Source organism: Stenella coeruleoalba (genome assembly GCF_951394435.1).
Source record: "Stenella coeruleoalba genome assembly, chromosome: 4".
Lineage (NCBI taxonomy): Eukaryota > Metazoa > Chordata > Mammalia > Artiodactyla > Delphinidae > Stenella > Stenella coeruleoalba.
Genome location: NC_137149.1, coordinates 61705865 through 61994222, shown reverse-complemented (window position 1 = coordinate 61994222; position 288358 = coordinate 61705865). Strand labels below are relative to the sequence as shown.

General features: G+C 40.4%; 1 protein-coding gene across 1 annotated transcript; it reads right to left on the bottom strand.

Moving 5' to 3' along the window:
• Nucleotides 1-63209: 63209 nt before the first annotated feature.
• Nucleotides 63210-266252, bottom strand: NWD2 (NACHT and WD repeat domain containing 2). Its single transcript, XM_079920327.1, has 7 exons — nt 265681-266252; nt 188119-188207; nt 152336-152452; nt 80275-80478; nt 77633-77777; nt 71260-71849; nt 63210-67347 (listed from the first exon to the last, which is right to left on the bottom strand). The coding sequence occupies exons 1-7, from the start codon at nt 265829-265831 to the stop codon at nt 63415-63417; spliced, it is 5229 nt and encodes a 1742-aa protein (XP_079776453.1). The 5' UTR covers nt 265832-266252; the 3' UTR covers nt 63210-63414.
• Between the last annotated feature and the right edge of the window lie 22106 nt (nt 266253-288358).

Below are 288358 nucleotides of genomic sequence, written 5' to 3'. Positions count from 1 at the left end.
TGCGAAGTAATGATCAAAGAGGAATGCCATTTAAACCAAGGGAAAACAAAACCGTGATTGATATCTAGAATCTCGACGGAAAAAAAGAACGACCCTAGTTACTTCACTAAAGCACGGTCATCTGCAGTATAGTGTAAAATTCACTCATCTATTGATGGATTTTAAAGTTTAGTCCTTGGTACAAAGTCTCAGTACTTTTTTTAAGTATAAAAACTTTTTTTTTCTTTTGTAGCTGCTCTGCTCATAAATATCTCCAATCTTTTCCAAATGCTTAAAGAACTTTTCTCATTAAAAAAAGATGTTTGTATGTGTACATATTTATATGTAAAATACATGTATATAAAATAGATGTGATTATACACAAACATGCACAAATCATACAAAGCTTGGGAAAAGGGAAGAAAAAAGCCAGCTGTAATCATAGCAATCTGACCTGTGTTAGATGCTCAGTATTTTCCCCAGGATTTGTTTTAGTTTATGTCCATCTGCATACCTGTTTTTTTAAACATCTTTATTGGAGTATAATTGCTTTACAATGGTGTGTTAGTTTCTGCTTTATAACAAAGTGAATCAGTTATACATATACATATGTTCCCATATCTCTTCCCTCTTGCGTCTCCCTCCCTCCCACCCTCCCTATCCCACCCCTCTAGGTGGTCACAAAGCACCAAGCTGATCTCCCTGTGCTATGCAGCTGCTTCCCACTAGCTATCTATTTTACATTTGGTAGTAGACATAAGTCCATGCCACTCTCTCACTTTGTCCCAGCTTACCCTTCCCCCTCCCCGTGTCCTCAAGTCCATTCTCTAGTAGGTCTGTGTCTTTATTCCCGTCTTGCCCCTAGGTTCTTCATGACCTTTTTTTTTTTAGATTCCATATATGTGTGTTAGTATACGGTATATGTTTTTCTCTTTCTGACTTACTTCACTCTGTATGACAGACTCTAGGTCCATCCACCTCACTACAAATAACTCGATTTCGTTTCTTTTTATGGCTGAGTAATATTCCATTGTATATATGTGCCACATCTTCTTTATCCATTCACCTGTTGATGGACACTTAGGTTGCTTCCATGTCCTGGCTACTGTAAATAGAGCTGCAATGAACATTTTGGTACATGACTCTTTTTGAATTATTGTTTTCTCTGGGTATATGCCCAGTAGTGGGATTGCTGGGTCGTATGGTAATTCTATTTTTAGATTTTTAATGAACTTCCATACTGTTCTCCCTAGTGGCTGTATCAATTTACATTCCCACCAACAGTGCAAGAGGGTTCCCTTTTCTCCACACCCTCTCCAGCATTTATTGTTTCTAGATTTTTTGATGATGGCCATTCTGACTGGTGTGAGGTGATATCTCACTGTAGTTTTGATTTGCATTTCTCTAATGATTAATGATGTTGAGCATTCTTTCATGTGTTTGTTGGCAATCTGTATGCCTTCTTTGGAGAAATGTCTATTTAGGTCTTCTGCCCATTTTTGGATTGGGTTGTTTGTTTTTTTGATATTGATCTACATAAGCTGCTTGTAAATTTTGGATATTAATCCTTTGTCAGTTGCTTCACTTGCAAATATTTTCTCCCATTCTGAGGGTTGTCTTTTGGTCTTGTTTATGGTTTCCTTTGCTGTGCAAAAGCTTTTAAGTTTCATGAGGTCCCATTTTTTTATTTTTGTTTTTATTTCCATTTCTCTAGGAGGTGGGTCAAAAAGGATCTTGCTGTGATTTATGTCATAGAGTGTTTTGCCTATGTTTTCCTCTAAGAGTTTTACAGTGTCTGGCCTTTCATTTAGGTTTTTAATCCATTTTGAGTTTATTTTTGTGTATGGTGTTAGGGAGTGTTCTAATTTCATTCTTTTACATGTAGCTGTCCAGTTTTCTCAGCACCACTTATTGAAGAGGCTGTCTTTTCTCCACTGTATATTCTTGCCTCCTTTATCGAAGATAAGGTGACCATATGTGCATGGGTTTATCTCTGGGCTTTCTATCCTGTTCCATTGATCTATATTTCTGTTTTTGTGCCAGTACCATACTGTCTTGATTACTGTAGCTTTGTAGTATAGTCTGAAGTTAGGGAGCCTGATTCCTCCAGTTCTGTTTTTCTTTCTCAAGATTGCTTTGGCTATTTGGGGTCTTTTGTGTTTCCATATAAATTGTGAAATTTTTGTTCTAGTTCTGTGAAAAATGTCAGTGGTAGTTTGATAGGGGTTGCATTGAATCTGTAGATTGCTTTGGGTAGTATAGTCATTTTCACAGTGTTGACTCTTCCAATCCAAGAACTGCATACCTGTTTTACACAATATATAAACAACTTCACGTCCTGCTATTTTCCCCTTTAACATTATGTTTCAAGCCTTTCCCATGACAATCCATAATGTTCATAATGATTGTTTTATTTTTAAAATTTTTTTTAAAGATTTTTTTGATGTGGACCATTTTAAAAGTCTTTATTGAATTTGTTACAGTATCACTTCTGTTTTATGTGTTTTTGGTTTTTTGGCCACAAGGCATGTGGGATCTTAACTCCCTGACCAGGGATTGAACCTGCACCCCCTACATTGGAAGGCGAAGTCTCAACCACTGGGTCGCCAGGGAAGTCCCCACAATGATATTTTTATATGGCTGCAAATTATTCCAATTATTATATAATTAATAATGGAAGATATATTATGCCAGCTAATTAACCATTTTTCTCTATCGCTTAACATTTTTGGAACTTTCCTTTTTCAGTAAAGTTACCCTCCTTGCAGTTTCCAAGTTCAATGTCTATGGTGCTGACTATAAACTTTACATAACTGTAAGGTGTGACATGATTTTGATTTTCTTGCCTTTCCATTTCCTAATTTTCTTCTGATACAAAGTAAAGATGATCTATAGGACCTAGTCATTAGAGACAGCCAGGAGGCTGTTTCTCCATCATAAACCAGGAAATGCTGGATCTGCAAGGCATCACCGCTCTTCAAATTCAGAGCTCTATATGGGTAAAAGACCAAGGAAAACCTGCCCAGCAATTACCTATACAGGCAGAAATCCTCTCTTCCGAAACACTTAAAGACCCTGAACAATAGATGCCAGGGAATCAGACGCAAATTTTTAACTTCTATTAAGTTAATCTTTTTTTCTCTTTGTGGCACAAGCTCTTCCCAGGCAGAGGCTTAAGGTGCGTCCCTCTTAACAGCAGGGACCCCAGGAGAAACGGCTGACAGTCATCCTGTAAACATGTAGGTGCTCCAATGCCCTTTGGATATTACCTTTTCTACTTATAAAGTCCTATTCTCAGTTTTCTCACATAAGTGGCCTAAGAAGTGTGTCTCAGAGCTGCATACTGTCTCTCACACCTTCATTCACCAAGGGCAGGTGAGGGGATGAAATGGAGGCAGAGCCTGTGGGCCAAGTCACCGCAACTGTGGGGCTGTCAGTTCACTTGTGAACGGGAGCTCAGGGAAGCTGTGGGCATAGGACTCTTCACTGGGCCCAGGAAGGCAGTGTAGTTACACTCAACAGATGTTCAAAACCCAAACTTGGGCTCTGGATCTGATGTGTGAGTGAGTGAGAGAGTGTGTGTGGGGGGGGTGGTGGTGCTGGTTGTGGTAGTGGTAGTGATGGCATCTGACACTTGAATATCCAGTATGTGTTTGGTACTTGACACTCATGATTTCATTTTCTTCCCAGCAACTCTGTGACATAAGCATTACTAGCTCCATCTTATGAATACGGAGACTGGTTTATTAAGCTTAACTAATTCATATAAGGTTACACAACTAGTAAATGGTGGAGCCAGGATTCAAAGTTCAAGCTTTTTTATTCACACCATAAAGTCTTCAATATGACAGGATTCATGTCATCAAGCCTATCGTCATGGGGGCAGGTAGGAACTGTGGGAATATGGGACACAGGAGGTCAACTAACCTGGGCTTCCCATTCATGAAGGGCCTCAATGTAGACTCTTGACGAGTATCTCCAAATATACGCCCAGAGCTACACGGGGAGGATTGAAAGAAAACAATGTTCATCACACAGCTTTGAACTTCAGCCCCACGTTTCCATAGTAAATCACGAGCAGTTCCCTATGAACTAATACTTTACCTTGAGAATAGGAAAATTTTATCACCTTTATGCATGTGTGCAATATTGCAGATCTGTACAGATAAGCATTTAAAATATCCTTCAATGTTCATAATCCTGCTTTGTCATTATTTTACTTCTTAAATATATCAGTAGCCTTGGAAACAACAACAACAAAGTAATCCAGGCCTCTTTCAACCTCTGAGTGACCTTGATCTGACATTATGGTTGTTCTAAAAAAAACAGGTTGTATATTAACTGTAAGCGTAATGCAGAAAAGAAAAGTTAGGGATAGGTTTCTGTGCAATTACTTCAAGAGAAATTTTCAGGGGCAGGGAGTCAACTCTCATGTACCTGTTGTAGAGACTCCACTATTTGTGATTCCTTAAATATATGCATCTTCAGAACCTAAGAGCCGTTATCCCATGGATTACATACATGGTATTGGCACAGGTAAGCAATCAATCACTAGCAGATTTTATTAGGATGCTACTGGTCCTCCAGCTCCTGGGCCTCTCTTTGCTTGTGTAGGCAGGCAAGGGCCCTGCTGCCAAGAGGCCATCACTCTCTGCCCCAAGCTGGCCAGCCACGCCACAACTGACTGAGACTACATGTATTAAAGGAGGGACTTGAACATATCAATTAAGCTGTCCCTCGCTAAATTTCTCCCATTCTACAGTGAGACTTGTGAAGTGTTTTGACACCCTGGCTAAGCTATTAGTCTTAGTAGAGAGAGACAGTGAGAACACATAAATGGCTATTAAACTGCTGTGAATAAAGATTAAAGTTAGAGGGCTTCCCTGGTGGCACAGTGGTTGAGAGTCCGCCTGCTAATGCAGGAGACACGGGTTCGTGCCCCGGTCCAGGAGGATCCCACATGCCGCGGAGCGGCTGGGCCCGTGAGCCATGGCCGCTGGGCCTGTGCATCCGGAGCCTGTGCTCCGCGACGGGAGAGGCCACAGCAGTAAACCCACGTACCGCAAAAAAAAAAAAAAAAAATTAAAGTTAGAGTCACAGCATTTTGGGGTGGGAAGGCCCTAGGAAATATTACTCTAGCCCACATGTGTTACAGATTGGGAACTGCAGCCCTGAGAGGCTGTGACTGCCAGTATTACTTTTTTAAATTTATTTTAAAAATATATTTATTTATTTATTTATTTGGCTGTGTCAGGTCTTAGTTGTGGCACGTGGGATCTTCGTTGCGGCATGAGGGGTCTTTCGTTGTGGTGCACGGGCTCTCTAGTTGTGGCTTGCAGGCTCCAGAGCACATGGGCTCAGTAGTTGTGGCACGTGGGCTCTCTTGTTGTGGCACGCGGGCTTCAGAGCACATGGGCTCAGTAGTTGAGGTGTGCAGGCTTAGTTGTCCTGCGGCACGTGGGATCTTAGTTTGTTCCCCCTGTAGATCCCTAATCAGGGATCGAACCAGCATCCCTTGAATTGGAAAGCGGATTCTTAACCACTGGACCACCAGGGAAGTCCGCTGCCAGTATTATTTTTGCTACACCATGCTGCTGTCCTTGTAGAGATCTGGAGCAGGGGTCAGGCCACCTGTTTTTGCTAAGTAAAGTTTTGCTGGAGTACGGCTATGCCCATTCATTTATGAGTTGTCTATGGCTGCTTTCGAGCTACACAGCAGTGTTGAGTAGTCGCTACAGATGTCGTATGACCCACAAAGCCTAACATATTGACTCTCTGGCCCTCTACAGAAAAAGTGCTGACTCTGGCTCTACAGGATGAACAAAGCAGATGAGGAGGAACCAAGCCATGCCAGAGCCATGTGAGTGAACTTGGCAGTGGGTCTTTGGAGGCCTGCCAATGGGCACCTGAGTGAGCTTGGGAGCAGGTTCTCTAGCTCATATGCAGCCAGGAGATGAACACGGCCCTGGCCAACAGCTTGACTATAACCCCACGAGAGACCTTGAACCAGCGGTGCCCTGTTAAACTGTGCCTGGGTTCCTGTGAGATAACAAATGTTTGCTGTTTTAAGCTGCTAATGCAGGGGGTGGGGAGGGGGTACTTTGTTACACAGCAATAGACAACTAATACAATTGTGTCTCATTAGCTGGGCTCACCTTTGCAAGGCGAGTGAAATTCTACCTCCTGGGTCAGAGTACTATTACGATCTGCTCTGTGGAGCCTTTTGGACCCCTGGTCCCCATCTCCAAATGGAACCATCTATGCCAACCAACTGCTTACTCAGAGTCTATCCCTTGGCCTTGTGGTCTGTTATGTAGATGTCTGTCTCTCTGGCTGGTGCTGTGTCTCATTCAATTTTGTTACCACAGAATCTGATTTAGTACCTATTATTCATAATGGAATTATAATATTTACTGAGTGCTTACTACACGCATCAAGCACTTTATGTGCATATCTCATTTAACCCTCACAACCACCTTAGGAGGTAGATACTATTTTTCAGCCCATTTATTAGGGGAGAAAGCAAAGGTTAAAGAGGTTAAGCAATCTGCCTTTTATCCTCTGGTGAGCTAGTGGGAGCACCAAGGTTAATCAATCTGCCTTTTATCCTCTGGTGAGCTAGTGGGAGCACCAATATTTGAGCTCTGACTGACCCTAAAGCTGCCACATTCTGTTGACTGGGACCCAAAGTTCCAGGATATGTGGCTCCAGGCTTGGCACCGCCACATTTTTTTTTTTTTTTTTTTTTTTTGCGGTACGCGGACTTCTCACTGTTGTGGCCTCTCCCGTTGCGGAGCACAGGCTCCGGACGCGCAGGCTCAGTGGCCATGGCTCACGGGCCCAGCCGCTCAGCGGCATGTGGGATCTTCCCAGACCGGGGCATGAACCCGCGTCCCCTGCATCCGCAGGCGGACTCTCAACCACTGCGCCACCAGGGAAGCCCAGCACTGCCACATTTAACTGTGGACCCAGAAAAGTCACTCACGCAGAGGCCACCAGTGTCCTCCTTCATAAAGTGGCTATGATGATGATGATGTCCCTTTCCTATCAGAGTTACTGTGAGCAAAAGCACATGTGCTGAAATACTGATCTTTAGTTCACAGCAAATGTGGAATCAAAATGAAGTGATTTTCTGATCTTTGACCGGGCACCCATGGCAGACCTAAAAGAAGATCAGGAAAACAGGCTGAGCTGGACAGAAGTGGGAGGGCCCTTCAGGGAAGACCCAGAGGGAGGGGAAAAGGGACACTGGAATCTGCTTCCGACACCCCTTCCCACCTCCTGTTCCTCCCTCTCCTGCTCTTGGCATCACTGTGGCCCCCGTGCCCCATCTGCAAAAATTCCCCAAACAGTGGTGGGTTGGATAATGAGGAGAAATCCTCAGTTCTTTCACGCTTTGGGAGTTTTTACTGGGACTGCCCTGAGCTCTCTCCTCCCTGGAAGTAAATCACCAGCAGTAGTTCCCTATGAACTAGTGGTCCTGGTTCTGAGCTCCCACAGTACCTGCCATACCTCGCATACAAGGGACTCTGAATGTTTCACAGTTGCCTCCTTAGTGTGTAGCAGCGTGCTTGACATACATTCGACTGATTTTAGATGAATAACGGATAGAATTTTCACCCACTTCTAAGCCTGTTCTGTGCTAGAATGTAAATCCCGTAAGGAAACCGCCTGGTGCTCAATCCAGCACCAGGCATGTAGTGGGAGCTCAATAAGTATTTGTTAACCAGCTGGCCCTAAACGTTTGGCCTCATATTACTAGATCCAGGGCAGTAGGGTTTGATTAAAGGGAGCTGAATTCAAGGAACGGCTTCGAGGTTCAGAAGACACCCCAACTGTGACCACACTAGAATGGATTCCCAGGAGCTTCCTGGACATGGGTTCTTGTGACTTAAGTTCCTAGACTTCATGAAGCTATAACATCAATGTGTGCACTCAATCTCCAGGAAAAGCATTATCTATCTATTCTGCTCAGGCTGCAGCCAAATGACCTTGTATTTACATTGTATGTTTCCTGGAGCAGTGATCTTCAAAAGCTTAAAAAAAAAAAAAAAGAGAGAGAGAGAGGTACTTCTGTATGGACTACCTATTTCATCTTGCTTCCTTAAATGCCACTGATACACACACACACAAATACCAAAAACCAACGTTGCTTCTCTTCCAACTAACAACAAAATCCCAAGAGATCAAAAACTTCCTCAAGGTTTCCTCTCAGTATCAGTTCTGATAAGTTAGGTAAAATGGACGTCCCGTGAAAATAAAGAACCTGACATATTCTTAACATCAAAACCAGAAAAAAATGCTGCCTAATAATCACCCAGAAAACGTGCACTGTAAGTATTTCCCACCGTTACTTGGCAATCCACCTACTTTTCTAAGGGAACCAAGAACTCTGCAGACATCATCTGTCTCCATCAAGATGCCTGTACAAACCTGAGTCAGATATATCTTGCCCAGTTATTATTTTTATCTCTGCCACTTAAGCATTCCTAATCGTATGTAAGCAATTTTCCAGAAAATATTGGAAGTGTCCCTAGCTATTGTTTTCTTCCTTCCTTGTTTTCCATTAATAAATATTAGATGTCCGTGAGATTAAGGTAGGAAGGATGGCAGTTTTCAAAATTTTGCATATTAAAGTTTGCTCAGAGAAAATGAAAACATTTGGCCAAAGGAAATTTGCTTATGTGTAAGCTAAAATCAACAGCGAGCCCCACTTCCCACAGTGTGGAGTGCAACATGGAAAACCCAGTTTGTGGAAACAGTCCAAAACCAATTAAAGTAGATTTAAGTAACTGAGCATATAAAAATATGCATAACAATCCACAGATTTCTAGAGTATTTCTAGAGAGTGGTACAGGGTAGAAGGAAAACAAAACCAGACATTGATAAGCTCTTAACCTACTTGTAATTCACTCAACTAAGTAAATATGAGACGGGCTTAAATTCCCAAATTTTCAATCCTTAATGTTTTCTTAGCCTGATATAGTAACACATAAAGTGTATTAACTTACTGTCTTTGGGGGAAAAAATACTGCTGCTTAAACCAGAGATAGCTGGAAAAGGATCCTACAATCTTCATTAGCAATAAAAGGTACATACATGCGTGGAAACAAAATCCATGAGGAGACATTTATCTGTAACCTGCTTTGGGGTAGTCTGAAGATTTCTTGACAGTATTCCCTCTCGCCAGTGGACTAGTGCAGAAAATTTAACACCAGAAGAAGTTGGCATGCTTTTTAGCTTCTCTTTTTTAACAATGGGATAAAAAAACGGTATTCCTATTTCAACTATGTTCAAAATTGTGCCAGTGCTTTGGGGGAATGCAAGAACTTTGCTCTGTGGTTCTAGCAGGTGCAAAATTTGTAGACCAATTATACCCCACAGACAGTGGTGCACTGGCAATGTTTAACAACTGGTTCTACAGAAAAAAAAAGTTTATTATAAATAAAGCATGTGTAGCACACAGTTTATAAGTAATAATAAAAACCCCAGGGCTTCCCTGGTGGCGCAGTGGATGAGAGACCGCCTGCCGATGCAGGGGACAGGGGTTCGTGCCCCGGTCCGGGAAGATCCCACATGCCGCGGAGTGGCTAGGCCCGTGAGCCATGGCTGCTGAGCCTGCATGTCCGGAGCCTGTGTTCCGCAATGGGAGAGGCCACAACAGTGAGAGGCCCACATACCGCAAAAAAGCAAAAAAACCCCAATAGTTTCTTTTTATAACGAATTCCATAGGGACAACTTATTTTCACAGAATGCTTTAACTGAGTTTTGCCAGACTCTTTTGCAGTAAGCATAGATCTGATTTGAATGTTAGTGGATATTTTCATTTGAGTTAATAAGTTAGACAAAAGTGAAAAAAGGAATACATTTCTTGGAATTTCACTTGGTTGTTAATGACTAGTTCTTTGCTGAATCAGACAACAGCTTTTAAATACTGGAAGAAAACTTCCTCCAGGAATTTTTTGGGTTATCCTCATGTAAAAGCTACAGACTCAGCAGACTTTTACATTTAACTTGCATTAACATTTTCTTCATCATAGTCATAAGTGTTGTCAAGCAACCACCTATTAAATCAAGCCCGGCTTTATAGCATTCGCCACTTTCCATGGTGTAAATGCTTCCGTCATGGCTGATTTCAAGCTAGCAATGTTAGGTCCCTGAACACAAAGCTGGAGAGATGTACGGTTTTACACCATTACAGAGTGTTTCTACCACACAGATATAATAGATGTAAATACCCTCAAGAACACAGAAAACAGTAAAATAATTAGGAAGTGATGAGTTTTGAGTATTTATTAACTTTGTTTTTACTTTAATTATACTTTAATAGAATTCAACTTTTCGTATCACCTCACAACATTTCTGAAATTCCAAAGTTCCTCAGCCAGTCCTGGTGGCTCCAGCAGAAGGTTTCAGGGTTCTGGCCTGAAGGGCAAACGCATTTCTCAGACAATTTTCCCTCAGGCACACACCACTAACCTCCGATTAGCAGTGACCCCAGGCCCAACTTCCCCTGCTGAGAGTTAATCAATCTCCAGGGGTGGGATGTTGGGCATTAGGTTCTCAGTAGAGTATTAACACTTAGGGAGGGAGGAAATGACTTCAGCACAGTCACATGACTCAGAGACATTACTCAGTTTCCTCACCTGTAGAATGGGGATGATGCTGTTTCTAGTGCGATTATAAGGATTAGAGGTAAGGCATACAAAGGTCCTAAATTAATGCCTTGAATATAACTGTTTATTCTTAAGATAGTGGCGGGATCACTGTAAAAGACTGCTTTCCTGGACACACATGGATCCGTCAGGAAGCTGCTTCCTCTCTAATAGAGAAGCACTTTTCAAATGTGAGTGAAAGACGAGCGAGCCAGGTCACAGTCAGATTTCTTGAGTATATGAAAGATTATTACCTGGCTCCCCAAATCACTATTTCATCTCTGCTCAGGAAATACAAAGAAAAACACACACACACTCACAAAAGTGAAGGGAAACTTGTAATTGGAGAGTTTTAGCACAGACCCAAAGGGTAACTTGTAACAGTAAATATTTTCTGTTGATGTTATTTTATGTTATTTTTATGTTATTTTCCTATCCCAGAGGAAACACACAAATGCTTGTAGAACTGAAATGAATCATCTCTTTCTCTCTATTCTCCCGTTTTAGTTTCTTTGGGCTGAACAAATTTCGGAATTGTAAATGTGGTGCCTGTAATTACTCCAACTTAAATCCGGATGCCTTGAATCATCAGAGAGGCTCAAGTCCTCTGGCCTTTCCCTTCCTTTCCTTCCTTTCCTAGTACCCAGGGTCCTTCCTCACCCTCTTCTGGAACCCACTGTGCTCATTCACTCTTCTTGGGCTCTCCACGGGGGATTACTGCTTTGGCCTCTCTCAACATCACCTCCGTCATTTGCCTTAGATACACTCCAGAAGAGGGTATCTATTTAACCTTCGTTTCATTAAAAATACTCCTCTCTTCACTAAGCAGTAAAAGATAAGAAGTCATCACAGAATGGTTTTAGGCGTGGTAGCCAGCTTCCCAGCTGGGACCCCGTGATCCTCGCCTCCTGGCATCACATCCTATTGCAGTCCTCTTCCCACACTGAATCAAGGCTGCGTGTTCAATAAAACATGGCAGAAATGATGATGTGTGACTGCCAGTGTTAGGTTAGAGAAGGCATGATTGCTTCTGTAACGGTCTCTCAAGTGGTTCAGTCTGAAGGAAGCCAGCTGCCCTGCTGTAAGGACACTGACGCAGTGGAGAGGCCCCGTGGGGAGGAACCCACCTGACCCACCTTGGAGGTACATCCTCCAGTGCCAGTCAAGCCTGTGACTGAAGCCACAGCCAGACACCTGACTGTACCCTTAGGAAAGACCCCAAGCCAGAAAGGCACACCTCTCAAATTCATGGCCCTCTCTTTTGCCCTCACCGCAGGATGCTTTTCCAGGCTTCTGCTGAGGTGGAGGGGATGCTGCCGCCCAGACGCTTGCAGTAGCAAAAGGAGGTAGGGTACCAGCTGCTTGTTAAACCAAGTTCAGCCGCTGCTGCCATTCTGGCCTCAGCCTCCTCTCAGCCTGAGGCGCTGCTGCTGCTACTCCTGGAGCCCTGGCAGGACTCTGCCCTGAACACTGGTGGGGCTCATCTGTCCCGCTTCCAGCTTCTGGGTCAGCTTTTTCAGGTCCACTGAGTTCGTGGCCACTCATCCACCTGTCTTCTAGCAGCAGTAGGTGCCTCGGGTCTCTGAAACAGGGGATGTCCAGGCAATATTCAGGGTGGGGACCACATAAAGATAGGAGGATGGAGTAAATAGGCACGAAGCATCCCAGGATTCCTCCAGTCTACTTCTCACCCTCAATCTCCTAAGCAAACACTGGCAGCCAGGCCCTTACCCTCTGGGCAAGAGTTTGCAGGTATTTTCTTAGGGGATCTGGCTAACACATGACGAAAGCCCTAAAGACGCTGACAGTAGAAGTTCCCTAACAGCTGGCTCAGCCAGCTCATTACAACGAAAGTCATCATCAGGAAGTGCAACCTTCCCCCCACCCTCACATTCTTGTTCGGAACTTCAGTTTTTCGTTCCTTACTCTTATATCTGAGAACACTAATGATTATCAAATAGCTGAAGAAAACCAAAAAAACAATGAGGAGAGATCAGGAACTGCGGAGTAAAAAGAAAATTTCAAAAATTATTATTAAAAAACTCATAGAGATAAGAGAAATACGTTGTCTCATGAAGCAAGAAAATGATACTGTTAAAAAAAAGAGCATTCAGAGAACAAAAAAAGGCCTCTTAGGAATTAAAAACATGACAGCATGGGCTTCCCTGGTGGCGCAGTGGTTGAGAGTCCGCCTGCCAATGCAGGGGACACGGGTTCGTGCCCCGGTCTGGGAAGATCCCACATGCCGCAGAGCGGCTGGGCCCGTGAGCCATGGCCGCTGAGCCTGTGCATCCGGAGCCTGTGCTCCGCAACGGGAAAGGCCACAACAGTGAGAGGCCTGTGTACCACAAAAAAAAAAAAAAAAAACAAAACATGACAGCATAAATAAAAACTTCAATTGAAGGAATCTAAGTTAAAATTAAGAAATTGGAGTGAAAAGACAAAGAAATACGTAACAGGAGAGGAAGAATAAGAAAAGCAGATAAATAATCCAGGAATGCCAGGAGATCTAGAAAGTAAAACAAAACACCCACAGAAGAAGAAACATCAACAAAATAATTCGAGAAAATTCCCCAAAACTGGAGGGTAGATTTTCTAGATTTAAAACGCTCACTGAGTGTTCAGTGCAGTGGATTAAAAAAAAAAACAAACAACTGGCACTGAGGAATATCATTGTGAAATTTCTCAATATATTCAACCAACTTTCAGAGAAGAAAATACAGTTTTATATATGTATAAAGGACTGGGAATTGGAATGGTGGTTGGTATTAGAATACTTTTCAACAGCCATACTGTGGATAAGGAAACAATGGAGCAATATCTTCAAAATTCTGAAGAAAAAATATTTGCTTGAAAATAATTTCCAACATAGAACTCTCTAGGCAATCATGCTATCAGTCAAGTGAGGTATTGATAGAATACAGACATTTTAGACAGGCAAGTTCTTACATAACTTTAAACCTCCATATGCTTTTTCTTAAGGAGCTACTGTAGGATGTGGTCCATGAAAATGAAGGAATAAAACAAGCAAGAAAAAAAAAAAAGATGTGAGGTCTAGGAAATAGCTCTGACACAGGAGAAAAGTAAAGGGACTCTGGATGGTAATGCAGAAGACCTCAGATAACCAGGCAGAGGGGGCAACCAGTCCAGATGAGCAGGTCAGCGGTTTCTGAGAGAGACTTCTTCAGATGCGTGAAACTGACATAATTGACATAACACCTGATATGAAACTGATAGAATCACGAAGCACCTTCAGAGAATATCTAGACAACTGGCAAATATTTCAGTACTGGATGAATGTTAAGTACATAAAACACACACAAACACACACACACAAACAGACAAAAATAAATAAACAAGTAAAAAGAAAATTATTAACTCCAGGGATAAGTTGTGCTGATAGGAAAAACATAGTTTAGTATAGGCCCCATTTCTGAATAGCACATATAGTCATAATAATGTAAATTTTGAATACTTTTCTAATCAAAACTGAGATGTAACTATACTGTGAGGATGCCAATTGCACATGGTATAGACCAGGAGAATAAAGAGCTAAGTCCTCATGTTCAAAGGTGAAAGCTATTGTGCGGTGCCTCAAACTGAAAAAGCAGGAGGTGGCAACACTTACTTGCCATTAGGCATATGGAGGCAGAAAAGTGGTCTTTCTGGGGAGGGAAATAAGGAGCAGGGGTCTGGGACCTTTTCTTTCTCGTATAGCAGGTTTTAAAAATTGTACCCTGCTATACATAACTTCGATGAAAATTTTAAAAAATAATTTAAAATGTAATAGTATAGGGGCTTCCCTGGTGGCGCAGTGGTTGAGAGTCCGCCTGCTGATGCAGGAGACACGGGTTCGTGCCCTGGTCCGGGAAGATCCCACATGCCGTGGAGCGGCTGGGCCCGTGAGCCATGGCCGCTGAGCCTGTGCGTCCGGAGCCTGTGCTCCGCAACGGGAGAGGCCACAGCAGTGAGAGGCCCGCGTACCGCAAAAAAAAAAAAAAAAAGTAACAGTATGTAGAGAGCTAACATGTGACTGCTTTTTCAAAATAACATCTATGCGATTTTGGTAAATATTTTGGTAAATATTTTGAGTGTTTAGTTTCCTTTTTAATAAATCGAGAGGCTTGGACTACATAACTGCTATGGTCCCTTGACCTCTACACGTGTATGTTTTTTGTATCTCTTTGCACGTGTCTGGACTTGTGAACATAAACATACAGAGATCTGATAATCAATAGTGGAACCCCCTTGATTATTTGATCATTAAAAATTCATATGTATTGTCCACATATCTGCAAAGATACAATCCGATACTACCAAATGAAGGAGAACAAGGCGGCTCAACCATCTACCGATTTGTAGAAAAACACCTGAGGCTGCGTTTCTGTCTTCCTCTGTCCATGTGAGAGGAGACACAGGAAGAGACTAAAGTTCCCTGCTGGTTAGACCCTGGCCTGTGACGCACGCACTGTGACGAGGACCTGAAAGTTAATATTTATCCATCTCAGGGAGTTAAACTTGGCTTGAGAACTTGGGGGGTGGGGAGAAAAAAGGAAAGCGCTACATACTCTGGTGGAGATTCGTGCTCAAGTCAATGTTAATCTTGGTAGCATAGCCAAGTCACTCGCATCCTCTCTAGCATGTGCCAAGGAAGAACATGGCGAGTCCTTCAACAAAACCAACACTAAAGTGGGGAGGGCCGGGTATGGAACTTTGAATTAAAGAGAAATACGAGGATTGTGAAGGTGATTTCTTCCTAGCTTGGTGACTGGTAAATCACTTAATCTCTCTATGCCCTGAATTCTTCGTCCATATATTCCATGTAGCTGTTAGAATTATATGTGTTAACATCCGTAGAACACTGAAAACAGTGCCTTGATATATCTTCTCTAAAAATAGATGCAAAGAATGTAACTGATTTATAGGGGTCTTGGGTTCATGGTTGGCGTGCACTTGCATGGGCGCTCTCTCTCTCTCTCTTTAACCTGGTCTTTATTTACGTAACCTGGTCTTCAGGATGATGGAAGCTCTAAGAGGATAGACTTTCCCATGACAGATTTGGTCAAGTCAATCTCGAAAAGTCAAGGAACGTATTGCTCACTGACCATAGGAAGCTTGTTTGGCAAAATCTCAGGTTACATTCATTTGCACTAACATTTAGTATCTGACGCTGAAGCTTTCCTTTGGTTGCCAGATGTGTTTGGCGCTCTGGAGGGGATGGACAAACTCTGTACTAGTGCCAAATCAAGGAGTCCAAGGACTGGTTTAAGGACACGCCCTCATCCTTTTTTGTTATCCCAGGTCCTCAACAATATCTGGCATACAGAGAAGGAGCTCGTTTGTTGAATTTAAAATGAAAAAAAAAAATACATTGATATGCTTCTCAAAGTCAAAAGTTATGTAACATACCTTATAGTCACCCACAATTCTCTCATCTAAGAATGCAATCTTATTTTTCGCATTCATTTTTCTGTTTATACTAAAACTTTTATAGGTTAAACCACTATATTAAACAGAATGTTAGTGTATCATATTATAGTATGTGTAATTTACATTTAAAGAAATTAATAAAGAAGACTGTCATCCTATGGAAGTAGTACTGTTTAGTTGTGAGCTATTTTTACCTAAAAAAACCCCAAAGAATATGAATTCCTTATCAGATTTATGGTTTGCAAAATATTTTCTCCCATTTCATAGGTTGCCTTTCTCTCTGTCATTTCTTTTGCTATGCAGCTTTTATTTATTATTTAAAAAATTTTTAAATATTAATTAATTTTATTTTTGGCTGTGTTGGGTCTTAGTTGCGGCACGCAGGATCTTCATTGCAGCACGTGGGATCTCTCGTTGTGGCACGTGGGTTTCTCTCTAGTTGTGGCGTGCAGGCTCAGTAGCTGTGGCTTAGTTGACCTGCAGCATGTGGGATCTTAGTTCCCTGACCAGGGATCGAATCCATGTCCCCTGCATTGGAAGGTGGATTCTTAACTACTGGACCACCAGGGAAGTCCCCCATGCAGGTTTTTAGCTTGAGGTAGTCCCATTTGTCTATTTTTGCTTTTGTTTCTTGTGCTTTTGGTGTAAGATCCCAGAAATCATCGTCAAGATCAATGTCATGAAGGTTTTCTGTTATGTTTTCTTTTCGGAGTTTTATAGTTTCAGGTCTTAGGTTTACATCTTTAGTCATTTATGAGTTGATTTTTGTGTATGGTTTAAGATAAGGGTCCAATTTCGTTCTTTTCCATGTGGATATCCAGTTTTCCCAACTGTCTTTTCCTCATTGCGTACTCTTGGCACCCTTGTCAAAGATCAGTTGAACTCATGCTGTAGACTATAGGTCTGTATGCCCTAATGAATGGGATTAGTGCCTTTATAAAAGAGACCACAGAAAGCTCTCTTGCCCCTTATGCCACATGAGGTTATGGCAAGAAGACAGCTCTCTATGAACCAGGAAGTGAGATCTCACCAGATACTCAATCCCAACACCTTGATCTTGTATTTCCCAGCCTCCAGAACTGTGAGAAATAAATTACTGTTGTTTATAAGCCACCCATTCTATGGTATTCTGTTATAGCAGCCTGGATGGACTAAGACACCATATATTTATAAACTTATTTCTGGACTTTTTATTCTGTTCCATTAGTCTATATGTTTGTTTTTATGCCAGTACCTTACTGTTTTAGTTACTGTAACTCTGTAATACATTTTGAAATCAAAATGTATCACAAAAGTGTGATACCTCAAGCTTTTTCTGTCTCAAGTTTGTTTTGGCTATTCTGGGTCTTCTGTGGTTCTGAATGAATTTTAGGATTGTTTTTTCTTTTTCTGTGAAAAAATGCCATTGAGATTTTGACAGACATTGCACTGAATCTGTAGATCATATTGGGTAGTATGGACACTTTAATAATATTAAGTCTTCCAATCCATGAACATGAGCTGTCTTTCTCTTTATTTCTGTCTTCTTTATTTCTTTCAACAACGTTTTGTAGTTTTCAGTGTACAGGTCTTTCACCTTCTTGGTTAAACTTATTCCTATAAAAATAAAGTATTTTATTTTTTTGCTGCCACTTTAACTCAGATTGTTTTCTTAATTTCCTTTTTGGATAGTTTGTCGTTAGCACATAGAAATGCAACTGATTTTTTAAAGTTGATTCTATATCCTGTGACTTCACTGAATTCCCTAATAATTATAATTTGTGTGTGTGTATGTGTAATCTTTAGGCTTTTCTACATGTAAGATCCTGTGGATTTTTATAATCATTTCATAAATGGTGGTAGGACAACAGGTTATTAGGGAAAAGTTAGATCCTGAATTAAATGAGAACAAAAATATTTGGAGGGAAATACAAGTGAATATTTATCTAATTTAAGAATAAGGAAGGGCTCTTCAGTTACTAAAGGTCTGGAAGAAACACAAGTAAAAGATTAATAGATTACATAAAAAGTAAATACTTTTCACCTTAAGAGGTGAAAAACTGCAAAGATCAAACGGAACAACATTTATGACACAGATGATAAAGGGTTACTATCTTTAACTTTAAAAGTGTGCATAATTCAACAGGATATTTATTAAAGACATCAATAAAAAAATAACAAAGGATGTGGCCAACCAATTAAGAAATGAATAAATACTAAAGCCAATGAACATGAAAAATTATTCAACTACAGAAATAAATAAATGCAAATAACTGTATAACACTTTTGTCAAGTAAGTTGAACTTTTTGTTTAATGATAACAACCAGTGTTAAAAAGTCTTCAAAATATCAGTAATTTTTGCTCCAAAAATTCTAGTCCTTGGAGCCTAAACAAAGAATGTAATCAGAGAATCAGAGAGGTATGAGTAAAGATCTTTTTTATTTATTTATTTATTTTTGGCTGTGTTGGGTCTTCATTGCTGTGCATGGGCTCTCTCTAGTTGCGGTGAGTGGGGGCCACTTCTCGTTGCAGTGTGTGGGCTTCTCACTGCGGTGGCTTCTCCTGTTGTGGAGCACGGGCTCTAGGCATGTGGGCTTCAGTAGTTGTGGCGCACAGGCCTAGCTGCTCCACGGCATGTGGGATCCTCCCGGACCGGGGCTCGAACCCGTATCCCCTGCATCGACAGGCAGACTCTCAACCACTGCGCCACCAGGGAAGCCCTTGTTGTCGTTTTTGTTTTTAGTGTTATTGAGCCTGCTACTCAAGCCTTTCCAGGGATACTGTAAGCATTCGATTCCCTGTATTAAATTTCCTTTTGCTTGACATAGCTAACGTAACTTCTGTTTCCTGCAAGTGAACTCTGATTGAGAGGGACATCTACTCTTGTATTAAGAGGGAAGGAAGGATGGATATACATGTAGATAAATTTTTGTGTGTGTACGTATGTGATGGCAATCTCCTCAAATGCAGGAGTTTTTTAAGCTGAGGTATGCAGAGCCTCAAGGAGCTCCTAAATAGGGCTCACGGCATCTGTGAACTTAAGTGAGTAAAAGTCGTATCTCCTTCTTACCTAACCTCTAACTTAAATTTAGTATTTTCTTCAATTCTGAATGTAGGCATCAAACCACAGCATCATTGGCAGTTCCTGTGACTTCGCCTCTAATAGAAAGTAGATATTTTCATATTACATTAGAGCTATTGTAGATCTCAAAACATTGTTTATGCTCATAACTATGGTATTTATTAGACTCCTGTTAGATCTTGTTCTGTAATACATATATAAAGAAACACACACTGACGTTCTTCCAAACATGACATAACGGGCACATGAAAAGATGCTCAAGATCACTAATTATTAGAGAAATACAAGTCAAAACAGCTATGAGATATCACCTTACACCTGTCAGAATGGCTATCATCAAAAAATCTACAAATTACAAGTGTTGGAGAAGATGTGGAGAAAAGGGAACCCTCATACACTGTTGGTGGGAACGTCACTTGGTACGGCCACTATGGAGAACAGTATAGAGGTTCTTCAAAAAACTAAAAACAGAACTACCATATGCTCCAGCAATTCCACTCCTGGGTATATATCCAATAAAACCCCAAAAACAAAAAGAAAATACTAATTCGAAAAGATACATGGCACCCCAATGTTCATAGCAGCATTATTTACAATAGTCAAGACATGGAAGCAACCCAAGTGTCCATCAACAGATGAACAGAAAAAGAAGATGTGTACACACACACACACACACACACACACACACACACACACACACACACACACAATGGAATATTAGTCAGACATAAAAAGAATGAAATTCTGTCATTTGTCCCAATCTGGATGGACCTAGCAAATATTACACCTAGTAGAATAAGTCAGAGTTCGCAAATCTTATATGATACCACTTATATGTGGAATCTAAAAAATAACATAAATGACTATATATGCAAAACAGAAACAGACTCACAGATGTAGAAAATAAACTAGTGGTTACCAAAGGGGAGCGGGAAGTGGGGAGGGGCAAAATAGGGGTATGGGATTAAGAGATACAAATTACTGTGTATAAAATAGATAAGCAACAAGGATATATTGTATAGCACAGGGAATTATAGCCATTATCTTGTAATAACTTTTAATGGAGTATAATCTGTAAAAATACTAAATTATTATGCTGTACACCTGAAACAAATATTGTAAATCAACTCCACTTCAATTTAAAAAATGGAATATAAAAAAGAAGCACATTACATCACAATTTTTAAAAATTGATAACTCTATTTCCTTTGTAGTCCTATGTATTTTATTTTATGCATTTAAAAATATCATCCTGAAAAGGGGTCCATAGGCTTCAACAGACTGGTAAAGCAGTCCATAGCATAAAACATGTTAAGAAGCCTGTTCTAATGTCTTCTATTTTGCCTGTAAAGTGGGGTTTCTAAACTTTGGCACTAGCGATATTTTAGGATGGATAATTCTTTCTTTCAGGGGACTGTTTTTGCACTGTAGGATGTTCCGGAGCCTTGACTATGCTAGTAGCACCCTTCCTGACCACACGACAATCAAAGAAATTGTTACCTGCGGGGCAAAAGTGACCCTGGTTTTGAATCACTAAAGTAGTGCTAAGCGTGAGGAAGGTGACTAGGTCTGAGATCTGACTGGAGAGGGCTCAAAATGGATGCAACAGAGGACGGCAGAGAGAAATGACTAAAGAAAACATGCAATTGAGTGATGTTGAGGGACCCTGAAATCATCTACAGTCATCCCTCAGTATCCCTGGGGGATACAGGATCCTCATGGATACTACTGATAAAATCCGAGGACATTCAAGTCCCTTATATAAAATGGCAGAGTATGTGTATATAACCTACAAATACCCTCCCACATACTTTAAATTATCTCTAGATTATTTATAATAGCTAATACAACATAAATGTTATGTAAATAATTGTAAATACAAGGTAAATGCTATGTAAATAGTTGCTGGTGTGTGGCAAATTCAAGTTTTGCTTTTTGGAACTTTCTGGAACTTTTTCCAAATATTTTTGATCTGCAGCTGGTTGAATCCACAGATGCACAACCTGCAAATATAGAGGGCTGAATGTGTAGAGTAGCCCACGGATAAGAGGTTTTTCAAGTTGTTGTCGTTGGTTTTTTTTTAGTTAGTTTATTTATTTTTGGCTGTGCTGGGTCTTCGTTGCTGCGCGTGGGCTTTCTCTAGTTGCAGCAAGTGGGGGCTACTCTTTGTTGCGGTGCACAGGCTTCTCATTGCAGTGGCTTCTCTCGTTGCGGGCATGGGCTTTAGGCTCGCGGGATTCAGTAGTTGTGGTGCGCGGGCTCAGTAGTTGTGGTGCACAGGCTTTGTTGCTCTGCAGCACGTGGGATCTTCCTGGACCAGGGCTCGAACCCGGGTCCCCTGCATTGGCAGGCAGATTCTTAACCACTGCGCCACCAGGGAAGCCCCTCAAGTTGTTTTCTTCTACTCACCATACATGATGAATATTCAAATGATGGACAGTCTACCATCAACAGCATTTGTGATATAGGTGCTGACTTACAAATGGGATGGGCTGGAGTTACCTACAACGTCCGAAGTACTGTTTCTTCCCCTGATCCAAATGCTAACATGTCTTAACATGCTGGTTGAAAAAAACACTTTATTCAAGCAGGAGGAAAATGAGAACATTTAGAACTTAAAATAACTGTTATTGCCCCTCGTTCTGCTATTGTCCAGAATAGCAGCGACAGGAAGCAGGGTGGGTATGTTCTGGACTTGAATGGATTTGGAGGTTGCTGCTCCCAGAAAATCTGAGCACAGGTGGCATGGCTGTGAAGGATATGAAGCAACCCTATGATGCAGCAATTTGCCTCCTGGGGTATTTACCCAGGAGCAATGAAAATATATATCCACATAAAAACTTGTCCAAGAGTGTTGATAGCAGCTTTATTCAGAGTAGTCCCAAACTGGAAATAACACGAATGTCCATCAACAGTATAATGCCCTGCGGTGTGGTCATACAGTGAAATACTACTGAGCAAGAAAAAAGAATGAACTGCTGACATGTGCAACAACACATACGGAACTCAAGAACATGCTGAGGAAAAGCAGCCTTACACAAAAGAGAACATACATTCTTACAGACTGTATGAGTCATTTATGTAAGTTTTAAATAGGCTAAATTAAGCCATGGTGATTAAAAAAATCAGAATAGTGACTGACTCCATTGGAGTGGAAACAAGAATTGATTGGGAAGGGGCATGGAAATTTTCCTGGGTGATGACGCTCTCTATATTGCTTGATGAGGAGTTGCGTGATACAGTTGTATGCAGTTGCCAAAACTCACCAAATTGTACCCTTGGATTTATGCATTTCACTGAATGTAAATTACACCAGAGGAAGTGGAGAAGGAAGGGCAGGGGGAAAGGTGAAGGAGAAGAGGAAGAGAACGGCAAATAAAAACTGAACTCACAGTCAACCAAACACATGCTGAAATGTTTGAACTGAAATGACGTCTGTAACATACTCTGAGATGTAGTCAAAAAAAAAAAAAAAAAAAGAGGGATTGGTGGATAGCCAGGTGGTTAGATACGTGATAGAGAAAAGATACCTACATTAATTATAGATTCTAGATGGTGAGATGTGCAATTCTTTAAGCTTTTCCGTAGCTTGAAAATTTTCATACTAAAGAACATGAGTGTATGGCAATGTATCTCTTTTTGCCTTTTTGAAGTATTTCATTAACCTTTGGGCCAAAAAAGCTACTTGAGAACCATCAAAGCATTTCATATGGTCCTTGCTCTATTTTAATAAATGGAACCTAAAGTGTCACACTTATTCTCCGTTCCGTGAATAACAGCAATCACTCACACTATGGGCCACCACCACCTCTGGATCGCTGGAGCTGTCCAGGCACCACCGGGCTAATTACCTTACACACGTCAGCCTCCCATAGAGAACTCAATGGTTTTCTTGACTGTCTAACAGAAAGTTCTAGAACACATCTTCAGAACTTCCAGGCAGCCGGGAACTAGAACAGATGTCCAAGAGGAAGACTATGTCTGTGATGGTGGGTATTTTGAGCAGAATGTATTATTCAAATATGTTATGAAGGTGTGGGACTGTGTGTGTGTGTGTGTACTGAGCCGGAAGTGAGAGAAGGAAAATATATTTTAGAAAGAAGGTACACATTATAAGTCATAAAAAGGAATAGTAACTTTATTCCAAATTCTGTAGAGAGAGAAAATTTTTTCCTTTTCTTTTTTTTCTTAAGCTCATATCCACTGCCATATGATACTGTCACCTGACAAAGGGGTGTGACAAAGGCTGCCCGGATCTGTCACCTCCAGCTCTTTTCTAGCTTCCCTTTCTCAATAAACCTTTGACAAAGGTCAGTTGTTTGAAAGGCTGGGTTTTTCCTTGTTTGGTCAAAGCGTTTCTTGCTCAGCAGAATGATTAACTGTCTCTGAGTGTCAATAAATAAGTGGTTTCAGTGAAGCTTTTTGGAATCTATTTCCCTGAAGGCTGCTTGGTGGCGTGCCTGGGATTGCTTTGGTTTTGTGTGAAGCTAGCAGGTAAACAATGTAATTACCAGGCTGCCTAGTCCCTGCGGCTCCTGACACCTGCAGAGCCACGCATTGAAGAATAGGGCAGGGATAAAGTATCTTCACCTAAACCCAGGAGTCAGGCTTTGAACTTCAACTCAAACTGACAAAATGCCAAGGTGCTAAAGTGGCAGAAGGTGGATTTGAACTAAAGGGATCTCAGGAGCCCTGGTGCAGCTGTGCAGGCACTAGGAAGGTAGTGAATTAGGTAAATATCTACTAGGAGAAAAGAAGACAATAAGCCAGACTTGAACAAAGACATCAGTTTCTGCTTAACTTTACCCTGGATGGAGGCCATAATTCAAACCTGATTCATGAAACAGCGTCTAACAGTTCTGGCTCTGTACAGGGGGAATGTATCAGAACTGGATTAGCTACAGTAACCCCACACCGAACAAGTTCAGGGAAATCTGTTTGGTTCATTTTATTTGCGTGGACACCTCTCTGCTGTCATTAGGGAGAGATGGGTGGTGTTCTGTAAAGCCAGACCAAACCACCTCTTCCTGAGAAGCAGCTGACTGATGTGCAAACCAAGCGTCTTCTGCCTGTCCCATTGGAATAATATAGTAGACGTGTTTCATACAATGACACATTTAGTGGTACCCAGGTTCCAAAAAATAGCAGACAGACTTTGAAACTTAATAGGATTCAGGAGGAAAAAAAAAATCTTGGCTCCTTCCTTAACATAAATTATATATAATAAGCAAATCAGTAGGCAGTGTTCATTGGTTTGTGACTCATTTGGGACTTAATTCCGATAAAGATGATGTGGTGACATTTAAAGGCTTGGCCGAAATTAGAAACAGGAAACCTGAAGGTGACTTTGGTGGAAAATATAGAATATAAAATAGTGTGCAAAATAATAAGACATTCACTCGTTAGGTGGGTTTTATGCATTGCTGACTCAATCCATCCATACTGTTTTGGCCATCTGACTACTCTGCCAGTCTGATGGTGTGGGATGAGTGACAGCCTTACTTTCACAGGCACAGAGCGGATTTTGTTTTTTAAGACAGAATGATCTATCAACATAGTCTTCTCGGCCATTCTCCCAGGACAAGAAACAGAAGAAAGTTGAATGACTTGCTTTCTGAGCACAGAATGAAGTAAGGATCTGAACTTTAGTCCCAACGCATCTCACACACTGCTCCCCACACGCTACACAATTAAGAGACCTGGCTACGTGGATGCCGGGCTACAGACTGGCTGGTACAGTGGGATGGAGCAGACCAATGTTCACCTGGCTTAAGTGCTCTGCTGTTTCAAGGCGAAATGCTGGTCTCATGGGGTTAGAAGAAAAATCCAGAAGCATTCCTCTCCTCCACTAACATCTCCATCTTTGATAACTTGGGCATGGGGTTGATCAGAGGGAAACTGTTTGTTGCATTTTTCTTATCCTTTATTGGTACTTTATAGGATTACTAATAAGAAATCTGAGTAAGTAACAAAAATCTTGCCCCAGCACGTATTGGGACTTCTCTATGGAGAGTGCCGATGACAGATGACCCTTCATGACACAGGACCACCAGACCTTGAATGTGGTGTAGGCCATGGGTGCTCAGTGGTGGCACCAGCGCTAGCAGAAAAGTTTATGCTTCTGGGGTTGTTAAGGGCTGAAGTGTATCCCTAACCCATAGCGCCTCAGAATGGGACTGTATTTAGAGAGAGGACCGTTAAAGAGGTAATCAAGGTAAAATGAGGTCATTAGGGTGAGGCCTAACCCAATCCGACTAGTGTCTTTACTAGAAGGGGAGATTAGGACACACAGACAACACAGACTGTGGGAGGACCATGTTGAAGAGGCAGCAAGGAGAGAGGCCTCAGGAGAAACCAAACCTGCTGACACCTTGACCTTGGACTTCCAGCCTCCAGAACTGTGAGAAGTTAAATGTCTGTTCCTTAAGCCACCCAGTCTGTGCTATTTTGTTATGGCAGCCCTAGTGGTCGAATACAGGGATTTACAAAGAAAACGTGAAGAATATTTGGAATTGTTCAAAGTACAAGAGCCTATCTAGGCTAACTCAGAGTTGTCCAGAGTGTGTTCCTAGGAAGTTAGTAACTGTTACTGGGAAAAAGAAAGGGGGATTCTGGGCTCAAGTGAATTTGGGAAATGCTGGATTAGACAGTCAGCCAGGTTTCTTTGCTGCAGAACTTCTCAGAGCCTTTAATGTGCTGAGGTGCATATTATGAGTTTGATTCACATGATCTGTGTGCCATCCTTGACACCTCTCTTTGCTTCACTTTTCATTTCCAATCCATGGCCAATTCCTGACGACTTTATCTTTTAAATATTTCTTGAACGAGTTCACTTCTATCTGAACCTTCATGAAACCTGGGTTGTACCAACATTGCCTGACAATTTCATTTTTTAAATATTTCTTGAATTAGTTCACTTTTCTCTACTGAACTGCGATTAAAACCTGGACCCAATGACCTACGTCTCTGGCTTAGTCCACTGCGAGACCTTTCTGACACGTCTGTCCACACCCACTGGGTGCTCTCCAGGCAGTTGTCCACAACGCAGCCACAGGAGCCTTTCCCAAGAACAGGCTGGATTATGCCAGCTCCCTGACTGTAAAGACATTTCAGTAGCTTCCCACTGTTCTTAAAATGAGAAGACAAAATTCCTACCCACTTCTACAAGCTTATATTGAACCATCATCCTCCCTGGCCTCCATCCACCCTCACAGGTTTTCTTTTAGTCCCACACTGTTCTGCCTCTACCCACGACAGGACCTTTGCTCATGCCGTCTCTTCTTCCTGGTTAATACCCCCGATCTTCCACAGGGAAGCTTTCTTTTACTTCCATTCTTGGGGCAAAACCCTGTACCACTGATTCACATTGCACTTGTCACTACTGAAAACTTACCTGTATGTGATTATTTGGTTAATACCTGAATCTTCCTCTTCTACATTGAAAACTCTGAGTTTGTAGAACACCTTTTTGTGAAACACCCAGTTAATTTATTGATGAAGGTCTGGGGAGGACACCTCTGAAACACACCGTGAAGAATTTTTATGAAGAAAGATAATGAGCAGGGTTCAAGGAGAAAGGTTTTGGGTCCTTAGAAACAGGCAGCTGTTCGTTGCAGCTTAGCTAAACAACCCACGTGAAAAGTTGAATGTGGAAAAAAATATGATATTGGGTCTAAGTTCTGGAGGTATATGTGGGTGTTTAACTTAAAAAAAAAACACCAACTTTTGATTTTGAAAATTTTCAAACCTACAGAAATCTTGGAAGACTAGTACAACAAATCACCACATACTTTTTTTTTTTTTTTTTTGTGGTTCGCGGGCCTCTCACTGTTGTGGCCTCTCCCGTTGCGGAGCACAGGCTCCGGACGCGCAGGCTCAGCGGCCATGGCTCACGGGCCCAGCCGCTCCGCGGCATGTGGGATCTTCCCGGACCGGGGCACGAACCCATGTCCCCTGCATCGGCAGGCAGAGTCTCAACCACTGCACCACCAGGGAAGCCCCGCCACATACTTTTAAGCCACCTGTTTAATGATGTGATTTTGCTCCAGAAGAGCTGCTCTTTTCTGCTTTACTGCAGTCAGTGTAATTCTGACAGTGCCTTCAGAAAGACAGGACTACGTAATTTGATCACAAATGCTCATATTTCAGGAAGGCCAGACATGCCTGCTGGCAAATGATTAATCACGAAATGATCTTAAATAAGGTACTGCAGGAGATAAAATGACATTTATGGGACATACTTTTTAAAAATTTACAGCCACTTGAGAAAACAAAACACTTTCAAATGAAAGAACAACCAGCAATAAAAATAACAGATAAGTGTCGACTGAGGGGGAGGCAGATAGCACTGAGAGCGTGAAGAGGATGAGATTGTTTCTAGTTACGTTTCTTCACAGAAATGGATTCCCTATGGGAAGCAGCACATCTTGTCATCAATTAATTTCCTTGTACTAAAATACCAACTTGGAAAACTCACTTTATAAGGCAAATTGTAAATAAGTATGTCTTTCGTGAGCACACACACAGTGTGAAAGGTCTGATTCCTTATTTAAGCAATATTTACCATTGTTTTAGTTCTTTACTAGAAGGACAATCCAAAGCTCAGGGAAGTGTCTGTTCCTTTAAGGGTCAACCAAGTTGGTGGACTTTAGCCAAACAATTAACCCCCCCCCCCCCCCCCCCCCCCCCCCCCCCCGACAAAGAATAGGCTACTATATTCACCTGAGTATTTAGTTAGTCTCTCGCTAAGACCTGCTGCCTTGGGGAGGGGGTGACTCCCAGTGAACGGGCCCCTAGGCCTAGAGATCCAGGGATTTCCCTCTTAACCCATTATTTCCAGAGATCGCATGTAGGTCTAGAGAAATCAGAACCAGGCAAATGATGAATAAGATCACAACCTGGTACAAACGTGTTGGGGAGGGGAAGACCACCAATAGCGGGGCAAAGTGAGCGGGGGTGTGTTTTTAAATTAATACAAGCTGTTAACTGCATTTGGGCACCATCTAACCTATACGAGACTAGAAACTTGCCTTTAGAAAGATGAGCTCTTCAGGTCCAGGTGATAATTTTTGAGAAGGTTCTGTCAAAATGGAGTTCACGTATGGCCTCGGTGTGAGAACTTGGTTCCCTAACACCTGAATTCTAGACCAGATTTTCCAACCTGGAAAGGAATCAGGAAGGGGTACTCTCAGAGTCACAGCATTACCTGTGTTCTTTAATTTATGCTTTGAACTCCTACTTATCTGAGTTTTCCCCCAATGTGTTTATGTTAACTTTACAATCAGGAAGAAACCAATAAAACTATTAAAGATCAGAGCTGGAGCTTCTCATTTGTACACATGGGAAAACGGCTGCTGTGGTTAAGGAAGAGGCTCAAAAAGCTTCCGGCAGGTCAAAGGCCATGGATATGGGGACACACCTCCGAGGGCGTAATTAACAAACGTCTACTGATCTCTTGTCTAAAAACTTTCAGCTTCAAAGGTTAAGTAATTAGAAGTCCGTTACTTTACTATTTTTTAACAGTTTTGAGATATAATTCACATACCTTACTATTCACCCACGTAAAGTATACAATTCAATGTTTTTTTAGTATATTCATGGAATTATACACAATTTTAACACATCTTTATCACCCCCAAAAAAGAAATCCTGCACCTTTTAGGAAAGAACCCCTGATCCCCCAACCTACTCAGCACTAGGCAATCACCAATATACTTTCTGTGTATTTGTCTATTCCGGGCCTTTCATATAAATGGAATCATGAAATATGTGGACTTTTGTGTCTGGCTTCGTTCACTTAGCATGGTATTTTCAAGGTTTATCCGTGTTGTAGTATATAGCAGTACTTCATTCCTTTCTATGGCCATGCAATAGCCAATACCGTATGGATGTATCACATTTTATTTGTCTACTCAACAGTCAGTGGACACTTTCTGGCTATCATGAATCATGCTGCTATGAACATTCATACACACATTTTTGTGTGGACATGTGTTTTCAGTTTTCTTGGGTATATACCTGGAAGTGTATTGCTGGGTAATATAGTAGTTCTGTGTTTAAGAAAACCTTTTAAGAAACTGCCAGACTGTTTTCCAAAGTGGATTCACCATTTTACATTCCCACTGGTAGTGTATGAGGGTTCCACTTTCTCTACATGCTTGCCAATACTTGATATTGCTCATCTTTTTTTTTTTTTTTTTTTGCGATACGCGGGCCTCTCACTGTTGTGGCCTCTCCCATTGCGGAGCACAGGCTCCGGATGTGCAGGCTCAGTGACCATGGCCCACGGGCCCAGCCGCTCCGCGGCATGTGGGATCTTCCCGGACCGGGGCACGAACCCGTGTCCCCTGCATTGGCAGGCGGACCCTCAACCACTGCGCCACCAGGGAAGCCCTTGCCCATCTTTTTGATTACAGCCATTCTCGTGGGTACCTATCATGAAGTGGTACACTTCATTGTTTTTAATGTGTTTTCAAGAATTGTTTTCTGTCTGATTACAGAAGTCATGCAAGTTAACATAGAAAATTTCTTGACATGTATTCACTGATTTGTTTCCTAGCTTGTAGGCCAACAACAATCCCATCTATGTATCAGCGCAATTATTATCCCTAGTTTACAAAGAAAGGGAGGCTCACAGAGCTTAAGAAGCTCTAGAGTGGGATTTGAAACCAGGTGTGTCTGAAAGTTTATGCTTTTCACCATGGCTTTATCCTGTTTCAGTGGCTACTATGTGCATATATAAACCCGCGGGGATCAAATGGGATATGGAGGTAACTCAACTTTATGAATTTAAAGCATCTAGTGATGATGAGTAAGATGCTGAAGGGACATGGCTTTTGCATTATAGCAACAGGTGACACATTATCTGTTGAGATATTAAGGAACAGAGAAGTGACTTCTGTGACCAGAGAGCAATTTAAAGGAAGACCTGAAACCAAGCAGTCCCAAGTCACTTTGGGTAAATTACTGTCTTTATCACTCCCCCACCCCCGCCCCAGATAAAGGACAACATTCATCGTCCTAGGGTTATGGTGATAAATAGCACTGAAACATGTGCTAAGTGTATTCGCCTTTCGGTCTGTGCACTTAAGAGACCGAGGCCAGGTGCTCTTGAGTCACTGCATTCTCTGAATGAGGCCAGAGAGGTGATTCAGTTTTGCGATTCTTTTTCACCTTACATAAGGTAGTTCCTTTTTTCTTTTCTAACTCCTTGTAATTGAGGAAAAATGATTTTGCAGATTGGCCACAATCACAAGCAGTTCCGGAAATTAAAATTCCTCAGGCTCTAGTTAAACATTATCGGTAAAAAGTTCCTGCTCACTACAACCCCTTTCTAGAACTGTATTCCATGGCACGTCATATATAATGATTATATCTTTAGCTAGGCTCCTTCCAATTTTCAAGTTTATATATGTGACTCAATTAAATAGAAGAGCTCAGGGAATCGACTTTCTAAATAACTACTTCATAAACATTGTTAAAGGTGGTATATTTTTACACATAATTTCCTATAATGAAGCTAGACAGAAGTTCCTCTAACTCCAAGAATCTTAACCAAAAAAAGCACACTAGTTTTGGATGGGACAGAGTTAATTAGGGAATGAGAAATAGAGACTAGAATGCTCATTAGTTTCAAAATGTTTATTTTGAGCAAAGGATCCTTATTATCTCAATCTTTAAGGTGCACTAGGCAGCCTGTATTAAAATGGCTTATTCTCCAGGGGGTGAGGGGTGAGGTCATGGGTGGGGTGGATTTGGATGAGATAGCAGCGCCAGTTTTTTTGGTTTTTTTTTTTGCGGTACGCGGGCCTCTCACTGTTGTGGCCTCTCGCGTTGCGGAGCACAGGCTGCGGACACGCAGGCTCAGCGGCCATGGCCCACGGGCCCAGCCGCTCCGCGGCATGTGGGATCTTCCCGGACCGGGGCACGAACCCGTGTCCCCTGCATCCGCAGGCGGACTCTCAACCACTGCGCCACCAGGGAAGCCCTAGCAGCGCCAGTTTTAACACTCTTATTAATCTTGAACTAGGGTTGAAGTGTGCAGTGGCAAAAAAGAGCACTGTTTCTATGAACTGTGTAAAGGAGAGGGAAGGAGGAAACGTTGAGAAGGATGATATCTCAATTTTATTTCTTAAAAGGCACTCTTGTGGCTGCATTTCCTCCTAAACCCAGTGTTTTGTGTCCAACTGGACTGCAACACATCCTTCTTGGTCTGGCAGTACACGGAAGGACCAAGAAGGAGTTTACCTAAAGCAGCAAAAGGTCAGGCAGTAAAGCTGGCAGAACTGCTTCTGCTGATGTATCTTTCATAAGTGACGGGATTGATCTTTGAAATCATTATGCTTGGGTATTTTGATCTGTCTAAAAAGGTAAAGTGAGTTCTTTCATAAGGAAGTGAAAAAAAAATGGACTAAATGATTATAAAACTAATTTCTGAGTTGCTAAGTATCACTTGATCGTCATCAGTAATGCCACTGCATAAAAATCAGTTTGAGGAAATCTAGCCTAATGTGAAAGCAGCGACTCTTGAGCTTGAGATGGCTGCCACCGAGGAGGCAGTCTGCTGGCTAAGAGGGTGTGTCCCAGAGTCACAGGAAGCTTGACTGAGTCCCAGCTCTGTCACTTACTAGCTCTGTCATCTTGAACAGCTTGCCTAACCTCTCTGAGCCCACCCCTTTAAGTTAGATGAGGTATATAAACCACTTGGAGTGCCCGGCACATAGTAGGTGCTCAATAAATGTTAGCTATTCCTGCTCTCCTGAGGCCTTCCCCATCCACTTGTCCTAAAACATGTATTCATGCCACTCCATATTTTATTTAGCCTTCGTATTCACAGATGGACGTTTTGAGCACCGACTGTTGTCGGGTAGTGGGCACCGAGGAGTCAAAGGTGCCTGAGCCACGGTCCAGTTCTTGATCTTGAGGGGAAGGGAAACCAGATGATGTGTCATCAGCCAAAACAGTAACACAGGAGGGAGGGCAAATCAGTGTGGGTGGGGGTGGGCGTGGGGCGGTGATGAACTCAGGCTAGTAAGATGGGTTAAGTTTAAAGGGGCCTGGGGATGTGCCAGTAGATTTGCCCTGCAGGCAGCTGTCTTCAGTGGATCTGTAGCTGTATGGGGAGAGCAGGGCTGGAGAGATGCATGTGGTGTCATGTGCGTATGGGTACTCTTCGGGGCGCACACACTCTGACACTGCCAGAGGCTGGTCTGGCTCCATGGGGTGGGGAGGGAGCCCAGGGAACACTAATGCTTGGGAATGGGAGATGGCAACAGGGCTTTCTGGGTGTCCCCTTAAGGTCCCAAAAGACATTATGTGAGGCTACTTAGATTTTTTAAAAATTAATGTGTAAGTCATTAAAATAACAAATCCGAAAATTTAATTTTCTCTTGAGTTGGGATCAACTATAAATCTTATATTCTATTTAAAATTCTATATACTTTGTCAACCCTTTTAAGAGTGATGTAATATACTGGATTTTCTTCTTTAAGTTATTTCAGTTTTCTGACCAGTAAACAAACCCTCCCCTAGTACTTAAGTCATTTTATAAAAATAATAAACTCACAGATAACGTAAATCTTTGGTTCTCTTAAAAGTTTCAGTTGAGTATAAAACAGCAAAATTATCTTAAAAGTTTCAACTTACAGATCCAAGGTCGAAATCAATCACTCAATGACATATTTTAAATTGGAATCACAAGGCTATTCATGTTAATTAACATTATCTTAAACATTGTGAATACTATATGTATTTAAAATGTTAAAGGAGACCTTCGAGATGGCAGAGGAGTAAGACGTGGAGATCACCTTCCCCCTTACAGACACATCAGAAATACACCTACATGTGGAACAGCTCCTTACAGAACACCTACTGAACGCTGGCAGAAGACCTCAGACTTCCCAAAAGGCAAGAAACTGCCCACGTACCTGGGTAGGGCAAAAGAAAAAAGGAAAAACAGAGACAAAAGAATAGGGACGGGACCTGCACCAGTGGGAGGGAGCCGTGAAGGAGGAAATGTTTCCACACATTAGGAAGCCCCTTCACTGGAGGAGACGTGGGGGTGGCGGGGGGAAGCTTCGGAGTCACGGAGGACAGCGCAGCAATAGGGGTGCAGAGGGCAAAGTGGAGAGATTCCCGCACAGAGAATCAGTGCCAACCAGCAGTCACCAGCCTGAGACGTTTGTCTGCTCACCTGCTGGGACGGGTGGGGGCTGGGAGCTGAGGCTCGGGCTTCGGAGATCAGATCCCAGGGAGAGGTTAGTGTGCCACAGCTAGCTGGGAGGGAGTCTGGGAAAACTCTGGAACTGCCTAACAGGCAAGAGACCATTGTTTCAGGTGCGCGAGGAGAGGGGATTCAGAGCACCGCCTAAACGAGCTCCAGAGACCTGCGCGAGCCACCTGAGACGGGCATGACACGCTAAGGCTACTGCTGCAGCCACCCAGAAGCCTATGTGCAAGCACAGGTCACTATCCACACCACTCTTCCGGGGAGCCTGTGCAGCCCGCACTGCCAGGGTCCCGTTATCCAGGGACAAGTTCCCCTGGAGAACACATGGCTCGCCTCAGGCTGGTGTAACGTCACTCTGGCCTCTGCCGCCGCAGGCTCGCCTCGCATTCTGTACCCCTCCCTCCCCCCGGCATGAGTGAGCCAGAGCCCCCTAATCAGCTGCTATTTAACCCCATCCTGTCTGGGTGGCAACAGGCACCCTCAGGAACCCCAGGAGCTGTGCGAACCAAGAAGAGAATGGGAAATCTCTCCCAGCAGCCTCAGGAGCAGCGGATTAAATCTCCACAATCAACTTGATGTACCCTGCATCTGTGGAACATCTGAATAGACAATGAATCATCCCAAAATTGAGGCGGTGGACTTTGGGAGCAACTGTAGACTTGGGGTTTGCTTTCAGCATCTAATTTGTTTCTGGTTTTATGTTTATCTTAGTTTAGTATTTAGAGCTTATTATCACTGGCAGATTTGTTTATTGATTTGGTTGCTCTCTTCCTTTTTTTAATATATAGATATATATTTTTTTCCTTTTTCTCTTTTTGTGAGTGTGTATGTGTATGCTTCTTTGTGTGATTTTGTCTGTACAGCTTTGCATTTGCCATTTGTCCTAGGGTTCTGTCTGTCCATTTTGCTGTTGTTGTTTTGTTTTGTTTTTAGTACAGTTTTTAGCACTTGTTATCACTGGTGGTTTGTTTTTTGGTTTGGTTGTTCTCTTCTTTCTTTTTCTTACTTACAAAATTTTTTAAATTTTTAATAATTAAGAAAAATTTTTTTATTTTAATAACTTTATTTCCTTCCTTCCCTCCCATCTTTTTTTCTCCCTTTTTTTCTGAGCCATTTGGCTGACAGGGTCTTGGGGCTCTGGCTGGGTGTCAGGTCTGTGCCTCTGAGGTGGGAGAGCCGAGTTCAGCACACTGGTCCACCAGAGACCTCCTGGCTCCACGTAATATCAAATGGCAAAAGCTCTCCCAGAGATCTCCATCTCAACGCTAAGACCCAACTCCACTCAACGACCCGCAAGCTACAGTGCTGGACACCCTATGCCAAACCACTAGTAAAACAGGAACACAACCTCACCCATTAGCAGAGAGGCTGCCTAAAATCAAAATAAGTTCACGGACACCCCAAAACACACCACTGGACGTGGTCCTGCCCACCAGAAACACAAAATCCAGCCTCATCCACCAGAACACAGGCACCAGTCCCCTCCACCAGGAAGCCTACACTACCCACTGAACCAACCTTAGCCACTGGGGGCAGACACCAAAAACAACGGGAACTATGAACCTGCAGACTGCAAAAAGGATATCACAAACACAGTTAAGTTAAGCAAAATGAGAAGACAGAGAAACACACAGCAGATGAAGGACCAAGGTAAAAACCCACCAGACCAAACAAATGAAGAGGAAATAGGCAGTTTGTTTGAAAAAGAATTCAGAGTAATGATACTAAAGATGATCCTAAATCTTGTAAATAGAATGGAGAAAATCAAGAAACATTTCACAAGGACTTAGAAGAACTAAAGAGCAAACAAACAATGATGAACATCACAATAATGAAATAAAAAATTCTCTAGAAGGAATCAATAGCAGAATAATTGAGGAAGAAGAACGGATAAGTGACCTGGAAGATACAACAGTGGAAATAACTACCACAGAGCAAAGAAAAAAGAATGAAAAGAATTGAGGAGAGTCTCAGAGACCTCTGGGACAACATTAAACGTGCCAACATTCGAATTATAGGGGTCCGAGAAGAAGAAGAGAAAAAGAAAGGGACTGAGAAAATATTTGAAGAGATTATAGTCATAAACTTCCCTAATATGGGAAAGGAAATAGTCAATCAAGTCCAGGAAGCACAGAGAGTCCCACACAGGAAAAATCCAAGGAGAAACACACCAAGACACATATTAATCAAACTATCAAAAATTAAATACAAAGAAAAAATATTAAAAGCAGCAAGGGAAAAGCAACAAATAACATACAAGGGAATCCCCATAAGGATAACAGCTGATCTTTCAGCAGAAACTCTGCAAGCCAGAAGGGAGTGGCAGGACATATTTAAAGTGATGAAAGGGAAAAACCTACAACCAAGATTACTCTACCCAGCAAGGATCTCATTGAGATTCGACGGAGAAATTAAAACCTTTACAGACAAGCAAAAGCTAAGAGAATTCAGCACCACCAAATCAGCTTTACAACAAATGCTAAAGGACCTTCTCTAGGCAAGAAACCCAAGAGAAGGAAAAGACCTACAATAACAAACCTAAAACAATTAAGAAAATGGGAATAGGAACATACATATAGATAATTACCTTAAATGTAAATGGCTTAAATGCTCTAACCAAAAGACATAGGCTGGCTGAATGGATACAAAAACAAGACCCATCTATATCTGTCTACAAGAGACCCACTTCACACTTAGGGACACATACAGACTGAAAGTGAGGGGATGGAAAAAGATATTCCATGCAAATAGAAATCAAAAGAAAGCTGGAGTAGCAATTCTCATATCAGACAAAATAGACTTTAAAATAACGACTATTACAAAAGACAAAGAAGGGCACTACATAATGATCAAGGGATCAATCCAAAAAGAAGATATAACAATTGTAAATATTTATGCACCCAACATAGGAGCACCTCAATACATAGGTGAACGCTAACAGCCATAAAAGGGAAATCGACAGTAACATTACCATAGTAGGGGACTTTAACACCCCAGTTTCACCAATGGACAGATCACGCAAAATGAAAATAAATAAGGAAACACAAGTTTAAATGATACATTAAACAAGATGGATATTTATAGGACATTCCATCCCAAAACAACAGAATACATTTTCTTCTCAAATGCTCATGGAACATTCTCCAGGATAGATCATACCTTGGGTCACAAATCAAGCCCTGGTAAATTTAAGAAAACTAAAATCATATCAAGTATCTTTTCTGACCACAACGCTATGAGACTAGGTATCAATTACAGGAAAAAATCTGTAAAAAATACAAACAAAATGGAGGCTAAAGAACACATTACTAAATAACCAAGAGATCTCTGAAGAAATCAAAGAGGAAATAAAAAAATATCTAGAAACAAATGACAATGAAAACACAATGACCCAAAACCTGTAGGGTGCAGCAAAAGCAGTTCTAAGAGGGAAGTTTACAGCAATACAATCCTACCTCAGGAAACAAGAAAAATCTCAAATAAACAACCTAACCTTACACCTAAAGCAATTAGAAAAAGAAGAACAAAAAAACCCAAAGTTAGCAGAAGAAAAGAAATCATAAAAATGGAATCAGAAATAAATGAAAAAGAAATCAAGGACACAAGAGCAAAGATCAATGAAACGAAAAGCTGTTTCTTTGAGAAGATAAACAAAATTGATAAACCAGTAGCCAGACTCATCAAGAAAAAAAGGGAAAAGACTCAAATCAATAGAATTAGAAATGAAAACGGAGAAGTAACAACTGTCACTGCAGAAATACAGAGGATCATGAGAGATTAGTCAAGCAACTATACGCCAGTAAAATGGACAACCTGCAAGAAATGGACAAATACTTAGAAAAGCACAACCTTTCGAGACAGAACCAGGAAGAAAAAGAAAATATAAATAGACCAATCACAAGCACTGAAATTGAAACTGTGATTAAAAATCTTCCAACAAACAAAAGCCCAGGACCAGATGGCTTCACAGACAAATTCTATCAAACATTTAGAGAAGAGCTAACACCTATCCTTCTCAAACTCTTCCAAAATATAGCAGAGGGAAGAACACTCCCAAACTCATTATAGGAGGCCACTGTCACCCTGATACCACAACCAGACAAAGATGTCACCAAGAAAGAAAGCTACAGGCCAGTGTCACTGATGAACATAGATGCAAAAATCCTCAACAAAATACTACCAAACAGAATCCAACAACACATTAAAAGGATCATACACCATGATCAAGTGGGGTTTATCCCAGGAATGCAAGGATTCTTCAATATATGCAAATCAATCAACGTGATACACCATACTAACAAACTGAAGGAGAAAAACCATATGATCATCTCAACAGATGCAGAAAACGCTTTTGACAAAATTCAACACCAATTTATGATAAAAACCCTCCAGAAAGGAGGCATAGAGGGAACTTACCTCACCATAATAAAGGCCATATATGAGAAACCCACAGCCAACATCGTTCTCAATGGTGAAAAACTGAAACCATTTCCACTAAGATCAGGAAAAAGACAAGGTTGCCCACTCTCACCACTATTATTCAACATAGTTTTGGAAGTTTTAGCCCCAACAATCAGAGAAGAAAAAGAAATAAAAGGAAGCCAAATCAGAAAAGAAGAAGTAATACTGTCACTGTTTGCAGATGACATGATACTATATATAGAGAATCCTAAAGATGCTACCAGTAAACTGCTAGAGCTAATCAATGACTTTGGTAAAGTAGCAGGATACAAAATCAATGAACAGAAATCTCTTGCATTCCTATACACTAACAACAAAAAAATCTGAAAGAGAAATTAAGGAAACACTCCCATTTACCACTGCAACAAAATGAATAAAACAACTAGGAATAAAGCTACCTAAGGAGACAAAAACCTGTAGGTAGAAAACTATAAGACACTAATGAAAGAAATCAAAGATGATACAAACAGATGGAGAGATATACCATGTTCTTGGACTGGAAGAATCAACATTATGCAAATGACTATACTACCCAAAGCAATCTACAGATTCAATGCAATCCCTATCAAACTACCACTGGCATTTTTCACAGAACTAGAACAAAAAATTTCACAATTTGTATGGAAACACAAAATACCCCGAATAGTCAAAGCAATCCTGAAAAAGCAAAACGGAGCTGGTGGAATCAGGTTCCCTGACTTCAGACTAGACTGCAAAGCTACAGTAATCAAGACAGTATGGTACTGGCACAAAAACAGAAATATAGATCAATGGAACAGGATAGAAAGCCCAGGGATAAACCCACACACATATGGTCACCCTATTTTTGATAAAGGAGGCAAGAGTATACAATGGAGAAAAGACAGCCTCTTCAATAAGTGGTGCTGGGAAAACTGGACAGCTACATATGAAAGAATGAAATTAGAACACTCCCTAACACCATCCACAAAAATAAACTCAAAATGCATTAAAGACCTAAATGTAAGGCCAGACACTATAAAACTCTTAGAGGAAAACATAGGCAGAACACTCTATGACATAAGTCACAGCAAGATCCTTTTGACCCACCTCCTAGAGAAATGGAAATAAAAATAAACGAATGGGACCTCATGAAACTTGAAAGCTTTAGCACAGCAAAGGGAACCATAAACAAGACGAAAAGACAGCCCTCAGAATGGGAGAAAATATTTGCAAATGAAGCAACTGACAAAGGATTAATCTCCAAAATTTACAAGCAGCTCATACAGCTCAATATCAAAAAAACAAACAACCCAATCCAAAAATGGGCAGAAGACCTAAATAGACATTTCTTCAAAGAAGATATACAGATTGCCAACAAACACATGAAAGGATGCTCAACATCACTAATCATTAGAGAAATGCAAATCAAAACTACAATGAGGTATCACCTCACACCAGTCAGAATGGCCATCAACAAAAAATCTACAAACAATAAATGCTGGAGAGGTGTGGAGAAAAGGGAACCCTCTTCCACTGTTGGTGGAAATGTAAATTGATACAGCCACTGTGGAGAACAGTATGGACATTCCTTAAAACACTAAAAATAGAACTACCATACGACCCAGCAATCCCACTACTGGGCATATACCCAGAGAAAACAATAATTCAAAAAGAGTCATGTACCACAATGTTCATTGCAGCTCTATTTACAATCGCCAGGACATGGAAGCAACCTAAGTGTCCATCGACAGACGAATGGATAAAGAAGATGTGGCACATATATACAATGGAATATTACTAAGCCATAAAAAGAAACTAAACTGAGTTATTTGTAGTGAGGTGGATGGATCTGGAGTCTGTCATACAGAGTGAAATAAGTCTGAAAGAGAAAAACAAATACCGTATGCTAACACATATATATGGAATCTAAAAAAAAGAAAAAAGCGTTCTGAAGAACCTAGGGGCAGGACAGGAATGAAGACGCAGACGTAGAGAATGGACTTCAGGACACAGGGAGGGGGGAAGGGTAAGCTGGGACGAAGTGAGAGTGGCATGGACTTATATACACTACCAAATGTAAAACAGATAGCTAGTGGGAAACAGTCGCATAGCACAGGGAGGTCAGCTCCGTTTTGTGACCACCTAGAGGGGTGGGATAGGGAGGGAGGGGGGGAGAGAGGGAGACGCAAGAGGGAGGAGATATGGGGATATGTGTATATTTACAGCTGATTCACTTTGTTATAAAGCAGAAACTAACACACCATTGTAAAGCAATTGTACTCCAATAAAGATGTTAAAAAAGTAATAAAATAAAATATTAAAGACAGACTTTCCCACAATCTTATCTAAAAATATAAATACTTTAGGTTTTATTTAGTCCATCACATTTGTACTTGATTCTACACCTTCCCAGGGTTAAAACATTGTTTTGTAAGGAAATAATTTGTTTTAATATGGAACCCAAACCAGACAATGGGTACCATCTTCTCACTTCTCTCCCCAAGATTCCAATTACTAGTCACCTAATTCTCAAGACCTCTTTGATTCTTCCATCTCCCACACAGGCTGCCTTGCCAACCCACCCAAATCAGCGAATCTAGTCACTGTTTAATCCTATTCTGAATTCTCTGTACACCCGTCCCTGATGACAGTCATCGCTCACAGGTGTACAGAGGACCTGCAGATGGATTCTGCATCAACACCCCCGTTCAGACTTGGTAACAGGTGGCAGATGAATAGGGAAAGGTCACAGAAATAGATGAAGAACGAGAGGGGGAGAAATGTAATAGTATAACAGAAGTCGAAGAAAAGAGAGAATTCCCATAAGGAAGGCATCATCAATAACAGTAGTTAAGGGGATGAAATAGGACCATTAGATTTGATGGTCATACATTTAAATTTAAGATGCAAATTCCATCAGAGAAATTGTCATGTCATGATGTGCATAGACGACAAAGAGAGACATATGAAGAGTGAGCTAGAAGTGAGAAATGGGAATTGCAGTTAAAGGCAGCAACAACCCAGAATTCTTTAAGACCTTTTAACTTAACTTAGTATTTTAATAAGGGAAACACAGAGAGAGAGCCAGAGAGTGAGAGGGAGGGAGAGGCAGAGGGATGGAGGGATAGCTAAAAAGTGGAAGAATAAGGCTCAAAGGAACAGACATTTGTTCTGTATTTTAATTATAAAAGAAAAGATTTGAGTGTGTTTACTGAGGAGAGAGTTGACTCCTTTTTGTGGGGGAGGGTTGGAGCGCTAAGAGTTTGAAGATTTGGGATGGAGACAGGATTAACTGGTGAGGCAGTGTGCCAGGGTACTGGTCTAAAAGGAAAGGAGTCCCCATTAAAATGCTGACCTTGAACAGGAAAAGGAACACCTTATCCTCTGAGAATGGAGGGAATGAGGAAAGGATTGATACAGAGGGAGATAGGTGTGGGTGTAGGCAGGGCAGGAAGTAGAGGTAGTCCAGCTGAACTGCCTGAATCTGGTCCACCCGGCCAGCCTGAGCCAGCCTGGCAAGGACTCAGCACACAGTTCCCGGGAACAGAAGGAATCTGGGCTGGGATGATGACAGCTCCAGAAATGGCCCAAACAGAGCCATCAGAGGCCTTCCCAATAAGGTAGCGATTCACATGGATCACAGGTTACAGAAGGAATCTAGAGGTTTCTATTGAACTCTGACTTCTCAGGTAAAGCAGATGAGACCAGAGATTAAGACATGCTCAAGAGCAGTTACTTGGTGGCTCTCAGACTACAAACTGGGTTTCCTGGCTTATGCCTCCCTCCGCCTTTAGAAAAATATACACAGCCAGTTTTCTCCACCTCTTTCCCTGGCTAACTTTCCCTCATTCTTCTGCTTTGCACACATCACTTTCTCTGAAAGCCTTCCCTGGACTCTCCCCCTTCCCCTAAAGCAGATCCCATAAAAGCTGTTCTACGTCCCTTTTACTTTTTCTTTGTTGCACCTAGTGGAACAAGTTGAAATTCTAGTTTTATTTACATGCTTATTTAATGTTCCTCTTTCCCAGCAGATATTATAAGCCACATGGGGACAGGGACTCTATTTGTTCGCGTCTGTTTCCTGGTCAGCACACAGCTCAAAGCCTAGCATGGAGTTAGTGTCCAATAAATATGATGAATGAATTTATATTCCGAGTATATGGTGTAGGAGTATAGTATTCAAGAATTTTATTTGCAAATTAAAGTTCTGCATTTGTGAAAAAATGTCCACTGTGGGGTGGCAAGAAGGCTGATTTATATTTTCCCTGTAGGTCGGGCATATGGGAAATGCTCAATACATATTTGTTGACTGAATAAGAATTTCTGCACTACTGGAATTTTCATTACTTTAAGAAAAACAACAACGACAGTATAGCTTGCCTCCGAGCCACTGAAACCAAAGATACTACCTAAACATTAAAAAACAAAAAACTATTTTAACAAGTAAATTAAGATTTTCCAAACAATGTTATTTATTAGAGTTCATCAGAACTTTGTTAATAACCAGTTTATGATGAAAATACTGATCACATAATTAAGGTAGCTTCTGGGATAATATATAGCTAGAAAACTCAGTGTTTAATTCCTAAAGTTTCACACTTTTGGAGTGTCTCAGAGACATCTTCTCTTATGATACTAAATGAACCTGAACTTACAGATTTTTAGGACAGAAATTCATGCATTTGCAAACATTTAAAAATAAAAGTCATCACCGATGAATTGCCTACCACCTTTCTCAGGAAATTCATGAACACATGCATGAAGATTAGCACCACACAGTAGGCAAATATTTTTCCATGTCCCACCCAAAGCAAACAAATGAAAATAGAAACTGCAAGGACAATTATAAGATATCTCTAAATTTAAAGCCACAGCATCCTTTTCTCCTTTGGCTTTTCCTCTATACTTTTATCAGGAATAAATAGTCCTTAATCAGTTGCAACTGAGAAGTTCTAGCAGGAAAACATTTCTGCTCTTTTGATTGGGAGGTAGTTAACTTTTGTCTTACATTTCTTTACTTTCAAACCTTTATAAAGCAAAAGCAAAAAAAAACATGGAAAGCACTCAAATGTTTGTTGATTATAGATATTAAGAGATATTAGCGAATCTACGTGGTCTAGCCCTTAATTATACCTACAGACCCTTAGATTCTAATTCTTTCATGGAACTTTTAATTTCCCAAAGAGGCTATTATCCCTGTTAATAATTAAAATGTTTCAATGTTTAGGCATACACAGTGTCACAGTGTTGGCATAAAAATACTTTGTCATAGTCATTTGGGCAAGTTATGGAGAACGTGGCATAAAAATGCTTTATCATGGTTATTTGGGCAAGTTAAGGGGAATACGAATTCTTGAGTTTTCAGGGAAGACTGATTTCAAATAGTCTATCCTGTGTTCATCCAAAGTGTTTTGCATTTTACTAGAAGATTCGGTTAACTGTATCTCATACCAAAATTACTGGCAGATAGATGATGGCTTGGACTGACCATAGTGGAACAATGAGAAATGTAACTTTTTCCAGATATTTCTGAAGGCACACACACAGTCCACGGTTGGGTTATGTATTGCTAATAACCCCTCTAGGGCTCAGCTATCCTGTCATCTTGGAATTTTCTGACTCTTAAGATCTGTTGAGTTCACTCACATTCCTTCCTGTTCTATTTGCAGTGGAGGTCTGTGGAAGGTTATACATTCTCCCCTTGCCTATACTCTCAGCCTTTACATGTATTCCTAGTATTCAGGAAGCTAAATTTCTGCACTTGTGAATAGGAAAATGTGAGCTTACTGAAAGGCAGACATATAGTTGACCAAGGGGAAATAATTATTAGTACTTTAAATTTATCCTTACTTTCATTACATCAAAATACTAACTTGCTTAACACAATTTAAAGGTACATCACAGTTGTGACTCTTAACAATTTTTCCTTTTCCCCAATTTTAAGATTAAATGTACAAATGCATTATATGGATACCTTAAATACTTAAAGCATTGTGAACCCACACAAGACTAGCAATAGGAGAAAGAAAAAGTGGTTTGAAAGAGTTTAAAACTAAGCTTTATATAAACGTGTGTGTGTGTAGAGTCTAAAAAACTAAAACAGATGCTAACTTGAAAAATGGCAACGTTTAAGATATGGAAAATACTGAGTTGAAATAAAGCAATAAAACAATGGAAACAAGCTCACCAAATTTGCAAAACGGGAGCAGAAGAGTTTCCGAAAGATAGCGACCCATTTAGGTGATGAACATCAGATGCCAAGTGTAGTTCAGTATAAACAAAAGTATTCTGATTAGCTTCAGGGGAGAAAGAGAAAAGAACTGGGTACCAAAGGTGGAAAAGCCAAATAGCCCTGAACAGACTGGGGCACGTGGCTCCCTAATTGCCCCTGGGTAACTCCAGGTCTAAGGACAAGGTAGACCTCTATTCTCCTTTCTGTCCGTGAACTGCCGTCTGCAAGTGTTCAGTTCTTTGGGCCACCACCATGTGAGAGTGAACAACCTGAAACATTGCTCTTGGGCCCCAAATTGGGATGAGTTCCTCTAAGATAAGAGACAGTCCCCAAAACACACTCTGTGAAAAGGGGCTATGAGAGTTGTAGGAAGCGAGCATTCTGAAGACAGCTGTGAGAAATCATCACAACTTCATCAACAAATGAAAAGTATCCTTCAGGAACCATACCATTTCCTTCAGGAAGTTCAGGATATCGGTGTATTGTTGACCCTTACTTAAATCCAAAGTCCATTTCCCCAGCATAACCAATTAGGCATTGCAGCGGGGAGCCTATTCTTACTCTGGGTGGGGCAGGGGGGAGATGGGGTCGGGCGGGCAGCTTGCTCTGTGTTGAGCGCCAGTGTGGGAGTCTTTCTCCTGCCCTAATTTTAGTCCCGCCTCTAGGATCTGAAGTCTAAACAGTCCATTGAGTGCTTTAATGAGTGTTTTACAGTCTGTGGAACACGAGGCTGAACACTCTCCGAGTCTGAGCGCATCGTTTATGGCAGGAGACAGATTTATTTACTGGACAGTCCAATAAAAGCCAAGGTATTCATAGACACAGCGCTTGCTAGAGGAGACTTCCCTTGCTGTAGTCTAAAGAATTCCAGACTCTGAGTTGGTACAATCCCAGGGTTCTAGTCTTGGCCCTATGACTAATTTAGGGTTATATGACTTCAGCTAAGCCCTTAACCTCTCTGGGCCTCCATTTCCACATCTGTGAAATGGAGGCACTAAACTAAATGACCTCTAAGGCCCTTTTTGAATCTAACATTCTGGAATGACTGTGGACTGTGTATTCAAAAGAGGGAGTAATCATGTTGGGATAGAATGATCAGGAGTTTTCATGAGAGAAGTAGGCTGGTTTGCTCATCTTCTGCAAAATCTGATTTCTCAGTTGCAAAAATCCACAGTATAGATTGCACATGGCCCTGGTAATCTCTGCCGCACAGATAACCACTGCTAGGAATTTTTTCTTCTGGATAGTATAAGTGCTAATTATAATTGTTACTACTGCCATGTTAAGTGCCAATTATAATCACTACTAACTGTATTAAAATGGAACACTAAATGCATGTTTCTTTAACAAATTAAAAAAATTAAGATTGTATCCTGGATATCTTTCCACCATGTCATCACATATATATCTCATTTCTTTTTTCATCAGTGCAGAGTACTGCATTGTATCTATAAAGTGTACTTCATTTAACCAGTGTCTACTGACAACAGATACACTGTTTTTCTTTTTGATCACAAACAACACTTCAACAAAATTCCTTTGTATACTCAGCCCCAGAATTCAATCTTGGCACCTCCTCCCTCACTTCCCACTTCCAATCCACCACCAGGTCCTGGTGATTTCACCTAATATCTCAGGAACCCAGCCACTTCTCTCTGTTGAATTACCTCCACCTTATTCAAGTGGAGATTCAACAACATCGAACGCAACAGCCCCTTACTTGGTCTCCTCTCTCCCCATGTCTTCCTTCCAGTTTCCCAACTTGCAGCCAGAGATGCAAATCTTATTTCCCAGTTTATGACCTTCAATAGCCTCTCTCTGTTCCCCAGATAAAGACCACTGCCTCATAATGGTTCTATTGTCTATAATGCATAGACAGTCTGGAATTTATGAGTGTGTTTTTCATCTGCACTCTAGGATGTAGATTAAATTAGTTATCTCAGTCAGGAATACACACTTCAGAGATGGTTAGTAAGAATGTTATCAGAAGGCTATAATCCAGAGGTGGTCTCTATAGGTATGTTAGCTTTCTTACCTCCAATCAACAAAAAGGACTTGATTAATGAGCAAATAAATGTTAGAAGTTATTTTTCCTTGGTAAAATCAGTTTTGTGTAGGACGTGTGGATTAGCTAGAAACAGCGTCGAGGCACCCCACTCTTGCACCAAATGGTACACGGTGGTGATGCAGTACCTGTGCCCTTCCCAGCGGTTCCTGGTACATGTTTGTGAAAAATGCCTTGTCTAGTTCTTGTTGCTCAATTACACCCTTAGGTTAGCTGAACGCTGCCTCAAGAGGAGTGTCCCCATCCATTTACAATGCGTGGTGTCAGTTTATTTATCTCTTGTAAAAATAAAATACAGTGTGTGTGAAAAAAAAAAATGAATACAGTAAAAAAAAAAGGAGTGACCCATTTGCCTCTAATGAACTTTCCATGAAAGATCTACTTGGAGAAATGAAAAGAACACAACGGGGGACTTCACCAAGCTTACAAAACAGGCTGCACAATTATTTCGATTCCTGCTTACTAATCAATGTTACAATGTGAGGCTAGATTGGGCCTGAGATCAGCTTTGGGACCAAGTGTGAGGCTGTGGGGAAGGAGACCTGTACCCTCAGCCACCTCTAAATACTGGAGGTTTCAACATCCATCAAAAAAATCCTACATCAGTAAGAAGGATCAGATTGGCTGAGGTCAGATTATAGCACGTAGCTTACGAGACCCCACACGATATACCTTCTGCCACCTCTCCTGGTACTCGTCATGCTCAGGACACCTCCCAGAACACGGCCATCCCGAGACCTGTGAGTGTGTGCTGTGCCTTCCCAACCGACGACCCCCTTTGCTCAGTCAGATCGCTCTCAGCCTCTGCAGCTGGGCGGGACGGCCCTTCCTGCCTCTCAGTCCAGGTCACACTCGCATCCCACCCACCACAGTGCCGGGGTGTCCCTCCCTGCGGTCCCTATGGGAATGGAGGGTGATACGTCCGCATACTGACTGCACTGAGCCCTACGGGGACTGTGTCCAGGCCTGTACGAATCACCTTTGTGTCCCCACCGCCTGGCGCAGCCTCTGTGGACATTTGTTCAACAGACAGCATTTAGATTTTAGTCTCCACAGCATCAGTATTAAAAAAAAAAAAAAAAGCTCTTTATGGCACTAGGTTCACTAAGTGGGGTGGGCCTTCCATGATGAAAACGCTTTACAATATTTTTTTTTTTTAGAGAATTTTTTTTTTTTTTTTTTTCAGTACGCGGGCCTCTCACTGCTGTGGCCTCTCCTGTTGCGGAGCACAGGCTCCGGACGCGCAGGGGCAGCGGCCATGGCTCACGGGCCCAGCCGCTCCACGGCATGTGGGATCTTCCCGGACCGGGGCACAAACCCGTGTCCCCTGCATCGGCAGGCGGACTCTCAACCACTGCGCCACCAGGGAAGCCCTACAATATTTTTTAAAAAATCCAACCACAGTCCAATCCAACTCACAAAGTGAAGGATGAAGAATATTATAATATACAAAGGTAAAGCAATGACCCTTTCTTTTATTTTTTTGCGGTACGCGGGCCCCTCACTGTTGTGGCCTCTCCCGTTGCGGACGGAGCACAGGCTCCGGACGCACAGGCTCAGCGGCCATGGCTCACGGGCCCAGCTGCTCCGCGGCACGTGGGATCTTCCCGGACCGGGGCACGAACCCGTGTCTCCCGCATCGGCAGGCGGACTCTCAACCACTGCGCCACCAGGGAAGCCCGACCCTTTCTTTTAAATACTATACACGCCAACTTAGCTCTGTTGAAAACCCTTCATGGACAGGAGGACCAGACGAGAGCCCCCTTCCTCATCACTCACTTCTGCATATTTCATAGTTTCCTTTCATCTCAACACTTAAGAGCACCATTATTTTACTATGCAAATAAGTTCTGCTTTCTCAAAGAACTCCATTTTTACTTTGTTTCCACACGTCAAGTCCTTGACATCCTCCCTACTTCCCACTAACACAAACATGGAATACATTTCAGCCCAAACTTCTTTACATGTCTGAGGTCCGGGGAGGATTTATAACTACCCTTGGACAGATATTTAAGGAGACCATTTCATAGTAAGGAAAGTTATATATCTAGTTAGAAATTCCAGGGACATCCCATGTGTTTAATTTTGAAGTTTCCTGTTGTATTTCGTGTGGCTTTTATCCAAGGTAAAGATGAGGTGAGCTGGGAGGAGAAATGCGCTGACTGCACACCTCCCCTACCCCGACCCTTCCTTGCATCCTGTACCCCACAGTGCTGCTCTGGTCCAAACCTCTTATTTTACGTTCGAGAAAACTGAAGGCTACGGAGGCTGAGAATCAGATTTATTAAGCATTTACTAAGTGCAGACGCATGCAGCTTTACAGATAAGAAGCTGAAACTCAGGGAGGTTTCGGGAAATATCTGACGTCCCGTAACAAATGGCAGAGTCAGGACTCAAAGCTGTTGGGAGTCTAGCCCTCATTCCCATCTCTTCTGGGAGAGCCAGGCCTGACTCCAAAGAGGTCACGTTTTTTCTTCCTGAAGACTCACTCGAGAAGCACCGTTGACCGGCTGGTTTAGTGATGGAAGAAAGTACACCACCACCCTTGGTTTCTTTTAAGGGCTCCCACAGACTAAACAGATGGTAAGCACCTGCAAACAGAGTGAGTAAAGACATGTAATGGGACCAAACATGCATAGGACACAGTCATCTGTGACTGAGAGGATGATTCTGACGAGTTCTGTGTCTCACCCAGTCACACCTGCCAGTGGAGCCCTGCAAGGTGCTGGGGTGGCAAATTCTGGAGATTTCGTTTGTTTGCTTGTTTTGCTTTTTCTTTGTCTAATTAACTCGTACAGAACTATCGCCGGTCCAGGGCTGTAATTTCAGTAATTTTGTTTTCTCTAAAGCTACTTTAGCTTTTTGTTTTTATTTTTGATTACATACAGGTCACACTCCATTTGCCCCATTAAACCTTTGACTGTAGGCAGGGTGTTACAAAAACAACCCTCTAGCTCTCTCCACGCTAGTGGGCCGTGACTCTTCCACACACTCCTTCGTTTTGGGAATCCCTCCCCAGAGTCACAATTTCGCCTGTGCTTCAGCACCAGGAAACACTTGTCTTTTAGCTTTGAAAAGAGAAAGCACTGCATCAGTAATAGAGACTGAACTCATTTTGTGGAGGAGGGATTAGGCCTCCATCTGCGGTCTTCTGGAGCTGGACCTCCGCCTGGGTTGCAGTGTATCTCTGAAGCTCGTATCATATCCACTCCTAGAACACTTGGCTTCCTTCATCAAAACCAAATCCCAGTGAGGATCATAAAACTGTCCCATCAAGTTTAAAAGAGAATGCAGAGAAACTGTACTTTGTAAACTAAATCCCGACTGTATAGTCAATTAACTCCGTTTTACAATTCTCTTTAGAAATGACGGTAGCAGTAAATGCATTTTGTTCCATTCTACATAGCTAGCAAACCAGGACTCAAACCCAGGTCATCTTGACTTTGAGCTCTCCCAACTTCCCCACACTGCCCATTAGAGGCTGGCAAACACAACAATAGGGAAAGGAATTGCTTTGAAGTAGTTTAGTCAAAGAGTAGAGGACTGGGGGTTAGAAACAAGGCTTCCAGCCCTAGTTTTGCCTCTGACTTGTGGGGTATCTTTGAACAAGCCCCCTTCTCTCTCCAGACCTCTGTTTTTTAATTTATAAAATGAGGTGTTTGGCTCAGTGAAGCCCCCTTCCAAGTCGGGATTCTATAATCTACAGATTATTTTAAAAGCTCCAGGTTAGTTGCTTAAGAAACAGGCTTAAAAATGTATTTAGAAAAATATTAAAATCTTTTTATCACTCAAAAAAATAAAAGGAAAAGGCAGCAAAAGAATTCGTATCTTTTGAACTCTAAAGTGTGGTTTGTTGCTATGAGAATCAACACAGGGATTCAATGAAATAAGAAAATCAGGTGGGGGAGGAAATCAGTTTTTATGAGGCATTTTCAAGTTTCCATGAAACAGTTACTTCAAAGTCACAATATAAACTTTCAAGCATCTTCCTGAGCTTGACACAGTGTATATGGGGGAAAAAATAAACCCAAACTTAATAAGAACCTGCTGTATAAAAAATAAATAAAATTTAAACAAAAACAAAACAAAACTTAAAACTGATCAGACTGACTAATTGCCTCCAAAGACCAAATACAAAACCTGCAGAAATGCTTCAGCGGATAGAAGACTGGGCTTGGAGTTAGTAGACTTCGGTTCAAACCTTGGCTGGGTGACATTGCTAACTCTCACTATCTTTAACTGTGAAAGGGCCATAATAATTCTACCTATATAAATGTCACAGGACAGTTTGGGAAGGTTGAATAAACTGAAGAATTATATGAAGAACTGTTTCATTATAATTAATTGCCTGCCAAAAAAATTCTCTCACTCTGTGTATGTGTGTGTGTGTATATATATATATATATATATGTGTGTATTTATATGAAATTTACATGGGCACGCTGATTTGGAACTTTAACATGTGAACTGCCTCTTAGTAAAAGGCGAAAAACTGCCACAATTCAAAGGAATGGGGAAAGCTGCCTGAAAACAAAAAAACCCCCAAACCACCATTACCACCAAAAAGTATCTTCTTTTTCCGTAGAAAAGAATGCAAAGATAATGTCCCAACCTGAAGTTTGGGAAGCACAATTCAGAACTTGGCAGTCTAGAACCATCTTCACTTCCTCTCTTTCTTTCCTTAGAATCCAATTTGGCAACAAGCCCTGTGGGATGTGCTTTGAAACGTCTCCCAGACTGGACCTTTCTTCTCTATTTCCGCCATCCCTGCCTCAGTCTGAGCCCTCCCCTCGGCATGCCTCACAACTGGGTTCACTGCCTCCAGGCTCTCCAGGCCATCCTCAGTGCTGCCTGATCAGCCTTCCTAAAAGCAGACTTCCTCAGGATCCACAGTGATTCCATCAGTCTCACCCTATTTCCTTCTACTCCAAAAACACGCCCCCTCCTCTAGTCCAGGAATTCCTTTACCTGCCCACAGACTCCAGCCTCAGGTCCTTTGCTCGTGCTGTTCTCTCTGCCTAGAATGCCCTTCCACCAGCCCATCTTATTACAAATCATTTCCCGCATGGTCCCTTTAATGCAGTGCTCCTCAGACTTCACTGTGCTTATGAATCATCTGAGGATCTTGTTACAATGCAGATTCTGATTCAGTAGATCCGAAGTGGGGGCAAGACTGCAATTCTAACCAACTCCCAGGTGACCACCATGCTGCTGGCCCATGGACCCCGCTTGGAGTAGCAAAACCTATTGGCTCAGTGGGAAAAAAATGGGGAGGGGGTAATTTTTTGGAGACATACAGACATGGGTTGGAATGCAATCTTTATCAGGCAAATATCTTCATCTGTGTAGTGGGGCTATTACCCATCTTATGTAAGTGATAGGAGGATCTTTGGACTATAAATAGATGCTATCCTTTTCAAATCTGTCTTTCCCTTGGCTCCCCTAAGCTCATCACCTTGTCCCCTACTATGCTTCTCTGATAATCCAGTTTCTCTTTACTCTGAATCTTAACTGGCTTGATTTCTTTTAGCACATAAATCAAGAAAAAGGATTCTTAAAGTTAATTTTGTTCATATGAAACTCTGAGCTTATGATACTTTAATAATACCATCCTCCCCTGCAGCATCACACAGAGAGGCATAGAGGCAGAGCTGCATCATGGTTACAGACACAGGCTTTGGATCTGATCATTTTTTTTTAATATAGTTTTATAAATTATTTATTTATTTTTGTCTGTGATGGGTCTTTGCTGCTGGGGGCAGGCTTTCTCTAGTTGTGTCAAGTGGGAGCTACTCTTCGATGCGGTGTGCGGGCTTCTCATTGCCATGGCTTCTCTTGTTGCGGAGCACTGGCTCTAGCCGCGCGGGCTTCAGTAGTTGTGGCGCGTGGGCTCAGTAGTTGTGGCTCGCGGGCTCTAGAGCGCAGGCTAGAGCTTAGTTGTGGTGCGTGGGCTTAGCTGTTCTGCGGCATGTGGGATCCTCCCGGACCAGGGCTCTAACCCGTGTCCCCTGCATTGGCAGGGGGGTTCTTAACCACTGCACCACCAGGGAAGTCCTGGATCAGATCTGAGTTCCAATAATAGTTCCACTGCTCACCACCTATTCCCCTGCCTCATGTGAACTAACACGCCTGGGTTTCAATTACTTCACCTGTAAAATTCTGCCTTCATCTCTTGCATTGTTATGAGAATTAGTTAAGTTCTATAAAGTGCTCGGCCAACGCAGCAGATTGCAAAAACGGCCACAATTCTCCACCCCTCCCTGAATCCATACCATTCTCTAAAGGCTCTGTACTTCCGCCCATCAAAAGGTAGAGTCTGTTTCTTCATAAGTAGATTGGAGGAGAAGCAACTTGTGTCCATTGCAGTCTAGGCCTCAAGGAGCCTTGCTCCCATGCTCCTGGTCACAACCATGCTGAGCCAACATGTGACCAGGCCCAGGGCAGCCTGCCCAGTGATGGGAAGCATGAGGCCCAGCTGCTCCCCAGACGACTCAGCCAACAGCCAGCCAACACCCAGAGGCAGAGCCACCTTGGTGACCAGAGACACATAAGGGAGCCTGGACAAGACCAGTGGATTCACCAGGTCCAGACTGCTGATGCACAAAGTCATAAACTAAATAAATGGTGGTTGTTTTAAGCCATTATGTTATGGAGTGGTTTGTTATACAGCAATAGATAACTGACACTGTGTATATGTAAGTAATTTCTCCATAAATAGTGGCTATTACAATATCCTGAGAAAAAGGTACAACGGCAACGGATAATGAATTTTCCATACCATTAAAATTTCTACTTTTTGGTCAGTAGTAGGAAGATGGCTGAACTGGAGATTGGGATTCATAGATTCTGGTCCCAGTAGCTTTTCCAGTTGGCAGCCATATGACCTTGGAAACATCATTTAACCTCTTTGAGTCTCCATTTCCTTATCTGTAAATTAAGGTGGTCAGACTAAATGACTTTTAAGGTTTTTTTCTAGCTCTAAAAAGGACTGAGGATCCATTTTTCCAAAAGGCAATACTTATTTCCTTGTTAACAGATAGTTCTGAACCCAACTTTTCTTTTCTCATAGATTTAGGATGTAATCACAGACACCCCTCCCTGTATTGCCTTCACTGCTCAGCAGTTGGTTGTGACTACGTATCACACGTATTCTAACAGCCATGCTCTGAATCTAGAAGGTGGACCTCCTTGCTGCGGACCAGGAACCCAGATAGCCAAGCTCATTAGGAATCAAAAGATGAATAATGCCATGTAAGTTCTAGCCAGAATCGAAGTTATGTGGCTCTTAATTCTTTGCATGTGCAGGTAGACTTCTTTTATTCATTTCTAAGTTGCAATAAATATTCTGCAGGACTGAGGTTGTGCAGTGTGATCACTAAACAAGGAGGACACTGTTTTACAGCCATAAAGTACAAATCAAATCTGCATTTATTGCACATTAATGACCCAAGATATATAGTTATCAAATGAGGGGAGAAAGATTTAACACCAAAATTTAAAAAGTTTCAAAATTCTCATGCAGTGATTGACCCTGGAACTAATAAACAAGTAAGTTGCAAATACATTTGTATTAAAAAGCTATACACGTGGCAGTGACTAGAGTGGCTTTTCTTCTCTCACGGGCATTTGGTGCCTCTCACACACCACTAGTACATGCTCTAACAGTGCCCTCTGCAAATACGATACAGTCTTCCCTGTGACATACAGCAGGCCCTACTGTGGCCAACTTAGGAAAAAAAAAAAGACTGTTCCACTGCCCACTTCCATTACTGTTACACAATCAAAAGTCAGGGTGTTTTTATTCCTGGGAGGAATTAAGCTAAATCAGAGAATGTGGGTACAATCTGAGGGCAACAGTTTATCTTAACTTTGCCTTCAGATATATATAGTTAAGTCTGCATAAAGAAGCACCACGTTGTTGAAAGTGTGAATAAAAAAACAGCCTCATTCTTTTTTTTTGTTTTTTGCGGTACGCGGGCCTCTCACTGTTGTGGCCTCTCCCGTTGCGGTGCACAGGCTCCGGACGCGCAAGCTCAGCGGCCATGGCTCACGGGCCCAGCCGCTCCGCGGCACGTGGGATCTTCCCGGACCAGGGCACGAACCTGCGTCCCCTGCATCGGCAGGTGGATTCTCAACCACTGTGCCACCAGGGAATCCCCAGCCTCATTCTTTATCAAAAACTTTTTTCTGTGATAGAAACAAATTACTTGGGGCCCGAGAGTAGCTACAGTCAGTAGGGACAGCCTTGTAATGCAACGTGGCTTCTGGTTATCTACCTGGAACACACATATTTTGAAATGACAGGTCAACTTTTCAGAGAGTTGAGTCACCTAATATTTTCTTTGAGTTAGTATCTTAAATACCTTTGCCTAAGTATCTTTTGAATCAATTCACTTCTCTCTCCCCTCTAGTGGGGATTTTCTTAGCAGCTGCCTTGCCTGTATCTTCCCCATTTCATTCTTCTCACTGCAGCCAGAGTGAACTTTCTAAAATGCAGATCTGCTCTGCTTACAATCCTCCAATGTCTTCTCTGAGGACTGTAAGACCCCCAAAGGCAAGGACTGTGTCCCTAGCACCTGACCAAATGTCTACAAACCCTGGCCAGGTCAGGGTTCCACTTAATTTTAGAAAGCCAATTGTACCCGGAATAGAACAGAGTTCACTGCTTGTGGTAAAATCGGAGACATGATATTCCTCTTGCCTTATGTTAATACTATTGATATTTACTGCAGCTCAGGAGAGTCTTTTCTAAGATGCTTGATGACACTGAGTCAGTATTTTGAGTTTTTTTAAGTCTCTGCTTGAGGATACATATTCACCTGATGGGTGTGTTATAAGCATGCTTTAGGATAGGGGCATTTTGGTGATCTATGGTCCTTTTGAAGATTCCAATCTCTGTGGGACCATGATATTCTCAGGTGAAAAGGGTGAGAGTAGATAAAACACTTCATTTTCATTTCATTTTCTTACATAGCATTCAGGTGATAACTAGACTAAGGAAGGCTATAATGGGGTGACCTGGCTGACCTGCAGATGGGTGAGGGCTCAGGTCTATCCTCTCCCCTAGGATGAGCCTATCAACTCCTCTTTTCTAGATATCTAGTAAGTCTATCTGCAACCAATGATCAATCTAATGCCCCCAAAAAAGAAAGAAAGAAAAAAAAAAGGGCAGGAGCTAGGTACTATTTTACCAAGAGCCTAAAAGATCCCAAGGTTCTGGGTGTTTGAAAAAATTGTGGAACTAGGGGAATTTGAAACAGTCCAGGTAGAGGAAACCCAGCTACCAAGAGGCTGGTATTCAATTATTCGGAAACTGGAGTCCATTCCTGGAGGCACAGTCAATGGGCTCTCACGGCACCAAGGGTAGGGCTGTTCCCAGAGCAAGGAGGGCATTACCTGCTCTGCCCTTGGGCTGACACTGGATTCTGGCCAGGGCTTAGCCTGGTTATGTTGCCAGGCTCAGACAGGGACTAGGTGGAAAGTCAGGGGGGATTGCTCCATTCTAGGCTAAGGAACATGTTTAGTTGACATGCAAGTCATTGTTTTGTTTTAAATTCCAGATATGCAAAAGCTCTTAGAACATAGCTAAGACTGGCCACCTTGATCTTCAGATGTCATTACATATCTAAATCTTGAGAACCTCTGATAACCAGGCCCGGGGAACAGATGCCATGAGATAGGAGCTTATCACATGCTTACTGAATCAAAGAACAGGATCAGAAGGGACACAGAGAGCAAGGAAGAGAAAGAAGCCGAACCTTGCCTTCTCGTATCAGTGTCTGCTCCATTTGGCCTCTGTGATCAAGGCAGCTTCCTATAACTGACTCTTCACACATTAGAGAAATACAAATAACCCCAGAACTCTACTTCACCTTCAGAGCTTGGTTATTGTTTCAGTGATCTGCCTCATGACTGTTCGGATGGTCTACAGACCTGGGTGCTCAGCCTTAGAAGACTTTAACATGTCTCCTTCTTAAAATAGTGTTAACTGGAGGATTCAGTGTGAGAATAAGTGGCAAATATAGAACCTATTGTCTTTAAAAGCAGCAACCACTTTCCCCATCTTTCTCATTCAACTCTCAAGTGTTTCCAAAATAGCGTGTTTACAACCACCTACAAGCCATGGTGAGAACTGCCATCAGTAATTCTCTCTCGCAGTGACAGGAAGAAAATAAACACCCTATTCTTTAATGCTTTGAACCACCTCATGGAACACTGACTTCCTCTAAATTCACTGGGCAAACATCTATACTGCAATGGAACACAACATGTACTAAATTACTAAAGGAAGTTTTTGTTTTGTTTCTAAGGTGAATTACAGTGCTTGAGGAAAAACAAAACAAAACATTGATTTTTGTCTCTATCACTGGAAAATTTGTTCAGTGGTGGTTTGTGAAAATCTCACCTCATCTGGACTGCCAAGGTCACTGAGACCCAAGTAATCGACCAGGGGGATACTTGCCTAATTATCAAATATTCAGCCAACAGTGTCTGACCATTTAACTGGCTGCACCTGGGACCCTCCTTCAACACGTGCTGCTTCCTAGTACTGGCGCCTCCCCTCAATCCCTACTCATCGCCAGCGCCCCAAAGGGGGCAAATCCTGGGACCCAAGGACATTTCAAAGAGACAGCGCCGGTCACCTTCCATTTCCGTTTTACTTAAAAACATTCACATGCTTAAAAATGGGGGAAGGAGGGGGTACTTAGAAATAAGGGGGAAATCTTTTGCAGTTTTCCCAGTTCAAGTTCTCAGGCACTACTGAAAGTTCATTAATAAGATATTTAAAAACAAGAGTGTTTCACACATCAAGTAGATGCCAAGCTTTGCAAACTGTCTTGGTCTTTAGTTTGGGGGAGTTTGTAAAAGTCCCCCCCACCTCACCTCATTCTGGATTTCGCCTCTTTCAGAGCCTTTGTTGAATGGCCTGACTTTCCCGAAGCAATCAAACTAAGAACTGCCTCACCTCCCCATACCCCACTTTTTTTTCTTTTCCCACGGCAAAGGAAATAAATAAAAATGCCCCGTGAGAGAAGTGGGGGAAACCATGCCACAAAACCCGAGTTCCGCGGGAGTCAACCGCCTGTGCTGCCCGCGGCGGGGCCCGGCGCGCGGGGCTGGAGACTGTCCCTACCTGGGGCCGGGCGGCGGCGGCGGCGGCGGCGGGGTCGCGGCGCCCATGGCTTCGCCGGCCTCGGGCGGCCGCACCGGGAAACTCCAGCGGCTCAGCGCCGCGGGGATCCGCCGCGCCCGCAACGGCCGCCCCGGCGCACTCATTGGGCCGGCGCGTCACGTGGCCCGGCCGGCGGGCGAGCCTCCCGGGTCCGCGTAACCCTTTACCTGAGCTGCCCGCGCCGCGCCTGGGCCTCCGGAGCGCCCCCGCCGACGCCCCCGAGCCCTGGCTGGCCTGCGGGGCGCACCCAAACAGAAAACCCCGGAGCTCGGCCTCTGATCACCGACACCCAGGCTGCATGCCAGCCTCTGCCCGCGCAGGGAAACTTTTTGGTGCCTATTTGGGCGTCGTGCTGCAGGGAGAAGGGAGCTTCCTAAGATTTGGGACGTAAGTGGGGGGAGATACATAAATGCACTCCCTGGCAAATCTGTCTCCCGTTCCCTCCGTGAACTTGTGGTTTTGTTCCCGCCACCCCCTCCGCCCCCCCAGTGCTGGCATTAGCCGCCTACACCTGGTGTGTGCACTGTCGCCTGCCTTTATGGGATAGATGGTCTGGGAAAGAGCGCAGACGCTACTAGAATGAGAATTCCCGGGGAAGTTGCACAGCCTCGCCTGCACCCTTAAGACCGTGGTGGGAGTTCAACGAAGTCATGCTCCCCCACCCCTCACCTTCCCTCTCTGTTCCTGGGGTGTTGGAACCTCGGCTGCCACACCCCGTCTACCCTCCTGAGCTCCACGCCCGTGCTTGTGGCAATCCATGCACTTAAGGTGGGTTGCTTTACTCTAAAATAGTACTTAAGGGTTGGAGATTGTTTTCACCTGTGCTCCAAAGTGCGTCAGTGTTGGGCTTGGCAGGAAAATGTGTTAAGCTACGGCGCCACCTGGCTTGCCCTCTTCTCCCTTTCCCCTTCATTCATTCAGGGAGAGTCAGGATAAAACAGGATGCTGGAGAAGCAACAGGGCAGAATACTGTTTAAAGATGGACACACTGCCCTTAGTTCTTAATGTGTCCACTCTAGTGATTCCAGCGCCATTTACACGACAACATTTGTCACGCTTTATGGGGGAAAACTCGTTTTTTGAATCCTTCCGCTTGTGTAGTAGCTGCATGCTTTAAAACGATAGATTTACAGGGGACGTTGTGTGCTGTTTTACATCACTGTCTGATAAAACTCTTTGTCACAGTAAAGGACCCTCTTGTCCAACTTCTAGCCCATGCTTTAGAAATGTCCACTGGTAAGTTTATCAGTTGGTTATTTTGACCAGTTGGTATTTATCTTGGGTTTTAAAGTGTGTTTCCCAGACTGGTAGAATCAGCATCATCTGGGAGAATTTAGTAAAAATGCAGATTCTTGGATTCCACCCCAGACATATGGATTCAAAGATAGTGGAATCAGGGAGGGTGAAGTTTTTTTGTTTGTTTGTTTGTTTTTGGGACACGGGCCTCTCACTGCTGTGGCCTCTCCCGTTGCGGAGCGTGGGCTCCGGACGCGCAGGCCCAGCGGCCATGGCTCAAGGGCCCAGCCGCTCCGCGGCATGTGGGATCTTCCCGGACCAGGGCACGAACCCGCGTCCCCTGCATCGGCCGGCGGACTCCCAACCATTGTGCCACCAGGGAAGCCCCAGTAATCTGTGTTTGAACAAAATGATGCACCACCACCCTGAATCTGCTCATGCAGCGGGCTAAGTTACCCTCATCTACTAAAGGCTGGGATTCTATAAAGCCACAGGTGGTGGTGGTATTGGTAACCTCAAATTACCAGTTTTACCTAATTTGTCATGTTGATACACTGAAACTGAACCCTTTGATGTGTCTGTACAAAGTGTAATCTGTATTTCATGCAGCTCACATGGAATGCCAAATGGAGCTCAGAGGGGACCCTCATAAAAAATAAGGAAGGGCTTCCCTGGTGGCGCAGTGGTTGAGAGTCCGCCTGCCGATGCAGGGGAAGCGGCTTCGTGCCCCGGGCCGGGAAGATCCCACATGCCGCGGAGCCTGCGTGTCCGGAGCCTGTGCTCGGCAACGGGAGAGGCCACAACAGTGAGAGGCCGTGCGTCATGTGTGTGGGAATGAAACACCACGATTCACTTAGGTTTTTAGGTGTGTTTATGTTTTCATTGGCATATAAATTGTTCTCCGCTGATGAGTTATGGAAGCTAAGAAAGCTAATTTGTTTGAGTGGATTTGTCAGTATAGTTCTAAATTTGTCAATATAGTTCTAAAGAAAAGAAGAGACAAACTTTTAAAAAGGTTATGGTATTGGCTTACATTACAACCAAACGAGTGCCATATTAGGCATTTTAGACTTTTGAGAAAGAGATTACTGGTTGGATTCTTTATCTTTAGCTCAGGTTTCTTCATTGAATGGATCGTGTATTACCAGTTGCCTGTGTGGATGTCTTAACCTTTAAACTCTCTGGGTCCAACTTTATTATTTCCCTCATTTTCATCTCCTAACCTATTCCTTTTACATTTGTAACTCTACTCTCCACTCAATTTCAGTTGGAACTGGAATTAGAGTTTTCATTCTCTTTCATCACCCACCTCTATCAGTGACATCCTGAAATCACTCTTCTTAGCAATTTTACTGCCACAGCCCTAAGATCAAGTTCTTATACTTTCTATCTCAGGTCTTTGCAATAGTCTCTTTACTGGTCTCCCAGCTTATGGTCTCTTTCATCTCTAATTCATCTGACATATTACTGCCCCAGTCATTTTAAAAAATACCATTTCAACTAGGCCATTCCCCTTCTCAAAAACTTTTTCATGATTCCCTATTGGCTACCGAATAAAGTTTAAAATCCCCACATAGCATTTGAAGTCATCTAAGTAGACTTTGACGCTCCCTGTTTTTGCTCACGCAGCTTCCTCCACCTGAAATGTCTTTCTGACATTCTGACAGCTAAGTCCTACTTATCCTTCAAGCCACTGCTCTCTGTCACCTCCTCTTGCCATCCTTTTTGATTCCCAGTTAGAGTTAATTGCTCCTCTGCAGTGTATCCTCAGTACCTGGCTTTCACTTTTCACTTTTTTTTTGTTTTGGCTAACAACTTTTTTTTAAATCACAGTCTGTCTTACATCCAATTTAGTTGCGCCTCCCTTAGCTTATAGGATCCTGGAGGGCAGGGGTTGTGCGTGACTAATTTTTAAATCATCCTAGGCATAGCATAATGACTTAGACATAGCAAGCACAGTGTTTGTTGTGTTCTTGACCCTAGGAAGGAAGATATTTAATTAAACAACAAACTCCATGTATATGAAATGCTTTTATGCAAATAATAATGATCCACTCCTGTACATTTTCTCTGAGAACCAAACTCCATGTACTACACATAGAACTTGTTTCCTGTTTTCCTATTAAGACTGAAGTCCTAGAAGGTAAAAACTATTTATTAATCTTTGTATTCCTGGCAAATTGTATGCTGAAGTAAATATTTGTTGGATGAATACTGCAACTATTGCAGTTACGGTTATACCTGAAAATCCTGGGAGTTTGCAAAGACCTCCAGTGATCTTCAGAGCCTAGCCTGGCCTCTCATCTTTAAATTAGAAAATATCTTCTAGGTCATTAGCAGTAAGTTCCTGCTGGATACTCAATGCTTTATTTTTATGTGCTTTGAGAAGTTAACCAAAAAAAAAAATTGATGGTGTATTGAAATCCTGTTCAGCGATTCCCTCTGGACCTCTGTTTTTAGGTTTCTTCTTCTGTACGTTTGGAGTATTAACAGTACATACCTCACCTGGCTGTTGTGAAGATTACATGGCTTAGCACATGCAAAGCTCGTGTACAGTAAGCACTCAGTAAGCATGAACAATTATTATTATTATTGCTATTATTACTGAAGACCTCTAACTACATCTGCCAAAGTTGGGGGAGAAAAACAAACACCACACAGATCTAAGTAGTTTATCTTTTATTCATACAAACAATACCTACACAAGACTGTACATTTTTTGAAGACGGCAATAATTTTCTAGTGTAACAACTCTGTAATAAAATTTAACTAAATGTAACATTTATGAAAATATAGATCTCTGATTGGGTAGTTCTTCCCAACAATACAAAGTTTACATAAAAACATTCAATATGAGCTATCAGTTGCAAACAAGTTAGGAAAAATCATTCAAGTCACTTGTTAAACTCTGTTGGCTGTTACACAGAACATTCACACACTACATTTAATCCATCTAGACATTTATTTCTTAGAAATGTGTAGCATGGAGGTCCAACTGATAATGACAGGAATGAGAATGTGTTGCCTCCGAAGAGCTAAAAAAAAAGCATTGACTCAGTCAACTCCACGTGGTCTGTGTGTGGGCTGAGCCTTCTCTGGGCTACCACCTCCCTGGCTGGTAGCTAGACCAGGAGGAGTATACTGAAAAAAAAGTCTTTCACTAGGGAGTGGGTGTCTATATTGGAATCACATCTCTGTATGCTTACCTGTCGAGCCGCCTTCCAAATTGACATACAGTTGGCTTGGATTCCCGGTGGGTTAAATCACTTTGTTTCTTGCGTTAGCGTTAACAATTAAGATGTCACTCTCTTTTTTCTCCCATTTCTCCCTCACATCCCTATGAGAGCAATAGCAGGAGGTATCGCTACCCTTATTCTGCAGTTTACAAAAACAATACATTTGGGCGGTTAAAAGATCTGTCTACGAATATTGGATGAGTTCATGGCAGAGCTGGACTGAAAGCAAGTCAGTTCCTTGTTCATTATTCTGCCTTCTCAAGTCACCACTGTCCCTTTCAAACCAAACCAAACCCCCACTACTGACGCCCTTTGGAAAGGCATCCAAGGACATGCCATGAGGAGGATAGGGAAGGAAGAAAATCACTTTCCCCTTTTGAGATGTAATATTTTCTTTTAAATAGGAGGAGTAGTTTTTAAAAACATCGAATACCAATTTCACAGCTTCTGCTTTGAAACGGAGAAGACTATAAAAGGCTCTAGAGAGTCCTCAGGCAGAAAGGGTGACAGATAAAGGATACATAGTGTGTAGAAGTAAGAAAGTGAGTACAAACAGGGACAGTAAAGAGCCTTTGGACACCCTTAAGATTACAGAATATTTTAGCACAAAGACAGGCATATTCAGTTTGTCCCAGAGTATTTGGTCAGCTATCTGCGTTTTACACAGGAAAGAGGAGGAATGAGAGTAAGGCAGATGTCATCAGTATTCCATAGATGGCATGTCGAGAAAGCTTTCCTTCTATTAAGATTTACTGCAGGGATTTAGGAAATAATCTATGCTTCGGTACAACTGACTTCCATAGCACAGCCTTTTGTTAGTACAATGATAGAAATGAACAGGTGTTTTGACCAAATTTGTAATGCCCTTTCTGTAACTCTTTTTTACACCCAGCACAAATAGACATTTCAAAATGACATGAAAAGATTGTGGTTTCTTAGTAAATGTGTTCTTTTGCAGCCCAGAAAATAGTTTAAAAATCATGTGTTCCATTATACAGAAACCCTTGCATGCAGTTGTCACAACTGTATTTTAATGAAGACCGACTCTGTGTGTTCAGTAGCCCTATGATAGCGGTAGGTAGCTCTTGCCCCAGTCAGTCTGTGGCCTCACACTTCACATCCTTTCTCCTGGGAAACTGGGAGTACATCTGGGCATTTTTGTTACATTATTTTGCACCTTTAGACCTTCCATCTGCAGACTGGATTGACACAGTTGTCAGGATCATAAAATGTAAGGAGAGATTAAGGCTGTGTTTAGTTATCCACACAATCACTTGAAGTCCAACAGCAATTTGTGTTTACAAATTTCAACCAGTCGCTGTAGAACTAATTTCAGTCCAAATGGTCTCTATGTAGCTCTAGCCTCTCTCATCTGGACAATGGGATGAGTTAAGCTGCTTCTTCCCGTCCAGTTAATTTAAAAACTACCCTCTAACTTCCAGTTGATATAGCCATGTAAATGCGATTTGTAGAAATTCTCTGTTAAGACTTCGTTCCTGGATACATTTTGTCAAGAAGACCAACCTCACAACCAATTTCACATTTCTGTACATTTCATGAGCATGGCAATAATTAGCATTGGGACTCCAGCATCTTTCCTGTCCTTTAAGAATGAGTGTTTATCATCTGGGATACAGAAGATACTTTTTTTTTCTTTTACATATTATGTATTTCTGCTGAGCAGGAAAAACATTTTGTCAGTTGTCAGGGGCATAGCTGTGGCCCCTGGATTCCAGGGCGGAGCACACCCGGTCATAGCAAGAGTTGTGTTTCTTGGAGGGCGTCGCCTCGTTGGGCTCCATGGAGTCACTCACTGTGATGGGACTGTCTCTTGCAAAGACCTCAGTGGACTCTCTCCATAAGCAATCCACAGACATTTTAAAACAGTAACTATGACACTTTGGCCTGGATGTCTGTGTCGCATTATTGAAAATTTGTCTGCTATTTGAAGTGGCTATTTTAATTTTCAGTGCAGCGTCTACGCGGTCCACCACCGTGTATATCCCTATACTGCCGTCGTCAAAACCCACAATGATGTTCAGGTGCCTCTGGGAGAGGGCAAGAAAAGTTGGAGTTTTGTAAAGGGAGCAAGCACCGATATTTTTGCCATCGGCCAGTCTCATGACAATCAAACTGGATATCGCACCATTTTCATCCTCTTCCTCCCCGTTTCGGAAACAAATGTATACCAGGTAGCGACCGTCTCGAGACAACCTGTGCCTCCAGATGACCCCAGAGGCGTGAACCACCCGTAATTTACCGCTGTGTAAATCCAGCACGTTGATATTTTCATCTCCCCTGGAAATAATGCCTAGCTTTCCATTGGGGGAAATTTCAAAATCCTCTAGATTTTTCAGGAAGTTGTTTGGAAGTTGCACACGGCGACAGATCACTTCATCTGTCAGACTCCAGATATTCACCGTCTCGGCTGACGTGATAAACACAATGATGTCCGGACAATCGGGGATCAATTTAAAATTCACAATGGTGGTGCCGTCTTCGCAGCAGACCTTCTTGGTGATGCTTCCCGTCCAAAGACTGACTGCCAGCACCTTGCTTTTGGTCATGCCCACCACGAAGGTATTTGCAGAGGTTATGAAGGCATTCTGCAGAGTGGTCAGGATGTTGCATACCCTGTGGCCTGTGGCCAGTCTCCAAACCCTGGAGGCATTTTCCTCACAGAGAGAGACCACGAACTGGTCATTGTGGGTAATCAGCAGCTGAGATATTCTCTGCCCATTAATTCGGAAGAGGTTTTCACCGCTGCTGGTATGCCAGACGTATTGGCTGCTCTTGTCATCCGATGTCACCATGACGTCTCCAGAGGATGTCAACACACAGTGTTCAACTATTCCTTCATGCTTAAATACTGCTTCAAGGAACCCACTGCTGAAGTTCCACTTGTGAACACAATCAGAGCCATCGAGGGAGTAAATGATTTCCCCCCTAGCGGGTAACACCAGACTTTGGATGGGTTTTCCAGTCTTATCTATGTTGGACATAGCTGTGATTATATCTATGTCCCAGATAGAAAGAACACCACTGGTGGATAAAGATAGCAGCATGTTGTGATGACTGGATTTCACCAACTTGACTATGGTACCTGAGATTTCCTGTAAGCTCGCCATACACTGTCCCGTGTCCCGCCTCCAGAAAAACACGGCCGAGGTGTTTTCCATGGTTGCAATGATGCAGTCTCCATTCTTGGACAGCACAGCCGATATAAAGCGTTCGTTGTGCTTCGCTCTGAACTTTTCAGCCACCTTCCACATACCGGTATCTAAGAGCTCGATGCTGAGGGCTTTACAGATCAGAACTGCACTTTGGTCCTCTGAAAGCTCAATGCTGACCACTTCACTATCTTCTCTTCGGCAGTCAAAGTCATCGGTCAGCTGGGGGTTGGAGATGTCCTCAGTGTTCCAAACAGAAAGGCTTCCCTCACTGTCTACCATTACCATTTCCTGAGCCGTGTCCAAGATAAGAAGGAACTTCACAAACCCACCTGAAAATTCAGACGTCACCGTACATAACTTTTCTCCACTCCCTAAATGGAAGATGGTAGTGGTGTTCAGGTACTGTCCACAGAAGGCATACACGCCATCCAGAGAGCACTGGACACAGGTCACTTCGTACCAGCAGTGGAACTGGTATAGGGGCCATCCGTAGAGCAGATCGATGACAGTGACGTCCTTGCTGGCTTCGAGCCAGGCCAGAGCGTGTTTGACGGACAGTGTAAATCCATTGATGTAGGTGGAGCCGCTTCCATGCTTGGTCCCTTTGATTTCCACTTCAGACAGGAGGCAAGAATTTACATTGTCGTAAACCAACAAGGTGTTGTTTGTCGTTGCCACCACGAGATACTTTTCGTCACTGGTGAGTTTCATGCCCAGGATGACAGACTGGGCCGTCGTGATCTGCCTGAGTAGTTGACGCGTTTCCACATCCCACGTGCTGATGGAACCGTTTTCTAAAGCTGTGAGCACCGTACTGGGGTTACAGGTGGGCAGGATCTCGGTGACGTGCAGGTGACTAGATGACAAGGGAAGACGCTCCGGGCTATAGGTCACATCCATGGATGAGTGTAATGGCACGATGGAGCAGTATTTGGGCCCATCTTTGTCACATTCTAAAAGAAGGTGTCTGAGTTTGGGCAGGGAACTCACGACGGGCAGCAGTCTTTGCTGAAGCTCTGCAGAAAGGGAGCCGGGGAACGCGACGACCTTGGTTTTGATGCTGCGCAGGGTGCTCGCCAGGAACTTCAGCTCCTTCTCCTGCGAGCAGTTGTAAGCCAGCTCGATGTCCAAGAGCACCTTGTCAAACTGGCCAATTTTGATCATGGTGTAAAGCCAGCTGAAGTTCATGATGATGCCGTAGAGCAGGTCATCGGTTTTCCCGCACCTCGTCAGGTGGTGCAGGAGCTCACACATTTTCCGATGGTTGACGAAAAAGATGTCAGGCTCCAGTGGGTTGCACTGAAAGACCCAGGGCTGGTCCGGGGCCTGCCTGTCGAAGGAAGCCTGCTCCGTGAAATGCTTTTCCTCCTCAAGCAGGCTTCTGCTCTCCAAGTCAAGACAGCCATTCAGGTAGGGGTCTCCAAGGCAGAAAGCTTTCCTTCTGCCCCCTGACCAGACCCCCAGGAAATAGTCTGCCAGGATGGTATGCATTTCATGCAGGTCACTGTTATCCTGCAGATATAGCTTCTGGGCTATGAGCTGCAGGTGTCTGTTGGCCCAGACCAGGAGGGTGATGTTCTTCACGTGTCTCTCGATTAAGTATCCACTGAGCCCCTCCTTGAGCCTCGCGATGTACAGATAAGGTACCCTCAGGGGATTGCTGGGCCTGACGCTCTCGTTGAGCTCATTCATCACACTGTTGTCAAGGGCCAGCACGTCTTCCAGCTCCATTTCACTCAAACCCATTTTGGCCATGGTGATGTAACCTAGAGCCCGGGAGACGAGTTTCTGCCCACACTTCCTCTCCAGGGAGCAGAAGAGCTGCTCTATGCTTTCGTGCACGGTGACACAGAGGGAGGATTCATCGACGTCTCTGTGAGATCGCCAGTTTCTCACCTCCCTAAAGGTCAGGTTCACAAACATGGGCAATGTGCACTTGGAGAAGGCGTTGTTCACGTAAATCTGCTGGCCCGACGTGACCTTCCTCTTGACCCGCAGCAGCTGGTGTTTGAGCACCTGGCTGCACATCTTCCTGTCCCGGGGAATCAGCTCGATGTAGTTGTCTTCTTCGTGGATAAGGCACCTTAGTTTCTGTAGGATCCCATGTTTGTTGGGCAGCGTGGAGAGGACAATCCGGACGAATCGGGGAAGGTGAACCGGGAGCCACCAGAGCTTCCTGGCCTCGTGGCTCTCTGAGAGCTGCTCCAGGGCATCGAATATGACCACGAGGGGTCTCTGCAATGAAGACTCATTCAACAGGTTTATAAATAAGTCGCGGAGGTCATGGATCTTCTTAGGGTAGCTCTGAACCAGGCACCGGTAGTTCACGGCCAACTGTTCACAGACACTTAGAAGGAGAGTCCTAAGATCAGTACTCATGTCTGTGGTTCCTAGAAACCTCACGACTATGACTGGGTCAGATTCTGGTCCTGTGTCTTCATGTAGCCAGCCATAAGCCTAGAACATAAAGGTGATGTTTAGAATGGAGAGATATATTCACATGGTCACATGCAACAACACTTGCCCTCTGCAGAGATCAGCCTTCTGGTAACCCTGACCAGGCAGAAAGTACCTTAGAACCAGGAAGTGGAAAAACCTGAGATGGTCAGAGAGCTGTCAGAAGGCTCATGCACTAAAGTCTGTAGGTGAGACCCTCAGGCTCCCTCTACTAAAGGTATTAAAATGGTGATCACAGTATTCGTCAATCACAAGGCAGAATTTAGCTTGTATTCCAAAAGTTACAAAGCATTCCACAAACTGTAAACCCGAATATCTAGTATGTTTAGTTTCTCATCGCTGAATTTCCATTTCTTGGCATGGTTGTTGGCACATGGTCGGTGCTTGGTGAATATTTGTTTAATGAATAGATTAAGTAATGACCTACACATTATACTGAGTCAAATAATTTCCTTAATTGAGATCACATAAGGCTATATATGTGGCTGACCACATTTCCAGTTAATTAGAATGCAATCAAAATACTCAGCACTAAAATGATACTGATTATAATCTTGTATGATTCAGAGACACTTTACTGTGATGCTATAGGGTCATCATTATGATTATTTTTTATCATTACCATAAAAATCTATATAATGCTGGTTAAATGAGTTTTGCTGAATTTGTGCTTCATAACAGACAGTTTACTATATAACACAGGCAGTCATCAGGCCTCGTATTGTCTCTCTGTAGGGCACATGGGATTACAGTATCATGTAACAGAAGAGGAAACCAAGGCCAAAAATAGCTTGCTTGGAGTTAAATGATTACCAAGAGATGAAAATGGAGTAGAAGTCATATCTGACCTTCATTCTAGTGTTCTCTCTCTGCCACTCTCCCTTTTTAAATTGTATAGTTAAAGAGAGAAAGTATATGAGGGGGGTGCTAGGTTTAATATTTTTCTGTCTGGAAAGGTAAAGACAAAAAAGGATATGATCAAAGTATAAAACACTCCAAAGTATATTTTTAGGGAGAAAATACTATTCAGTAATCCTTGGAATTCACCGAGGATACTTCTTAGAAAAAGACATATTATTTAACACATTAAGAAGTAAGTTTATGAAACTTGTTTCCCCAATTGGTAGTTCAGGTTAACGTATGAGTAAGTTTAGAAAAGATTCATGGATGTCAGTTTCAGAATGAACTGTTAAGGAAAATAAGCAACTCGTTGTCGGTGTTTGGCCCAAATCTTTGAAGCTAATTTGGAGGAAGGTAATGTTGCCATTTTACAGCTGTCCTTCGGTGGCAAATCAGAAACAGAAGACAGTTTGTTTGTCCCTATGTGGATGGCTTATGGTGATTATATGCATCGTCCTCCCTCCTCCCAATCACGTGTTGTGGGATGTGTGATGTCTGTAAAGAATGGCCCTCTGATCATGAGCTCTTGTCCAAGGAGAAGTCGATTGCACAGGAGGTAACCTGGAGATAAACACGGGAAGCCTGTCTGCATCCTTACAAGGAACATGAGCTCACGAGAGCACAGGTTGTTGTTGGTGGGGGTGGCAGGGGGTGGGGGGAGCAGATGTTCCCCAGGAGGGAGGAGAAGCAGGCAGAGTCCAGGCAGGGGACCTGGAAATAGGCAAGCCTCCTCAGGAGAGCTGGTGGTTGGACAACATATCCGCAACAGCGAGAGCTCAGAAACCTGACTAACTGTTGCCACACTGGCCACAGGAACTGCGTATGTATACAGGCATATCAGCACACATCATGTAACTCCCATGCTAGACACACAGGGTCGCATCACATGCACATTGGCCCTCCAACCACCTTTACCCTCCCCTGCTCCACAAGGAAAAAGCCCCAGAATGAGGGTGAAATGCATACACCAATGTTTTCTCATTTGATTTCAGTTCCCCTTGTAGTGTTACTATCTTGCTTCCTTGGAATAATTCTAAAGTTTGAAGATGGATGTAAAAAGTAGTGTTCAAAGACAGACAGTCACACACGTGCACATGCACACGTTTATTTTGATGCAACATGTCCCTAAAGTGTAAGCCTGCCATTTCATTGGGTGTTCAGTTAAAGAAAGAAAGCACATCCTAACACAGGAAGAAAAACCAGCAGCTGGGCTTGGCAGATTGAGAGATTGTAAATGGGCCTTCCTAAGGACTTTGCAAGTATTGGGACTGGCCAAAAAGTTCGTTCAGGTTTTTCCATAAGTGTTACAGAAAAGCCCGAATGAACTTTTTGGCCAACCCAATAAGCTTGATACACCCGATTGTCTCCTGTGACCTTACTTTGGAACGTAATCCCCCCATAAGGTGCAACACAATTGTTCCAGTTCTTGTCCTCAAGATGACCTACCTGAAATTGTGTAGCACGTGATAAATCATGAGAATGTTCACAAAGTTAAAGAAAGATCTGTTCGTAAGAGACTGACCATGGGAAGAACAATACGAAGATTCTGAAGTAACACCAGGATAATATAAACCATCAGCCTTTTATAGCAAGTGTAACAGGAGGTTAAAACTGGTACTAGTGTCAGCCGGTTTAGACAATAGATACCGCATTCAGATAGAAGGTCTGGCCCATCTTGCAAGACTTGAAAGGGAGTTTTGAAAATTAGTTTTGCTACCTTTGATGGACTACCCACCTCCAGCCTGAAAAAGAGATTCAAGAGGCCAAGAAAAAAGTGGGAGATGAGGATGCCGTGGGCTGTATCTCTCACCACCCCACTCCCAAAGGGGAGGGCTGAGAGATGCCCACCCCTCAGTTCTAGCCTAGGGAAAGGGGCTGCAATGGACCACTTTCAGGACGCCCCCTAGGGCTTGGGAGACATGGCTATCTGTATCTGATGACATCTGAGGAATATGGAGGTTGAGTGAATGAGGCTGGCTAGCTGCTCTGATGGAGGAGTGATAAGAGAGCTGCCGTATTGGAGCTGGAGTTTCTCAGGGCAAAACAATACCTGAGTGTTTCCCATGTATCATATGTGGGCCACTGGCAAGCGTGAGCTGACGAGGGTTTCTGTCGGTTCTGTTTTCCCAGGTCTAAGGGGGTTTGCTGGGTTGTGGAGAGGCTCTTGGCAGAAAGATACTAGAAATGTGTGTTGCTGGATGCCTAGGAGCTATGGAGGTGACCAGCTAGATAGAAAAGCAATGCAGTTCCCTGTGTCACCCTAGGGAACTGTAGGTGAGAGATGCTCAGTGAGGACAAGGTGGGGGATGGGGGAGGGAAAGGACCTTTGGGAAACCATGAAAAGACCTCAGAAGAAACAGAAGTGTTAAACACCTGCCAGGACCAGAGTGCCGAACCCAGGTCAGAACAGTACTGGTCATATAAGAATGTTCTGGCCACCTTACCTTTCCTACATCCCCTAAACCACAACCCTACAGGGGTCAGAATGCAGCTGGGGTTAGGGACAGAGGGGAAGAAGTGCTGTGTGCTGAAAGAAAAGAGAAGGTGGCCGTGTCCCTATTTCCCACTGGAGGTGCCTTGTGTATGGTCGACCTCGGCTCAGGCAGGGAGATGTAGACTGAAGTTTTAATTATCATCTTCGACTGGACATAGTAATTGCTGAACTGAGATGGAGTTAATATCCAGAAGCGATTGGAGTGCTTGTCTTTGCTGAGAGTGATGAGAAGAGTTGTGAGATCTGCCCTAGTTTCTATCTAGGTGAGAACTAGCCCCATAACATGAGTTTGAACAGTAAGAGACAAAACAAAGCTATTCTAGAATTGGACCCCGTGAGTCTTATTCTTTCAGTATAACTGTTATACCAGCAAAAGAGAAACACTGAAGTATCCATTCCTAAAGGACCGATTATAATTCGGATAGTAAACACAGAAAATGGAAGTGAATTTGATCAGTTGATCTTTTCCCCAAAGTAAAATTTTTTACAAATATACATGTAAAAGAATAGGCTTTTACCTTCTTTGCTACTTCAGCTAGCAGAAGGGTCTTCCCAGTGCACGGTCCACCGTATATAACAAGAGGGTTGATGTGCCCAGTTTTGCTTGGAAGAATGTATTTATGCACGATGTTTAGAGATTCACATTTGTACTCGTAGAAGGAGGCATACGTTTTACATAGTGATGAATGCTGAAGGATTTCGTCATAGAGTGTATCCGTTTCTGTGTCAAAATTCTGTTGTACCGTGGCCTGAATTATGTCAATCATGTCCTCATAAAATTGTTTACCGAGTCCTTCTATGTAATGGTTTTCAATTTCTTGGGAATAGCCTAGTTTCATGTCACAATGAGTAACAGATGTGTACACTCTCAGATTAGATGATGCAACAATGGTAGGAATAAACTCATCCCGGAGTTTTATCAGCTTCTCTTGGGCTTCTGGGTCCCGAATAATCCTTGGTTCTGCTCCAGTTATATCCATGTATTTTCCCATCTCCGGGATTTTCACGAAACGCTCAATGTTAGCAATTTTCCTAATATAGCAAACACATTTCTTCAGGAATGCTGGAGTTTGCTTCCCTAGAGCAAAGTCAAACTCATCCTCTATAGCTGAAAGAAAATACAGCAAGGAGTTTATTGTCTAGAACAAAGATGCAACACACCCACGCTCCGAGCGCATAACTCTCAAGTCATTAGTGGTAGTTTATTTTGCTTATAGTGTGTAGCAGAGTCGTCTCTAGAATAATTTCTCAATTCCTTAATTTCCTATTTGTCTTTTCCTAAACAGCCTGGAGCCCAGAACAATGGGTTCTAAATAAAATGATTTCATTTCCTCCGCAACCTGAGGGAACATAAGCATAAGAAAGAAAGCATACCAAGCTTCTGGTTGACACTTAAGTTCCTGTTTGGCTTCCCTCCCAGACTTCAGGAGTTCTAAGAGTGGAGAGCAGGCACGGACTGGGGCCAGGAGAGAATGAGGAAGAGGCCAAGTGATGTATCTAGTCTATTGCTTCCTTCTCAGTCTCTCCTTACAACGTGGTTTCACCATTTTGTTTGAGATGCATTGTACCCCAGACAGATACGTGGAAATAAAAATATAAAAACGGGTTCAAATATACTTATGTGCTGATTTTATTTATCCATTATCCATGTCACTGTTAAATACCATTATATCCATCAGAGCAGGTACAGAAAAATGACTTAGTTTGTAGCTTTATTTCTTGTGAGAGAAACCATGTTAGGGCTTACAATACATATGTTTACATAAAAGTAAATAAGCATTCTAAATCATTTGAGGCCCCATAAGAACATTGAAAATTGGATCAGTAGTAATAAAAATATCATTTACGCATGGTTTTAGGGAAGTCAAATAAAAAATAAATAAAATAATTAAACCAATGGAAATGAATTTTAAGGCAAGCAGGCTTTTAAAATGGGCTGCCCTCCCTTCCTCCTCTGCCTTTCTGCTTTTCTTCATCCGATTGGTCTTAATTGAGCATCTACTATGTTCCAGGTACGCTGCTAGTTTCTTAGGATACAATGGTAAGAGAAAATTGAGAATGTTAAAAAAAAAACAAACCCTTATGAAGCTTACAGTCCAGTGGAGGATGGCAGACATGAATCACAGAGTCCCACAAATGTATTATGATTATTTTTAGGCCCGTGAAGGTGAATAACATGGTGCCATGAGATCAAACCCACCCGGAGGTCTAACCCACTTGGAGAAGTCAGGGGAGGCTCTCTTAAGGGGGTGACTACTGGGCTGGGATCTGGTGGAAACATGGGGGGAGGGATGGGTCTGGTCGTAACTGAGAACATCTCAATGTGCTGGCCACAACGCCGACATCGAGCAAAACCTAGAACATAGATGTATTCTCTAGAGTAACTATTAAGGAAGGTGGGAATTTTATTTTAAAATGGTGCCTTTTAGCAGAACTTCTGTGATACTGTTTTTTTCCAGTAATGATAGCAATTGATAAAAATTTGTGACTTAAGTAAAAAAGACATGTGTATAGCCACCAGTGTTGAGTGAGCTGTGCCATTCACATCAGTATTTTTTTTTTTTTTTTTTTTTTTTGCGGTACGCGGGCCTCTCACTGTTGTGGCTTCTCCCGTTGCGGAGCACAGGCTCCGGACGCGCAGGCTCAGCGGCCATGGCTCACGGGCCCAGCTGCTCCGCGGCATGTGGGATCTTCCCGGACTGGGACACGAACGCGTGTCCCTTGCATTGGCAGGCGGACTCTCAATCACTGCGCCACCAGGGAAGCCCTCACATCAGTATGTTTTACAAAGGGTTTTATTCAGGCAAGTTGGTTCAGGAGGCCAGTTAAAGGAGCTTTTGTAACATATATCTACTCTTCTTTTTATAGAAGATTAAGAACTTGTTATAATGTAGACAGGCGAAGATGTAAGAAATCTGGACATTATGAGCTCCCACAGAAAGCAGCCTTTGGCCCATCTCTTTTCCAACCATCTGGGTACAATGCTAGGGGCACACTAGGTTAGCCAGTGCTGTATACCGAGTAACATGAAGAGAAAGGAGGTGATCCACCTGTAGTATCTGTATGTAATGGATGATAATTAGAGATATGTACTGTCACCCCTGACTCCCAGAAAACAGACCAACTGTAACCTGACTTTGGTATCACCTCTATGGAAACAGAGTGCCAATCAGGCGTGTTGATCATAAATGCAACATGAAAAGAGATACAGACAAATCAAGCTGGTAGAGCCCATCCAAGCTTGGCTCAGGGGGATAAAAAGAGGCTGTATGCAAGAATGTCTGGTTGATAAATATCCCTGAATAAATGAGTCATGCGAGACAAAATCAACTCTGTAGAGTTATTTTTAGAAGCAAAGTGCATCCTCAACATTTTGGGGGACTTCTATTAATAATAATTCCTGATATTTATTTGTCAATGAATATTATAAGCGTCCCCCTTACTAGAATAATGTATTTGTTTTCTGTCTTTGCGTTTTCCTTAATATCCTAAAGTTTAACCATCACAGAACCTGATGAAGGTAAAACTAGGGGGAGATTCCCAACCCTGGCAGCTATCATTCATGAGACGTTCAGCTCTCTACTATTCCCAAGACCACTCAGTTGTGGCATTCACAGTAGGGCACTGTTTTGGAGTCTAATTTACTTCTCTTCCTTTCCTGTTATTTAAAAAGATAAAACTGGAAGTGTTGTGAAAAAATACATTCAAATATAAATAGTACACATTTCCAGGTTCTATCTGGTATGCTTAAAAATATTAAAGTACTATTGTAGCACAAACCCTGACGTTTTTGGGGGGTTTTGTTTTGTTTGTTTGTAATATGTGTCTGACTTGAGCTTTGATTGCTGATACATCCACTTCAATGATGGCTATCTTGAACAAACTCATCCCCAACCACACATACAGAGCCAGGCCACCTCCACTCACTGAGGTTCCTTTGTTTTAGAGATCTTGGTTGATTTCAGTAATCACTGAAATTTTGGGCCACTTGTTTTTTTCTCTTCCTGTGCTTTAAATTCCCGCTCTTATGTTTTAAATTCACCAATAAAGAGTGAGCCCAGTAAAAGCAAAACCCAATGTCCGCTCACTCACTCTCTCTCTCTCTCTCCCTCCCTCCCTCCCTCCCTCCCTCCCCCTCCCTCCCTCCCTCCCTCCCTCCCTCTCCCTCCCTCCGTCCCTCCCTCCGTCCCTCTCTCTCTCTCTCTCCCTCCCTCCCTCCCTCCCCCTCCCTCTCCCTCCCTCCCTCCCTCCCTCCCTCTCTTTCTCTCTCTCTCTCTCCCTCCCTCCCTCCCTCCCTCTCTCTCGCTCTCTCTCTCTCTCTGTGACCTTGCTGTGTGGCCCCAGGTGTGCTGTGTAATTGCCAGCTCCTGTGAGTAATAAGGCTTTATTTTTTCAAACTTTCCTGATGGTGATTGCCGAAGGGTATCTTGCAATCATAGAAGGAAGCATAAGGGTTGGTCCAACCACAACCTTGGTTATTGATAGGCTGGAGAGACAGGCACAAAACAAATATACTCTATTCATTTCAAAGAGTTGGCCCTTCTTCAGCAATTTTCATTGTGCAGCCATTCTCTTAAAATGAGTTTGGAATGTAAAGTAAATAAAAATTTCATGATCATGCATATCTTTAAGATGTAACCCCAAGTAGAAAATAGTCCTCGTGTAGTAGTTCGTACTACATAGTATGAGATTATTAATCTTCATATGGCTATCCATGTGGACCATGTTCTTTAGTGTGGAGAAAATTAAGAGAAAGTGTTTGCCGATGAATATTTGAACACTTGAGCTGTCTGACTCTAAGCGAAAGGATACCCTCCCCTAACTGGTGTCTCTTACATCAGGAATAGGAAAGTTTTTGCTCTTGGTGTTTTTTTCCTAATACAGCATATTTTTAAAAACTGGGTAGTTCTGCCCTTGAAGAACCAGGGCTTCTAAATGGGTCAAAAAGATCCCAAAGGAATAAGGATATATGTTAACCTGTATATTCTAAAGATAGTACTTATTCCTGCCAATTTTAGTACTTTTAGGGAGAACTAAAATAAGACCTAATTTTTTGACAGCGTCAGGAGAATGAATTTGTCAAAATTATATATAATTCCTCTGAGCTTGAAATACATATATATCCAAGGAGAATGATATCAAGTGCTTCTTCGGTTTTCACAAACGTTTTGCTACACCATTCACAAAACCAGTCTGAAAATGCAACTACTGTTGCTTTTTCTTCAATAATTCTTTACTATCAACTCTCAAAATAAATGCTACTTAACTGATTACTTTTACCCAGGCGTGTTTGTCCCCTGGAAACTGTGACTGAGATATTTCTTCAGATATGTGGTTTCCTGGGCAATTCCTCAAAGTAAAGCCTCTTTTCCACTGCTGAGAAAGGCCCACAAGTGAGTCTCTGCTCGGTAGCTGGGGAGACTTTTATTTTAAGGTTAAATTAGATCCCGCCACTCCCTTACTTCCCAACCTCCGATGGCTTCCCATCTTACCCAGTGATGGAAGAAATTGTCACAGGTATGGGAAGTCATTCTGGCTTACACATGGTTTGGCTTGACGTTTATGCTAACTACAACAGCCTGTCTTCTGGCCTGTCAAACAGGCATTGTACCTCTGATTTAACCACTAAAATCTGATTTAACCATTTAAAAATCAAAACGGAATAACTGTGGTTCAGGCATTCAAAATGGAGCCGGGTGGCCATTGGGATGTGCTTTCAGACATGTTCCTGTATCACTGAGAACTTGAATTCTCTGAGCTGTATCAGACTCAAGGATACAAGGATATTGTCGTTCTTAAAACAATATCTGCTAGCATCTGCCTAGGTCTCAAGGTCTCCCCTTGTACCTGTGCGACCACTTCAGACCCCAACCAATCCTTATTTGACAAGCATCCTGACTTCTTGTCAGCTCCAATGATGATTCTTGATAAATTACTCATGTGACGACTAACTGTAACTTTGTGATTTTTGCCTATATGAGCCTCCCCCATTTTGCAGTCAGGTGCAACACAGTTTAAGTACTTCTTAAATCTGTGTCTCTTGGGCTATAGTCCTCAGGCTCAAATAAAATTCTTTTCTATTCCTATTAGAAATTGTTTATTGATTATTTCTGTTGACAGCAGAATAAAACACAAGGTCCTTATTATGGCCTGTGCCCACCTTCTGATCTCATCTCTCCTTCTCCAAGCCTGGCTACCTTTACCTTCTTCCTGCTCCTAGAATTTGCTAAGCACATTCTTGTCTCAGGGACCTTGAACCTGGTAATCCCTCTGCCTGGAATTCTCTATTTTAGATATGGCATTGCCGGCTCTGATTCGTTCTGTCATTTGGCTCGAAAGTCATTTCCTTACCGCCTGCCCCATCTAAGTCTGGACCCCCCGCAGCCTTCATCAGTCCCTATTATCCTGTTACTGTGTTTTGTTTTATTCGTAGCACTTATCCTTTCTGAAATGATATTGTTCATTTATCTGATTGCCTATCACTTATCCCCGCTGCCCCCACTAAAAAAGTAAGTTCCAGGAGAGCAGAGACCTTGCCTTCTTTGTCATTGTTGTAGTCCCAGTGCCTGGCATATGGTGTGCACTCAATAAGTGTTTGCTGAGTGAATGAATGAGCAGCTCAACTGAGAAACAGTGGCAGAGTCTGGTCTATTATATCCAGCCTCCTCTGTGTTCTTTTAAAGTCACATTTTTGGAGAATTCCTCAAGTTAAGTAAAGGCTTATCTTTGAATAAAAAGAATACCTGCCTCCCCAGGAGATGGAAACATGTAGAAAAATTAAATTTCATCGGGCAGTAAATGCAACTAAATTTGCGGAACCATAAAAGGGAAGCGGCGAATATATCTATTATTTATCTATTCCTCAGTTTACTGAAGATGCATAAAAATTACCTGAGAACAGGTACCTCTTGGCTTGGCTGTGTTTCATTTTCCTCTTTTCATGTAACAGTTTTACAGCAACCTTAAATACCTTCTTGATCTCATCTGATATCTCTTGCCAGGTCTTCTCATTCTCAGCATTGGCAGGGGGCTGCACCTATGGAATTGTAAAAGTGAAATATTGGTCTTAAAATCATCATAGAAGACCCAGTCTTTACGAGCAAGAGCAAGTTATTTGAAAGTCTACTCTTTAAGAGCAAGTTATTTGAAAGTCTACTCTTTGCCTTATCATAATAGGTGCCTAACAGTCAGTATCTCATTTCCTCTCCCCAGTACCCTGAAAGTGATGTGCACTTGCCCAGGTGACACAACGGTGTGAATCCAAACAGGATTTGTTTGTCGGGATTTCTTAATATACCATGTATTTCCTGCTTGAGTTTTGATACAAATGTCATAACAAAATCATATCTTCACTACCCTCTAAAGAGGAGAGACAGTTAAAGGGAAGGTACTCATGTTACTATTTAATTGTCTTTAGTTGTTTCTTCCTCATTTATTTATTTATTTATTTATTTATTTTTTGCTGTACGTGGGCCTCTCACTGTTGTGGCCTCTCCCGTTGCAGAGCACAGGCTCCGGACGCACAGGCTCAGCGGCCATGGCTCACGGGCCCAGCCGCTCTGTGGCATGTGGGATCTTCCCGGACCGGGGCACGAACCCGTGTCCCCTGCATCGGCAGGTGGACTGTCAGCCACTGTGCCACCGGGGAAGCCCTCTTCCTCATTTATTTTTATGATCCTTTAGGAAATAAAATAGGAGTACCTACCAAGAAAGTAACATTTATAGAGTCTTGCTGATAATCTTATTCAAGCATTCATTTACTTAACAACAGTTTATGCAGAAATATCATGTGGGGTTTAGAGAATAATTGAAGCTTCCCTAGACGATCATGGAATCAAATGAAGAAGGAACAACTAAAGCCAATTAAATAGTAATATATGTGTAAGTTTTACAACTTTGTAAAACTGATTTCTTGAGGTATCATGTTTCTTGATATCTGCTTTACCAGCTACTACCTTTACTTCTGGCATATTTACCTAAGAGAATGGTTTGGGGTTTACCCCAATATTCATCTCCATAGTCTTGCAGATAATTACTTTGAAAAATGCATGTGAAGAAGAAGAAGAAAAATCGAGGCATCTGACATGATTTCATTTTGCATGGAGAGCATGCTTTATGCTAAATGTCAGAATGACAAAGACGCAGGGTTCTTTTTTTTTTTTAACTTTTTATTTTATATTGGAGTATGGACACAGGGTCCTTAAATGAAGAGCTGTTGCTAACCCATGGCTCTTCTCCTCTCAGAGCTGCCTGGGTGCTGAATGTATCAAGGATGTTCTCTTTGGAAGAGGGATGGATAGCTATGCCTTCTTTTAATCTCTAAAATATCTGTGCAATGAATAGTCCCACCCATTTTCTCTTCCTCCTTCGTTCAGTTTCGGGGGACACATGATTGATACATTTGGGAACCAAGTTGGAGAAGAGACAATGCTAATGTTTCCATCATATTCATGCATGACTCAACCTCACTGCAAGATTCTACATAAGGCACAAGAATATAAATTAACAATGTATGAAATGTTAAAGGAACATACTGAATTAAAAAACTAGAGACTATAAAAAACAGCTAGGCAGATTTTTAAAAGACCCCCCCCAAAAAAAATCTTTCACAAATTAAAAATATAACTCTTGAACTTGAAAACTCAAGCATGAACAGAGTGGACACAGCTGAAGAAGAAAATTGATGAACTGGATGAAAGATCTAAAATAATTTTCTGGACAGCAGCACAGAAAGATAAGGAAATTGACAATATAAAAGACAATTAAGAGACATGGAGGATACAGGTACAAATTATTATATATAGGATGGATAAACAACAAGGTCCTACTGTAAAGCACAGGGAACTATATTCAATATCTTGTGATGAACCATAATGGAAAAGAAAATGAAAAAGAATGTATGTATATGTATAACTGAATCACATTACTGTCCAGCAGAAATGAACACATTGTAAATCAACTATACTTCAATAAAATTTAAAAAAATAAAAAGCAAAAGTTAAACAAATTTAAAAAAGAGATGTGGAGAATAGACTGAGGCAATCTATTGTACATCTAATTAAAGAGCACAAAAGAAAGAACAAAAGGAATAGAGGAGGGACATTATTTGATGAGAGGATGGCTGAGAAATTTCCAAAACTGACAGAATGCATGGATTCGCAAATGTGGGAAGCACAACATACACCAGTCAGAATATATAGAGACACGTTATAGCGAAATGAGAAAAATACAAATATTTTCAGATAAACAGAATTTATCACTAATAGACCTCTGTTAATGGAACTTCTAAGAGATATACTTCATGAAGAAGGAAAAGACCCCAGCAGGAAAGTCTGAGATGCCAAAAAAGAAAGGTGGATTAAAAATTAGAAGATTTCTTAGCTTTGGATTTAGTTGTTAAAAGGAAATTTAGGGTCCAGGGCAGAATAATTTTCTGTCTACTGTGCCTTTTCTGTGGCGAAAACTACCCCTGGGTGACATAAACTGTTTAAAGTCATGGAGAGAGACATACTTCGGAGAGAAAGATAGCTTACTGCATTTTTATTGCTTTTCAGCATTTCCGATTTGGGTCTGAGGTAATAAGCTGCTGGCACCGCGTTCTCGTCCCGACAGTACCACTCTTCCAGTAACTTGGTCTCCAGCTTCGCCTCTATGGCAGCATCCAAAATCATTTCAAACTCTGACGCTTCAACTTCTCCAGGGATTCGGATGTTCCCATATTTTTCACCTAAGAGTCCCTGTGTATCACCGAGAAAGTTCAGTTTAGTGTATCATCAAGAAAGTCCATTTCAGTATTCATATCATATGGCCACTCAATAAATATTAATAAATAGATAAGAAGATACTTTGTTCTATCCATTGTCTCTTGTAATCACACTGGATACGTTTTCACATGGATTATTTCATAAGTAAAATTAGTCCATTTATATCGTAGTATAATAAATTCACATACTGAGATTGCATATCATATTAGACAAATCAAAAATACAGAATTTTGTAGCAACGAAAATTTCCCAAAGTTTACGTAACCTAACAAAGGTTGTCTATTTTGAAATTTTGTTTGTTTGTTTGTAACAAAGAAAAATGACATGCTAGACTCTATGAAATATCAAACATGTAAACTCACAAACAAAAAAAAATTGCCTTGTATAGAGTTTATAGTCTGATTCTAAGCCCCAGATTTACACAGCTACAAGTGAAAGAAGTATGAGATCGCTGAATGTGATGTCACTATAAATCACATAAAGTTTCCACTGGTAACTGGAAAAAATTCAAAATATAAACAAGGTATCATTTTCTCCCTATTGAACTGGCAAAGGAAAACACATGCTCAGCGTCATGTGGACGTGTGAGAAAATACCTCTATACAGCTGATGGTTGTGTAAATCGATCCAATATTTCTCTGAAGGGCAGTCTGGCGATATGTACTAAAAGACTTAACATACATGAGTTTTGGCAATTTTTCTTCTGGAAATCTGTCCTTAGAAAATAATTAAGGATGTACAAAATGACTTAGCATATTTATGTTGAACCTGTTTGAACAGAAAAGGGTTAAACCTAAGTGTCCAGCAAGTGGGAACATTTAAATACATTTATATATATTTCGGTAACTCTATTCAAAAGATGTGCCAAATTATGTTTTAGAACTGTATTGATGCAGAAGGATGTTTATAATATACTGTTAAGTGAAAAGGTAAGTTACAAAACAGTACATACAAGATGAATTCAATGTTGTATATATATCTTATATATATATGAGAGAGATCGTATATATTTGTAGACATAAACATACACATAGAGATTTTATAAGAATACACAGCAAGTTTACTCATGGCTATCTTTCAGTGGATGGTTTTGAATTTACTTTGGTTGTTTTATGAATTTATTGCTTTTTTATTAAAACTGTTTTTTGCAATACATTTGTATTATTTTGTAGTGAGATAAACAACAGGTATTTAAAAATTTTAAACCCGATGATGCTGTCTATCCTCGTTTGTGGAGCAACATTTTCAAGGCTCCTCTAAGTGTTTGCTTAAGCTCATGTTCTAAAAATGTGGTCCTCAGACCAGCAGCATCTGTGTTACCTGGGAATTTGTTAGGCTTGCAAGTTCTCAGGCTCATCCCCAGACCTTCTGAATCAGAAACTCTGGTCATAGGGCTGAGGAATCTCTGTTTTAGTAAGCTCTCCTGGTGCCTGAACCACTGACTTAAGCTAACAAAAATATTAGCTTATATAGCACCTGGTATTTCAATTAATCTTCCATGTCTTATCTAGTAGAAACAAGGAAGGAACATACAGAACTCTAACAAAGATCTATACTATCCAAGGCAAGTTGGTCTGCTTTATAGTATCCATGGGAAGATTTCTATTTAACTTGTGGGCATCTTCATCCTTTCCTCCTGTTGACTAGCACCTTTACCATAAACTTCCAGCCTTGTGTATCCGTTGGAAGGAGAATTGTGGTTTGGCTTCCTTAGGGGCATTTCTTACTACCTCTGCAACCCACAGTGTTCTTTTCATCTCACATAGTCAGGTGAGGGAATAAAAGTCCTGGGTAGACCTGTTTCCAAAATAAATTTGTGACCTAAACAAGATGGTAAGCCCCATGAAGGCAGAGGCCAGAACTGTTTATTCCTAGCATACAGAAAATATTAAAAAACATATTTGTTGAATAAATGAATGAACCAAGACAGAGAAAGAAATCCTTAGTGTTTGTACTATTCTTATTTGAAACTTCTTCTTTTATTCAAAGATAATATTTCAGATCTCAGCAGGTAGAGTAACAATTTGGGAAAGTACCAGTTTTGTCAGCAACCTTCACTTCAGCCCTAAATGCCAATTAAGAGCACTTTTATTGTATTTTTATTTTTTAAACATTTATTTATTTAGTTATTGGCCGCATTGGGTCTTCTTTGCTGTGTGCAGGCTTTCTCTCTAGTTGCGGCGAGCGGGGCCTACTCTTCGTTGCAGTGCACAGGCTTCTCATTGCAGTGGCTTCTCTTGTTGAGGAGCACGGGCTTCAGTAGTTGTGGTGCGTGGGCTCAGTAGTTGTGGCTCGCAGGTTCTAGAGCGCAGGCTCAGTAGTTGTGGCTCATGAGCTTAGTTGTTCCGTGGCATGTGGGATCTTCCCAGACCAGGGCTCAAAGCCGTGCCCCCTGCATTGGCAGGCGGATTCTCAACCACTGCACCACCACAGCAGTCCTAGAGCACGTTTATTTTAATCTGCATTTGTTTTGGGCTATTCTTGACAATAGGCTGTATGCAACAAAAATAATATTAATTAGAGTTGTTTTTCACTTAACAATTCCTTTTCTAAAATCTCTCCTGTTAAACTTGGGTAAATGAGCAGACATGCCCTCTTACTCTACCACAGATACAGAGGGAGATGATCTTTTTAAAGGTAGCCAGCTTGGTGACTATCCTATTCATCTTGGCTAACTCTGGATAAGGATAGTCAGCACCCTCAGTCAGAAATATCTCTCATGGGGACTTCCCTGGTGGCGCAGTAGTTAAGAATCTGCCTGCCATTGCAGGGGACTTGGGTTCAATCCCTGGTCCAGGAAGACCCCACATGCCATGGAGCAACTAAGCCCATGTGCCACAACTACTGAGCCTGCACTCTGGAGCCCAAGAGCCACAACCACTGAGCTCGTGTGCCAAACTATTGAAGCCTGCGCGCTCTAGGGCCCGTGCTCCACAACAAGAGAAGCCACTGCAATGAGAAGCCCGCGCACCGCAGCGAAGAGTAGCCCCCGCTCGCCACAACTAGAGAAAGCCCACATGCAGCAACGAAGACCCAACACAGTCAAAAAATAAAATTAAAAAATTAAAAAGAAAAATCTGTCATGAAGAGTGAGGTTTTAGTACTGGGAAGAATTATCCAGCAAACCTACCTGGGCAGGGAAGGGACTAAGTAGACTTCTAAGCAGTAGAAGTTGGACTTTTTGGAGGAATCCCCAAAGGCAAACAGTGGAGTCTGGCCACTGGGTGAAGGACTTGGTGAACAGGCAAAACATTAAATATGGGATTTAGTAATTGACAATTCTTCGTCAACAGCCAGTGAAGCCCAGGAATATGATGGACCCAGCAACCAAGATCCAGGGCAACACCAGCTGGATTTCAGGCATGAAGTGGGAAAGAGGACAAAATAGTGACTAGTGAAACAAGGTCATGTCCCAGGAAAGGACCATCATCTCTGTATTAGCAATTTACTGTTGGTTCTCCGTCTTTGCTTTGCTCTAAATAAGGCTGGTCTCAGAGTCTAGGGCAGGATCAAATTTATGGATCAATTTCTGAAATGTGCTTCATGATGACATGCACCTGGATCACCCAGGGTGTTTGTTAAAATATAAGCTACAAGATCCCTTCTCTGACTGAAGGACCACAGTGCTTGGGGAGCCCAGGAATCTGGGTTTTAAAATGCGGTTACAAATGAATCTAGAATTTGAGGTCCACTTGCTATGGGCAATGCATATGTGGTCTCATGAGTAATGGTTAGCAAGCACCAAAGGGACAGGACAGAGAACACAGCAGATCATTACAAAAAATCGAAGACTATTTAAAAATAATTATTTGAGTTGACAGCTGACACCAAATACTAGAATTATTTCATCAGTATAGTAAGGCAAAATGTTCCTTAGAGTAGAGATTATTAAAGAAGAAAAAATATCCTCATCCAATTCAAATAACAAATTATATTGAGTGCCTATTGTATAAAAAGCAATACAGAACTTCAGAAAAGTAATAATGTGAGATAGACTTAAAGTTACTTATTGGATTGTTCTCCCCAAGCCTTCTCCTTCTCTCTGTTGATTCTTCCTTTGGGTGAAATGCTCATAACTCACGAAGCAGTTACTTTCCAGGAGTCCAAAATAGGATTCTGTCTCAATCTTGCCTTGCTATTTGAGAAATAGCAGAGAGAGTAACAGCAAAAGGGAAATTTGCTGCCACATTTTTCAGGAAGACTTTTTTTGGGGTTCTATGTGTCTACAGTTATAAGGTAACACACAAGGCATGGCTGTATCTGCCAGGGCTGGCAACAGTCAATTTACAGGAAGATACAGTCCAACTCAGTTGCAAAGTCCAGCTCCTATGGTCAGTGGCTCAGAGCAGGGGTAGAGATGCAGGACCAAGTCTAAAATGCTAGCAGTAAAAGTGGAGGTGGCAAGATGGAGGTCCAGTCTTGGTTTTCTAATCAGACTATTCCTTAGCCCTGTAGCCATGGGGAGTATGCGAGCCTAGGACTGCTACAGAAGCTATGCATAAGAAAGCATTCTTTTCTGTTCACTGTCGTAGAATATTCACTCCCATAACTGAAGAAGAATCAGATTTTCTACATCCTTCTGACCCCAGTATTCAAGAAGATCATTTTTTTTTTTTTTTTTGCTTGGTTAAAACAGCTTTGCCAGTTTCTGGAGAAATTTGATGGAGAGTTGAGGGACTATATTTGGTTTTGCATTGAGGTCCATGTTTATTAGTTATACCATTGATCAGTCTGCTTGTGTGACCCTGTATAGAAGAAATGCATGTGGCTGAAATAATTTTCAACTTTTCATTGAATTGTTTACTCATGCTGTCAATACACGTATGAACATAAACATATGGGATTTCTCTTGTCTATAGAAATCTATCATTGCCTCTCCCACCCACCTAAGTAAAAACATATTTAATTTGGCCCATCCTGAAACACTGAAGATATACAATAGTAGTCAGGCAAGAAGCAACAATCCAACTGAGTACTCAAATACAATCTTGGAGTTAAGCCCAAATGGTTGAAAAGTCTAAGAAAAATTTCTACTGTTTTTAACAGTAGTGTCCGTGTGTAAAATTCTGGCATATGAAATACTTCCAGATGCTTTGGAACTAGATAGAGGTGGTGGTTGCATAGTGTTGTTAATGTACTAATGCCACTGAATTGTTCACTTTATAGAGCTTAATTTTATGCCATATGAATTTCACCTCAATTTTTTAAAAAAGAAATACTTTCTGAACTATTGATTTCCTTATAACTGAGAACTTAAATGTAAAAGGACTCTCTACTCTTTGTATCATCCTTTCCTTCTTTATAGATACATCTGATACATCTAAGCCACTGATACAGATACATCTAAGCCACTGCTTTCAAAGGCTTAGAGATAACATTCTGTTTCCCCTCAATTGATTTTTCTTCCCCATTGCAAACACTGATTCTTTCCCCTGCCCTCCACTGCCCCCAGCCCCCAGCTCTTTATGTGCAATTAGTTCTGCCTGGGCTTGCAATTAAGAAACTTTGGGGTCTGAGTCTGATGCTAATGCAGTTTTTCTTGCAGCAAACAGAGCAGAGGGGTTGATGTATTCTCGATGGTGTTGGTGATCTCAGTAAGTCTTTGCTTTTACTCTGTTGTGGGATATCAGGAAAGACAGGTGAGGGCAGTCTTTTTGGGGTTATGGAGGCTAGGCTTCATTGGCAGGTGGGCAAGTGCACCCTGGACTTTTGTTGATGAGCCATCACTCATGGGGAAGCTGGAAGGGAGAGATTCTATCATCCTCCCCTCCCCACCACTGTTGCTATAACAAGCTGAAGCACATACTCTGTAAAGGCCCTGTTCCCTCCCACCCAATCACTAATACAAGGCAGGTGGAACTATTCCTTCCTTTCTATAAGCTTCTCTTTTATTTATTAAAATAAAATCCACACTCATATATACAATTTTCTCTTGTACATGATCTCATTTAACATTCACAAGTCTGTGAAATAGGGAGAGTTGCAGAAGAGAACACCAAAGCTCACAGACCTCACCTGGCTTGCCCAGACCACTTCTCTAAGAAGACATGGAAATACTAGCACTTGAATATGGGGCTTTCAAAAACCTCATTCTTTCTACTTCATCAAGTTATTGTGCTATGCTCCCTCCTGAGGTGCCTGCAGACGGCTTACTTGTGATGGCTCTGATAGCCAGTGCCCCTGGCCGGGCCACCATGCATGTCTGTGCAAGCTGTGTGCTGCATACTTCTGGAAGGCACTGTTCACGAGGACTGTTCAGTGTTATGGCCCTGGGTGTTGTCATTCTTTTTATCTGACATTGGGTGGAGAGACAAAATGGTTGTGATGTATTCCCTGGAGCTCACAGCCAACCTTTATAGTCAGTGCTCTGTTGCAGAGTAGGACCAATTAAACCATTCCGAGAGTCAGCTGAACCTGCTTCACATACTTAGTGTTATTTTCTCAATGTTTTTCCAAAGTCAAGAAACATCTTCATAACTGATTTAAAAATTTTTTAAGTATAAAATGTCAGCTTTCACACCTGTAAACGGAGATAATATTTTACCCTTGTGTATTTATCTGGTCACACATCTACTCTGGTTTCTTGTGAGGATCAAATAGTTACTCTAGGTGAAAACACTCTGTGAAATGTAAAGCACTTGGCAATATAAGCGGGGTAAGGTACCACTACTTTACTTAAACATAGTTTATAGAGAAACATACATACTCGGCACACTCAAGCATACATACATGTAATAGAAATAAATACTGAGAAGTACAGCTGGATAGATAGAGAAGGGAAACATCTCTTGACTGAAGAAAGAGAAACAAGATAGAAAGCAGGAAAGAATGGGTAAATGGTTGTTTACAGGTGGTAGGAAGGTGAGACTATGTGGTGAGATAAGAACAAACTCCACCACTTTCCAGGGTGGAGAAAAAAAGGCTTAAACAAATTAACCTGGGTTCACTGAGTTAGCGGCCTAGAAGAGCAACAGAGGCGTGGAGTTAACCTTTACAGGGAACACAGGCAACGCTTCAGGGGGAGCTGACAACCCACACATAAAATAGAAATGTTAAAAAATGAAGCAATTTGTATTATTATTGGTGTGTTAATAACCAGGTTTGAGTTGTTTAAATTCAACTCTTCTGAAAAAGATTAGCATTACTATGGACTACAAGTGTCCTCCCAAATTCATATGTTGAAGACCTAACCCCCCATGTGAATGAGATAGGGCCTTTAAGGAGGTGATTAAGGTTAAGTGAAGTCATGAGGGTGGAGCCTTAATCCAGTAGAACTGGTGCCCTTATAAGAGGAGGAAGGGAGACCAGAGCCCATTTCGCCAAACAAGAGCACAGAGAGAAGGCAGCTGTCCTCAAGCTAAGAAGAGCGTCCTCACCGCAACCAGACCATGCTGGCACCTTGATCTCGGCCTTCCAAACTCCAGAACTGTGAGAAAATAAGTTTATGTTGTTTAAGCCACCCATTCTATGGTATTTTGTTATGGCAGCCTGAGCTGATTAGTACAAGCATAAAGATGAACAAAATGAAGTGGTTTTTGTTAACATAAGATCTGGCATCTTTGGTAATTCATCCTAAAGTGTACTGAGGGGGTAGAGTCATAGATTAAGTGACTTACTAGTTTCATTTACTGTACAACAGAGTAAGTTAATGCTTCTATCTAGCTTCTTTGAGAGTCTCAGCTCATATAAATTAAAATTTTACCATTTTTCTTAAAACTGATATTCATGGTTAACTGTGGCTGTTAAATTTACATGCTAAAACCCACTGCTGAATTTAACTGGTATCAATAATATTATATCAATGACATTTACTTATATCAATAGTAATTCTGCTACCTTTCACTTACTGCAATGTGCTTTTCTCTGTAACAAAGTTTCATTACCTGGAAAATACTGAGCACAGCTATTATTCTGTGAAAGAATTTCAATCTAAAATGGAACCAGAAGATATAAAATGTAAAATCTCACACATGTGTCCTTGGGAAAACAAATCTTAAGGACGGAGAAACTGTTTTCTTGTAAAAGCCTGATTGACAGAAAACTGATAATATTGGAGTTTTCTTAAATGATAGGGAGTCGGTCAGGGATTGCCTCATATCAACCCTGGGAAATTAGACTTATAGTTTCCAGAGGCATGAACAAGAAATGACCCACGTGGGGCTGGTTTCGCAAAATAAGCTGAATTGAGCTTTGTATGACTGGACTGGTTTTTGTCTGCTTAAAGAAATGACCCACGTGGGGCTGGTTTCGCAAAATAAGCTGAATTGAGCTTTGTATGACTGGACTGGTTTTTGTCTGCTTAGGGAATTTTCAAAGCCGGTCTCCGTTTGTTTTTGACTTTAATAGACTCTCACTGAACTCTGCCCTTTTTACATTCCCTGCCCATAAAGACAGCCTCGCTCCAACCCTCAGTGGACTCACCTGTAGTTTGTTACAGTTTGTGTGTCTCGAATTGCAGTTCTCCTGCTATTCTCGAACAAACTCACCTTTTTACAATTTTGAGCTTGCCTCATTTTACCCTTTTATTTAGGTCGACAATTCTCTAGAAACACTGGAGCAAAGGAAGCGACCAAAAGGGTGAAAAGGGTTGGGTAACAGAACTGCAGGGAATGGAACCGTTCTGGGATTTGCAGTTCATTTAACCAGTTCCAAAGTATCAATACAAGTTGCAACCCTAACCTGAAACAGGTGCCTTATGAAACTGAGAACTGAGAAATGTGCAAGGATTCCTTTTAAAGAGCATCTGACTCGCAGGGTGACTGACCATTTCGGTTTGCTCAGGACTGTCCCAATCTGAGCACTGAAAGTCCCAGGAGCCCCCTCATTCCTAGGCAAGGTAGGACAGTTGGTGATGCTAACAAGACAGTCATGGTCCCTACTCCTTTTGAGATTTCATTGTGGAAGAGTGGTCAGAGTTCTGTATGGATTAGATAGTTCAAGAAGGAATAAGAGTGGAAAAAGCACAGGACCACCAACCTTTGTGTGGGCACAGAAGCAGGAGGAGGAAGTATGGAATGGTGTCATAGAAGACCAGAAAGGAGAGAACAGTAATATTCCAAACATTTGTACAGAGCTCTGTAAAGCAATGGAAAATGGACAAAGCACATGGACAGATAATTCATAGAAGCAGAAGAACGAATGCCAGTAAGCATGAAAGATAATAATAATGTTCAACTCTATTAATACTCATAGAACTGCAAATGTAAACACATGTGATCAGATCTTTTTTGCTTATCAAACTGATAGAGAAAAATAATACTTAGTGGTGTCTAGGCAGTAATGAAATGGGCACTCAGACACAGGGTGCCAGTAAAAATGGGTAGAACCTTGCTGAGTATGTAATTTGGCAGTAGGTATAAAATTCCACTTTTAGAAATCCATCCTACTACTTATATAAAGAGTTGTGTACAAAGAAGTTCAGCAATTTTTAGCTTATATCTTGGCCTTATTCCATAAGTGACTTTTATCAGTGTTAATATAAACAAAACTGAGAGTAAAATTGCCCACCATAATCACTAATTCACATAATGGGACAGAATTCTCAATTTCTAGTTTTCTAATTCTGAGAAATTAAAAAATAGAGAAACATACAAAGTAGAAAATAACTGTCCCCACAGCTCAGCTTGAAAACTCAACATTTGGTCATATTTTCAAGTGATTTTTAAAAAATTACTAGATTATTTTTTAGAACAGTTTTAGACCTACAGACAAATCGAGCAGAGTACTGGAAGTTCCCACATACCACCACTCTCCCTCAGTTTTCCCTGATTTTAACATCTTCCTTTAGTATGGTACATTTGTTACAATTATTGGACTAATATTGGTACATTTTATGAGCTAAAACACATAGTGTATTCAGATTTCCTTAGTTTTGACTTAATGCAGTGTCTTTCCTGTTCCAGGATGCCATATTACATTTAGTTGTCATTTCTCCTTAGGCTCCTCTTGGATGTGTAACATTTTCTAAGGTTTTCTTCGTTTTTGATGACCCTGATCATTTTGAGGAGTATTAGTCACGTATTTTGTAGGATGTGCCCTATTGGAATTTGTTTGATATTTTTCTCATTATTAGACTGGAGTTAGGGGTTTGGGGGAGAAAGGTCACAGAAGTGCTATTTTCCTTATATTAATGAGGCTGAAGTAGTATTTGTTGGGTTTCTCTACCGTAAGGTTACCTCCCAAGCCCCATTTTCATACTGTACTCTTTAGAAGGAAGTCACCATGTGTAGCCCACTCTTAAGGGGTGAGAGTTATGCTCCCCTCCTTTAGGGTGGAATGTCTACAAAATTTACATAATCTACCTCATTTGGTATTGTGCACAGAATTTAGTAATTTATCCAATTACTTTTTTATATCAGTAGGGAGTCGTGGCTATTTTATACTTTGGGTTATATTCCAATGCTACTTTATTTTGTTGCTCAAATTTTTCCAGCTTTGGCCTTTTGGAAGCTCTTTCACTTCGCTCCTGGGTCCCTTTAACATGCCCCCATCATTGTGGCAATTTTTATTTTTTAAGAACTACTAACTTTCTGGCATAAGATGCTCCAGGCTTAGCTTGTGTATATTCTGCTCCCCTCTCAGAATCACCCACTTCTCCAAGGAGCCCCTGTTCCTTTTATTGGAGAATGGAATTAGAAACCAAGATCTGGGTGCTCGATGCGGTTGCTGCCACTGCAGTCCATTTCTTTTATGCCCTCTCAGAATTATATGTGTGTGTGCTAACCTGTGTATATACACATATCAATAAATATTCCCATAGGTAACCATCTGTGCTCCTTATCAAGTTGTTAATCATACACTTAAATCTATTTTAAAATTAAATGTGAGTTCTCCATAAACTTCATAACTAACATCTCCAACTCTAACCCCTTAACACATGGATTATTCTAGCCACCTCCCCTTGCTGATCTGTACTTTTCGAATCCAGCTGTGAGAAACCTGGATCCCACCATCTGCCATTCATTTACTTAGTTGTTCAATTCCAGTATACCTGATAGCAGTACCAGAATTTTGAGCCTCCATCCCTGTAGGAAATGGTGTTATTGACAAGAGTACAGTACTTAAGAGTAGTTCCTTTTACCTCTAGTCTTACCGACTCCATTTATTTCCAATAGACATTTTCTAAATAAAAGAAATAAAACATAGCAGATAGAGTTGAATTCCCCTTTGACCTGCAAATCCAGGCTGATTCTCCTGTTCCTTCCCAAGATGCACAAATTATAAGTTTGCACACATTATATACTCTTTTAGTCTATTTTTATATTTTATACATACAAATATTTATGGGCATTCTATTTTAACATTTACATAAATTATATGGGGGCATATTCTACCCTTCTTTCATTCTTATTTTTTTTGTGATTAGTCTGTTGATAAATTTAGATCTAGTCCATTCTTTGTATAACCAAAATATTCCATTGTAAGAATATTCCACATTTTCTTCACCATTTTTTTTTTACTGACGAGTATTTAGATTCTTCCAATTTCTTTTTTGCTTTTATAAATAATATCCCATCAAGTTAGCAAATATTGAGGGCATGATGTCAGTAGAAATGGCATTAATTTATGTTAACATATAAAAGGTCCCATGCTCAGACTTGATATGTAGCTCCATACTGAAAAATACGAATTCCTGTCATGTTTTAGTGCCTATGAAGCCTGGTTCTTGGTCTCTCCGTTGCGGAGCCCAGGCTCCGGACGCGCAGGCTCAGTGGCCATGGCTCATGGGCCCAGCCTCTCCGCGGCATGTGGGATCTTCCCATACCAGGGCACGAATCCGTGTCCCCTGCATCGGCAGGTGGACTCTCAACCACTGTGCCACCAGGGAAGCCCATGAAGCCTGGTTCTTAGAGTCACTGTCCAGCTGGCTGGGTCCTTATCCTGGACTGGGCACATCACCCAATGCCTGGCCCAGAGCAGGCTCCCACTGCTCCTCCTGCTGCCTTGCAGGGGTCAACCCTAGTCAGCGTGTCTAAAGGTTCTTTCAGAACTGCCTGTGTGCGTGTGAAGATCCTCCTGAGGCCTTTCAGTGCTGCTTTGAAAGCCTTACAAAAGAAGCTGAATTGCCCATGCATATACTGCTGGTCCACAGTTCCAAGAAAAGTTTCTTGCTTTGAACTGCGGACAGAGCAGACAGGCCTAGGAGGAAGCCTGACATGTGCACCATGGGCCTGAGAACTGGACAAAAGAAAGCTGGCTCATTAAGTGTTAGCTGTCTTAATGCCAAGAGCAGTGTTATTAATGGGTACCCATTACTAAGGCCTGGACTTGAAGACCTGCTGCAACTTGCAAGTGTCCCCTTCAATATATACCTAATCTGTAATTGGAATTCCACAACTGAGTCCTTCTAAAAACTGTAATTTGAAAAGATACATGCAACCCAAAGTTCATAGCAACACTATTTACAATAGCCAAGACAAGGAAACAACCTAAGTGCCCATCAACAGACGATTGGCTTGAGAAACTGTAGTGTGTATATATATGTATGTATGTATATATATATATATATACACACACACTACAATGGAATATTACTTAGCCATAAAAGAGAATAAAATACTTGGTGAAATAAGTCAGAAAGACAAATACTATATGATATCACTTGTATGTGTAATTTAAAAAATTATTCAAATTTATACACAAAGCAGAAACAGACTCACAGATAAAGAAACTTATAGTTACCAAAGGGGAGAGGGACAAATTAGGAGTACAGAATTAATAAATACAAAATATTATACATAAAATAAGCAACAAAGATTTACTGTATAGCACAGGGGGATTATATCCAATATCTTGTATTAACCTAAAATGGGATATAATCTGCAAAAAACCCTGAATTACTATGCTATACACCTGAAACTAATGCAATATTGTAAATCACCTATACTTCAATTTAAAAATCCTAATATCTTGTATAATATTCTCTTTCCTTGTTCTGAGTCCCTCCCCTTCCCACTTCCCAAACTCAGCACAGAGGCTCTGCTCAGACCCACCCCTCCCTTCCATGTTGGCTCATTTCCTTGGGACCAAACTCATATGTCTTGGTTTTCCTTTCCTGGAGATAAGACATTATTGTAGGCTTTCATGTAACCATCCTTTGAAGGGGCCCTCCACCAGTCCTCTCATCTCTGCTAACTTGTCTGAATTCTGGGATAAGGACAGTTTATTTAAGATCATTCTAGGATGCATCTTCTAGTAATTTCAGTGATTGTGCCTATTATAAAGTACCAACTCATTTATCCAGCACCACTGGTTTTTTCATAAGGGAAGAATATGAACTTATAAATTGAAATTATAAGCCATTAACTCATTTGATCCCTATGACAATGCTGTGCATTACTGCTTCCACCTTAAAGCTGAGAAATCTAAGGAGCAGAGAGGTCAAGTAACTTGCTTAAGATCTCACAGCTGGTTAAAGATGGAGCCCAACTCTGAGCCCAGGTGTCTCTAACTCCAGAGTCCATGATCTTTCTACGTATCATACTTTCTTCAGAAAGACTTCCAAATAGACAGTCTATCTGTTTAGATATCTTAAAACCTCTTTAAACAAATTTCAATAGAAAAAATGTCTAAGCTGTCTTTCATACTCTCATTTCACCTAGATATGTGTTAAGCTTCACCCATTGTCTTCTGTTTAACTTTTATTGATGAGCTGGCCCTGAAAGTGGTGAAGAGCACAGGCCCTCTGCTGTGTGATCTTAGGCAAGTTACCTAACCTCTCTGTGCTCCAGCTTCTTTATCTGTCAACTGCAGATTACAACAGTGCCAATTTCTGTGGGTTGTCATGTGGATTAACAGCATTAAAATAAGTAATGGAATTAGAATGGTAACTGATAAATAAATGCTCACACTTTTATTATTGATGAATTAGTCAATGATCTATCACTGTTGAAGTGTTGATCCAACTCATTTATACATTTCTCTTTTGTCCTATAAATGTCAGGCTGTGAGCTGTGACTTTTCCTGCTGTCTCTATAACTATTTTTGGCAGTCTTCCTTTACTAGACCTAATGTGGAATCAGAAACTAGACCAACCAATTCTTATAGAACTGTATGTTGAATCTGAATGTCATCTGAAGAAGACTTTTCATGGCTTTAGTATAGTTTCATTACAGCTACTTCTGGAGCATAAAAGGTAATTTATCTTTATTTCTTAGTGTTAGATTTTTATTTTTGAGGGCACTGGAAGGCTGATCTCCAGATGAGGAAAATGTAATTCTCTATAATTTGGAGAAGTCCAGTGTAGGCAATGGTCATTAAAAAAAAAAAACTCATGAAAACTTCCAAACAATACCCAAAGTAGAAAGTCTAATATAACAAGTCCCCAGATACCTATTAAGTTCCAACAATTATCAATATTTTGATAATCTTTTTTCATCCATCCGTAGGAATGCTATTATTTTATCAAAGAAAACACACACATTTCAGCATGTATCTTTAAAAACTTCAAAAAAGTTTTTAATGTAATCATCATGCTATTATTATGCTCAAAAGAATTAAGTGTAATTTATTAACTTAATCCCACCTTCAGTCCATATTTAGATTTTGCCAGTTTCAAAATTTTTTCTGTAGTTACAGCTTTTTTAAAATCAAGGTTCAGATAAAGTCCATGTATTGCATTGGATTTGTGAGCCTTTTACATTTATTTTGTTCTGTAACATCCCCACTGTCTCACGTCACTGGTTAATAGTGGGTTCTTTGTCCTGTAGGCCAGTAGTTTGCAAAGTGTGGACAGCAGCAGCGTTAGCATCTCCTGGGAACGTGTGAGAAATGTAAATGTCTTCTCAGGCCCCATCCAGTCCTACTGAAACAGACTTTGGGAATGCAGCCCAGCAATTTGTGTTTTAATAAGCCCTCCAGGATCTCACCTGGGTACCACTGTTGTTGACTAGCCCACATCATAGATTCGGCTGATTGCTGCCTCCTGTTGCCAATTATCTTCTCTAATTACCTCTATATTTCCTATAAATTGGCAATCAGCTTTAGAGCCTTGATTACATTCAGGTTCACCACTTTTTTTTTTTTTTTTTTTTTTGCGGTACGCGGGCCTCTCACTGTTGTGGCCTCTCCCGTTGCGGAGCACAGGCTCCGGACGCACAGGCTCAGAGGCCATGGCTCACGGGCCCAGCCGCTCCGCGGCATGTGGGATCCTCCCAGACTGGGGCGCGAACCCGTGTCCCCTGCATCGGCAGGCGGACTCTCAACCACTGCGCCACCAGGGAAGCACCTACTCCGTTTTTTTTTTTAAGGCAAGAATACTTCACAGATGATGCTATGCTCTACTACTGCATCAGTCATGAGATACGTAAGCTCTGTTTGACCCAATGTTAGTGATGCGGAGACTGCCAGTGCTTGGGTGGCGTCCACCTGATGCCTGCTCTACTGAATGGTTTCACCAACCACTGATTGTTGTTCAGACTTATTTTCTTTGGGATCATGAGGTGAAGATTTCTAATATCATCCATTCTGTACTTATTAATCATTTGCAGCTTTTATTGTTCTTGTTGCTTATTTGGGAACATGACAACTTCCGTGGCATATTTACAGGTTAAAAGCAGCATGAACGTGATTCTTTGTTGACAAATTAAAAACAACTTTATAGAATTTTTCCATAACCCTTACGATAAGCACAGACCCTTGGTTTGCATGATTTGCATTTGCTTAGAAAGCACTCATTTAATTAGTGAAGAAATTACAATGTAACCGTTTTGAATCTGGGTTCTGAATCAATTACTGTCTACCTTGATGTCTGTGTTAAGCCAGATAGGCTGCTCAACCAAGATCTGTTCCTTAGATCTCTGTTTAAATGCCTTGGCCCCTTTTACTCTATGATGACAGTAGTATCATATATTCTTATCTGCCTGATAAGGATTTTAAAATATTCTGAGATAATATATGTAGAGTATTTTGGGTGAAATTATGAAGAGGTGTCTCTTAGACCTGACTCTTCTATCTATGAGATAGAGCAACGTTTCTCAAACTTTGACAGTGACCTACAGTAAAAACACATTTTATACTGTGATCCTGTGCTCTCTCTCACACACACATACACACACACTTCTTAGAAATGGAAAATCTCGGTCTCTACCCCAGACCTATAGAATCAGACATTCTGGGAGTGGGTCTGTAAGGTGTTTCACCAATAATTGTTAATTGTATTATCTGCAGTCCACCTTGATGCTTTCCATTTTGTTCTCCACAGTTCTACTCCAATAAAAATTGCTGGTGGTAATCCGCTGGGTTAGAATGATTTCCTGATGCACTATTAGACTGCAACCCACATTTTCAAAAAAAACCATCTCCTCCTATGTGGTTCTAAACTCACTCTCCACAAGATTGCTTCATTCTTTTTCATATTCTTTTCCATTATGGCTTATTACAGGATATTGAATATAGTTCCTTGTACTAAGCAATAGGACCTTGTTTATCCATTCTATATATAATAGTTTGCATCTGCTAATCCCAAACTCCCCATCCAACTCTCCCCCACTCCCTTCCCCCTTGACAATCACAAGTCTATTACCTATGTCTGTGAATCTGTTTCATAGATAAGTTCGTTTGTGTCCTCTTTTAGATTCCACATATAAGTGATACTATACGGTATTTGTCTTTCTCTGGTCTGACATAACTCCACTTAGTATGATAATCTCTAGGTCCATCCATGTTGCTGGAAATGGCATTATTTCATTCTTTTTATGGCTGAATAGTATTCCATTGTATATATATACGACATCTTTATTCATTCATCTGTTGATGGACATTTAGGTTGTTTCCATGCCTTGGCTATTGTAAATAGTGCTGCTATGAACATAGGGGGAGCATGTATTTTTTCAAATTATAGTTTTGTCTGGATACATAGCCAGGAGTGGGATTGCTGGATCATATGGCAACTCTAGTTTTAGTTTTTTGAAGAACTTCCATACTGTTATCCATAGTGGCTACACCAATTTACATTCCCACCAGCACTGCAAGAGGGTTCCCTTTTCTCCACACTCTCTCCAGCATTTGTTATTTGTAGACTTTTTAATGATGGCCATTCTGATTGGTGTGAGTTGATACCTCATTGTACTTTTGATTTGCATTTCTCTAATAATTAGCGATGCTGAGCAGCTTTTCATGTGTGTATTGGCCATCTGTATGTCTTCTTTGGAGAAATGTCTATTTAGGTCTTCTGCCCATTTTTGGATTGGGTTGTTTGTTTTTTGTTATTGAGTTGTATGAGTGATTGTTTCATTCTTATCATTTGGTTGCCTGAATACAAGTGCCCCTGTTCTCACGCACACACAACCAATTGTAATGCAAGGTGGTGCTGTTAAAAAAGTATGAAACGCTTTCATAGAGGTGGGTACCATTGATTTGAACTAGAGGCACAAGGGAAGCCTTCACACTGTGGATAAGAATTCATTTATTCATTCATCACTTAAGTGAAGAGGAAGGCACAATAAATGAAGGGCGAGATTCTTGCCCTTCCTGAGGTTACAGGCTGGATGGGAAAGAAAATGGGACATGCGACAGGCAAGTAGACATGAAGGTACAAAGAGCCTGGTAGTGTCAGTCGGGGCTCATGGATCTCAGAAGACGGAACCAATCAGAAGGTTGACTGTGGACGGGGATGGAAGCAAATCTTGAACTGGCTCTCAATGGTTAAAAAGGATTTAAATGGACAGACTGGGGCGAGGGTGGGAAAGAACCTTCCAGATGGAGTTAGCAGCCTCCTTCTATTGATATAATGCTTGCAGTTATAAATAAGGAGGGTGCTTTTAAGAGGTAACTAGAAGCCTGGCAATAATAACAAAACTTTTATTTTTATCAATAATAGCACTTGCTGTGAAGTTATGAGTTAGGTACTATTGTTCCCAAGGTTGAAAATGCAAGTTTATGGCAGAACGAGGATCTGAGCTCAGGTCAACAGAACTTCAAGGTCATAGTCCTATCCATTAAGCTCTGGAGCATGACTGGGATGGAGCTCCCATTAAGAGCTCGCAGGCAATGATATACAATGGCATTGAAGGATGGGTGGCTCAAAAGTGGACTGACTGGGGAACACGGACCTAATTCTTTGATCTCTGATTACTATGACTCCATCTGCCACTAGATGTCAAATGTTACTGAAAAGGAATCACTAAAGTTTGTGAATGAAAAATTATTAGGGCTATTAACAGTGACATTCTCTGTTTAATTGAAATCAGTTGACTTAAATATTAGTTTCAGGTGTACAACATAGTGATTCAATATTTTTGTACCTTATGCAAATCCAAAGTTATTACAATAATATTTGACTACATTCCTCTTAATCCCCTTCGCCTATTTTGCCCATCCCCCCATCTGCTTCGCCTCTGGCAACTGCTAGGTCTAGCAGTGACATTCTTATTAACTTTCCTTCTGTTATACATATCTGAATGGGACTAAAAGGGGCAGAGTTCCACAAGTTGCTCACGACCCAAAGCCTATCCCTGTTGTGTCACGGGCCATAAAAAACCTGGATCTGCCCAGGAGCGTTTTACAAATGTGAACCCCATCTTGTGTGTGTATTGGAAGAACAAGTGAAAGTAGCTGCTGTAGGATATCAAAGATGATCTATGGGTTGTAGCTTTGCCTTAGAGAGATTTTGAACTTTGAATTGGGTCTAAAGTTCCCACAGCTTTGGAGAAGTCATCGCCACTGGGGAGAATGGCGAAATAACTCCTAGGAGTTATTTCCCCTTGAGATAGTCCCGCTAAAATCCTGACTTACAGTTGGGTTGCTTTCTTGATGTTCCTAGATTTTACATGCATGACTGATTCTGTCATTCTAATTTCAGCCATCAGCTCAGATGTCACCTCCTCAGCTAGACCTTCCAGCTAAATTAGCCATTGAAGTACCTACTACAACACGTTGTCATATTGTTTCTAATTGTACCTTATCACCAGCTAAAACAACCTTTTAAAAATTCCTTTATTTTCTTGTTAATTATCTGTTTTCTCCTCTAAGCTCCAAGAAAGCAGGGTCTTTATCTGTCTCGTTTATCACCGTATTCTCATGCCTATAATAGTGACTGGCACATAGTAAATGTTCAGTAGATGTTGTTGGATGAATAGATGGCAGCTGGTAGGAGTGGTGTGCTGTGGGTTTAGCAATCTTCCCAGTGCTTTTTCGTCCAGTAAACTTTGTTCTTTGTGATTGCATGCAAAGACTAGGGAGAAGTGAACAGCTTAATCTCTCTCAGGGGGTTAATTACTTGGGTTAAGACCTTTCAGCCGTCAAGAAATCCTCATAACATTCAACATATAGTTACCTATGCTAGGGAAAACTGTTCATCAAACTGAACTAGTAGATGTTATGTAACAAAAGGTGGTAAAAGATAATGGTGATGGCTAAAAATGATAAGATCTTAGACATGATAGACACCTTAGGGAGAATATAGTACCAACTTTTCATTTTACAGATGAGGAAATTGTCTTCTCCAAAGATTAACTGACATGCCTGAACCCACGCAACTAGGTTAGTGGAGAAGGCCAGGGATAGGAGTTTGAATTTTTTTTTTTAAGGAATTAAAAAAAAATTCTTTTATTTTTGGCTGTGTTGGGTCTTTGTTGCTGCGAGCAGGCTTTCTCTAGTTGCGGTGAGTGGGGGCTACTCTGCGGTGCGCGGGCTTCTCATTGCGGTGGCTTCTCCTGTTGCAGAGCACAGGCTCTAGGTTCATGGGCTTCAGTAGTTGAGGTGCATGGGCTCAGTAGTTGTGGCTCACAGGTCCTAGAGTGCAGGCTCAGTAGTGTGGCGCACCAGCTCAGTTGCTCTGCAGCATGTGGGATCTTCCCGGACCAGGGCTCGAACCCATGTCCCTTGCATTGGCAAGCAGATGCTTAACCACTGCACCACCAGGGAAGCCCAGGACTTTGGATTTCTAATCCCAGCCTTAGCTTTCTACTTTACACAAGGGCTTCCATTATGCTTTCTTCGAATGAGAATTTAATTGGTCAATAGACACGTATTCTAGACATGGGTGAAGGACATTGCATTTAAGTAATATTGCAGAAGAAGGAAATGTCTGACAAAAATGAGTTAACATTCTTTGCTCCCCTGTAATACCTCTGTGATTATCCACTTGGTTAACAGCACACAATCTACAACAACTCAGTGCCTAAACATCTAATTTTGGTAAATTACCGAATTTGTCACTGAGAAAGATAAGCAAATGAAAAGGACATTGTCTCTGATCTCAGGCACAAACAACTGGCCACAATGGAAGGCAGTGTTATAATAAAAGTGTAAAATGGGTACACAGAGGTGGGTACCATTGATTGGAACTGGGAGCACACTGAGGACAAGCATTTCAACAAGCAAAGAAGAGACATTGCAGATGGGGAAATGGCAAGAGGTCTGAAGCTGGGCAGTGATGCTCAAAGAAGAGTAGGCAGCCTTCTGAGCTGCAAAGAGAAGTGTAAAGAAGACGGTCATTCTGAAAAGGCAGGCAGAGGGTCTTGAGGTGGATTGTGGAGGACCTTGAGATTCCTATTAATATTTTTTCAAATTCTTTTTGGATATCACTGAGTTTTTGAGTAGGGGACCAACATAATCACATATGTCTTTTAACAAGGTAATTCCGTTACTTTGTAAACAGGTATAAAATGCCAAGAAGAAAAAGACTGCAATTGGAGGGACTAGTTAAGAGTCCAGGCAAGAGAAAATGAGGGTCTGAAGCTGCTTGGCATCCAAAGAGATGGGAGAGACTCTGTGAGTTAGAACCATGTAGAAATACCACTAGACTGGGAGGGATTGAAGATATGAGGAAGAACTGGCAGAGAAGCTCCTGAGGCAGCTGAGGCCGAGGTGGTATCTTTGGACAGCAGCCTTTCTTGTTGAGATACTCTACAGACTGGGCCCAATGGAGGTGAGATTGGAGGAGGAGATGAACAGGGGAGGTTTATGGTGGGTATCTTCTGTCCCTCAGTAAAGAGAGAAAGGAGATCTCTTGCCAAGGAAGAGAGAGAGCAGATAGGTTTTGTGATTGGCTAAGTGAAAAAGAGCTATTACACAAAATATACATCATGGGCTTTTCCAGAAGATGTCCCTAATTTAATGAGTGATTTATTCATACTTATCTATATATATTTAAGAAATGAGTGTTATTCTCACTTGCTCTGCTTGGCAAATATCAGTGCCTTGAACAAAGTGACTACACAACATCAATGAGTGATAGCACAGGCCACTGAATCCTTAATGTTCCGTCTTGCCAACTTAATCCTCTTTAAGTCCACTTCTAAGCATAGCTGTAGGAACCATAACAAAAATAGATGTAACCATTGCTCTTCAGGAAAAGGTTATCTGGCTTTTCCAAGTCTCATTTCATGAAATGCAAGTTCACTGAGATTAAAACATATGCACTTTGCATTTTGTTTGTAATGCACTGATAGTCACAATAAAACAAAACTCTCCATCGTGGCTTCCATGAAATGCCCATTTGTTAGTCGCTTGTCAAGAACAGTACACAAGGCAATTAGTCACAAAGTTGAAAAAGTCTCTGAGAACTTTTAGTCGGCTTTCTAAAACTTGGCAAGACTCAGGACTGTTTTTATTTCGAAAATGGCCCTTCTAAGCGCAATAATGATAACTAGGAACTCTGTCCCATGAGAAGGGAAATTCATGCCATCACTCCAATTTTCTGAGTAAGGCTGAGCAACTCCTCTTTACTGCAGTTTGGTTAACAGCCAGAAGCAAATGGAAAAATACGTGCTGAATAGCAAGCCTGACTCCCCAAAACACAGTTCAGGAAGGTAATTTCTCTTTATTTTCCCACTGGAAGGATTGCCAGGGGAAACTGAGCTGTTAGCTCTGTGCTTCTTCATTTCTTAAGATCTATAAGACAGATCAGAACATTTGGAGGCTAACACCAGGAATATCAGAGTAGATGGAAAACCAAACTAATGAGAAGGGATTTTAAAAGAAGCAATTTACCATGTGTATCTGTTTAGAGTTGGTTGATTTCCACAGTTGTTGAAGCTCCCAAGTTTTAAGATGGGGTTACAGTCTACAATCTGGCTTAGCTCCAGTTACCTGCTACTTACTGATTTAGAAAACATGGGAGACACCAAAAAAAGCTTGAGGAAGGAAAGCCTGGTGCAGTAGTGCTGAATTTAAGCATGCATCAGAATCACCTGGGGGCTTGTTCAAACACAGGAACGCTGAGCCCCACCCAGAGCTTCTGATTCTGTAGGTCTGGGGTGGGACCAGGGAATCTGTTTCCAAGCCACTCCCAGGTAACACAGTTGCTGCTGGTATGGGACTGCACTTGAAGGGGAAGTAAAGTTCTGAGTAAAAGCATGGAGACTGCACTTTAGTGAAAGGATAAAGGAATTGACTTTATTCTGGAGAAAGAGGATGAAGACGTAAATTACCTTACTCACATGAAGGACTGGATCAGAAATTCACCTCAAATGAACAATCGGCAGAATCTGGAGAAAGTGGTCTTAAGTGGCAAGGAGTTCTATTGTAAGGTTAGGTATAAGGGAAATATTTAGCCACCAAAGTTAAATGATGGAGTCTTCAAACGAGTGATCTAAAAGGGAAATCTTTTATCATTTTAGTTCAGAAGAATTAACTTTAAGACTTTTAGCTCATAAAATAAGTAAAATTGAAATAAGCAAGAAACAGAAATTGATTTAAAAGCACTTATGTTAACCACGACTTCTGGAATTAAAAAAAAAAGAAAAAGAATCTGGCATAAGGAGTTCATGTTGTCTGAATTCAGGTCTCTTCCTGCTGTATTCCTGGAGCCAGATGACAGCCAGAGAGGCTTAAATAAGTGAGTCCTGGGGCCTGAGCCACTCATTTAATGAAAATATGATTGGCCCTGCCCGTGAGAAAAACTTTATCTGAATTTTTCTTGAGGGGATCAGGTGGGAAAATTACTAAGGCATAAACTTCTCATTGACCTTCATACGTGGACATCGGCTTTGTCTTGAAAATGCAGTTGAAGACACAAGCTGTCATTAACAACAACAAAATAAAAACATAGGATAGGTTCCTCTCACAATTCAGTATTATAAAGTTTGTACCTTTCTCCATGAACTGCCTTGATTCCTTTTTATCACATGATGAAAGATGTGAAATTTACTATGTTCCTCTTCTGGTCACGGCTGCCAGGAACCCCAGAGCTAAGCTTTCTGTTCAAGTCTGGTAGCTTCCTTTGAAATGATTTTCTGACATAGTTGTCTCTCCCTAGCCCCTTACTTCTTAGCCAGTAATTTTTTTTGGTGTCATTTAAAATATTCTTTCATGTAATATAAATTCCTGTCAAAAGCTTTTTTGGTGTAGACATTGTTACATATAATGAATTTTAAAAACTATATACAGAATCCTATTTAGCCACAAATAAATATATAAAAGTGTCTCTCTTTATAAAGATAAGGCTGACCCTCAGGCAGGATATTCTTTCTGGGGGCCGGCCATAGCATTGTAGTAAAGAACATGGGCTTTGAACCTGTTCCTGCCCCATTGGCTGTGTGACCCTAGATACATTATTTAACCTCTGTGCACCTCAGGTCTCTCATCTGTAAAATGGCCTAATTACAGTGCCAAACTCCAAAGATTCTTGGGAGGACTAATTAATGCTTTGAACAGTGCCTGAACCACAGGAAGTATTTTGTAAATGTTAGCTCCGTCAATTAGAAACAGTAGTGATGGAATTTTGTGACCCACTCAATTGTGGAGTTAAGTGGTACCATTTCAACCACAGGTTCACATTCTGGGCAGTGGGAGCTCTGGTTTTAATTTGGACTTAACTTGAAAGGTACGCTTCCAACAAATGAGTGTTCATGATGAGAACCTTCTGTGGTCGTAGTGTGGCCAATGCAGAACCCAGGGGCAGCAGACAGAGAGCAACAGAAAGATGTAGCACTGCAGAGAGAGGGAGAGACCGTTCCCAAGGAAACAGGTTGCTAGGGGCAGGCATTTGGTAAAGTGTGCTGGAAAAATACAATTTCCTTGAACTACATCTAATGAAAATACTGTGTACTGACAGTGAACTTTAAAGCAAGTGTGATGTGAAGCTGAGAATGTTGATGAATTTGAGATAAGGCTTCTGAAACCACCCTTACTCCATCATGGGCTACTTTATGGCAAGAACAATATGGTCACACAAGACTAGACAGTAAGAGTGTGGGTGACACAAGAGGAAATCTGGAGTTGAGCATGATAGATTTGATTCATATTTTTGGGAAAACAATTTGGAAGCCCAAATTGGATGGGCTTGTATCCATGTATTTCTACGTGGTTCTAACTCATGGATAGTGTATGTGGCTGTATAAAATTATATGCCAGACAATTATAAACTGTCCTCATTTCATCATATGTATTGGATTTTTTGGTGATGATTCCTTCTTAAAGTTCTGAGTTGAAGAACTGTTCCGGGTACTGATAAACAGATGTTTACAGTGGATAGAATCTACTGACTACTGGCGATGAGATCATGGTGTCCAGAGGGAGCAAAACAAGTTATGATTCTTTGTAGAACTGATGTAAAATGTTAAATAGGGTTGTATTACTCAGGGTTCTCCAGGGAAACTTCTAGAACCAACAGAGAGAGAGAGAGAGAGAGAGAGAGAGAGAGTGTGTGTGTGTGTGTGTGTGTGTGTGTGTGTGTGTATATCTCTATATTTTTAAGAGTTGGCTTACATGATTGTGGTGGGGAGCAAGTCTGAAATTGGCAGGGTAGGCTAGTAGGCTGGAGACCCAGGGAAGAGTTGATATTACAGCTTGAGCCTGAAGGCGTCTGCAGTCAGAATTCCTCCTTCCTTGAAGGACCAGTCTTTTTTTTTTTTTTTGCGGTACGCGGGCCTCTCACTATTGTGGCCTCTCCTGTTGCGGCATGTGGGATCTTCCTGGAGCGGGGCACGAACCCGCGTCCCCTGCATCGGCAGGCGGACTCTCAAGAACTGCGCCACCAGGGAAGCCCTCAAGCCATCTTGATGAGGCTTCACCCACGAGGGCTACATGCCAATGTGGGGACACCACTAGTAAGAGAAAATGAGGGGGGCTGCAGGGGCAGGAATCAGATAATATTGCTCGTGTCAGGGTGGATGGAGGTACCACTGAAGTTCTCCTCACAGTGAACTCCATGAGAGAGCCAGCATTTGGACACAGATGTGGAAATGCAAGGTGGCAGACAGGGTTGGATAAGTTTCTGTTAGTTTCTGCTCTTCTATCCTCCCTCCCCTTCATTGACTTGAAGGCAGAAGCAGCATCTTGAGGGCTGCAAGGCTGGGTGTGGGATGAAGGGAGAACAAGGAAACATGGTGCAGAACTGCCCAGGCCTCTCTACCTCTATTCCAGACCCGAGAACATGAACCAAGGAGAAGCAGACACTTTAGACTGGGTGTGAAGCGGACACTTTGATTTAGACTCACCTGGACTTTTGAATACTTGAAAGTGAGTCTTGAAAGTGTCTGGATGAGAGAGCTTCCAGGGTGGGGAAGAGATCCAGCAAAGCATGTTTGAAGGCAGTGACGCAAGAAAAATAAATTCTCTTTCCTTGTGTCCTCAATTGACTTCAGCTCTCTCAGTACACTGGTTACACAAATTTAGAAAGACTCAGTCCTGAGTTAGCTAGTATGTGTCACCACTGCCCTGATTATCACGCTGCCCTGATTTGGAACGCTTTGTGGCCCTTCACATGTCTGGGCACTGTATCTCTGTCAGCCGAGGCCCAGGAGGAGGATGGGATCAGGAATTGAGGCAAAGGCTCCCGGGAGAGTAACAGGGGCCAAGGTGTCCAGTGTACCAACTAAAGCAGCCAGTCGGGGGCAAAGTTCTCACGTGCATGGTTGTGTCTCCACTGCAAACACTAATTTATAATCCTCCTGTTCCTCTAGAGTGAGACTAGCTTGCAGATAATTAAACTAGAAAAAGGAGTTAGTGATGACTGAAGGGCCTTAGCGCCTATTTGAATTAAATGGAGAGAGTCTGCCCCTGTTTGGTGAGTATTTAAATGCCTATTTCTGGAGACCACTCTCACTTGCTGTGCTAGACATTATACAAGGCAACGGGTTGATTTTTCAGCCTTAGGAATCAATAATTCTGTTGTTCATGTCCAGCAGCTTCTGTTCTGGGTCATGCTGGTGTTAACTGATTTTACTGTCTCCCCTTGAAAAGCCGTGGTCGCCTTTTCCCACCCCTACTGAGACTTCTTTAATCACGTGAAAATAATACAGACGAATACATAAGGAAAAGACAAACAATGAAAGATCTCAGAACGAAAACTGATGCTATACGTTAACAGTGATGTGAAATTATATATCTCAGTGCTTAGTGCAGTTATGTTAAGGGACAGAAAATGTTAGGCAGATGAGAGCTGCAAAGCCTTCCATATTCACCTCAAATGTCTCTCTTCCCCCACTTCACTTTTCTTCGTTCTTAGAAGATACCTGAAAATAATAATACTCATGTTTGGAGGGACATTCTTTGCAATCGGAGGACCATTCTTTTTGCAATTCTTCACCAAAGTGAAGGATTCTCTTTCAAAGGTTAACCTGGTACTCCCAGCCTGGGGACAAAGGGAATCAGACTAACGTATGTGGCCAACGCATGGCTTTGAGCCTTAAGGGGAAGAAAGGTCTGACAGGAGAGAGGGATGTTGGCTAAGAGGAGAACCACAGAAGGAGCAGGAACTGATAAAGTCCATGTTACATCAGGAGCTGTGAAGAGAGTAGGCAGAAGGGAAGTTAGGAAGCCAGTAACCCCAAATTCAAGCCAGCAGAGTGCTAGCTGCTGTACAGAATTCAGTTTTCTAAGCATTTTGAAAAAAAGACTAAAATAGTGTGCCCTACTAAGAGTCACTAGGATCCATTAAGGTGTCTGTGGTGGTATTTGTGTCCATGTTGCATCTTTAAAAATATGCCTGGACTATTTTCTCTGGAAATTTTCAAGTTGTATTGGATACTTATGAATTTTTTCCACTCTTTATGATGTTCAGGCATTTCTTATGACAACATAGAGGCCAGGAAATAATGAAGCGTCTTAATTTAAAAAATCAAAACTTCTGAAATTCTTGTAGAACCTCTTCTAAAAACTTGCTTTGAGGATCAATTGCTTCTTTTATGAATTAGGTAATGTACGTGGTTCTGACAGAAACGATATGATAAAAAGTCCAACTACATGATGATAATTCAGAGCATGAAAGACAGTTTTCTCTGAATCCCATCTTTTATTTGATTAGAATCAAGGTCAGAGTTTTTTCCGGATGTTTCTTGCTAGCCTAAAGTGGATCCTTTGTTTTCTAAGAAAAAGGCCCAACATTCACAGCCGGGCCGCACTACCCTCTGCTTCCCGCTTCCTGAGGCTCAGTGGGTCAGAGCCAATGCATTCCGACAGGAGAACCGAAAGACAGCCTGATCCGGGTCAGCTGCCCACTGGGGTGTTTTGGGGTCAGAATTCTGAAGCGGCTACGACATTCATAGACATCCCAGTGTGAATGAGAATTCCTCCATACTTAGAAATTCCCCTAGAGGGAGACAGTTCCTGTCTTAAGTTTTAAGGAGACTCTAAAAGGGTCAGACAACTCTGGTTGGCGGAGGTGATGTTGAGGGGCGTAAACTGCCGACTGCTGAGTCCGAATTCGCTCCCAGAGGCGTTTCTTGAGCACCCCTCTGCGTGCAGAGCCCTGCGGGAGCAATCAGCCAGAGCTGAGCTCGAGCTGTACGGACGGAGATAGCACAGTTCAGGGCAGTACACTGCTGGCGACTCCCTGCCCACTTCTCATCTCGAATCCTAGATCGGCGAACTGACATCCTAAGACATCCTTACCTCATCTACATCCGCGGTTCTCAATGCGGAGGGGGCGATGGTTCAGGGAGGGAAAGGAATTCAGCCTCCAGGAGTCATTTTCAGTCGTCATAACCTGGGGGTGGTGGAAGGGTGGCTACTGGTATTTGATGGGTAGAGACCAAGAATGCTGCCAAACATCCAACAATGCACACGATAGACCCTCAACCTAAAATGTCCACAGAGCTGAGGTTCACAAACCCTGATCTAAATGTATGGTTTCAGCTGTTTAATGATAGTGGTTATTCTATGCTCTCGTCTTTAGTTTTTTTTTAAATTATTTATTTAATTGGTTGTGCTGGGTCTTAGTTGCGGCAGGTGGGCTCCTTAGTTGCTGCTCACCAGCTCTTAGTTGCAGCATGCGAACTCTTAGTTGTAGTATGCATGTGGGATCTAGTTCCCCAACCAGGGATCAAACCCGGGCCCCCTGCTCTGGGAGCGTAGAGTCTTATCCACTGTGCCACCAGGGAAGTCCCTAGTCTTTAGTTTTAATGGAGGCTTATTAGGCTCAAGCCTGTGTAATACACTCGTAAGTATGTTAAAAACAGGACAATAGGGCCCAAATGGAGTCGTTTATGCTAAGCCCCATGTCATCAAACCTAGACTTAACTGTATAATAGTTTTGGCTCTCCTAGAAATGGAATCTTAAACCAGTCAATCAGGAATTGCCTGGTAGGCACTAGTTAGGTAATCTGCCTGATACACCCCTGCCTTCCTCTAAAGGAAAGTGACCTTGAAATAACCAAGCTGCTTTTTTGCCTAGTATAACTTCCTTGTTCCTGTTCCCTTCTGCCTATGAATGTCTTTCATTTTGTACAGCTCCTTTATATCTGCTAGATTAGATGCTCCCTGATTCAAATTGATTTTTGCTCAAATTCTTAAAAATTTTAATATGCCTTAGTTTCTTTTAACAGGCATACGGGTTTAAGAGGTTGTTTTTACCTCTGTATAGTCATACTTTAATTCATCAAATGAATATTTTTAAGCTGATGAAGAATTAAGATATTCTTAATTCTCCTCAAATTCAGTGAGGTGAGGCCATGTGCTACAGCCAAGGAAAACACTGGAGCCGGAGGGAGAACTTGGGGGGACGGTGCCACTGTGTTGGGGTCTCCATGGCTCAGCTCCCTCCTCTGGATGGTGAGGAAGATGGGCTTTATCTGAATTCTTTTGGGGGTTCTAATTTTGTACCATTCAAAACTCCTCATAATGGAAACCCTACATCCATTTCACCTTTTCGTATGTCTTCACCAGATATTTCTCTTTCCTCCTCTCCTAGCTACCAAAACACCTTCCCTAATTTCTCCTTTTCTATACAAAAAGATTTTTAACCTAAACAAAACGGTTAACTTTACTTCAAGCCTTTATTTAAGTCTAAACCCCTCTTTCTCCCCACTCAAAAATCACCTTCTCAAAGCTTTTCTTGCCTCCCATACTCCCACCGCTCTGGTACATCCGTATTATCCTGTCAGCTGGCTGTGGGCACTTTGACATATAACGACTATGCTTGTGTTATATTCTAATGTTCTGTTTTATATGTCTCTTTAATCCTAAAATCCATGTGTGTGCCTTCTCTCTCTGTAGACCACAGGTTGCTAGAATACGAGCACCTCTGCATTTAATCATACTTTTTAGGGTGTGCACTTTTTGATGGATGGTCACACGTGCCTTCCTAGTTCTTAGTAGGAGATGAGGCATCACCAACACAGAAACACAGTTTCTGAGAAAATAACAGGAAGGTGAAACTATATTATATTCAGGGATGTAGGTGGAAAATGCTCTCAAACTGGATGTTGTGAAAACAAAAACAAATCAGTGATGTAGATTACATTGACACATAGAATCTAATTTGAATTAACTCTGTAAATGAAAATGTAACAGATAAACTCCACAAATTTATTGAAATATAAAAATCAATTTAAAACTTGGAAAACAGATTAGAGATAGACATTGTATATTCTCCATTTTATCTCCCCCGCCCTTTTAAAAGCATTCCAAAAAATGAAATGAATCATTTCATGAATTTCTGACAGGTTCAAAATAGCCATCAAGGTCCTTCATGAAACTTTTCTGCTAATTACCAGTGTGACTTCTGGCAAGTTATTTAAACACTCTGGATCACAGTTCGCTCACATACAAAACGAATTTTTGATGGACCTAAGATGGTAGGTCCCAATCTTGGGAATTACCTGGGTAGCTTTTAAAAAATCCTAATGCCCAGGTAACACCCCTGACCAAATAAATCAGAATCTCTGGAGTTGGGACAGAGCAACAGTATTTTTTAAGCTCCCCGAATAATTCCAATATTCAGCCCAAGTTAAGCCCAATGTTCACCCCTAACTTAAAATAAACCAAGTTCCCTAAACCGGAGACTTGTTGAATGTTTTAAAAATGGCCGCTGTCAGAAAAAGCTGTTCATATTGTGGCTAAGTACACACACGGATATGTTTTTACTATTTCAATAAAATAATTTCATGGAATGTATCTGTTAAATTTTATAAAGCATTTCTCATCACTCTGATACTTTATATTCCATTTTACTCCATTAAAAAACATTTTTTCAAGACCTACAGATTGAAAAATGCAATATCTACAGGCTATGTCCTACAGTTTGGCCACTAGATGGAACCCTCGTATTTAAAGAATGGAAAGCACAGCTCGGTTCTGAACTCTGCAAAGGAAAAATAAACATGCATATGATATTAATTTTACATCTGGCCAAAAATTATTTATTTTATAAGAAAAGGAGTGTGGCTATTGAAAAAATAATAGTTCTATTAATGGTCCCTAACACCAAAGGAAAGGTAAGACACTGCATTACTCTGGTTCCTTCACCACCACAAGCACCTGGTAAGGTCTGTATTCTAACCCTTTCCCAGCTGAGGAAACTGAGTACCAGAAAGGGGTAGTAACATGACCTGCCCTTGATGAACCACAGCCCCCATCACTGTGGAGCCAGCAGAAGGCAGAGAAAGGTTTGAAATCTAGTCACAATGGTACAAAGAGACAGAAGCAGAATTTAAGTCCAAATGTGTTCGCCTTTTGCTTCTAACTATGACAAAGTGTAAGAAATTTAAGGTTTGTAACATTAATATCAATACACAGGTTAAATTCGTACAAGATAGAAGCACACTGGAATTTTTTCTTTTCTGTAAATCTAGGCTTCAAAGTACATACTTTGAAAGAAAAGGGGAATAAACAGCACCATAGGGAGAAGCAGAGGGGCCTGAGGCAGAGGCTGTGATGAGAGGCCTCCCGGGACGAGGAACAAATTTTGGTTTTATTCGAACTGTGGCAGCGTAGGCGTAGGGGTCCCACTGAAGGGTTTTTGACAAGGGAAGGACTTGGGATTTTTGCAGAGCCCACTCCTTCACTTCATTCCCCTCTTTGGGCAACATCTTTTTTGCAGAGAGGCCTGTCTTGATCATTGGTGAGAACATTCCTGTCCTCCATCCTCTTATGAGGCTTTCTTTTTTCATCAGCATTTAGCATTAGCAGACATGATGATAAATATCTTTTTATTTAATCCGTCTTCCCTCAGCTAGTTGTAGACTCCATAATGGAAGCTGAAAAGTCAGTAACTCATACTGAAGGTTGGGGGATGGGGGGATGGGGAGTTTTTGCTTAATGCGTACAGAGGTTCATTTGGGACGATGAAAGAGTTTTGGAAATAGCTAGTGGTGATGGTTGCACAACGTTGTGAATGTAATTAATGCCACAGAATTGTATAATGGTTAAAATGGCAAATGTTATGATATATATTTTATCAGAATCAAAAATCATTAAAAAAAAATGTCAGTAACCCAAAATTCAGGCCTGCAGAATGACTTGGGAAGTATCACTGTCACTTATGAAGTGCTTTGTATGCACCAAGCATGTACTTTATATCTATTAACTAAATGGATCCTCACGGCAACCCCATAAGGTAGACACTATTATTGTTCCCATTTTACAGATGAGAAACTGAGGCACGCAATTTGCTCAAGGTCACTCAGCTCCTATGAAGAGGCAGGATTTGTACCTGGATAAGCTGCTCTTAGCCCACTGTTGCTGTCTATAATTGCTGTCTGTGTTATAGACAGAGCCTGGCATGTAATCATTTAACATTTGTTACAAGAATAACTACTTCAAAATGGTCACTTTGGCTGCTGGGTGGCGAACAGACTGGAAGGGTGAGAGGAGCTCTGCGGAGCAGCAGGAAGGCTGCTGTAGGAGGTGAAAGATGTGAAGGTCATGGAGGTACAGACAAGTGGATGGTTTACATGTATTTCAAGATAGAGACAACTATCCATTAGCAGGATATGCTAATGGATCTAATTGTGAAAGACAGAGCTTCAGTCTAAGACTGCACTGTACAATATGGTAGCCACTAGTCACATGCAGCTCCTCAGCACTTGAAATGAGGCTAGTAAGACGCGAGATGTACTGTGGAGTGTAAAATGCATTCTGGATTCCAAAGACTTAGCACCAAATAGTAAACTACCTTATAGATAAATTTTATATTGATGGAGAAATGGCAATATTTGATATATTGCATTGAATACAATATATTATTAATAAATACAACATACAGGCATACCTCAAAGATATTGCAGGTTCAGTTCCAGACCACCGTAATAAAGGAATATCACGATAAAGCAAGTCACATGAATGTTTTGGTTTCCTAGAGCATATAAAATTTATGTTTATACTATACTGTAGCCTATTGTGTGCAATAGCATTATGTCTAAGCAATGTACATACCTGAACTAAAAAATACTCTGTTGCTAAAAAATGCTAACCATTATCTGATGTTGTAGGGTTGCCACAAGCCTTCAAGTTGTAAAAAATGCAATATCTGCAAAGTGCAATAAAGCACAGCACTGTAAGACAACGTGTGCCTGTAATATTAAATTAGTTGTATTTTTAAATGTGACTACTAGAAAATGTAAAATGATGTTTGTGGTTCACACTGTATTTCCATTGGAGTTGCTGATCTAGGATAACGTCCTGGTTTCTTGCTTGAACAATGCAAGTAATGGTGGTGCATTTACTGAACTGGAAAAGAAGAGAGGGAGATATAAGGATGAAAATTAAAAAATTATGCTCTGGACACAGAGGTTTGCAATGTATGTGAGATACCCAGGTGGAGATGGGAAGCCCGAAGCTCGAAGGGGAGGTCAGGGCTGGCACTGCACATGTAGGTCCCATCAGCCTGCAGATGACACTGAAGACCCTTTCTGGACAATCTATAAGTGGGAAAAACCAGCCAGCACCCAGCGTCAAGACCTGAGACACCAACAGTTAGGGGTTGGGTAGAAATAGGCAACCAGATATTGCAGAAAAGGTGCTACATTTCTACATTCAATTTTCTGGCTAAGAAATGACCTCTAAATTCATTATGGTTTCATGTCAGTGTACTTTTGTCTGGGATTCATGTTTTTTGTGAATTGCAGTTTATTTCAATACACACTTAGGATTGCTTTTATTTTTTAGACTATATTACTGCAGGTTAGTGGCAGAAATCTCTGGAAATATCCCTTTATGTAGAAATAACAAAACTCAATATGATGAACAAGTGCTGTAGATAAATCTCACAAAATCCCTAAATATCCAACATCAAGGGAAGAAAAAACGTCCACTGAGTTCTCAAGTGACAGTTTCTTCATGGCAACCATCTTGGTAGGGTGATATGTTTTCTGAGAGAGGGACACATTTTTAACGATTTTAAGAAACTTCATTTAATCCTCCAATTAAGTATTTCTTTAGAAAACTGTTTTACATAACAATGAATGGTCACACAGTTAAGAGCTCAAACGTTGTGGTCGGGTGCATGAGTTAATATTATAAATGCACTTAGTGGAGTTCCTGGCCTGCAGTGAGCACTTGGTAAATATTATTGTTCTTATTAATAATACCAGAACCACCCCTCCCCCATTCCCATTCAGCAGAAACTGTACTCCGAATTTTGATCTTTTCCTGGGCTACTGATATGTTGTCTAACACTCTCTCATGATGCTGGGCATGGGCAGCAAGCCGTGGGATCATCTGTACACTTAGAACCATCCTTACCCAGATGACCATTCTGTTTTCACTTTCAGTACAGTATTCAATAACATGAGATACTCAACACTTCATTATAAAATAGGCTTTGTGTTAGATGATTTTGCCCAACTGTAGATTAAGTGTTCGGAGCACATTAAGGTAGGCTGGGCTAAGTCATGATGTTTGGTAGGTTAGGTGTATTACAGGCATTTTTGACTTAGGATATTTTCAACTTACAATGGGTTTATTGGGATGCAACCCCATCTAAAGTTGAGGAAGATCTGTGTGTAACATATCTGTATATAACATATATGTTAGGTATGGTATGTTATCATATTATATAACATTATGTCAAACCAGTTGATGTGTTTCCCGCCCTTGTTCTGATGATACAGCACATGCTTTCCTGCTGCACGTGCTCTTCGACTCTGTGTTGAGGTGGAGGTTTGTGCTCCTGGTGTTTTCATGTGGAGGGAACCCCATTAGAATAACACTTTCCGTTTCTGCCCTCCTTCAGTCACTGCTCTCCAGTTTGGGGGAATGATTCTCTGGAGGCTTTGGGAGATGGAGCTGGGTACCTCTTTCTGGAATCCACCCGTGGGCAGAGAGAACGTGTTCTGCTCTCCGCTTTGAGCAGTTGGTTGTACACGGACAGGTCCCCGTCAGGGAGGCCTGAGACTGTCCAGCTGTGGCTGGTAAGTAGTGATTGTGAAATTTGACAGACACACTTACCTGGGAATTCCCAACAGCTAAATTCACAGAAAGGTGAGTTTTTAAGTTGCTGCCCGACTCCCGTGTTTATCTCAGTGGGTTCAGAATTTAAACACGGGTAAGAGGAGTGCTGTTTACTGATATCCTTAAATTCCCAACATCCGGTGCGTTCAGCCGGGAACTTTGAGAAATAGACCTAGAGAGGGTTTTAGTAGAGCCAAGGCACATGGCTTTGGGGCCTCTGGGGTCGGTGTGTGTGTGGGGTGTCACGTGTTTTAATCCTGGTAGTTGAGTGGTGTCTATGTTGTGCCCTGCAGCTGGTTTTTACTGTTGGCTTTTAACTAGTACAGCTGAGCAGAAGGCTTCAGGCTTTGGCAAGTGTGGGTCTTGTGGGATTCCTACTCTGGCTTAGGATGGCTTTATTTATAGGTGAATGGCTATTTCTGTACGGGTGAGAAGATATTTATATGCAGACAGGACTGCAGTTGCCAACCTTGGAAAGCAGTCATAATGGAGGCCAAGATCGGGAAAGTGTTTGTTTGGTACAGGCCTTTTAGATAGTCAGGAGCTGAGTGAACTTTTGCTGCGGTTTCTCAGCTGGGCCTGTTGGCCAGGACTCGAAAGAGCAGATATAGCTGAGCTCCATGTGCACTGCGAACACTGGAAGGTTCTAGCTTTAAATTATTATTATTTATTTATTTTTGGCTGTGTTGGGTCTTTGTTGCTGGACGCGGGCTTTCTCTAGTTGCGGCGAGCAGGGGCTACTCTTCGTTGCAGTGTGAGGGCGTCTCATTGCGGTGGCTTCTCTTGTCGTGGAACACGGGCTCTAGGCGCGTGGGCTTCAGTAGTTGTGGCACGTGGGCTCAGTAGTTGTGGCTCGCGGGCTCTAGAGCTCAGGCTCAGTACTTGTGGCACACGGGCTTAGTTGCTCCACGGCATGTGGGATCTTCCCGGACCAGGGCTGGAACCCGTGTACCCTGCATTGGCAGGTGGATTCTTAACCACTATGCCACCAGGGAAGCCCTTTAAATTATTATTATTTTAAATTTTATTGAAGTATAGTTGATTTACAATGTTAATTCCTTCTGTACAGCAAAGTGACTCAGTTATACACACATATATATATATATTCTTTTCCATTGTGGTTTGTCACAGAATATTGAGTGCAGTTCCCTGTGCTATACAGTATGACCTTGTTGTTTATCCAACCTATATGTAATAGTTTGCCTCTGCTAATCCCAAACTCCCATTCCTTCCCTCCCCTACCCCCCCACCCCCCACAAACACAAGTCTGTTCTCTGTCTGTGCGTCTGTTTCTGTTTCGTAGATATGTTGATTTGTATGGTATTTTAGATTCCACATATTAAGTGATATCGTATGGTATTTGTCTTTCTCTTTCTTACTTCCTAGCTTTAAATTATTAGTTCCTGGCCTAGGAAGGCAGCATTGTTCTGGCTGCCTCAGAATCCAAGAACTACATTCAGGGCCAAAAGAGGGAATTAAGATGGCTAACCTCTTGTAATTACGTGCTTGCCAAAGGCGCTCCAGAGTCACCCATGAAAGGTAGTATATTCAGAGTAAATAAATTGACTATGCCATCTTCTTGGGTTGAAGTAGAGAACAGCTCAGTAAAATGATCACCCAAAGGCCTGCCACTCAGAATGAGGGAATAAGAACTCAAGTGCTTTGAAAACTGTGCTTCAGTGTGACAGTCACATCAAATGCAGAAGACTGAAAACAAGATAAACTGATTAAGAGCTGAAGGAAAGAAAGATTTCCTTGAGGGAGAGGCTGACATCTTAGAAGACAGGCTAATCTTTGAAGGTCTGAAAAGACAGCTATGAAACATAAGGAGACATGCCTAAGCCTGTCTGCTCCTATTAAGGAGAGACCTTAAGGTTGATATTAGATCAGAAGGAGTGCCTTGAGCCTAAGGAAACCCAGTAAGAGGACAGAAAACTAACTGAAATTACTCGCTAGCGGGGGGCTGAAGTCCAGAGAACATTTGCAAACCCTTAACCAGCAGAGTCCCCAGTAAGAGACGTTGAGGACACATATCCTGATGATTGGGTCAGTACAGAAAGTAGTTATCTATAAGATTTGTTATGGTAGGCTGGGGAAGGCAGCAAAGAATTCCTGGATGAGTTTTCCGGTGATAGAGCCATTGTAGAAGGCATGAAGGTGTTTGCTATGCTCTGAGGGACTTGCTTGAGAAATTGATGAGATGAGAACTTGAAGACAGACAAGGTGAGGCATACTACATGCAAACAGGCAGGACAATAATGGAGCAAGTCCAGGTCCTGGTTCCATGCTGATCCCATGGGAGGATATCACCCAGGTGAATTCTCCAATAGTAGCAGGGGCAGAGAGGTGTGATTTGAAAAGTAGACATCTAGGGCATATCAAGAGCTCATAATTTCGTATTTCTCATCATAGGAGACCCACGGAATGAGATCTAAAGAGATATCTTAGAAAATCAATTGTTTTATCTGTAAATCAAAGGGGAAACAAGGCCCTCAAATTTAGTAAACAGGGCTAGTCCCATGTGTGTTAGAAAAGGGAAGAGACCAAGTTAAGGATTAAACTCTTAGAAATTCCCCTGAGATTTCCTAAAAGGCTAGATGATGCTACTGCAGAGAAAGATTACACAGAGAAATGCTCCTTAGGCTTCAGTCAAAAACAGAGGGAAGCCAGTGGTTTAATGGGAACTCGGCAGAGGAAATAGTTCTCAACAGGTTCCCAAGACACCAACAGCACTTCCAATTCAGGAAATTTCCTTGGGCAATTCTCCAGTTGAAACATTTGTGGATTCAGTGAAAATCCTCCCTAGGAACCACATTTAATAGAAGTAAGTGATGCCATAGCAAGGGATAGTGGCAGACATTTGTCACAAGAGTTTCACAGAAGGCTGTGGTTACATCACTAGAGTCCATACTGTCAGTGCAGACTGGGGTGCCAGAAACATGGGCTGAAAGGGGAAATGGAGAGATGTGGGACAGCCCCATTTTTCCCGTTCATATTTCCATTGGGAGAAGCAGGCAACTCTCAAATAAAGCTTGATGCCTGGGGTTGCCATCATTCCAAAAATTTCAGTTTGCAAGGCAGGAATGTCTCAGTGTTATGTCCTGTGAGGGGAGACAGTACACGTAAGGAGAAATGTCCTCCTGAATTCATAAACAAAGTGCCAAAATTAATCTCTTGATGGGAATTTTCTCCCAAGTGAATCTAGGTCATAGTTGCTGGAGTGCACGCACAGACCAACTGGCATCCTGGCAATGTGGAAACCAGGACTTTTCTGCTGACTGTTTCACTTGCCACCACTGAATCTCTGCTATGGTTTTTGGCAGCATGAAGTATGGATTTATGGAACGTAACGGTGCCTGGGCTACCTTCTTTAGGGCGTGGGGTTGGCTTGTTTTCTGAATTTCATGGGAGTGATATCAGCACCAAGATGGTTAGCAACGTTTTATTCTCTTTTTGGAGACACAGAATGATCATTTCTGAGATGCTGAAGGAGTAACACCCATCCAGAGGAGGAGAGCCCGAGCTTGTCCTAGGTATCAAGACTGTCTGTGAATGAGACTGAACAGAATAAGATATTCAAGAAGATCAATTTTGAACTTTAATTTTACAAATTTTATCCCACAAAAGCAAAAGAATTTTCAATTGATTTTGAAATTTGACTTAACTACTTTCTACTTTAAATTTTTGGATGTTAATCTTTTAATTTCTCCCTGTACAATTAGTAATGGGATGAGATTTATATTCAATAGGACTGTTTATATTATTAGCATTTCACAATTGGAATAACTATATGCTGTCTCTTAACCTCATTACAGAACCTCTGAAGGGCTATGTTGGACAATATGGTTGCGCATAATTTAGGATGGGCAATAGAATACAGACTGAATTTCAGATTTGCGTACAGAGTAGTTTTCATATTAATTTAATAATTGTATATTTCTGACATATTTTGGAGCTTTCTGGGGACAGAATGAACACTGCCTAGCTATGGTCCAGGGAGGAAACCCAAAGAAGCAGTAGTTGGTCTGGGGAGCTGTCCTGCCCTGACAGATGTTAACCTCACCTGAGGGGGTAGTCACACACCCAGATGCCCCATAGTCTTAAAGGTTGAGCCCAGTGAAGTTGAGAGAACACAAATGGGGAATGTTAAATGGGATCCTACACCCCACGCACGGTGTTTCTAGTCATTAGAGTAACACCCCTGGTCTTTCTCTACCTTCACTCACTCCATCCAGGAGAGGAGGAATCACTTATCCGATTGGTGATGGGGGACAGAGGATGGAAGCCAAATGAGTTGGCCCTTTTCTCTTCCTGGGATCTGTCTGCTGAGAACTCAGTGCCAATCCGCTAGGGCAGGCTTTGTGGGGTAGGGGTGGGAGCTGAGGCGTTAGGCTGGCCAGTGGGTGGGTCATTCTGCCTCACGAAAGATTTAATAATTTTGCTTGGTATCAAATCTAAGCCATGTTCTTCAATAGCTTTATCATGAGAAAGTAACATTTTAATCTCTATCTACTTGATTCCTGCAACTACCTCTCAACTGGTTCTGAATCTAATCAGGTAAAAGAAGTGCACTCTCCTAATCTGCTAAATCCCTGACACTTGGACTCCTCAACCCTGGGGAATGTCTATCTTAATTAGCTTGTCAGAATTGATGCGGAATGATGATGAGGGCTCAGAATCCCACCTGCCTGGGCTCACGTTCCAGCTCTATCACTTACTGGCTATGAACATTTGAGGGGAAAAAAAAAAATTAAACTCTCAAAGTAGTATTTGTAAAATGGGAATCACGTAGCACCACTTCATAAAAGTTTTGGTGAAAACAAAATGAGATAATGTAGGCTACTTGTAAAATCCACTTTTTTGAGTCTCCTGTCCCTGGTTCCTTGGCATAGAGTTCCAAATAATAATCAGAGTGTTTATTTAACATACACAATGGGTAAGGGTCAGTGCTAAGTAACTCAGTATCTCATTTGATGGTCACAAAACCTGTGGCATAGGTGTAAACTTATTCCAATTTTATGAACGAGGTAATTGAAGCATGATCACACATTATGTGACTAGTAAAGCAGCTATTTGACCCTGAATTCGGAGTTTAGACTCTTAAATAATATGCTATCTCCCCAAAATAACATCTGCCATTTATTGGCTGCCTAGTATGTGCCTGACACTTACCAGGAGCTTTATCTCATAATTTCCCCAATCCTTTGTAGGTTAAGGGCATAGACTTTATAGTCAGACAGATGTGGTGTTGAATTCCAACTCTGCCGTTTTCTAGCCTAGTAGCCTTGGGGAGGTTAGCTCATCTCTCTGAGCCTCAATTTTTCATCTATAAATTAGGGATGACAATACCTACACCTCACAGGTTTGCCGTAAGGATTAAATGAAAGAATGCTTAGTAACTTGGCCCACTAGAAGCGCTCAATGAGAGGCGTCAATTCTTATTCCCATTTTACAGATGAACAATAGACTGAAGCTCATAGGTGCCAAGTTCAAACCCTGACTTACCCAAATAAAAACCTGCTTTTCCTCTATGCTCTTTTTCCTATTTCCAGGAATTTCTGGCCTCTCCATGCTCATTTCCCCTATTACCACTCAGTCCTTCCAGGGGAGAACAAATCCATTCTGTACCTTTTGAAAGGTAACACGGGATGAGGCAGTGAATTCCCAGTTGTGTTCCACGGAGCTGTCTTGGGGCCTTGGGGGTGGAATGGGAATGGGAGGGATGTGTAAGCGCCCTGCTTCAACTGGGACACTTCAGCCTTCATTTTTCTGGTCAAGAGATAGCTTAAGTTTTCATTTACTGAGAATGTTCCTTGGCAAAACAAAAACAAAACCCCCTGAGACACAGAGGTGTGAGATGGGAGTAGGAGGCTTGCCGTGGGAGCCTGGGGTTGAGATGATGTCACCACTCCCCGGTATACGGCCCTGGTCCACTCTGCCTCAGGCTTCTCCACCTCAGTTTACTCAAGTGAACAATAATACAACTTTCATATCTCCAGGGGATATTATAAGGATTAAGTGATAAACGTATTATGAAAAGTGCTTTGTGACACACACAAGCATGGCACCAGAGTGCATGTATCCTGAGCTAGACCGATGATGTCTTCATTGTGGCTCCCTCTCTTACTGTGTGACTCCGGGTGATCCGTTCATACTCTCTGTGCCTCAGTTGTTCTGTAAAATGGAGATAACAACAGCACCTTCATCATGCTGTTGGAAACCCTAACTGGTTGAAAATGTGGAAATAGTGTCCCGTAAGTGTTTTGTTATATTTATTCTTACTCTCAGGTTTGAATGACTACATTAGCTTTGTCCCTCACAGTTCTTCCTGTGAAAACGTTGCAAAACAGACCAGAAAAGTGCTGCCTTTTTCTGAAACTTAAATACAACAAAAGGTTGGACTGTTACGTGGTTTTCCACTGAATCACTGTGACATCCGGAGTAAAAGAAGTTTTTGGGGGACTCGTAGGGGACATTGTGGAGCCCAAGTTAATCAAGAATTTGCTAAGCTCCAGCTTTCCTTTATATAATTAGTTTGAAAGTTGAGTGATAAAATGTGAATTGAAATTGTAGCCAGTTTTCTAACTTCAACAAAGTGAAATCAAGCTATTCCATTAGTTTTATAGTTTATGATTGTAAAACTATAAAAACAAATATTGGTTCCCTCAGCAGCTTTAAAGCAACAAATAAGTCCTTGTGAATTTCAGCAAAATGCCCAATTCTTTACACTTCTCAGTTTTTAAAGAAATCAGTTGTTGAGCACAGCATTACAGAAAAAGCAGGGTTTTAAAAAATGATTTATAAAATTACACTTAGAGAGGACACATGGAGGGGATATTGAAAGAAACACTTTTACAACAGTCACCAAATTATAAGTCCCTGTGACTTAAAGGTCACTCAAAAAAATGTTTAGGGAAATAAGGCAAAACACAAGAGCCAGAAGAAAGGTAATTACATAACAGGTCAAGGAATTGTCCTAAGATCCATGCAAAACCAGGTTAGAATCTGGCTGGCATCAGCCATGGCTGCAAGGGGAAGTGGAGTTCCCTCCTACCTTTCTTGAAATTGTGGACTGTCACCCAACGTGAATGATAACTAACTGAACTAAATGACACCCTGACACCCTATCACACTGCTCACCTCCTTAACCAAGAGCCTTATGATTATGCTTATGATTATTAATTGGCCTATGTTTCACTTTTCTCTTTGAGAAAGCTTAAATAATAAAAGTGAACTTAAACCTGTCCATAAAGATGACTGTTGTATATGCCTTTTATTTCAATTCAGGCATCAGTATAGAAGAAGATAATAATAGAACATTTAAAATTCTCCAAATCAGTCACCGCAGTTAGCATTTTGTGAAATGATTATTAACAGGGATGTGGAACAGATACAGGCTCATAAGTTGGGGAGGGTGGGCTGGGGATGGATAAAAGGCACAGACAGCCATACAAAGTTTATTTTCTTAATCATCATAACCAAAAGCAGGCCTACAAATTTATATTTTTATTATAAAAATGTTCTAACCTAAAATATGGTTTAACCTAAAATATCTACAAATGCTTTCTTCCCCTGAACTTTTGTAATAACTTTGGTCTGATAGTGAAAATAATTTAAAAAGACATGTTGATTTTTGTAGGTCTTTATAAAACTGTATCAGTCAGTATTGTTTCACTACACCAAACATTGGGAGACCGTTTTGAAAACATTTATCTTTCAATGAAAGAGAAGGCAGGGGTGAGCACTCCTCCTTTTGCTGAGGTCTACACTGTGGTTGCTGTATCTTTATTCATCAAATCGACTGTAATTGGGGTGGTCACCACTCTTGCATTTGTCCTTGAGTTTGGCCTAAATGTAGTTGAGTCTGTCCTAAACAAAGTGGTTAGTAAATAGTTAACACTCTAAACGCTGCCTTTGAGAACTTAAATTTGAGGATTTCTAGTTTTTAAATTCTGCAATAGGAAAATGATAAAATATTTTAGAGGCTAGCTAGATGGAATCTTGACATCTAATCACAAAATATCCTTTGGAAGTATTGATAATTTTACATTCAGCCCAACATGGTAGGTATATATTCCTAATACATATCAGGCTTTTTGCTAGGTACTGGAATGCTAGGGACAGAGGAAAAAGATAAAAATTCTTCCTGAGAATTCATCTATTGATAAGTAAATACAAAACTCTAATATAAGTCTAAATAGAGTCTAAGTCTAAATAAGTGACATGAAAGCATGGAGCAATGTTTTTTAAAAGTAACCATTGGAAGGCTGCTATTTGTACATCAAACACTTTTCATCTAGTATCTTATTTAATACTGACAATAAACTAATGAAATATTATTATCATTATCCCTACTTGAAAGATGAAGAAACAGGTTCAGTGAGATTAAAGTTTGTGGGATTAGGGTTAACCTAGATTTCTAGGATAACCTATATTTCTAGATTTCACGTCAGCCTTTGTGTGATAACAATATAGTACAGGGATGTTCAATTTCTTAAAAGTTGAGAACTCCAGAGCCTCTGACAAAAATGACTGTTCTTAACTGTTAGTTATGCTGTTTTCTCTGAGGTAGGAAATAACAGGCAAACCACAAAACCATATTCCAATGGCTAATAAAATATGAAAAGGTTATTAAACTTTACTAGTAGCCAAAGATGTGAAATAGGATACTCTTTTTCACCTATCAAATTTACAAAAGTTTTAAATAGCGGTACTATTCTGAGCTGATGAGGTTGCTATGAAATGGGCATTCTCATCTTCTGTGGGTAAAAATACAAACTGCAAATTCCTTCCAGGAAACAAGTAGAAAATCAGGATGGTTCGCAAATATGCATGATTTTTGACCTAGTAATTCTGCACCTTCGAGTTTATCCTCAAAGAAAAAATTAGTTTGAATTTATATGAAAATGTTAAATGCATTAATATTTATAATAATAATCAAAAATGGCCTAATATGTAAAAATAGGCAACATTTAAATACATAATAGTTCATTTGTATGCTAGAATATGATAAATTATTGAAATAATTAAGAACATATATTATCGGGAAATGCTTATGATAAAATATTGGAAAAACGTTCTCTAAAGAGATGATTTAATTTAACACATTGTTTAAAGGTGTGAATTCTAGAGAAACGCTGCTTGAATTTATACCTTGTTTATGTGACTGCTTACTCAGCAACCTTGGGCAAGCTACTTAACCTTTCTGTGTGTCAATCTCCTTATCAGGAAAATGAGTATTACAACAATAATACCTGTGGCAGAATATTCTTAAAGTTCAGTTCAGTTGACCCTTAAAACAGGTTTGAACTGCATGCGTTCACTTATACACAATTTTTTTTCAATAATAAATACTACAGTACTACATGATCCGGGTTGGTTGAGTCTGTGGATGCAGAACTGCAGATGTGGAGGAACGGTATATTCGAGGGCAGGTCATATATGTGGAGTTTCAACTGTGCAGAGGGTTGGTACCCCTAACTTAGTTAAATGAGTATCTCTGGATGGTGAGATGATGGGTTAGTTTTATATTTTATTTTATAGTCATCTGGAAATTCCTATCAATAAGCATTAATTTTACAATTATGAGATAGGCCATGGGCATGCTTATAGTAATCACAAAGTTGGTTACTAACATACGGTAGATATTCTTAAAATAAAAGGAAGAATCTGTTGGTTGGTTTACAGAATTCACTGCTTGGTAGGAAAGGGTCTTGAATTTTATTAAGTTCCTTTTCTGACATCAGTTGAAATTAACATATTTTTAGCATTGGTTTACTCATTAATGGACTTTCTAATAATAATTTTGTTACCTTTCTGGGGTAAACCCTAAGTATGGTGAATACTTTTAAAAACCTACTTCTAGGGGCTTCCCTGGTGGCGCAGTGGTTGGGAGTCTGCCTGACGATGCAGGGGACACGGGTTCGTGCCCCGGTCCGGGAGGATCCCTCATGCCGCGGAGCGGCTGGGCCCGTGAGCCATGGCCACTGAGCCTGCGCGTCCGGAGCCTGTGCTCCACAGCAGGGGAGGCCACAACAGTGAGAGGCCCACATACCGCAAAAAAAAAAAAAAAAAACCTACTTCTAAATTTGGTTTAGCAATTATTCTATAAAGCATTTTTCAATCTATATTAAAATTGATAAGGGATATTAATTTTTGTGCTCTGTCAGGTTTGGGATCAGGATTATGCCAGCTTCAAAAGTGAATAGGATGGCTTTATACCTTTTTCTGTCTTCATAATGGAACAATTTATTTAGCATGGGAATATGTTTCTTGAAAGCATAGAATACACAGGTAGAACCACTTTTTTTTCCTTTTTTTTTTTGGAAGCAAAAGGAAGCTTATATCTGGAAGTTATGCCTTAATGAATTTTCAATATCTTTTACAACTACCAGTTTATCCAAATCATCTTGAATCTATTTTGGTAATTAACACTTCTCAGAAAAGTATTCATATATTCAGCTTTGAAACTTTCTCAGCATTGAGTTTTACACAGTATCTTCAACTTAAAAGTTTTCTTACTTGTGATGAAAATGTTTAAAATTCTATATATGTAACTCAGACTCATGGCACCTAGTTAGTTCTACATATTAGTGTTGTTTCTGGTTATTATTTCAATATCCATGGCTAAATCACTCTTTATTCCTAATTTTACTTCTATGTATTTTCCCTATTTTGTTACATATGTCAAAGATCTATGTTTTTATTGCTAGTAAAGATCATTTGTCCAGATTTTCTTTCTCCAGTATTGTTGCTGATTGCTTCTGACCCTAGTGTCTTCCTTCCTGGAAATGCCTGTAATTTTAGGGTTGGATTCCTTTCTAAGCCCTTGATCTCTCTAGTTTCTTTTTCCTTTTGTTTTTCATCTCTTTCTTCTGAATACTGAGAAACCATCTCATGTTTATTCTCTGTATCACTGGACTGACTTGAATTTTACTGTGTTAATTCTAGTCTTCGTTTTCCTTGCATGTCACCCATCCCTACCATCTAGCTGTTTTTTTCATGTTAGTCTATTCTCACCACATGATTTTTCAGTCTCAGATGCTACTAAGATGCCAATGTGTTTGCTAAAGTCTTTTGTTTCTTTGTAGAAAATCATTTTCAGATATATTACCTTCTTCTTAATCCATTTTTATTAATACGTAAAATATTTTTCGAAAGCTTTTTTTCCCAAACCTGATGTTGGTGAATATCCAGGATGTCTGGCTGGCTCTTTTGTCCTGATCTCTATTCATTTGGGTGTTTGTCAACTCTCCTTCTCCATCTGTTTGTTGCTGGAGAACAAATTGATGCCCTTTCTCCTAATTTAGAAATCAGTGTCTAATAGGCGTTTAGTAGCTTGAGCTGGATCTTCCATCCACAACTGTTGCTAATTCTCTGTGTCTTCAGTGATGGGGTATAAGGATATTTAGAATTCTTAGAATGCAGTGTTAATAAGGTGTTTCCAAACAGCAACTAGTTTACAGGGAATATCCATGTTAAATTACAGTAAGCTACCAAACCTCTATCATGTTCCTAGTTTGTGGTCATTTGCAGCCCCCAAATTTTTACTGATTGAACTTGGACAATTCTTTTGGAAAGCTGTACATGCACAGCCATGATGAGTGCCCAGTGTACTGCATGTAACTGGCCTGGATTTTGAGGCAAAGAGTAGGTAGTATGGTCAAATGAAGCATCTCATATCAAGTGCAGGAGAAATGGTTAGAGTGGTTGAGACTATGAGCCTCAGAGTCAGTCTGCCTGGCTTCAAATCCCAACTCTGTGTGCTTGTTTCCTTATCTGTAACATGGGGGTAAAAACAGTACCCACACCTCATTACTACTGTTATGAGGTTACACAAATTATTGTACATCCAGTGTAGAACAGTGCCTGGCACATAAATAATGCCAAGTAAATGTTTGCCCTTAACACTATTTATGTCTTGAGTTCATGAATCTTAATTTCACTCTACACATCTTACAGCTAGTTAAATTTCTTCCTTGATTTGGTCTTGGTTTTAGTATTGTAAATTTTTATCTTTGCCTTGTATCTTCACAGTTCAGTGTAAAGCTGGGAGAGTCAGAGGGTATTTACAATATAAGTCTGTATTCTTTCATTCACTTTCTCCTCAAGGATTGGAGGGGCGATGGATTCTATGCGAGACAAAGAAACATGAACTAACTAATCATTCCTAGAAATGAACAGTTTTCTGTGCTGTGGCATGAGTGTGCCTTAAAGAGGAATGAAAAATATGGATTGATATTGGGGGAAGGGTGAAAGTCAGGAATGTTATTCTTAGACCTTGCTATATCTGAGCTGCAAACACACTAAAAAAGGTGAGATACTAATAGATGTCTGTGTTCCGGGGGAATTCAAGACCCTTTGATTAAGAGTACTTTGTACATTGAAATGAACACATCTTAATTCAGAGGAAACAAGAGCTGAGTGAAGACAAATTGTGAAGCAACACTGACTGTGGAATGGTTAACGTGTAAATCCTAGCACCAGACCACCCAGGTTCATGTCCTGCATTGTTCCTTACTAGCAGTATGTCCTGGCAACAGTCAGGAATCCCCTTTTTCTCCTCAATTACCTTGTCTGTACAATGGTTACAACAAGAGTAACTTCTTCATAAACTATTTGGAAGAGTGAATGAATTATCCACATAAAGTACTCCTAGTACAGTCTGTATACGGGTCCCACTAATGTTTTATATGTTTATGTAGAACCTTAAATCTCCAAATATAAGAAACTGGACACTTTTTAAAATGAAGAATATGAGTCAAAGAAACGTGCTTAGTTTTAATAATAGTCTTGAGGTAGAGATAATAAAGATAGTAAGTAAAATGAGATACAAATAAAGTTATTCAAATGTACAATTATTATTCAGATAAAATTCGTATTTTAATTTCACCTAACAATGATTTGAAAGAAATCCTATAGCATATTTTCAGTATACGATATATGAGTATGATACTATTTAATTATCTTATTTAAATACATGATACTTCAAAAGAGAGAAATGACTTTTTGATCCCCTAAAATGTATTGCATTCATTTTTCACACTTTATGAACGTCATTACCATGAATACAGGTCTGCTTCAATTTAGAAGGACAGTGTTAAAGTTTGCCCTTGTAAGAATTCATTTATTTGCGTTAGAAAAACTTTTAAGAAAGGAAAAATTACTCTGCACTAAAGGGAAAAATTAGATAGAACAGGGATACATATTTTAACATTTTCTCCAGGGAATAAAAAGGTAGAATGCAAATTCAGTTGTCTGGTTTGTAAGGTCAAAAAAGAGAATTGGGTGAGATACTTGGTACCCTCAAGTAAGTATGAGCCAGTTCGTGTCAACCATAATTATCAGTTACATAAGAAAGTGAGAAAAGGGAGGCCTCTTGTCTCCTTAATTTCCTGAGAAAATTCAACAGATTGAATTAGAATAAAAGCAGAAATCATGACATCATTGATAAACACAGAACAGCTTTCCATCCTAAACTTTATTAAAGAAGCTGTTTAATAGTCTATTTTGGCCACCTATTAAGAGGAAATTAGAAAAGAAAACATAGTAATTATGATTTTAATAAGAAAGTAAAGGCAAATGTGGTGGTCCATGTGAGAGTACCAAGACCCTTGCTTACACTGTAAAGGGTCCCACAGGAAGACTAAAATACACCACTTTCATTTAGTCTGTAGATTTGCTTGTGCCAGATTACATAGTTATAAAACTAGTAAAAACTAAGCTAGGCTGAACATTTTATAATCAAGCTTTAGCCTCATTATTCTTCCTGTCTTGAAGAAATGAGGTATAGAGATGCATGCAGTGACTACTCTAGATTCTTTTTATATGTATCTGCTACATTTTGGAAAAAAGTTGAGCCCAGTACTTCACTGAGACTGCTACAGGCAATTAAAGATATGATTGCTTCTCTGTTGTTGGTTAATCTTGGTTACCTCTGTATTTATAATGTATTCAAGTTGGAGACCAATTAATTCCATTTTCACAGGGACAAAATTTAGAGCATCTTCCAAATGCTCACTCAGGGGCCTCTTCCAATGCTGGGTAAAAATTCACAAGCCTGCTCCCATTGGGGCAAGAATAAATTTTATAGTTAAGGGAAAGCACCACGGTGAACCCATTTGCATGACAAGATACACTTTAAATTATGTATAATATTGCTGGTGGTATATGAATATTTGATTCTAGTCCAGAAACACTAATCTTAATGGTGGGTTTGGAAAACCTGGAGCATTTATTAATAACAATACATGTTCTTGTATAGTAGACAAAGTATAAATGCTGAACTAAGTAAAAATAAACAGATTCTCTTTCTCCAAGTTAAAATTTAATAGTTAGAACTATTACCTCTTCCATATATCATATATACATAAATAAAAATGCTAAAATGTTTAACTTGCCTCAGATCATTCAGTTTAGATTTGCAGAATGGCTGGGAAGATAGTTTTGCAACTTGTCATAATAAAGCAGGAAAAGGGGTCAGGAGCAATGATAACCTCACAGTCAGATCTGTACATCCTCTAGCACCTCAGATGCTAAGGAAAGAAGAGAAAGAACAGGAAGAAGTGCAGCACCTCCCAGTACTTGTGTGGCTGCTATAGACAGCTAAGAATACAGAAGGGGCCATAAAACAGAAGACCTACAAGGCTGTCCTATATCTGTGCATATTTCTAGTTGGGACACCTGCTTTGACCTCCACTCCACAGAGTTTTCTTTGCATTGCAACAATGATAGTTGTTTACAAAATTGCTCTGTCCCTGATACTTTAAAGAAGAAAAGTAAAAACCAATATGAGAAGTATTCATAGAATATTGATGGTACACACTGATACTGTGATTCAACTTCCTCCTTACTCACTCTTGGTTACCATTTTGACTCTCTTCCCATACTAAGACAAAAGAATCAGAAAACACAGAGACTATGAAGAAAAGAATGAAGAATATGATACATTCTTGCTAGTCAGTATAGATTTTATTTTCAGCAAATAATCACCTTTTATAAACATGGATTGTGAGTTACTCTAGAATGTGATTTGTTGTGTGTATACATAAGCATATATGATGATAGAGGGGCCAACATCCTGGGTATTGGCGTAATCACCTCTGACTCATCCTTCTCCTTTAACCCCCGCATTTAAAGAGTCAACATCAATTTTATTTCTTAAATGTCTCTAATCTATGCCCTCTATTTTACCTCTCACCACACCAATTATCTTTCATCTGGATCATGACATTAGTTGGGCTCCTAGTTAGGTGTCTCACCTCCAGCCTCTTCACAACACTACCTCCAGAGTAACACATCTGAACATGAGAAAGTCCTCTTCACTGCTAAAAATGTAAGCTGAAACTTACTTATAAGGTCTGGCCTCAAACTATACTTCTTGCCTCATGTTCCCCAATGCCCTGTAATCAAGCCTATATTCTAACTACACGCAGGAATTGCTGGTCTCTGAACATTCCAGGCACCTCATATCCCACGTCTTCGATCTAAAGATGGAAAGCACTTAGTCCTTCTAGCTTCACTGCAAACGTTACTTCCTCTGGATATCTTTTGTGACCTACAGAGTCAGAACAGTTTTCTCAACCTGGCTCCCATAGCACTTGTTTAATACAATATTTTCAAATTTGTCAAATCGTATAATATTTAACTGCATGCACATCCCCTTTCCCCTCTCTCTCTGTTTAGGTGGGTAGTTAAGAGTACAGAGATAGTATGTTATTTTTATACCTCTTAGCATCAAGTCTTATACATGATAGGCACTACATAGATTTGCTGATTGTTTTATTGAACAACATTGTGAAACATGCACATTCAGAATCACATGGAGACTTTAGGTTAGTTTAGTATAGCAGACATGGACCTTGTATTGTGAGTAGATACTGGATAGTGTGAGGGGAAAAAAAAAACCCTAAGAAATCTTTGTTGTTTTCACAATTTGCATGTATGACATTTCCAAGTACAGATTTTGGCAACTTCAAGTTTCTCTGTCCAGGGAAATTAGATTAAAAAAGTCAAAGTTTATTACAGAATTTAATGGTTGGCTTAAACAACCTTAATAAAGCCTTGGGCAACAAAGCTTCATTCCCCAATGGAGAAAAGTACACTGCATACTAGATGAGTGATGATTTTATCTGACTCATTCAACTGTACGTAGAAGAATTCCACAAAACAAATAGGGCATTATTTTTCCATTTTCTTCACTTTTGTAGTGGAAATAAAAATAGACTGGGAAAAAGGGACTTGGGTTCTAGACCTTACTACGGCTTCTAATTAAACCATTTAGGGTCTTGTTGTAGGAAGAGTATGGGCTTTGGAATTAAACAGACCTAGGTTGGAATCCTGGCTCCATCTCTTACTAGTTGCAGGACTTGAGGCTACTTGCAGAAATTACTTAAGTCTCAGCATCTTCTTTGATAGTGCTGGAAGAATAATGGCCACCATGGGTTGTGTATTGAAAAGTGCTCAGAACAGCAGCTGGTGTATTTTAGGAGCTCAGAATATATTGGATTCCTTCACTTCTTTGGGTCTCAATTTTTTACCTGTGTAAAATGTAGGATTTTTAGCTACTTAGTTACTTAATGATCTCAAGGGCTGTTTCCAGCTCTAAAGTCCTGTCTTCCTTTTATCCTTAGAGGTATACAAATGGTACTGGGAATCTTTGAAAATGTTTTAAAAGCTTTTGCATTCTGATGAATGTTCCTTTTTCTTTGAATCTCTTTAGGTTGAATTTTCTCTTTTTCCAGCCGCTTGACAGTTTCACCTCTTGCCTCCCAATTTGGATACCTTTTATTTCTTTTTCTTATCTGATTGCTGTGGCTAGGACTTCCAATACTATGTTGAGTAAAAGTGGCAAGAGTGGGCATCCTTGTCTTGTTCCTGATCTTAGTGGAAATGCTCAGCTTTTCCCTGCTGAGTATGATGTTAGCTGTGGGCTTATCATACATGACCTTTATTATGTTGAGATATGTTCCATTGATATCCACATTGTGGAGAGTTTTTATCATAAATGGATGTTGAATTTTGTCAAGACCCTTTTTCTACAGCTGAGTCGATCATATGATTTTTATTCTTCAGTTTGTTAAGGTTTATTGCATTAACTGATTTGTGTATATTGAACCTTCCTTGCATCCTTGGTATAAATCCCACTTGATCATAGTGTATGATCCTTTTAATGTATCATTGAATTCATTCTGCTAATATTTTATTGAGTATTTTTGCATCTATGTTCATCAGTGATACTGGCCTATACTTTTCTTTTTTGTGATATCTTCATTTGGATACTGGCTTCATAGAATGAGTTAAGAAGGATTCCTTCCTCTGCAATGTTTTGGAATAGTTTGAGAAGGATAGGTGTTAACTCTTCTCTAAATGTTTGGTAGAATTCACCTGTGAAGCCATTGGATCCTGGACTTTTGTTTGTTAGAAGTTTTTTCATTCTTGATTCCATTTAATTACTGGTAATTTGCCTGTTCATATTTTCTATTTCTTCCTGTTTCAGTTTTGGGGGTTTGTACATTTCTAGGAATTTGTCCATTTCTTCTAGGTTGTCTATGTTATTGGAGTATGGTTGTTCATAGTATTCTCTTATGATCTTTTGTATTTATGTGGTGTCAGTTGTAATTTCTCCTTTTTCATTTCTGATTTTATTGACGGGCACTCTCTTTTTTTCTTAATGAGTCTGGCTAAAGGTTTATCAATTTTGTTTATCTTTTTAAAGAACCAGTTTCCTTGATCTTTCCTATTTCTTTTTAGTCTCCATTTCATTTATTTCTGCTCTGTTCTTTATGATTTCTTTCCTTCCACTAACTTTGGTTTTGTTTGTTCTTTTTCTAGTTCTTTTAGGTATAAAGTTAGGTTGAGATTTTTCTTGTTTTCTGAGGTAGGTTTTTATTGCTATAAACTTCCCTCTTAGAACTACTTTTGCTGCGTGTCCTAGATTTTGGATCATTGAGTTTTCATTTTCATTTGTCTCCAGGTATTTTTTGATTTCTTCTTTGATTTCTTCAGTGATCCATTGGTTATCTGGTAGCATAATGTTTAGCCTCCACATGGTTGTGTTTTATTCAGTTTTTCCCTTGTGGTTTATTTCTACTCTTATAGTCTTGTGGTCAGGAAAGATGCTAAATATGATTTCAATTTTCTTAAATTTACTGAGACTTATTTTATGACCTAGCATATGACCTATCCTGGAGAATGCTCCACATGCACTTGAAAAGAATGTATATTCTGCTGCTTTTGGATGGAATTTTCTATACATATCTATTAAGTCCATTTAAGGCCAGTGTTTCCTTATTGATTTTCTTTCTAAATGATCTCTCCATTGATGTAAATGGGGTGTTCAAGTCCCCTACTATTACTGTGTTACTGTCAACTTCTCCATTTATATTTGTTAATATTTGCTTTATGTATTTAGGTGCTGCTATGTTGGGTGCTTGTATATTTACAATTCTTATATTTTCTTGGATTGATCCCTTGATCATTATGTAATGTCCTCCTTTGTCTATTTCTGTGGAATACCTTTTTCCTCACTTTCAGTCTGTGTTTTTAAATCTGAAGTGAGTCTCTTGTAGATAGTATATATGTGGGTCTTCTTTTTATATCCATTAAGCCACTCTCTTTGATTGGAGCATTAGTCCATTTATGTTTAAAGTAATTATTGATAGCTATGTACTTATTACCATTTTGTTAATTGCTTTGGGGTTATCTTGTAGTTCTTTTTTTTGTTCCTTTCCTCTTGTTTTGCTCTCTTCCCTTGTGATTTGATGACTATCTTTAGTATTATGTTTAGATTCCTTTCTCTTTTTTTGTGTGTGTATCTATTAGAAATATTTGGTTTGTGGTTACCATGATAATATATAGCAATATATATCATATGTATATACACATACATAATTTTAAGTTGCTGATTTCTTACTTTCCAAGCACGTTTTTGTTCTTCTATTCTTTTTTTAAAATTTTTATTGTAGTTGATTTAAAATGTGTTAGTTTCTGCTGTACAGCAAAGTGAATCAGTTATACATATATCCACTATTTTTTAGATTCTTTTCTCATATAGGTCATGACAGAGTATTGAGAAGAGTTCCCTGTGCTATACAGTAGGTCCTTATTAGTTACCTCCAATGCATTTTAACAACCCTGCATTTTTACTCTTCTTCCCCCATGATTACTGTTTTTGACATCATTATTTTGAATCTTTTTTTTTGGTGTGTGTAGCCTTAGCTGTTTATTGTGGGAAAAATGATTTTACTACTTTTTTCTTTTAACCTTCCTATTAGCTTTGTTCATGGTTGATTTACTGCTACTTTTACTGTTTATTTGCCTTTACCAATGAGATTTTTCCTTTTGTAATTTTCAAGTCTCTAGTTATGGCCTTTTCTTTTCCACTTAGAGAAATCACTTTAACATTTCTTGTCAAGCTGGTTTGGTGGTGCTGAACTCTTAGCTTTTGCTTGTCTGTAAAACTTTTGATCTCTCCAGCAAACCTGAATGAGAGCCTTGCTGGGTAGAGTATTCTTGGTTGTGGAGTTTCTGGCCTGCAGTTTCTGCTGAAAGGTCAGCTGATAGCCTTATGGGGGTTCTCTTGTATGTAAGTTGTTGCTTTTCCCTTGCAGCTTTTAATATTCCCTCTTTATCTTTAATTTTTGCCATTTTAATTACAATGTGTCTTGGTTTGGGCCCTTTGGGTTGGTCCTGTCTGGGACTCTCTGTTATTCCTGGACCTGGATATTTGTTTCCTTTCCCAAGTCAGGGAAATTTTCAGCTATTATGTCTTCAAATACATTCTCTGCCCCTTTCTCTCTCATTTCTCCTCTGGGGACCCCATAATGCAAATGTTATTACAATTGGTGTTGTCCTAGAGGTCTCTTAACCTGTCCACATTTCTTTTCATTCTTTTTTCTGTTCAGTGATTTCCATTACTCTATCTTTAGGCTCACTGACCCATTCCTCTGTATCATTTAATCTACTGTTGATCCCTTCTAATGTATTTTTTATTTCAGTTATTGTATTCTTCATCTGTTTGGTTCTTCTTTGTTTTCTAACTCTGTTAAAAACATCTAACTTCTCACTCTGTTCATCCATTCTTCTCTTGAGTTCTTTGATCATCTTTACAATCATTACCTTGAACTCATTATTTAGTAGACTGCCTATCTCCATTTCACTTAGTTTTTCTTCTGAGGTTTTATCCTGTTCCTTCGTTTGGAACATGTTACTCTGTCCTCTTGTTTTGCCTAATTTGCCATCTGAATTTATATGTATCTGGTAGGTTGGTTATATTTCCTGACCTGGGAAAAGTGACCGTTTGTAGGAGACATCCTATGCTTCCTAGCAGCACATGCCTCTCTGGTCACCAGAGCTATAAGGTCTAGGGGTACCCCTATGTGGGCTGTATGGGTCCTTCTGTTGTGGCAGACTGACTACTACGGGAGGTCTGGTAGTTGTGACTGGCCCCTGGTCTGGTTGATTGCCAGGCCCTGCCTTGTTCAGAGGCTGCCAGTCACTGGTTGGCAGGACTGAGTCATGAGACAGCTGTCTGTGGAACCCTGGGGGTGGGGTCCCTGGGCTAGTGGTGACTCACTGGTGGGCAGAGTCAGGTTTGGGGGTGAGTGGTTACAGGTCAGGGGTTCCCAGATCTACTGTTGGTCTGTTTGTAGGTGGGGCTGCTTCCTGACACATCTGGCTGAAGGTTTCAGGGTGTCTCAAAGATCGTGCTGGTCTGCTGGTGAGTGTTATTGGATCCCAGGGTGGTTAGCTGTGAAGAGTCCATGGTAACTCAGAGCTGGTGCTGGGCTGCCCGAGGGCAGGGACTGGGCTGGGTGTTCCCAGTGCTGGCTCACTGGTTGGTGGAGCTGTGTACCAGTGTCTCTGGTTGCAGGGCCCTGGGGTTCCTGAAGCTGGTGTCATCTCCCTGGTAGGTGGGGCTGGATCCTGAGGACACTTACTGAAGGGCCCAAGGTGTCTCAGAGCTGGAGTTGTGGTCAGAGCCAGGGCTGTGGGGGTCCCTGATATAGTGCCAGCTTGCTGGTATGTTGGTTGGGTTTTGACAAGGCAGGCTGTGGTGGTCCTAGTGATGGCGACCAGCCACTGGTGGGCGGGGTTGGGATCCAGGGAATCCCAGGGCTATTATTACCTGCCCACTGGTGGGTGAAGTTGGGACTTGGGGCTAGTGACAGCCCACTAGCAGGCAGAGTTGGATCCTGGGGTCTCTGGCTGCAGGGCCCAGGGGTCCCAGAGGTCCCAAAGCTGGATTGGATTGCTTGTGTGGGGGTCTGAGGACCAGGGTATTTCAGGGCTAGTGCTGACTCACTGGGCAGAGTCTGTTCTTGGGATCTCTGGCTGAAAGGCCCTGAGGGTTCTTGAGCTGGTCTGCTAGTGAGTGGGCTGGGTCCTGCCATGGCTTGCTGTAGTGGTCCTGGGGCTGGTGGGCACTGTCAGATCCCAGGTGTTCCTAGGGTTGGTACCTGCCCAGTGGTGTGTGAGGCTGGTCCCAGGGCTAGTGCATGCACACTGGTGCATTTGGTTGGGTCCTGGGTTCTCTGGTGGAGGACCTGTGTCGCAGTGCAGCTGTGGGTTCAGGCATTTTTAAGGCAGCCTGCCTGCTGGTCTGTGTCCCCACTTAGCTAGTTGTTTGGCCTGAGACATCCCAGTTCTGATGCCTAGAGGCTGCCTGGTGGGGTTGAGTCCTGAAGCTAATAAGCTAGAGGGAGGATTACAAAATGGCACTTGCCAGCACCAGTGAACATGAAGTAGAATGAGCTCCTAATAATGGCTGTTGCCAGTGTTTGTGTCCCCAGGGTGAGCTTCAGTTGCCTCCTCCTCTCTGGGAGACTCTGCAAGATCAGCAGGTGGGTCTGACCCAGGCTTTTTTCAAATTGCTGCTTCTGCCCAGGTCCTGGAGCATGTGAGCTTTTGTACACAACCTTTAAGAGTGGAGTCTCTATTTCCCGCAGCCCTCTAGGTCTCCCAAAAGTAAGCCCCACTGTCCTTCAAAGCCAATTGTTCTAGGGGCTCATCTTCTGGTGCAGGACCCCCAGCATGGGGAGCCAATATGGGGCTCAGACCCACTGCTCCTTTGGGAGAACCTCTGCAATTGTAATTAACCTCCTGTTTGTGGGTTGCCCAACCTGAGGTATGGGTCTTCACTATACTGCACATACCCATCTCATTGTGGTTCCTTCTTTATATCTTTATTTGTAGAAGTTCTTTTCTGCTAGATTCTGTCTTTCTCATCAATAGTTGTACCATTTTTTGGGCTTCCCTGGTGAGCAGTGGTTGAGAATCTGCCTGCTAATGTAGGGGACACGGGTTCGAGCCCTGGTCTGGGAGGATCCCACATGCTGCGGAGCAACTAGGCCCGTGAGCCACAACTACTGAGCCTGTGCATCTGGAGCCTGTGCTCCACAACAAGAGAGGCTGCGATAGTGAGAGGCCTGCGCACCGTGATGAAGAGTGGGCCCCACTTGCCACAACTAGAGATAGCCCTCGCACAGAAACGAAGACCCAACACAGGAAAAATAAATAAATTAATAAAAACTCCTACCCCCAACATAAAAAAAAAAGTACCATTTTTTTAGATTCCACATATAAGTGATATCATATGATATTTGTCTTTCTCTGTCTGAGTTACTTCACTAAGTATGACAATCTCTAGGTCTATCCATGTTGCTGTAAATGGCATTGTTTTGTTCTTTATGGCTGAGTAATATTCCATTGTATACATGTACCACGTCTTCTTTATTCATTCATCTATCTGCTGATGGACACTTAGGTTGCTTCCATGTCTTGGCTATTATAAATAGCGCTGCAATGAACATTGGGGTGCATGTATCTTTTCTAATTATGGTTTTCTCTGGGTATATGCCCAGGAGTGGGATTGCAGGATCATATGGTAGCTCTAATTTTAGTTTTTTAAGGAACCGCCATACTGTTCTCCCTAGTGGCTGTACCAATTTACATTCCCACCAACAGTGTAGGAGGGTTCCTTTTTCTTCCACACCCTCTCTAGCATTTATGATTTGCAGACTTTTTGATAATGGCCATTCAGACTGGTGTGAGGTGGTACCTCATTACAGTTTTGATTTGCTTTTACCTAATAATTAGTGACAATGAGCATATTTTCATGTGCCTTTTGGCCATCTGTATGTCTTTGGAGAAATGTCTATTTAGATGTTCTGCCCATTTTTTTGATTGGGTTGTTTGGGGTTTTTTTTTGATATTGATCTGTATGAGCTGTTTGTATATTTTGGAAATTAATCCCTGTCGTATCATTTGCAAATATTTTCTCCCATTCCATAGGTTGTCTTTTCATTTATGGTTTCTTTTGCTGTGTAAAAACTTTTAAGTTTGATTATGTCCCATTTGTTTATTTTTGCTTTTATTTCCATTACCCTAGGAGATGGATCCAAAAAGATTTTGGTGTAATTTATATCAAAGAGTGTTCTGCCTATGTTTTCCTCTAGGAGTTTTATAATATTTGGTCTTACATTTAGGTCTTTAATCCATCTTGAGTTTATTTTTGTGTATGGTGTTAGGGAGTGTTCTAATTTCATTCTTTTACATGTAGCTGTCCAGTTTTCCCAGTGCCACTTATGGAAGAGGCTGTCTTTTCTCCATTGTATATTCTTGCTTCCTTTGTCACAGATTAATTGACCACAGGTGTGTGGCTTTATTGCTGGGCATTCTACCCTGTCCGTTGATCTATATATTTTTTGTGCCAGTACCATACTGTTTTAATGACTACAGCTTTGTAGTATAAAGTCAGGGAGCCTGATTCCTCCAGCTCCATTTTTCTTAAGATTGCTTTGGCTATTCATAGTCTTTTGTGTTTCCATACAAATTAAAAAATTTTCTGTTCTAGTTCTGTGAAAAATGCCACTGGTAATCTGACAGGAATTGCATTGAATCTGTAGATTGCCTTGGGTAGTACAGTCTTTTTGACAATATGGATTCTTCCAATTCAAGAACATGGTATATCTTTCCATCTGTTTGTGTCATCTTCAATTTCTTTCATCAGTGTCTTATAGTTTTTGGAGTACAGGTCTTTTGACTCCTAGGTAGGTTTATTCCTAGGTATTTTATTCTTTTTCATGTGATTGTAAATGGGATTGTTTCCTTAATTTCTCTTTCTGATCTTTCATTGTTTAGTGAATACAAGTGCAACAGATATCTGTGTATTAACTTTGTATCCTGAAACTTTACTGAATTCATTGATGAGCTCGAATAGTTTTTAGATGCTAGTTTCTGGTAGCATCTTTAAGATTTTCTAAGTATAGTATCATGTCATCTGCAATCAGTGACAGTATTACTTCCTCTTTTCCAATATGGTTTATTTTTATTTTTTTTTCTTCTCTGATTGCTGTGGCTAGGACTTCCAAAACTATGTTGAATGATAGTGGCATCCTTGTCTTGCTCCTGATCTTAGAGGAAATACTTTCAGCTTTTCACTGTTGAGTATGATGTTAGCTGTGGGTTTGTCATATATGGCCTTTATTATGTTGAGATAGTTTCCCGCTATGCCCACTTTACTGAGTGTTTTTATCAGAAATGTATGTTGAATTTTATCAAAAGCTGTTTTTCTGCATCTATTGAGATGATCATATGCTTTTTATTCTTCAATTTGTTAATGTGGTGTATCAGACCAATTGATTTGCAGACAAATCCTTGCATCCCTGGGATAAATCCCACTTGTTCATGGTGTATGATCCTTTTAATGTATTGTTGGATTTGGTTTGCTAGTATTTTGTTGAGGATTTTTGTGTCTATGTTCATCAGTAATATAGGCCTGTAATTTTCTTTTTTTGTGATACCTTTGTCTGGTTTTGGTATTAGGGTGATGGTGGCCTCATAGAATGAGCTTGGCAGTGTTCCTTCCTCTGCAATTTCTTGGAAGAGTTTGAGAAGGATAGGTGTTAGCTCTTCTCTAAATGTTTGATAGAATTTGCCTGTGAAGCCATCAGGTCCTGGACTTTTGTTTGTTGGGAATTTTTATATCACTGATTTAATTTCACATTTTGTAATTGGTCTGTTCATATTTTCTGTTTCTTCCTGGTTCAGTCTTGGAAGGTTGTACTTTTCCAGGAATTTGTCCATTTCCTCTATGTTGTCAATTTTATTGGCATATAGTTGTCTGAAGTAGTCTTTTATGGTCCTTTGTATTTCTGAGGTGTCAGCTGTAACTTCTTTTCCATTTCTAATTTTATTGATTTGAGTACTCTTTTTTTTCTTAATGAGTCTGGCTAAAGGTCTATCAATTTTGCTTATCTTTTTAAAGAACTAGCTTTTAGTTCCATTGATTTTTTTATTGTTTTCTTAGGCTCTATTTCATTTATTTCTGCTCTGATCTTTATGATTTCATTCCTTCTACTAACTTTGAGTTTTGTTTGTTCTTCTTTCTCTAGTTGCCTTAGGTGTAGGGTTAGGTTGTATGAGATTTTTCTCGTTTCCTGAGGTAAGCCTGTATCGCTATAAACTTCCCTTTTAGAACTTCTTTTGCTGCATACCATAGGTTTTGGATCATTGTGTTTTCGTTTTCATTTGTCTGTAGGTATTTTTTGATTTCCTCTTTGATTTCTTATGTGATACATTGGTTGATTAGTAGCATATTGTTCAGCCTCCATGTATTTGTGTTTGTTACAGTTTTTTTCCTTGTAGTTGATTTCTAATCTCATAGTGTTGAGAAAGATGTTTGATATGATTTCAGTTTTCTTAAATTTACCGAGACTTGCTTTGTGGTCCAGCATGTGATCTATTCTGGAAAAATGTTCCATGTGCACTTGAAAAGAATGTGTATTCTACTGCTTTCAGATGGAACATACTATAAATATCAATTAAGTCCATATGGTCTAATGTGTCATTTAAGCCCTATGTTTCCTTATTGACTTGCTGTCTGGATGTTCTGTCCATTGATATAAGTGGGATGTTAAAATCCCCCACTATTGTTTTACTGTCAGTTTCTCCGTTTATGTCCATTCGCATATGTCTTATATATTGAATTGCTCCTGTGTTGGGTGCATATAAATTTATAATTGTTATATACTCTTCTTGAATTGATCCCTTGATCATTATGTAGTATCCTTCTTTGTCTTTTGAAACAGTACTTTAAAGTTTATTTTGTCTCATATCAGTCTTGCTACTCCAGGTTGCTTTTGATTTCCATTTGCATGGAATACCTTTTTTCCATTTCCTCACTTTCAGTCTGTATGCATCTCTAGATCTGAAGTGGGTCTCTTGTAGACAGCATATATATGGGTCTTGTTTTTGTACCCATTCAGCCAGTCTATGTCTTTTGGTTGGAGCATTTAATTCATTTACATTTAAGGTAATTATTGATATGTATGTTCTTTTTCCTTTTTTTTTTTTTTTTTTTTTTTGCAGTATGTGTGCCTCCCACTGTTGTGGCCTCTCCCGTTGCAGAGCACAGGCTCTGGATGCGCAGGCTCAGCGGCCATGGCTCACGGGCCCAGCTGCTCCGCGGCATGTGGGATCTTCCCAGACCAGGGCATGAACCCGTGTCCCTTGCACTGGCAGGCAGACTCTCAACCACTGTGCCACCAGGGAAGCCCCCTTTTTGCCATTTTGTTACTTGTTTTGGCTTTGTTTTCTGTAGGTCTTTTATCTTCCTTTCCTCTTATGTTCTCTTGCAATTTGATGATTATCTTTAGTGTTGTTTGGATTCCTTTTTCTTTTTTGTGTGTTTATATCTATTATAGAGTTTTCATTTGTGGTTACCATGAGGTTTTGATATAGCAGTCTATATGTATACATGATTGTTTTAAGTTGCTGATCTCTTAATTTCAAATGCATTTCAAATATCCTGCATTTGTACTCTCCTCCTCTCATGATTACTAATTTTGATATCAAATTTGTATGTGGATGGTTTCCTACCTTTACTGTATGTTTGCCTTTACTGGTGAGCTTTCCCATCCTCATAATTTTCCTGTTTCCAGTTGTGGCCTTTTCTTTTCCACTTAGAGAAGTTCCTTTAGCATTTGTTGTAAAGCTGGTTTGTGAATTCTTTCACCTTTGGCGTGTCTGTAAAGCTTTGGATTTCTCTGTCAAATCTGAACCAGAGCCTTGCTTGGTAGAGTATTCTTGGTTGTAGGTTTTTCCCTTTCATCACTTTAAATATATCATGCCACTCCCTTCTGGCCTGCAGAGTTTCTGCTGAAAAATCAGCTGATAGTCTTATGGAGATTCCCTTGTATGTTATTTGTTGCTTTTCCCTTGTTGCTTTTAATATTTTCTCTGTCTTTAATTTTTGTCAGTTTCATTACTATGTGTCTCAGTGTGTTCCTCCTGAGTTAATCCTGTATGAGACTCTGTGCTTCCTGGACTTGGGTGACTGTTTCCTTTCCCATGTTAAGGAAGTTTTCAGCTATAATCTCTTCAAATATTTTCTCAGGCCCTTTCTCTTCTTCTCTCCTGGGACCCCTATAATGCGAATGTTGGTGCATTTGATGTTGTCTCAGAGGCCTCTTAAGTTGTCTTCATTTCTTTTCATTCTTTTTTCTTTATCCTGTTCCATGGCAGTGATTTCCACCACTTTGTCTTCCAGCTCACTGATTCATTCTTCTGCCTCACTTATTCTGCTATTGATTCTCCCTAGTGTATTTTTCATTTCAGTTACTGTATTCTTTAAGTTTGTTTATTCTTTATATTTTCTAACTCTTTGCTAAAAACTTTTGTAACTTCTTACTCCATGCATCCATTCTTTTCCTGAGTTCTTGGGTCATCTTTACGATCCCTATTCTGAACTCTTTTTCAGGTAGATTGTCTATCTCCACTTCACTTAGTTGTTCTTCTGGGGTTTTATCTTATTCTTTCGTCTGGAACATATTCTTTGCCATGCCATTTTGTTTAAATTTCTATTTGTATCTTTATGTATGTAGTAGCTTAGTTATGTTTCTCAACCTTGGAGAAGTGACCCTCTATAGGGGATGTTGTATGTGTCTCAGCAGCACACTCCTCTCTTGTCACCCTAGGGCCAGAGACCAGGTAGGTTCTGATCTGTGTTTGTGGACTCAGTTCTGCAGGACTGTAGTTTTCTTGCTTCTGGTGTCTGCCCCTGGTGGATGAGGCTGGTCTAGAGGCTTGTGAAGGCTTCCTGGCCAGGGGCAGGGGTGGTGGTGCCTACCCACTGGTGGGTGGAGCTGGGTCTTGGCACTCTGGTAAGGCTGTGTCAAGGGGCATGTCGAGAGGTGGCTGTGGGCTCAGGAAGTCTTTAGGCAGTCTGTCTGCTGATGGGTGGGGCTGTGTTCCTGCCCTGTTGGTTGTTTTGGCCTGAGGCGTCCCAGCACTGGAGCTTACAGGCTGCTGAGTGGGGCCAGGTCTCAGTGCCAAGGACCCAAAATGTCTTCCTCCAGCCAGAGTTCAGGTAGGTCCCTGCTGCGTCTGTCACCAGCTTTTATGACCCCAGAGAGAGCCATAGCCACACCCCACCTCCCCAAGAGACTCTCCAAGACCAGCAGGTAGGTCTGGCCCAGGCTCCTACGGAGTTATTGCTTTTGTCCTGGGTCCCGATGTGTGTGAGACTTTGTGTGCATCCTCCAAGAGTGGAGTCTCTGTTTCCCCAAGTCCTGTGGAGCTCCTGCAGTTAAGCCCTGCTAGCCTTCAAAGCCAAATGCTCTGGGGGCTCCTCTTCCAATGCCAGACCCCTAGGCTTGGGAGCCTGGCCTGGGCCTCGGATTTCTCACTCCTGTGCGAAAACTTGTGTGATATAATTATTCTCCAGTTTGTGGGCTGCCCCCGCAGAGTGGTATGGGACTTGATTATAACACGAGTGCGCCCCTCCTACCAGGTTATGGTTTCTTCTTTGTCTTTGGATGTAGAATATCTTTTTTTGGTAGATTCCAGTCTTTCTTTTATTGATAGTTGTTCAGCAGTTAGTTGTGATTTTGGTGTGCTCATGAGAGGAGGTCCTTTTACTCCACCATCTTGTGTCCAATCTTTGGGACTTTCCATTGTCTTTTGATTTCCAGAGCTTCTCTATTAAAAATCAGCTGAAAGTTTGGGTTTTCTGTAGGTAATGATTTTTTTTCCTTTTGATGGATTTTAATTTTTTTCTTTATTTTTTTCAGCAGTTTACTATAATGTACTCAGATGCACTTTTCTTGCAGTTTACTGAGCTTTTTGAATCTGTGTGGATTGATGCCTTAAAAAATTTTGGAAAATTCTCACTTGTTACTTCTTTTCCCATCCTCTTTCTCTATCTCTTTCTAGGACTCCAGTTACACTTATGAGAGACTGACTGTGGTTCACATGTCTCTTCTGCTCCATTCTGTTTTTCCTATTTTTTAAAATCTGTGCTTCAGTTTGGATATTTTCTATTGACTTCTCTTTGAGTTCTCTAATCCAGTCTTATGTTCAGTCTCCTATTTAAGCCCATCAAATGAGTTAAAAAAATTTTTTTTATTGGAGTATGGTTGCTTTACAATGTTGTGTTAGTTTCTACTGTACAGCAAAGTGAATCAGCTATACATATACATATATCCCCTCTTTTTTTGGATTTCCTTCCCATTTAGGTCACCACAGAGCATTGAGTAGAGTTCCCTGTGCAATACAGTAGGTTCTCATTAGTTATCTATTTTATACATAGTATCAATAGTGTATATATGTCGACCCCAGTCTCCCAATTCATCCCACCCACCCCCCCTTTCCCCCTTGGTATCCATACGTTTGATTTTCAAGTCTACAAACTAGACGTTTTTGTGGAAGGAGCAGAGAGTTTCACCTCCACTATCTAGAGATCTGGGCTTTAACGAGTCATTCTGAAGAACTCAAGTTTGCTAGACTTTAACTATTTTGATGCAAATCTTTCTCAGTAGAGAATTCTAAAAATCATTTATTCTTTTCTGATGATTTAGGGTCATAACTGATCATTTTTCATGATGTGATGAAGCTCTAGTTTCATCTGAAGCAAAGGGAGGTGTAATCCCCTTTCCCCCTTGGCATCCATACTTTTGTTCTCTGTGTCTCTATTTTTGCTTTGTAAATAAGATCATCTATACCAATTTTTTCAGATTCCACATGTATATCAAATGAGTTTTTAATTTTATATCTTCTGTATTTTAGTTCTAAAATCAATTTTTTAAATAGATTTCATTTCTTTGTTGAAATTATCTCATTCCTTTACCTTTTCTTCTTTTTTTATTTTTTAACATCTTTATTGGAGTATAATTGCTTTACAATGGTGTGTTAGTTTCTGCTTTAACCTTTTATTTTCATTGACATATTTTTTAACAGTTTTTGATTGCCCATTCCATCATCTTGTTCATCTGGGGGGTTGACTCCTATTGTCTATTTTTTCTCTTTTATTAATCATATTTTCTTGATTCTTTGCATGTCTTATAATTTTCATTGTATTCTGGGCATTGTATTTAAAAGAGCTTTTATTTAGTGGTTCATTTTCCTATGTTAGGCTCAGAAGCTAATCATGTCAGTCCATTCAGTATTTGAACTGGGTGAAACTAGGTTATTATAGTTTGATTCAGCTTTCTTTGCACTAAAATGTTTCAATGGCAAGCACTTTGAATACTCCTCTTAGGTTCTAGTGGACTTTGTCTCCTAAATGCCAAAAGACTGTGGAAGAACTTTTTCTGCTTTTTCATCCCAGCTCTCTATCATCCATGTTGCCCAATGCCCAGCAAATGTCTCATGATGACAACTGCTGATGCTTTTGGGACGCCTCTGTCTGTAAAACCAGCTCACCAAGAAAGGACTCCTCTCTGGAAATTTTAATCATTTTTGTCTCCATAGCTCTACTAGCTCTTTAGGTTGTTACAGTCCTAGTTTTAAGTGAACATTTTTCTTACCAATTAAGTTATAAGGAGGTTAACTGCTCTCCAGTTCACTTTCTTTTCTCCATAATTCTTTTTCCACAAAAAATGTGCTATTTTACATAGGCTGTGAAGTAGTTAAACTATTAAAATAGCTTATGTATTAATAAAAATTTATTGTGGAAACATTTTCTATATTAGCAACAATTAACTAAACAGCTCTCTTGGCTGCTACCAGTGAGATAACTAGCATTATTTTTTAAACAATACATATATATATATATATATATATATATATATTTTGGTACACGGACCTCTCACTGTTGTGGCCTCTCCCGTTGCAGAGCACAGGCTCCGGACGCGCAGGCTCAGCGGCCATGGCTCACGGGCCCAGCCGCTCTGCGGCATGTGGGATCTTCCCGGACCGGGGCATGAACCCGTGTCCCCTGCATCGGCAGGCGGACTCTCAACCACTGTGCCACCAGGGAAGCCCTAAACAATATTTTTTAATGTTTGCCCATTCTAACTTTTTTTGGTGGTGATCAAGTGATTTATTATTGGAACGTCTATTGGAACCAATTTATTAATGGAACCCATCTTAGAACTATGATGTCTAGCTGATTTAAGCTGGACAAGCTTAATTTTAATGTAAAGAATTCTTGATTGTGCAAGCAAAATATATCTAGAAAATCTGAGGTTGTAGATTTTTATTTAAATGTTTTTTTAAAAAGGACTTTAAGGGCTTCCCCGGTGGCACAGTGGTTGAGAGTCCTCCTGCCGATGCAGGGGACATGGGTTCGTGCCCTGGTCCAGGAAGATCCCACATACTGCGGAGTGGCTGGGCCCGTGAGCCATGGCCGCTGAGCCTGTGCATCTGGAGCCTGTGCTCCGCAACGGGAGAGGCCACAACAGTGAGAGGACTGTGTACCAAAAAAAAAAGGACTTTAAAAAATGTCTAGATTCTTTAATTTAGATGATTTTCTAGTTTAAATCTGTTCCCATTTTAGTACTATATTTTAGTAAATCTGTACTTATAAATTTGAGAACTAAGTCAAGAAAAACCTGTACATGTTGCTAAAGTACAAACTAAGCACTTGTTTTAATTTTTCATGTGTATTTTATTTAGTGCACCTAAAATGGTAAGTCAATCATAAGTTGAAATGTGGATAAAATGAACTATTTTCCAAAGCTAAACTTTTATAAAAACCCTAATTTTCTTCAAATTCAATGATTTAAGAATTCTCACAGTATGATTTTCTTAAAATTATTTAAAGTAAGAAACTAAACTTGAACCATCAAGTGGGCATAATTTAACTAACTGTGAATGTGATGATGAGCTGATCTATATCCTGTAGGTTTAGTTCACTACTGTCACTCAGTGATGTACAAATACGGAATGGTTTAATTTCTACCAATAACAGCCGTGGCTTTGTCTTACTCTTCTGGCTAGTGGAAAAACTTAAACTTGCTGAATAATAGATTTTGCAGTCTAACTCCTTAAGTTTTCATGTTTCTGGTTTAAAAATCTAGCCCTCTAGCTTCCATCTTCTCCCTTTGTGCATACTGGTTTTAAGAGCGCCTGCCCGAAGCTGCCTGTGGTAGGCAAGAGCATAGCCCGTTCTTTCTTGGTCCTGTGCCACTGATGGCAGTGTGTGTGTTGTTGGGGGCTGGGTGGGGAGGCTGCTTCAGCATCTATGATGGCAATAGTTCCATTCTTTTGGCCTTGGATGTTTTTCTCTCCAATGCCAACATATTATATCTGTGCAATCTGGTAGCCCCAATGAGAATGCTACATGGGCTTTGGCTTCTTGAGACTCCTAGCAACCGACAAAGCAATGAACAATACCACAGACAGCATTTTCTTTGTCCTGACTCTGAATGTGAAGTCATGGAATCTCCTCTTGCCTGTCTCTAACTGGCACTCTTTTTACTGGATGCATGGGCCTAGCCTGGCTCGCTTAGAGTGAGCTGCCGCTACCTTTTCCTCAGTAAATCTTCACATCATCCGGACTGTGGATTGAGGGAATGTAATGAGATGCTGTCTGAACCCCCCCAGAGCACCCACACATTTGGGGCAGCTTCACTAAAGTTATCTAAGCTTTTCAAACTCCAGTTCTTCAAGCCAGCAGAGCACTTGCTTTTATCAACTTCTGCCAAGAGATGGGCCTTTGCTCAAGGTCCAGAGTCAATGCCCAAACTCCCCAAGCAATTCTCCGGGGGTACTCCAAATATGGAGGGATGACAAGAAGAAAATTCCCCTCTCCCCATAAATGCACACTGTGAAGAGAAATGGGGATGGTATAGGTAGCATGTACCTGGACTCTGCTCTCTCCAACAGGCAAATTCTTCTCCCCTTCATAAGCATTGTTTATGAACTAAGTGGGTGGGACAAACTGCTAAAGTTTCCACACTTTGCGAAGGCTGAGGCAATTCTCTGCACTTAAAAGGAGAAACAGATAGTGAGTTTGGACTCAACTGTGAGCTGTCTCCCTGTTTACTGCAATCCTGGTCAAAAACCCTCCTTGGGAGCAGATTAAGGTCTTACTAAGTAAATTTCAGCAAATTAATGTATATGCTATACATTTGACAATGTTAAGAATGAACCCAGGGCTTCCCTGGTGGCGCAGTGGTTAAGAATCCGCCTGCCAATGCAGGGGATATGGGTTCAAGCCCTGGTCCGGGAAGATCCCGCATGCGATGGAGCAACTAAGCCCGTGTGCCACAACTACTGAAGCCCGCGTGCCTAGAGCCCATGCTCTGCAACAAGAGAAGCCACTGCAATGAGAAGCCTGCGCACCACAATAAAAGAATAGCCCCTGCTCTCCGCAACTAAAGAAAGCCCGCACACAGCCACGAAGACCCAACACAGCCATGAATGAATGAATGAACTAAAAAACCCTTTAATATTTGTCTGAATCAAGACTTAACACTTTCTACATTGAGGCTATCATCAACATTCTCAAAGGGAAAATTTTCCAGTGCCACATAAATGCCCAGTATGAATAAAAACATTTTTTTCTCATTTGAAAATAACTGAAATTACAATTTAATAATAACTCATGGTTGTGTAGCCCTTTATAGTTTATAAAAAACTCTCACATACATCATCACATTTGGTTTCCACAACAAACCTTTGATATTTCTTCAACATTTAGTTTACTGTTATTTTTTCCCATTTTATGGATGTGAGAATTAAAGTGTGGTGAGGTTGGTGAGCTGCCTTGTCAGAACTAGGGCTCTAACTCCAGTTGTAAACTAAAAATTCTGTGTTTTTCCCACTGTCTGAGGCTTCTTCTAAACACATGTCTACAAATGCTATTCTTCCTCAGTAGAGATGATGTATTTCTGTGTGATACATCTCCCAAGTTAATCCTGAGAGTGAAACTGGACACGTGTCCAGGTACCTTACTCTATCACTCTATCATTTTGACCAAAAGCATGCGTACAAAGAATTGTCTGGGATTAGCAGGCACAGCCTGCATGTCTCTAGGACTTCAGGCCATATCTCAAAGGACAACTTTTAGGAAATGAAGTTGAAAAGAGCCATGTGCATACAACGCTTATGTTTCCCTTTGGACTTCAATCCCCTGGGTACTTAAAATGAAAGCTTTGTTTGGTACTGAATTTGTAACTAACATAAGGGCTAATATCTGTGAAGGCTTTGAAGATATAAAAACATTTTTTTCATTCAGCAATGGTGAATTTTCTTGCCAAACACTTCAGCATTAGGGGAAGTAATATGCCATGCTTTGCAGCCCAGGGGGTCATCATGACTTGTAGAAATGTCACAAGGGAGCAGTGTGCAAGGAAACCGGAGCTTAAAAGCGACACACACATGCCCGCTGTTACCATAGTTACAACAGGAAAGGCCATGAGAGGCGTGCTTTCTCCTATAAGCAGTGAAATAAACCTTCCGTGATTTAGGATCACTGGGGTGAATAATCCTGACTCTGTCCACAGGGTTTTATCGTGGTTGCCTTGAGTTTCAACGTGTAACAGGGAAGAGAAGGAGGGATAAATGATTTGTTTAAGCTCAGTGGTTACTGATGTTCTATCACTTAACCTTTACTCTCAGAGCCTGCATGAACTTGGCAAGTCTTTATTCATTCCCCTACCAGTAAATTATAGGGATTAATGGCCATGACTAAATTTAGTTTGGGTATGACACACTACAGGGTGATAAAAGGAGAATGTCTCTCTCATTCCTGAATTTCTGAGGCTGGATCAGTATAAAGCTATGGAGATCATAGCAATAGAGATGCCCCAGGACATACACATAGCTCTTTATGCTTCCTAAATCTGGCTTTCTAAGCACGATGGAATCCGGTCTAACTTGTCTTCCGAAGTTTGAATCTCTCCTACAGCACCTCTGCCAGAGTGATTTGTATTCTCTCGTTTGATGAAAACTTTGTAATGAGTGCATCACCCATAATATAGACAGTTTTGAGAAATAATGATTACAACAACAAATAAGTAAAAGTGTCCTGTAAATTCATTTCATCCCCAGAAAGACCCCAGGAGGCAAGTAACTATTATCTCCGTTTTATAGAAGGAAGCCAAGACTTAGAATGGTAAAGAAGTTCCTCCAGTGTCCCACAGCTGTGAAACGTCAGTCATACCCAGCTATCTGTGACCCCAAAACCTGAGAGGAAGCTATAGACTCTATCATCTTCACCTGGAGCAAAAATCTGTCTCCTTGTAATTTCCACCCACTGGTCTAGTTCTATCCTCAGACTCAGGGAAAAAGTCTTAATTCCTCTTCCACTGCTAGCTCTTTGTCTATCTGTATGGATTTATATCTGTATGGAGTTCAGGACTTTCTGCAGTCTGTTTAGACCGCAAGACACTGTTTTTAGATGTCCATTCTTCAACCCGCCTCCAACCATGTATTCTTGTTTTGCATATTGCATTAGCTTTCTAATGGGTTTCTTCATGCTCTGCCCTGGTCTGACCACCAGCAGTTGTAGGCTTTAAAATGAGTCAGATCTCTCCAGTCCTCTCCTCAACGCACTCTGCTTCTCATGTCAAAGTGCAAGTAAAATCTTTACAGCCAACTTCAAGATGGCAAACCCCATACTGTGGCCTCCAGTCCCCCACTCTCCCTTTCTGCTCACACTGCTTGAGGCACACCCACCTACTTCCTGTTCCCTAAACCTGCCAAGCATGTTCCCCACTCCTCTCTCTGGAAAGCTCTGAGCTGGAATATCCAGTCGGTTCTTCCCTGTCCCTCCCTCCTGTCTCCCCTCCTTAGTCACCTTATCAGTGAGACCTTCTCCATCTACTCTATGGAAAATTAGAAGTCTCTCCCCTCACTGCTCTTCCCTTTCCTCCTTCCTTTTTGTATTTTTCTCCACAGCTCTTGTCACCATCTGATTATTGTTTAGTTTACTTATTTGATTTTTGCCTGCCCTCTCCTCTTAGCCCCACATAATGACACAAGCTCCATGAGGGTAGAAAGTCTTACCTTTTAGTTCAATTCTAACATTAAATCATAAGAAACTGGCCTAAAAAAATGACCATTTCATATGGGTCAACTTGCCCCAGCACTAAGAGCAGCCCCTGGCACAGAACAGCATTCAATAAGTAGTTGGTTGATAAATGAATAATTTATCCACATACTAAAAATATTATAGAGACTTTATGTACTTTACGTCTTATGTGGAGTTGAATATAGATGGACATGCAAATAAATATTAAAAACTTTTATTGATACACTGAACCTAGCATTTAAATATAAGATATGACATTTTCATATCATAGTAATTTTAACAGTCATCCGTCAGCCTCAGAACATCCTGTGTCGAAAGGGCCAACTTCCCTATCAATTGGTAGGAGCTGTTTGGATTCAGGATAAGGTTTTTCTCTTCAGCTAAACTGAGGCAGTGATTTTGCACATCACCGCCATAGAGTGACCTGCTTCTTACCACCACTGTGTTTACACAGAGGAGTGGCTATTCTTTAGAAAATAATGACAAACTAATAATAATATTCCTGTTCAACATCTCTAGCTGAAAATCACTGCAAAAACAAATTTTTTCCAGAGGGTATCAATTCCTATTGGCAGATCTGAGACCATATATTTGGTTTACTTTAACAATGTTTCTGCCACAGTATTTTAAAAAAATATGCCAGAAATTCTAATGTTGAGAAACAGATACTAGGATAGAATACTACATGATAAAATATAAGGAAAATTAGGATAATTATTGGAGGACTAACACAGTAAGCCTTACTGCTGATCACAAGGTGTTGTGGAAATTGTTGTCAACCCCAAGTCAATCCTTTGATTACCACTTCAAATTATTCACTGTTAATTTGCAGTGCTTCTTACGGAAAGGGGAGGATTTTGTCCTCACACATTGAGGGCAAGGAGACAGTTTAAGAATTTTAAATAAATACAGAAAAGCAAGGTTTCTTTCCCCATTCTAAAAGCCCCTTAAGAATCACAAATCAAGAATTCTCACATTCATCTACAATAGAAAGCATTAAGTTTTTTTTATACCCACAACAAAACATGGACCTGCAGAAGTTTTCAAACAATCCTCCAGGAGCTTCATGCGGGTCTTCTGGAGCTCAGGGCTGTCCCATTCATCTTCATCAATTCCCCAGTACAGATCTATGACCTGGGGACCAATGGAGGAGGCAGCGTTAATTCACCTGTGCGAAAAATCAATTGATGTGTAGGCTTTTATATTCAGAGTATTAAGCTAATGTGACTTCTAACTTTTCTCTTTGGAGCATGTTTTCCCTTGCAGAGGGAAAATGATTTTTAAGATCAATCTAAAGAGGTATTTTTTTTAAAATCCCATGATGGTTTGGGGATGAACACTATAATTTTTTTTTTGTTCCTGATTATACTGTTGACATGGCCCCAGAGAAAATGAAATGTTAAATATCAGAGGCTTTGCAATTCAGGCTTTCATTATATTGAAATGGTAACAGGATTTCAGAAGTCTGAAAGCAGCTGGGATATAGTTACTACATTATCGGAGACAAATAACAGTGTATAATTTTACTGTTATGTCTCAATATGAGAAGGGAAAACCATAATGGGCATTGACATATACTGACCCAAAGTTAAATAGCTACATTTCTGTAAAAAATAAAAATAGGAAAAGAAACCTGTTATCCCACAGAGACATTTTGTTTATATCTTATCTCTAAGCAGCTTAGCTTTCATTAATACATATCTGAAAAAACATGTATGGAAAACAATGAAAGGTATGCCTCACTGAGAAGTGAAGATAATAGGATCCTCTACCTCCTTACTTCAAAGACGATGAGGAAAGAGTCTGTAAAAAGCTTTTACAAGTACACTCTTTGAAAAATTTGCTATGGAGAGCAGAATGGGTTTCATTCCTTTCACTCAATTGCTGTCTGCATAAGCTAAATGTTTCTAATTGTAGCTTTGAAGATTTCTTCTTTTCCTTTATTTCCCACAAGCAGAAAAAACAACCTCTCCTCCTTACTGGCTGTTTGCATGGCATTCAGTGAGACGTAGGCACAGAGCGTGGGGTCCCCCACTGTGCCCCAAGTGCTCTGTATACTTTCCATCTCCTGGCCAATGCCCCACACAAGTGTGTTTGTATCAAATCTTTGTCTATCTGCATTTGAGTTTTTAGATGGCTGACAGAGATATAACAACTTCTTTAAAAAAATATTCCCGTGGCTCAGTCCATGAGTTTTATAACATATGAAACTATCAGCACTGATTTTGGGGTTCTTTCTTTTAATCTACTTTACAAGGTTTAATCACAATATTAAGAAAGAGGGACGTCTGAGACTATAACTTGACTGTCCACTATGAGAGCCCTTAGCTGTGGTTATCTAAAACTAAATATAAATTAAAAATTCAGTTCAAGTGCTCCATAGTCACATGTGATTACTGACTCCCATGTTGGAAAATGCAGATATAGAATACTTCACCATCACAGGAAGTTTAATTGGACAGAACTGTAATTTACTGAACCTCATATACTGAAATTACTAGAACAAGTCTATTTTTGGCCATCTGCCAATAAACTCTCAAACAAATCTGCAATGTGAATGGTAACTTAGTTGTGTCATGCACAAACTAACACTCATACACAGAACCTGGTCCCCGTCCTTGTGGCTGATACTGTTTGATATCTGAGGAAAGGTAGGATTTGGAATAAATGAGAAACAGAAATGGTAAAAATGAAAGTTAATGTAACAAAAGCTATAAATATACAACTGCTATTCCTCTCATATCTTCTGTGACATAAAATTATATAAAGTAATAATTATGTCACTGTAACTTATTAGATGTTGCATATATAATAATAATAGCACAAAAGGGAATAGAGCTATATAGGAGTAGTCTTTCTATAGCTCACTGGAATTATCAGAATCTACCTATGATTTATACTAAGATGTATATGCCTTAAAATAACTACAAAGAAAATAACTCAGAAATGAATGATTTTTTCACTATAAGGAATTAAAATGTTAAACTAGAAAATATTCACATATCACAAAGCAAAGAAGTAAAAGAGGAATAGAGGAACAGAAATGACAGACATATAGAACAAAAGTAAAAGGGCAGAAGTAAATCTAACTCTGTCAATAATACCATTAAGTGTGAATGGTTTAAAAAGTCCAAACAGAGACTGTCAGACTAGATAAAAACAAGATCCAACTATATACTTCTACAGGAGTACACTTTAGATTCAAAAAGGTTAAAAGGATGGAAAAAATGACAAAGGAGGCAAGAATATACAATGGAGAAAAGACAGTCTCTTCAAGAAGTGGCACTGGGAAAACTGGACAGCTACATGTAAACGAATGAAATTAGAACACTCCCTAACACCATACACAAAAATAAACTCAAAATGGCTTAGAGACCTAAATGTAAGGCCAGATCCTATAAAACTATTAGAGGAAAACACAGGAAGAACACTCTTTGGCGGACTTCCCTGGCAGTCCAGTGGTTAAAACTTCGTCTTCCGGCTGGAGCAGAAGATGGCGGAAGAGTAAGACGCGGAGATCACCTTCCTCCCCACAGATACACCAGAAACACATCTACACATGGAACAACTCCTACAGAACACCTACTGAAGGCTGGCAGAAGACCTCAGACCTCCCAAAAGGCAAGAAACTCCCCACGTACCTGGGTAGGGCAAAAGAAAAAAGAATAAACAGAGACAAAAGAATAGGGACGGCACCTGCACCAGTGGGAGGGAGCTGTGAAGGAGGAAAAGTTTCCACACACTAGGAAGCCCCTTCGCGGGTGAAGACTGCGGGTGGCGGAGGGGGGAGCTTCGGAGCCGCGAAGGAGTGCACAGCAACGGGGGCAGAGGGCAAAGCGGGGAGATTCGCGCACAGAGGATCGGTGCCGACCGGCACTCACCAGCCCGAGAGGCTTGTCTGCTCACCCGCCGGGGCGGGCGGGGCTGCGAGCTGAGGCTCAGGTTTCGGTCAGAGCGCAGGGAGAGGACTGGGGTTGGGGGTGTGAACATAGCCTGAAGGGGTTAGTGCACCACGGCTAGCCGGGAGGGAGTCCGGGGGAAAAGTCTGCACCTGCGGAAGAGGCAAGAGTCTTTTTCTTCCCTCTTTGTTTCCTGGTGCGCGAGGAGAGGGGTTTAATAGCGCTGCTTAAAGGAACTCCAGAGATGGGCGCGAGCCACGGCTAAAAGCGCAGACCCCAGAGACAGGCGCGAGCAGCGGCTAAAAGCACGGACCCCAGGGACGGGCGGGAGACGCTAAGGCTGCTGCTGCCGCCACCAAGGGGCCTGTGTGCGAGCACAGGTCACTATCCACACCCCTCTTCCGGGGAGCCTGTGCAGCCCGCCACTGCCAGGGTCCCGGGATCCAGGAACAACTTCCCTGGGAGAACGCACGGCGGGCCTCAGGCTGGTGCAACGTCACGCCGGCCTCTGCCGCCACAGGCCCGCCCCGCACGCAGTGCCCCTCCTTCCCCCCGGCCTGAGTGCGCCAGAGCCCCTGAATCAGCGGCTCCTTTAACCCCGTCCTGTCTGAGCAAGAAACAGACGCCCTCCAGCGACCTACACGCAGAGGCAGGGCCAAATCCAAAGCTGAGCCCCTGTGAGCTGTGAGAACAAAGAAGAGAAAGGGAAATCTCTCCCAGCAGCCTCAGAAACAGCGGATTAAAGCTCCACAATCAACTTGATGTACCCTGCATCTGTGGAATACCTGAATGGACAACGAATCATCGAGAAGGAGAGCAAGATCTATGATTTTTTCCCCTTTTCCTCTTTTTCTGAATGTGTATGTGTATGCTTCTGTGTGAGATCTTGTCTGTATAGTCTTGCTTCCACCATTTGTCCTAGGGTTCTATCCGTCCATGTTTTTTTTTAATTTTTTCTTAATAATTAACTTTAATAACTTTATTATACTTTTATTTATTTCTTTCTTTCCTTCCTTCATTCATTCCCTCCTTTAGACAACGAATCATCCCAAATTGAGGAGGTAGTCTCTGAGAGCAAGATTTATGATTTTTTCCCCTTTACCTCTTTTTGTGAGGATGTATGTGTATGCTTCTGTGTAAGATTTTGTCTGTATAGCTTTGCTTCCAAAATTTGTCCTAAGGTTCTATCCATCCTTTTTTTCTAAATTTTTTCAATTCAATAACTTTATTATACTTTATTTTACTGTATCTTCTTTCTTTCTGTCTCTTTTCCTTCCTTCCCTCCTTCCTTCCTTCCTCCCTCCCTCCTTTCATTCTTTCTTGCCTTCTTTGCTTCTTCCTTCCTTCCCTCCTTTCTTTCTTTCTTTCTTCATACTTCTACTAATTATCTCTACTTTTTCTCCCTTTTATTCTGAGCCGTGTGGATGAAAGGCTCTTGGTGCTCCAGCCAGGAGTCAGGGCTCTGCCTCTGAGGTGGGAGAGCCAACTTCAGGACACTGGTCAACAAGAGACCTCACAGCTCCACATAATACCAAAGAGCGAAAATCTCCCAGAGACCTCCATCTTAACACCAGCACCCAGCTTCACTCAATGACCAGCAAGCTACAGTGCTGGACAACCTATGCCAAACAACTAGCAAAACAGGAACACAACCCCACCCATTAGCAGAGAGGCTGCCTAAAATCATAATAAGTCCACAGACACCTGAAAACACACCACCAGACGTGAACCTGCCCACTAGAGAGACAAGATCCAGCCTCATCCACCACAACACAGGCACTAGTCCCCTCCACCAGGAAGCCTACACAACCCACTGAACCAACCTTAGCCACTGGAGACAGACGTCAAAAACAGCGGCAACTACGAACCTACAGCCTGCAAAAAGGAGACCCCAAACACAGTAAGATAAGCAAAATGAGAAGACAGAAAAACACACAGCCGATAAAGGAGCAAGATAAAAATGCACCAGACCTAACAAATGAAGAGGAAATAGGCAGTCTACCTGAAAAAGAATTCAGAATAATGATAGTAAGGATGATCCAAAATCTTGGAAATAGAATGGACAAAATGCAAGAAACAGTTAACAAGGACCTAGAAGAAATAAAGATGAAACAACAATGAACAACACAATAAATGAAATTAAAAGTACTCTAGATGAGATCAATAGCAGAATAACTGAGGCAGAAGAACGGATAAGTGACCTGGAAGATAAAATAGTGGAAATAACTACTGCAGAGCAGAATAAAGAAAAAAGAATGAAAAGAACTGAAGACAGTCTCAGAGACCTCTGGGACAACATTAAACACACCAACATTCAAATTATAGGGGTTCCAGAAGAAGAAGAGAAAAAGAAAGGGAATGAGAAAATATTTGAAGAGATTATAGTTGAAAACTTCCCTAATATGGGAAAGGAAATAGTTAATTAAGTCCAGGAAGCACAGAGAGTCCCATACAGGATAAATCCAAGGAGAAATACACCAAGACACATATTAATCAAACTGTCAAAAATTAAATACAAAGAAAGCATATTAAAAGCAGCAAGGGAAAAACAAAAATAACCTTATGGGGATTCTCTTGTGTGTTAACAGCTGATCTCTCAGCAGAAACCCTGCAAGCCAGAAGGGACTGGCAGGACATATTGAAAGTGATGAAGGAGAAAAACCTGCAACCAAGACTACTCTACCCAGCAAGGATCTCATTCAGATTTGATGGAGAAATTAAAACCTTTACAGACAAGCAAAAGCTGAGAGAGTTCAGCACCACCAAACCAGCTTTACAACAAATGCTAAAGGAACTTCGCTAGACAAGAAACACAAGAGAAGGAAAAGACCTATAATAACGAACCCAAAACAGTTTAGAAAATGGGAATAGGAACATACATATCAATATTTACCTTAAATGTAAATGGACTAAATGCTCCCACCAAAAGACACAGTCTGGCTGAATGGATACCAAAACAAGACCCATATATATGTCTGTCTACAAGAGACCCACTTCAGACCTAGAGACACATACAGACTGAAAGTAAGGGGATGGAAACAGATATTTCATGTAAACGGAAATCAAAAGCAAGCTGGAGTAGCAATTCTCATATCAGACAAAATAGACTTTAAAATAAAGACTATTAGAAGAGACAAAGAAGGACACTACAAAATGATCAAGGGATCGATCCAAGAAGAAGATATAACAATTGTAAATATTTATGCACCCAACATAGGAGCACCTCAATACATAAGGCAAAAACTAACAGCCATAAAAGGGGAAATCGACAGGAACACATTCATAGTAGGGGACTTTAACACCCCACTTTCACCCATGGACAGATCCAAAATGAAAATAAATAAGGAAACCCAAGCTTTAAATGATACATTAAACAAGATGGACTTAATTGATATTTATAGGACACTCCATCCAAAAACAACAGAATACACATTTTTCTCAAGTGCTCATAGAACATTCTCCAGGATAGATCATATCTTGGGTCACAAATCAAGCCTTGGTAAATTTAAGAAAACTGAAATTGTATCAACTATCTTTTCTGACCACAACGCCATGAGACTAGATATCAATTACAGGAAAAGATCTGTAAAAAATACAAACACATGGAGGCTAAACAATACACTACTTAATAACGAAGTGATCACTGAAGAAATCAAAGAGGAAATCAAAAAATACCTAGAAACAAATGACAATGGAGACACGACGACCCAAAACCTATGGTATGCAGCAAAAGCAGTTCTAAGGGGGAAGTTTATAGCAATACAAGCCCACCTTAAGAAGCAGGAAACATCTCAAATAAACAGCCTATCCTTGCACCTCAAGCAACTAGAGAAAGAAGAACAACAACAAAAAAAAAAAACCCAAAGCTAGCAGAAGGAAAGAAATCATAAAAATCAGATCAGAAATAAATGAAAAAGAAATGAAGGAAACAATAGCAAACATCAATAAAACTAAAAGCTGGTTCTTTGAGAAGATAAACAAAATTGATAAACCATTAGCCAGACTCATCAGGAAAAGGAGAAGACTCAAATCAATAGAATTAGAAATGAAAAAGGAGAAGTAACTGACACTGCAGAAATACAAAAAGATCGTGAGAGATTACTACAAGCAACTCTGTGCCAATAAAATGGACAATCTGGAAGAAATGGACAAATTCTTAGAAATGCACAACCTGCCAAGAGTGAATCAGGAAGAAATAGAAAATATGAACAAACCAATCACAAGCACTGAAATTGAAACTGTGATTAAAAATCTTCCAACAAACAAAAGCCCAGGAGCAGACGGCTTCACAGGCGAATTCTGTCAAACATTTAGAGAAGAGCTAACACCTGTCCTTCTCAAACTCTTCCAAAATATACTACAGGAAGAAACACTCCCAAATTCCTTCTACGAGGCCACCATCACCTTGATACTGAAACCAGACAAGGATGTCAAAAAGAAAGAAAACTACAGGCCAATATCACTGATGAACATAGATGCAAAAATCCTCAACAAAATACTAGCAAATAGAATCCAACAGCACATGAAAAGGATCATACACCATGATCAAGTGGGGTTTATTCCAGGAATGCAAGGATTCTTCAATATACGTGAATCAATCAACATGATACACCATATTAACAAATTGAAGGAGAAAAACCATATGATCATCTCAACAGAGGCAGAGAAAGCTTTTGACAAAATTCAGCCCATTTATGATAAAAAACCCTGCAGAAAGTAGGCATAGGGGGAACTTTCCTCAACATAATAAAGGCCATATATGACAAGCCCACAGCCAACATCGTCCTCAATGGTGAAAAACTGAAAACATTTCCAGTAAGATCAGGAACAAGACAAGGTTGCCCACTCTCACCACTCTTATTCAACATAGTTTTGGAAGTTTTAGCCACAGCAATCAGAGAAGAAAAGGAAATAAAAGGAATCCAAATCGGAAAAGAAGAAGTAAAGCTGTCACTGTTTGCAGATGACATGATACTATACATAGAGAATCCTAAAAATGCTACCAGAAAACTACTAGAGCTAATCAGTGAATTTGGTAAAGTAGCAGGATACAAAATTAATGCACAGAAATCTCTGGCATTCCTATATACTAATGATGAAAAATCTGAAAGTGAAATCAAGAAAACACTCCCATTTACCACTGCAACAAAAAGAATAAAATATCTAGGAATAAACCTACCTAAGGAGACAAAAGACCTGTATGCAGAAAATTATAAGACACTGATGAAAGAAATTAAAGATGATACAAATAGATGGAGAGATATACCATGTTCTTGGATTGGAAGAACCAACATTGTGAAAATGACTCTACTACCCAAAGCAATCTATAGATTCAATGCAATCCCTATCAAACTACCAATGGCATTTTTCACAGAACTAGAACAAAAAATTTCACAATTTGTACAGAAACACAAAGGACCCCGAATAGCCAAAGCAATCTTGAGAATGAAAAACGGAGCTGGAGGAATCAGGCTCCCTGACTTCAGACTATACTACAAAGCTACAGTAATCAAGACAGTATGGTACTGGAACAAAAACAGAAAGATAAATCAAAGGAACAGGATAGAAACCCCAGAGATAAAACCACGCACATATGGACACCTTATCTTTGATAAAGGTGGCAGGAATATACAGTGGAGAAAGGACAGCCTCTTCAATAAGTGGTGCTGGGAAAACTGGACAGATACATGTAAAAGTATGAGATTAGATCACTCCCTAACATCATACACAAAAATAAGCTCAAAATGTATTAAAGACCTAAATGTAAGGTCAGAAACTATCAAACTCTTAGAGGAAAACATAGGCAGAACACTCTGTGACATAAATCACAGCAAGATCCTTTCTGACCCACCTCCTAGAGAAATGGAAATAAAAACAAAAATAAACAAATGGGACCTAATGAAACTTCAAAGCTTTTGCACAGCAAAGGAAACCATAAACAAGACCAAAAGACAACCCTCAAAATGGGAGAAAATATTTGCAAATGAAGCAACTGACAAAGGATTAATTTCCAAAATTTACAAGCAGCTCATGCAGCTCAATAACAAAAAACAAACAACCCAATCCAAAAATGGGCAGAAGACCTAAATAGACATTTCTCCAAAGAAGATATACAGATTGCCAACAAACACATGAAAGAATGCTCAACATCATTAATCATTAGAGAAATGCAAATTAAAACTACAATGAGATATCATCTCACACCAGTCAGAATGGCCATCATCAAAAAATCTAGAAACAATAAATGCTGGAGAGGGTGTGGAGAAAAGGAAACACTCTTGCACTGCTGGTGGGAATGTGAGTTAGTTCAGCCACTATGGAGAACAGTATGGAGGTTCCTTAAAAAACTACAAATAGAACTACCATATGACCCAGCAATCCCACTACTGGGCATATACCCTGAGAAAACCAAAATTCAAAAAGAGTCATGTACCAAAATGTTCATTGCAGCTCTATTTACAATAGCCTGGAGATGGAAACAACCTAAGTGTCCATCGTCGGATGAATGGATAAAGATGTGGCACATATATACAATGGAATATTACTCAGCCATAAAAAGAAACGAAATTGAGCTATTTGTAATGAGGTGGATAGACCTAGAGTCTGTCATACAGAGTGAAGTAAGTCAGAAAGACAAATACCGTATGCTAACACATATATATGGAATTTAAGAAAAAAAAATGTCATGAAGAACCTAGGGGTAAGACAGGAATAAAGACACAGACCTACTGGAGAACGGACTTGAGGATATGGGGAGGGGGAAGGGTGAGCTGTGACAGGGCGAGAGAGAGTCATGGACATATATACACTAACAAACGTAGTAAGGTAGATAGCTAGTGGGAAGCAGCCGCATGGCACAGGGATATCGGCTCGGTGCTTTGTGACCGCCTGGAGGGGCGGGATAGGGAGGGTGGGAGGGAGGGAGACGCAAGAGGGAAGAGATATGGGAACATATATATATATGTATAACTGATTTACTTTGTTATAAAGCAGAAACTAACACACCATTGTAAAGCAATTATACCCCAATAAAGATGTTTAAAAAAAAAAACAAAACACTTCATCTTCCAACATAGAGGGTGCCAGTTCAATCCCTGGTTGGGGAAGTATGATCCCACATGCCTCACAGGCAAAAAAAAAAAAAACCAAAACATAAAACAGAAGCAAATTGTAACAAATTAAATAAAGACTTTAAAAATGGCCCACATCAAAAAAAAAATCTTAAAATAACCCCACTCTGACATAAATCACAGCAAGATCTTTTTTGATCCACCTCCTAATGAAAATAAAAACAAAAATAAATGGGACCAAATTAAAAGCTTTTGTATAGTAAAGGGAACTGTAAAAAGAAAAGACAACCCTCAGAATGGGAGAAAATATTTGCAAATGAAGCAACTGACAAGGGATTAATCTCTAAAATATACAAGCAGCTCATGCAGCTCAGTATCAAAAAAGCAAACAACCCAATCAAAAAATGGGCTAAAGATCTAAATAAACATTTCTCCAAAAAGACATACAGATGGCCAATAAACACATGAAAAGATTCTCAGTATGACTAATTATTAGAGAAATGCAAACCAAAAGTACAATGATGTATCATCTCACACCAGTCAGAATGGCCATCATCAAAAAATCTACAAACAAATGCTGGAGAGGGTGTGGAGAAAAGGGAAACCTGTTGCACTGTTGGTAGGAATGTAAATTGGTACAGCCACTATGGAGAACAGTATGGAGGTTCCTTAAAAAACTAAAAATAGAGCTACCATATGATCCAGCAATGCCACTCCTGGGCATATATCTAGAGAAAACCATAATTTGAAAAGATACATGTGCCCCCAATGTTCACTGCAGCACTATTTACAATGGCCAGGACATGGAAGCAACCTAAATATCCATCAACAGAGGAATGGATAAAGAAGATGTGGTACATATATACAATGCAGTATTAGCCATAAGAAAGAACAAAATAATGTCATTTGCAGCAACATGGATGGACCTAGAGCCTGTCATACTGAGTGAAGTGAGACAGAATGACAAATATTATATGGTATCACTCACATGTGGAATCTAAGAACAGGTAAAAATGAATTTATCTACAAAACAGTAATATAGTTACAGATGTAGAAAACAAACTTATGGTTACCAGGCGGTAAGGGGAGGGAAGAGATAAATTGGGAGATTGGGATTTACATATACACACTATTATATATGAAATAACTAATAAGGACCTACTGTATAGCACAGGGAACTCTACTCAATACTCTGTAATGGCCTACATGGGAAACGAATCTACAAAAGAGTGTATATATGTGTATGTATAACTGATTCACTTTGCAGTACAGCAGAAACTAACACAATATTGTAAGTCAACTATACTGCAATAAAAATTTTTAAAAATTCACTTAAAAATTGAAAGTGTTATAGTGTAGAACCAGCATGACAATAGACAAAATCAATAAAACAATCTATATATGTAAGAGAATTTGTATTAAAATAAATGTAATATTTCAAAAAAAGGATGGAAAAAGATTTATCATGCAAACAGCAACCATAAGAAAGCTCACGGGGCTATACTAATATCAGACAAATATATACTAATATCAGACAAAAGAAATTTTAAAACAATATAACTAAAGATGAAGAGGGACATTTTATAATGATAAAAGGGTCAATCCATCAGGAGGATGTAACAATTATAAATGTATATGCAATGAACAGAGCCTTAAAATACATGAAAAACAAACTGACAGAAATGAAGGAGAAATAGACAATTTAACTATAATAGTTGGAGACTTGAATATATAATAATGGGAAGAACAAAATCCTGGAAGACTGTAGCAATACTGTAAATGAACTAGTTCTAACATGTCTTAGGACAATCTACCCAACAACATAATATACATTCTTCTCAAGTTCACATAGAACACTCTCCAGGAGAGAACATATGTTAGATCATAAAACAAGCATCAATAACCTTCAGTGGATCTAAATCATATAAAGTATGTCCTCTGAACACAATGCAATGATACTAGAAATCAATAATAGAAAGAAACTTGGAAAATTCGTAAGTAGATGGAAATTAACACACACCTCAATAACCAATGAATCAAAGAAGAAATCACAAGGGAAATTAAAAATTACTTTGAGATGAGTGAGAATGAAGATACGACATAGCAAATTTATGGGATGTAGGTAAAGCCATACTTAGAGCTGTAACCACCTATATTAAAAATGAAGATTTCAATAATTTAACTTAAGACAATAGAAAAAGCATCAAGGGCAAGCCAAAGCAAGCAGAAGGAAGGAAATAATAGATTACAATGGAAATTAATGAAACAGAATAGAAAAATGATAGAGGGAAAAAAACGAATGAAATCAAAAATTGGTTCTTTGAAGAGATCAACAAAATGGATAAAACTGGATTCACCAAAAGAAACAAAAACAACCTCAAATTCCTAAAATCTGGGGTGAAAGAGGCCATTACTACTAACCTTACAGAAATAAAAGGATTATTAGAGAATACTACAGACAACTGTATGCCAATGAATTAGATCACTTAGATGAAATGGACAAATTCCTAGAGAGACACAAATTACATAAATTGACTCAAGACAGAATAGAAAAATGTGAAGACATTTTTAACAAGAGATTAAATAGTAATTTTTTAAAAGCTGCATAAAAAGCCTAGGTCTAGACGGATGCACTGGTGAATTCTACCAAACATTTACAAAAGAATTAATACCAATTGTTCAGTCTTCCAAAACTTACAAGAGAATACTTCCTAACTTATTCTATGAGACAAGTATGATCCTGGTACCAAAGCCAGACAAAAATCAGAAGAAAAATACAAATCAACATCTCAAGAAAATAACCATCCTCAGCAAAAATATTAAAAACCCTAACCTGGCAGCATATAAAAAGGTTTATACAACACAATGAGGTGGGACTTATTCCAGGAATGCAGGGTTGACTCAGCATCAGAAAATCAACTAATGGAGGACACTATATATTAACAGAAGAAAGGACAAAAACCATATGTCTCAACATACACAGGAAAAAAAAAATGACAAAATCCAACACTCCTTCATGATAAAAAAAAAAAAAAACTCAACAAACTAGGAACAGAAATTAACTTCTTCAACCTGAATAAAGGGCATGTATGATAAAACTACATCTAACATCATACTTAATGAAGACTGAAAGCTTTCCCCCTAAGATTAGGAGCAACAGAAAGATAATCCACTCTTGCCACTTTTATTCAACAGTATATTGGAGGTTCCAGCTAGGCAACTTGGCAAGAAAAAGAAAATGCATCCATATAGGAAAGGAAAAGGTAGACCCACCTTTATTAATAGATGACAAGATCTTGTATATTGAAAATTCTAAGGAAAGCACTAAAAAACTGTTGGAACTAATGAGTTCCAAGGTTGTAGGATACAAGATCAATATGTAAAACCCACTTGTATTTCTATATAGTAGCAATGAGCAATCTAAGATAAATAAGTCCATTTAAAAGAGCATCAGAAAGAATAAAAAGCTTAGGAATAAATTGAACAAAAGAAATGCAAAATTTACACTTTGAAAATTACAAAACACCATTGGAAGACATCCCCTATAAATGGATTGGTAGACTAAATATTATGATGACAATACTCCCCAAATAAATCTATAGATTCAATGCAATCACTATAAAATTCCCAGCTGACTTACAGAAATTGACAAGCTGATCTTAAAATTCATATGGAAATTCAAGAGACCCAGAACAGCCAAAGTAATCTTGCAAAAGGAGAACAAATTTGGAGGACTCACACTTCCAGATTTCAAACTTAGTACAAAGCTACAATAATTAAGACAGTGTGATACTGGCATAAGTATAGGCAATGGAATAAAACTGAAAATCCAAAAATAAATTCTCATACTTACAGTTAACTCATTTCAACAAGGGTGTCAAAACAATCAATGAGGAAATAAACAAATGGTATTGAGACAATTGGACATCTATATGCAAAAGAACAAAGTTTAATCCCTACCTCATGCCATATATAAAAATTAAAACAGATCACAGACATAAATTAAGAGTTAAAACTACAAAACTATTTTTATAGAAAACATCTTTATGACCTTGGATTTGACAATGGTTTCTTAGATATGATAGCAAAGTACAAGTTACTGAAAAAAAACAGATAAATTGGACTTCCTCAAAATTAAAAAAAATTGTGCTTCAAAAGATCAATAAAGTGAAGATGGCACCCTCAAAATGGAAGAAAATATTTACAAATCATATTTGATAATAGATTTGTATCTAGAATATATAAGGAACTCCTACAACTCAATAAGACAAATAACCCAATTAAAAATGGACAAAAGATCTGAGTAGACATTTCTTCACAGAATATATACAGATTGCCAATAAAGATAATCAGCGTTATCACATGAAAAGATAATGTCGTTAGTCATCAGGGGATTGCAAATCAAAACTTCAAGATAACACTTCATACCCACTAGGATGGCTATAATCAAAAAGACTGATAACAAGCGTTGATAGGGATGTGGAGCAACTGGAAAACTCATGCACTGCTGGTGGGAATATAAAATGGTGCAGCCACTTTGGAAAACAGTCTGGCAGTTCCCCAAATGGTTAAACACAGAGTTACTACGTGATACAGCAATTCTTCTAGGTATATACCCAAGACAGATGAAAACCTACGTCTAGACAAAAACTTGTACATGAATGTTCATAACAGCATTATTCATAATAGCTAAGAAGTGGAAACAATCCAGTTGTCCATCAAGTGATCAATGGATAAATAAAATGTAGTATACATCCACACAATGGAATATTTTCTGGCAATAAAAAGTAATGAAATAGGGACTTCCCTGGTGGCACAGTGGTTAAGAATCTGCCTGCCAATGCAGGGGACACAGGTTCAATCCCTGGTCAGGGATGATCCCACATGCTGTGGAGCAGCTAAGCCTGTGCACCACAACTACTGAGCCTGCGCTCTAGAGCCCACGAGCCACAACTACTGAAGCCCGCGTGCCTAGAGCCTGTGCTCCACAACGAGAGAAGCCACCACGAGAAGCCCGCGCACTGCAACAAAGAGCAGCCCCTGCTCGCTGCAACCAGAGAAAGCCCACGTGCAGCAACGAAGACCCAACACAGCAATCAATCAATCAATATCTTAAAAAAATTAATGAAATACTGATGCATGTTACAACATGGATGAGCCTTGAAAATGCTATCCTAAGTGAAAGAAGCCAGTTACAAAAGATCACCTTTTGTATGATTCCATTTACATGAAATGTCTAGAACAGGCAAATCTACAGTCAAAAAGTAGATTAGTGGTTGCCTAGGGCTGGGAGGGAGGGGAATAGGGCAATAAGGGAATGATAGCCAGAGGGGAGAGGATTTCTTCTTTGGGTGATGAAAATGTTCTAAAATTAATTTTGGTAATGCTTACACAACTGGGAATATACTAAAAACACTGAATTGCACACTTTAAATGGGCAAATTTTATGATATGTGAACCGAATTGTATCTCAGTGATAGTCTGCACAGCTAGCTTGGACTGTGATTTTCCACAGGTCTTACATCTCCAACTCAAAGAACTGAGATCAAGAACAGAATGTTTAAATCAAGCACCTAGTGTATTAAGAGCTAAACAATAAGATCTAACTAAATATATGTGAGCCAAATGACCAGGGTAAAAGTCAAAACAAGGCTTTCCCTTATGTTTTTAAATAGAAGCTTAAATATCACATGATTTATTTGACACCTATGGGAGCCTTTTATAATAGTTTTTGCATCTGTTATTTCCTTAAAGTTTGGCCACCACTGCTTTCATCCAGGTCTTTATAACTCCATGTGTCCTTACTTTAGTAGCTTTGTTTAAAGAAGAAAAGCTGGAAGTAAGAGAATATTTAAATTGTTCTTTCTCAAGTGTCTTTATGAGCAGAAAATGATGAAAAATAAAATCAAGCAACCGTGAAGACAAGCAGGAAATAAATAGATGAAACATTTAGCTTATGCAACACAAAACACCATTATGGGCAAACAGAAATGCATTATCAATAACTGGCAAGAAGTGGCTGGAACCCAAAGTGCTCAATAAGACAAGATTTATTACACACTTTAAAAAATTAAGTTTAGCTTTTGGCCTAATGTCCAGGCACTGCAGACACTGGAATCTAATTTACTATTTATTGGAATACTACCTTGTTGATAGCACATTTTATGCACCTTTACTTATTTCATCATTAAGTATAAAAGTTCAGGAAAGTAATTGACTTTATTTTTTTCACTTGTTTAAAAATATTCTTAGGGAAGCTAATTTATCATGCTCATAATAATGTGCTGAATTGGTCTGCAAACAAAAAGCCAGCGAATAAAAGCCCTAACAAATTTTACCACTTGAAATCAGACATAATGATTTAAATACCAAGATTATTGAACAAATAATAAAGCAGCCTGTAAGAATCAAATAATAGCCTTATGCTTTACAAAAATATAACAAAAAAAGGTCAAATTTCAATTCATAATGGCTTCACATATCACTTCTTCAGAAAGAACCTCTGAAATTTAAATATTTTCCAAAATATTTTCCTTCTCAATCTTCCCATGCTATATGACACATCTGAATGCAAAACAATGTAACTACTGAGATAATATGACTGATTTTGTTTCTGAACAGATATGGTACTAAGATGAAGGCTGTTCCTCAAAGTTATTACTATGGGAGGCTACACACTCACTCTAATGATTCTGCCATTGCCCAGGGCATTTCCTCTGTAGGAGGAAATGGTCAGGGATGATCCCACATGCTTCTATTATCTCATTTTGTATTGAAAAACTCTCACCCTTTATAGCTGGGAGGTTGTATTTATTAAAATGGTATTTCTCCAGGCTTAACAGGACTTTACATTTATAAGACATGGCTTTGAAAAGAATTTTAGCTCTCTAAAAAAATCAAATCTATTCTTAAAAGGGATAAATATCTGTTACTGCTAAAAACATTCAAAAGAACACAGAGCAGTTCAGAAAATTTCGAACAGGGACAACATTCTTGTGCTATGGATATAACTTTCAAGGTCAGTGCAGAATGCAGACAGTACTCATTTGAATGTAGCTTAGTAGCTGTGTCCTGTTACTAGAATGTTCATCTCACAGGATAAGGTGAGCAGAGAGTCTTAAACCTCAGACTAGGTTTGTCAGATACTGTTTACCAGGGAAAAGTTATTGTTTATACTTATCAAATTCTTACTCTGGTTAGAATGACTTTCCCCAGTTGCATGGGATACAAGAGAAAAAAAAACCCCAAACAAAAAAACCCTTGGCCACACTTTTACTAGAACTATTGCAAACACTGACGACTTTAGGTCACCTGCAATTATTCTCTTGGTCATGAGATATCTGACTAGGATATATGGAAGCACAACTAAGACAGACATTTCTGGGAAAATCAGGTCCTAAATCAAGCCCAGAAAGAACTGGCTGGCCCCAGTGGTTGTACACGATCACCAGAAAGAGGGTCCAACAGGGTGAGTTAGGATAATGTTTCATCCGAAGCCTCATAAAGGCGACTAACTGCTCAGACCTGATGCCTCTGTCTCTTGGGAGATTCAGCCTCTGGACAGTCCTAACAATTGTAACGTGATGGTAAGAAAGAACTGAACTCTTAACCGAGGCAGAACCTCTGCCTAGTAAGGCTTAATGAACTTGGGGACACAGAGAAGGTGTCAGGAGTCGCTGGAGACAGAAGCTGCTGCAAGGCAGGAGCCGTGCGCATCTAGGTTGAGTCTGAGCTGGGGACTCGCCGTATAAAGGAACCTCAGCCCGGCTGCAGCTAGGCACCAACTGCCTTCAGGGGCAGGACACTTGACCACAAACAAATGATGTGCCTGAGTGAAAAACCCAAAGTTGGCTCTGTTCCTGGCAGCGGGCTTTCAGCAACCACTGTATGGGAGTGATCTGCTTCGTGGACCTGGGCCTTCATCACTGCTGCAACTTCCCAAATCATCTCCTTGCTTCTGTTCTCGCTCTTTCTAATCCATTCACTACACCACAGGCAGAGGGCTCTTGTTAAAATGCAAATCTGATCGCCAATGTTAGGATTTCCTTTCATTCCACCAGACACTATATAGAGTAACTTATTTACTCCTTAAACTTATGAGTAGACAGAAATATTATCCCTATTTTATGGTGAAAAAGCTGAGGAACAGAGAAGTAACCTGCTCAAAATCACACAGGTAGCGAGTAGCAGAGGTGGGATTTGAACCTGGGCTGTTAACACTATTTTACAGCACTTTCCATGTTTAAGCTTCCCATCACCCAAAGATGGTATCTAGAATCTATGACCTGATTTCTGAGATCTTCCATGACGTAGTCCCTGCCTAACTCTCCAACCTTACCTTATACCACTTTCTCTCTCGTGGGTCACACTCCAGCTGTGTATATACTCCTCACACGCGTTTGTACATGTGTACACGTGTTTACACATGTACACATTTACATATGCACATGTATTTACATATATACATGCACATTTACATACCTATACACACTTATATAAATTTTTGTGAATGTATGAATATAAGAGGCTTTTTGATGCAGTAATTAAGAGCACAGACACTGGGGCCAAACTACATTGGTTCAAATTCTGACTCTGCCACTTATTAGCTGTGGGATCTCTAGCAGTTATTTACTTCTGTATTTCTAAGCGTCCTTATCTAGTAAAATGTAGAAGATAGAATTTACCTCCTAGGCTCGTAGCAAAGATTAAACAGGTTAATGTATATACTGCACTTAGAAAAAGTGCCTGGCAGGCAGTGAGTACTACCTAATGCTAAAATTCCTTCCCAAATTTGCTTATGAAAATATGTTCCTTCTGCCTGAAATACTCTTCTGTTTAACCTGGCCATCTACCCATCGTTCAGCATTCAGCATAGACATCAGTTCCTCAGCAGGCCTTCCTGATGCCTCTAGGTTCGACGAGGCCCGCCCCCCCGTCCCCATCACGCATGCCCAGAGCTCCTTCTATTTCCTCTGCAGTAAGCACCACCATGGTCACTGTTGTGATGACCGTATTCTCTGAGACTGTAAACTCTGAGGACAGGGATTATGTTTGTTTTCAACACTAAGGTATCCACTGCACCCACAACCTGGCCTATGCAGAGCAGAGGCTCAATAAATGTCTGTGAATAAATGAGTGAAGCCCATGGGACCAAGCACCTTAACCTGCCCTGGGGATTTGGGGTAGACATCAGTGAGGAAGTAAGACAGGAGTCTGGACCTAAAGGATACATGCATAGGAGACTGTTCTTCAGAGAGGGTAAGAGGACAGAACTGCAAAGACAAAAATGTGACACGGCCTGCCATATAGAGATGAGGTCAAAGCATCATCATTTTGGGAGCTGAGAGGAAACAAGATCGGGCTGAAGAAACACTCTGCTTAATAGATAAGAAAACTGGGCTTAAGTTACTTTTCCAATGGTTTATAACTAATTACTGACAAAGCGGACCTCTTAAGTGAATGTTCTTTGTGCAAAGACTTGTTATAAGGTCTCCTCTCCATCCTACAAGAAATAGAAAATGAGGATGGGAAGAAATAGCTACCTTGCGTTCAGAATCTGAGAAAGACTTCACAGTGACTGGACCTGACTGGGATACTTAAATGTCACCTGCAAATAGGGATCACTCATTCTGTTTATTGAGGGACTAATCCTCTTGGGTGATTTCCAGAGTTGGCATAATTGATAGCCACAATTTAGCGGAATTAAATGTTCAGCAAAGTATAGCTCCTCCAGTAAATTTTGGAGTTTGCCACAATGCCACAGCTCTATATAAAATTGCCTATGTGCACAAAGTAAAGGAGGAACAAAAATACTGGCTTGAGAAGTCAGGCCTGAGAATTCTAGAAGAGCCATTCCACACTGCAGAAATGTTGAGCCAATATTTACAATTCAACTGGAGCAAGGAAGGTCAATGATGACATAATGATTTCCTTCCCTTTTATCTTCTCTATTAATCTTCCTTTCCCCTTTTTATAAATGGGCTCATGGATGGGAGCAGGATGATGTAACATGCTTTTAAGACTTTTTACAGAATAGGAACTTGGTAAGGTCTGTCCAGGCTTTGATGGACAGAATCAAAATGCAAAGCGAGCTAGACAAATTGAAGTGCTGGCCTGAGTGAAATGATGTGATTCAATGAGGGGAGATGCATTTCATTTTAGAAAGAGGCACACATTTGATTAATAGGCAATGGAAAAGGAGTGATTAGTTGACAATGTGGAGAAAAGACCAAGGGCATCACAACATATCCTATCAATTATAAAGCCAATGATGTATTTTGGCAACTCAGGAGGCAAAATGCATTCTGAGATTCCTGAGCAGGCAGACAGTCAGGAGGAAAAAATGAATATAGAGAAGGAGACTGGGTTCAGTAGAACAGGAGGGCAGTGGTGAAGATGCAGTGGAAGAAAAGCAGGAGGACACAACTGATGATGGACCTTCAGTGTGAGACTAAGGAATTATTAGTCAGTAATTATTAGTAAGGTCAGGCTAATATAAGACTCACATAATTTCACCTGACCTACAACTTGGATATACATAGAGAATGTAGTTTTTTTATTTTGTCTAAAATGGTTTGGGTCTCCTGCCTAAGTCTCTATCCTCTGGCTATCAGGGTAAAATGAGCTTCTGTTCTATCCAGTTTCAACCTTAGTTTGAACTCATGTTTCCAAGGACTCTTTATTAAGTACTTTTTCTCTCTTGAATCAAGCTGCCGACTCTTTCAAAAGCTTCCTTCTTTTCCTGACATGATGCCTGGGTGACCTCATATCCTGAAGGGGAAAAATGGATTTCTAGGGCACAGTCCCCAGGTGATGCCCACTGCCCGCCTGGTTGCTGGCAGCATGGCTGTGCTTGGGGCAGTTGTAACCCATGGATTGGCCTCTCCTTCTCAGCCTGGTCAGAGCCTGGTGTTGCTCTGCAGCAATCAGGGCCACCCTCCCCTCCTGGGGCTGAGAAGTCCCAGGCCTTGGGCCCAAGCTCCATCCAGTTTTTCCACCCTAGCCCTTTTGTGTGGTCACCTCTCCCTGTCATGGGGACTAACAGTGGCCCTTAATTCAGCATATGTGACACACAGTAATTGAGGGCAGCTTTGGAAGTGAAACTTCATGGTCTCTTGCTGCCATGGCCATGATGTGGCCACACCCAGGTCTGTTGGCAGAGGTAGGGGCAGGGGGATGATTGTTGTAAGGCCATCTCTTTCCAGAGTCCTAAATAGAGAGCAGAGGTAAGCTGCCCTTAATGTTACACATGCACCCACCTGTTCTCGCTCATCTAACCCACCTCCCCTTTTCTGAAGCAGAACTCGGAGAAGGAGGATGGGGAAGCAGATCTCCCGAACTCTGCCCCTCTCTGTCTCCTTCCACCATTTTCCTAGAGACCACATTGGGTAGGTCCTGGCTCTGCCTTACTGACGAGCTGGGCCGTCTTCTCTACATATTAGATCTCCAGGGTCAGAGCGCTAGTGCTAGATGATATGTTAAAGATGTGATTTAAGGAATTTAGAGAAATCTCCTCACAAGCTGATAGTGTGACCTCCAAGGTTTTTGTCTTGCTACATAATCCTTTCTTGTGTGCATGACAATATTTCTTGAATATTCTTCCCATTTAAATTCCTTCTGCACCAGACACGAAACACCCCTCAGACAGACAGATGCCTTGATCAAAGGTCTCTTACTGTACTCAAAAAAGCAAAAGAAAAATGCATATGAATAATTTCATTACACTAGGTTCTTGTTCAGGAGAAAGACTTAAACGTGAAAAAAAGAAATGAACATTGGTTAAGCGCCTTCCAAGTGCCAGGCATGTTGCATCATCTCATTGAATTCTTGTAACAATCCTGGAAGATAAGTACTACCCCATTCACTTTACAGAGGGGTCAACTGCCTGTCAGGGAAATCAAGCAATTTGCCCACAGTCACAGGACTGGTAAATTTGCAGACCCAGAATTTGAATCCTAGTCTTTCTAACAGAAAAACTTATGCTGTTTCCACTGTACCCCATAAATTACATAATGTGCTGCATTTTACTGAATTGGATATATCATCAGTAGTAGGCTGCTCTAATACTGTACATTACACTAAAAAAGAAATGCACTGCCAATTACACCATGACACACCATTTGTTTGTACGATGAATCCTGATTTCTGAGACGTAAAAGGGTGAAAAAATGCACCTTAGAAAGAATGATCTGGTAAAGACGGTTTAAAGATTATTTGAGCAGCTGCTGTGCTATGTACAGTCTGGACCAGAACACAAAAACACCCAGGGTAAGGAAAGATCAAGAAGATGTTGCCATAATCATTCAGCTATCAAGAAACAGAAGCATGGCAGAATAAAGCAAAAAGAATGAAAAGAACTGAAGACAGTCTCAGAGACCTCTGGGACAACATTAAACACACCAACATTCGAATTATAGGGGTCCCAGAAGAAGAAGAGAAAGAGAAAGGGAATGAGAAAATATTTGAAGAGATTATAGTTGAAAGCTTCCCTAATATGGGAAAGGAAATAGTTAATCAAATCCAGGAAGCACAGAGAGTCCCATACAAGATAAATCCAAGGAGAAACATGCCAAGACACATATTAATCAAAGTGTCAAAAATTAAATACAAAGAAAACATATTAAAAGCAGCAAGGGAAAAACAACAAATAACACACAAGGGCATCCCCATAAGGTTAACAGCTGATCTTTCAGCAGAAACTCTGCAAGCCAGAAGGGAGTGGCAGGACATATTGAAAGTGATGAAGGAGAAAAACCTACAACCAAGATTACTCTACCCAGCAAGGATCTCATTCAGATTTGATGGAGAAATTAAAACCTTTACAGACAAGGAGAAGCTGAGAGAGCTCAGCACCACCAAAGCAGCTTTATAACAAATGCTAAAGGAACTTCTCTAGGCAAGAAACACAAGAGAAGGAAAAGACCTACAATAACAAACCCAAAACAATTAAGAAAATGGGAATAGGAACATACATATCGATAATTACCTTAAATGTAAATGGATTAAATGCTCCCACCAAAAGACACAGACTGGCTGAATGGATACAAAAACAAGACCCATATATATGCTGTCTACAAGAGACCCACTTCAGACCTAGGGACACATACAGACTGAAAGTGAGGGGATGGAAAAAGATATTCCATGCAAATGGAAATCAAAAGCAAGCTGGAGTAGCAATTCTCATATCAGACAAAATAGACTTTAAAATAAAGACTATTAGAAGAGACAAAGAAGGACACTACATAATGATCAACGGATCAATCCAAGAAGAAGATATAACAATTGTAAATATTTATGCACCCAACATAGGAGCACCTCAATACATAAAGCAAATGCTAAGAGCCATAAAAGGGGAAATTGACAGGAACACATTCATAGTAGGGGACTTTAACAACCCACTTTCACGAATGGACAGATCATCCAAAATGAAAATAAATAAGGAAACCCAAGCTTTAAATGATACATTAAACAAGATGGACTTAATTGATATTTATAGGACACTCCACCCATAGACAACAGCATACACATTTTTCTCAAGTGCTCATGGAACATTCTCCAGGATAGATCATATCTTGGGTCACAAATCAAGTCTTGGTAAATTTAAGAAAATTGAAATTGTATCAACTATCTTTTCCGACCACAACGCTATGAGACTAGATATCAATTACAGGAAAAGATCTATAAAAAATACAAACACATGGAGGCTAAACAATAAACTACTTAATAACAAAGTGATCACTGAAGAAATCAAAGAGGAAATCAAAAAATACCTAGAAACAAATGACAATGGAGACACGACGACCCAAAACCTATGGTATGCAGCAAAAGCAGTTCTAAGGGGGAAGTTTATAGCAATACAATCCTACCTTAAGAAACAGGAAACATCTCAAATAAACAACCTAACCTTGCACCTAAAGCAATTAGAGAAAGAAGAACAAAAAAACCCCAAAGTTAGCAGAAGGAAAGAATTCATAAAGATCAGATCAGAGATAAATGAAAAAGAAATGAAGGAAATGATAGCAAAGATCAATAAAACTGAAAGCTGGTTTTTTGAGAAGGTAAACAAAATTGATAAACTATTAGCCAGACTCATCAAGATAAAAGGGAGAAGACTCAAATCAACAGAATTAGAAATGAAAAAGGAGAAGTAACAACTGACACTGAAGAAATACAAAAAGATCATGAGAGATTACTACAAGCAACTCTATGCCAATAAAATGGGCAACCTGGAAGAAATGGACAAATTCTTAGAAATGCACAACCTGCCAAGACTGAACCAGGAAGAAATAGAAAATATGAACAGACCAATCACAAGCACTGAAATTGAAACTGTGATTAAAAATCTTCCAACAAACAAAAGCCCAGGACCAGATGGCTTCACAGGCGAATTCTATCAAACATTTAGAGAAGAGCTAACTCCTATCCTTCTCAAACTCTTCCAAAATATAGCAGAGGGAGGAACACTCCCAAACTCATTCTACGAAGCCACCATCACCCTGATACCAAAACCAGACAAAGATGTCACAAAGAAAGAAAACTACAGGCCAATATCACTGATGAACATAGATGCAAAAATCCTCAACAAAATACTAGCAAACAGAATCCAACAGCACATGAAAAGGATCATACACCATGATCAAGTGGGGTTTATTCCAAGAATACAAGGATTCTTCAATATACGCAAATCAATCAACGTGATACACCTTATTAACAAATTGAAGGAGAAAAACCATATGATCATCTCAATAGAGGCAGAGAAAGCTTTTGACAAAATTCAACATCCATTTATGATAAAAACCCTGCAGAAAGTAGGCATGGAGGGAACTTTCCTCAACGTAAGAAAGGCCATATATGACAAACCCACAGCCAACATTGTCCTCAATGGTGAAAAACCGAAAGCATTTCCACTAAGATCAGGAACAAGACAAGGTTGCCCACTCTCACCACTCTTATTCAACATAGTTTTGGAAGTTTTAGCCACAGCAATCAGAGAAGAAAAGGAAATAAAAGGAATCCAAATCAGAAAAGAAGAAGTAAAGCTGTCACTGTTTGCAGATGACATGATACTATACATAGAGAATCCTAAAAATGCTACCAGCAAACCACTAGAGCTAATCAATGGATTTGGTAAAGTAGCAGGATACAAAATTAATGCACAGAAATCTCTGGCATTCCTATACACTAATGATGAAAAATCTGAAAGTGAAATCAAGAAAACACTCCCATTTACCATTGCAACAAAAAGAATAAAATATCTAGGAATAAACCTACCTAAGGAGGCAAAAGACCTGTATGCAGAAAATTATAAGACACTGATGAAAGAAATTAAAGATGATACAAATAGATGGAGAGATATACCATGTTCTTGGATTGGAAGAATCAACATTGTGAAAATGACTCTACTACCCAAAGCAATCTATAGATTCAATGCAATCCCTACCAAACTACCACTGGCATTTTTCACAGAACTAGAACAAAAAATTTCACAATTTTTTGGAAACACAAAAGACCCCAAATGGCCAAAGAAATCTTGAGAATGAAAAATGGAGCTGGAGGAATCAGGCTCCCTGACTTCAGACTATACTCCAAAGCTACAGTAATCAAGACAGTATGGTACTGGCACAAAAACAGAAATATAGATCAATGGTACAGGATAGAAAGCCCAGAGATGAACCCATGCACATATGGTCATGTTATCTTTGATAAAGGTGGTAGGAATGTACAGTGGAGAAAGGACAGCCTCTTCAATAAGTGGTGCTGGGAAAACTGGACAGGTACATGTAAAAGTATGAGATTAGATCACTCCCTAATACCATACACAAAAATAAGCTCAAAATGGATTAAAGACCTAAATGTAAGGCCAGAAAATATCAAACTCTTAGAGGAAAACATAGGCAGAACACTCTATGACGTAAGTCATAGCAAGATCCTTTTTGACCCACCTCCTAGAGAAATGGAAATAAAAACAAATACAAATGGGACCCAATGAAACTTAAAAGTTTTTGCACAGCAAAGGAAACCATAAACAAGACCAAAAGACAACCCTCAGAATGGGAGAAAATATTTGCAAATGAAGCAACTGACAAAGGATTAATCTCCAAAATTTACAAGCAGCTCATGTAGCTCAATAACAAAAAAACGAACAACCCAATCCAAAAATGCGCAGAAGACTTAAATAGACATTTCTCCAAAGAAGATATACAGATTGCCAACAATCACATGAAAGAATGCTCAACATCATTGATCATTAGAGAAATGCAAATCAAAACTACAATGAGATATCATCTCACACCAGTCAGAATGGCCATCATCAAAAAATCTAGAAACAATAAATGCTGGAGAGGGTGTGGAGAAAAGGAACACTCTTGCACTGCTGGTGGGAATGTGAATTGGTACAGCCACTATGGAGAACAGTATGGAGATTCCTTAAAAAACTACAAATAGAACTACCATATGACCCCACAATCACACTACTGGGCATATACCCTGAGAAAACCATAATTCAAAAAGAGTCATGTACCAAAATGTTCATTGCAGCTCTATTTACAATAGCCAGGACATGGAAGCAACCTAAGTGTCCATCAACATGAATGGATAAAGAAGATGTGGCACATATATACAATGGAATATTACTCAGCCATAAAAAGAAATGAAATTGAGTTATCTGTAGTGAGGTGGATGGACCTAGAGTCTGTCATACAGAGTGAAATAAGTCAGAAAGAGAAAGACAAATACCGTATGGTAACACATATATATGGAGTTGAAGAAAGTAAAAATGTCATGAAGAACCTAGGGGTAAGACGGGAATAAAGACATATACCTACTAGAGAGTGGACTTGAGGATCTGGAGAGGGGGAGGTGTAGGCTGTGACGAGGTGAGGGAGTGTCATGGACATAAGTGCACTACCAAACGTGGAGTGGATAGCTAGTGGGAAGCAGCCGCATGGCACAGGGAGATAGGCTCGGTGCTTTGTGACCACCTAGTGGGGTGGGATAGGGAGGGTCGGAGGGAGGGAGACGCAAGAGGGAGGAGATATGGGAACGTATGTATATGTATGGCTGGTTCACTTTGTTATAAAGCAGAAGCTAACACATCATTGTAAAGCAATTATACTCCAATAAAGATATTAAAAAAAAAAAGAAAGAAAGAAACAGAAGCCTGAGTAAAGAGAGAGCCTTGTGAAACTGGAAGACCAGGCCAATTTCCAGGAAGCACTGTGGCAGGTGAATCAACGGGGAACAGTGCAATTTGGATCTAGGTTGTAAAGGATGAAGAATGAACTATGAGCCACAGTTTTAAAGTCTGGAAGACTGGGGAATAGTAGCAACTGAGAAATTGGGAAAAGGAAGAAGGATGGGTTCCATTTTAGATATTTTAACATTCCAAAAACAACTATCTTCATGTAACTCTGGTGAGGGCTGGAGATGCTGATATGGGGCTCACTCACGCACAGGCACCAGCTTCAGAAGATGACACCTACTTGGGGGTCTAGGGATGGAAAAAACAGGTGGACAGGTCTGGACCTGTGCTGCCAAAGGAAACATGAAGAGATGGAATGTCAAGCAAAGAAGAGAAGGACAAATTCTAGACCAAAGGGGCCTCCGGAGGTACCTTCACCAAGGATGAGCATCTTCCTCTCTGGTGCCTTCAGGTGGCACCACAATGGCATTGTGAGGCAGAGAGCAGGTTTGGCAAGATCTTCCTGCTGGCTGCAGCTGCAGGTTTCACTCACACTTCCCTACACACCTAGGGACTCAACACTTGCCTGCCAGAGAGAAGGAAAAGGGCTGGGTCGGCATAGGAGTTCCTGCTTTGAGACCAAGTTGTTATATTTAATTGCAAGGGCTTATGGGGGAATTTTTTTAAAAGCTATCTTTAGCATAGCTGCAAAAGGTAACAAATGGCACCCATCAAGACAAGGACTGTTCATCTAATATTGGGAAGTAAGGTTTCCATCACCTTCCTCTTTTGATTTCAAATAAAGTTTAAGTCTTCAGACAGCAGGTAAATGAACTGCTTGACCATAAGTTTTAGTCTACTGCCTCATATCGTTACTCAGCCCCAATTCCACAGTGCTTTTTTTTTTTTTGCGGTTCGCGGGCCTCTCACTGTTGTGGCCTCTCCTGTTGCAGAGCACAGGCTGCAGACGCACAGGCTCAGCGGCCATGGCTCACGGGCCCAGCCGCTCCGCGGCATGTGGGATATTTCCAGACCAGGGCACAAACCCGTGTCCCTGCATCGGCAGGCAGACTCTCAACCACTGTGCTACCAGGGAAGCCCCCACAGTGCTTTTGAGCACTGCATTAACTATTTCATATTATGCACCTGGCAACTAAACAACGTTGCTCACCATCTGGCTCTACAAGAATTAATTACTAGCCACTGCAGCCATGTTGCAGTATGACCTTCAACATTACCCTGAAAGGAGTTCAGGGCCGAGATCAGGAAGGAGGCACTCCGTGCTCTGGGAAACTGGGCAGAACAGGCCTTCAGATAGTTAGATATTTTCAGGAGAAAATATTTATGAACCTGGATTCTTGCATCTTCCCATACTTAGAAAAGCACTAAAACCATTAACTAACATACCAGTTCCTTGTGACTAGTAGCAACCTTCTACCGAGATGTGTGCTCTGTTGCACGTTCCCCTTTTGCCAAAATCACATGTGTACTGACCTCCCCCTTAACTCTCAGAACAGTTTCTCAGAGCTCTCTGCAAGGCTGTCTCCCAGGCTATAGTACTCAGTAAGACACCAAAAAACTTGACTCATAGATTCTACACTGTGTGTGTGTGTTTTTTTTTCTTTTTAGTTGACACACCCTACTAATGCAATGTCCAAAAGTGATCAAATAAAAGGAAAAGTTACTAATTTGACTAGTGAAAAATTATTTTCTTAATCATTATCTGGATTTTTTTTTTTAACAGGTACAAATGAATTTCCATTCACTCCGGAAGCTCCTCTAATTAAGTCTCTCCATCACTTGCATCAGGACACCTGTTACTGGGCAGTCAGGCTCTCATCCCTGTTAGAATGGCCCCACCCTGACCACTCCCATCTAGAACTTCACAGTCCAGCATGGGAGCATTTGACTATTGAGCACCCCAAATGTGGCCAGTCTGAACTGGGATGTGTTGTGAGTGTAAAATATACACTGGACTTTGAAGACTTCGTACAAAAAAAATAATATAAAATAACTAATAATTTTTATGTTGACTATGTGTTGAAATGATATTTTGGATATAAAATGGCTTAAATATGTTCTTAAATTTTTTTTTCTGCTTCCTTTTACTTTTCAAAACGTAGTTAGAAAATCTAATTGCATTTGTGGCTTGCATCTGTGATTCCCATTATACTTCTTTCGCACAGCAGTGGTCTAGACTCTCAGCTTCTGGGTCTTATTCATTTAATAAATTCACTTTAATCAACATTTATTATGTATATAATATGAACCAGGTACTCTAAAAAGGACTGGTGATAAAAAGATATAAATAATATGACTTCTGACTTTGATGAGCTTCCAGTTAGGGGGAAAGGCATTTTAAAAGTAATTAAAACAATATGACAGATGCTATTAAAGACTAGAAATAAAGCACTATGGAATCCTGAAGAAGGAAATTCACTGTTTCTTAAAGGATGAGTAGAAAATTTTCTAGTCATTGGCATGGGGGACAATTTAAGGGCAACCCGAACAGAGGGCACAGTGGGTCTGAAGACTCAGGGGAAAAAAAAGAACTTGTTTGGGGAACTGAATGCAGATTAGAAAAGATAAAACAGGCTACCTGTGTGGGAGGGGACAGACAAGACCTCAGTGGATAGGGGTGGAAAAGAGAAACTCGTATGCCAGGCTAAGACATGCAGAATGTATCTTGTGGATGAAAGAGTCAGATATGTATTTCAGAGATACCACTGCAGAAATATGGTGGAGGGTGGACAAGGTGGTCCAGGTGGCTGGAAGGGTTGAGGCTGGGGAGGAGAAGGACAAGATGAAGGTAAACAGGCCCGCAGCATATCTACTGCAATAGTCAAGATGACAGTAATAGAGACTTGAACAGCGGGGATACACTGGAGAAATATTTAGGAGGTAGAATCCACAGGTCTTTGGGATTTATTGGATGTTAAAGGTGAAGAAAAAGGAACAGGGTTATTTACTTTGGTGACTAAGTGATGTGAGAGGAATACTAGATGCCCACTAAAAATGTTTGCTATCAGAAGGTATTCTTAAGGAATGAAACTAAGTTGAGTGGCTGGACTGAAATGAAACTGTTTTCAAAATGGAGCAGTGGCTAAGCGCCCAAATCAATCAAGTGCCCCCGTTAGAGGTCCCTGCCCCAATCAGGTCTACTCCTGCTCAAGGTACCTGTGGGGGCAGGGTGGGGCAGATTATAAGGGTTCAGGGAGTAGAGGGGGAATAGTTGGGAGTCAGAAAAGACTTCTTAGAAAGCAAGAACTTGGGCTGGAGTTTGAAGGGTAGGTGGTAGAGGAGAAAGGGTATTTCTGATAAGAGAGGAGAAGTGCAATAGGTACAGCGAATGAGATTTTCAAGTCAAGAATGAGTGATCAGCAAGACATGCTCCAAGGATAGGCTGAGGATGGCCAAACTGGCATGGAGTGTTTATGTTGGGAAAAATGGCAGATGAAGCTGGGGAGACAGCTGGGATCACATTAAAGAGGGACCCCATAGGCAGCAGGGAGCCATTATAAGGTTTTAAGCAAAGGAAATGACAACCTGACATTTAAGTAAGGTTACTCTGGTGATGTATAGAAGAACTCAAGTAGGATGATGGTGTAGGCAGCTCTGCTTGCTACTTTTACTAAACCCAGTAAATATCAAGCACTCTTCCAGGCCCCGGAGACTTAAAAATAAGCGAGGAGGGGCTTCCCTGGTGGCACAGTGGCTAAGAATCCACTTGCCAATGCAGGGCACATGGGTTCGAGCCCTGGACTGGGAGGATCCCGCGTGCCGTGGAGCAACTGGGCCCGTGTGCCACAACTGCTGAGCCTGCACTCTAGAGCCTGTGCTCCACAACAAGGGAAGCCACCGCGATGAGAAGCCCACGCACCGCAACGAATAGTGGCCCCTGTTCGCTGCAACTAGAGAAAGCCCGCGCGCAGCACCAAAGACCCAATGCAGCCAAAAATAAAATAAATTTAAAAAAAAAATAAGTGAGGACTAGTCTCTTCCTCCAGGACTTGCAACCTACTGTGGGTAAGCACAGAACAAGATCAGTTAAGATCCTCTTCGTTCATCATTTGTTTTTAATAGCTTTAAAAAAATTTATTTATTTTTGGCTGCCTTGGGTTTTCGTTGCTCTGCATGGGCTTTCTCTAGTTGCGGTGAGTGGGGGCTACTCTTTGTTGCGGTGTGCAGGCTTCTCATTGCGGTAGCTTCTCTTGCTGGGGAGCATGGGCTTTAGGTGTGCGGGCTTCAGTAGTTGTGGCACACAGGCTCAGTAGTTGTGGCACGCAGGCTCAGTAGTTGTGGCACATGGGCTTAGTTGCTCTGCGGCATGTGGGATCTTCCCAGACCAGGGCTCGAACCTGTGTTCCCTGCATTGGCAGGTGGATTCTTAACTACTGCACCACCAGGGAAGTCCCTTCATCTAATTTTTTGAACCAATTAAGGTTAGATCAGGGTCTCAGCAATAAGAATGGAGAGGAAACATCTGAAAGCAGGGCTTGCAGATAATTACAAGCCCTTTATTTATTGGGTCCTGCACCACCTGCTTTTACCCCAATCTGTCTTTATTTTTCCCAATTTATTCCCCTGTTCTTCCTTTTGATCCTCTTCTCCATAGTCAAGGGCCCTCACTGAACACTGGCAAATCAAATAACATCTTATTTAAACCCCTTGTCTTTCTCTGAGCCATGTGTGTTTTCTGCTCTGAGTAGGCTTGACATTCTTTCCATTTAATGTTCCCATCTCCAAGCAGTCAACTATGTATATTACACATGGAATTAGTTGAAGTTCACATAAATCAGACAGGCTGGTGCATTTTCATTAAAACTCTTAGTTTAAATGAAAAAATAAAGGAAATACTAGAAAACAGTCTGCCAAACAAGCACAGAGAAAGAAGTACATGGCCTTGCTTGAAGTGTAACTCTGCAGTCTATCAACTTAGTTCAACAGAGATTTAAATAAACAGTCAAGTACCTGGCACATAGTAGGCCAATCACTGGGATAAGTTGAATAAGACAGTTCCAGTCCTGAGAATTTTTAGACGTTATAGACAGGTGATGAAAAACGTACCTAGTCAGATATCTCCTTATCTTTGCTGCTCATTCTAGTCCGCACCACGATCATTTCTTACTTGCGCTGCCTTACTGCTTCTGCCATCTCTCCCCACCGCCACTCCAGTCCCCTCACAAAGCTTGCGCGAACCTCTTAAACATAAATCCCGTCACTCTTTCGCTTCTTACTCAGGAACATTCTGAGTCCTTACTCTCAGTCCATAAGGTATGATCTTCCTTTGATGTCATCTCCTACCATCATTTATCTTACTCATTACTCCATTCTACTCCATCCCCACTTGGCTTCTTTACTGTGCCTAGAATATTCTAAACACTTTCCCACCCCAGACCCTTTTCCTGGTTGCCTCTGTCTGGAATTCTCCTCCCAAAACATCTGCATGATTTGCTCCATCACCTCTGCAGATCTCTGCTCAAAGGCTGTCTTATTACTCAGTCCTTCTCTGACTACCTGGCATTCCCTACCTCCCTTTATCGTGTTTTACTTTTCTTAAAACATTTACTCAGTAAAATGCATCTATTCCCACTGGAATTTACCATTTATTGTCTGCCTCTCTCAACAATTTTGGAGGCTCCAGGAGAAGAGGGTGTGATGGTTTTTTTCCCCTGTATTTCCAGCACGTGGAATGTCAACTGGCATGTTGTCAATGGTCAATAAACACTTCTTAAATGAACTGGATCAATGATTGGGGGTTATGCACAGGACTTTAGGGGAGCAGGGTATGTGGTATAACCTGGGAGGAATGAGGGGATCAGAGAACAATTCTTTAAGTAATGTTTGGGCTGAGACTTCATTCATTCAACATTCTTATGGAGTTTTACTACGTGCCAGGCACTATTCTAGGATGTAGCTGTCATAAAGGCAGACAAGCCCCTGTTCCCGTGGAACTTACAATCTTGGAAGAAAGACAAGAAACAATCCAATGCATGAGTAAACAAGAAAAATATCCAACACTGACACATGCTATGCAAATAACTAAAATAGGATGATGTAAAAGACAGCACACCTAGGGGGTTACTTTAGATTGGGTCATGAGGGAAGCAACTCTAGGAAGTGACATTTCAGAGGAGACTTGAAGGACAGTGAGTAAGCACCCATGAAAAGATGAGGGGGTGAGCATTCCTCTAGAGAGACAGCCAGGGAAAATTCCTGAAATGGAATGGGCTTGAAGTGTTCAAGGGACCAATTGGAGGACACACAGCTGCAGAGAAGTGGGCAAGGAGAAGAGGGGCATGACTTAAGATCAGACAGGAAGAGTCCTAGGAATGAGCAGGACTTAGGAGGTGAAGCAGGGGAAGAAGCAGATGGAAAAGCATTGTAGGTGGTAAGAACAGCAAAGGCAAGAAAGCAGGAAATAGACTGGTATGTTTGAGTAACTCTAGGAAATGCGTTTCTCCTGAGTCCAATGTACAAAGATGGAATCCAGAACACTGTACGGCTAAATTCGTTTTTTTGTGAAGCTTCTGGCACATTTTGCTGCAGCTGAGAAAAGAGGACCGTCTTTCCAGTAAACACAGCCTCAGGGAGCTCTATAACCAACCTACTTTGGAAGGTGGGAAGCAAATGCAAGCTTGCATATTGTATTCTAAACACAACCTCAGATGTGTAAGCTGTCACCTCCCCCATTTTAGACACTAAAGGACCAGCAGGTGGGTTAAGTCACTCACAGTCAAGAGCTGGGGCTCAATTCCATGTCATGCTTTACCCAGTGCTCTTAACTCTGCTGTCCAGTATCTCACTGACTGATTCAATACACCTGCCTGGAATGATCCTTGCCATCAATTTCTTCTATGCAGCTTGCCTTCTACAGTTTTCCTTTGGCTTTATCTGTTTTCTCCTGTACCTACTTAAAATTTAGAAAATATAGTTTTCCTTTTTTCCCCTCAGCTAATCCTAATCAATTCCATATTTTATGGAGGCTGTTCTGTAGCTCAGCCTTCTTCTACTGAGAAAAGTGATGCAAACCCAAATAAACTCAAAGATGGGATTAATAGGCTTGGATACATTTCTTTACGGTAACTGAGTCCCCAAGGAATGTCTAAGTCTTTGGGAATCTTGACATATCAGAATTTTTAACAGTTGAGACTTTGTTATCAGTAGAACGAGATTCCTCAGAGAAGGTGGTGCTGACTTCACAACAAGGAATTTAGGTTGATGATTTTTCAAGTAAACAGTGACTTATGAGTAACTATTCAATATGTGTGTCACAATGGCTTGCTGCTAACAGACACTATGCATTGAGATCAAAGCCATTTTGAAACTCTTATTTTATACATCCTATTAGAAGGCACTAGGAAGTATACCAAGACTAAATATTTACAGTCAACCCTTGAATAACACAGGTTTGAACCGTGTGGATCCACTCGTGTGGATTTTTTCAGTAGTAAATACTACAGTATGAAATGATCCATGGTTGGTTGAATCCTCGGATATGGAGGGACCGTGGATACAGAGGGCTGACTGTAAAGTTATACGTGTATTTTCAACTACTCAGAGGGTCAGCACCCCTAACCCCTGCATTGCTTGAGGGTCAACTGTATTCAGAAGGAAACAAATGAGGGGTGAAATTTTCTTCCATTAACAATGACACATTTTCGGCGGGGGCGCGGCGGGGTGGTGGTGTGATGAATTGGGAGATTGGGATTGACATATATACACTAATATGTATAAAATGGATAACTAATAAGAACTTGCTGTACAAGAAATAAAATAAAAAACCCCAAAAAACTCTCCCAACCCAAAGACTAAAAAAAAAAAAAAAAAAAAGACACATTTTGCACTCTTACACCACAAACCTCTAGTCCATAGTCCTTACTTAACAATGTAAACATGTAGTTAGGACAGCACTGTAGAGTTAAGATGTCCATTGCAAATGAAGGTGATGAATTCTGACTAAATAACGCTATCTATAGTTGCAGGAGCCATTCACTTAAAAATTTTTTTTGGATGTCTAAGATATGCCCAATGTCCTCTAGTACTTTTCTATTAGGTGGCCTCATCAATAGTGTCTACAAATGCCAGGATGTTTATGAATTTTAGCAATGACATGCACAGTTACTGTTTCTTGAAAGGCTGATGGTTTGTTTTTGTTTTGTTTTGTTTTTTTGGTAAATGGTAAATTCCCAAAATGCTTGGGAAAAAGGACATTCTTCAATGCAAATAAAAACTAAAAGGTAGGACAGAAGGCAAGGATTGACCAAGCTGCTAAAAAGAAATAGTCGGGAGAGAGTTGGTCCCAATATTTTGATGCAAAACATTTCTAGAGATGCCAGCTTAAAGGCAGGTGCTCAGCAACCCTGCCCGTTTTGACATTAGTGGAGGTTAGCAGAAAAGCAAATAAACATAATTCCAAGAAAAAGATGAGCCAATACCGGGTAGGGTCCAAGAAGCAGAGCATAAAAGTGCAAAACATCAAAAATGACTAAATATTTTACTTCCATTTTCCAGTGTTTCTTTTCACCCACGCTTAAAGAAATGAAATATTTCGGGGCTTAAAACATATTTTATAACACCCAAACTGTGACAAGAAACAAACGTTAGTTATTTAGCTGACATAATTAAAAATGAAACTAATATCAGCGTTACCTGAAATTCTAATCCATAGTTTTCTCTGCAGAATTCTCTTAATTTAGGATACACGTTTTCTCTCAGTGCCTGTCTTTCTGCTCCCGTGTCTGTGGTAGAAAAGCAAACAAACAGAAAGTGAGTTATGGCCACATAGTACACATTTCTGGAAAAAAAAATCTTACAAATCAACATTAACATTAATATAATCAAGCTAGGGTGCTGCATCGTGAAATGATGGGATATTAGTCTGCTGGAGAAGACTTGCTCTTAACAGAGCAGGGGAGCCGAGACGTTTACCATGCACACAGGGCGAATGGGAGCCCTGGGTAAGTTCTGTGGGTGCTGGCAGAGCTGAGAATTCACAGCTCATTCTTTATACCCATGTAGACCCTCACATGGCGCTCTTAAATAGCTACAACCACATTGTCTTTCAAAGAGGCAGAAGGAAAAATTGTAAGGCTATCAGGTGTAGCTCCATTGGGTGTAAATATTTCAAAACACACACACACACTGATTACTGATTTCCAAAAACATCCAGACTCTATCATTCCCTACAGTATTTAGAAACAATGTTACTTTTACAAGATTCAGTACAGCATCTGTGCAATCAGCACAATAGTCAGGAGCAACTAATTGTAGGAGTCATCGTCTAAAACTAGCGGATTCCACCGGCCAATGGTTCAACATTAGCGTCTCCCACCCTGGGCTTAGGGACCTGTTATATCAGAGAGGGGATCGTTTTACATGGGCCACAGTGTGTAAAAGCTTCGAAATAAAATATTTAAAAATTATCCGTGTCATTAAAAAATACGAGAAGAAACAGAGCACCCGAAACCAGGAGAACCATAACATATGTATGTATTTAATGTTGAATGTTCTGCACAGAAAGGGATTCTACAGCCACTTGTGCTGGACGGTGCTCTACATCAGTGATGACGCTGTAAGATGCTTACAGCAAAGAGAATGGTCCTCGCCCAGCTAACTTCACAGAATGATAAGAATCAGAGCTTAAAAAATTAGGTTAATGTGTTATCTCATGAAAAGGACCATTTGCTAAATGTACCTCAATCCCAGCCATAACCATGAAACATCTGCATACCACATTTATAACTCAGGAACCAATTTAAAAGACTGTCCTTGTTATTCTCAAGCACATCTGTCCGTGCAAACTCAACCATATGCCGTGTTGACCTACTCTACTTTCCTACTGTTCTCAAGCCTGTTTTGAGAGGCAAACAACCAATCCCAAGAGTCTGAGATGCAGCGGCAGCTTGACAGAGTGATAGGCACCAGTGTCTACATGGGAACCAAAGATTCAATACAAGGTCTTCGAGATTACCCTGTGATCCAAACAAGTAGGGTCTTTTTCCCCCATAGATCCAACATGGACCTAAGTCCAAAGGGAAAGCAGGAGGACCGTGTTGAGGAGGGTACACCTGAGCAGTGCCCATATGCCATACGGCACTGGTGGAAGCAGCGGATTAAGCTTCCACATGATTTATATAATCTTGGGATCAGGTGCCCATCCTCCCTCACCCCACTGTAAGGGCTGAAAACACTATCTTCCAAGTAAAGCTGATGATATTCAATCTCTCTAAAAGGCTACCGACTTTTAAGACCCAAATAATAAAAAGTCACTTTAAAAATGAAGAGATACTACCAGATGTGGAATTTGGGAATATATTAAACAACAATTATTGGTAAGATATTCTAAAAAAATAGTATTCAAATAATACATGAAAAAAATTATGAAATGAGCAGAAATTTGCTTCTAAAAAATATTATAACTCTTATTACTGAATGTGTCACAGTAAGGAGGCTAAGACAGAAATGCAATATCTAATTACTAACGTTTACTGAGTGCTTACTGTAGACTAGTAGTGTGCTAAGTTTTTCTATGTGTATTTTCTTAGTCACTTCTGTCAAAAACCCTATGAAAATCAGTCCATTTTTAAAATAAGAGGAAACAAATATAAAGGGGTTAAGAGACATGCCCGAGGTCATGTGACCACTAAGTTGGAGAACCTGGATTTGAATTTAGAGAGCAGAATGTCATAGTCTGCTCTAACCATGGAAAATATGCAACTGTGCGAAGAATCAATTTTTGAAAATGACAAATGCAAGAGCTTCCCAGAATGGTTAAGGGATGCTGAAGTCCTAATATTTATGAAACAAACAAAAATCTCAGTTATCTGTGACAAATTTTTCCCTTTCTATAATACACCCTTCAACAGCCAACCCATCAATAAGTTCTCTTGCTCCATCCATCTCTAAATAAATCCTGAATGAATCTACTTCTCTGCACCTCTGGTACAAGCCAAACTCATCTCTCACCTGGACCCTATCTCGCTGTTTCCATACTTGGCTCCGTCAATCCATTCTCCACAGAGCAGCCAGATTTATGTAAAAACATAAATCCGATCACATCACTCTCTTGTTTAAAATCCTCCAGCAGCTCTTCATAGAACTTGGAATGAAATCCCCACTCCTTACCTTGAATGTTCTCTCCTTCTCTAAGCTCATTTCTTACCACTTGCCCTGTTCATGTCACTCAAGCAGCGCTGGCGTTCATTTGATTCCTGGGTTATATTCTCACTGGTGACCTCTGCTCTAGCCATGACTTCCTCCTGGAATGCTTAGTCCCATGATCATTTCATGTCATCTCCTGTCATTCAAGTGTCAGCTTTAATGCCACCTCCTCAGAGAGGCCTTCTCTGAGCCCTCCAGCTACAGACCCCTCTCTATCACACCACCTTCTTCAAATTCTTTGCACATTACTCATCACTATTGGTGATAATTTTCTGTTTACTATGTGTCTCCCCCACTGCTGGGTTAGCTCAATGGGGCTCAGAACCTTCTTCTGTCTCTTTCGCTGCTGCATCCCCAGTGACTAGAGTCATGCTCAATTAAGGAAGGAGTATATGAAAAAACCCACACAGGCACGAGGGATAAAAATGAGCTGACAGGCAATGCATCTCTGCAATTACCTCCAGAAACAGAAAGGCTTCCTACATTACAATATGCCATTGGTTGGACAGGGAATCAAGACTGTGAAATTCTGGGAAATACATGATTGGGTTTAGAAAGTGGACTTCATGAAGTAAGTGAATGAACTGAAATACTGATGTCTTTCATGGTTTCTGTGTTTCTGGCAAAATACTAATATTTTATCAAATTATGTTAAATGTTTCTAAAAATGTGAGGGAAGTGTATGACAGGCATTCTTTATTATTACTTATATTACAAAAGCGACTCAGATTTTCCTATATTTGTATTAATATAGGATGATTGGCTCTGGAAATGGAAAAGTAATTAAAATAAAATGGATTAATTATGCTGGGTGACAGATAAGCTGGCTTAATTATACAAAAAACCTGATTCATTCTGACAGCACATCCTGATGGTTGGCAATTAAAAAACACTAGAATGTCATGGATAGGAAAAATTAAGTCACAGAATGTCACACATAAAAAGGGACCTCTTACAAAAGTGTAGAAGACGAGGTATGTCATCATTTATTCTTCATAGTCACTGCATCCATTTGTATCTGTCCAGCTCCTGAATGCTTTGAAAAGATGCATTAACACTCCGGTAGCACTCAAGAGGTTTTTAAAGAGTTGCTTTCTAAATAATTCCTCTATGATTTCAGAATTAATCACGGTCTCTGTGTAGTATCTGAGTTACCTGCAGGAAGAACATTAGCTGGCACAGAATTATCAGTCAATATCTTTATCCTACTTCAAGCAGGATTTAGATTAATTCCAAGCTTTTATTGAAAATAAGAGTGCCAAAATGACCATGTTGGACTGGAACTTCTTACTGCCCCACCTCACCCAACCTTCAGAGCACGGATGTTAGATTAAGTCATTTCCCTCCTGGCAGCTCACAAAACTTATTTAGGATCCACCTACAGCTGTCATTCCAGCCTGGGTTCCCGAGTCTCTGTAGGTTTGCTCTTGCCTGGATTTTCCCTCTTTACCTGGCCCCTTAGCCAATGATTCATCTGGACATCTTATCTGACTTTTGTTGTTGTTGGGGTTGATTTCCTGTCTGGCAGCTTCCCAGAGGCTACCTCCTCTCCATGCCCTCCAAGTCCTCTGTGCCCAACCATCACCCTCACCATTCATTATTTCCATATCACCACATCCTGTCAATTTTATCATAATCTTCTTTTGAATTTGGCTATGCTTTTCTGTCTACTCTCTATTTTTGTACTCACCATCTCTCTGCCCTTAGAGTCCTATTTGACTGACCTGGTACCTGTCCCTTCTCATTGCAGTCTTAAGCTCCACAGAGCTGCCGGAGATAAATTCTAAGACAAAACAAAAGTGAAAACTAATTTGATCATTAAAGGCCTTGGCTGGCATCTGGTGGCCCAGAGGACGAAGGCCAGAATATTCAGCAGGTGTAAATGTATCTTCGACCTAAGTTCTATCTTCTACTGCTCTTTATCATGCACCCTCCAGGGTATTTTTCAGACATTACTTGAACCCGAGCCTTGTCTTTACACATACTGCTTTCCACACCCAGAATCCCCCTATCTACTGCATCCCCTTTGCTTGGCAGACTCAGACCCTCCTGAGTCCCAATCAAAGGCAGCACAGTTTGTGAATGCTTACGAGACAGAGACAGGCATGCCCTGGTCACCCCATAGCACTTTGTTCACCCCTATATAACATCATGTATTTTACTTTATTATAAATATAATATTTTTAATTTATTTATTTTTAGTCTCTCTCCCCCATTAGACTTGTGAATTCATGGGCGGCAGGGACTTCCTCATACATAATTATTATAATTAGGAATGAAATGCCATGTAGCATACTGATGCTACAGAAGTTAAAAAATATATATAAGGATATATTTTAACTTTGAACAATAGTTCAAAGTTCAAAGTGAACAATAACTTTATTTCTAATAAATCAGAAAATGTGGGTGAAATGTACAAATTCTAGAAACAGAAATTATTGAAAGTGACTCAAGGAAAAGAAAATCTGAAGAGATCTACAACAAGTTAAAAAATTTAAATTAGTTATTAAAAATCTCCCCAAAGAAAATCACCACCCAAGAGTATTTAACTGATATATCAATAGTTAAAGAAATAATCCCTTCCACTTTCAGAAAAGAGTAGAAGGAACACTTCAACTCATTCTTTAAGTCTATATTATCCTAAACCCCAAATGAGACAATAACGTCAAAAGAAAAAAACACAAAACAAAAACTGCAGACCAATATATATCCCTCATGAACACTGAGGCAAAAACTCTTAGCAAGATACTAGCAAACTGCCCCCAGCAATATATACACTGTCACCAAAGGGGATATAGTACAAGAATGATAGGTTAGTTTAACGTGGAATATGCCACATTAATACAGGGCATGACCATATGATCACTCCACAGATGCAGAAAAACTTTTGCCAAAATCTAATACCCATTCAGCCACAGGGAACAGAAAGTAATTTCTTTGCCCTGATAAAGGGCACTTACACAAAAGCCTACAATTAGCACCATGTTTCATGGCTTAAGACTGAATATTTTCCACCTATGGTCAGGAACACATTATCACTTACAGTCAACATTTTACTGGAGGCTGTAGTCAGTGCAGTGAAGAAAAAATTAAAAATAAAGGCATCTAGACTGAAAAGGAAAAAAATATTCTCAGTTGACAAGGTCTTGTATGTAGGAAACCCTGAGGAATCCAGAGGAAAAATACAATGGCTATAAACGATTTCAACAAGGTGGCTGGATAGACTATACAAATCAACAGTATTTCTCTATACTCACAACAAACAATCCAAAAATGAAATAGAAAAACTGCAGATCCAACACAGTCCCTATCAAAACCCCAGCATATTTTGCAATTATTTTTTCCGTACCATTATTGAAATGAAGTTTTAAAGCACACTTTGGTCAATCTTGCTCATTATCTGATCTGTTAAGTACACCAACTGGTATCAAACAGAAAAGACAGTAGAGGGACTAACTGTGGTTCTAGAACCAAACTCCCCGTGTCTGAATCCCAGCTCTTCACCTGCTAGCTGTGTCATTTCAGGCAAATTAAAAGATGTCTTTTTTTTTTTTCATTTGTCATGTGGAATCAAAATTACTAGTATCAAGCTTATGAGGTTGTTGTGAAGATTAGATGGAGTCTTTCAACACCACCTGGCATGTGGTAAATACTCAATAAATGTTGCAATTATTCTATCAAACAATTTGGGGAATCAAAGACTAAAGCACCTTTTATTATGAGAATTTTTAGCACTGAAAGATTTATAGTAAAGTAGCTACAACCATCATGATCTTGATCATGATCATTGTAGTTCTTAAAATGATTAAATTTTCAAGATAGTTTTCAAAGGTTTAGGGAAAACCATAGTTAAAATGTAATTTAAAAAATATCACCAGTTTAGGGTTTCCCTGGTGGTGCAGAGGTTAAGAATCCACCTGCCAATGCAGGGGACATGGGTTCGAGCCCTGGTCCGGGAATATCCCACATGCCGCGGAGCAACTAAGCCTGTGCGCCACAACTACGGAGCCTACGCTCTAGAGTCTGTGTGCCACAACTACTGAGCCCGTGCACCTAGAGCCTGTGCTCTGCAACAAGAGAAGCCACTGCAATGAGAAGCCCGTGCATCGCAATGAAGAGGAGTCCCCGCTCACAGCAACCAGAGAAAGCCCATGTGGAGCAATGAAGACCCAACTCAGCCAAAAATAAAGAAATAAAGGCTTAAGTTAAAAAAAATATATCACCAGTTTATCCAAATACTCTTAAAAGTTCCCAGTAGGAATTCACTAACTGTATTATTGCTACACCTCAATACACTTTAGGAAAAAGGAGTAAACTATAAAAGATAACAATGCTGGGCTTAGTTCTGGTAATATTGAGGAAAAGGACCCTCACAAATATGACACTAAAACAACCCAAATATGGCATAACAATATTTTAACATATATATTTAAAAATGTGTCACATAGTTTGAGTGAAACTAAGCAATGCACAGAGGCCCAAGGCACAGTGAAAGCAGTAATCTCAGAAAATAAGGGATCTCTGAGGCCAGCTTTTGGTTATTTTCCACTAAGCCCTGGTGACCTCTAGTGTTGATTTTTGTCTTCTAGGGGTGCAGGGTAGATTGGACACAAAGCACAGAGCCCCAAAGTGATGAGTCTAACAGGAAATCCTTGCAAAAGGCCATGACCCCAAAGAGCTAAGACCTTCAGTGTGAGGGTGAATCAGAAATCAATCTTCATCACCAAGAAAACCTGCTGTTATACCATTCGCACTAGGTGGAAAAAACCCAACCTCCTTGATATTCGTAATCACAAGCTTGGTTTCTCGTAGGTTAGCAGTGCAAATTCATTTTATTTAAAGTCTGACAAGGAATTCCCTGGTGGTCCAGGGGTTAGGACTCCATGCTTCCACTACAGGGAGCACGGGTTCGATCCCTGCTCGGGGAACTGTGAATAAGATACTGCATGCCATGCCGTGACCCCTAGTGCTTGAGAAGCATAATTTCTAACAAGGCCTAATGAATTTCAGCAAATTAAAAGTTTCAAAGACTATTAAGCCACATGCACTCACACACATGAATTCCTGGGGTTTATCCCAGGAATGCAAGGATTCTTCAATATACGCAAATCAATCAATGTGATAAACCATATTAACAAGCTGAAGAATAAAAACCATATGACCATCTCAATAGATGCAGAAAAAGCTTTTGACAAAATTCAACACCCATTTATGATAAAAACTCTCCAGAGAGTGGGCATAGAGAGAACCTACCGCAACACAATAAAGGCCATATATGACAAACCCACAGCAAACATCGTATTCAATGGTGAAAAACTGAAAGCATTTCCTCTAAGATCAGGAACAAGAGAAGGATGTCTACTCTTGCCACTATTATTCAACATAGTTTTGGAAGTTCCAGCTATGGCAATCAAAGAAAAAGAAATAAAAGGAATACAAATTGGAAAAGAAGTAGTAAAACTGTCACTGTTTGCAGATGACATGATACTATACATAGAGAATCCTAAAGATGCCACCAGAAAACTACCAGAACTAATCACTGAATTTGGTAAGGTTGCAGGATTCAAAATTAATGCACAGAAATCTCTGGCATTCCTATATACCAGCAATGAAAAATCAGAAAGAGAAATTAAGGAAACAATCCCATTTACCATCACAACAAAAAGAATAAAATACCTAGGAATAAGCCTGCCCAAGGAGGCAAAAAACTTGTACTCAGAAAACTATAAAACACTGATGAAGAAATCAAAGATGACATAAACAGAGGGAGAAATATACCATATTCTTAGATTGGAAGAATCAATATTGTGAAAATGACTATACTACCCAAAGCAATCTACAGATTCAATGCAGTCCCTATCAAACTACCAATGGCATTCTTCACAGAATTAAAACAAAAAATTTTACAATTCGTATGGAAACACAAAAGACCCCAAATAACCCAAGCAATCTTGAGAGAGAAAAACAGAGCTGGAGGAATCAGGCTCCCAGACTTCAGACTATACTACAAAGCTACAGTAATCAAGACAGTATGGTACTGGCACAGAAACAGGAATATAGATCAGTGGTACAGGATAGAATGCCCAGAGATAAACCCACGCACATATAGTCACCTAATTTACAACAAAGGAGGCAAGAACATACAATGGAGAAAAGACAGCCTCTTCAATAAGTGGTGCTGGGAAAACTGGACAGCTACTTGTAAAAGAGTGAAATCAGAACACTCCCTAACACCATACACAAAAATAAACTCCAAATGGATTAAAGACCAAAATGTAAGATCAGACACCATAAAACTCTTAGAGGAAAACATAGGAAAAACACTCTTTGACATAAACCACAGCAAGATCTTTTTTGACCCACCTTCTAGAGTAACAAAAATAAAAACAAACAAATGGGACTTAATTAAACTTAAAAGCTTTTGCACAGCAAAGGAAACCATAAATAAGACAAAAAGACAACCCTCAGAATGGGAGAAAATATTTGCAAATGAAACAGACAAAGGATTAATCTCCAAAATATACAAACAGCTCATGGAGCTCAGTATCAAAAAAACAATCCAATTTAAAAAAAATGGGCAGAAGACCTAAATAGACATTTTACCAAGGAAGACATACAGATGGCTAAGAGGTACATGAAAAGATGCTCAACATCACTAATTGTTAGAGAAATGCAAATCAAAACTACAATGAGGTATCACCTCATACCAGTCAGAATGGCCATTATCAAAAAATCTAGAAACAAATGCTGGAGAGGATGTGGAGAAAAGGGAACTCTCCTGTACTGTTGGTGGGAATGTAAATTGATACAACCACTATGGAAAACAGTATGGAGGTTCCTTAAAAAACTACAAATAGAACTACCATATGACCCAGCAATCCCACTACTGGGCATATACCCTGAGAAAACCATAATTCAAACAGAGACATGTACCACGTGTTCATTGCAGCACTATTTACAACAGCCAGGACATGGAAGCAACCTAAGTGTCCATCAACAGATGAATGGATAAAGAAGTTGTGGCACATAGATATAATGGAATATTGCTCAGCCATACAAAGAAACAAAATTGAGTTATTTGTAGTGAGGTGGATGGACCTAGAGTCTGTCATACAGAGTGAAGTAAGTCAGAAAGAGAAAAACATATACCGTATACTAACACATATATATGGAATCTAAAAAAAAAAAAAATGGTACTGATGAACTTATTGGCAGGGCAGGAATAAAGATGTAGACATAGAGAATGGACTTGAGGACACAGGGTGGGAGGGGGAAGCTGGGGCGAGGTGAGAGTAGCATCGACATATATACACTACCAAATGTGAAATAGTTAGCTAGTGGGAAGCAGCAGCATAGCACAGGGAGATCAGCTTGGTGCTTTGCAATGACCTAAAGGGGTGGGACAGGGAGGATGAGAGGGAGGCTTAAGAGGGAGGGGATATGGGGACATATGTATACATATGGCTGATTCACTTTGGTGTACAACAGAAACTAACACAGTATTGTGAAGCAATTATACTCCAATAAAGATTAAAAAAATATCTAGACTGTCAGCCTAGAATTAAATAAGCAACAAAGTAATCTTTCGGCAAAAGAGGGTATTTTTAGAAAAACAAAAAGTGAGTTTCCTGCCTTCTTTGTTTCGTATCAATTATTTTATTTTTTCCAGTTTCACTGAGACATAATTGACATATAGCAATATATAGGTTTAAGGTGTACAGAATAATAATTTGACTTATATACATCATGCTTATCACAAGTTTAATGAACACCCATCATCTCATATAGATACAAAATTAAATAGAAAAAAATTTGTGTGTGATGAGAACTCTTTGGATTTACTCTTTCATATATAAAAGTGTTAATTATATTTACCATGTTGTACATTACATCCCTAGTACTTATTTATCTTAGAAGTTTGTACATTTTGACTGTCTTTATCCATTGCTTGCCCCTCCCTCTGGTCTCTTTTTCTATGAGTGAGCTTGTTTGTTTCTGGACCTACAACTAACCCACGTTAGTTCCTGTTACACAATATAGTAAATTTTTTCTATACATTTCAGAATGATCACCACGATAAGTCTAGTTAAGATACATCACCATACAAAGATATTACATACATTCTGACTATATTCCTTGTGCTGTACGTTTCATACCTGTGACTCACTTATTTTGCAACTGGAAGTTAGAACCTCAATCTCCCTCACCTATTTCTTTCCTCTCTCTACACCCCTCCTCTCTAGCAAACACCTGTTTGGTCTCTGTATCTATACTCTGTTTTTTTATGTTTGTTCATTTGTTTTGTTTCCCAGATGCCATATTGTAAGTGAAATCACACAGTATTTGTCTTTCTCTATCTGACTTATTTTGATTAGTGTGTGTGTGTGTGTGTACATGCACGTGCACACACACACACACACACACACACACCCCATATCTTCTTTATCTATTCATCTACTGATGGGTGTTTGGGTTGCTTCCATATCTTGGTTATTGTAAATAATGCTGCAGTGGGCATGGGGTGCATATATCTTTTCTAATTAGTGCTTTCATTTTCTTTGGATAAAATAGCCAGGAGTGAAATTGGTGGATAAGGTTGTTGTATTTTTAATTTTTTGTGGAACCTCCATACGTTTTCCATAGTGGCTGCACCAGTTTACATTCCCACCAACACTACACAAAGGCTTCCCTTTTCTTCACATCCTCACCAACACTTGTTGTCTTTTTAATATAGCCATTCTGACAGGTGTGAGGTGATATCTCATTGTGGTTTTGATTTGCATTTTCCTGATGATTAGTGATGGTGAACATCTTTTCATGTGCCTGCTGGCCATCTGTATTTCTTCTTTGGAAAAATGTCTATTCAGATCCTCTTCCCATTTTTAATCAGGTTTGTTTTTTGATGTTGAGTTGTACAAGTTCTTTATATAGTTTGGATATTAACCCCCTATTGGATATATTGTCAGTAAATATCTTCTCCCATTCAGTAGGTGGCCTTTTCATTTTGTTGATAGTTCCCTTCACTGTGCAAAAGATTTTGTTTGATGTAGTCTCATTTGCTTATTTTGGCTTTTGTTTCACTTGCCCAAGGCAACATATTAAAAAAAATATTACTAAGACTGATGTCAAAGAGTTATTGCCTACGTTTTCTTCTATATGCTTTATGGTTTCAGGTTTTACATTTAAGTCTTTAATCCATTTTGAATTTATTTTTGTGCATGGTGTGAGACAGTAGTCCAGTTTGATTCTTTTGCATGTAGCTGTCCAGTTTTCCCAACACCATTTACTGAAAAGGATGTCTTTTCCCCCACTGTATATTCTTCCCTCCTTTGTTGTAGACTAATTGCCCATATAAATGTTGGTTCATTTCTGAGCTCTCTATTCTGTGGCTTATTTCTTTAGAAGGAAATTCTAAAGGATTTATTTCAGGTAGAAGAAAATTTGAGATGCAAGAAGTATTGGTGTGCAAATAAACTGGTAGATATACAGCTAAGCCTAAAAATAAATTACTTGCTACGTCAAACTAAAAGGCTTCTGTACACCAATGAAACCAACAAGAAAGCAAAAAGAGAGAGGATATTTGCAAATCATATATCGAATAAGGGGTTAATATCCAAACTATACAAAGAACTCATATAGCTCAACAACAAAAGAACAAACAATCCAATTAAAAAATGGGCAGGGGCTTCCCTGGTGGCGCAGTAGTTGAGAGTCCGCCTGCCGATGCAGGGGACACGGGTTCGTGCCCCGGTCCAGGAAGATCCCACATGCTGCAGAGCGGCTAGACCCGTGAGCCATGGCCGCTGAGCCTGCGCGTCTGGAGCCTGTGCTCCGCGACGGGAGAGCCCACAACAGTGAGAGGCCCGCGTACCGCAAAAAAAAAATAATAATAATAAAAAAAAATGGGCAGAGAATCTGAATAGACATTTTTCCAAAGAAGACATACAGATGGCCAATAGGTAGATGAAACGATGCTTAGCATCACTAATCATCAGGGAAATGCAAACCAAAACCATAGTGAGTTATCATCTCACACCTGTCAGAATGGCTTTTGTCAAAATGACAAGAAATTACAAGTGTTGGTGAGGATCTGTAGAAAAAAAGAACCCTCATGCACTGCTGGTGGGAATGTAAATTGGTGCAGTTGTGGAAAATAATATGAAGGTTCCTCAAAAAATTAAAAATAGAAATACCATATGACCCAGCAATTCCACTTTGGGTATGTAAACAAAGAAAATAAAAGAATGTTGTATCTATGAAACTAATAATGTTGTATGTCAATTATACTTTAAAAACTAGTAACATAAAATAATAACATTTAATATTGGGGCTTAAAAAGATAGAATTAAAAAGTCTTAGATAGGGACTTCCCTGGTGATGCAGTGGTTAAGACTCAGTGCTCCCAATGCAGGGGGCCCGGGTTTGATCCCTGGTCAGGGAACTAGATCCCACAGGCATGCCGCAACTAAGAGTTCACATGCCACATCAAAGGAGCTGGTGAGCCTCAACTAAGGAGCCCACATGCTGCAACTAAGACCCAGGGCAACCAAATAAATAAATATAAAAAAAATCTTAGATAAAAATAGCATGATGAGAATAAAACCCTAGATCCTGGGCTTCCCTGGTGGCGCAGTGGTTAAGACTCCGCTTGCCAATGCAGGGGACATGGGTTCGAGCCCGGGTTCGGGAAGATCCCACATGCCGCAGAGCAACTAAGCCCGTGTGCCACAACTACTGAGCCTGTGCTCTAGAGCCCGTGAGCCACAACTACTGAGCCCATGTGCCACAACTGCTGCCCTCAGCATTCACAATATATTAGGGCCAGCAGACAGCAGTCAGCTAAGAATGGGGTTCCCAGTAATGCATAGCAAGTTCTAGAATAGGGGGATAAGCAAAACACTACTAAAGCAGGAAGAGAGGAATGATTAATTTTGTCTTATGATCAGGGAGAGTTTATCAGAGAAGATGACAATTAAGTTAGGACTTGAAATATAGACAAGATTTTCTCAGGTAGAAAGGAAGAAATATCTTCTAGAAGAGTAGCAGCATGAGGAAAATGAGGAGGGCTTAAGAAGTTCAGGATGTGTTAGAGGAACACCAAGTAGTGTAGTTTGTTGTACGATGTACAGGGTTATATTATAATTAGTCTATAAATTATCAGTCTTTTACTGTTCCTCTGTGTTCTGGGAATTTGGAGGTCAACAGCATTTATTTCTCATAATCAAATGAGAGAGGAAAGAATACATACAGAGGAACATACAGAACAAAAGCAATTCATCATCCACTTCAGTCAACTCCAAGAAAAACATTTTCATACCATGTCCAAAATGCAGCTGTCGCTTGCTTACAGGGGTCTCCCTGCACTTGGCTGACCTGTCTGTTTAGAGTAATTCATCAGTCAGCCAGTTCTCCGTTTGTTCAGACTCTACCATGTACCCAACACTCAGCTGGGTGTTGGAGAAACAAAACACTGCATGGTCCCCAACGCAAACGAACTTGCTTTAGACAGAGTCAAAACTAAGGCATCTGTAGAAAACAGAAAACGATTCCATATTAAACTGAATGGAACACGTTCTAGACACCAGACTGATTTTGAGACCCTAGCTGGGGAAAGATTTTGGAGAAGCTATGACTTGAAAATGAGTAGAATTCAGAAAAATAGGGTAGAAAAGAGAGCTTTCCTGATGGACAAGAAGACCTGGAGCTTAGGGGTTAGGGGTCTGTGAACAAAACTTCCTAATGGGATAGGGAATCAAATTATGGTATTGGGACCAAATTACTGAAGGTCTTGAAAACGAGGGATGTGGATTTGATGAAGTAGGCATGGTGATGACATGATAAATGTGATCTTACGGAAAGATACAAAGGGAAACACTCCATATGGCAGATTTGACAAAGAAGAAACAGAAACAGGGAGGATCACGTGGAAACTGCGGCCGTAATCCATACACAAGGTAAAGAGAGCTTATACCCTGATTACAGCGGGAAAAGAAGGGGTGCAAAGGAGAGGCTTTTAACGGGAAATTGAGTGACAGATTTTATATATACGAGAAAGAGCTGGCATAGTACGGCTGTTAAGAGGAATCCTGGGTTTGAATACTGGCTTGGTTAAACATCAGGGGCATACCCAGGGCTAGATCATAAGCCTTTAAAAACCTCAGAATGTCCATACTATCTACCTCATTGGGATTAAATCAATATAAAGTACTTCTCACACAGTAACTTTTCAGTAAAAGGTGGCTTGTACCACCACCACCATCACACCAGAGTGATTACAATTTTTCTGCTTTATAAAATAGCTATTTTTCTTTTGTAATTGATAGGTATCTTGTATGGAAATCCTTTGAGATTATAAAGTGTCCTGTTGTTCTTCAACCTTTCATCCACTAGTTAGAGCATCTATTGAAGATCCTTGCCTCAAATTATTACGGTTGGCAAATAATGATTTTCTACTTCTATCATTTTTTACATTTATCAATTAACTTTCTATTGTGAGGAAGTGCTCTCTCCCTTCCCATCCATCTGTACTTTCATCCACCCAGCCACCCACCGATCTGTCTACCCACCTACCTACTTCAGTAGGGATGCTTACATTAATTAACAAAGGGTGAAAATAGTAATAAACAAGAAAAAAAAATCAGTCCCTGACTATTATCAAACAGGAGCAGATCTGGCTCTCACACCTAGGTGATGGTGTTCCCTTGGTGAATGTAAATAATTTCACAGAACACCAATATTAGATGCTCTATGACCATGCTGGAATGAAACAAAAACAGAACCACTCCATAATCACATGTGGATACAGAAAAAAAAAAATGAATACTGTCCAAACCACAAAAAATGACCAACATCCTCCTCTCCCCACCGACGTGAGTGAGTGTTGCTTCTTTCAAACACAGGTTTAGCTTTGCTCCATTCCTCTTGCCTCCGATATACAAATTATTAATATAACCAACAATGAAACCGCCCATTTTGATAGCACCCACTCTAGAGTAAAACCACATTTCCTTGAAACCTTCCCCCAATAATTGATCGTATAAGTCCAAATCTGATAATAAGCACCTTTTAATACATTCTTACTGAGATGCCCCACGGCTCCTCATGGTGTGCACTCTCCCTTGTTGTCCTCAGCCAACAAACCCAACTTTGTTTAACCAGAGGTATATTCCCGGGGGTCTCTGGCTGGAGGACATCAACAATAATTTTGCAATAGAGAAACCTGGCAGACACCACCTTAAATAAGTGATCAACTAACATTACGAGAAATGGAACAAATCAATAACCTATTCCTCCTGATACCATGTCCTGAGGAGAACACATCATTTTTGTAATATTCCTGCCAAAAAAAGCATAATATAAATTTAACCATGAAGAGGGCTTCTCTGGTGGTGCAGTGGTTAAGAATCCACTTGCCAATGCAGGGGACACAAGTTCGAGCCCTGGTCTGGGAAGATCCCACATGCCGCAGAGCAACTAAGCCCGTACGCCACAACTACTGAGCCTGCACTCTAGAGCCTGTGAGCCACAACTACTGAGCCCAAGTGCCCTAGAACCTGTGCTCCGCTACAAGACAAGCCATCACACTGAGAAGCCTGCGCGCTACAACAAAGAGTAGCTCCCTGTTACAGTGGAGGATTCCCGGACTGAGTGTCAATATTATGACATAGTGTGAGTGTGTTTCGTGTTTGGTAATTGCAATCATTGTTGCTTTTGTTGTGGTTACCCATTTACAATGCTTGGTGTCACTTTATTTATCTCTTGTAAAAATAAAATACAGTGTGTGTGTGAAAAAAAAAAATAAAAAGAGTAGCTCCCGCTCACCGCAGCTAAAGAAAGCCCGTGCACAGCAACAAAGACATAACACAGCCAAAAATAAATAATAATAAAATAAATATTTTAAAAAATCTTTAAAAAAATTTAATCATGAAGAAACAGTATTCTACAAAATAACTGATGTATGCTCCTTAGGAATATTAATGTCAAGGACTAAGGAACTGTACTAAATTACAGATGGCTATAGAGACATGACATCTGAATGCAACCCATGATTCAGTATTATTGAGGCAAGGGGTAAGTTAGGATCTACAGGTTAGGGAATACTGAATTCATGTTAGTTTCCTAATTGATAACTATTGTTATATAAGGAAATGTCCTTAGTTTTAGGAAATACACATTGAAGCATTTAAGTGCAAATGATACAGATATATGTTAGAATTATAGGTGTGTGTATACACACATACACACACATAGACATAGAGAGGGTGGGAGGGGGGATAAAGCACATGTGGTAAAATACTAACATTTGGGGACTCCTAATGAAGGGTATACGTAAATTCACTTTACTCTTCTTGCAACTTTTCTGTAAGTTTGAAATGACAGTCCTTTCTCATTATCTGCAGTAATGTTCTATGAAGTTTCTGTCAACACAGAATTAGGGAACACTGAAGCCTTGCTCCTAAGAGAGATAAAAGGTTAGGTTCCTGCGAGCCTCTGGTCACAGTATTTATTTTTTTCAACCGATCAATACAAAACCTGTTTTATGTGTGTTCTGTTTAAAGACCTTATTTTATATTGCTGATTCACTCACTTTGGCCCACAGCACTACGACTCATGACTCATGCCTGAGTGGAGCTCGTTAGTGCATAGGTTTTCTCCCTAACGCACTTTGCAGCTCTCTTACACTCAGGAACACTATGCTCATGTGCTTTGGCACTGTACTTTGGAGCCATTTTGCATAGCAAAATTCCCAAGGAAAAAACCCACAAAAGTGTGGAAAATGTGGCACTGAATAGACCATGAAAAGAGCACTTGTTTGCAGTATTAAGCTGAGACAAGAAGGCACAGTGTTCCCCTGTTCGACCTCAGCAGGGAACTGGGCACACTGGGCGACTCAAATGTCTCACCCATCTGCACGTGTCCATGATGACCGCAAAAGCACCGTGAGTGTTCATTTGGCGGGGGCGGTTAAAAATTTTACCCAGTGGATGAATTCACTAACATGCAATCTGTGAATAATGAGGATTGACTGTATGTCAAAATAAAAAGTTAATGAAATATACTTTCAACCTGGAAGACTAGAAAACATAGTAGTACAGTAAAATAAGTTAGTCTTTGGGCAGGAGAGTTGTTCTGGAAGGGAAGATACTGTTTGGAAGGTTGTCCCAGAAATGTATCAGATACATTTGGAAATCCAGGAGCTGATGAAAGCCAAATTACAGTAGCAGATGAAGTTTATGGGAATTATTGGTTACACAGTAGAGATAATTGAAGCCAAAATCAGAGCAAAGGAAGACTCAGATTTTGTGCCTAACCCGTAAGACAAATGAGGATTAAATAATTACAGTGAAGAAATGCAGAATCAAGGCTATTGAATCAGGAAAGGGGCACACAGTGAAACCTGTCTTTGCTTTGGCAAAGCTATTAAAATACATGCACTGAGTAAGGAGCAGCAGACAGTTTCAGTGAGACAGATTATACATATATATATGAGATTTGACTAGATAAAGCTTTCCAGATGCAATGGGCTGCTTAAAGAGACAGATTTGCTGCTATTCAAACACAGGGTGTAGGTCATTTACTGGGATGGGAGCATTATGGAATACTCTGGATGATCTTTTAAGACCTGTATGATTCAAATATTCTAATTTTTTGCTAACTCTTTTCTTTGGAGTCTGAAATGATTACCATATATTTCATCAATCATGAAGCAGGTCTCAGATCCTTAAAAATGATCAAACCTATCAAAGCAAAATTTTTCTGTCATAGGCAAAAAATTGTTGTCATGGACAAAACCATAGTCCATTTCATTGGAATATCTAGAACATGGAGATAAAGGCAGAAGCCATGTCTTCACCAGCGTTGTCCACACTCTCCCTTAGTTTGCTGCTGTCTTACAAATAAGCAACAGGTGAGATGGACATTTGGGGCCTGGGACACATCCTTCTTGGCTGACTACTTATGGAAAGTCAGCACGAGATAAGTTCTACAGTGCAGGAAATGGGTACTTGGGGCTTGAGGTAAGCTTAAAAAGACAGTCCTGGGAATTCCATACTAGGTTGTGGTCTTTAGTACCAAGGATTTCTCTGAAATAGCGTGGCATCAACTGCTAGTTAGTAGTATACTAAAGTTAAAACTGTCAAGAGCATTAATACTCATTCCCAAACTGCTGTATACCTACTCTTTCACTGGTGTGTGGGAGCCCTGGGGACATCAGCGATTGTTACAGCCACAAAATCGGAAGCTCTCACACCTGTCTTACTGCGTCAGCTCTGTGGTTCCCCTCTCATTACTTTCTCACCTGACAACACAGAAAACCTCCCCTCCATGAGGGTGCTGGCGGTGGGGGTGGGGAGAGACTTCCTGTGACTTGTGGAACACTCTTGACTCGACTTGTCTTCTGACGTTTACCTATAAACTTTTTACTGTGCTTTTAATTAGTTCAGAATGTTTACTGACAGGACTCCTTTGGTTTTCTGAAGTCCGAATATATATATATATATTTTTAAATGCACAGTGTCCCAGGCTTAACATTCGTTAAGTACTAATCAATAATACATGGTTTGCAAGAACTAGTAGGAATAACAATAGATGAAGGTTCCTTCTACATTAATAAGAAAGCACGTTAAACTCTTACTATCATTAGTAAAAGCAAATATTCATCCTTCATATAAATTGCTCTTGTTACACACTATCAACACCATCCTCCACCATCTGGTTACAAAATAAACTAAGCGTACAAACGTATAAGAGAAATAATACTTTAAAGGGAGTTAATATAATGTACTATACACAGCTATTAGAAAAGGAAGGTAATTAGTCCATTTTGGCAACATATGAAATGCATTCACGTCACAGTTGATGTTCATCAAAAATTGGCAAATTGGAAGATCATATTTAAATTGACATTTTTGTTCTAAAAAAAACCTTCCTCCTGAAGACATCAAATAGGGATCAAAAGAGCTCCCATAATGACTGCTTTTAGGGACAAACATGGATTCGTTAGATACTGCTAATGAATTACTAGCAAATATGTATTGCTCCCTTGCCATGAGCACATATACATATATTTAAAATCTAATGCTATGTGATCCTGTTAATATAATTAACCCAAAATGATCTTCAGTTAGAGGGTCTAAGGAGTCAGCACACATTCAGACAATTTTTCCATTTTTTCAAGAATTGAGAATTCCAGCAAAGTGTTTAATGTGCTACCTATACCAAAGGTATAGGTAAGATGGTGCCTTAATTTTGTTTTGAAATACGTTTAAATATCTTGATCCTTATAAATTTATGGATGTGTTCATCTGGTCTTGTCACTAAACGGGTGAGCTGTCTTAGTCATGTCACACCATATGAAGAGCATTAATATAATTTCACACAGAAAAAAAATCAGCCAAAGTGTTAGCAGAGTTATCCCTCACTCTAATGCATTTATCAATAATATATTATTATTAGTGTGAAATTCTAAATACTCCTCATAGATGAAGGCTGTAAAAGTTTACTTTTAATCCTTTAAAGGATATTTTTACTTTACTTTTTCCCAAAGTCTCAATATTGAATGTTATAAAAGTATTTTTAGGGCTTCCCTGGTGGCACAGTGGTTGGGAATCTGCCTGCCAATGCAGGGGACACATTATGAGCCCTGGTCCAGGAAGATCCCACATGCTGCGGAGCAACTAAGCCTGTGCGCCACAACTACTGAGCCTGTTCTCTACAGCCTGCGAGCCACAACTACTGAGCCCGCGTGCTGCAACTATCGAAGCCCGTGCGCCTAGAGCCCGTGCTCTGCAACGAAGAGTAGCCCCCGCTTGCTGCAACTAGAGAAAGTCCGTGTGCAGCAAGGACCCAATGCAGTCAAAAATAAATAAAAAAAAAAAACTTTTAGCATTTGCTTTCAAATGAAATATTCAATGCTCAATGCTTTCATGGAACATTTTCCCTTAAAAATCCATTATACTAAAAGTAAATATCTGCATGGAGCCCACTAGACTGATGTAATTAAATTTACAAAAAGGTAATGGAGATTTTATCAGCAATAGCATGCAGTTCAACGCAACAGCTGTCATTGCGTTTTTTTCCCTATATAATCTGGGATGAACAAAATGTTGCGTTTAAGGGTTTTTTTTTTAATATCTCACAGCAATCTTTAGATTGGATTATTATTATTTTTTTTGCGGTATGCGGGCCTCTCACTGCTGTGGCCTCTCCCATTGCGGGGCACAGGCTCCGGACGCGCAGGCTCAGCGGCCATGGCTCACAGGCCCAGCCGCTCTGCGGCATGTGGGATCCTCCCAGACCGGGGCACGAACCCGTGTCCCCTGCATTGGCAGGCGGACTCTCAACCACTGAGCCACCAGGGAAGCCCTTGGACTATTATTTTTGTTATGGTATCTCAATTTTATTACAAGGTATTAAAAAATGCAAGAAAATCAAAGTGATATGAAAGTGAGAACTTGGCCACATTTAGTTATTTTTAAATTGCTGAACTAACTACTCAGGGAAGGCCTGTTTGTGAGAATGGTTACCCCTGCAGCACGCCCTGGGCTGATCTCGGGCCTCTGAAGTAGACAGCTAAATTCAGGCCTTTGGTCAAAGAACCCCTGTGATCCCTTTCAGGTTTGGTCTCAGGGTTCCAGACTAGACAGAGCTGCATATTTTAAGAAGTCGATTAAACCAAAACTTTGTCATATCATTTTTTTTTCTTACCTCCTTAGTGAAATACATTCCCAAGTATTTAATTCCTTGAGTCATATCATTTCTTAACTCTAGGACTCTTTAACTCATCCTCTTAGAATTGCTTCTTTCTGAAATAACAATGAAGCCAATTCTAGATGACGCAAAAGCTAATCCAATAAACCAATAATTTTATCTAGGGAGTGAAGATGATGATGACTCAGAATGTCAAAAACCTTCACCTCCTGATAAATGTTGCAAGAATCCAAAATGGATTTACTCCATCTCCTTTTCCAGCTTTCACTTTCTGGCACCTTCCTCCTTGCTCTCTATCCCTTATTTCCATTTTCCAACCTGCCATTTGTCTTCTCACGCTGTTTCCACATGCCTGTAATCTAACACCTGCGGGTAATCCGCTTTACCTAGTTTATTCCTGCTTGTCCTCTAGATTATCAGTTTAAGGCAATTTCTTCCAGGAAGCCTTTTCTGACTACCTACAACCTCTCAGAAGGCCTAAGTTCCTTCTGCCTGCTATACACTCCTGTAACACACTGTACTTCTGATTTGGGATACTCAGCACACTTAAAATCACTAAGGATTGCCTTCAACTCTAGGTTGGAGCTCTTGAGGGCAGGAACCATGTTTGTCTTGTTCAGGGCTATATCCCCACTGCCTGGCACACAGGAGAGGCTCAATAACTATTTTTTGAACATAGTAAACAAATGGCTAATAGTTACTGGCTTTTGTGTCAATCTCCTGTGCTGTTACATCTACATGTTTTATTCATCTTGGCATCCTCAATGTCTAGCCCAGTACCTGCTACAAAGTATGCTGTTAATAAATGCTGGCTGATATTATTTCTGAAATGGTGTGCTTATCTAACTTTCTAAGGACAGCTTCTTCTTCCCTTAGCTTACCTGTAACTGTGAGAAAGGAATTAGAAGATGGTTAAATTATTATAGCCTCAGAAAATTGCATGGATGTGAATATGGAAAATGGATTGCTCATTCAACCTTCACGCAGGGCACCTATGCATGTGACCAAATCCAACCAATTTTTTTTTTTTAATGAGGAAAAAATCGTTTGCCAATAATCTGTTGCTTGAAACTAATCTGTGGTACAAAAAAATCAGAACAGTGATTGCCTCTGGGGGTGGGGACGGGTGAATGATTGGGAAGGGACATAAGGGAAATTTCAGGGGATGAAAACATTTTATATTTAGTTTAAGGTTTATTCAAAACATATCAAATGGTGCACTTGGGACTTACACATTTCACTGCATGTAAATTTTACCTCAAAAAGCAAATGAAAGATCTGTCAAGTACTGAACTCTATTTAATGATACTCATGATGTGATATGTTAAGGGTGAAGTGTACTGATGATTGCAATTTACTTTGAAATGCATATAATAAAAAAGGGGTGGAGAAACATGATAAATATGTAAAAATATTAATTGTAGAATCTAGGTGGTAGGTATATGATCGTTTACTATACAATTCTCTCAACATGCCTGTATGTTCGAAAATTTTCACTAAAAAATGTTGGAGAAAATGGTTGCTTGGCCCCTATTTAAATGCAGGTACATTAGCACCAAAAACTTAAGTACGGAGCTGCCTCCAAGGAGTCCTTTGGTTATGCAAAGTCAGAAATTAAGGTCGTGGATGAAAGGTTAGGATGGAGTAATGATGAAATTCTAAAAATCTCAGGAAAATGGGAAAAGTTCTCATTATCTGTGACTCATTCATTTAATCAATAAATATTTATGGAATTCCTAGTACATACCAGAAACTGTTTTAGACACAGTGAAGAAAAATAGATAAAAGTCTAGGTCTTCTTGGAATTTCAGATTTTCATCATGGTTTCAAGAGGAATCCTCCAGAGATGGGAAGAAAGGTGGGGGAGGGGGTGTTAGCAGTAGACCAAGTGGCAGTTCTGTTCCTGTTTCAGGCCTAAGACCATCCTTTGACGGGAATAACACATGTGGACACACAATGGATCAAGGCATTGAGAACTGGAATGGAACGGTGATCCATTTAGGACAAGAGCATCTTCAGCTGAGACCACTTTTAGTTCATGTTGGAGCATCAGCCTGCCTTCCAAAGTAGGAAAAAAAAAAAAAATCAGTGCCTTTGATTTTCTTAACTCATGTTACAGTCTGCTCTGGCAGACTGTATCATGTACAGTATACAGAACACCTATATCTTGCAACCTTTTAAGACATACTACACCATATACACACTCATGCTCTGCTCCTTCTAGGGAAGCCGTCAGAGAGCAGTGGTCAGGATTTTCACCCCATGAATAAAATTTCTTTTAAAAAGTATCTGAAGCCTCTAGGGCAAAACATCAGTTAAACCTCGATGGTGCATTTTCGGCATGTCTAAAATTCTTCAGAATTAAAAATTTTATAAATAAAGGAAAAAAAGTTGACACAGCATAATATAAGTACCAATGACATCAATCACAGACTATATGGTGTTTTCTGGAATGCACTTAAGGAGGGGAGAGGAAACAAATGAAAAACAAATGCAACTATCAAAATAATAACCTCTCTCCTGAGTAAAACTGTTTATCTTAATAGATTCATTTACAGAAGTACTCTTTCATACAAAACAATGTACTGGACAAAAATGGATGAAATGACCCTATTTATTCAGGAAACAATACTCAGTAGTATTGGAATTTCTGACATAAATGAATTAAATCAAAGCATTAATTTCTTAGTAAATTGCTTATTTTTGAAAAATGGTGCTTCTGTGCCAATATGTGGTATAAGCATATTTCAAATGAGAGCTAATGATGACTCATAAAAAAATATAAAAGTTATGTGGAAATTTCTGATTTACAGCATCCAAAGCTAGATTATATTAGTTGAGGTATTAAAATGAATAATGAAACCATGTTGGAGGTGTCTATCCAAATAACCATCAATATTTAGGCACCAGCCTGAATTCTAGGTTAAGAGATTCATCATGAAAAGTCATTGGAAACCTCAGGGATTAAAAAGAAAATAAGCCAAAGCTAAAATACTGATGTAAACCATATGTGGAATTCACATAAAATATAAAAGCCAACTACTAATAATTCATCACAAATTTATAAACATGTTTTTTTTTAGAGCTCAGTTTTATTTAAATAGCTAACAAGTGATTCATCTAATATAATCATGCCCATTCTTTTATGCTCCCACAATAACTGGGCTCAGTTAATCCCATGAAAACCAACAACAAATTTAGTTCTATTGCTTAGCACTGCGTAACAAATGCAAATGAGAAGCTTAGAGCAGTTTCTACAAACCCTCCTGCTGTGCACATGGATCCCCAGAGGAGGCAGAAGAGACTGATGCTTGAATTCTTGTCCAGGATACAACCTTAAACCTCTGTGGGAAGAATGGGCTGCCGATTAAATTCTTCGCATGCTAGCCTGAAAAATATGCCAGTTAGGCTGACAATTAGGAACACTATAAATAACATGTTTAATTTGATGGCTTGGCTATTGTAATAAATTGAACAACTGTTTCTCCCTCTTGCTATATTCATTTTCACCTCAGGGTTAAGTGATACTGGCCAAAGAAATCCTGGAACAGGAGGCATTTGCAGAAGGCTAATGTGTGAAATTAATTTTCCTTGCACTGGCTTTATTTCTGTTGACATAAAGGATCCACATAAAACACTGCACACTAGAAAATCTTCTATCTTCTTTACACTGATTTTTTTTTCTTTTAGTGTCATTAAACCAAGTTAAGCTTTGTGAGAATACAAGGAGTAAAGATTCATACTCACCTAACACTTAAGACCTTCTCAGTAACTGCTCAGCTACTGTGACATACATTGTTTCACTAAACCTCACAATAATCACCTGACGTTGGTATCATGATCTCTATTTCACACACAAGGAAACTCAAAGTTGCTAAGGAACTTGCCCAAGTGCACAGAAGTCGTACTGGCCAATGCATAGTTTAATCCGGGCTACACACTCCGGAGTCCACATTCTTTCTATTGCCATACAACGCTGATTCCAATTCTTACCCTTTCTACCCCATGTAATTACCCCCCATTAATCCTTACCCTTTCTACCCCTTTCTTTGCACATGCACAGCTCAATGCCAACTGGAATTCACTAATATCTAAGTAAGCATCTTACGAAGCTACTTTCATGCTCCAGAATGCAAGGGCCTGTTCACAGTAATGTAACAAGACAGGAAAAAGTTAATGTACTTCTCCAACTCTGACAGTGGGGGAAACCTGACCCAATAAGCACATGCGTGATTTGGATGATATTTCAACACTAGGGTATCTTGGGGATTTCGTCATCACTGCTGTTCTCATTAACAAAAGTGCTAAGTAAAGGAGTCTCTAAAGCTGATGCTAGAGAAAACACATTACATAAAAATGATGAACTTATCAAGCACACTTGGAAGTTAAGAATTTTTCTTATAGATGGCAATAAAAGTTTTTTTTTTTTTTTTTAGTGTTTATTTATTTTTACTTGTTGACAGTTCACTTTATTTATGGCTGTGTTGGGTCTTCGTTTCTGTGGGAGGGCTTTCTCTAGTTGTGGCAAGCGCGGGCCACTCTTCATCACGGTGCGCGGGCCTCTCACTATCGCGGCCTCTCTTATTGCAGAGCACAGGCTCCAGACACGCAGGCTCAGTAACTGTGGCTCACGTGCCCAGTTGCTCCGCGGCGTGTGGGATCTTCCCAGACCAGGGCTGCGAACCTGTGTCCCCTGCATTGGCAGGCAGATTCTCAACCACTGCGCCACCAGGGAAGCCCCCGGCAATAAAAGTTTTATTTGAAAGTAACCTTTATGTATTAAATAATACTCTGATGCTATTTCCTATTGTTCAGACAACTAAAACAGAAAGTTTTTCTCTGCAGATTTCTATGGGCAATACCTTTAATTGACTCTCCTCCACACATAAGGCCAATTGATGTCATGATTCTAAGAGGCTGCTTCAAAATCCTTATGTATACCTGATGAGTCTTCAAAAAATTGGAGTGAAATTCTGTTTGGTATAGGTTTGATAAAGTAATGTTTAAATTGCTATCACTTGATTGGTATAAGCAGTAACACTACTAAACAGAATGCCCTATATTCTGAGCATTAAAGAGAATTTTCTGCATATAAAATTTTTGATGGAAAAAAATCAGCTTACTATAAACTTCTGCATAAAACTTTCAACAGAATAATATGATGATAAAATACATAGATGTATATTAGAATCCCAAATAAAGTAAAAATATGGTTAACTAAAGATAATTTAGAAAATATTATCCAGTCCAAATGAAACCAAAACATACATACTTTCTCACAAAAATAAACAAATGGGACCTAATCAAACTTACAAGGTTTTGCACAGCAAAGGAAACCATAAAATGAAAAGACAACCTACAGAATGGGAGAAAATATTCGCAAATGATGTAACCGACAAGGGCTTAATTTCCAAAATATACAAACAGCTCATACAACTCAACAACAAAAAAACAAACAACTTGGTTAAAAAATGGGCAGAGGATCTGAATAGACATTTCTCCAAAGAAGACACACAGATGGCCCACAGGCACATGAAAAGATGCTCAACATCACTAATTATTAGAGAAATGCAAATCAAAACCATAATGAGATACCAGTCACACCTCACACCAGTCAGAATGGCCATCATTAAAAAGTCTACAAATAACAAATGCCGGAGAGGGTGTTGGAGAAAAGGAAACCCTGCTACACTGTTGGCGGGAATATAAGTTGGTGTAGCCACTATGGAAAACAGTATGGAGGTTCCTCAAAAATACTAAAACTAGAGCTGTTATAGGATCCAGCAATCCCACTCCCAGGCATATATCCTGACAAAACTATAATTCAAAAAGATACATGCACCCCTATGTTCAAAGCAGCAATATTTACAATAGCCAAGACATGTAAATAACCTAAATGTCCATCAACAGATGAATGGATAAAGAAGATGTGGTACATATGTACAATGGAATATTACTCAGCCATAAAAAGAAATGAAATAATGCCATTTGCAGCAACATATATGGACCTAGAGATTATCATACTAAGTGAAGTAAGTCAGAAAGAGAAAGACAAATACCATATGATATCACTTACATGTGGAATCTAAAATATGACACAAATGAACTTATCTACAAAACAGAAACAGACTCACAGACATAGAGAACAGACTTGTGGTTGCCAAGGGGGAGGGGAGATGGGGGAGGAATGGAGTTGGAGTTGGGGATTAGCAGATGGAAATTATTATATATAGAATGGATAAACAACAAGGTCCTATGCTTTAGCACAGGGAACTATACTTAATATCCTGTGATAAACCATAATAGAAAAGAACATAAAAAAGAATGTGTGTGTGTGTATATATATATATATATATATGTATATGTATAACTGAATCACTTTGCTGTACAGCAGAAATGAACAACAGCATTGCAAATCAACTATACTTCAATTTAAAAAGAAGTTAATAAGTGAACAAAAATAAAAGGTGAAAATTGGGGGAAAAACCCTAAATGTTAATCAATACAGTATTGATCCATACTACTGGAATACTCCGCAGTCATTAAAAAATATATATATAACTTTGATAAAAGTACCATGACATATTGTTGGTTGAAAAAAGTTTCAGAATCATGTTACACTGTACTATGACCTCATTTTTGTAAAAAAGTTAAAAACTATATATTACTTACTTTTGTTTGTATGAAAAGTAAGAAAGTCTAGAAGAATACATACTTAACTATTAACAGTAGATATTCCTTGAAGGGAGTGGTGAAGACCGAGAGAAGAAACTTACATTTTTACCTTGTGTATTTCTGTAGTGTCTTAAAATGTTTTAAGCAAGCATGTATTACTTTTGTAATCAAATAAAACAAATTTGAGGGTTAAAAAATTTTAAAAACCGTATATGTTTTCTCAAAGAAAATTAAATGTGAGGAAATAGCATCCATCATGAGGATAGCAAATCAGTTAATATAATAAAAATGAATTTGTGAAAATGCCAAAGTATCTTCTTGATTTGATTCTTGGGTACTTATAAAAATTACAAATCAGGATGCCCTTATTAATCTCTTCTATAATACTACAAATACATCATTATATTGTACATTACAGAAGGTCTTAGAGATTAGCCAATTAAATCATATTTGAAATAAAGGAGAAACTTTTAGGATAATTATTTATAAATTTGTCTTAGCACCCCTTTTTTTCCCCCAGTGATTTCAGAGCTTTGGAAAAATAATCAAATGTTACTGAATTACAGGGAACACATATCAGAGATCACCAAAAGAAACCCCACAAAATAAAATGTCTACTTCCTTAAAAGTTACATAGTGTGCTGTAAAGTTGGCTAGAAAAGGGAGACCCATGAACTAAATTCAAGTTTTGCCAATAATGACTAGTTTAAATAGGCTTCTGCTCCTTACTGATAACATGAGTGTATTGTGGGGTGGGGGGTGGTATGTGAAGGAGTATTAAATTAATGGGGTATCCAAGATGGTACCCAAGGTCATATACAGTTCCAAGATTTTTTTTTTTTTTAAATCAGTCCTGCCCATCATTAGACATGGAAGAATATCTCTAACAGTGGAGTTGACAGAGAGAGGCACCTCACAAGTCAAACAACTACTAAGAGTGTCATCCCTGAAGGCAAACAAGCTCCCAGGATTTCTGTCTACAACCCTGTCTGATACCCCCAACCACAGGACTCTAGTCGTTGAAAGGACACAAAGAGAGTGCATGGCTGCAAAGACAAATGTACAAGCTTGGTTCTGGGCGACAACCAACCACAAGGGCTATCACAGCATCCTGAGCACCAGATACTCACTGGTGTTGGGCAGAGAGGTATGTGCACCTCATCTGCATTCTACCCTTCCAACGGAACTGTCTTCCTTCACTCCCTACTTTTATATGATTCATCACAAGAGGAAGTTTCCTGTAAATGAGCTGTAGCGATAGGGCCATCAGATGCATGGCTAAAGGAGAACCTGGAGGTCTGGGGCCCTAGAAAGAAGTCCAACAGGCACTGGTAGAGCCAAGGAATTGAGGGAAGTCCCCCAAGATGGACTGTGAGGTCCTGAGGTTGGTGGAACATTCTGGGCTATGGATTAGAGGGGCTGTATTGATTTAGAATAACTCAATGCTAATGACCTCCCAGAGGATGTGGCCAAAATATATTTTAAAGGAACTTAAATAAAACATTTGCAGTGATCCTTCAATCTCATAGAATGTGTATAGTAAACTGATTAAGAGCCAACCTCTTAGTTTAAATGAGAAAACTTAAGCCCCAAGAGCTCTGAGGACATTCCCCAGAATCTTCATCTCCTAACCCCATTCAAGAGCACACAGAAGTTTTGATTTGCATTTCTCTAACGATTAATGATGTTGAGCATTCTTTCACGTGTTTGTTGGCAATCTGTATGTCTTCTTTGGAGAAATGTCTATTTAGGTCTTCTGCCCATTTTTGGATTGGGTTGCTTGTTTTTTCGATACTGAGCTGCATGAGCTGCTTGTAAATTTTGGAGATTAATCCTTTGTTAGTTGCTTCATTTGCAAATATTTTCTCCCATTCTGAGGGTTGTCTTTTGGTCTTTTTATGGTTTCCTTTATCATCTCACACTGGTCAGAACGGCCATCATCAAAAAGTCTACAAACAATAAATGCTGGAGAGGGTGTGGAGAAAAGGGAACCCTCTTGCACTGTTGGTGGGAATGTAAATTGATACAGCCACTATGGAGAAGAGTATGGAGGTTCCTTAAAAAACTACAAATAGAACTACCATATGACCCAGCAATCCCACTACTGGGCATATACCCTGAGAAAACCATAATTCAAAAAAAGTCATGTACCACAATGTTCATTGCAGCACTATTTACAATAGCCAGGACATGGAAGCAACCTAAGTGTCCATTGATAGATGAATGGATAAAGAAGATGTGGCACACAGATACAATGGAATATTACTCAGCCATAGAAAGAAACGAAACTGAGTTATTTGTAGTGAGGTGGATGGACCTAGAGACTGTCCTACAGAGTGAAGTAAGTCAGAAAGAAAAACAAATACCGTATGCTAACATATATATATGGAATCTAAAAAAAAAAAAATGGTCATGAAGAGCCTAGGGGCAAGACGGGAATAAAGACACAGATCTACTAGAGAATGGACTTGAGGACATGGGGAGGGGGAAGGGTAAGCTGGGACAAAGTGAGAGTGGCATGGACACATATACACTACCAAATGTAAAATGGATGGCTAGTGGGAAGCAGCCGCATAGCACAGGGAGATCAGCTTGGTGCTTTGTGACCACCTAGAGGGGTGGGATAGGGAGGGTGTGAGGGAGGGAGACGCAAGAGGGAAGAGATATGGGAACATATGTATATGTATAACTGATTCACTTTGTTATAAAGCAGAAACTAACACACCACTGTAAAGCAATTATACTCCAATACAGATGTTAAAAAAAAAAAAAAGAGCACGTACAAGGATCCTAAATACCCTTCCCAGAGATGAGTTTTCTCAATCATTTTATACGCCTCAGATAATATCGAGGTATCAATAAAACTCTTTGTCAAATTATCTGATTCCCCCACTACATATAAATTTCCATATGATACCCACTAATAAAATTTAAGTTCCAATTCTTTAGGAATACTGCAAAAATCTTAAGACTTATACACTGTTGAGTCTTATCCTGTTGAGTGTCAAATCACTCGAATACACCAGGCTTCTGAAAAGATGTAATGCCTCTAAACAGGAAGATTAGGATTTCAGTAAACTGTGGCAACAATACAGTCCTACATTTGTAATTGATTATAACATTAGCCACTATGATTATCATAATATAGAACTAAAATCTTCCAGTGTCATTAAGAACTCTTAGGTGACATATACAAGTATATAGAATTAAAAAATTAAACACACATTAAAAAGAACGTAAGTGCTATCTTTTAGAAATTATTTTGTCTGTCAAAAAAGCTGGTTGGGGCTTCCCTGGTGGCGCAGTGGTTGAGACCCGCCTGCTGATGCAAGGGACACGGGTTCGTGCCCCGGTCCGGGAAAATCCCACATGCCGCGGAGCGGCTAGGCCCGTGAGCCACGGCCGCTAAGCCTGCGTGTCCGGAGCCTGTGCTCCACAGTGGGAGAGGCTGCAACAGTGAGAGGCCCGCGTACCGAAAGAAAAAAAAAAAAAAAAAGCTGATTGGTCCTCATAGAGAATTTTCCCTAAAGCCACGTGTATTGAGCCTAATATTCTTCCATAGTTGGATAAAACAGATTTTTCTACATTAAAATATTACCAGTATAAATTCTGATCATTTATACATTTTGGGTGGGAGAAGGCTTTTCACTGATTGCAGAAGGCTGGATTTGAGGCAATTAGGTGAGTCTATAATGACCGCAGTGCAGCAAAGCAGTGGCTTGGAGCTTCGGAGTCTGGCAGATGCGGATGTGAGTTCTGCCTCCGGTACATGCCAGCTGTGTGATGCTGGGCAAGTTAGTAACCCTCTCTGAGCTTAGGCTTCCTTATCAGTAAAAGAGAAGTAATAGTAATGCCTTCCTAATAATCTGAAAATAATAATCACTCAAGGTCCTGTGTAAGTGTTAATTAGAGGGTACCTATTATCATTACATTATTGACATTTGTCAATTTCTCACAATTCTAACAGAAGGAACTGTGAAACAACTTTTACAGTTATGGAAATGGGAGTCTTGAGAGGGAAAGTAATTTTCCAAGGATTCTCATGGTGCAAGTTTACCTACAATATCAGTAAGTGAAATACAAGCAGAACCCAGGAAAGGAGAAACCAGTGCCTCAAAACCTAAAACAGAGAGATATTTTGCGAACGTGCCTAGTATAATAGCTGGATCCAAATACAAATCCAATAAATGTTGAGTATCAATGATGGTACTGCACCCGCATATTTCCACAATTCAAACTGTGCAAGGAATCAGACTGACTGGAAAGGTCAATGGGTCTGACTTAAAGAATTACTGATGCTTCAGGGAGATCAGCTCAGTGCTTTGTGACCACCTAGAGGGGTGAGATAGGGAGGGTGGGAGGGAGACGCAAGAGGGAGGGGATATGGGGATATATGTATGCATATAGCTGATTCACTTTGTTATACAGCAGAAACTAATACACCATTGTAAAGCAATTATACTCCAATAAAGATGTTAAAAAAAAACAAAAAAAAAGAATTACTGATGCTTAAGAGAGAGAGGCTTCACTATTTTTACAGCCCAAACTGCATTCAGTGTGCAAGAAATACTATACGAGTAGAATAAAGTTCTCAACAGCCTTTCCTAAGCACCTAAATTACTTTAAAGTCAGGAAATAAAGCAAGGCTCAGGGGGGAAAACCCACTGTTATTCTGCAACTTTTTCCTACCACAGAAATGAAATATGGCTATAATGTAATCATTTTATAAGTAATCTATTTTTTTCCAGTCTGAGCAATAGATTACATATCCTATGCTTAAGGTCATGGGATGCCTTTTTTGTTTTTCATTTTTAACAGCCTTCCATTAAAAGAACTGTGGCTTCTGCAAGAAACAGGCTGACGATTTTAAATTGAGAGACTATTAAGTTATTGAACACTAAAAGGCTATGCATAACTGCTCTAAAATATTGCCCGAGATAAGCAACGTTATACTCACTGTACTGAAGAGAAATTGTACCTTTCTATTTCTCCCTAGGGAATTAACAACGTTGCAGGCACTTTAGAAAGCTATGTTTAGTCAGACCACTTTGAGTTAGCTACAAGAATGTTACTGTCTTTGTGTAAAGGAGAGAGTTTTAGTTAGGATTCTTATACCTGTTAAGTTAGCTTAAAAGAAAAGTATTTTATATCACGATGATTAAGATGTAAGATAACAGGATACAGTAAAAACATAGTATAATGAAAGTTTTTATATCGATCTTAATATTCTATTACTATAATTTCTTCTATTTTTAGACAGCGATGAATCTCATTGTATCATCATGTATGATGGACAGAAGGTACCCAGTGCAAAGATGGGAGACTTCAGAGAATCACTACTCCATGCTTTTAACCTGCTTATAGTACAAGTGTGGTTTGAGAAGATTAAATAAACATTAACTAATTATTTAGCACTGGTTAAAAAAATAAAGTGGTTAACAATGCTGGGACACGGTACTGGCAGACCTCGTTTTATTGTGCTTTGCTTTGTTGTGCTTCACAGATACTGCACGCTTTTATAAATTGAAGGTTTGTGGCAACCCTACATTGATCAAATCTATCCGTACCATTCCTCCAACAGCATTTGCAAACTTCATGTCTCTGTGTCACATTTTGGCAATTCTCACAATATTTCAAACTTTTTCATTATTATTGTACTTGAGATCTGTGAACTCTGACGTTAACTATTGTCATTGTTTTGGGGGAGCCACGAACCCCACCCATACGACAATGAACTTATTAATAAACGTGTGTGTTCTGACTGCTCCATCAGCCAGCCACTCCCCTGTCTCTCTCCGTTTCCTTGGGCCTCCTTATTCCCTGAGACACAAAAATATTGAAGTCAGGCCAATTAATAACCCTAAAATGGCCTCTAAGCGTTCAAGTGAAAGGAAGAGTCACACTTTCAATCAAAAACCAGAAATGATTAAGCTTAGTGAGGAAGGCATGTTAAAATCTAGGCCTCTTGTGCCAAACAGTTAGCTAAGTTGTGGATGCAAAGGAAACGTTCTTGAAGGAAATTAAAAGTGCTACTGCGGTGAACACACAAATGATAAGAAAGAGAAACAGCTTTATTGCTGATACGGAGAAAGCTTTAGTGGTCTGGGTAGAAGATCAAATCAGACACAACATTCTCTTAAGCCGAAGCCAAAACCAGAGCAAGGCCCTAACCCTTCAATTCTATGAAGGCTGAGAGAGGTGAGGAAGCTGCAGAAGAAAAGTTTGAAGCTGGCAGAGGCTGGTTCGTGAGGTTTAGGAAAGAAGCCGTCTCCATAACATAAAAGTGCGAGGAGAAGCAGCAAGTGCTGATGTAGAAGCTGCAGCAAGTTATCCAGAAGATCTAGCTAAGATAATTAATGAAAGTGGCAACACTAAACACCAGATTTTCAACGTAGATGAAAAAGCCTTACATTGGAAGAAGCTGCCATCTAGGACTTTCATAGCTAGAGAGCAGAAGTCAATGCCTGGCTCTAAAGCTTCAAAGGACAAGCTGACTGTCTCACTAGGGGTTAATGCAGCTTGTGACTTTAAGCTGAAGCCAATCCTCATTTACCATTGTCAGAAACCTAGGATCCTTAAGAATTAGGCTCAGTCTGCTCTGTGTGTGCTCTATAAATGGACCAAAGCCTGGATGAGAGCATATCTGTTTATAACATGGTTTACTGAATATTTTAAGCCCACTATTGAGACTTACTCACCAGAAAAAAAGATTCCTTTCAAAATATTCCTGCTCATTGATAAGGTACTTGGTCACCCAAGAGCTATGATGGAGATATACAATGAGATTAATGACGTTTTCACACCTACTAATACACGTCTATTCTGCAGCCCATTGATCAAGGAGTAATTTTGATTTTCAAGTCTTATTACTTAAGAAATACATCTTGTAAGGCTATAGCTGCCATAGATAGTGATTCCTCTAATGGAGAAGGCTTGGTAAGAGAAAAATAATCCCCAAATTTGTATGGAAACACAAAAGACCCCAAATAGCCAAAACAATCTAAAGAGAGAACAAAACTGGAGGTATCATGCTCCCTGATTTCCAATTATACTACAAAGCTACAGTAATCAAAACAGTAGGTACTGGCACAAAAACAGACACACAGACCAATGGAACAGAAGAGACAGTCCAGAAATGAACCCACACTTATATGGGCAATTAATCTATGACAACAGAGGGAAGGATACACAATGGGGAAAAGAAAACCTTTTCAATAAATGGTGTTGGGAAAACTGGACAGCTGTATGCAAAAGAATCAAACTGGACTACTCTCTCACACCATGCACAAAAATAAATTCAAAATATATTAAAAACTTGAATAAGACCTAAAACCATAAAATTTCTAAAAGAAAACAGAGGCAGTAAGCTCTTTGACATCAGTCTTAGTAATACTTTTGGGGGATATGTCTCCTCAGGCCAGGGAAACAAAAGCACAAATAAACAAATTGGACCTAATAAAACTAAAAAGGTTTTGCACAGCAAAGGAAACTATTAACAAAATGAAAAGGCCACCTATTGAATGGGAGAAGAAACCTGCAAACAATATATCTGATAAAGGGTTAATATCCAAAAATATACACAAAATACACATATAACTCACACAACTCAACATCAAAAAATACAAACCACCTGATTAAAAAATGGGCAGAGGATCTGAATAGACATCTTTCCAAAGAAGACATACAAAAGGCCAACAGGCATATGAAAAGATGCTCAACATCACTCATTATCAGGGAAATGCAAATCAAAACCACAATGAGATACCAATTCACACCTGTTAGAATGGCTGTTATCAAAAAGACAAAAAAGTAACAAGTTTTGGCAAGGATGTGGCAAAAAGGGAACACTTGAGCACTGCTGGTGGGAATGTAAATTGAAGGAGCCACTATGGAGAGTCCTCAGAAAAACGAAAAACAGAACTACCATAGGACCCAGCAATTCCATTTTTGGGTTTATATCCAAAGAAAATGAAAATGCTAGTTAGAAAAGATATATGCACCCTTATGTTCACTGCAGCATTATATACAATAGGCAAGACATGGGAGCAACCCAAGCATCCATCAACAGATGAATGGATAAAGAAGATGTGGTACACGTATACACAAGAGGATATTACTCAGCCATAAAAAAGAATGAAATAATGCCATTTCAACAACATGGGTGGACCTAGAGGGTACTGTGCTAATTGAAATAAGTCAAACAGAGAAATAAATACTGTATGATTCCACTTATACATGACATCTAAAAAAACAAAAGAACAAACATAAGAAAACAAGAACAGTCATAGATACAGAGAACAAACAGGTGTTTGCCAGAATGGAGGGGGTTAGGGGAAGGAAAGAAATAGGTGAGGGAGATTAAGAAGTACAAAGTTCCAGTGACAAAATAAATGAGTCAAGGATATGAATTGTACAGTGTGAGGAATACAGTTAGTCAATACCTACGTAATATCTTTGTATGGTGACGCATTGTGACCAGACTTGTCATGGTGATCAGTTTGAAATGTACAGAAGAAGTGAATCACTACGTTGTGTAACGGAAACTAACATAGTGTGGTAGGTCAATTACACGTCAAAAACAAACAAACTTAGAAAAAGAGAAGAGATTTTTGGTTACCAGAGGCAGGGGTTGCGGGGGCGGGGGGGGGGGGCGGGGGGGGAAGAATTGGATGAAGGCGGTCAAAGGGTAAAAACTTCAAGTTATAAGATAAATAAGAACTAGGGATGTACTGTACAACATGATAACTATAATTAACACTGCTGTATTTATATATGAAAGTTTTGCTGAAAGTAAATCCTAAGCATTCTCATCACAAGAAAAATTTTTTCTACTTCTTTACTTTTTTATGTATCTGAGATAATGGATGTTCACTAAACTTATTGTGATAATCATTTCATGATGTATGTAAGTCAAATCATTATGCTGTACACCTTAAATTTACAGTGCTGTTTGTCAATTATATCTCAATAAAAATGGAAGGAAAAAAAGAACAAATACTCATCACCCCCCCCCCCCCAAGAAAAAAAAAGAAATACATTTTGTGAGGCTACAGATGCCATAGATAGTGATTCCTCTCATGGATCTGGGCAAAGTCAATTGAAAATATTTATCTTTCTAGATGCCATGAAGAACACTCGAGATTCATGGGAAGAGGTCAAAATAGCAACATTAACAGGAGTTTAGAAGAACTTGATTCCAATCCTCATGGATGACTTTGAGGGGTCCAAGACTTCAGCAGAGGCAGGAACTGCAGATATGGTGGAAATAATAAGAGAAGTAGAATTAGATGTGGAGCCTGAAGATGTGACTGAATTGCTGCAATGTCATGATAAAACTTTAACGGATGAGGAATTGCTTTTACAGATGAGCAAAGAAAGTGGTTCCTTGAGATGGAATCTACTCCTGGTGAAGATGCTGTGAAGACTGTTGAAATGACAAGAAATGATTTAGAATATTACAGAAACTTAGTTCATAAAGCAGTGGCAGGGTTTGAGAGGACTTAAAATTTGGAAAGAAGTTCTACTATGGATAAAATGCTATCAAACAGCATTGCATGCTATAGAGAAATCATTCATGAAAGGAACAGTCAATGGAGGCAGCAAACTTCACTGTTGTTTTACGTGAAGAAATTGCCACAGCTACCTTCGCCTTCGGCAAACACCACCCTAATCAGTCAGCAGCCATCAACATGGAGGCAAGACCCTCCACCAGCAAAAACATTATGACTCGCTGAAGGCGCAGATGACAGCATTTTTCAGCCATAAAGTATTTTTAAATTAACGTATGTACATTGTTTTAGACATAATGCTACTGCAGATTTAACAGAATACAGTATAGTGTAAACATAACTTTTCTACACACTGGGAAACCAAAAAATTCATATTGACTTTATTGCAATATTCCTGTTATTATGGAGGTCTGCAACCAAACCCACAGGATCTCCAAGGTATGCCTGTAGTTCCTCCTTAAATGACAGCTATCATTATCATTAAAAACACTTCCCTCCTCCCATTCTTCCTCTTTTTGTTACCTTTCAGAGTTGGGAAGTGGCTGGGAGGGTAGTGTAAGGCTTAGAATTGGACTAGAGCCACAGTACCTAGCTCAAATCCCACCTCCAAGGCTTACTTACTGTGTGACCTTGGGCTTTTAACTTTTTGTGCCTCAGTTTTCTCATAGGTAAGATGAGGATGAGGAAAAGCACGAATCCTCTCGGGTTAGTGACGGGAAGAATGAATTGATACATACAAAGCGTTTAAGAGGAGCAATGAGTCCCAGTCTTCCTTCCCCCCGTCGGGTCTCCCTTGATAGGTCTATCCAGACACTGTTTGAACGTGCCTTTCTTCTCTTCCTACCAGGCCCTTGAGGGTTGGAATTGAGCCTTTACCAACTTTATATTACCAATTTTAAACTATATGCCTGGCACATAGTAGCTTTTCAAAAAACGTATAATTCTACTAAACTCAACTGGTCCCAGAAACACTTATTGTGTTTCAAAAGAGAGGGGACCACAGATTTCCCCATGGGGATACCCTTTGGGTAGTTCAGCTGAGATAGGAGGAAGGTCCTTCGTAAAAAAGTTTGGATTAGAGTACTGCATTTATGCTTTTCTCTCTGGTGTTCATATTTAATTTTGTTGTGGTTGGTTTTTTTTTTTTGCGGTGCGCGGGCCTCTCCCTGTTGTGGCCTCTCCCGTTGCGGAGCACAGGCTCCGGACGCGCAGGCTCAGCGGCCATGGCTCACGGGCCCAGCCGCTCCGCAGCATGTGGGATCTTCCCGGACCGGGGCACAAACCCGCGTCCCCTGCATCAGCAGGCGGACTCTCAACCACTGCGCCACCAGGGAAGCCCTGTTGTGGTTGTTTTTAACCACGTCTCCCCACTGGACTATAAGTTCCATGAGAGCAGCATTCTAAAATAACACAGGGGTCAACTTTCTTCCATTTGCCCCTCGAACTCCACTCCCTGCCCTTCTCTACCTTTTCTCTCCTCAGCCAGGAGGCTGATGCGTAGAAACTCTATCAATGAGTCCCCTTGTCCTCCAGCTTCCTGTGATGTGTGGACCCTGGGCACCACAGCATGAGGCCAGAGACAGAAAGGAAAGAGATGTTAGCATCTCTATTCCCCAGGGTTCTGCCCTGTAGGGTCCCCTTAAGAGAGGCTTCTCTCTAGTACTCTGTAAATATGCTTTCTTCTCAGGTCCTTTGGACCTGAGGTGGTAACAACTCTATTCTTACTGGTCCTAGAGTGCTGCAATTTCTCTCCACTTTCCCCACAGCTTTGCTGAAAGTCCTCTTCTTAAACCTTCTAGAAATAATCTAGTTTGAGTGTGCCATCTGTTTCCTGCTGGAACCTGGGTCAATGCAGTACTATAGATACACAAGTGGAGAACGATAAAACAACTATGCAGCCAGATAGCAGCTACTTTTCCTATTTTATGCCCAGTTGGGACCCAGATGCTTTGCCTCACTGCTCCTAAATGATTCCTATATAAATCTCTCCCTGAATTCTGAAATGATAAACCTGTCTCTCTTCACTCTTTTCCTTAAGGAAATTCTTTCTAGAGAAAAGATCTCTGCCACAACTTAGGGATAATTTTCTCTTTCTTGTTTTTATTTTTGGTTTGGTTTTGTACTTTTTAGAGGCATCATTTCACTTGATTTTATTCTGCTGTCCATATTTAACATTAGCTACAGGTGCTAATATAATCAGACTATAAAGCAGCAAATTTTTTGAAAGAGATTTTGCTCTTAACTGATTTTTCAGTGAATAATAAGAGTTTAAAATAGACTTACAAACATACCATTAACAATTACTTTACATTAAGTATAATGTAAAGTAATTTTTGAGATAATACAGATATAATAGAAATGCTTCTGCTTTTCACTGTATTTCCTGCAATCTAACTCAGATGTTATAGTAACTTTAAAATACATTTGGGAGTAAGCAACTGATATTCATTTACAATGAATTTCTCTTTCTACATATTATTCCTAGAGATACCACTATGCAATTATGAACGTATACAGCAAATTACTATGTTAATTTTTTTCTTCTGCAGGTGCAGTCTTATTGTTACACAACTTCTTGTTGTTGTTCATAAATCTATATTTCTATTTGGTGAGGAGGATTTTCCACCAAAGGCTTTGTCCTATTTCTGTGTATTTTGGCTTCCAAAGGGACTGATATTCAAGAAGAAAGTAAGCAATAGAAATAGGGAGCTGGAAACCTATAAAACAAAGTGATAATAAAGCTCCTTGCCACAAATAGAACTAAACCCAGAAAAGCTTAGCAGTGAATTCTATATCTTCTCTCTTTAAAAATATGGTTTGATATTAACCATGTGTATTTCGCCATCTTATTTTCATCTTCCTTTGCATTCTGTCTTTTTTGTGCCCATTATTCTGGATGTTACACAAAACAGCCAAATGCAAGAGGGGTAAATACCTATGTCGGTCAGTTTTATTCTGCTCTGTCCTAATATTTCGACAGAATTGACAATAACAGTCAGAAGGTCTTTTTCTGGGGGCTGAATAAACTGCATTTAACAAAACAGACTGACTGTGTCCCCTGCTCTTTTCAGGGAGGGGGCTGTACAGCCAGTTGCACATAATGGGATGGGTGAAGATGGTAATAAGGTCAGAAAATGGACTAAATGTTTACCTTGCAGACGTGTGTATTTTGGGAAATAGCCTATTTCTCTCTTGTCATGGCTGGGTTCATTTAACTACATTGAAATGGTCGAGGAAGTGGGTGCTCATTTCCATGAAGGTTCAGGGTATGGCTGAATGATCAAAACCCTCAGAAGGGCAGCAATGCATTTCAGGATTCATGTAAGTGCTGCTTTGCTGCTTTTCCAACCTATGTAACCACGTTTCATCAATTTCTAGTTGCATATTTGAAGAAATGTCACTTAAAATTATTGGTGTCTCACAATTGGTGTTGGCCAGCAAGACTGACATGGAGGTTCTGCCAGGGCAGGGCAGGGCAGGGCAGGCCAGGCCAGGCCAGGCCATGGGGTTGGCATTTTATCTGCTGCAGGTAAAGGGGCTCACTTAATTTGGAGTGATGGGAAATGCCCATTCCCAGTGGCATGATGGATAGAAATGATGATCTCAGTAGTGGGCAAGTGAGAAGGGCCAAGTAGTTCTACTGGCCTGAGGATACTGTCACGTTGGGGAAAGCATAATTATGGCTGAGGCTACATGCACATGCAGAGAATACCAGAGAGGATCCAAGCTATTCATACTCCTAACCACACCTAAGGCTATGCACATACACATGAAAGACCTCAAAGTGCCCAGATAAAGACCAGAGCAAAATTTAAAATAAACTGAGGTTTAAATGCATTACCCACCCCATATAGAGATTCATAAATTGTGAACAGAGGACATACTGGCAAAGTGGTTGAGCACAACCTCTCATGACCAACCTACATGGACATATGTGATGACTCCCAGAATACCAGACCTAAAAACTAAACCAAACAAAAAAACCTATGTATATGTCTACATACAAACTAAGCAGAGATATCAGTGGAAGCATACTATAGGGGAGACAGATTTCACAGAATTTGCTCAGGCAAATTACTAAAGAGGGAAACAAACAAAAAACAGCAACAACGATAATTTTCAGGGAAAATATCAGAATCCAGAGTTGCTACATTATCAAGTTTTCAACAAAAAAACTGTGAGACATGTGAAGAAACAGGAAAGTGTGACACAGATTCATGGAAAAAAGTAGTCATTAGAAACCAACTCTAATGTTCCCTGATTATATAGTAGACAAAGGCTTCAAAGAAGCTATTATAAATGTGTTCAAAGTAGTAAAGGAAACCATATTTGATGAATTACAGAAAAGTATGACAACAATGAATGAATAAATAGAGATCATCAAGAAGGACAGATAAATTATAAGAAGAATTCTGGAGTTGAAAAGTATAGTAACTGAAATAAAAATTCACTAGAAAGTAATAATAGCTCTGAAATGGCAGAAGAATCAGTGCAATTCAAGGTTGATCAACAGAAATAATCCAATCTGAAGATCTGAGGATAAAGATAAATGTAAAGACCCTTAGTGACCTGTAGGATGTCAAGCATGCAAACATATGTGAGAGCCCCAGCAGGAAAGGAGAGAAAAAGGCAAAGGCAGGAAACTTCTTAAAGAAATAATAGCTGAAACTTCCCAAATATGATGAAGACTATTTTTTTTTCTCAAAGAACCAGCTTTTAGTTTTACTGATCTTTGCTATTCTTTTCTTTGTTTCTATTTCATTTATTTCTGTTCTGATCTTTATGATTTCTTTCCTTCTGCTAACTTAGGGTTTTGTTTGTTCTTCTTTCTCTAGTTTCTTTAGGTGTAAGGTTAGATTGTTTGAGATTTTTCTTGTTTCTTGAGGTAGGCTTGTATAGCTATAAACCTCCCTCTTAGAACTGCTTTTGCTGCATCCCATAGGTTTTGGGTCATCGTGTTTTCATTGTCATTTGTCTCTAGGTATTTTTTGATTTCCTTTGGGCTTCTTCAGTGATCTCTTGGTTATTTAGTAACATATTTTTTAGCCTCCATGTGTTTGTGTTTTTTACATTTTTTCCCTGTAATTCATTTCTAATCTCATAGCATTGTGGTCAGAAAAGATGCTTGATATGATTTCAATTTTCTTAAATTTACTGAGGTGTGATTTGTGACCCAAGGTGTGATCTTATCCTGGAGAATGCTCCATGAGCACTTGAGAAGAGAGTGTAATCTGCTGTTTCTGGATGGAATGTCCTATAAATATCAATTAAATCTATCTGGTCTATTGTGTCATTTAAAGCTTCTGTTTCCTTATTTATTTTCATTTTGGATGATCTGTCCATTGGTGTAAGTGAGGTGTCAAAGTTCCCCACTATTATTGTGTTAGTGTCGATTTCCTCTTTTATAGCTGTTAGCAGTTGCCTTATGTATTGAGGTGCTCCTATGTTGGGTGCATATATATTTATAATTGTTATATCTTCTTCTTGGATTGACTCCTTGATCATGGTGTAGTGTCCTTCCTTGTCTCTTGTAACATTCTTTAGTTTAAAGTCTATTTTATCCGATATGAGTATTGCTACTCCAGCTTTCTTTTGATTTCCATCTGCCTGGAATATCTTTTTCCATCTCCTCACTTTCAGTCTGTATGTGTCCCTAGGTCTGAATTGGGTCTCTTGTAGACAGCATATATATGGGTCTTGTTTTTGTATCCATTCAGCAAGCCTGTGTCTTTTGGTTGGAGCGTTTAATCCATTCACGTTTAAGGTAATTTTCGATATGTATGTTCCTATGACCATGTTCTTAATTGTTTTGGGTTTGTTTTTGTAGGTCCTTTTCTTTTCTTGTGTTTCCCACTTAGATAAGTTCCTTCAGCATTTGTTGTAGAGCTGGTTTGGTGGTGCTGAATTCTCTTAGCTTTCGCTTGTCTGTAAAGCTTTTGATTCCTCCGTTGAATCTGATGAAGACTATTAATTTACATATCCAAGAAGTTCAACAAGATGCAAATAAAATAAATACAAAGAAATTCACATCTGAATACATCATAGTAAAAGTGTGGAAAGCCAAAGACAGACAATTCTAAACATGGAAAGAGAAAAATAAGTAATTCCATACAGCAGAGGATCAATAAAAAATAATGGCAGACTTCTTCTCACCAGAATCAATGGAGGCCAGAAGGCAGTGGAATGACAAAATCAAAATGATGAAAGGAATTTTTTAAAAAACCCTATAAACCAAGAATTCTATATGCAGAAAAGCTATCTCTCAAAAATGAAAGTCAAATTCACAAATAAAGACTAAGAGAATTTGTTGCTAGTGTCCAGACTAGTTAAAAATTAGACTAGACTAATTAAAAATTAGTCTTGGCTTTATAAAAATACTGAAGAGGGCTTCCCTGGTGGCACAGTGGTTGAGAGTCCGCCTGCCAATGCAGGGGACACGGGTTCGTGCCCCGGTCCGGGAAGATCCCACATGCCGTGGAGCAGCTGGGCTCATAAACCATGGCCGCTGAGCCTGCGCATCTGGAGCCTGTGCTCTGCAACGGGAGAGGCAACAGCAGTGAGAGGCCCGCGTACCGCAAAAACAAAAAAAAAATACTGAAGAGCCCATCTGGCTAAAAGGGACTGAACTCTAGACAATGACTTGAATCCAGTGGGTAAAATGAAAAGCACTAGAAATGGTAAATATGTGTGTTAATATAAAATACTCTATAGAAATATGATTATTGCTTTATGTAAATTGTGTCTTTTAAAGAACTTAGATGGGAAATGAGACAGCATAGGACTATTTTATTGGGCTTATTACTTATATAGCTATAACTATATATGACAATATTAACATGGGGGGAGGGAGTGGAGTACTTTTGAAACAAATTTCTGTATTTTACTGAATTAAGTTAGTGTTAATGTGAAGGAGACTGTGAAAAATGTTATAATCCCTAAATCAACTACTAGGAAAATAATTTTAAAATAATTTAGGGTGGACATTATGGGTGAAGGTGATTAAAAGGTATAAATTTCCAATTATAAAACAAGTCATACACGTATACACTGATGTGTATAAAATTGATGACTAATAAGAACCTGCAGTATAAAAAAACAAACAAACAAAACCAAGTAATACTAAACTTTCTTTGGGTTATTTGTATGGAAATGTTAATATAAATGTTTCAGACATTACATGAAATTTCTAAAAATCTTATATGTTCTGGTATAATGTTATAAGTCATAATTCTAGTTATTACTTTAAAATGTATATCTCAGAAATAACTAAATTTCCTTGTCGATTGCATTATTATGAACTCTCATCAAATCTTTAACCGTGGTCATTTTTAAGTCTTTTGTCATTTACAGACAGCTCTGGGTGTACTCTGATGCTTTTGCAAAAATGCCCCTATAAAAGGGTTTCATCTTCAAGGAATTCATGGGAAAGACTCAGACAAGTACAGGTTTCTGGTAACTGACTATACTGCTGAACTGAATGAATAAGCATTTTCAGAAGTCTAATGGAAAACTGATGACTTCATAAAAGTGCTAAGAAAAGATCAAGATGAAAAAAAATTAATTACATGGGACTGAGTGAACTGATGAGGATGATTATAATTTTTGTGACTTTGTTTGAATAAAAAAAAAATCCCACAAGGACTCAGAGGCAAAAAATATACAAATCAATTTTCACTGCAAAGTAAAGGAGCTGTCACAGTGGAGGGCTACTGGACTGAATGTCAATATTATGACATAATTTGAGTGTGTTTCGTGTTTGGTAATTGCAATCATTGTTGCTTTTGTTGTGGTCATCCATTTACAATGCTTGGTGTCAGTTTATTTGTCTCTTGTAAAAATAAAATACAGTGTGTGTGTGTGTGAAGAAAAAATAATTCTACCGCCAAGAAAACAAACAAAAACAAGTCACAGGGATGTAATGTACAGCATGGTGACTATACCTAATAATACTGCATTGTATATTAGAAAGTTGGTAAGAGAATAAATCTTACAAATTTTTTCTTGTAATGAGAACTTGTAACTATGTATGGTGACCGATGTTAACTAGATTTATTATGGTGATCTTTTCACAGTATATACAAATATTGAATTGTTGTTTTGCATGCATGAAACTAACACAGTGTTATATGTTAATTATATCTCAATAAAAATATAGTTTAAAAATCAACAGAGGAATTAAAATGGTATACTAAGAATATGACAAAAGGCAGTCAAGGAGGAACAGAGGAAAAAAAAAGAAGGCACACAGAAAAATAGTGAAATGGGAAATCGGAACTATATTAAATCCAACTATATTACTATTACATTATATATGAATGCTTAAAAACTAATCAAAAGATAGCAGTTGTCAGACTTGATTTCAAAACGATCCAACTACATGCTCTCTGTAAGAGACACACTCTAGATTCAAGGACGCAACTGAATTGAATGTGAAAGCATGAAAACAGATACGAACTCAAACAGTAAGCACGAGAGAGCTGGAGAGGCCACATTAACATCAGGCAAAATAGACTCCAGGTCAAGAACTATTAGCGAAGACAAAGAGAGATGTTTTAAGTAATTACAGGGTCAAAACATCAGAGGAATTTAACAATGATAAATATGTGTACCTAACAACAGAGCAAAAACAGAATTAAAAGGAAAAATAGATATTATTTGGAGATTTCAATAATTGATAGAACAATTGGGCAGAACAGCAGCAATGATATAAAACATTATCAACCAACTCAATCTAACTGACATTTATAGAACACTTGCAGAATACACACTTCTTTAAGCTTACATGGAGCATTCTCCAGGACAGACCACATGCTATGCCATAAATGCTTGCATCCCAAGAGTGGTTTAAAATCAATAATTTAAGGGGGCTTCCCTGGTGGCGCAGTGGTTGGGAGTACACCTGCCGATGCAGGGAATGCGGGTTCGTGCCCCGGTCCGGGAGGATCCCGCGTGCAGCAGAGCTCCACAGTGGGAGAGGCCACAACGGTGAGAGGCCCGCGTATGGCAAAAAAAACAAAAAACAAAAAACAAAAAACAAACAATAATTTAAGTTTCACTGTAAGAAAATAGGAAAGGTGTAAATTGATCCCAAATAAGTAGAGTGTAGGAAATAAGAGCAGAAAGCAATGAAAAAGAAAGCAAGCAAGGGAAATTAACATAGTTAAAAGATGGCTATCTGAGAGATGAATAAGATTAATAAATACTAAGATGATTAATGTTAGCAAAATTGATTAAGCAAAAAAGGGAGAAGACTCAAATTATCAGTTTCAGGAACAGAGGGGATACCACTAGGCATACAGATGTCAATAAAATAACAGAATATTATGCACAATTTTATGCTAATAAATTCAACAACTTCAATGAAATACACAAATTCCTTGAAAACCTCAATCTACTAGAGCTGATGTAAGTAAAATAGATAAAATAGAAACTCTTAATTGTCCTGTATCTATTAAAGAAAATTGAATTATAAAATGTTCCTTCAAAGGAAACACTGGCCCACATGGCTTCAGTGGTATACTCTGTCAACCATTTAGTGAAGAAAGACTATCAATCTTACACAAACGATTTTTAAACATAGAGGTGACAGGAACAATTCTCAACTAATTTTATGAGGCCAGTAGTACCGTTATTCAAATCAGACAAATACATTAAAAGAGAACTACAGATCAATAACCTTCATGAGTACAGAATAAAGGTCCTTAAAACATTAGCAAATCAGGGTTTCCCTGGTGGCGCAGTGGTTGAGAGTCTGCCTGCCGATGCAGGGGATGCAGGGGACACGTATTCGTGCCCCGGTCCAGGAAGATCCCACATGCCGCGGAGCGGCTAGGCCCGTGAGCCATGGCCGCTGAGCCGGCGGGTCCGGAGCCTGTGCTCCTCAATGGGAGAGGCCACAGCAGTGAGAGGCCCGCGTACCCCGCCAAAAAAAAAAAATTAGCACATCAAATTCAGCAATATATAAAAAGGTAATACAATACAAGCAAGTTAGGTTTATCCCAGGAAGTAAAGATTGGTTTAACGTTTGAAAATAAACAATATAATTCACCACAATAACAGAATTAAGGAGAAAAATCCCCTTATGATTATTTTACAAATGATGCAGAAAAAAGCTTTGATGAAATTCAAACGTAGTCATAATAAAAGTCCTCAGAAAATCAGGAATAGATTTGAACATTCTCAATCTGATAAAAGGCAACCGCAAAAAAACCCTACAGCTAATATCTAATAGTGAAATATTGAATATTTTCCCCCTAAGATTGGGAACATTCAGTTTTTCCCTAAGATCAGGAACAAGGAAAACATCTCCTCTTATCACCTTTGTTCGACAACTTATTCTGGAGTATAATAAGCTTGTACAATAAGGTAAGAAATAGAAATAAAATGTAATGACCTAAAGGCAGAAATATAACTTTTATTTCAAAAAGACATGATTGTCTATATAGAAAATGCTAAGGGATTTACAAAAGAATTATTTGAACTCACAAGTGAACTTAGTAAAATCACAGGGCATAAAGTCAATAGAAAATAACAACTGTATTTCTATATACTAGCAGCAAACAATTAGAAAATTATATAAAATAATTCCACTTAAAATGGCATACAAAGTTTAAAATACTTAGGAAATAATTTAACAAAAGATGTGTAAGACCTCTTCATTGAAATCTACTGTACACTGTTGAGATATCCATGTTCATGGACTGGAAGACTCAATATTGTTAGGATGTCAAATTATCTCCAAATTCATCTACAGATTCCATGGAATCCCAACCAAAATCCCAGAAGACTGTTTTATAGCAATGGACTGATTTTAATATTTACATGGAAATTAGAAAGATCTGAAATAGCCAAAGGAATCTTGCAAAAGAAAAACATAGTTGAAGGACTTAAACTACCTGATTTTCAGGCTTATTGTACAGCTACAGTAATCAGAGCAGTGTGGTACTGGAGTAGGGATTGACAAAGTAACCAATAAAACAGAACACAGTCCAAAGACAGATCCACGTATATGGTTAACTGATTTTCAACAAGGTTGTCAAAGCAATTCAACGCGAGAAAAGAAAGTCTTGTAAACAAATGGCACAAGGTCAACCGGATAACGCATAGAAAATGAATCCCAACCCGTCTCATACCATATATAAAAATCAACTCAAACTGCAGCAGAGACCTAAACTTAAATGCTAAAATTACATCGTTTCGCGAAGAAAACACGAGAGAATAATTGCTATCTTGGAAAAGGAAAAGATTTCTTTGGACACCAAAAGCACTAAATATAAAAAAATTGGTAAAGTAGACTTCACCAAAATTGAAAACTTCTGCTCATCCAAAGACAGTTTAGGAAAGAAAACGGGCATGTTACAGACTGTGAATAAATATTTGTAGTATGTATATTTGACAAAAGACGTGTATGCAGAATATATAATTCTACCAATCAATAATAAAAGACAAACAACCCAATGAAAAATCAGTTAAAAACCTGAAAAACACCTCACAGAAAAGATATATGAACATCCAATAAGCATATGAAAAGATGCTCAATATGAATTTTACTCAGAAGGATGAAAATTAAAGCCTCAGTGAGGTACTACTTCACATGCAACAGGAGACTGACAACACCAAATTATGTAAAGCATATTAATTGCTCATCTATTGCTGACGGGAGTGTAAAATGGCACAACTATTTTCAGAAACTGACGTTTATAAGGTTGAGCATCCAGCCAGCCTTTGAGTCAGCAATTCTACTCCTAGGTATTTAATCAACAATGAAAAAATATAGACACTCTTAAAAACTTTCTTAGCAGCTTAATTCTTAAGAGCAAAAAACTGGACACGACCTAAATGTCCATCAAAAGGATAATGTACAAACAAGCTGTATGTTTACAAAACAGAATAGGACTCAACAATAAAAAAAAAAATTATGAACTACTGATATAAACCCAACAATGACGGATCTCCAAAACCTTATGCTGAGTGACAGGATCCAGATCAAGTACCTACTGTATGATTCCACTGGAATAAAATTTAAAAATAAAACTAACCTATGGTGATGGAAATCAGAAGAATGATGCATATGTAGGATGGAGACTGACAGGTGGGAGCACATGGGTAGTTCTGGGGGTGATGGAACTGTTCTATAGCTCTGTTATGGTGTGCATACACAAGTGAATCCATTGTCAAAATTCAAATTATACACTTAAGATATGTGTGTTTCATTATATATAAATTGTACTTCATGAAAGATCATTGTTCAGAAGACTGTGGATAAACCTTCCACTTTTTACTTTAATATGCTAGACATCAATTTTGCACAGCTCATATTCTCCCTAATTAAAAAGTACAACCACTCATTGAGAGCAGCATGAAAAGAGACAAGCATCAGCTGTCTCGAATCAAATCGAATTATGACTGGCATCCCCACTATCAGGATGTTCAATTTTTATTCTAAAAATCTTATTTGTGATTGTAATACAAGTATGTGTTCTTTTTTCTAGCGAAAGATGCAGGCTATTTAACTCCTATAAAACCAGCAATGTACACATCGATGTGATACTAATAAAAATAAATCTCACAATGGCAAAGGAATTCTTTGAAGATTAGGCTTCAAATCTGGAGAAATCTGTGAGAAATCTGGAATTCACTCTGATCTTATTTGCCTAAAAATGGACCTTTTTTGATCAATTAATGGAATAAAGCCTGATAACTTATTTCCATTTGTCAAATAAGCTTTAGCAACATTTAAATAATGGATGTTAATAGGCTATGCTGGGTGTTTGGGAAACTCCTTCCAGACACTCACCTCTTATGCTTGATTCACTGCATCTGCCTTATGGCTTGTCTACCTGCCTCCAGTTTCCCTCACCTCTTCAACCCCTCATGCATATGGCTGCCAGAATAATTTTCTTAAAAACTAACTTTTTAAATAATTTTCTTAAAAACTAACTCCTCATGCCAATGGTCTGCTTTTTCCCCTAAGTATTATTAAATAGCCTTTTAGAAGCTCTTAATAATTACAGGACATCACTAATGCCGGTGAGTGATCTTACTGTATAAAAGGACCATATGGCAAATCTACATTTGTAATTGTCTTATCAACAGTCAAGCTACGTATTGTCATACTGCACATTCATTCACTAGGCGCCTGTCTGGCAAGGCACTGTCCAAGGTGCTCATAATTGATAGATGACTGTAACAGAGTCCTAGCCCTTAATTAGTTGACAATGAATTGGGAAACAAGGCATAGACATTAGATAAGGTGAAGCAATAATGGGATCTATATGATTTTTTAAAATATTGATATTAAATAATTCCCCTAGGAGGTCGACCTTAAAACTGAAACACAAAGGCTTCATTTGGGCGGATATGGTGAGGGTAGGGTACAGAAAGAAATTAGCTGGCTGGTAGGATAATGCCAAATTATTGAAGGCTTGGCAAATCAGGCACTTGGAGATAAGACTTTATCCCACAGGTGGTAAGGGGTAGTGTAGATGCTTCCGGGTTGATGAGGAGGCACATGGATAATTTCTGACTACACAGCTATCTTCTTTGCACAGAGGGCTCCTATTGGAAATAAGGTCACAGGAGCAGGTAATAAGGGAGGAGCAGGTAAGGGAGAAGCAGATTAAGAAGGTAATAAGGGAGGAGCAGGTAAGGGAGAAGCAGATTAAGAAGAGTAGACAGGGCTTCCCTGGTGGCACAGTGGTTGAGAGTCCCCCTGCTGATGCAGAGGACACGGGTTTGTGCCCTGGTCTGGGAAGATCCAACGTGCCGCAGAGCGGCTGGGCCCGTGAGCCATGGCCGCTGAGCCTGCGCGTTCGGAGCCTGTGCTCCGCAACGGGAGAGGCCACAACAGTGAGAGGCCCGCGTACAGCAAAAAAAAAAAAAAAAAAAGAGTAGACAATGGTTGAGGAATCAGAACTGGAGTGAGGCATGTGGTGGTCCCATAACACTAGGGTCAAGCAGCTTTCACAATTCTCATTACATCCAACTATTATTTTCTATTTCTGTGTTTCTCTCCCTTTATCAGACATGAAGTCCTTGGGGGCAGAGCCCACTTATCATTAATTGTTGTAATTGTTATCAGTTATTATTTTACTTATATTGTAATAATAATAATAATTCCTGGTACAAGGTAAACACGCAAATCTATTTTCAAAAAACACACTAAGACCAGAGTGGGAGGTCAGAGGGAGAGGAGCTAGGAAAGCTGAATCAGAGGAGACATGACAATGGAAACAGAGGTCATAGAGAGAGATGTGGACGATGCTACACTACTGGCTTTGAAGATGCAGAGGGGGCCATGACCCAAGAAGTACAGGCAGACTCTAGAAACTGGAAAAAGCAAGGAAACAGATTCTCCCCTAGAACCTCCAGAAAGAATGCAAGCCTGTCTATGCCTTGACTTCAGCCCAGCGAAACTAATTCAGACTTCTGACCTCTAGGACTATAAGGCAGTCAATCTGTGTTGTATTAAGCCACTAAATTTGTGATAACTTGTTATGGAAGCAATACGAAACTAATACAAATGTTTTACATTTGTTAGATGCTTCCTAACTTTTCAGATGTCAATGCCAGTAGCTATTTTGCAAGTTCACGGGTGTAGATCCCATGTCTCAAACTTCCGTGTGACTTTACAGAGACTGTGCAGAGTAGGCTCAATTACATCTTACTTGTTCGTGTAATTTACCACAGGTAAATTGGTACTCTTGGAAGTACGCTTGTCCCTTGAGCAACATGGGGGTTTAATCCATGTATAACAGTCTGCCCTTCATGTCTGCAGGTCAACAACATCCACAGACTTAACCAACCATGCACTGCCCAGTACTGTAGTTTTTACTACCGAAAAGTATCCGTGTGTAAGTGGACCTGCACAGTTCAAACCGGCGTTGTTTAAGGGGCAGCTGTAATCATTTTATATCTGGATCTTAAGGTCCTATCTACCCCCCCTTTTTAATTATTCAGTATTGTCACTACCATGAAACAGACCTTTTTCTTCTGTCTCCCCCTTGTTTTGGAGGGGTAGAAAAGTTTACAATCCAGTCATGGAATGGTCTGGACTTGGGCTTGATAGAATGTTTTGATCTGTTTTTAATATTGCTGAAATTTGCATTAATTTAAGTACTTCATGGCTGGCAGACCTATTCTGAGGTTCATTCTACCCTATAGATTTTGCAGTAAACACCTTCAGTGTGTTTTGATAGTATAGCTGTTATGGTAGAAAAAAGTTAATCCAAAAACAAATGTTCTAAATTTTATTTTTATCTCGCAGATGTCATTTTGATTAGAAAATGACATTAAGTGTCTAAAATGTTTAGAAACATATCATGTACATCTAAATATGATCAATCTTTTATAGAACTTAAATGGGAAATTACTTACATATGTACACAGAGTATAATGGCATTAATGAAAAAGGGTGAGATCCTGTATTTATTTCTGATTTTACTTCTTACAGAATAAAGCCTCATTTTTACATGTTTTGAACTTCTGAAAATGTCTTGTTACAGGATAAGGGCATTTGTTTTCATTTTATTTTGTGGAGCAGGAAATTTCATAGTGCTTTATAACCTTAGCAGCTTTCAAATACATATTGAAATATATGGACACATGCAGATATAAATATATTCAACCTCCTTGGGCAAAATCTCCAGAACACAAAGTTTACTGGTTGTAAAACCAAATGACCTATTTAGGAAAAAGGTCAGCAAGTTGTAAAAAACCAAAAGGATAAAACAACTCTAGGATGAGGGCGGGTAGAAAAACATCATTTTACCTAAGGGGGAGAAACTACCCAAATCACATCCAGAATAAAGCCAGATCTTCTGAAATGCTCTTGACAGATGGGGTTTATGCCAGCTATGTAACTTTCAGCAAACCACTCAAATTCTCCATATCTTCCTATTATATAGGAAGGGACTGGTAAAAAAAAATAATCACCTATCACATCTGAATTCGGCCAGGCACTGAATTTTAAGCTGACAGTTACCTCTTAGAATTGGAAGTAGACAGATAGATTGAAGGAGTTTGAGTCCAAAATCTCCTTTGGTTTGGAACGGCTTGGTTAGTTCAATCTGAAATGAATGGAATGGCTATTTACTGTACTCTGGAATCTCCATCTTAATAACCATCAGATACAACTCTAGCATTATCTTTAATTACTATCTTGTTTCAAGGATGCTCAGAAAGTATTACTCATCTCACTGTTTACAGGAACTCAGCAAACAGGAATAAAAGCAATCATTTGATTCCAATGACCATCTAAAACCTTACTGTTAAAATCATTTCTTCTTCATGTAAAAAAAAAATTCTTCTCCTTTAAAAAAAACATCATTTAGGGCCCCTTCCAGTCTATCAGTCTCTGGTTCTTAAGTAATTTCTGACTCTCTTAAAATTTATAGGGAGCTTGAATATTTTCTCTTCACATAGCTTGGCACATTTGTTTGACTTTTTTTCTCAGCTATTTTCTTCCCTGCATGTTCTCCTCCCTAACTGCTTTCCTCCCCCTCTGCTTGACCTTCTTCCTTTTATTTTCTCTTCCTCTTCTTCCTCTTCATTCTCATCCTCTTCCCCCACACTCCCCAGTCTATACTTTTATTCCCATTTTGAATCATCAGAACTAGCTTTAATGCGTCTATTATGCCAGGCACAGAGCTAAGTGCTTTTCATATATTATCCCAGTAATTCTCATAGGAAGCTTACAAGTCCTATTACTAGCCCCATTTAAAAGGCTCACAGAAAGAAGACACACTGCTATGAAGTAGTGAAATCCAGATACACCTGGCACTTTCAGATTCCAGAGCCAAAAGCCACACAATCCTTTGTGATTGTTAACATCTTGAAAGCTTGTGTAACCCATGCTCCCTCAGCTTCCAAACCAGACTGGGGGAGGGGAAGCAGTGGACAGATCCAACCATACACTTATTGGTCCTGTGAGTGAACGGACACATGCATGAATGAAAAAGTAATAGCCAGTATGAAACTCTTGATTACCTTGGGGATCTGCTATGAAACACATGGCTTATGCGTTCTCCTTCTGTGCCATTACATTTTGCTACTGCAATTATAGGTTTTACTACATATACAGTGTCCTGGGAACTTAGCAGCTGTGAAACCCGTACCATGCATCCCCACTGTCCCTGACAGCAGTCATATCACAGCTGCTGCTGGGCTGTAAGGTGCCCCAGGTGAATTCACTTAAGCTTCTGCTACTGATTACCATCAATCTCATTGCTGCTGCTACTGCCCTCAATGATGCAGACACCATAGGGCTGGTGGTCCTTGCCCCATCAATTTTATAATGGGCTTCAGAATTGCTGCCTTAGTTTTCCCTCTTAAAGAATTTTTAACAGGAGCAGACGCGGGAGTGTGTCAGCGTCGGACCCACTGGCTGGAGGCCAGACTCACCACAAACACTGCTCTCTTTAGAAAGCCGTGTGGCTGATAGGGTCTTGGTGCTCTGGCCAGGTGTCAGGCCTGAGTCTCTGAGGTGGGAGAGCCAAGTTCAGGACACTGGTCCACCAGAGACCTCCTGGACCCACATAAAATCAATCGGCAAGAACTCGCCCAGAGATCTCCATGGCAACGCTAAGACCCAGCTCCACTCAATGACAAGCAAGCTCCAGTGCTGGAAGCCTTATGCCAAACAACTGGCAAGACAGGAACACAACCCCACCCATTAGCAGAGAGGCTGCCTAAAAACGTAAGGTCACAGACACCCCAAAACACAACACTGTAAGCAGTCCTGCCCACCAGAAAGACAAGATCCAGCCTCATCCACCAGAACACAGGCACTAGTCCCCTCCACCAGGAAGCCTACACAACCCACTGAACAAACCTTAGCCACTGGGGGCAGACACCAAAAACCACAGGAACTACGAACGAGGAGCCTGCAAAAGGAGACCCCAAACACAGTAAGTCAAGCAAAATGAGAAGACAGAGAAACACGCAGCAGATGCAGGAGCAAGGTAAAAACCCACCAGACCAAACAAATGAAGAGGAAATAGGCAGTCTACCTGAAAAAGAATTCAGAGTAATGATAGTAAAGAGGATCCAAAATCTTGGAAATAGAATAGAGAAAATATAAAAAATGTTTAACAAGGACCTAGAAGAACTAAAGAGCAAGCAAACAATGATGAACAATGCAATAACTGAAATTAAAAATTCTCTAGAAGGAATCAATACCAGAATAACTGAGGCAGAAGAATGGATAAGTGACCTGGAAGATAAAATAGTGGAAATAACTACTGCAGAGCAGAATAAAGAAAAAAGAATGAAAAGAACTGAGGACAGTCTCAGAGACCTCTGGGACAACATTAAACGCACCAACATTCGAATTATAGGGGTCCCAGAAGAAGACGAGAAAAAGAAAGGGACTGAGAAAATATTTGAAGAGATTATAGTTGAAAACTTCCCTAATATGGGAAAGGAAATAGTAAATCAAGCCCAGGAAGCACAGAGTGTCCCATACAGGATAAACCCAAGGAGAAACATGACAAGACACATATTAATCAAACTGTCAAAAATTAAATACAAAGAAAGCATATTAAAAGCAGCAAGGGAAAAGCAACAAATAACATACAAGGGAATCCCCATAAGGTTAACAGCTGATCCTTCAGCAGAAACTTTGCAAGCCAGAAGGGAGTGGCAGGACATATTTAAAGTGATGAAAGGGAAAAACCTACAACCAAGATTACTCTACCCAGCAAGGATCTCATTCAGGTTTGATGGAGAAATTAAAACCTTTACAGACAAGCAAAAGCTAAGAGAATTCAGCACCACCACACCAGCTTTACAACAAATGCTAAAGGAACTTCTCTAGGCAGGAAACACAAGAGAAGGAAAAGACCTACAAACGCAAAACAATTAAGAAAATGGTAATAGGAACATACATATCAATAATTACCTTAAATGTAAATGGATTAAGTGCTCCAACCAAAAGACATAGACTGGCTGAATGGATACAAAAACAAGACCCATATATATGCTGTCTACAAGAGACCCACTTCAGACCTAGGGGACACATACAGAGTGAAAGTGAGGGGAGAGAAAAAGATATTCCATGCAAATGGAAATCAAAAGCAAGCTGGAATAGCAATTCTCATATCAGACAAAATAGACTTTAAAATAAAGACTCTTACAAGAGACAAAGAAGGACACTACATAATGATCAAGGGATCAATCCAAGAAGAAGATATAACAATTGTAAATATTTATGCACCCAACATAGGAGCACCTCAATACATAAAGCAAATGTTAACAGTCATAAAAAGGGAAATCGACAGTAACACAATCATAGTAGGGGACTGTAACAACCCACTTTCACCAATGGACAGATCACCCAAAACGAAAATAAATAAACACAAGCTTTAAATGACACATTAAACAAGATGGACTTAATTGATTATTTATAGGACATTCCATCCAAAAACAAGAGAATACACTTCTCAAGTGCTCATGGAACATTCTGCAGGATAGATCATATCTTGGGTCATAAAGAAAGCCCTGGTAAATTTAAGAAAATTAAAATAATACCAAGTATCTTTTCCAACCACAATGCTATGAGACTAGATATCAATTACAGGAAAAAATCTGTAAAAAATACAAACACATGGAGAATAAACAATATGCTATTAAATAACCAAGAGATCTCTGAAGAAATCAAAGAGGAAATTAAAAAAATACCAAGAAACAAATGACAATGATAACAAAATGACCTAAAACCTATGGGATGCAGCAAAAGCAGTTCTAAGAGGGAAGTCTATAGCAATCCTACCACAAGAAACAAGAAAAATCTCAAACAACCTAACCTTACACCTAAAGCAATTTGAGAAAGAAGAACAAAAACAACCCAAAGTTAGAAGGAAAGAAATCATAAATATCAAATCAGAAATAAATGAAAAAGAAATCAAGGACACAACAGCAAAGATCAATAAAACCAAAAGCTGGCTCTTTGAGAAGATAAACAAAATTGATAAACCATTAGACTCATCAAGAAAAAAAGGAAAAAGGCTCAAATCAACATAATTAGAAAGAAAAAAGGAGAAGTAACAACTGACACTGCAGAAATACAAAGGATTATGAGAGATTACTACAAGCAACTCTATGCCAATCAAATGGACAACCTGGAAGAAATGGACAAATTCTTAGAAAAGTACAACCTGCCAAGACTGAACCAGGAAGAAATACAAAATATAAACAGACCAATCACAAGCAATGAAATTGAAACTCTGATTAAAAATCTTCCAACAAACAAAAGCCCAGGACCAGATGGCTTCACAGGCGAATTCTATCAAACATTTAGAGAAGAGCTAACACCTATCCTTCTCAAACTCTTCCAAAATATAGCAGAGGGAGGACCACTCCCTAACTCCTTCTACGAGGCCACCATCACCTTGATACCAAAACCAGACAAGGATGTCACAAAGAAAGAAAACTACAGGCCAATATCACTGATGAACATAGATGCAAAAATCCTCAACAAAATACTAGCAAACAGAATCCAACAGCACATGAAAAGGATCATACACCATGATCAAGTGGGGTTTATCCCAGGAATGCAAGGATTCTTCAATATATGCAAATCAATCAATGTTAACAACCATATTAACCATATTAACAAAATGAAGGAGAAAAACCATATGGTCATCTCAATAGATGCAGAGAAAGCTTTCGACAAAATTCAACACCCATTTATGATAAAAACCCTCCAGAAAGTAGGCATAGAGGGAACTTACCTCAACATAATAAAGGCCATATATGACAAACCCACAGCCAACATCATTCTCAATGGTGAAAAACTGAAACCATTTCCACTAAGATCAGGAACATGACAAGGTTGCCCACTCTCACCACTATTATTCAACATAATATTGGAGGTTTTAGCCACAGCAATCAGAGAAGAAAGAGAAATAAAAGGAATCCAAATCAGAAAAGAAAAAGTAATACTGTTACTGTTTGCAAATGACATGATACTATACATAGAGAATCCTAAAGATGCCACCAGAAAACTATTAGAACTAATCAATGAATTTAGTGAAGTAGCAAGATACGAAATTAATGCATAGAAATCTCTTGCATTCCTATACACTAACAACAAAAAATCTGAAAGAGAAATTAAGGAAACACTCACATTTACCACTGCAACAAAAAGAATCAAATACCTAGGAATAAACCTATCTAAGGAGACAAAAGACCTGTATGCAGAAAACTACAAGACACTGATGACAGACATTAAAGATGATACAAATAGATGGAGAGATATACCATGTTCTTGGATTGGAAGAATTAACATTGTGAAAATGACTACACTACCCAAAGCAATCTACAGATTCAATGCAATCCCTATCAAACTACCAATGGAATTTTTCACAGAAATAGAACAAAAAATTTCACAATTTGTATGGAAGCACAAAAGATCCCAAATAGCCAAAGCAATCTTGAGAAAGAAAAATGGAGCTGGAGGAATCAGGCTCCCTGACTTCAGACTATATTACTAAGGTACGGTAATCAAGACAGTATGGTACAGGCACAAAAACAGAAATATAGAACAATGGAACAGGATAGAAAGCCCAGAGATAAAGCAATGCACATATGGTCACCTTATCTTTGATAAAGGAGGCAAGAACATACAATGGAGAAAAAACAGCCTCTTCAATAAGTGGTGCTGGGAAAACTGGACAGCTACATGTAGAAGAATGAAATTAGGACACTCCATAACACCATACACAAAAATAAACTCCATGGAGTAAAGATCTAAATGTAAGGCCAGACAGTATAAAACCCTTAGAGGAAAACATAGGCAGAACACTCTATGGCATAAATCACAGCAAGATCCTTTTTGACCCACCTCCTAGAGAAATGGAAATAAAAACAAAAATAAACAAATGGGACCTAATGAAACTTCAAAGCTTTTGCACAGCAAAGGAAACCATAAACAAGATGAAAAGGCAGCCCTCAGAATGGGAGAAAATATTTGCAAATGAAGAAACTGACAAAGGATTAATCTCCAAAATATACAAGCAGCTCATGCAGCTCAATATCAAAAAAACAAACAACACAATCCGAAAATGGGCAGAAGACCTAAATAGACATTTCTCCAAAGAAGACATACAGATTTACAACAAACACATGAAAGGATGCTCAACTTCACTAATCATTAGAGAAATGTAAATCAAAAGCATAATGAGGTATCACCTCACAGCAGTCAGAATGGCCATCATCAAAATGTCTACAAACAATAAATGCTGGAGAGGGTGTGGAGAAAAGGGAATCCTCTTGCACTGTTGGTGGGAATGTAAGTTGATACAGCCACTATGGAGAACAGTATGGAGGTTCCTTAAAAAACTAAAAATAGAACTACCATACGACCCAGCAATCCCACCTCTGGAAATATACCCAGAGAAAACCATAATTCAACAAGAGTCATGTACTACAATGTTCACTGCAGCACTATTTACAATAGCCAGGACATGGAAGCAACCTAAGTGTCCATTGACAGATGAATGGATAAAGAAGATGTGGCACATAGATACAATGGAATATTACTCAGCCATAAAAAGAAACGAAATTGAGGTATTTGTAATGAGGTGGATGGACCTAGAGTCTGTCATACAAAGTGAAGTAAGTCAGAAAGAGAAAAACAAATACCGTATGCTAACACATATATATGGAATTAAAAAAAAAAGTTTCTGATGAACCTAGGGGCAGGACAGGAATAAAGACACAGCTCTAGAGAATGGACTTGAGGATATGGGGAAGGGGAAGAGTAAGCTGGGACAAAGTGAGAGAGTGGCATGGACATATATACACTACCAAATGTCAAATAGATAGCTATTGGGAAGCAGCTGCATAGCACAGGGAGATCAGCTCGGTGCTTTGTGACCACATAGAGGGGTGCAATAGGGAGGGTGGGAGGGAGGGAGATGCAAGAGGGAAGAGATATGGTGATATATGTATATGTATTGCTGATTCACTTTGTTATAAAGCAGAAACTAACACACCATTGTAAAGCAATTAAACTCCAATAAAGATTATTAAAAAAATAAGATATGCTCTACATGAAGGTATTTTAAATACCAAGTAATAACATTATGTTACTCAGAAACGTGTAAAAAGAAACTTTCCAGTATCTGGATGGATAAAAAGTCAAGGATGATATAAAATCTATTTTTTAAGTTTAAATTTTTTGTTCTAATGTTTATTATCGCCTAATATCTTAAAGTTCAACAAATTTGACGCTTTTCCCTCATTTGATCCGAAAGACCTTCTCATCCATTCAGTGGAAATAAACTTTGAACTCATTTAAAAACAATAAAATAAAAAGAATTTGTAAAAGATTTCCTAGGAGGCTTGGTTAAGGGATCCACCTGGAGCTACAACAAGCAGAGCCAATGCATCTTTCCAGCACCCAGAGACCAAGGCTGGCCCCATCCTCTCTGCCACCTCACAGAGGCTTTCCTGTCTAGCCAGGTCACATATGTTTAAATGGCTTTTTCCTCTCTTGTATGGGTATTATTTCCAAGGTTTGGGGCCATTTGCCACCTGCTTCCTCTGAATATCTGACTATTATGTCTCTCATCCCTTTCCATTCTAGTTCCCAGGGACCCAGGCAGCCAGTAGAGGCAGGTTAGGCTGCACACCTTTCTACATCATTAGGACACCGAACTGCTGAATTTAAAAAACAAAACAAAACACTGATCAGGTTCGTTTTTAACAAACCTACATATAGATCCAAGTGAATATTGACACACCCTCTTTTCCAACAATGTTGGAAATATGTTTGGAAACTTCTCTTAGAATCACTTTTAAAAATAAATGGAATCAATGAATGGGATACTACCCAAATAAACAGTGAAAAATCCTTATCTTTTGTGGGTAAAGTTGGTTTATGGAGCTAAGTCTAGATAACATGCTGGCTGCACATGATATTGGCCCCCATATGTTCCCTGATCTCATTGTCTACCAAGGCTGATGCTCAGCAGAGACACACAGGTGCAGCTTACTGGTTGCCGATAGACAGTATCTGTTCTGGTTGTTTGGTGCCTGCTATACTGGGGTGTTACATTTTGTGAAAATTGCCGTCTCCATCTGTTCTCCACCACACTGACCTTGTTGCTCCTTGGGCACCTAAGGCATGCTGTGCCTCAGGACCTTTGCACTTACTGCTTCTTCTTTGCATGCACTTCTTGGCAGAAATGCTTGTCCTCCATGTTATCTCGCTGGCTCCCTTCTTCCCTTCCGTGCATGGCTCTGTTCAAATATCTCATCAGGCAGACCTTCTCTGACCACTCATTGATGGGAAAGTAATTCTGCCCATTACTCTTTCTCCTTACCTTGCTTCATTTTTCTTCATGGTATGCATCATCCCAAGGACTTTACAAAGTTTACAAAGATATTTTAAAGATATTTTAATTTATTTGCTTTTTTCACATGATTCCTCCATTAGAACATGAAACTCATGACAGTAGGGGTGATGTGTATGTTAAATGAACAGTTATTTAACATAGTTAAATTCTGTATCATCTGGGCTTAGAACAGTGTCTTGCATGTAGAAAGCCCTCAATAAATATTTGTAAAATGACTGTTGTGAATTTCTGATTAAAAACAGGGTCTGACTGTAAAGCAAGAAGGCATGCCTATCCTCCTAGCTCATAAGCTTATTTCTGATGATAATTCTACAAAAGCACTTTTAAAATGTTTGTAACAACCATGGCCTCTTAAGATGTCAACCTTGACAGCTGGAAAGAAACATTCTGGCTTAATATAAACAAACAGAATAGAAATGTTTCCCAACTGTATCATCATGTCACATATCTTTCCCTCTTCTAATTGAGTGGGCAACAAGATACCACTGGCAGATGAGGGTTTTGTTTGTTTGTTTTTAATGACTGCCAGCTAGCTGAGCCAGGCTTGATGTCACCTCTTCAACTTGCTGAGTTGTCAGCATCTGCTAGGTAAGGAGATAATGGAGCTAATAAATAACAACAGTGATAAAAATAAACCTAGTTAACACTTAATGAGGACTTATTATGTGCCAGGCAGGTGATAAGCATTTCACAAGCTTTATCTTATTTAAGCCTCATAAGAATCCTATGTTCAATTTTAGAGAAAATTTCTCTAATTGTGGCTTTGCTTAAATAACTTGCTTAAGGTCACCGAGTCAGAAAATGGCACAGAGCAAGGTCTCAAACTCAAGTGTTTCCAGCTCCAGATTGTGAGACTTTAGGCTCGATTACTCACTAGTCCCCGTGTGTATCCTGTGTTGGATGTACACACAGGATGAATCCCATCACACCATTCAGGGTGGAGATGCAACCCCTTTTATCCAGGAGTTTATATTCAACCACCTTACCCAAAGGCACAACAAGTTTGTCAACCTAAAAGTCTCATCTGTACGCCTCAAGAAGAGGACGTTTATGCTTATTTCATCCTACTCACACTCTCCAGTTTTAATACTGAACAGGTGGGAAGGGTTTCTAAATCCTGGTGAGGTTTCCCACTGACTTGGTTGTCCTCTGCTGTACTTTCGACATTCCAATAATCAACAGTGTTCACTTCTGCAGTACGCTGCAGTTTCAGAAGTGCTTCTCCATCCATTATCATGACAAACATCTGAGTCAAGGAGGTCAGGGGATATTATCATCATTTTTCCGACGATAGAGTAATTGTTCACAAAGGTAGGAGGCAGAGCTAGAGCACACACTTCCTTTTCTTAAAAACAAATAAAACAAAATGGAACTGCTGTGGAGTTTAAAGAAATGGAGTAATGTAATGCTGAAGCTGGAAGATGTCCCAGAAGCCCTGTGTTTCATCTACCTCATTCTACAGATGAGGAAAAGAGTCCCAGGGAGAACTGCCCAAGGTAGCAGAGGTACTGTCCAAACCAAAAGTAGAAGGCAAAACGTTTCAGTCCATTTCATGCCTCCTAACCACAGGTCGCCTCTAGGACACAAACATTATACTACACGCACACACAAGGCTATTAGAAAACGAGAAAGTTCTCTAGCGAAAACGCTCAAATCTCTCCAACTTCTAAATGGCTGATATGCAAGCCTGACTGCGCATGATTTAAATGGAACACAAAAGGAAACTTGCCATAAAGATAATGTTACAGAAAGTGGCAAGGTTCCTTACTGGTCCCCAAAGTCACAGTGCAGCTAGACCATAACATTAGCAGTATTTGATTTCTCATTGTTTTTGTGAGAATTGCATGGGAACTTAAAACTACACTGCTGTTGTCTGGTTTCATGGCAGAAATCTCTTCTTATCTCATCATCCTTCAGTCCCTGCTTTCCTGAGAGGAAGACGCCCTTCTCCGCCAATTTTCCTCTCCCTTGGGTGGCTACAGCAAAAAATCAGGAGCTGTATTCATGGAATGTGGCTTCATGGAAGCTCTAGCTTGGGGGATGGGGCATGCACGGTTGGGTTTCTACAACCATCCCTGTAGGGACCTAGTCTCACCCAGAAGAGCAGGGGAGCCGTACAGGTATGAGGAGTTTGGGTATATTGCCAGAGAGAGGGTTGGCTCTGCTGGAGGTGAGGGTGGGAGGCGACAGGGACTGCAACTTAGGGGAATGGGTTCTGTGCACTAGAGCTGGTCCTGCAGGAACGCCTGGGAAAGCTGGATCTGTGGGTAGACTGCCCCCACCTCCTCTCCACTTTCATCTCTCTTAATATGACTTTGAATTCAACAAGTCTTTCTTGAGCACCTACTCTGTGTGAGTACTCAATATTAATTATTTTACTGGAACCTAATTACTTAATATCGGCTTAGAGTCAGTTTAAGATTCATGTATTTGGAAGAGTTTTAAGAAAAGAAGAACGCTCTGTTTCTATGTAGGGCTCACTGTGTGTATATGACATTAGAATTTAGTCCTCAGAACTCCGTAAGATATACTGATACAATATAGATGTTTTTAGTTCTGACAGAAAAGGAAGATTGACATTCTAGACTCTGCCCCAGGTCACACAACAGGTAAACATTTGGCAGTACTGAATCTAGGATGCTAGTGATGTGATTCTTGGATGCCGTGGTGTCGCATGAAACTCCTGGCCTAGAAACCTGTACTGCCCTGCCCCCATGAGCAGGTGCTGGCAGAGAAGCAACTTACTTACGCATTTTGAGGTCAGCAGAGTGTAAAAAGGAACCCCTCCCTCCCGCTTATACACCCACTAGAGCCGCCTGCAGAGCATGGGTCCGTTCTGCTCCTATCCTATCAGCAAAAGTAAAACTTTTTTTTTCTTTTTGACACAGCTGAGATAGATTGTAAGTTTCCAAAAGGAAAAGGGTAAGGAACGACAAAAAGAAAAGATTAGAAAATAAGAACTGAATCCAAAGAGTGAGTTTCAAATATTTAAAAATCTTGGTAGAAGTACCAAAGCATTTGGCTAACCCCTCGATTTCCTTTCTTTTTTAAATAATCATACAAGGTACATCCAGGATGGCAGGCTCCTGGCTTCCCTCCGCCCTGCGGATGCTCAGCGTTCTGGCTCTCCTGCCCCAAGAGGGGGGACTAGACCGCCGAAGTACCTAGCTCTTTCCAAGGAGTACCAAACTCAAAGTTCAAAAGCAAACATTGTTTCTGTTTCAAAATTCTTAGATGCCAGGGCCTTCCCTCTCAATTCCATGCTACTCTGAGATTCACAGGGCAGAATTAGTGCACAGATGAATTAACCCTTTCCAGATGCAAGTTATCATCCATCTACCCCTGGCTGTATTTATGCACTGGTTCACCTAAGAGCTCCATCTCCTCCCTTCTCTTCATGCCTCCTCTCTACTCTCCTCCACTCCAAACTTCAACAGGAATGCCTACGTTATTTCCTCGATATAATGCAGGCTTACAGTAACATTTACAGGCACACAAGGATGATCAACTTACATAAGGGTTGGGGCATTCTACCATAGCAGCCACTTGGAATGAGACAGTTTTCAATCATACGTGAGATTTGTATTGAAATCCTTCCTAGATAAAGATGGCTGCTCATTTTTTTTTTTTTTTTTTTAACAGCAGTGGTCCTTCCCACATAAATGTGGCCACAACATGCTCTTCGGAACATCTGTGGCAAAGCAAACTGTGCATCAAGGCCTAAAAGATGAACAGGAGTTAAAAAAATGACCTATGAACCTTCATGTAAATTTAAAGCAACATTAAAGGGACTCTATGTGTGAAAGAAACAATTTTTAGTATAAGATTTTAGTACATCTTACATTAAAAGGAGAAAGTGCTAACTTTTTATTCTCTTTGAATGTCATTTTATTGAAATCTGCTTGCTACGTATGGTTTCAAAAGAGGTTTTTTTTCCAGATAACTTTTTTGAAAGTAAGTTTAAGGTGTGGCGGCTCTTTTATTTAAAGATGTAACTTATTAACTTAATGCCTCATAATTTGGGCTGAACTTAGGTGTTAAACCAACATTTAAAAAATACACTGTTTTACGTCATCCGTTCTAGCTAAAAGCTTACATGATTATATAGGTGGCATAATTTAGGAACAATGACCCATTTCATGTCACAATTTACAAAAGAGCAGTGATTCAAGTAATTCTCATTCCCTTGTAAGCTTATGCCTCTTTTCTGTATCGCCTAGGGCTTTTAGCAAATTCTGATCTAGAATGTTAAGCCCTCCTTATCTTTCAGGCATTGTCTTAGGTGCTTATTTATTTATTTCTCATGCTAGCCCTCTAAGGTAGGTACCATTGTTATTATTCCGTGAGATGTTACGGCAAAAACCAAACGAACTTTTTGGTCAACCCAATATTATGCTCAAAATTCAGCAGTTTGAGGGACAATGAAGCTTGAGGAAATTAAATGCTTTACCAAGATTATAACAAATCTCTGGATGCAAATCCAGATGTGCCCCCCAAATTCTTTCACCTTAGCCAGCCCACACTATAGTGCATTTGTTTCATTTTATGCCTTTTACTTATCTATTACTGCATAACAAATTAAAACAATCCTCACTCATTTTTCTCTTGGATTTGCAATTTGGGCGGGGCTTGGTGGGGAGGGAGTTTCTGTTCCATACACCACTGGTCTGCCGGGAGGACTCTGCTGGGGGTGGGCGGAGGGTGGGGGGTGGGGGTGCTACCGCTCACTTCTCTTAAGGGATCTTTTCAGGGGTGGCTGGGGTCTAAGGAACAAGTGTTTCAAAGACAGAAAATGAAGTGACCAATTTCTAAAAGCCTGGCCCAGCTATTTCTTCTGTATCCTATTGGCCAAAACCAGTTAGAGAGCCCAGATTCGAGGAAAGACGTCATAGATTCCACCTGTCAAAGGGAGGAGTACCAAAAAATTGGGGGGCCACATGACAAAAGCCTCTCCCTTTATAAGATTTACTAGTTCGGAGTGATTTCGTTAAATTGTGAAATTCCTATTTTATGAATGCAATCATCCCCCACAAGTTTGCATATACATACCCACCAACGGTAGCTTCTCAGAGGTGGGAAGGTCTTACACTTTTCCTGCATATTCCTTTTTCTGTTATTACAGTGGGCTTCCGAAGAGAGTGACCCTGGGCTTAAGAGGGAGCTTTTATTTTCATGTCTTCTTTTCAGTGGTCTCCGCAGAGAGACTGCTTCTCATCACCTGCAGCTGGACCAGTTTCCCCGCTGGCCACTCCACTGCAGTAGAGAGGGCTCTCTCTTAGATTTGACGCATCTTGGTCTTTCCCTTTTAACAAAACTTGACCAGTTCATGCCTGACTGGGATATCAGATATGACAGTTTGATTCCAATTATTCCAATTGACCTTTGCGCACAAACATCCCTCTCACAGCCAGTGTTTGCCTTGATATTTTTGGCAGCTGTGTTGGTCCTGCCTCCTAGATGGATGAGTCTAAAAAAACAAAGGCAGCAGCATGTGTCTCTTACTTCCTTTGTAACTCTCCACACCAATCAGTTAGGAGTTTGGTGTATACAATGCCCATCTAACCAATAGTGCAGCTGATGCTTAGAATAAAATCTAAAGAAAATATATTCAGGGGCAAGAATATCTCTGAATGATACTATACATAACGGATCAGATTCAGCATTATGAAGGATACCCTTTCAATTCTGTGATTTCATTTCTGAGTTAGATTCTGCACTTGGAATCACTCTTGGAAGAAGACACCTGACATCTAGGCTTTGCTCTCTGTTTTGAGTGTACCCCCACGTCAAAGTCTTTCAAATATTCTGGATTGAAAATGAGATTTCAAGGAAGTATTTAATTGGAAGTGGGTATTATTCCCTTTGAATTGCATCCAAAGCTGCAGTTTTTTAACCTTTCAGTAACTTAGTATCACACAAATCTTTTTCTAATTATACAACAGCCAACATATGTTAATTTGTAGAATGAATTCTGTTTAATTACAGCAAAAAATATGATGGAAACCAAGCTCTGAAGAAGTTATACAAAGGAATCTTTAAGTTAATATCATTTTCTTTTAGATTGTACATAACTCAGCACCTACGAATCCTTGTGAGCCATCTACTACAAGTTTTACTTTTATTTAAATCACACGACCATGAAGAACGAGACTTAAAAGAATTTCCTGAGTTGAAAAGAACAGTCCGCTTACTTTATCAAACTCGACTGCTTTGTAGATGAGTGCCTGTTATCTGTAGGAATTCTATCATTTGCCATCTTAAAAGGTGTTTGTGAGTTTGTACTTTTTAGTTGTATATTGCAGCATATCAATGTACCCCAAAACCTAGTGGTTTAAGACAAATTATTTCTAGAGAGATAAAGCGACTTTTCCCAAAGCCCTGCTAAGCACTTATCTTACAAAAGTATTCTGATATGGATATTTGCATGGAATTTCTGCTTTTATATATAAGGTATGTAACACCCTATAACTCACTGTCTCCTCTTCTTTGTATTAAGATATTTCACTGGGATATAATTTGGGGTATGTCAAACTATATGATCTGATTTAAATGATCCTGGGTAACTGAAGGCTTCCACCGTGTACAAATGCTAAAGTCGAAATAAGTGAATATTCGTGCTAGGGAAGAGAAGCCCTTCTGGAGCGGAAGACTCCTGGACTCTCTTTACTGCCCCGCTTACCCTCTCCAGAATTGGGTGGAAAGTTAAAGGGTGACTTGTTTGACTGGAAAATGTGGGAAGAATAAACCAGGCAAGCTCCACCCACCTGCTCACCCCTCTTCCTGGGGAAGTGACCTGTCTGTCCACAGAGAGCGTGGCTGTGCTCCCCGCTCCAGACTCCTGTTCTGTGGAGCAGACCCTCCGTCCCTCACCCTCCCCAGCCCCACTGCCAGTGTGGGGGCAGAAGACTGTCTCATTCCGATGTTTAGTGCTAGGAAGCCCAAAAGCATCCTCTGGTGTTACCTTTGTCAGCAAAAATGGTGATAATTTGATCTCCTATCTGCAAACTCTTTGGTCTTTTTTCCCTCAGTTCAGAATTCGGGGGGATCTAGGAGGGTACAGTTTACAGAGTCACTGTCAAGCCTCAACAACTCATCATCATCACAACAGCAACTATTATGATTAGTAACTCTTGTTGAGCACTTGCTATATGTCAGGCTCTCAGTTTACTACATTTTCACGTGTTATCTCATTTAATCTAATTAGGACAAAGCCAAGCCACAGAAACCACACGATATAACTGGAACTCTCAGTAGCTTTCATAGTTGGCCACCATGAAATCCTCCCCTCCCTGCATGCACGTGCCTCACCCCACATCACGAGATGGGGTCTCCTTCCCCTCCCTGTGACTCTAGGCTCACCTTAATGACTCACATAGATAGGACGCAGGGGCAGGGAAAGTTCATTTTGGGACTTCGGAGGCCAGGCCTGAAGAGGCCCAGCAGATTGCACTTCCTTTCTCTGGGGAAGCCAATCCCCTACAATGAATCCTGAATGATGAGAATAAGCTGGAGCGAGGGAGCCCTCATGGAGGAGCACAGAGGAGCCAGACACAGGAGTGAGAAATGTGTAAACCAGTAAATCACTGGTTTAAGTCACTGCGTTTTGGGGCAAGTTGACACACAGCAACTGAAACAAAATACAAACTTGCAGACGCCCTTTAAAATGGCAAATGCACCATTGCTATGGTGTAACAAGAATTTTTAAAGATCAGTAGATGATTTATGAAACCATCAAGTCACGATCTATTTGGACACAGAGTACCTCTATGGTCCAAGTCACGCTTTCTTAAATGTCATTCTAAATGAGCCACTTTCAAGGGACAAACGATACCATCACCTCAAGACATCAGCGCCACTCTTATTCAAAAGGATAAAAGCTCTTCGTTGAATAATCAAGGTGATCCCTCTCTATTCCCTGTAGAGATCTCGCCATCTCTTTGCCTCATATTCCATTACCGTAGAGAACAGTTTCTACACCCTGGCTCTCCACTCCTTCCTCTGGGGGGCCCTCCCAACCCCGCATCCTCAGCCCCAAGCTGGCATACTCACCCTCATTGTCTCTTTAACGCTCTGCTCATATCTTAGCTCAGTGCCCATCACATATAATTTATGATTCACGTAAACTCTGTGAGAGCAGAGACCCGCTTGTTTTGTTACTGTTGTATTCTAAGCACAGAACAGCACCCATATGGGGTGGGGGCTTCATTCATTGGCTTATTAGTGGTTGAATAAGTGAATGAGTGAATATGCCTTCCCTCCCACCCCGGGCCAGATACTGTTTCTTGGGATTGAACATCCGATAGCACTTCTTTCATTCTCTCCCTCGTGATGGAGGGGCTGGAAGCCTGGAGGGTCCTAGTCGTACTTGTGGCCAGGGTCCGAATGCAATCCCATTCTGCCAGATGGACAATCTGTGTGAGATCTGGAGGGCAAGGGGAACCAGGGAGGTTCTTCTGCCACCAGCTGTGGTTGACACTCGGGTTCAGCGCGTGCTTGTAGAAGCCAGCCAGCTACCCAGTCCCCAGCGGCAGCTGTGATCCTGGCGGTGGCTTCTACATTTTCCTGCCCTCTGGGTGACAGCTTTGGCAATGGGACCTAAATGCCTAATGGTGCCCCTGACTTTCACTCCTTCAACCCTTACATTGTTTCCTACAATATCTGGAACGGCTTTTATTTTTACTACTGAGTTCTGATAGCTTCACGGCATTCCCTTGAGGGCACGAAATGCCTTGTTCCTCTCCGCATATCCATACCTGCAGTGTCTGGATCACAGTGGAAACTAATAAAGATGATAAGGATAATAATAGCAAACAATGTTTAGTAAGTGTCCAGCACTGTTCTAAGTGCTTTACGTCTATTAGCTTATTTAATCTACTCAATAACCCTGTGAGGCGGGTACTACTGTCTTCTTTTAGAGATTATGAAACTGAGAACAAATAAGTTAAACAACTTGCTTAAGAAATCACTGCATTACACGGTGGACTGAGGAGTCGTCAAACCTGGCTAGTTTGGCTCTCAAGTCTGTACTTGTATCTAGTATTCTCTCCTGCCTAAATAATGTTTGCTGAAGGACTTGAAGACTCAACCACTAAAATTTTATAATTCATTTATTATAAATGTCCTGTGTGCATTTATCATAAAAGAGCCAGCCGTTCACGATATTTTCCTTTAAGACTCTCAACTTTGAAAGATATTCTTGCAGCATCAGAAGAGTATATAAATGTTTCTTGTGCTTAACTACTTTTCTAATGGCTCATAAAAACAATGAAAAAACAAGGAGCCTGGATATTAGCATTGTAGGAAAGGTAAGAAGAACCATGGTAAAGAATATTCATAGGTTTCTTGCGAATTTCTTGACACACATCGTTCTGCCTCTTGTCTGGGAGCACAAGCTAAAGCCAATGGCCATTGGATGCAGCAACTGTAGGGATTATCTCTCTCTTATTACTGCGGCTTCTGCCAATTGGAGAATAAGCTTTCCGACCAAGACTCCAAAGGAATGGAGAAGAGAGTCAGGGAAGATGCAAAGACGAGTAAAGTAAAAAGTCTAAGTGGGAGTGGACTCAGCATCCAATCATTAACATTGTAGACAAAAGTGCACAATCTTCAAAGATGACCAGTGCATAAATCTGTGTGTGGGGGGGTGGTGAGGGGATGGGAAACAAACAAAAGAGGCATTGGAGGTATCTTTCTCTCCACTCCAGATGTCTCCTGACACACAGAGGGATCTACTAGTAGCCGTGGACAGGGCCGGCACTTATTCCTCAGGGGACAAGTGTCTTTATCTGATGGATGCATTTGGAAGGAAAATCTGAGCACAAACAGCCCAGCCCCTTCTTTCTCTCTTGTAAGTAAATCTGTCATTCTTCTCAGCTCCTCTGTATCTTAAATTTTAGAGGGCTCAATTCTGCCCATGGGGAGGGGTCTGGACTTTGTCCACTGCTGATAGTGATGGGGAGGGTAAGTCTGTGCAATTCTGAGGTTCAGTACTGGGAAACCCACTTGCCTCAAGTTAAAAGCCACATTCCCCAGTAAAGAGCTACAGCCCTTACCTGCAATTACAAAATCCTCCCAGTGTTGAAAACAATTTTTTTCCCCAATTCATCTGGCAGCAAAACCTGAAGTGACCTCAGTCGATGGTGGCGAAACCTGACCTTGATGGACATGACGCCACTTACAGTCCTTATTACCCCACTTAGAGCTATGTGTCCAATACAACAGCCAATAGTCACATGAGTCTATTTAAATTTAAGTCAATTACTGTGAAGTATTAAAAATTCATATTCTTAGTCATACTAGCCACATTTCAAAAGCTCAACCGCCATATGTAAATAGTGCTCTCACACAGAATAATGCAGATAAAGACCCTCAGCATTGCAGAAAGTTCTACAGTACAGCACTTAGTCATGTTTTCTTATAAACATATTCATATCTGGTTATCAGATATTAATAATAATAAACAGCATATGCACCATTTTCCCCCTAAATCTAAAAAAATGTGGAATTGCAAAATCGCATCTGGCCCAGGGGATCACAGATAAGGAGTACTGGCCTGCTTCAGCTTTTATTAGTTATAAAGGCAATATTTGGTCTTTTTTCAGGTTTAGACTTTACCTATTACGGACTGAAGGACTGTATCCCCCCAAATTCACATGTTGAAGTCCTAACCCCCCACAGTGTGATGGTATTTTGGGGTGAAGCCTTTGGGAGATAATGGTTTAGATGAGGTCATGAGGGTAGGGTCCCATGATGGGACTACTGTCCTTAGAAGAAGAGACACAAGAGTTCTTTCTCCCCCATATGAGGATGAGGCAGGGACTGGAGTGATAAATCCACAAGCCCACAGACGTCAAGGACTGGCATCAAAGTAGGAAGAGGCAGAGAAAGTTTCTTCCCTAGAGCCTTCAGTGGGAGCACAGCCCTGCTAACACCTTGATTTCAGGCTCTAGACTCCAGAATCACAAGACTATAGATTTCTGTTGTTTAAAGCCCAATCTATGGTAATTTGTTATGGCAACCCTAGGAAATTAAGACAGATTTTGGTACCAAGAAGTGGGGTGCTGCTCTAACAAATATCTAAGAATGTAGAAACAGTTCTGGAACTGGCTAGAGGCTAGAAGCGTTTTGAGGTGCATGCTAGAAAAAGCCAAGAATGCCATGAAGGGACTGTTAAAGGAGACTCTGGTAAGAGCGCAGAAAGAAAAGAGGAGAGCTGGAGAGATGGCTTCTCAGAGAATACATAAACAATCATGACCAGACTATCGACGACAAAGGCCTTCTGGTGACTCTCAGAAATGAGAAACATGTTATTGGACAATGGAGAAAAAGTGACTTATAAAGTAGCAAAGAACTGGCTGAACAGTGTTTTGTGGAAGGTAGAATTTAGAACCAATGAAACTGGATGTTCAGCTGAGGAGATTTCTAAAGAAAGTATTGCAGGATTGGCTTGGTTTCCCCCATCTCTTTATAGTAAAATGAGAAAGAGATGAATTGAAGTAATAACTGTTAAGCAAAAAGGAACCAGAACTCGATGATCTTGAAAGTTCTCTGCCTATCCATATTGCAAAAAACGTTGTTCTGAAAAGAACAGTAAGGGTGTGGTCACACAACCATTTGGTAAAGAAATGAGTATATGTGTGAAGCATGGACCGTCCCCCCTTAACCCCCCCGCCCAGCAGAAACACGGCCAGTGTGAACTGGAGGAGACAGGTTGACAGAAAGGAAGGCTGTCAGACCTCTTAGGCCCTACAGGACTGGAAACACAGGGCTACTGCCTGTGAACATGTGTTCTTCTTGAAGACAAAGGAAGAATGACCCCAAAGATTCAGAGGTCATCAGGGCTGCCTCCTTGGTTTCAAAGTTGGGGGAGGCATCACCTGGGCTTCAACAGGGGAGGTGGCCTCTGCCTAAAGACTTGGGGGCAGGGCCTCCTGGAGCCTGGGTGGGTGATTCCCTCCCGGCAGAGCCATAAAGGTGAGACTGCCACCCCAGCACGTCCAGAAGGCAAAGCATCACATCAAAAAGGATTATTCTAGAGCCTTAAAACCTAACGGCATTTGTCTTGTCAGGTTTCGGATTTGCTTGGAACCCTTCATCCTTTTCTTCCGTCTAATTTTCCCAGTTTTCTCATTCCTTTCGGAATGAAAAACTTTATCCTACGCCTGTCCCCTCATGGTATCTTGGAAGCCTATAACTTATCTAACAGCTTCACAGCTGGAGGGGAATTTCGCTTCACGATGAGTCCTATCTGGAGTCTCACCCACATATTATTTAGCTGAGACTTTGGGCTTCAGACTTGAGAGTTGATACTACAACAAGACAAGGCTTCTGCAGTTGTTGGGATGCAATAAATGTATTTGGCATGCCAGGAGGACATGAATTTTGTGGGAGGGTCAGGGGCAGAATGTTATGGATTGAGTGTTTGCCCCCCCCCCCCCCCAGTTCATATGTTGAAGCCCTAACTCCCAATGTGATCATATTTGGAGGTGGGGCCTTTGGGAGGTAATCAGGTTTAGATGAGATGATGAAAGTAGAGTCCCCAGTATGAGATGTGTCCCTATAAGGAAAGGAGCCTTGGGTAAGAAATGAAGCACAGAAGAGGAACACTATTTAACAGGCCCCTCCAATTTCAGTCACAGGGAGAGAACCGTGCAGGCTCCTCTCCTCTGCGTACTCACGGACAATTCAATTCAGGCTAATCACAGTGGAGAAATTTATATGTGCTTTAGAACCACTGTTCCAAGGAGGTATAAGTGCCATTCTGGCAGAGAGACAGTGGTTAAACGACTGGAAAAATTCCAAGGATTAATAAAGATGCCACAGATGGGACTGCTACGTTGGTGGGAGGTGGGACTAGATGAAGTCCAAGGTCCGTCCACGCAAGACAACGGGGGACAGTTACTCCTCTCCCACACTGGCTCTTCTTGAGTGTCTATCACACAGTGGGGACAGGTCTGATGCAGATATGCTTTTGCATAGGAATGTGTCCTTCAGCGTTCAGAAAATCCTGCCATTTCCTTGAACGCTCCTATGGCTACCTTTTCATGGGGGTAAAGTGGGTCAGGGCAGCTATGGTTCCTTCCTGCTACTCAGCTTCTTGTGGCTGTCAGGCTTCAAGAGGAAGGCCAGCATTGTTGACTACAGCCAGCTGACTTTCTTGACCATATGGGTGTTAAGACATTTACAGAAATCAGGCATGAACCTAAGTACCAAGAGAGATGTTTTGAGGGCCCTGCAGGCTCCAGCTTGTTTCATTCTGCTAGATGAGTTCTGCTAGATGAGCTCCAGCTTGTTTCATTCTGCTAGATGAGCTTAACCTGGTGCCTCAGTTGTCTCCTCTGTAAAATAGGGAGAACACCCTCTGGTCTACCATCCTCACAGGGTTTGAGAACGAAAACCGAACTACTGACTGAGCTAACCTATGTTCTAAAAACATGTATTATCCTAATTACTGATAGGGAAATTTCATACAAGCTCTGTAAAGCAATCTAAGGGAGATCCTTTCTGGATTCTTAAAAGTACTGCTATGAGTTCAACACAGAGAAGCTTTTATTTAGAGCATAAACTGGATTCCCGCTTGTAAAGAAAAGCATGAGATAAAATTCTTTGTCTTAATTTGACAGCGGAGAGGCTCTTGAGTATTGGCCAACAATCTAATACGGGATCGCACCAAAACACAACCATTTGCTTCCTGAGTCATATCCATAAAGATCTGGTGGTAAAGTGCTGTCTCTGACAGAGCATTTACGGAGATCGCAAAGCTTCATGTTCAGGCTCTTAAAAAAAATACCTATCTCTGTCTTTTCTATTTAACATACCCTCGGCTCTCCATTTGGGATAAAAGTTGAAGTCCTGCTCCTATTGCAATTTCTCAGGTAAGAGTCACATTTCTGGGCTTTTAAGATCAATGTTCAAGCTGCCCAGCTCAGTGACCAGAAGGCATGATTCACCCCCTCTCTTGTCTGCTGTCCTAATGTTAATACACGCTGAAGCTTCTACTGTATTTCAAGAAATGGGAAAACTTATAGAATCACATGTACTGGCTTAAGAAAAATGACATTAATCTTGAATATTAATTCAATATTAAGCTAACTTGATATAAATCCATTATCACTGATTTTTATCCTAGAAATTACAAATGTAAAGAAAAATAAACTACTAATGATATTAGCAGACTTTTCACTGTATTTAAAAACAACTTGTTTAAAGAAAAGTGTTACTTAACTGGTTTTACATCAGCACACTTAACACTTCTTATGAGTTTTTTTTTTTTTAAGCTCAGGAAAATTAAATTCTCTCAAATACTGTTTTATCAATATTTTTAAAAACAACACCGAAAACTTAAGTTGCAAACTTCCTTAGGTCCTTCAACATGCTGTACAGCCCCACAGTTTTCTTTATCCAGATTTAAGTAAAAAATCCTGTAAGACATAGTTCAGATGAAAGGAATTTTAAAGAATGTACTGCAGCTTTCAAAAAGCCTCCTTAATTACTAAGTGCTGTGAAACAGAGTTGTAAATTGATAAGAGGACAGTCATACCCTCCCTCAAAAGTGTACAGCCCTTCTAATACTAATCACTGTGGGTTATCTATCTGATTCTTTTCCCAATCCCTTTGTCATAAGGTGAACTGTACCTGAAATTTCTGCTAGCGTTTTATGAAACAGTAATTTTTTTAGAAAGCTATTTTTTATAGGTCCTCTGAATGCTTTTTACAGGCAACCAGAACCTTGGGTTTTGCAATGATCATTCTATCCATATGACTGTTAACTTTCTTTTTTTCCTTTACTTCTCTGTCAGAACCAAGGCTTGTTAGAGTGTAGCAAGTTTCCCATCTCACACGCCTATTTCAGTCTCCTATAAACTCATCTTAGGGCCAAACACTTATTTTTCTGGGAAAGAGCAACTCTTACAGTTTTATCCTAGCCAAGTCAAATGCATCCTACTTTTTCTTCACTTACTGGGAATGAAAGTTAACGTTCAGGACTGTGAATTGATAGGCAGTGATGAGAGAAAACTGACCACCCGGAGCTCAGCCGCTGTGGTTTGTGAATGCAATAAATCAACAAGTTTTCATTTAGCAGCTACCAGGGCCCCAGCCTTTAGCTGGAACACGACTGAGAAGGCCAAGTTCTAGACCGGGGCCATCTAGCCCAAGATCCAACTGTAGAGATGAACTCATCCTGAACGCTCCACCTGGAAACCAGCGTCAGCCTGTTTCGGGACCGCACAGCGCGTTTCCCCTCGCTCTCTGCGGATCTTGGGTTCACAAGTCTCCTTAGCTCCCCAAGACAAAGGGTCCCACTAGCACACCGGCAAGAGGCAAGCCTCGGGGAACCCCATGCTCTCACTTCGCCTCGGCCTGAACAAGTGGCAGAGGAGGGAGCCCCATTCAGGAATCTGCCGCGGAGCCGAGAGAGCGAGAGGACGTATTATTTGCGTTTCACGATAACCTCGGAGAAGAAACCGCTAAAGGAAAGAAAAACGGGGTGGGGGTGGGGAGTGGCAGGATGAAGGTTCCAGAAGCGTCTGTTAATACCTCGGACATTTCTTAGACCAAGGGAAAAGAACCCAGGGGGCGAGAAATTGGTGTCCCAGGGGAAGTCAGCAGGCAGAAGGAATGAGCGAGGGAAGAAGAAAAGTGATTCAAATTAAAGTCCCAAGCGCTCAGGACAGCCTCGGTATTAGCTAGAGGAAGGGAGCGCCGGGGACGCACGGCGCGCCCGGCTGTGCCATGGCACTCTGGCTCCGCCGCGTAGACGGATAGAAGGACAGACGGAGAAGCGCAAGCAAAGGACTTACCTTCAGGGTTGGCGCTGATGAAGACCCGGACGCTGCGGCCGGCTGGCATCAGGTGAGAAGGCAGGGCGGTGAGGTTCCCAGAGAAAGCCGCCCGCCGGAGCGCAGAGTCCCGGGGACAGGGCAGCTTGGTGCCCGCGCCGGCCGGCCACATTGCCTTCAGGGAGGAAGAGCCGCCGACTCCTGCTTCTCGGGTTCCTGCCCGCGGCTCCGCGGAACGGCTAGGTCGATCCCCGCAGGCGGCGCGGCTCAGAGCCGCTCCGAGCCCGAGGCGACGCGGGCGAGCTCCGTGGCACACACCAACGGCCGGCGGAGAGCGGCCATACGGACCCTCGGGCCCCTCTCACCGCCGCCTCCTGCCCCTCTGGGCGTCAGCCTTCGCTTGTTGCCAGGGCTCAGCGCAGTAGCGGGCGGGAGCGGGAGGTCAGCGTGGCGGCGGCTACGGGCGCGACGCCTCTTTGCGCCAGGAAGCCGAGCCCATGGCCATGTCCCCGCCCGCGCCCGCCGCTAGAGGAGGGGGCGGTCAACGGGGCCCGGACAGAGAGGGCAAGTGGAGCGGACCAAACTTTATCTACAAAAGGCGTCCGGAGTTTATCGCCAGCCGCCTCCCGTGGGGCACAGGAATATCCCGCGACTTAATTAAATTAAGGGCGGTTCTGTTGCGGGGGGCCTCGGGCTGCCAGGGGTCTCCCTGGCTTCTCTGAGGGCGAGCCCGGGCGCTCCTGGCTGCCTCTTCGGTGGACGACCAGAAATAAATTAGCCCAAGATTTCTGCTACTCCTCCTCCAACTCTACTAAGGGTCAAACAAGCCCTGAACATTTTCCAAAACGCTCGCATCCCGGCGTCTGCGCTTTTTTTTTTTTTTGCCTAAGTGCTGGGAATTCCGCCTCAAAGTTAGACGCACCACGGAGCCCGGACTCCCAGGGATCGAAGCACCAAAACTCGGGACCGTCTCGTGCGTCCTGGAGGAAATATCACCGTCGCCGTTTCTCTTGGCGCAGGTGGCGAGTCCTGCCGCTCCGTTCGCTCCCCACGCCCAGCAGAGCTGGGGGTTTTTATAGCGAAGCAGCGCCGCTCACGTGCTCCTCGCCGCGTGCTCACGGAACCTTTTCTAGAGCCGATCTCCGCAGCGAGCCCTCCCGAGGTCTCTAAGTCTCCAGGGGTTATTTCCTGCTCCCACCCGGGCGCATTCCCGGGCCATTCCGCCAGCCCGGAGGCTCCGGGGCCCCGCCGCACGGGAGGATGCCGGGAGCCCCGCGCGCCCTGGCGCGCGCCTGGGCTCCGCAGACCAGTGTGGACTCGGGGGAGCGCCGCCCCGCGCAACGTCCCGCAAAGTGCAGGTGGCCACGGATTGGAGCCAGGTGCGAGAGATCAGAGTTGGCGTGGAGCAGCTTTTCCAAGTTCGTGCAGAGCGTGAGTTGGCTCCACCTGACGCTGATCCAACGTGGCCAGACCGCATGGGGGGACTGTTGCCTGGGGTCGGGGCGTGAGGTGGACAGTGCAAGGAGTCTGATCCACGTCCGGGGTGACGTGAGATATAAAGGGACTGAGCCATAAAATTGCCATCTCCGGGCCGCACTTCATTGCACCTCCAAAATTCTGCAAATCCCGGGGCACGAAGGAAGTGTGATTGTGCTGTGGGGTGGCGGAAGTGAGCAGGGCGTGCTTAGAGCCTTAACTGAACTTTGGTCTCCAAACCCCTTATGTTGAGCTTTAGGGCAGGAACTCCTGGCTTTTAGAGAGGAAGAATAGCTTTTCCAAACCTTTGAGATTGGGGAGGGACGGGTGGGCACAGGGTGAAGGTAACTCAACTGCTGGTTTTAGCCTCTCACCTGGGGCTTCTGCTGTAGGCAGCTCCTGGCCTCCTCCTGGCCTGCACTTCTTCTGGGCCCAGCTGGTGGCAGTGAAGTCCTACGCACTGCTGTTTATTTTGTCACCCCGCCGCATCACCAGCACACACTTTCTGGGGTAACCTTTTCGGAGAATTGGGTCTCTGGGTTTTTAAGGCTGCCTCTTCAGTACTGAGAACCAGGGGGGCACACAGCAGTCCTTACTTTGTAATAATTTGATGCAACCAATAAAGAAAACCTTGAACGTGCCCATGTATTAGTTCAACTGATCCCACTTAGCAAATTATCTCCTTCCTCTCTCCAACCTCATTACTCCCAGGTGGGAACTTTCTTCAGCAGTAAGGACAACTCTCTGAAAGCTCTCCTGATGTCCCAGGAGGTTCGGACTGGGCTCTCTGGAAGAGGTTATGAATATGCAGTGTCTATTACAGTATCATCCTTTATGAATATACAGTATTTGTTACTGGAGAAAGGAGAGCCAGGACCACTTTATGCCTGATCTCAGTGTTGTTTATGAGACTGATGAGGAGTTGCCAGATTGTCAAGGGCTCCCCGGCCTTCCTCCTTCTCATCCACCGCCCCGCCCCCCCACCCCGCCTCCTTATCTGGTGGTTTCTCTCTTAAAAATCAAACTAGTGGGGCTTCCCTGGTGGCGCAGTGGTTGTGAGTCTGCCCGCCGATGCGGGGGACGTGGGTTCGTGCCCCGGTCCAGGAAGATCCCACATGCCGTGGAGCGGCTGGGCCCGTGAGCCATGGCCCCTGAGCCTGCGCGTCCGGAGCCTGTGCTCCGCAAGGGGAGAGGCCACAGCAGTGAGAGGCCCGCGTACCGAAAAAAAAAAAAAAAAAAAAAAAAAATCAAACTAGTGTTTGTGTCTTCTGACCTTTGTTTCAGATCTCAAAGTGTTTCACTGTCTTAGGATGACTTTGGGATTTTGGGCAGCCTCTATAACCTAATTAAGTGTTCTCGACAGGCCGAAGTTTAGCATCTGCCAGTGTCACTGCAGACCAAGGATGCAGAGGAGAGAGAATTGCACGGTATCTGTGGGACCAAGCTTCCAAAGGCTCCCAGCACAGCCAGCTTTGCGTCAGGTTGAGCCGGCTGCTGTCTTTGGGTTATCAGGGCGGTTTCTACCTAAGGATACCCAACCTCCCCCTGCCCGCCCCCAAACGCACGCTTCTACCTTCTTCCATTCTGTCTCTTGTTAACATTGGATAGCCTAAAAACAGAGATTCATTCATTAGCATGCAGATGGCATAAGGGAAGAGTCACTCATGGTGCAAACATTTTGTTATGAATTAACTAGATCTGTTTCCCACCCTGAGGAACTGTAGGCTGTACAAGTGGAGGGTGGGGAGGGAGAGAAACTGGAAAGGGAAGGGAAAGAGTGGGCATGAATGTGGAAGGCAGGCCCCGACTTACAGTATGGAGACGGCTCTGTTTTTATCTGTTTAAAACACTTTACAAACATGTTATTATTACTCCCACTTTATACACACAAAAAAACAAGGCTCATAAAAGAGAAATGACTTACCCAAAGTCATATAACTAGTTAATGCTTGAGCCGGGATCCAGGTACTGGGGCCCCTGTCTCAGTAGTCTTTCTAACACAACACCTTTGTTTTCTAATCTTGCCCAGGTCTGACGCTGGCTGGCATCTTTAGTAACCCGAAAAATAGGTGTTCAGGCCTGGGTTCACAGGTGTGGAAGGCTGGTTATCACAGACCAAATAGGAAAGAAGTTCTGCTACAAGATCACACAAGACTAGACTCTTCCAACTTGTAGGATGTTGATCTGATGACCAAGACTTCCAAATTCCTTGTTTCCCTTGGGTCCTGTCTTTTCCTCATAAGACCACAGGTAAACCCATACCATCCCTGAAGTTGGCTGGAGCATCTAGAAAAGCACCTAGAAATAGAAATAGGAAAATAAATGTACATGAAAAATGGGCTTGGGACCAAGCTCGTGATCAGGAACAGGTATTCCCCTCTCCATCCTCTCACTCACCCCACTTTGCAGGCCAGAGGACCACAAAGAGGTTACTATCTTTATAAACAGTGATGCCAGCCCTTGATAAAACAGGGCTGCTCAAAGGTTAAGTTACTGCCAGGTTCATTCTACTCGTAAAGCTAGAAGGATTCCTTGCAGTCAAGGAGTCCAACTCCCCTTAGTATATAGATAGTGCCCCTCCCACAAAGTAATTTTATGAAACAGGAGGAAAGAAAACTAATGTCTAATAATATTGATATGTTAAGCGTCTGTAAGCTAGACACTGTATAAAGCTTTTAATAGGTTTCTCATTTAATCCCACTGTATCTGGGATCTGGGCCAAATACCTCTCATCTTCCCACTTGATGCCCCTTCTTGGACACCGTTGTCCCTTGTATACCTCTTGCGATGTATGTGCAGGTTGCTTGTTCCAAAGTCCATGGTATGCAAATGTACCTCACCTACTTCCCTTTCCTGTGAAAGCTGGTGATTTTTCACCCAGCTGCATGGCTGTATCACATGTTCAGTTCATTCTGCTTAGATAATGGGTGTGGTGATCATAAAGAACGTTGACTCTGACCCAGCAGAAGGAAGATACATCATCCAAACTGTATTGACCTGCATGTACATTTGCATTTCTGTACATCAAATATTCTGGCCTGGATGCTTCTGGACCAGTGTTCTGCATTTTTCCTATTGTGGATAGAAGTGGAAATAGACCCCCTAGTGTTATGAAGATGACCAAATTAACACACCATACTACTGTATAACACAAAATCTAGCCAGTGAAGCCAACCACGTGTTTTTGTGTTTCCCAAACTTGTAGAAGTGTTTTAAACTTAATGTTACATTGAAGTTCACAGTTGCTCCCTGATATGGGTGATAAATATTTGAATCTCTTTGCTGAAATGAGAAATGGCTTATGTAGGGTCACTCAAGCAAGGAATCTGTTTTCCAGAGTTCCAGCTCAGGATATAATCCAGACCCTCAGGAACCCACTTACTTGTTTACAAAATGGAAATTTTCAGTTTATGTGAGATTTGTCAGCGTAACAATTTGCCAACAGAGATTGTTGATTCAGAGGTGTCTGCAGCATGATAGAATTCACAGCAGCTTGGTTTTAAATAAAGTTACACCTTTCTGAAATTGCTATCTGATGTCTTCATGGCTCAGAAATTCTAACTTTATATCCACCCCCTTCCAATTCTGTGTAATGTATTTTCTGAGCAGTCTGCCTCTTACAACCTTCTATACAATTACATTGTTATGAGAGTACTATGTCTGTCATACAAAGTAGAAGAAAGTAAGGTAAGTTTCTTAATAAAAAATCTGTATCATGACATTAGTCACAAATACAGTACCTTTAGACACCCTCTTCTCTCTTCTTCCATCATTTGATACTTATTTGGAAATCACTCTTTACAAATCACTTTCGTACCTGTTAACTCATTTTGATTCTAACCCTGTGAAGTAGGTTTTGGATTAACTATACTCCTACTCCCCATTTTTCTAATATGAAAAAGCGGGTCAAGCAATATTAATGGCATGTCCAAGTTCACTCAGTTGGTGGATGGTAGAACCAGTCTAAAAACTGGATCTCTGGACACCAAACTATAGGTTAATTATAATATGCCACGTGGCTACCAATATATAACACGATCCATTTGGCCAAATCGATAAACATCATTTGCATTTTCTATACATTTTATACTAGTTGTTAGGAAAACCAAATAATATAGTGTATAAAACATTCTGCTTGAATGGCAATGTTAGGTACATTTACATTGGTTTTTATATTTTTACTGAGAAAAAGCTAACTCCATATCATTGAATTCTATTAACAGCTCAGTTTTATGTGTTTTTTGGTTTGTTTTTTTTTTGCGGTACGTGGGCCTTTCACTGTTGCGGCCTCTCCCGTTGTGGAGCACAGGCTCCAGACACGCAGGATCAGCGGCCATGGCTCACGGGCCCAGCCGCTCCGTGGCATGTGGGATCTTCCTGGACCAGGGCATGAACCCGTGTCCCCTGCATCGGCAGGTGGACTCTCAACTACTGCGCCATCAGGGAAGCCCACTGCTCAGTTTTAAAGATGAGTACAAGAGGCTCAGAGAGCTTAAATGAGTTTGTTTGAATATATACCCAGGAGTGGGATTGCTGGGTCATGTGATAGTTCTATTTTTAATCTTTTGAGGACCCTTTATACTGGTTTCCATAAAAGCTGTACCAATATACCTTCCTACCAACAGTGTACAAGGATTCTCTTTTCTCCACATCCTTGCCAACCCTTGTCTTTCATTTTTTAAATAACAACCTTCCTAATAGGTGTGAGGTGATATCTGATTGTAGTTTTGATTCACATCTCCCTGACAATGATTTTTTCATTGTCGTCATTTTTTCATTGGTATCTTTTCATATATCTGTTGGCCATTTGTATGTCTTCTTTGGAGAAATATTGATTTAGTTCCTTTGCCCATGTTTTAATTGGGTTATTTAATTTTACTTTATTTTTTTGCTATTAAGTTGTATGAGTTCCTTATATATTTGGGGTATTTATCCCTTATAAGATATATGGTCTACAAATATTTTCTCCCATTCTGTTGGTTTGTTGATGATTTCCTTTGCTGTGCAGAAGTTTTTAGTTTGATATAATGTCACCTGTTTATTTTTGCTTTTGTTGCCTGTGTTTTTGGTGTCATATCCAAAAAAATCATTGCTAAGATCAATAGATAAAACAATCCTAAAATTCACATAGAAGCACAAAATACTCTGAAGAGCCAAAGCAATCTTGAGCAAGAAAAACAAAGCACATTTGTTTTTCAAATCACATTTACTTAATTCAAATTATAGTACAAAGCTATAGTAATCAAAACAGTACAGTTCTGGCATAAAAACAGACACATCAACCAATGGAACAAAATAGAGAGCCCAGAAATAAACCCATGCATACACAGTCAACTAATCTTCAGCAAGGGTGCCAGGAATACAGAATGAGGAAAGGATAGTCTCTTCAATAAGCATCGTCAGGAAAATTAGATATCCAAATGCAAAAGAATGAAAATGTCCCCTTTTCTTATAACATGAAGAAAAATCAACTCAAAATGGATTAAACCTAAGACCTGAAATTGTAAAAGTCCTAGAAGAAAACAGAGGGGGAAAGTGGTTTTTAAAAATGATTTGAACACTACTTGCTGGGTTATAAGATACTCAGGGGAGTAAAACTGTAATAAATAGGAAGTGGTAAGTCAAAATAGAATTTTGCCACCTTTTCTGAATAATTGTGCTAATAAGGATATGACAATAAAATTTACTAACCATAATCCAATATGTGGTCCAATTCAATTCAAAGAATAAACTATCATTTGAAATCAAGTGTTTGCTTTATATATGGTTTAGATAGAAAATAATAAATCAGCCATCTGTCCAACACAGGGTTTTTGGTGGAAAACAACAGAACTGGTGCTGATTGGCTTAAGCATGTAAGCAATTTTCTGGAAAATTATTGGGTAGTAATAACATTGCTGGGAGGGATGAAAAACCAGGCTTGGAAAATGGGAGGGGACCAGAAGAGGTCAGCTCATTGGATCCACAACGTAGTGTCACAAGAACAGACACTTAGCACTGACACTGCTGCTGCTGCAGCCTGAACGCTGAAGTACACCCCTGCCACCACCAGTACCATTCGCTGGATACCACCACTGGCACCATTGCCACTGGGCACTAGATGTTGCCATCACTATTGCCCTGTAATCTATTACACTATTGCTCTGGATTCTGAGGCCAGGAAGCCAGGGAGAGTGACTATCTGTCCTGCAGGCAGTACAGAGTTTTCTAAGCACTAGAAGGAGGTTCAGAGGTCAGATGGTTAAAACCTTTACACACCTCCCCGAGCAAGTGTACAGTATCTGTTCTTATATGGCCCAGAACATCTGGATGCTGTGGACAAGGGATGAATTGAATGCTTTTTGCATTTCTAGAATAAAATTAGGATAATGATGCTCTACCTCTTTAAGACTCAGATACCTGAAAAAGCTCACCTCTCTTGGACCACAACCAAGAATAACAAAGTGAGCTAAGAAGAATCCTCTAAGCAACCACACTCTATGTTACAATGTTCACACACTGTTGCTCGCTCTCTTGACTCATGGGAGGTCCCAGAGGCTCTCTGTCAGGGTCTCGTCACATGTACTATATTCACAATTCAAACAAGCTGGGTTTTCCTGGTTGGCAGAACCACAGCAGATTCGAGACAATGAATTGGAAGAGGAAGGGCTGCTATCTGGAAATGAGAAATGACTGTTCCCAGCAGAGTCAGAAACCATATGACAGCAGAGGTAATATGTACACACACACACACACACACACACACACACACACACACACACACACACACACACACCAGTCAGTGATCTAGGGACCACTTAATTTTGGAACAGTAGAACTCTATATATCTCAAAATGGGACAGACAAAGAATGAATAGATCCTGAAATTGAGACAGACTAACTTCAGGATATTGCAAGTACTTGGGCATAATTTTCAGTAGCAAAAAACTTAGAGAGTTTAGACAGAAAGGCAATTGGCACTTGTGATATCCAGTAGTAAACATCAAGTAGTTGGAGATCAATAGCAAATGAAGAAGGCAGAGATTCAGTTCTCTTATCTCCAAGAAGAACATTGTAGGGCACTTCTACTTAAGTGCCTGAAGCAGTGGTGGTGGTAGTAGTAGTAGTAATAATGCCAATGACAATAATAGTAATAAAGTAAACACTTAAATGCCTTTCACTGGGCTAGATATGGTTCTATGAGTTTATAGACATTAACTTATTTAATTCTAAGCTGTCATCCCTGGGAAGAAGGCACTATTATTATTCCCATTTTCCATATGAGGAAACTGGGGCGAGGTAATGTCAAGATGCTTGCCTAGATCACGCAGGATGTGGTGGGGTATGTACTTTAATGCAGGCAGTCTGGTTCCAGAGTCTGAGTTTCAAACATTATGATATACTCCATCTCTAGATGCTAGGTAGCATATACCAATGTAATTATCCAGGCAAAGGAGAACTAGCTCAAGACAAGGAAAGTAGGAGGAAACTCAGGTTGCAAAATTTGTCTTAAAGGTAAGGGAATGGAGATAATAGTAAATGAATGTTTACTCTGTGTTGCATTCATTACCTTCATTATCTCATATGGCCTTCCATATGCCATATGATACTGTTACTCATTTTACAAAGGAACAATCTGAGGCTTGGAGAGGTTAAGTAATGATCCATCCTCACAGAACTTGTTAAGCAATGAAGCTGGGATTCAATCTCCATTCACTTACTGCTACAGGGTAGCACTGCCTTTAAACAGTGCAAAAGCCAGTTGCAAGAATGAGGTATTAAAATTGTCCATTCATATATTCATCCATTTTATTTATTTGCTTGTTTTATTTGTTCATTTATTCATTAAACACTTCCTGTTAAGCATTTCTTTGTTCCAAGGACAAACCCTGTTCTCAGGCAGTCCAGTCTAGTATGGGACTCCAAAAAATGTTATCTGTGTAGAGGAAGACTCTAATGAAATGACCGTCAATCAGTTTAGAGGTTTCTTAAACATTACTAAACCCAGTAAGACAAGTACATACTTGAAAAGACATCAGTTGACACTCTAGAAAAAAAGGGCTGCATGGAAGCAAAGAGTCACGATGCCCAACAATGCAAGAGCAAGAATCTAAAAGGGGTTTCATGGGCTCTACTCAAACAGGTAGTGGGCTATAATAGCAGGATGTGGGTTTGGGAAACAAATGGATAAATGCGGGTTCCAATACTGGCTTCGACATTTAGAAATCGTGGCTATAGCCTAATAAATTTTCTTCTCTAAGCCTCAGTGCCCTTCTCTGTGAAATGGACATGAGTTGACTACTTTTCAGTGGTGAACAGTAAACGTGTTAAAGGACTTAGCACAGTGCCTGGTACTCAGGGATGTTGATTATTATTAGAAGAGAAGCCCAGCTAGACATAGTTATTAACTTAAAAGGGGATCGTGACAGCAAAACTATGTCAGATTTTTAAAACTTTGTAGTTTTAAAAAATTTTAATTTATATTGATAAGGTCTAGTAAAAACAAACAAAATCAAACAAACCAGTCAATGACTACAATTCCATTTGAGGAATTTTGGCTGTTTGTGTCTTGTTTCGTGTGTTTGGGGATGAGGGTTGCAGGTCTACCAAAAGGAGCTGAGGACGTTGGATTTTACTCTACAGGCAGTCTAGCTGAGATGAGAAAATCTAGGTAAGACATGAGCTAGAGCAACATGAAAAATGGCAAGAGAAGTACATTGATTCCTGGGCCTGTGGCAAAGCAGAAAAGGAGATCACAGAACGTCAGAAGATATCTTGCAATTTAAAAGTGGAAAACTCATACTGTTCCTGATATTGAGGTCCAAGATCAAAACAGAGCCAGGAACAAGACTCAGAATAGATTCATGCTCAGTAGCTGGTAAATATCCTTTAGCTAGGAGTTGGGGGACTCTAGGAGCCTGGGTCGACGCAGTGTAGGTACTGCTGAAGCTCTAAATGTGAACAGAGGAGGGATCTGGGAACAGGCAGCGTTAATTACCTCTTAGCTCTGGCACTTGCTATTTCCTCTCTAGGCTTTAGCAGTAGCCAGTAGCCTCTGGATTGATCTTTCCATCTTCATCCTCAACTCTCCTGTACAGCTTTTCACAAATATTCTGCTCTTAACTTTTATTTCCTGTCTTCTCTCTACTCTTCATTTACCGATTAACTTTGACTAAATCAAGGTGTAAAACTCAGTATTGTAGTTTTTGGTACTGAATGGCTTCACTTCCATCCTTCAAGGCTTATCCTTTCCAAGTCACTCTCACAAAAGCCTTCCCTGATTTTGCCAACTAAATGGAATCCATCTCTGTTTTGCTCCATCTAATGTTTGCATTACTGATATAAAGGCAAGGTTATGTTGCAATAACAACCAACCTCAAAATCTCTGGGATTCTTTTCTTCAGTATCATACCAGAGGTTCTAGAGAGGGCAATTAAGAAAGTAAAATAAATAAAAGACATTAAATTAGAAACAAAGAATAAAACTTTGTATTTGCAGACAACATGATCTTCTATGCAGAAATCCCAAGAAAGCTACTAAAAAATACTAGAATAAATGAATTTAGCAAGGTTACAAAAATCAATTGCACTTCCATACACTAGCAATGAATAATACAAGAAAGAAATTAAGAAAGCAATTTCACTCACAATAGCATCCAAAAGAGTAAAAGCTCATTAAAAATAAACTTAGCAAAAGAGGTGCAAGACCAAAAGCAACAAGACATTGTTGAAAAAAATAAAGGAAGATCTAAATGAATGAAGATACTTTATGTTCATGGATCAGAGGATTCAGTATTAAGATGGCAATACTCCCCAAATTTATCTACAGATTTAATGCAATTCCCTGAAATTCCAGCTGGTCTAATTCCTTCCCTCCTTCCCCCTTCCTTCCTTCCTCCCTCCTTCCCTCCCTCCCTCTTCCTTTCTTTCTTTCTTCCTTCTTTCTTTCTTTCTTTCTTTCTTTCTTTCTTTCTTTCTTTCTTTCTTTCTTTCTTTTTCTTTCTTTCTTTCCTTCTGCAGAAATTGACAAGCTTACTTTAAAATTCATGGAAATGCAAAACCTACACTAGTCAAATCAATCCTTAAAAAGGAATGACAAGATTGAAGGACTTTACACTACCAGATTTTAAAACCTATTACAAAGCTACAGTAACCATGTGTGGTACTGGCATAGAATAGATACATGTGTGGTACATATATACAATGGAATATTACATAGCCATAAAAAGGAATGAAAGTGGGTCATTTGTAGAGATGAGGATAGACCTAGAGTCTGTCATACAGAGTGAAATAAGTCAGAAAGAGAAAAACAAATATCATATATTAACACATATATGTGGAATCTGGAAAAATGGTACAGATGAACCTATTTGCAGGGCAGGAATAGAGACACAGATGTAGAGAATGGACATGTGGACATGGCAGGGGAAGAGGAGGTTGGGACGAATTGGGAGATTAGGATTGACATATATACATTACCATGTGTAAAATAGATAGCTAGTGGGAACCTGCAGTATAGCACAAGGAGCTCAGCTTGGTGCTCTGTGATGACATAGATGGGTGGGATTTGGGTGGGCATGCAAGGGAGGTCCAAAGGAGGGGATATATGTATACATATAGCTGATTCACTTTGTTGTACAGCAGAAACCAACACAACATTGTAAAGCAATTATACTCCAATTAAAAAAAGAATAGAATTAGAAGAATAGAATTAAGAGACCAGAAAGAAATTCTTATGTTTATGATCAATTCTTTTTGATGAAGGTGCCAAGACAATTCAATAGGAGAAATAAGAATCTTTTCAACAAATGGGTCTGGTGCAACTGGATATCAACATGCAAAAGAATGAATTTAGACCCCTACTTCACACCACACGTAAAAATGTTCTTGAAATGGATCATAGATCTAAATGTAAGAGCCAATGCTATAAAACTCCTACAAGAACTCATAGGAGTAAATCTTTGTGACCTTGGCTTAGGCAAAGTTTTCTTAGATATAACATCTAAAGCACAAGTGATAAAAGAAAAAATCAAAACATTGGACATTGTCAAAATTAAAAACCTTTGTCTTGCAAACATATCATCAAGAAAGTGAAAAGGCAACCCACAGAATGGGAAACAATACTTGCAAATCAAATATTTGATAAGGGACTTGTGTATAGATTATATAATGGACTTTTCTAACTCAATAATAAGAAATATACCAGTTATAGGGGCTTCCCTGGTGGCGCAGTGGTTGAGTATCTGCCTGCTAATGCAGGGGACACGGGTTTGAGCCCTGGTCTGGGAGGATCCCACATGCTGCAGAGCAACTGGGCCTGTGAGCCACAACTACTGAGGCTGTGCATCTGAAGCCTGTGCTCCTCAACAAGAGAGGCTGCGATAGTGAGAGGCCCACGCACCGCGATGAAGAGCGGCCCCCACTTACCACAACTAGAGAAAGCCCTCGCACAGAAACGAAGACCCAACACAGCATAAATAAATAAAAATAAATTAGTAAACTCCTACCCCCAACATCTAAAACAAAAAAGAAATATACCAGTTATAAAATGATCAAAGAATTTACTAGACATTTCTCCAAAAAAGATTTACAAATGATGAATAAGTACATGAAAAAATGAACAACATCATTACTCATTAGGGAAATGCATATCAAAAGTATAGTAAGATACCATTTCATACCCACTTAAATGACTATAATAAAAAAAGCCAGACAATAGCAATTGTTGGTAAGGATGTGAAGGAATTGGAATCTTTAAGCATTGCTGATGCGAATGTAAAATGATGCAGTCACTTTGTTTTTGTTGTTTTTTAAAAACAATTAATTAATTTTTAAAACTGCGTTGCGTCTTCGTTGCAGCACATGGGTTTCCTCTAGTTGCGGCGAGTGGGAGCTACTCTTCGTTGCGGTGCGCGGCTTCTCATTGCAGTGGCTTCTCTTGTTGCAGAGCACGGGGTCTAGGCTTGCGGGCTTCAGTAGTTGTGGCTCGCAGGCTCTAGAGCACAGGCTCAGTAGTGGTGGCGCATGGGCTTAGCTGCTCCACGGCATGTGGGATCTTCCAGGACCAGGGCTCGAACCCATGTCCCCTGCATTGGCAGGCAGATTCTCAACCACTGCGCCACCAGGGAAGTCCCTGATGCGGTCACTTTGGAAAGTAGTTTGGCAGTTCTTCAAAATGTTAAACGTGATTATCATATGATCCAGCAATTTCACCTAGAGCAATTCTAAGATAAACAAAAATATATAACAACACAAACTTTTACAAAAATGTTTGTAACAGCATTATTCATAAATGCCAAAAAGTGGAAACAACGCAAATGTCCAACACGTGGTGAATGGATAAACAAAATGGGTACATACATACAATGTATTCAGCAATAAAAAGGAATACATTACTGAGAGATGCTACAACATGGATGAATCTCCAAAATAATCTGCCTGGTGAAAGAAAACAGTCACAAAAGACCACATATTGTACACGTCAATTTATGTGAAATGCCCAGAATAGGTAAATTTATAGAGACAGAAGTAGATTAGTGATTGCCTAGGGCTGGGAAGATGAAGGAGAAATGGGGAGTGAGTGCTCATGGGTATGAGAGTTCTTGTTGATTAAATCTTCTAAATGATGTTGTTCTGATGAAAGTGTTCTAACATTAGATTATGGTGATGGTTACATAACTTTGTAGATGTACTAAAAACTACTGAATTGTATACTTTAAACAGGAGAATTTTGTGGCATATAAATTATACCTCAATAAAACTGTTTAAAAATCACAGTGTTTTAATACAACGAAAGTTTCTCACTCCTGCTGCATATCCAGTGAAGGCTGGGAGAGGAGCTTTGCTCATAGTGGACACTTTAAAACCCTGGCTGATGGAAGCACTACTTTCTCATATACTTCTATGATCACTAAGGTAGAATAAAAGGAATGTGGTGAATTGCCTTATTGGCCCTTAAGACCTCCACCTGGAAGTTATACACATCACTTCAACTCATGTTTCATTAGCCAAAAGAAGTCACATGATCACACCTAACTTTAGAGAGGGTAATTTCAACTCAACTATATACCTAGGAGAAAAGAACTGGAATATTTGTGGAGTATTTTAATGAACACCACATTGGTCTTATCTTCTTTCCTAGGTTTTAGTTCCTGAGCACAGTGATACCATATTTCCTCACTGCCATAGTTTCCTTAAGTTCTTTTTTTTCTTTTTGAATAAGATGGAGGTATTTACATGAGTAAGATTAAAAAGAACACACACACACACACACACACACACACACACACACACACACACACCAGTCTAGAATAGTACTTTCTTCACAGTAAATGTTTCATAATTATGTGTCAGTAGAATAAATGAATATGAAATGATTAAGCAACAGTGCAGAGCCATGCGTGATTAATAGCCCAATGTGTGGATTAAGGATGACTACAGTAGGAGTTTGGAAAAGAGGAGATCAAAGCGAGTGGAGGTGGCAGATGCACAGTAATGGGTGTTCCCAATCTCTATCTCTGGTATCAGTACAGATGGATCACTAAGAACTGCTGCAGTGACCCAGATGGACGGTGTTATCTGTGTCACAGTTTGTTTTTTTCCCAGATATGGGTTGGGCAGAGACCTGCGAGCTTAATTAGGGCAGTAAAGAATAGGATCCAAATCACTTAACCTTTCTGAATCTCATTTTACAAATCAAGATTGTCAAATGTAGCTGTGTAACGCCTTAAAGCCCTGTGATTAAATATGCTATTAGTATTGTATGCAAAATCTATCAGAGAGTAAAACAGCACTTCATGCGTACGGAGTTGTTGAATATGTCAAAGCTTTAATAGCCGTCTGGAGTTAAACCTGTGTTCCACTGAATTTAGAGTTTTCACAGACATGCTTTAATGAAGAACCCCTTCTTTCCATAAATTCATTAGGCTGTTACACATACACTTGAGTCATTTTTACATCATGAAGAGGTTACTAAATTAAAAGGATTGCTGAGAGTACTTTCAAGGCATTGCTAATTCTTTCAATGTATTTGGACTTTCAAGCAAAAATTTAATGCTGTGTTGGCTGGAAGAAATCAAAATCTCTACTTCCTTCACATACTTATTAGATATATATCTTAATTAATTTCAATTCTTAAGGAAAGGACCTTTTCCCTCAAGAAAGCTTTTTACATGTCCATTGTCAGTACTGGTTGTTTTTTTTTTTTGTACATTTATTTATTTTATTTATTTATTTTTGGTTGTGTTGGGTCTTCATTGCTGCACATGGGCTCTCTCTAGTTGCGGTGAGCTGGGGCTACTCTTCATTGTGCTGCGCAGGCTTCTCATTGACGTGGCTTCTCTTGTTGTGGAGCACGGGCTCTAGGCATGTAGGCTTCAGTAGTTGTGACACACGGGCTCAGTAGTTGTGGCTCGTGGGCTCTAGAGCACAGGCTCAGTAGTTGTGTCCCTGTGGTTTCCCGGACCAGGGCTCGAACCTGTGTCCCCTGCATTGGCAGGCGGATTCTTAACCACCGTGCCACCAGGGAAGCCCCCTGTATTGGTTGTTACAGTGACCAAAATCACCTAATAGTAGCCACGCTCCACTACCTGGTTTGCAGACAACTCTAAACACAGAGAGAACAGTTAACTTATTCCTAGAAAATAGTCTCTATTTTTTAAATATTCAGTTACAAGTTTTTTTTTCTGTTAAAAATATTTCTTTCCTTCTACCACCAGAAGGGAACAGTAAAAATTTGGGTTAAAAAGTCAGGAAAACAACAACAACAAAACCACTTACCACTAGCACATGTAAGTCTTAGTTTAATCTATTTTAAAATGAGAAAAAATAACTAAGAGATATGGGAGCAGATTTCAATTTTTGAAAACTTATGATTATGGAAAGAATAGGGAAATATGAATCATTTGGAAATAGGAATAGTGAAGAAGCTATAAATTAAAATTTACACAGCCTATCTTAATAGTTAGGTTTTTGGAAAGATGTAGAATGTCTACTAGGAGTGAAAAGCAAAAACATTTTCTTACCATAATCACTTATTTGAGCTTTTTATTTGGAATTACACAGCACTTGGCACAGAGGAAGTTCTTAATACATGCTTCTAGAATGAATTGCCCATACCATTTCAAATGATCTTGGAATATATTCAAAATAAAAGACAAGTAGTTTCATCTAGCAACGGCGCATATTAACACCAAGAAAGCCATATGTGGAACAGAATATTTTTAGTATTTCGCTAAGGGAACCACACTACAGTTAATTCTGCAAAAAGTAAATACCTTCACAGCCTAGAGTTGCAAGGACAATCATGAATAATACCACAGAAATATCCATAAAGAACTTCTCATGTAAACTGATAAATACATTAACATCTATCTTTTGCCTATTTGCTTGTTGCATCAGTGGAGAAGTGGCAAAATCAGTCATGTGACACTTTGCCCCTATTAGATAAACACAGTTTATTTCAGCAAGAATTTATTGAGCACCTACTACATTTTTGTACTGTGATATCACCAAGGATATAGACTTGAAGAAGGAGACTGATTGAAGAAGAACCTTGAGGAAAGACAGATAGAGGGAGGAAAAAAATGACATTAAAATTTTACTCAAAATAAAAGGAGCAACAATTGATATTTACTTTATGCACCATTATTTTCTAATCCCCTTACTCCATCTGACTCAAGATATGAGAATTATAGTAAGTCAAGAAAGCCCTCCATCTGTTAAAAATGTAGATTAAGCACTTAATCTTGTGGGCAGCCACACAGAGCACCAAGAAATTTCTCACAATTGAAATAATAAAAGCAGGATCCCATCTTTAGTTAAGTGTAGCTGATAACAGTTTTCGGAATGATCTCTACTGTATTAATAGATAGGTTTGCAAATATCTCCAAGGGTCTAGTGCTCCCCTTTGTTCTCAAGTGAGATGAAATACACTATGCAACTGGCATGACACTCACAAATTAGGAAGACAATTTGCCATGCATTATAAGTAAATTATAAGGTAGATACTTGCTGTGTGTGCCACTCATCTTTGCCTCCTTGCTCTCCCACTCTGTGACCTACTTTCACATGGATGCAGTGCTAGCTCTGGCTGCTGTGTTCATATAACACTAAGTCAGTACCTCCACTTTTGATCAGTTCAAGGGTGGGCTTGTCAAAAGTCCTTTCCCTGGGAATTTGGGTGTCTGGACCTGTAACAGGTAAATCCAGGAGGCATCAGTGGTCATGTTTCTTACACGTGCACCAGAGAAGCAATGGAAGCTGGGTAAGACAGAGTCAGAGCAGGTCAAGGACTACAGTAAGCACCAGAAGGAGAGAAAGAGCTGGAAAGCAAGAGAGAAGAGTGTGAGAGAGAGAGAGGGAAAGGCATGCAACGGACACATAGACAAGAGGCAAGATGTAGAAAATGAGTCCAGACAGAGCTTGAATCTCTAAGGCACAGGTGAAGTCTGCCTGCATCCCAGCCTTTCCCTGCCATAGAAAGAGGAGAGAAACACTTCCTCTATAATGAAGTCCCCCTTGTTTGTCTAAATGTCTCAAGTGGTTTCTGTTGTTTGCAACCTTGTAAATGTTATATATCCAAGCAATAATGTGGTTGTTTCTGGGCATTTATCTCCCCTTCTCTCTCTTGACCCAGGAGGGACTTTCCCCCTCTACTGCCTCACATCAAAGTAGAAACAATGATTCAAACAAGTCTTCTACATAAGTGACAAGTAAGAAGCTTGCCTGAAGGTCCTTTTCTCTCCCAGTGGGGAATGATCAGATATTACTGTCCTTGGGGAGAGGGAGAGAGAAGCCAGAAACTTATCTAACACTCAATGGGAGAGGAAGGATGGTTTGGAGGGACAAGGGTGAAAACTTTCAGTCAGGAGGACCAAGAGTAGAGTGGAAGACATAAGAGGTTGAACACTTCCCTGCCTGCTCACTCATCACCTGCCATTCAATAGTTCTGGGACCTGGTCAGTTCTTTGATTAGAGAGTAAGAGATTTGGACTTCTTTATGGGGTTGGCTTAACACAACTGCAAATCATAAACCACAAACCACAATTTATAACATCATGGCTAGTTCTCCATTAGCAAGTGATTATCTAGAAATTTCAAATAATTAAAAAGAAAGTAGTTAAGACTGAAAACTATTGCCTAACTCATCACTCATCACAACATTCAGGTCAAGTTCTAAGATATAGGGATCTCAGTGGATGCCTGTCTGAGGACACACTTCTGTTTGAGGACATATCCGTTTGCAGGTATACTTAAAGTGGGGTCCGTTTAGCTAAATGTTAAAAGGAGACAATTAAAATAGAGGTTTACTTGAAGGGAAAAATATGCCATCCTTCTTTTAAAGCTAAGAAAACTCAGAGAGCTCAGATGTCACTGGGATAATTCAAACCCAAATGGACCCCTCTTCCATTTGGATTACACTGGCTCTTGGGACTCGGTATTAACAAGCATTACCAAGCGTATGGATGTTTTAGTTAATTATGCTGTCTTTGTGTCTCTAAGAAACAGACCTTTGGTGAGATATATGGTTTGTATGCCTGGCCCTGTTTGCTTCTCTCTGCTGTGCTAATCCAGGAAGAAATGACAGCTGAGGTCAGGCTCTTGCTAGACAGCAAGTCACCTGACTCTTGACTCTTGTTATCAACCATGTGTCCATAGCCACCTTTGTCACATCTTTGCCCAGCTGACTTCCGGCCTGCCTGACATCTCTTTCTTCCCCATTCTCCCACTCAATTTCTCCCGAACTTCACAGCCCTGTACACTCTGATCACGTGCTCAACTCCCAGACTACTGATACCCTGCCTACACTAGCCATGAAGGACGCCATCTGCTTCAGGGGAAGTGGGAGTTCCCATCTGCTCAAACACACGACAGGGAACTCAATTAGGGTGCAAGGAAGTAGGGTGAAGAGAAGTCTGGAATGAGAAGAGTGTAGAAGGAATTAAGCCAGAAGCTTAGGGATTTGGCACAGTTCTAAGCACTGGGGATACCAAGATGAACATGAACCTCATTTTTCAGTAGTGCAAACAGAAAATAGACAGTTTGATGAATAGATAAATAAGATAATCTAGGTATTGATAATAAGTACGATTTTGAAAAGAGGGTATGGTATAAAGAGTGTGGGAAGGGTGTCCAATTTAAATAAGGTGGTCAGGAAAGTCCCTCTGAGGAAGTGGCATGTGAGCTGAGACCTGAGTGATAAGAAGAATCCACCCAAGAAGTGATTTGGAGATAGAACATTACAGGTAGGGAAAACCACAGGGCAAGGGCTCTGAGTCCAAATACACTTGCCTGTGTTAGAGAATCAGTTGGGTTGAGTAACAGCTAATGAGGGGAAGGATGATCCCCTAGATGCCTTGAAGGGAATCTAGGCAAGACCAGATCCTATAGGGTCTTGCAGGCTGCCATAAGGTGTTGAGGCAGTTTTGGAGTGTCTTTAGCCTAGAAATAACATTGTCAGATTTATGTTGTTGAAGCTCAACTGGGCATGGAAATGAGCTGTTGGAGGGCATGCGTACAATCAGAGGGACTTCAGTCGGGCGGATGGCTTGGACTAGAAACGTTGAGTAATTTGCTCAAAGACACTCAGCTAATAAGTCAAGAATAAGTGGCAAAGGTTCCGTGGGAATAGAGGAGTTGAACAGAAACACATCATTCCCTCCCAAGCCTCTTGTTCCCCCTGACCTAGAATGTTGGCTGATATTCCAGCTCAGCTGAGAAACCAAGGAAGGGTGGACTTTTGTCATTCTTTTTTGCAGTCTGGTGCCTTTGAACATGCCTACTTTGAGGAGTTTATGTTAAGAGTCCCTATGGAAGATATCAGAAACTAATTTTTCCAGCTTCCTTTGCAGTTCTGGCATAAGCATGGGATCTATGTGCTGCTAACTGGACATTTATGTATAAGTTATAGGTTTGGAAGGTGGTGATGAGAAGTAGGCACTGAGAAGAACCCATTGTGTGAAGCAGCCCCAGAGATGTGTGTCTACCAGAACCAGGAGAGGAGGTGGCTCTGATGGTGCATCCAGGGCTCATACCAGTGCCGTCAATGCCGGGTGTACTGGGAGTCTGTTGGGAACATGCTCCTGAGGAAAGTGGACATTATATTTGGTCACAAAGCCTCCAAGCCTGGTTCTCCACCTGCCAAGCAATGTCAAAAGCTACCTAGAGTCCTTAATGCATCCCTTTTCTGCTTATATCAGTTGGTTCTTTTGGTTGACTACTTAAGAATCATGACTGATACCTCTGTTTTCTGATGAAATGCAATTGTGGGGTCGAAGGAATCAGAGGAGAGAGACTCCTCATTAAGATTAAAGGCTATGGTCTCAAAAGACTCTCTCCCATCCCAGCCTGCCTGCAGATTCTGCAAACTTTCCTACTTCCTATCATAGAATAGAACCTGAGATCCACTTAGCATGCCTAATGCATTAATTGTAAGGAAAAGCAAAGTGAAGTTTGTCAGTAGGCTACAAGCTGGGCAGACAACCCGCCTGTTATAAAAGAAATTTCTCATCAAACAGGGCAAAGTGAAAAGCAGTAACCATAGCTTTGGGCTCTTTCACAGAAATCATTTTGCAAATAGTAGTGTTCACTCAGTACTTGGCTTCTCACCAATGTTACCAGAGAATGCCCTTTTTCACCCATCAGCAATATTTGTAGGCACTCTTCCCACTACAGTTGTAGATTACACTAAAAAAAAAGAGTAAAGAAAACCCTACCAACTACCCCTTGTGAGGAATTCTAGTGAAAAATAAGAGCTTGAAGTATGCCATGGGCTCCCAATTCCCAGTGCCCAGAATATTGCTCATTATAAATAATAAGGAAATAAAAAGGAGAGAGACTTTCAACAAGATTTTAAAATATGCTTTTTAATATTAATTTTAATTATTCATTATTTCTAAATAGATTTCTCTCAAGAGGAAATTGAAAAGGTGTAATAAATCTGAATCTCAAATGCCATTTATATCCTTTTAACGGGCTGCTTTCTCCTTGGGGTCCAAGTTCACTTTGATGATTAGCTAAGGCCTTAGGACATGATATCCCTTAGGCACAAAAGGAAAAAGGAAACACACTTACCTCACTGATTATCATTGGCTGAGGTCTTCCTCTTGGTGCCTTTTTAAAGTAGTATACACTGTAGTAAGATTGCCGTGTGCAAAGTCTTTCAGGAATTACGTCCATTTATCAGTGAGAACTATTTCTTTTACATATCTGGCTTCACAACTAGATTTTGAACAGAACTGAAGTCTCATCATTTTGTCTTCACTTTCCTTATTCTTCTACCTCAATCGTTAGCAGTTCTGTGGGTGCTGGCCTTCCTGACTCAGCTGCCACTAGAAGCAAACCTGTGTGATATCATCTCCTTAGGAGGACCAGGGCGGCGAGAGAGATGGTCCTTTATGTGTGTATGAATAGCTTAATGTTGGATCCTCTAATGAACATGTCTCCAAGGCGTACTTTCCTTCCATTTATGACATGCTTCCCAATGAATGAATTTGTTTATTAATTGATTATTAATTAGTTAATCATAGGGGTTGCTACAGACTGAATGTGTTTCCCCCAAGTTCAGATGTTGAAACCTAACCCCCAATGTGATGGCATTAGGAGTGGGGCCTTTGGGATGTGATTGGGTCATGAAGGTAGAACCCTCATGAATGAGATTAGTGCCCTTATAAAAAAGGCCCCAGAGAGCTCTCTTGCCCCTTCTGCCGCCTGAGGACACAGCCAGAAAGTGGCCGCCTATGAACCAAGAAGTGGTCTTTCACTTCTTGAATCTGTTGGCACTTTGATCTTGAACTTCTCAGCCTCTGGAACCATAAGAAATAAATTTCTATTGATTATAAGCCACCCAGTCTATCATATTTTTGTTGTAGCAGCTACTACAGAGTAAGTGCTTTGGAAGTTGGCCCCAAAAGTTTTATTAGCCAAGGTTTACGAAGGCAGTGCCTTTGAGCTAAGCCTTGAAAGATGAGAAGGATTTCAAAGGAAAGAGAAGGTCATTCTTTGAAGAGCAAAGGCAAGGAAGCAGAAATATTAGGGGACTGGTGGGGAACTTTACAGATGTACTGAGTTCTTATATAGAGCAAGATGTGGGCAAGGTGTGGACAATCAGACCCAGAAGTTTGTGTTTGTTATGGTCTCCCCATTACCTGGCCCAGAGCAGTATTCCATAACTACTTGGCCAATGAATTGTGCTTTGTGTTAGGGGTTTGAGCTTTATCGTGAAGGCAAGGGGGAGTCCTTGAAAG

Excerpts from the sequence above, each read along its gene's own strand:
- NWD2 (XM_079920327.1), bottom strand. The coding sequence starts at position 265,831 with ATGTGGCCGGCCGGCGCGGGCACCAAGCTGCCCTGTCCCCGGGACTCT. Across the intron at positions 80,479-152,335 it reads CTGCAGGTCCATGTTTTGTT|GGACTCTTAGGTGAAAAATA; the intron begins GTGGGTATAAAA and ends GGTGATACACAG. Across the intron at positions 77,778-80,274 it reads TGAAAAGCAATAAAAATGCA|GTGCAGCCCCCTGCCAATGC; the intron begins GTAAGCTATCTT and ends ACAATTCCATAG.